This window comes from Barbatula barbatula (assembly GCF_947034865.1).
Source record: "Barbatula barbatula genome assembly, chromosome: 2".
Taxonomy (NCBI): domain Eukaryota; kingdom Metazoa; phylum Chordata; class Actinopteri; order Cypriniformes; family Nemacheilidae; genus Barbatula; species Barbatula barbatula.
The window spans coordinates 1868411-2156768 of NC_136767.1; the positions used below are offsets into that span (position 1 = coordinate 1868411).

Genomic DNA, 288358 nt, shown 5'->3' on the forward strand with positions numbered 1-288358 from the left:
ACACCCAGTGTTCGTACAGGTTACGGAAAGTTTTATTCGAACATGAAAAATCGTAACAACTTTTCTTAGTCCCTTATTGGAAGGATACGATACTATTTTGCAAGTACTCAAGATTAACATGATACGCAGAAACTGGTTATGGCCGCTTTAAGGTCTTTGCACATACAGACCAGAATTTTGGCTCTCGTTTATATGGTGTCTCTGAATTGTCAAAACACCTCTCTAAATGCTTGTTACGGATGCGAAAAACAGAAAATCAAATCCTATCCGAATTTATTTTTATGCCGGATGAAAATATTGGAGGCAGTCTGTAAATGTGATTGTCACTTCGAGCGTGTCATGGACAGAACCCAAGCACAGGCAGACGCGAGATAGAAAACAAAACTTTATTTAAACAAAAGACCCACGATGGGGAAAACATGAACAAAAACCAAGACACAAATGAAAACAAACTTCCCACAAGGGGGACAAAACAAACGAAGTCCACGAACAGGAACAAGATAATCCACAAACAGGAATAATCCAACAAGGTGAGGTTACAACGGGGATGATAATGACAATGAACCAACCAGAGACAGAGGGAAACTGGGACTATAAAGGGAAACACTGACGAGGACTGAATACACAGGGAGAGTGGCGGCAGGTGACATGAATGAAACACTAAAGGAAAGCTAACAGGAGGATTGCACGAGGCAGGTGTGGGGAATGAAACACTAAGTGAAAGATGGACCAGGGCCGGTGACAAGACTAATACTAATGAGCCGCTAACAGGAAAACAAGTGGGCGGGGCTAAAGGACTCGACACCGGAGAGAGAGCATGGCGTGACAAACCAAAACAATGCTCTTTCTCCACACAAAACACATGGGACTGACATGATCCTGCCACAAGACTGGAAAACCAAGAGAGGCAGGATCATGACAGAGCGGTCGTATTTACTTTTTAACGTGCAGAAATTTCAAACGCAAATTGTGCAATGGCTTTTACCTGTAAATTGACAGAATGTCGTTGCATTAACAGCACATTTGTGTATTTCGAATGACTTTACCAGTAATTTACCAGCATTGCTGTATGGCTATTGGCAAGAAACTGTATGGTTGGGATTAGTTTAGGATATTTAAGTCTTTTTAAAAGAACCTACTTTAGGTTTATAAAGAAGAGCCTACTTTATAAAACATTACTGGTGTGCATCTCAAGACAAAACAAAAGTACTAAAATATTTTAAGATATGTCTGTGTGAGTTGTTTTTATATCAAGACACCCTAACATTTGAGTTAGTCTGGGACTAGTCTTAAACCCTGTCTTGGAAACCGCCCCTATGAGTATGGGTGTATGAGTGGGTTTTCCTTGATATTTAATATCATATATTGCTCAGAACCTGCAGAATGTAGTGACCTAGTGCAATTCCGTGCTGTGAAATTCTTCATGTCACTTTTATTTGATGAACGTTGGTCAATGAGGATTAAGGAAGAATTAGACATTCATACACATGACTTACACATTACACCATCATGTTTAGGGCAGAGACCTCACATCTCTGCACTAAACATTATGGTGGGCACACTTCTCACCATATGCCTGATAGGCCAGAACGCAAATGCTATTTTTAATATACTTCTTTTTTTTCTCTAATAATTTCGGTGTAAAATTACATTAATTATCGCAGTGATTTTTACAATGGCATACCCTTCCAAATAATAAACATCCTTCTGTGTTTCCCATCAATACTCACAAACAGGTAACTGACACATTGACATAAAGTAATTTTTAGAGCTGGAATACTTGGAAACACATGTATAGTATATAGGCCTAATGCGATGTAAGTAGCTTTGGATAAAAGCGTCTGCCAAATGCATAAATGTAATGGAAATGGAAATGTGTATCCATGTTATAGCCTCCAAACGCTTAATGCAAATGTCATAAATATTGGGATGTTCTGTATCCGTTGTTTAAAATATGTAACGTTAACTTTATGTCCCTAATTATACTCCTTGAAAGACTGACTGGCATATTTCACACTTTAGTTCCCTGCAGTACAGTAACACTAAGACGAATTCCAGATTTTAGAGTATGTTTCGCATGTTTGTTTATTCTTTATGCTGGTAAGTGTTGAGGACTCACACTCACTTTCACTCACCACATAGTGCCGAAAGGCATGGGTTTCTTTGAATATAACGTTAGCGATTTGGCAAGTCGAAATACTCACAAAGACCATTTTCAAAAAGCCGCTTGTCAGTTCAGACTGAAGTGCGAGTGTTTAGGTCATGACGAAAGTTGAATGTCATGCTCTCGGCCCATGAACATGGAAAGAAAGTTTAGTCGCACACGGAAAGCTTCAGCGGGTCAATTTCGGTCGATTCAATGAAAACATACAACGCCCTCCAAGTTTCCATAAAAACGGTGCATAGTGCATGTGTGGCAGGCATTAGACATATACGTCGTATTTAGCTCTGTGACCTGCTGCTGCGTTATAAATGTCAACAACGCCGCCATCTTGCGGAGGTCAAGACCGTCCTGAAACTCACTGCGTGCATACACTTTTTTATCAGTATCTTTTAATCCTGATAGTTAGACTTGGCTAACGATTAAGGGTCATAAGGAATCGCGTTTATTTTGCTTTTTTGCTTAAGATTGCGCAGATGTTCTTAATGTAATATTGAACTAATATACATAAATCGCGATATGGTGGCGCCGTTGGCATACAATTCAATGGCCAAATGCAGCATGGCATTCTAGTGAAACAGTTGTTTGGCTTGATATTGATGAACTACTATTTGATTTAACACTAGCATTATGATGATGTAGGCCTTTACATTTGACCCGTAAGAAAGATGACGTTGTTTGTGTGTTTTTAATCTTTAAAAAAACTCACATAGAGTATTCCAACTTCTTCAGTTAGGGAACAACTTCACTGGAAAATAACTGTACGTTACCTAACACATTAGCTCCATTGACAAACCTGTAAATGTGAAACTTGATGCACATTTGAATATGTTCACCATTTAAAGGGCTTTTTTATTTTTGGCTAAAGGAAAGTAATGTAAGGTTTTTTTATCAAATGGTTTTATAGTTCAACCTGTGCTGTAAATGAGGGTTTTCCTCCAGAAAGAAATGAATACATTCAAGTAAAAAGTTTAAAACATATGATGGCATCTATTAGTGCAATGCGAAATTTAGGTTTACTGAATTCTGTGTCTTGATAACAGTTTTGTAGTTTGTGTATAGTAGTTTATAGTAAGCTACATAGTTTTACAGTTTGTGACTATAATCTACAGTAATAATCTAATAGTAAAAGACTTGGGCTGCCGCTTTGAGAAGGATCTAAGGTTAGGCTTTTATAAACATGCAGTACCCTGTACAGCTGCATTCAATAAGAATGCTCATGAGTATTTACATTTTCCACTTATGTAAACAGGAAATTTGAAATCTTTGTCTGCTTCAGAGTAATGATGTTTTCTGTTCCTGGTGGTTCTTCACTGGGCTAGAACTACAAAGGATTGCATAACTGTACCAATTGTGCCTAATTAAGCTCTTTCAAAATAAAGATTTAATAACACTTCACATAAAAGTGTTAGACGTCAATAAAATGCATCTTCCCTCCCCTGCAGTTTCACTGTTTGATCCTGACTAATAGATGCTGGACGTTTTGATGAATCAGAAAGGCCTATGAAGGAGCTGCATGTGAGAAAGACATTTCGGATTTAAAACACATTTAAAACAATATACAGTATGTGCGACATTTGGTATATATTCAATAATATAACATACATTTGTCAGTTCATACACTATTTTTAATATGTAATTGAAATAGATTTGTTAATGCTCATTATGTTGCAAAATTAAAATTAAAATGCATTCCCCGAATTGATTATTTGTTTAAGATAGTCATGCAAAACTGTAGCAAATGATCATTTACATATTGAACATGTGGGATTGCATTGTAACTTTACACACTGCATTGCCATTTTGCTTATTGCATCTCAATTTGAAAATTGCAACCAATATGCTTTCACTGTAAAGTATTTGCATAGATCCTTCTTGAGAAGGTGAACATTTGGGCCAAAGTCAAAAATGAAGATTCGTGTAAGGTCAATTTCTTTTAAATATCTTTCGTCTTGAATGGAAAAGAGATTACAGATAGAAGCTAACTGTTATTTCTGTCTGTTCTTAGCTGCAGTTTCAGTCTAAAACATTGATTTAAATACATCTTAGTTGCTCATTCCATTAGCTGGAAAATACGAAATGTATATTCTTATAAATGTATCTGGTTACACTTACACGTATGTTTGGCTGTTTATCATTCTTCTGATTGTTGGAAATCTACTCCTGATCTTCCCACCAGCCAAATCATAAACGTATAAACAAATGCTCATATGATCTGATTTAAAATTGCATTGATCCTTTTATAAATCAAAAGTCATTACAATGGCCGAGAAGCATATTCTCAGTTGGTTTTCTGACATCCTTAAACTTTTTTGTTTAGATATAAGTGTATACCTAAAGACTCAAATTTCAAGAAAGCTCATTGTTTTGGCTCATTATCGCTACCGTTGACTCCAGGAAACTTTGAATGAGAGATTTAACAGCGATTGCGCATGGGTTGGATTTCATAAGTGATCTTTCTTTCTCTGTTACACTCAATATCAGAACATTGTTCTGCCACACAAATATTTTCCAGTAAATTGAGCTGTCTGGGGAATCTCTGCCAGGAATTTCAATCGCAGATTATTTGACTTATTATTGTTTGAAAGAAATACGCAGCATCTATCAAAAATCAGACATTTTAGAAATTAGGCAGCTGGAACCCGTGGCAGCCAGGATCACCATGCCGATAAATCTCACATTTTTCCATTTATCTTCAACCGAGTCCACTTTAAACCCTGAATGATAGGAGTGCCTGGCAATGGTAACCTGTCTGGTACTTCCAGAGAAATGATTTACACAATCCAATGATATGTTGATCGATTAAATACATCCACTTGTTTGTACTGTGATCTGTATTTTTTGAAACTTCGCAAGTAGTTGCACTTGCCTCAGTGCAGTCACGCTGTTTATTATTTTGGAGTGTTTCATGTTGTTTTCGAGTAATTTTGTCTTGTTTGCATATCAGTTAGGGCTTGGCAGTGACCTGCCTCAAACAACAAGTGTCTTGTTTATATTCGGCCGCAGTAAACCACAAACCATTAAGATTTGAACAAAACTCCTTTACTTGTTCAGTGGCCGATAGAGAGCGAGAATGCTAAAAAAGGCCATTTGCTGTGCTTGATACAGTCCCACGAGGCCTTTTATTCATTTATTTAATGCAGGTCATGATTTTCCACTTTTATTTTTTTAGACAGCTGTTCATTGACAAATGGGGTGGATCAACTTTTCATGTTCTTAAACATCACTGCCATGCGGAGCAATGTGACACAAAAACACCTAAACAATAGCTTGTTTCTGCCCAGCACTTCTCACTTTTTTACTTTTACACCATGCAAAGATCAATTGAATCGAACCCATGACCTTTGAATAGCTAATGCGATGCTGTTTCAATCCAATGAGCTGCAGAAACAGCTTCACCTATTTCCTTTTCGTATAGTTTATATTTTCAAAATTGCATATTCAAATTTTTATTTTTCCATCCGACTTCGTTTCTTATCTTGAATCTAGCCTTAATCCTGCCATGTTGGCTGTGGATGCGTCTCCTGGCACGAAGGTTGAAAAGCCTTTCAAATGGTCTTTTGTTTAAAGCGGATTAATTTTTTTATAGGATCAGGCTGTTGAATCCAGGAATGTCTCAGAAGTCAGGATCTTCTTTCAGTTTTTGAAAATAAAAACTTTATATCAATACTTCTTGGCACAGAAGCGAGATTAATGTAACATTTTTGACATTTTAATTGAATTGTTTATAATATAATGGTACATTAATGTTGTTTCATATATGATGAGGTACCTACTGTATTGTTCAGAAGTTGCTCTTTCATGTCTCAGGAGTTGTGGATTCCTCAGTTTTGTTTCATTAAAGCATCAACTTACAGTAGTCTCAGCTGCTTAGGAAATAAAATATGCAAACATGATTAAGTTCATAGATGAAATGGTCTGGATTTGGATAAATAAAGAGAAAAGAAGAAATCAGATGCAAAAGCCACCTCCGTCAAAAATGAGATTATGATGTTGCTCTCCACACATGGTATACGTTGCTCAAATAAATGCTTGGTTTAACCAAAAATTCTCTGGATTGAGAAGGTTTTGCATCTGAACTCTTCAAATGTTTGATTTCATGTTTGATATATTAATGCAACATTGCTCAAGCAGGAGTGTGGTAGTGCTCTTATATCAGCTGATATAACATAATATGGGTTTGGAACATCATTAAGATAGCAGTTTTCATTTTTGGGTGAACAGTGAATGTCTGGAGGGACTTTTCAAAAGATTTGGTTTAGACAATGTTGCTACAGACTGACAGGCAGAAACCGAGCAATGTTTTGAAAGCATCATATGAGCCAAAGTTTTGAAACCTTCAATCTACCAATACTCTAGACAGAGTATGGCTAAATGGCTAATAATACATCTTAAAGGTGCTGTTTGTAATATTTAGGAGTATCTGCTGACAGAAATGCAATATCATGTACACAAGTATGTCTTCAGAGGTGTATAAAGACCTTATGAAGCATTATGTTTTTATTACTTTAGAATGAGCTATTTCTATCTAAATACACAGCTCTACACAGTGTGTTTCTTGAATACTCTATCTCCTTCATGAAAGAAGCGAATACGTGACAAGATCTTAGTCCTGTGAGAGCTGCCATAGTTCTTTGGAAAGGGAGGTGTTTAGCGAGCCGTCGGTTGCAATTCGCAACCTCAGCGATAGATGCTGCTAAAATCTCCACATTGCTCCTTTAATGCAAGCTATAAAAATTTACTGTGGCACAGACTAAGGGGCTGTGTCCAGTGTCACCAAGGCGTTTCTGCCGGTATACGGCATGTTTTTTCAATTGTTTTCAACGTTGTTTCTTCAACGGAAACGGCACGTTTAAATGAAAAAAAAAAGGCCAGAAGTTGGCGTTCTTTTCCGCCGGCTCAGTGCTTCCTCTCAGCGTTTAATTTTTTACGCACAGCATATCATAGTAACCAACGTGCGTCGTCTTAAACAGTTCAAGCACTCACTATCGCCATTTCAATGTAAAAACGCCTCGGTAGGTCTAGGGCCTTAAATTGTAAATACCATGAAAATTGTATAAATGGAATGTAATTTGCTTTTGTCTATTATTCTGTGAGAGAAAAATGTAGTTCATCAGTGATTAGAGCTTATTTTTCTCTCAACTCTTGACGTGATTTGAAGCTTATCACAGAAAGATAACCTTCCAAACAAAACACAAAGGGCACACTGGCGTTTCTTCCTGGCTACAACCTACAGCAGAAATTAGTTTTGCGAAAAGCTTTGATCAAGGTATTTTTCCAAATGTCCTCCACTGTTGGAACAATGCCATGCCAGTGTAATGGGAATGTCTGGACCTGATTTATTTGTCAATGAATCAAGGCATTGTATTCAGGAAAATGGCGGTGTTAAAGCTAGGGTAGGCAGTTTTGTAGAGGCTGGCATCACCGAGCTAACTTTGAAAGCATAAATGGGGAATAGATCACACGCTCTCTTCCAAGCAATCTCCAAAACCATGCCTCTCATTCGCCTATGAGACAAGCACATGAACAAATGCAGCATTATGGATTTGACATTTTTAGTAAAAACTTAAAATATAAATTGTCAGATAATGTATTTATTGGCCAGGGCTCTTTCATGGTTTTCTGGTCTAGTGGCAGAATCATGACAGACCTACGTGTTTTATGTGGAGAGAAACATATTATTGTCAGTCAGGACATAATATGCGTTCTCTCCAGTCTCCTCATTTGGCCCCGCCCCTCTCGTTTCTAGTATAGCTTTCCTCCTGTGTCTCATTACCCACACCTGCCCATCGTTATCTCCTTTGTAGTCTCTCTATTTAATGCCCTGGCCCTGGCCCTGGCCCTGGCCCTGGCCCTGGCCCTGGCCCTGGCCCTGGCCCTGGCCCTGGCCCTGGCCCTGGCCCTGGCCCTGGCCCTGGCCCTGGCCCTGGCCCTGGCCCTGGCCCTGGCCCTGGCCCTGGCCCTGGCCAAGTTCCTTATCCGTTATCCCTAGTTGTCTTGTCAGAAGTATTTGTTTTCTGCTTTGGTATTTAGTTTTGGTTAGTGGTTTTCCCCCCATTGTGGGTGTTTGTTTTGTATTCGTTTTATCATTAAAATCTATTTGTTAACCCCTTAATCCCCGCTGCCTTGCACTTGGGTTCTTCCACCACCGTTCCACCGTTCACGACAGGAATACCCAGGCGTCGCTCATTTTCAGACTGAAGATGACGGGGGGATGAAGACCTGGAGCAGTAAGTTAAGGTAAAAAGGAGAAATTTTCGTTATCGTTCTGAAGGTCAGTGTCAGCGATGCCGGCGGCAACTGGCAGCCAGTGAAGTGAAATCGGGAGGGGTTTTACATGGGTTTGCCCAAATTTGCACAACTCAACATTCCGTTGCACTTGGAAATGCATCAAAATACAGAAGTAAAAACGATTGCAACTTCCGATTCACAGGGACTTTAAGAGACATCTCATGGGTATTTAAACCAACAAAATTGATTGACATCTGACCTATCAGAATGATGAAAAGGTTGACATTTGCCCACATAACATTACAATAATAGTAAACATATACAACTTGTTTTGTGTATTGTTGCACCTTATTAAAGTTTTATAAGGGTGCGAGAAGTTTTGCAAACGCACAGGTTGATGGACAAATCATTGCTATTGGGATGTGAAGAGATTTACTAGCAACATATTAATGAAAAACATTTCCCACTCGGCTCCTTTATTTGCTGGGTTATGCTGTGAGGATTTGCTTTTATGATCTTTTTTGTTCTGCTCGGATGGCAAAAGTAGGTTTAAACTGTACATGGACACATCAAACAAAAATTTTATTTCCTTACAAATACTCAAACGTCAGAAGCATTTTCTTTTTACATTAGTTGTTTCAGTTTGTGCTTATGATATACATGCATAAAGTGATGTTATAATGTACTGTATGAATACAAAAACTGGGATGAGGAATTGAATTTGTTTGTGGCTGATTTTAATTCGCAGAACAGAACAGATATAACATCTTATAGTCCAATACAATAATCTGAATTAATGTTTGAGTTCTTATTGAGATCTTATCGACTTTTATATTGACTGATAATATTGACTTTTGATTGCAGACTTGACAAATCAGAGCTTAGTTTGTAAGTTGTTGAGATCTCTTCTAAAACTCCCATGGAGTGAGATTTCTGGGTCTTTTTCTCGGGAGAAATATCTGAGACACAGGAGACTAAAGCATTTCCATTTTCTTTCCATTTGTTTCGTTTTCTCATTGAAAGGTGTTTTTCTTATCATAAAGACAACCGCTGAATAAAAATGAATGTGTCCAGGTAAAGCCCGTCAAACACATCACAAATCATTAATGGTGTCTTAGAATCTCAAACTTCCCTGAACGAAAATGAACATCTCACCTTCCAGCAGATACACAGGCAATTCACAGACTTCAAAGACCTGAGTGGGAGAATCTGTTGGCTTGTGCTTTAAAGAACCGTTCAAGAGCCCAAGCAAGTATTTCTCTGATGTTTTGCCTCCACTGTTATGCTGAACTCCTAAGTAGATGAATCACTAAAATAAGCCATTCATTTGCAAATATTGGAAACCACACACATAAGGGCCACAGCGGTTTTCTCCTTCTGTTTTGAAGAAGCCGAGTTTAAACAGGAGCTGACCTACTGGATTCAACCGCCGCCTGTATCTTGCTCATTAGTGCTGTAGTGACGTAGTTCCCTTCCATGCGGAGGTCTTCGAGAGGACACTTACCCCTAAAGCTCAAAGCCTCAAGAAGACAATTTGCTCCAACGTCACCAAATCCATTATTGTCCAAGTCCACCATCCTCAGGGACACGTTTAATCGCAGCGACTCTGCAAAGAGCTTGACACCATGGTCTCCGAGGTTACATTCGTCTAAAATGATGTGCGTGAGTTCGGCGTTCACTTTCAGGCCTTCAAACAAGACCATCCAGGCCTTAGCATCTGTGCATGATGTTTGCGCCAGGCCCAGATATCGAAGCCTGGAATGATGCCTCATGAACGTAGCCAGCACCCTCAGGCCATCACTTCCGATACCGTTTCCCCCCAAGTCTAACTCTTTGATCGCCACGACAACTGCAGAGAAGCCGAGCCGCTCAGAGTTTCCGTGCAACGCTGCCGTTGTGTCTTGAAGTTCAGCCAGTCCACGGAGCAGGTTCTGCACTCCAAGATCACCAAGCTGGTTTCCAAATAATCTAAAGATAAATTGAGCATCATCATTCAGAATGATTTATGACAGCCTTCAAGAGTTTGAGACATCGGTCTGATCCCATTCGTGAAACTTACAGTAGTTCTTTGATCTGGGGTTTGGCCTGCAGGAGGTCCAGTAAAACACACACTCCTGGGGGTCCGATGTGGTTCAGGTTTAAGTTAATGACCGTGACCTCGGAGGGACTTATCTTGAGTGTTGCTGCTAAACTCTCGAGCAGCTCATCGGTCAAACCGGTGTTCCTCAGGATCAACTGCTCCACCTCGTCTGAATCGTTCAGCACCTCGGCCATAGCATCCAACTGAAGAGAGCATTTTTTTCTGATCGTAAAGATATACTACATACTACTTTCATTTCATAAGCACTGTGTAATATTTCAGCATTTCATATATACACTACTGAACAGATATGTATAGTCCTCGAAAGAGTTTAATTTGCAGACACAAAAATATAATTGTGCCAACATATTATTTCTTTGAATTAAAAAACATTTTTGAAAAAGTTGAAAAGATACGAACTCAGAATAGATGGGACCTTATTAAAAAATGTATAAGCATCTCAGGGCGAGACCTCAAGCTATTTTTTTGCCATTTATTCACTCTCACGTTGGTAAAAACCCGTACGTGACTCTTCAGTGGAACATAAAAGAAGATATTTTAAGAAATGTCTCTGTGGTTTTGTATTCATTACAAGGGAGGCCAATGTTTTTTGGTTGCCAAATGTCTTCTTTTGACTCATCCAGAAAAAAGAAAGTCAAACAGGTTTGAAATGACGTAAGGATGAGTAAATGTATTTTTGGGTGAACTATCCCTTTAAGAAAATGCCAAGAGTACATTTTTACAAATTCTGTATGCCGAAGATGATGAAATAGAGCTTTTATTATTTCCATGTGTTGATTCATAGTTTTGATGAGTTTTGTATTATTCTTAAATATGAAACATTATAAATAGAAAATAAATGCACTCTTTCAAAAATAAAGGTGGCATTTTTGGGTCCTCAAATAACCTTTACGTTAAAGGGTCTTCAAACGACAATGTTTTTACCTTTTCATAGTCTAAATTGCCATACGAAGAAAGCTTAAAGGTAACGGTTATTAATAAAACCATACAGCTAAATGGTTCTTTCATGGCATAATTTAAAACCTTTATTTTTTTAATTTTAAGAAACACTGAACCTTTGGTTGTGCATTGCCATATTGCTTGGTAATATATCAAAATAATAAATATAGGCTATTACGTTCCTTGCGGTTTGTACTAAACACGTTAAAATTAATTTACACTATGTATTTCTACACCATCACTGATTCATGAAAAATTGGAATATACACTTTGTAATATAACCTTTAAGTAAATTGACTGACTGTGGGGTAAAGTACAGTATGTCTTATGGAAAGGCTATAGGACACTCTTTAACCATGGGAATGTTTTTAATAGTGAAAGCAGCCGGATTGATTTAGTGTGACCATTTTCTCTCTTAGTATGAAATTGTGAACTTCCTTTCCTAAACGGTGCCGGACAGAAGCGGAACCCAGTATAAGAAGGCTTCTGATATATTACAACCAAATGTGGTTACCTGTCGCATCTGAAATATCCATTCAATTATTTGCTCTTTCAACTGTATTTTTTACGATTAAGCTCACCTGTTTCTGTAAATCAATTGTGTCATCGTGTGTGCCTTTATAAAGAAAAACATTTTATAAGCACAATGAATGTACTGTAAATCAATGTCATAGGAAAGGGATATTTTGGTAGTTCCAACCTTTCTTGTTATTCGTTTGAGGTTTTCCTGTATCTGGATGGTTGTCCCCGCTGTCACTTTCTTCGCTCAATTCCACCTCTGATGCCGAGCCGATGGCTGAAGGTCCTGATGTCAGCTGACCTTTGATTCTGTTCCTCTCAATCTCTAGGACGTAACACATCTTTTTAACTTTTTGTCTTAACATCCTATAAAATATGTAACCTCGACAACACAAATTGAGATTTACAAAATGTCCCGTATGTTTTCCCGCAGCAATGTCTATTAAAAAACCTTACGGAAAACTGGCTTCTGTATATCTTGGCCGAAACTACTTTTTGTCATAAACTTTATAGTAAAATGATGGACTTCATCTAAATCAGGCTAAAAGACCCAGGGGAAGCCCTTTTTTTGTGAGCCATGAGCCATAGTTCTTCACTCACTGTTTGCTTTGAACCACCTCTGTTGGTCTAGGCCTGATTCCAGACCAGTGCTCAACTCAACACATTCCTCATAGAAGTCCCTCAGTCTTCCCCGGCTACTGCTTTTTCCATTGGATGTCCGAGGATCTGTCTGTTTCTCCCCATTGTGCTTATTCAGATTTCTTTCTCCCTGCAATGAATCTTGAGAAATACAAGTGCCATCTAAAGTATGAAACAACATACAACCTGTTGATTTACGACCAGTATCAAGCTCGCTAAACCAAGATCTGCACTCACCTGGCACATTTTCGGATACTAAATGATCTTTGTTTGCTGACGTTTGCGGTTGTTTTTTGGTGATGCTGAAAGCAGGTTCCGCTTCAGGTTTATTTGCATCTTTATGCGGTTGAGAACCTTCCTCCAAACACTTGCCGTCTGCTTGCTGTCTGCGCTGTGCTTTGCGCCGTTTGTGTCGACGTCTGTCCATCACACTACCATTTAGGTCTTCACTGTCCGTGGACATAACATCTCCTTCTTTAGAAATCCTCCTTGTTTTCTGCACCGATCTTTCCATTCCCAGAGGCATAAACAAAGGGGAGGAGCAGGACTCCTCACCTGTACAGAATACATGATCATTGTGAGAGAAAAATGTGAATTCAGGAGAGAATCTGCTCTGTCTAGTTTTCGTGGATCATTGCTTTTTAATGAATTTGCAATAGATTTAACAGCAACCTTTATTAGAATCGATGGCCCGCTGAAAGATTGCAGATGGACTATTGATCGCTGGAAAGCCAATACCATGCCGTGAGTTCACACATCTGTTAAAGGAGAAAATACACTTTTATATACAGTATAGTGTTGGCAAACATTTCTGCTTTAAAGGTCCAGTGTGTAATATTTTGGAGGATTTATTGACAAATATGCAATATAATATACAGTACATAATCATGTCTTCAGATGAGTTTGAAGACCTAATTAAGCGTTATGTTTTTATTACCCAAGACTGAGACATTTCTATCTACAAACCATGGGTCCCCTTACATGGAATTCACCATGTTTTTTCTACAGAAGCCCTAAACGGAGAAACTGCTCTACAGAGAGCGTTTCATACGTCGTTTCCTTCGGCAAAGAAATGTGACGACATCTTAGTCCTCTCTCGGCCTCCGTAGTGCTTCGAATGGTAGGAGTGGAGTGAGCCGTTGGATGCAATTTGCAACCTCACCGCTAGACAAATCGCACAATGGTCCTTTAAATCTTATTTTGTTGTTGTATGCTGTGGTATTTTACTTGTGGCAGGGCTTTCCTCCGTTCAGCCGGGTCAGTCTGAAGCAGCTCCTGCGGCCCTGCTGGAAGCCTGGGGCATATCGGTACTCGCAGCACGAACTGATCCTGGCTGCCATCATCCCATTCACGAAGATAGAAGCGCTGAAGGGGAAACCCAGATGTCTCTGAGATATGAAGTGAAACTGCTCTGTCGGGCAGAATGAGGATACTGGGTATAAATACAAATAAAATAGGTTTGAAGTACTGTACGATATACAATGCTTGACACTGTGCACACAAAAAATGGATCAAAAATGATGTCAGCAAATACATGATGAACATATCAACATTCTTCCAAACAAATTGCACTTTTAAAACTGTGTAGGTGTAGTTTGGTAGTTTACTTTTTATTCTTCCTAATACTTTTCATATAATGCAAAGACATTCATACACTTAAGTATTGCTACTGGGGTACCTAATGCATATAAGGCAAAACGAGCATCTCATTGAAAACGGCCATTTACAGTATATGACAGATTTAAATGAACATTTATAATCTAAAATAAATTATTTTGAATACTGAATTGACACTACAAAAACCTAAATATTGATTTCAATCTTTGCCCTGTCAATATTGCAGTCAATATTAGAGAAATGTCAAAGTTATATTTTCACATGATATAGAATGATTTTATGAATTTCTGCTGATTTTTGCTTTGTCACATTTAATAGAAATGGGGCCTTTCAACATATGGACTATGGGGACTTGAAGTCAAAAAGGTTGACATCCACTGGTTACCATAAGTAGAGATTCAACCGTAATGTGTAAATCTTAGATGTCAAAGTGCATATAATGTTTAACATGAAGTTGATACGATCTCCACTTTATTGCTGTCTTAAACAATGTTTAAAGTGTAGGAAGAGGATCCGGAGCTGTACCTCCGGGTCGGACAAATCCTTTAAACACACAGATGTTTTCTCCTCCACAGATCTGCTGAAGGACTTTCATCTCATCTGGAGCGCTTCCAGGAAGGCTCTGTCCCAGGTACGTCATCGTCACGGTAACATTCGACTTCTTGGACTCCTTTTGTGCTTTCAGGTAACTCTGGAAGCCACAATTTATTGTCTTAACATGCAAGAAACATTTTTTTCTCCGTTATGAGAACAGACAGAGAAACTGTCTCCTGTCCAAACGTACGCCGTAACTCATCACTGGTTCTTGCACAAAGCCCCCGTGACGCTCTAATCTCTCGACAGATTGGAACAGCTCACCTGCTTGCTGAAGTCAGGAGCTCTTTGCGAGTTGATGGAAGAGGTGGAGCCGCGCCGTCTGCCCGTGGACAGATAAGGACATGAGTGACTCAGTTTGGCTCGGGCCGCCTGCAGGTTGGACATCTTTCCGGTGATAGCAGGAAGGTAAATATCACTCAACCCCTTTGTGATCACTGACTGCTTAGGCTTTGACGGCTTGCACGGATTAAAGGAAAGAATTTCAGTTAGAGGACCATGGGAGAAACAGCCAATATTTGTTTGGTTTAAATCACCTATTGGTTGTTTGGATCTGTTTCTTTACCTTGTAGATTTCAACAGCATTGTTTCCAGTCATATGAATGAGATTTCCTTTATGTGTTATTAAACTGTCCAGAGAATGATGGTATGTGGGCGTTAATGCTCTATAACCTCGATGTCCTCCAGTTTGCTAATAAATATAGAAAGATTGAGTTTTACCTAAATCAAAACATTGTTTGTATTTATGACAAATTATCAGATTCACTTTTTCATATAAAGATTGCACAAATGCAAGGTTTCAAACAATGTATATTTTGTATTGTTTATACAAAGATATAATGTATTGTATAGATATTCTTACGTTTTTAAAAATGTATTCAGTAGCAAAAGTGTGACTTACTCTTACTTTAACATCCCGGCTTTCATCTGCAAATCCTTTAATGATAACGTCTTGAAGGACACTCTGACTGTGTCTGCGGATGCGTTTCATGGTCTCTTTCTGGTACGACTCCATCGTTGCTCCTCCTCTCTTAAATGGATCCCTATATCACCTTAATTAATCCATTTTCAATTGATCATTCTGTTCGTCCACAATCTGCAACGAGTCACTGTTGCAGTGCAACAATACTCAAGAGTCTGAAGTCGAGACATGTGGTGCTCAGAGCGTAAGACAGGAATACAGTCAAGGTGCAGTGAGGTGCTTAAATAATGCAAGAGCATCTATAATACACCGGCGCAAGCCATACATGTGTTTAAAAGATATAACAGTCATCGTCCAGGAAGAATGTTCAAGCTTTACTGTAGCACGGTGCTTGCAACACCACGGTCCCGAGATTTGAATCCCACTGATAAAAGTTTGCCAAGTGCCTACAGGTGAATTTGTAATGACGTGTCGGTTCATTCGCACCCAATACGAATGTTTTCCCCAGTTGTCAATTCCTTAAATCCAATGTTACTCGTAGAACAAAACACAAGCTAAGACTTCACCTGGCTTTGCATTAATATTATAATTACAGTAAGTCAGTTTTACTTACCTGACAATTTCTTATTTCTCATTGTTCTCTGTCGTCAAGGAGACATCTGATACTCGGGTGGATTGAAGCCCAGCCCTAACACTCTACACTACAGTCTCATGCATTTTTAATGGCCGCGACCTGTCGGCTTTGACTGTAAGGGCCACGTAAAGGACAGAGAAATAAGCATGCGCTGTCTCGTCTTTTTCCATCTTGAAAGATTTCCAAAAATGTGACATATGCTTTTCGAGCCATAATCTCAGAGTAAATAAGTCACTTGTTGACATGCTGTAATGTCTAATGTGAATACAGTACCATAACTCACATTATTTACACTTACATTTACATTTATGCATTTGGCAGAGGCTTTTATCAAAATGTGCCTTGCATTGCATTATCCTATACATTTACATAATACGATATTTCATCAAAATTTTGATCAAGAAAAACAGGTGCTTGTCCGTAGCTATGATAACATCCCACAAGGTACGCTCATCGCACCGGTTCAGAATAAAGCAGGTTTATGGTCTGGTCTTTTCATGCTCTTCAGCGTTTGCCTTTACAATCGCCTTCTTTCACGGCAATGCTTCGGTTAAATGCGGTTACTGTACGTTCACCCCAGGCCCTCTTATGCACTCCGTGCTTGCAGTAAATGGATCGAATGGATATGCTCCATTACCTTAGGAAAGCCTTTGGATCGGCCAGCTGCTGACTGCTTGCTTCGCTCATTATGTCCATAAACAAGGCCAAGGTTTTTTATTGTGTTTGGCAGAGGGCTGTTTGCTTCCTGCCAGTCCCACTAAAACAGCTTGTCAATCACTGAAGGAGCTGGACCGGCCTTACCATGAACGGTTCGGTGTACTGGTTTGACATTTGCTTTGTTGAATTTACCTGGATGTTTCTATAGAGAATGACAAAACAATCTCATATCAACTGATAACTATTTTACGAGATGGCTAAAATACATTTTAGTACGATTTGCTTTCGTGCAAGTGATGGATAGGGGTTGGGGTTATGAGAGGAGCTTCAGGCCTGTTTCCTGAAAAAGCATGCGCTTTTGTTCTATTTACATAGACATAAAATAGTTAGGAATTCATGAGATCAGGATGGAATAACTTGTCAAACATCTTTTATGAAACATAAACAAAAATAAACATATGGGAATTCACTGGAAAATATAATACACAGTACACAAAACATAAATAATACATTTCCATTTATTGGAAGCAATTCTGTGTATTATTTAACATATATTAAACAATTTAATACATTGATAGTTAATATACAGGTATATCAAAAATCTTGTTCAACACAGAGAAACATAAACTGTATTTGGCAGAATGCTTGTAACCAAACAGTTCTCGACTACCATAGTTGAAACAATTGCCTCATAAACCCAATAAAATATTCTACAGCTTGACACAAGCAGAACGACGAATGGCCTTCAGAAAAATATCACTAATACAAATTTTTTATTTGGTTATTTGTCATTTATAATAATACTTTGCTTCATTTAGTATCATTTGGGTTAAATCACGGCAATAACAAATGTAACCACTAGAGTCTGCTAGAGACTCGACTTCTTTTGCTCAAATGGTCCGCTTCTGGCACATTCTGGCATCCAATTCTCATTTCCGTCCAGTAAATTAAATGAGACCCTTTTAATAGAGACATCTCTTTTACAGGCGACCTAACAACCTAGTTTACTTTTCAACAACAGCTGAAGCCCTTGGCATTATAGCCGTGCAAAGAAGCCCTTTCAAGCGAATGTTTTGATGCGAGTAGTGCATGTCTTTATGTGAATCAGCAGTCTTCATCTGACGGAGGACCTGGCATCTCATGTCCCATGCTGTCTCTAACACATGGCACTTACTGTAGCTTTCTCACTTACTGTACACGCAGAGAACTGATGTAATGAGTTATCAACATGTACCATAACTGACGGTCATATTTGTTTTATATTGCACCGTTGAAACAAGTGTTTGTAGCTGATGAAGCTGTTAGTTGAATGTCATTGACATTGACATGGAAAAGCCTCTCGAGACTCTCCCTTCATTCTCGTCTATGCAGTGGAACAGTCGCTGTTACTGGAGCTCCAAGATCCAGTTTCCTTGCCATCAGATGTCAAGATTTGAATGTAACACTCATCTTATTGTTTCATTTTTCAGCACAATGAGGTGCTGGAATCGTCGCCTGTAGCAAGATATGTACGTAATGTTATTATGTATCTTATCATTTTGATCCTATCACACAGAAATTAGCGGTTAACTTCATTAGTTTGGAACATTGGACCGCAGGTTCACATTTTGTTAATATTAAAGAGAAAAAAGTGTGAGATATGCGGGGATGGAGTTTTGCAATAGCTAAATAGTGTTAAAAATGAAATCTTTGAGCCTTTTGTATTTTCATCCCCTACCCCAAAAAAACGACTTTCCTTAAAGATATTTTACGTTTTTTATTATTTGAATTGTCCTCACAATTTGTATAAGAATGTCACTTTTGCAATGTTTGAGAAAGCTCATCTTAATTCTGAAATCATAATATTTTAGGACAAGTATGATTTTTGTATTTATATATTTTTGTCCTTGCTTAAAGATTCAAAATAGGTTACCGATAATGGAACTGCAGAGAAATCAATTTACCTTCATTTAAATTAAAACATGTATATTATATTAAGTATATTATTTATTAAGGAATCATGGGTTATCTGTTCATTTCAAGAAGACGATTAAAATTAAAATGAAATCTTCAGAAAGTGAATTTAACCACAATACTATTAATAGCAGTCTAAACAATCGGATATTGGTATCGGTGGAGAAATTAAGTATCCGTGCATCTCTATTTTTCTTTACATTTAAAGAAAGATCAGTGTTTACCGTACTAGCTGATGACGTCACTCTAATGTCATTATTTTGCTGTCTTTCTGCAGCTGAACACGTCTCAGCGAGCTGGAGTGGAAATTCACAGACGTGGTTTACTCCATGACCGATGTTTCACCCACATGACTGTGGACCAAAATGGACTTTATGATGCGAGGGGTCCTGTTTCTCTGGAATAACATTGACATTTGTCCCCCGGGAGAGTAGGAGGTTTCATCTGGTGAACGTCTTGTTCCATAATTTCAAATATAGATGGTGTCCATTGCATGTACTAACTTAATAAAAAAGATTCCCTGTAGAAATTTTATAAAAAGCATATAGGCTTTAAAAAGGCTACAAACACTCCCAGTCTTTCGCTGGTCAATAGAAAGCCCTGCCCCCCCGAAACCGCCATCGGTTGTGCCAATGATTGTATGTCTGGCTGGCTGATCAATATACCTAGTTTATATTTATAATAGAATTAAAGTAATAATAGATAGTAGTAAACAAGCCGTAATTCTAGAAAATAGTTTAAAATGTCCAAAATACACTTTTATCACATGTATTGTATATCTAGCTGTTTGAAAGTCAAAAGAACATAATCCATTACAAAAACCTTTATTATGTATGTACGTGTTTAGCAGATTGATATCGCTGTTGCTATTTATGCACAAAGCCCTGCTATCCCTTCTGTCTCTGTGGCTTTATTCTTGGTCTCGCCAATGGCCTTTTGATTATACTAATAAATTCAAGCATGTAACAACTCTCACCGGTTTGACAGATTGACTGTGAAAATAGCCGCCTGCTGACATTTCCATCCTCAGGTTGCTCGTAAGAGGCAGCTGAAGATGAACGCCTATTTGACTTGATGGTTGCGTGAATCACTCTGTTATGATTATGACTCATTCAATCTATCACATCTATCTCACAGAGTGGCCTCCGCTTCTTCATACGGTCACTGGCTGCTTTCAATAATTCTACTACTCGCCTCTTTCACTTAAAATCTTAATGTTTTGCTTAAGCTCTCGAAGATGTACATGATTCCCTGTTTGTGCTGACAGGACTCCATTCACCTTATGTGTCTAATGATCGAGTTCATCCACTTGCAGCAAAACGTGAATTATCTCCACGAGACGTCCTAAAATGACAGTGGATAGATTTAAGGATCTGTGTCAGCTGCACCTCAGGGGGTAGAAATCATAAGCAGGGTCTTTTGGCACATGCTTGTGTTATCATCCTTCTGAGCGGTGGGAGGCGGAGCCAACTGTTGAGCTCTTTGGCATGGCCTGCAGTTCTTTGGTATTTCAGACGCCCCGTGCGTCTCAGTATGTGTGATGAATGTGCTGCAAGGATGAAATGATGCATGGTGGCTGGAAGCATCTCTCATAGAAATGCAGCGTTTTGGAATATGCTGTAAGATGATCGTTCGCAAAACAGAAGCTGTTCTGTAGGTTCGAAGAAATATACGGTATGATGTACAAAGGGAGAATTTTATGAAGAGTGTCCCAGTGTATGTGACCTTTTGTGCTATGTACTATTGTAATACACAATAAAGGGTTCACAATACAATTTTATCACAATATTTTGAAAAGCAAATGAAAATGGAAATATAAATATATAAATGAATAAAAATGAATAAAAAATGAATAAAATATATATAAAATAACCACAAGATTTATTTTCAAAACATGTAAAACTATTTTCAAGAATATTTTTTGTAGCTCATAAGCTTCATAGAATTGGCAACATACAAGGTTCAATTAACATCTTATGTAAATTATACAAAAATAATAAATGAATGAATTAGAAATTAAAACGGAAAATAAAAACTTGAAAGGTTTTAAGATAGTTAGACCTTGAAAGCTCAACCAAAATAGACATCATAAATAAAGCATTTCCTCTATGATACAAACCAAACTTTTTGTATTCTTTTTTATTACACACAGTATTGTTGAACCATCATAAAATGAATACATTTCAAGAAAAATAATGAGTTACAGGAAAATTTGAACCCATCGTTGGGTCACAGTTGTGTTACATTAACCTAGAACATGGTTATATTTGATCCAACAATGGGTTAAAACAGATTGAAAGATGCATTTTTACCCAAAGCTGGGTTGAAACAACCCAACATTTCTTTACAGGGTATCTACATGCAATGAAGGTCGACACATTTCCTTTAAAACAAACACAATGCTCTACAGAAAAGGGCTTCCATGGTAATAAAACATGACTAAGACTAAACAAAACCCTAAAAAAAGTCAATTATATTCACTGTCCTAATAATATTCTGGGTATAGCACATTCTATTCTTTACGGCTGTTATGTTCTAATACCCACCCAACACATAATCGCTTCAAGCATTGCTCTTGAATAGCAGAATAAAGAATTGCAGGTCAATTACCTCTATATTGCAATACAAGTACAAACCTCTTGCCCGTGGTCGTATTTTAGAAAAGAGGCATTGCATGATTTTTGTTGGTAAACACAATTTATGAGTCAGTATTAAGTATAAAGCTACTTTAGCCCAATAGGGATTTACCCAGTTTATAGGCAGTCATATGCCCAAAAGCCCACCTGCCAGCTGAAGCACATGAGACAGTGTTAATGAGCGTCTATCAATTCAGGACAGAAATATCTGAACCGAAGGCACACGTGAGACATATTATGCAATATTCACAACTCTTTAGATACTCTAGATGAATTAAATCCTGAAATGTTAAGTGTCTCATCTGGAACCTATGAGATTTCTCTTTCCTCTTGGCTGTTAGCAACCAAACGCATTTTAGGACACGTTGAATAATTTATTGCTGTCCAGTGTGTTGTGCTACTGACAGTCAGGTTATGCAACGAAGCCCATGAAATCTCAATATACACGCCGTGATGTTCTAAATCCCAGTAGTAAAACAGGAAAGGCTTAAATGGTCTATTTCTATGTCCCATCAGAGTACATACCGTATCTCTCATCTGGTTTACGGTTGTTTTTCTCAATATAGTTTACTCTTTCTTTTGCATCTGAACAGCAGTAACACTTGTAGGTCTTATCAATACACTTTTCATTTTTAGCTTATGCTCCTCTGACAGGCTCATATTAAAGACATTTTCTCAAAGCATTCAATGCTGTCAGAACTGAAAGTGACGAATCAGCACATGGCCCACGGCAAAACACACCAATGTCAGCACCATGTAGTCATGTATCACGAAGAGATCATAAACCAGAAACATTTGGGAATGACATGATCTATTGTTGTTAGTTTTAGAGAGAAAACGTCCGGTGTATTAGCATACTGTATATATTAGAAAACAACATAAAAAAAGAAACAGCCGTAAAATGTGTCATGCAGTTGACCAGAAACATTATGCAAGGAGATGAATGGATGTGGTTTCGATTTCTAATTTCTATTTCTATTTAATGGTAAAATTGAGCTATTCAATTCATATTTATTTACATATTAAGATGTATATTCTACCACATTGTACAGATAAGTTATGGTTATTTTAAAATCTTTTTTACATTTTGGTCATAATATTGTAACACTTTAGTAGTAAAGTATAGTATATTGTTCCACCTGTAAACTTAAAGGAACAGTTCTCATATGAACACGGAGAAAGAATAAATGTAACCAAACAGTTCTTGGCCACCATAGGGGGAAAGAATTGACTTATAAATGTCTTTGATCTGTAACACAAAGGAAAGCAAACAGCAAACAGGGGCACTTTCGACAACCGGCATTGTCATTTTTCCCACTATGGTACTCAAAGGTGGCCAAAGACTGTTTGGTTACAAGCATTTTTCCAAAATATCTTTATATATAATATTACAGTTGGAACACCTCGAAATGACAGAAATTTTATTTTGGGGTGAACTGTCCCTTTAAGTGTTATTTTTAGGTTATTTTTCTTCTTTTAATCTCCTTTCATGCGTTTGGGAATCAAAACAATAGGAAGATGTTTATGATATGGTTTTGCAGGTGATGAAAATGCATTCCTAAGCTGCTCTCATCATATTCTGTTAAAGCAAAGTGAAAACACACTCAAAACTACGCAAATGCTTGTTTTCCATACAAAGAGGCTTAAACGTGCAAATCATGTTTTTAGAAAAGCAACCCCCATGTTCCCTGTTGTCTCTGGATTGCTCCATAGAAACTATCAGATGACTTGAGTTTTTACGATTCGCTCACAAGATGTGCATCTCTAGTATTTCTTCAGCTGACCCAAAGGCCAAAACACCATCCGTGGGGCCATGCAAAGGACAGACACCTCATAACCAGAACTACATATATACACTACCTCTCCAAGACACTGACTGCAGATACAGAACCAGAGATCTCCATCAGATATACTGTAGAGCAAAGCAGAAGATATGAAAAAGGGTAAGTTCATGATGCTTATGTTTCTTTTAAAGCAATATTATTACGATTCTGTTGAATCAAGTAAGTTTATTTTAAGTTGCATGATGGCTGTAATTATGGGTTGTTTTCTATCCTCAGGGCAGCGATGGGAGAGGCGGTTACCGATCTCATGCACGTAAAGAAAAGGTCGGATCAGAAAAGCCCACAGACGCCAGTTCATCGCCCACACATCACCTGCAGCCACTTCACTAAGTCCTCTTCTGAAAAGCAACTCATGGATGCAATGTTTATTGGTTAGTTTTCTTAAGTTTTTACGCAAATGTTTTATATCTCTGTATCAGGTGCAATAAGAAAGACTTGAAAATGTAAATCTCTGTTATGCATCTACAAACTGCAGAAATCCTGCCAAATTTTGCATTAGCGGTCTTTAGGTATGCATTGTTTGTGTTCTGAATATTTTTGTGAGTGTATTAGAAATTTCATTTCTGCAATCAATCACAATAGATGTCAAAGATGTTGTCGGTCACGACATAATGTGCTTTCTCCCCGGTCTTGTCTATGATTTGCATTTGTGAGCTAGCCATGGTTCAATAGGACATTCTCATGTGCAAAAGGTCATTCTCTAAAAAAGAGAACGATATGGGAACATTGTAGTGTTTTCACTACTTTTGGACGCAGATCATATTTACAGAGATCTTGGACTTCATGGGCTTCCCCACGTGCACTCTTCCATGACTCAAACCACAAATCAAATGCACACATTATAACCGATGCCTAATCGTATTTCGAAAAAAAAAACATTTTTGTAATTCTATTAAGGAAGTTGTTTTATTATTGTTTTGCTAGTATCTTTTCATAAAGTCAATGTTCCATTATAGGCGTGATGGCATTTAATTGATAAAAATCGAGATGTGATTAAATGCAGCTGTGATGGAGTGCAGTACTGTCTTCTCTCTTTTCTGGTTTACAGTTGGTGGCTGGACCCAAACAGCTCCATCATGTGCCGTCGAGCGCTTTTCTTCTTTCTATAATGAATGGAGAGCGATGGCCCCAATGCAGAAGCGCCGTGGAGATGTAGCTGTCTGCTCATTGGGTGGAATGATCTTCACCGTGGGCGGACGCGATGATGTTACCTGTGTGAGAAGTGTGGAAAAGTAGGAAACCTGCTTGACATACAGTAGTGTATCTGTACACAATGTGCTCCGCTATTAAGCTGCATTCTGTTTAAACAGAAATTTCATCAACACAATCGGTTAATGATACATTACCCTATATGCTGTATTGTTTTAACCCATTGTTGGGTCAGAAATGATTTATCCCAGGGGCTGGGTTTGTCCGTTTTCGACCCATCACACTAAGACATGCACGCAAACAGCTTGTGTTTTTTCCGTTGTTCATTGGGTTTGATGAGGGAGTGATCAGATTATCAGATAACCACATCCTGCACTGTTCTCCTGCGGTATAAGATGTTTTTTTAGAACATACTGTATAGAAAATTGTTGAAAATATATTTTAACTAACATTTATGCATTTGGCAGACGCAACTTGCATTGCATTGTACTATACATACATTTTTGACTAAGGGCAATCCTCTGGGAGCAAACCCTTGGCATTGTTATCCACACAGGAAAGCTTGTCTGCCCATAGCGCTTTATACAAAACTGATGTAACAAGAAATAAAAATAGCTGGCCCTTCAACAGGTATGACCCGAACACAAATGTGTGGCGCAGTGATGTGGCGTCTCTCAGCAGCCCCCGCAGTAGTGTGTGTGTCATGGAGATGGATGGCTTCATGTATGCCCTCGGGGGCTTCGACGGAACGACCTGCACCAACATCATGGAGAGGTACAGAGTTATTATAGTTTTGATTTTTGTTTTATTTCATTTTATTATTATTTTTTGTTTTTTTTAGAAGGTTTAGCAATTTTGGTATACGCTTTTGTCATTTTATAATTTATTTGGTTATTTTGGTATTTTGTATCATCCAGGTATGACCCTGCCATGGACATCTGGACAAAGATGAGCCCGATGCACCAGCAGCGTTCTGGAGCGGCCGCCGCTGTGCTGGACGGGTATTTATATGTGCTGGGAGGCACTGATGGAGACGTGCCATTGACTTCAGGTCGGTGAAAGATGATGTGTAGGATCTGTTTTATACTGTACCTTGCGGATTGCATACATTCCAATGTTAGGCTGCTAAAAGAAATGTTGAGCATTTCGTATAGCCCACAAAATTGAAATATCACATAAGGAAATGGGATCAGGAAATAGGGGCTCAAACCAGACGCGAACTCCCATGTCAGAGCAACCTCTATGCCACAGTTGGGTATTTTCTCCAGTGATGCCATACAAAAGCTATTGGTCTCTAAAGACAAAATATATTAAGCAATGGTTTTATTTTGATTTAATGTGATGAAAACATTGTAATGTACAGTACTGAACAACTGACTCGAGTTCTTCGGTTTGTTTAGTTTTCGTGACTTCCCTGATAAAGGCTAACACACACACCCACACAATTGCACAAAAACTTAGACATGAACGCTGACCGTGGCTATAAAAAGATTTTCTGAGAACAGGAATACAAATATGAGTGCTATACTCGAACATATTAATGCCCATTTTGGTCTGTGAGAAGTAAGGGTCAAGAGAGCTCTCACAACCTCTCACAATGGTATATTTAATTATTACTTAAGGACACGTATACTGTGTGTACAGTATGTACTGTATACATAAAGGCCAGACTGGTACAAAACATATATAAAGATTTATTCAAAATATAATCTATATATTAAATTATGTATTTATATACATACAACTATACATTTATTTGATTTTGTAATTTACTCATTATTTAAAAAAATTTGTTGATACGTTTTGATAAGTTTTATTTCGCATGCAATGCCAAGTTGAGATGTTTTTGTAAAATGCCATTTGCAAATTCCAAGTTTATGCAAATTCATGCAAATGTCAGTAAAACTTGAGAAAATATTAAATAATCCCTGAAAAAGTACTTTCCAGAGTTATCGTGCATAACAGGCCTTTCCGTATTTTTTGCACTAGTTGAGCGCTTTAACCCTCTGGAAGGGACGTGGCATCCGTGCGTACCCATGCGCACGGCCAGAGAGCAGCCGGGTTGCGTTGTATACCTAGGACGGATCTACGTGTCGGGCGGCAGAGATGAATTACTTCTGGAGCTCTGCACCGCAGAGAAGTTTGATCCTGACACCCTCAGATGGACGCCAGTCAAACGCATGACACACAAACGCTATCAAGTGAGAGAACCTATTAACGTCTGTTGATGTTTTTGATGTCAGAACCAAACACTGTCAGCAAAATCTGATGCTGAAACAGCAGTTTGTTGACACTGAAGTCTACTATAATTTTGCCTTCTGGCTAACCGGGCAAATGTTGTTTTCATCTTTCATGACCAAAGGTCTCACTGGCAGTATTTGGGGGCATTCTGCTGGCAGTAGGGGGCTCAGACGGCACGTCAACTCTTAGAACAATCGAAGCTTACAGCCCAGATACAAATACCTGGAGGTGGGTATTTTTCAATTTCCAACTTTTCAATCATTTATTGAGCCTGCTATTCAGAAATTTAATAAATAATCCATTCATGTTTTCTTTTAAAGACACTTTGGGTGTGTGAAGATCCAGCATACAGGAGGTGGGGTTGTCATGTTGAAAACACAGAATAAGGATTTGCTCTAAATAACTACTTTATTTAATTTGGTTTGCTGTCTAGATAAATGTTACATTTAGAAGTTGTTATCGGTGATGGCAGTAAGTTGTGTTAGGTTATAAAGTTTTATGATGAGCTGTGATTGGTGCATCCTTGGGGAAAGAAAGTCTTGTTTACAAACATAAAGACTTAAATGCAGAATGGATACAGATTCCAAGCGACTTGTAATGGACTCTTGCTAATGGATAGTCCCGCTGGGGCATTTGTGAGTGCAGAAAGATGCGCTGTTTAAAAACATTGTAGTGAAAGGAGTTTATAATGCCTCTCCAGTCAATGTGATCCCAACTTAAATACAGAGTGCATTCATATACATTTAACATAAAATCATTAGTTTTGCCATTTGTTAGATTTAAACAGTTTGAACATTTTTACAAATGTTTATTGCTGTTAACGTCAGTCCCATATTTATATACTTGTAAAAAAGTGAAAGACTCGACAAGACATTATTCACATTAGAATTTATATAATGGTTAAAGCAGATAGGAGTATTTTCTTCATCCAAATGTGACGTGAAGAAACGTTTAGTCGCCAAGAAGTTAGAAATGTCAGGTTGAGGTTGTGATTATTTATGATTTCCTATTAATTGTAAGATTGTTTGCCAAGAAATGTATATGTCAACATCATGCGAAGACAAGAAAATAAATTCAACTTTCTACTTAAAGAGAACAAATGTGTATTTCCATTCAAAAAAATCTTTGGTGTATTGATTACCTGTCTACACTCTTAAAAAAGGTTTAACATGCACAGAATCTTTCTGCTGCAAAAAAGGTTTATAGAGGACAAATATCTTACAGACTATACAAGGTTATGAAAGAAATGCTTATTTTAAGTACATTCAACTGCAAGGTTCTTTGGTTTGTCTAAGGCATCACTACAGAGAACATTTCGTACAGAAGCACCTTTATTTTTAAACATAGTGGGTCCTAGAATGGAAAGAACACATTATTGTGGGTTAACGATTGTGTATAATTTTGTGTATATTCTATTTAATTCACATATGTCTGAAATTAAATATGGCACATGTAAAACTATGACCTAAGGAAGAGATTATTGACTGTAAGGAAGCACACAGCATGAATTATGTGAATTTAATATTTGATGGTGCAAGGCAAAACTCATTAGGATAACAGGCGCATAGTAAAATGGTCGGTTTGTGCTGCTCCAGGAGATGGCGATGTAAGCTTTGGAAGACATGTCGGCTGTTAGAATGGCTTGGTGGCTTTACCTTCCAGATGCAGAGGTGACAGCGTCAAAAATACAATTCAAATACAGCTGCGTCTCTCCATCTCACCCGGTGCGTAATAGTTGTCGTTTTCTCTGCGCGCGCCGCGGTCTGTGTCACGGTCACGGTTCAGTGGATCCTGAGATTCGGAACTTCTAGATGGTAAACGTACAACGAGGACATTGTATGATTGTGTTTAGTCATCATCTCATGGATGCAAAGTTAATTTACGAGCGACAAAACGGGGATGTGTTGGCCATCACACTCTGTGGGTTTCTCTGAAAGGTGGGTTTAGTCAGGGTCGATATCCGCCCCTTTATCGCAAGTGTCCATGGAGCAGGGAGCCATCGGGAGGACATTTCCATCGGAAGTCCTGCACGGACACTTCACGAAGGCTTTGGGTTAAAGATGCGCTGCGCTAACCTCGCAAGCAACACCGTTATTTACAATGATGGGACCGCGCACCCGATCTCCGGCAGGTAATGTCACGAGTCACTGGGTTTTAGGGAAATGCATTTGTACTTTTTATTGCTTCGCGAAGATTACTTTGGGTTTGGGCACAAAACCACTAAACCCTGGATTTAATTAGAACTCTTGAATTATTCTTTTAAAGACATTCATTTGCTTTTTATTGCATCTTTCCTTAATAACATTCATCAAATGCGCAAAGTGCTGTAACACAACATCTTGACAGGAAAATTCACCAGTATGCAAATAATAGAAACAACCACACTGGACAAAGTGATGACGTGCAGTTGTTACAATTTCTTTTTGATCTGACCCTTGAAGCTCGATTTATTGTTACATTAGGATAAATTAACAGACAGTACAATAGATGTTGCTATAAGCATAATGTATTTCAAGCATTAGTTTTACAGTCTTCAGATTCACGTTAAAATGTGATTTCTTCTGTGTTATATAATAGAAATGTTTAACCTTCATAACACATTGTTAAAGTGTAATGGCTGTAGAAGGCTTATTTTAGTCTGTAAAATTTGTGAACTGTACTTTGTTACCCCTTGGCCACTGAAATCACCCTACACCCACTCGTCTCCGATTTGCACACTAATGCAGTCCCTCATTACCGTCATTACACACTCATGGACCTCATAGAGGACAAACAGAAGCAATACAGAGGGAGAATATATCAAGATTATAATTACCTATAAGCCTGATGACTGTTATAGATGTTACAATTTTACAGCTAGTTTCAGCTTGGAAAGTATTGAATGAGTTACAAATAATTGATGTGGTTCTTATGAATGTCTAAACCTGCATGGAATAATTGCTTAGATTATATTGTTCTGTATGTATGTGACTTCACACTATTTAGGCTCACAGTTTCTCCTCATTTCTCCCCAAATTGTCAGAGCCAAGCATGACGCCATCTCGACGCTCATCCACTGCCGCTGACAGGTAAATCAATTAAAACTTCCACTCTTGAGGACTACATTTGGAAAAGAGAGCAAGCATACATTGTTAATTCATTTGCTCTGCAAATAAGAGGCTTGTTTTGGTTGAGTACAATTGTGCAGTCTGGAAATTGAATTATGGTAATGACGGTGTTAAATTACTGACAGTCATTAGACAAAATTAATGGCCGGATATGATGATTATTGGCTTCTTTCTGGCATTTCTAAATTCGTTTTTTAAGCATTAAAATGGAGGTAATCTTTAATGACACCAGTTCCAGGCAGGCTCATGTGGAACGCGTGTATGTATGCAGAGGAAAAACACTTTCAGGTTTATTAAATAGGCCTATTATGGCTAACTTGTAAATTATTTAAAAAAAGTTACTTAAACTCGTAAAATCAGAGAATATGATGAAAAAGCTTTCAAGGTTTCATCCAGGCCCGGTCATCAGTTCTCCTTGTAAAGCCTGTAAACACGACCTTGTAATTACACCAGACATGTAAATGATATTCTGCTCCGCACGCCTACAAGTCCATAGCTGTAGTCCGAACATTGTTAATGAATTATGCATTGGGTTTTTAGTACATAATGCATTATATGGGATTGTAGTCACTTCAAGGTGTAGGGTGAATTGCCCTTAAGTGGGACACTTTTTTCCATTAATTTCAATGACAATAAGTGTCCCACTTTTGCCTAAATCACCCTACCTCTGTTTCTTCAGGTTGCCTACAGAGACGGTTCAGAGGAATAACAGCAGTAATACCGGCGTTATTCTGGACATTTCCACGCTGAAAATGGCCGACGTGGACTCCGAGGTTCCTCCTCTACCCCCACGATACCGCTTTAGAGATCTGCTGCTCGGCGATCAGTCGTTTCAGAATGATGACAGGTAACGTCATGCCCAAGCAACTGCGTTATGCAAACTTATAACGCACTCATATAACGTGTGCTCACAGAAAAGCGCTGCTCACGGGGTGTTTAATCTTATTTGTTTTTTAATCTAGAGCTAAAAGATGTACTGCTGGCACTTGCTGTGAAAAGTAAAATCCTGGGGCTACGTTTACCTCATTTGACCCAAATTACTTTCCCGGTTGTAATGTGGTTAGTTTGATTTAATACAAGTGAATTAAATTACAAATTTAATAATGAGTGAATTAGGTCAATGGAGATGAGGCACATTTAGGTGACCCAATGAAATCACTTTACCCAAGAAAGTGTACACTTTAGACAGCGGTGCTGCTGAGTGTCACAGCTGTGCTAAACTTACATCATCATAATCAGGAGTGCGATATTGCTTTCATAAAAAGTTCAGATTATACAGTTATGTAAACAACTAAAAAGTTGTAGCAACTCGCAGTTTAGATAAAGCTTGTGTATTTTTTCTTATTTAAAAAGCATTGCAAAGACTTTAACAGTTAACCCAAGTTCGAAATTCTCTCAATTTATTCTTCCATAAGTAAGTAAAATTAAAAACCACAAACGTATCGTTTCACTTCAGAAGACATTTATTAATTGTGGATTACTTGTATTATCGATGCATGTGCTTTTTGGATTTTCGCAATGTTGAATATAAGATGATGATATTTAAAGAAAGGAAGTCATATGTTGTAGATCTGGGATGGCATGAGTTTGATGATGATGAGAGAATTTCTATAGAATTTAAGATAAAGTTTCTTTAAGGCATGCCCAAATTATACCATTTTCTTACGTTCGTTGTATATAGACATTTATTGCACAACATATACAGTGCAGAAACAAATAAGAGACCATTCCACACTTTCATTCAATCAGCATTTCTAGATGCAGAGTGGTCATTCAAAGTCATCCAACAGCCACGTGAAAGACTGACAGCGAGACAAGACAATTGATAACTGTTAAAAATACAGATAGTCAGATAAAGAACTGTTTAATTACTTTTTCTAATAACATATATTATTAATACAAATATGATTTATTTGAGAGAAATATTGTTAGTTGTTCACAGAATGAAAAGATGACCCTTTTACCTGTCCTAAACACATACCTATAAATAGTCAATTAAAAAAACCTGAAAATAATTTAGAAATGGTCTCTTGATTTTTTTCTGTGGCTGTATTCTATCTTTTGTGAATATGTACGTGTGTATCGTGATCGTGTGAGAATGCCATAAGGTCTGTGTGTTGGGTTGATGGGGAGCTGTCCTTCACTGTGGCGCTGAAGTCGGAGGCTGAAAAGCATTTAAATGTTTCTTCTGGCTTTTGCTCAATGACTCAGTCCTTTGTGATGGATTCAAGGCTGTGCCATACAGTCAAGACTGCCTGGGTATTAGGAGGCCATGTAACTTATGTAAATAGCTGTGGGCTGTTGTCTCAGCTCGTGTACGCAGAAAAAGGTGGTATTCGAGTGAACTTAAAAGGTTTGTTTGGCGGATTTTATGCATTCCAAAACTTTGGCTTTGAGTGGGATTTCAATGGTTTCCTTAAAGACTTCAGAAATGTATTATGGTTGCATTGTGTGCGTCTAATAGACATGACTGCTCTCAGTCTTTAGGGCTTGTCTCTGTGTATTCCTTGTGGTCACAGTATCGGTTGTCCCTCTGGTAAGTACTCTATCATCCAGCTGCAGTTATGAAGCCACAACTCATTGATCTGTTTAAATTTACATTTATGCATTTGACTTACATTGCATTATACTATACATTTGTTTATAAGTAGCTGTAATCCCCTCGTATCGAACCCACAACCTTGCATCGCTAGCGCCATGCTCTAACCACTGAGCTACAGGAAAGCTGCCTCTGTTTTCATAGTGCTCCCTATCGCTTCTGTTGCATAACTTAGTTAGTTGAAGCAGGTAGTCACGACATCCTTATAGGAACAATTAGCTAGGTTTAATTGTCTAACTGCAGAAATTGCATTCTTGTTTGATATGTCCAGTAAGACTGAATGTGATGTATTGTGGAGATTGCAAGTCGTCCTCGTGACTCACTGCTAACCTGAATTATTTATTTTCAGTTCAGGCCAGGCTAGTTTAATGAGGACACTACGTTATTTATACTCGATAAATCATAACTAGAGCTCTTTTTTTAATTAAAGCACTGAAAGTTGTTCTGCTGGTGTGCACTGGGAAAGTGGGGTAACCTGTGTCTCCTTTTATTTAAGTTGTCCTCTAGGCAAAGAGAAATGAGACTCCTAGTTGTTTTGCAGGTTGTCTCCAATCATTTCAAATGAAAAGAAAGTATATAAACTTTCCTGTAGCTCCGTGGTTAGAGCATGGCACTAGCAATGCCAAGGTCGTGGGTTCGATCCTAGGGGATTGCACATCCTTAGGAACTAATGTATAGTATAATGCAATGTAAGTGGCTTTGGATAAAAGCGTCTGCCGAATGCGTTAAATGTAAACTTCTATACATTCTTATGCATATTACACATATTTCTATAAACAATAACATAACATTTCTTAACAGAGTGCCGCAGGGATGACGTAATGTTGTACGTATGTTTGTGCCACACGAAAATTGTTCCCTCGAGCTTTAGCGACGGCATAGTCGACAGACAAATTTCCGGTCGTATAACCATCGAGTTGTTTTGGCTTAACGAAGTGCTCAGCAATTTAAAGATTATATATTACTTTCTTATTTTTTAAACCCATATTTCCCGGCCAAAAATCCTCCTTTTCCCATACAGTGTTATACGACTGGAAATTACTCTGCCGACTCTGGCTTTTCAAAAGCTCACAGACGCCGTCTCGGATCACTCCGTAAATTAATTCCCATCCACATCTTTCAGATTTGTGTCGCTCTTGCATCACGATGTATATGCGTTATGATGTTTAATGTCCCCGACAATTAATGTAGTCAACTTCAGGAACTTGTTAGCAATCAAGCTTTAAACAAATCACGAACGGATGTCGTAGAACAAAACGTGAAAATATTTAGAGGTTGTGTTCACCACAGACATTTAATCAAAATCCCATTAAAAAACCCATTGACTTTGGGCCGATGGAACCAGAAGTGCTAAAATGCTAACTCGCTTCTGTGTTTTGCATACGAAATACGTGGCCACCCCTGCGGTATTCTATAATATTTAATAAGGTAGCATTTATAAAACTTTATTTAGTAACTTATTGCTAATCCCAATACAATTTTAAAATGTTTTGTAAACATAAGATCACATCTTTTTGCTCAGTTTGCTAGATTTAGGTGGGCAACCAATAGGTACATATTAACACAAACCATTACTCTGTCGCTGTTTTTTTCCCTTTGCTACCATTTCGTCTGTGTATTCCTAGTTTTTGGGAGGATATATTGGGTACTCTGTGCTTCACGGCGCACAGGCTGTCAGTGTAACAGCACGGTTTGGTACCGATCGCAGTTGATTGTTAGAGATTACAGGGTGTGTGTGTTCGAGTCAGAGGCTAATGCTTTCGTGTGGGGGCGAAGATGGGAATCTCCACACGCCACTGTCATTTCAATTATGATTTTTGTGTGTGTGTGTGAGAGTATGCCTGTGTTCCATGTTTGCGTGTACGTGTGCCCTTGTGATTATCTCTAAGGTCTCTCGGTCTGAATCGCTTCAGCGTTCTGTGTTATCTCTGTTTATGAGTGTATATGTCCCTATCTGTATGGGAGTTGGAGGGAACATGGGACATGTTCTCATGCCAAAATGACTATAGGGGAGCAGATGTTTTTATGAGCTTCCCAGGCATTGCTAGATGACAATTCTCCAGATGGTAAATAATAGTGTAGTTCAACACCAGCAAAATGTACTGAACCAGTATAGAACAACAGTCTGGGTATGAACATTTTATTTCATACTGTAAAAGAAATAGTTCCCCCTGAAATGAAAAGTCTGTTAGCATCGGCTCACCCTCATAATGTTTTGCAAATCATAACTTAGTTTCTTTTTCAGAGCGGACAAAGATACTATATATGCTGACGAATTGACTTGTCATTTTTAGTAAATGGGGATCAAGGATATGACTTATGAACTGTGTTTCATGTCTTCTAAAGTAGCTTTGTGTGAAGAACAGGACTGTATACTGTAGTTAGTCTTTTTTTTCACAGCAACCACAGATATGTTGTCGAGGTAATTTGTCAATTCTAACAAAGGAAACTATTTGACGTGTCATTTTTAATGCAGTTTTAATTGATCATTTGCTTCTAAAAAAAAGAAGCTGCAGGGCACTAATGAAGCAAAAAGACCACCCACAAATAACAACCGAAAAAACAACAACAACCGCGTAAAATAAAGCCAGCAGACAGTAAAACAGAAAGACTATTAAAGTAACTATAAAAGCAATATACATTAAAGCAACAACCAGCCGTTTTGGTGAATGGTTACCCCATGTGGTTGATAAGCGCGATTTTCACATGACGTCACGCATCTTCCGTTCTGCCGCTAAGCATTGTATCGTTACTTCTGCTAGTGCCTTCATTATGGAGTCCCTTGCACAGCTGCCACAAATACGGCTAGATGACAAGTCGCTTACAACAATATGAAAAGCTAGATAAGGATATAAATTCTTCGATGAAGGTCTACTTATGAAGGAAAGTGTTTTATTTTTGCGTTAGCGAAGGTGCTAGGATAAGTACTTGAATACGTGTTCTGTCAGTCAATAACGTTACGAAATATTAACATGGCTGATACTAAACACTATAATAATCTTACCGATGTCTTGAGCACTTGTATTCAGTCGGTGTTGTTCAATTTTAGTGCGAGGGCAAAACAGAACTTGTGACACTGCTTTGCGAAAAGGCGAAAGTTGAAAGAGTCATTGTGAAAAAGGCCTATTATATAATACGTGTTTCGTATTAGAAACGCGTATTAGATAAATACGTGTTTCTAAAAACAAACAATCTCAAAAGTACAGGAGTGTAAGAAAATTTACACAAAACACTTACAAATCCAGTTGCAGGACCGCTAGGTCTCCATCAGTTCTGCAACCCGTTGCATCTTTCATCTCGCGCCACCATGTGTAAGTCTGTCCGATATTGATTCGTGATCGGGCTAGTGTCCGATCAGTCTCGCTCTTTGTTTTCTTATCATTGATTATTCTTTAGGCTCTGCCATGGTGATGATTTGGAGACTTGCGTTGAACTAGATGGTCTCGTCTTATTGTTAGATTTGGCTAACTTCACCCAGGCTATGGATTAATAGCCGTGAAGCAGGTGATGGGCGGGGCTTGTGAACCTACCCGCGTACCAAAGTTACAAGTGTGATTTCAGCCGATAGAGGCCTGCTTAGGTAGGAGAATTCGTCCATTTTAGAGTTGTCCCATCACTAAAATAATTTTAGAGATATTATTTTAAGGTCGAACAATGACTCGTTGTTGCTTTAAGTCATGCCACAAATCATTCTGGGAATTTACAAAACTATAATAAATCCGAAATATTGTCAGAATCAGAAACAGCTTTATTGCCAAGTGTGCTAGGACACACAAGACATTTGTCTTAGTGACAGAAGCTTCCAGAGCACATACAGGTTAAACAAAAAGCACAATATTACAAAACGGATATGTTTGCAAGTGTTTGTCCTGATCATATTTACATCTATGTATTTGACAGACTTTTCTGTCTGAAGTAACTTTCAAGGTACATTTAATGTAGTATGTGTGATCTGGTTGTGTAATGCTCAATCAGAATATCAATCAGGCGGTATAAATGAGTTGTATAACACTGGTATTTGATAAATCATATGTAGCGTCTGGAGGTGTTCTAATAATCTCGGCCTTACTGCGTCAATGTGGAGGCGTTTTTCAAGTGTGCTAATATGCAACGCTAGTGATTGAAAGGTAAGGGAGCTTTCCGGGCAGCTCTTCAGTGGTTCCTCCTGTGATGGAGTCTAGACTAAAGGCCAAAGTGGCCTCTGTATCACAGCGAGTGGGAGTGATGTATTTATCAAAAGAATATCCATCGCTCGCACTACAGCCGCTAGCTGCAGCAAACTGTGTTCAGTGACGTTTCTCACAACCTGTTTTATATTCAGTTTTGCTTTGTGTGTCCAGAATGGGGACATTGAGGTAGAGTACGCTGCTTGGCTGCATTGTTTAAAGATTTTCCAACTTTTTGAGATCTATGAGTCATTTCCTACATTAACATGTTGTTTTTAGAATTTTACTGTGAAATAAGTGCAGGCTGAGGTTTAAATTCACATTAATGTGTATTGTGAGATATAAGTCTTTTTATCAGAAACCACAAAAGTCAAAGATTTAAACAATAGCAGTATTTACGGTTGGCTGAATGAAACTGTTCTGAGAAAATTCTCCGCCAGTCCATGCAGCCTTGCATGAACAGAGCAGGAGTGCGGAAATTATAACATCCCCCACCTGGGGAACCAGAACAGTTATTTAAGCTTAATTATTTTAATAACAGAGCTATACATGCTTTAGACGATAAAGATTCGCAAATTTAATATTCTAAAATTATATGACTAAGAAGAGAATTCATACCTGTCAGAAGGGAAGATACATAGAAATGAACACAGGATCAATTAAAGGTACCTAGTGATGCAGTCGGATGAAGAGGAGTTGGGGAAGGGGGTGGGTTTTGAGTGTGGCACGGCTGAACAGCTGTAGTGGAGCTGTAAGAAGGCAACTTAAATAGGTCTAGTATGTAAATTGTATTACTATTGGTTGAAGAGATCAGCTGAGCAAGCTTTACTAATGTGGTCTGCTAGAACAGACGCTATACGCTTGATATTTTTTGTTTATTGTCACAGCTTTTAGGTTTAGAGTTGTCTTTGTTTAGCTTGAAAGGATAGTTCACCGAAAATGAAACTGGTCTCATCGTTTACTCACCCTCATTTCATTCCAGACCTGTATGACTTTCTTTCTTTTGCAGAACACCAAAGAAGATATTTTGAAGAACCTTGTTAGCTTAACAACATCGGCCCACATTGGAACAAAACCGCAGAGACAATTCTCAAAATAACTTATTTTTCATATATTTGATATGTTTTGAATGACATGGGTGAATACATGATGCAGGAATTTTCATATTTTTGGGGGGGTCAACTGTCTCGTAATAATTAATAATATGGTTGTGCATTTCCTGTGGCTCAGTGGTCAGGGCATGGGGCTATAAACGCCAATGTCATGGGTTCGTTCCCAGGGATTGCACATTATCAAACACAATGTGTATTAGCATGCGATGTTAGTCGTGTAAATGTTAATGTAATTTCGCAGTTTATTATTGTCATTTATCGCACAGATATGGAAAAAGAGTTTCACCACTAGAAGCAACGGTAAATGCATCGTTTCAAATAGGTTTTTTAAATGATCCATTCCGCCATGCAGAGAAGCTCTTACCTAAATGAAAAGATTTTGGCAGGACTGCAATTGCAGCTCCAACTTGCCAAATAAATGAGTTGATATTGTTAAAGCCTTGGCGGTTAATGCACACCGTTATGTACAGTCAGCATTTCGATATCACAAAATAAACCCAAAGTTAATTAAGTTTTCTGACCGGATGTCTACTTGCCTCATGAATACGTAATTAGGCAGAATATATTTTATATAGATTTTAAAAAATTGTTCACCCAAAAATTTCTTTTTTATCATATTTGCATCCCCCGTGTCATTTAAAACCTGTACTACTTTCTTTCTTCTGCAGAACACAAAAGAAGATATTTTGAAGAAAGTTTGAGACCAAACGACATTGTATGGACACAAAACCACCGAGACATTTCTCAAAATATTTTCTTTCGTGTTTCACAGAAGAAAGAGAAACATACAGATTTGAAATGACACGACGGTGAAAAAATCATGACAGAATTTTCCTTTTTGGGGGAGCAATTGTTATTACACTGATTTATCAGACTGCTGTATGGAACGATCGACCAATCGGAATTGAGTATTCCAGCGAGCTTCGTAATAAGCTTCTTTAATGAACGTAGAGAGAGAGAACATTTGTTTATGTGTGTGTCACAGTGCTCGGCTGGCGTGAAGAGAGACGTCTTAGAGGTTAGCCTGAAGAGTCAGTGCCGGAGACATGCTGTTTAGCGGAGGTGGACATTCGAGTCTCTCATTAGAGCTCCAGCAATTTTCCCCAAGACCATCAAATAAGAGCTTCATTTAATCGTATATTACACTGCCATCTCTTCACACACAGCGATGTGCCTCGCTGTTACTGATCTTCATGACAAAATCACGAATATCTGCTCTCTGTGAATGATTTTTAAGTAGGTTCATAAGATAACATTTCAGAATATCCTTCCAATGTGTCATTTTTTGGGAGGATTTATTGACAGAAATGCAATGCGATATACACAACTATGTTTTCAGATGTATACAAATATGTTTTCATTACCTTAGCTATTTCTATCTACATAGACAAAGAGTTCTACCACCTACTGTAGATGGTTCACATGGACACGCATGCGTCCATGAGATCTCTATAGCGTCCCATTGGCATTTACTGTAATGTAAAACTGTAATTTATGCACATTATGCCGGGAGGGATCTGAAGGTGTATGTCCACGAGTCACATGGCATTAGGTTGATCAGGTAAAAAACGTCTCTGGACCCGAGCGTCCATAAAGCAAAGATGGAGGAAGTGTTATTCTAGGGCTGTATGCGCCAACCGAAACACTGTCATTGAGATGAATAAGGATGCTAATGGATAGCTGACTCCAGGTAGAAGAAAAGAGAAATCATATTTTTTATTACCTTATTATGTTTTATTACCCCCACAGTGTTAACACACTTCCATTAAATCTTTTGCACAAACGATTTAGACTGTTGTCACTAACTTCATCTTTAACATAACACTGATGTTTTTAAACATGGAGACATATTTAATATTGGGTAATATTGCGGAATTGAGATAGGAGACCATGAATAAACAATGTGTTGGTCACTAAGTGTGTGTTGTGGCCATGACAACCTGACCCTGTGTCCAGTTATCTCAGTTTAAACAGTGCACCTGCCTTGCTTGCTATTTTTGAGATGCGACAATGCTAATGTATGTGTTGGCTCGTCTTTCGTGGTCGTGTCGTTTGCTTTATTTTTTCTTCAAGTGACAACAGTGCAATATCAGGTCTCCGATTAATTATTCAATCCTCCTTATGAATAATGAGAGCTTGTGAAGGGATTAGCCAAGAAATGCCGTGGGTATTTTTGGAATATTGTGATGATTGCATAGCACCGCTCTGCACTAAATAACAAGATGTAATTTCATTCCCGTTTAATATTCACTTTAAACTCAGTTTGTGTCTTAATTTAATACAACATTTTTAATACAAAAAACTTCTTTCTTTCTTTCTCTCTCTGAAAAAAGTATTTAATAAAACACAACAATCCCAGATTTTTTTAAGATGTCTTCCGAATAAAATACAAAAAAACTTGAAATACATATTTTTGTTCATAAATAGATGCTTATTGAGTTATGTTAAATTAGTATTATAAATATGTATAAAAAATACAGATTTGGAATAACTTTTTGCTGTTAATGTTTTACCTTTTAATTTAAAAAATATTTTAAAAAAATCATGCAAATATAATCAGTTATCTCCCAACTATTTCATATCTGATTTTTCAGAACATCATTTATTAAGGCATTTTTCTTTTGTAACAGATCCGTCCACAGAATCAGCTCAATTGCCTTGTGAAACATGCATGAAATCTTAATTTCATCCATCTTCCTCTTATTTAAATGTCTTGCGTCATTTGTTTTCCAGTTTTCTATCTTTCTTGCTTTAATGAAAAGCAACAATGCATAGCTTGTGTGGCATGCAGAGCAATATTCTGAATCATCTGTTACATTCTCCCTCCAGACCTCCTGACAGTTCGTTATCTTATACACCATCAAGACTCTGTGCTGTTCGCCTATGATGTTGTGAAAATGTTTTTGCCATATCAGAGCAAGCTGTAGAACAGCGTGAGGAGCTGTTGTTTTTGCTGGCTGGAGCTCTCATTTGACTGAACCCTGTGTGGCTGTAACACTGATTCAGCTGCTCTGCTGTGGGAATCTGGAGCTCTCAGTCCTGTTGTAATGTGTACAGACAGAATATCATCCTCACGCTCGAGACTTCCATCTGCTGTTCTGGATGAGAAAGTGAGAAAGTGAATAGCGCTGTGTTTTGTCAGATGCCTGACTGAACGTGGCTTCAGAGATTTTACATTCGTGGTACATTTGTTTGCTCATACGGATCATTTGTGATTTTCCACATATTTTTATTATAAATATAGTAAATAATTAAGTAAGTAAGCCAATGTATTCTTCAAAACAACCCTATTTATCCAAGTTCTGCTTGGTAAAAGTACATTTAAAAAAATGCTTCAAGTACATATTTCCACTTCTGATATATAAATAATTTTATGAATACTTATAAATATGTTTTAAAAAATATGAATCAGAATATAATTTTAGCTGTGAACATTTTAACTTTGATCCGAAGGGTAGAAAGGGTTATATAAACTCTTTGTTCGCTTTATGTTACAGCAGTAAAAATCTCACATATTTGACGTTTTATTTCAAAAGCTTACTTAATCTTTATGTTCAATCCAATTGGCTTTATAAATAACATATTTTAATGAAATTAGTTTCATTTCAACTTAAAACTATTTTAAGCCAGTTCATATAATGCAAGTTTAAGTGACTTGTAAAACCAATTTGTACTTAAAAAATCAAATCAAGTTTTGAAGTTGACTTTATACAATGTCTGTAAGAGTTGTTCGATTTTTGTTATTGTTATTAAAGTTTAATAACATTTTGGCTTCTTTTTTTATGTTTGAAGTCATGTTCGTGTCATTTTATTTTAATTTGGTTATGTGCATTTCTTATTTCTTATTCTTTTTTACTGTTACATCAGTTTAATTGATTTGATTTCAGTTTATACATGTTTTATGCATCTCCTCTGCTGGCCACAGGGTGTCACTGTGATGTTTCACTGGTGGAATCTCCTTTCTGCATAATCTAATGTTACATAACAGCCATCACAGACTATAAAACAGAGGTGTGCTAGGCAGGGGTCTGCTCTCCACATCTGTGAACATTTATGCCTGCTTTCACAGACGAGGCTTAAGACTATACCCTCAGACTAAAATGTACATTTGTGAAAGTCTTAACTGAAAATAAATTGCCCATCTTAAAACATTGTTTAAAACATAACTTTATTAAAAGCGACTTAAATATCCTAATTTAATTAAAGCATAGTCCTGGCTCAAGCTAAGCTTTGTCTGTTAAACCGGGCCTTAAAGACTTTGCTCACATGTACTGTATGTTTCTGGTTCACATGTTTCCTGACCATTTACACACTGGAGGTGTGGGGCATTTGAATAGCCTTCTAGCAAACAATCGACCATTCCTGGATGAGTGACATAACGATTCTCATAAGTACATCCCACAATATACTTTAATGCAAATCAAGTAAGTGAAAAATCAATAGTATTAAAAGGATAATGTCCTTATTTCCCTCTCTATCTGACATGACTCGGTTTAAATGTGCGGTCTGTAATATCTGCTACAGCATTGCTTGAAACTGCCAAACAATATTGTGTTTATTACCATGAGAGTAAAATGAAGGGTAAATGTGTTCTTTTACTTTTCTGCACTGGTCAAAGATTGGCAAAAAGAGGACTGCTGTTACTTTTTTGTAGAAAAAGAAGTTATGATTGTCACCTCATGCTTATTATACATTATGCAATACTTGTATCTATAATGTGACAAAAATGTCTCTTTAACGTGAACCAGAAACCCATATGCAGATAACGGTGGTGTGTTTATTGAAATTCATACCGCCATTTCCTACACCTTTCATCTATCCATTTGTCTTTTAAACAGGCTGTTTTATTTAATAGCATTAAACGCGCGCGTAAGATCTTTTGGTTTTGATGTGTTAATGCGCTTCGTGCGCGCAGGATCACGTCTTGCGCAGTTGAGACTGCTGGAGAATCGCATTGAGACTCAACGCGCCTCGGTCTGCCAGTCGTGAGTCTCGCCACCTGCAACTGCGCTTATTCGCGTCGTGCCACCGGCGAGAACCAAGGTCCAGCAGCAGGTGCACTACGCGGACGCGACGCGCGGCCAAAAAGTGAATCATGCGCTCGCGTTGACAGCGCTTGTCCATTTGCTGTCAGTAACTTGTAACCCCGTGGAGAATGGCCGGTGCCAAAAGAACAGAGTCGCCGTCCGAAATCGACCCTGACGTGAAGACCGAAGCGAGGAAATCCTTCGAGCACATATGGCTTAATACGGCGGTGCCGGATCGGACGATGGGCTCGTTTGAGAGCGATGCTGGCCAAAGGTACCGCAGTCTCTTTTCAAGCGGCATGTGTGACACTGTTTGATAACAAAACTGCAGCATCCTCCGGCAAGCGCCTCACGAGAACGTGCCGACTATCGATTTACTATTGACGAAAGCGATATATTGTAGTGTTTGGAGCATGGAAAAGGTGAGAGGGATTTTAAGCATCCGTAAGGGAGAGATTTTGGAGCGTTGGATGCGAAAAGTGGGAGCAGATTTTGGAGCATGCATGTGTGAGGTGAGAGATTTAGCTGAAGGCGGGTTTTCCCTCTTATGGTTTGATAGTTTAGATCATACAAATAAAATCGAATACGGCATGTGAATTTAGTCGGATACATAGTAGTACAGCTTGTGGTTGCTGTATGTGTCTGCCACAAAGGTTAGCCTACATAAAGGCACGTGAAGCGTTTATAATTGAATAGGGCTGACTGGAGGATGCTGCTGCTCGCTTTAGTCTTTTACCTCCGTTTATCCCATCATCTAAAAAGCTCTTAATCAGATTAATGCATGAAACGTAGGTTTACTTGTAGATCATTGATTTTACACTACATCCTGATGCAAACCCCAGGTGTTCATATTTTGCACAATTCAGACCGGTAGTAACCTCTGCTGATTTATTGTATTTGACAGTCAAATGCAGTGCATTGTGCAAATCACTTTGTGCTTTTATAAACAAATGATTTGCCTTTTGTTATTTGAGAACGAGTAAACAAGTAAAGAAATGTGTTTTCATTGTGCCATTGCTCTGTGTCGCCCTTCATATAATCATCCATATCATTGGTACCTCACATCTCATTTTCATGTTTTGCATATAGGTCTCACCAGCAGTGAACTTTCTTTGAAACGATGACATTATCATCAGTTCAATACATTTGGCCTTATGATCTTAAAATGTTAATATATAGAATAATAAAGGAAAGTTTGAGCACACTTTTGGAGGATGTAAAACTCTCAGGACTGTTCTTTGGACCGAATCAATTATTACATCAGTGTATGTTCAAAGCGCTATCAGTCACATTTAATATGTATGTACGCATATTTACAGAATTATGGTTCTACAATGATAAACTTTATTCTCAGTCCACCCAGCTCTAGTCTCCCTCGAGAGATTTGAACGGAGACTCCACGGGTCTAATGCAGCATTCTGCAGAGTCGCTCTGATATCTGTGTACTCACTGATGTCCTCTAATGCAATCCACTCAAACTGCTCATTCAACCTATTGTGATTGTGATAATGGTGCACAAAGACATTTGTGTTCACAGCTGAACTGAGCATACAGTAAGAGTGCAGGGAGAGCTGTGCAGAGTTTCAAGAGTGTACGAATAATCCAAGCATCTGTAAAACAAAAAGTCTTCGGAACGATACACGAAATGAATTTGATATGGAAATGAGAAGCAGATTCGAGCACTAGTTTAAAATATGGCGATTTATTGATAAATAGTTGTGTCACAATATACCAGTTTAATCATGATGTTAAAAGCCATGATTGTCGATACCGTAGCAAATAAATATATGGTAATATTGTAAATAATTCAAATAACTCTTATGCATTAAGAGTCAAAAGGGTTACAGATTCTCTCTCTAATTCTACTCAAACAATTAAAGATACTTGACTGAGTAATTAGTTTGTATGATCAATATCGTGAAAATATAGCTTCTGGGAATTTTGGCCATGATAACTGTCAATCTGATATCGTGACAGCCCTGCTACATATCTCATTGGTTCTTGCATATCCTGTGATGAAAGATGCATATGACAACTGTACACATAATTTTACAGACCTTCTCTGTTATTTTTTATAGTTTTTCCACGTATATATTTTTGAAATACAGTTTTCAAGGCTTAAAGTGACAGAAAAGACCACAAATTTACAAGAGAAACGGGAAAACATGTAATTTAAGTGTTATTTTGCAGTTTCTTTCTTGCTCCCCAGAAAATGTATGTTTTATTTACAGTATTTTCTTTATACATTTAAAAGACTGACGATTATACCGGTATTGAGGGACAGGCACTACGATGGTTCAGATCTTACTTATCAGACAGACATCAATTTGTCCATCAAAACTAACAGAAGTCAATTATGGAATACCTCAGGGATCGGTTCTTGGACCCTTGCTATACTCCATTTACATGCTGACCATTGGAAACATTATTAAAAAACAAGAAATGAGTTTCCATTGCTATGCAGATGATACTCAGCTATATATCTCATCAAGACCAGATGATTCCTCACAGCTATCCAAATTGGCAGAGTGCATCGAAGATGTAAAACATTGGATGACTTGTAATTTCCTTCTTTTAAATACTAATAAAACTGGAAAATTACTTATCGGACCAAAGACACGTAAACCGAATAATTCGGATTATAACCTGCAAGTTGAAGGATGTACTGTTACTCCAACAAATACAGTAAAAGATCTAGGCGTTATATTAGACAGCAACCTGTCATTCTATGTGTTGCTGACGCAGAGATGCTTATTCATGCATTTGTCACTTATAAAGCCTTAAAGGGTTTAGCCCCTACCTACATAACAGAGCTTCTATCACACCACAAGCCATCCCGCTCTCTAAGATCTCAAAACTCAGGACTTTTGATAACACCTAGAATAACTAAATCCACCAAAGGGGGTCGAGCTTTCTCATACGTAGCACCTAAACTCTGGAAAAGCCTTCCTGATATTATTCCAGGATCAGACACACTCGCCCAATTTAAATCTAGATTAAAGACACATCTTTTCAGCCAAGCATTCACTTAATGCAAAATATGCTAAATAAACCACCAGGAGATGCTGACATTAGATATTATTTACTAGAATAATGTAACTTGTTATATAAACACCATGTAACGTGTTTTACCTTTTCTGTGTTTTTCGTTTTTTCTTAAAGGTGCTTTGGAACAATGTGCTGCGAAGAGACGCATGAGGAACTGATGAAATACGGTTAACAGTTAACTCGAGATAAAATCTGCGTCTAGCACGTAAAATTTCTTTGAAAATACTGAGATTATCTTTGCATGTCTGTTTCCATTTAGGCTTTCTCATGCGCATTTTCAAAACATACAAATAGTTTGATAAACCCCTCTCAGATTTCACATTTCGTTATTTCCATTACCCCACTAACTTACCGGATCTGCCACCTCGGAATATACAAATTAAGCACTGCCTATCTGTCTCTCCTTATGAGATGATTTAGGAGCGTTGAGTCGTGTTTCCTCCAGTCATGTAAGAAAGTTTCATAATTGTAATGTGTTTCATAAACCCCTGCCAAGCTGTCAAATGACAAGCCAAAACTGGCAGAAAATGTCCAAAAAAATCCAGCATTTGTTCTTCATTTTGCTGGCCGACATTGATACATCAATTATAAATGATCTCTCTTTGACTAACAGATGATTGATGAACTGAGTAAACTGCGTCTTGCAAATGAATCATCCATGAGCTCTTAACAAGCAATATTGAAGCCCTGTGAAGCAAAATATGAGTCGATTGACTCAATTTGAATGCATACAGATCGTGTAGAGATCATGACAGATTGGCGTGTGGCACCTTCTCTCAGAGTTTGAGCTCCTCACGGTTAGATGCGTGGTTGTGAAAGCGCTGTGAGATGCAGCAAAGTGTGTACAGTATGTACAGTAGGTGTAGCATTTGACTAAAGAAATCATGCAGCCCGTCTCAACAGCCCGAGTGAAATCAGGACGCAGCAAAACACCAGATTTCTTTGTTGCACACTGTGTTTATTTGAGCACACTTACAGCAAGACTTACAATGTTCTCATTTTTGGGATTTTATAAATATAACAATTATAAAACAAAGCAATCATACTCACAGTCATACTTGTAATGTGGTAAATTGTATGTTTTGGGGAGTTTTCAGGGGCTTGAAACAGCAGAATTAACTTTTTTTGCGTTAAATGTGTTTTATAAATCAACAAATGTATTATTTATGGACGAAGTAAATAAATTGTTATTTTGGGTTACCAGTAAAAGATCTGGTACTTGACTGACATTAAATACGACAAAGTCACATGACCCATTCAACAAATTGTTTATTTAGTGAAATGAAAATACAACAAATTGTTTATTTAATAAAATTATTGTACAATACAATATTACTATAAAGTAATATTAATATAAATAAAATATAAATAGTTATATTGTTAGCCGGATTTTGAAATGTTATTATTTTGTTTACTTCAATAGAATTTGTGCGAAGACATCATCAGATATCTTATTTAACATGTGTTAAACCAAAAATACATTTACGACATTTCAGGACAAAGTGCCAGACTTGTTTTCATCTTGAGCTGTTGGCAAAGCTTTATAAACACACTCCAAATGTTTGTTTGATTTTGAGTTATGAACCCTTAAAGTGTTTTGCTAACAAATATTGTCCGGACTCAGTACATGTGTGTTAGGATGGGGATTGAGATGGTCCTTTCACTTCATAGGATAAAGTATAACAATGACACATTTCTCCACGTTGTGCTGTGTATATGATTCCTACACCTTTATATAATCACAAATATTTTAATAGCTTTCTGTGTCATTTACGTTGATGGATAGTTTAGGGATAGTATCTTCTATTTCTATAGCGTTCTTTTCTTTTGAGTACGTCCAAACTAAAGCTTAACTTCCACCTTCGGTTACTGTTCTCTAGCTTGTGTTATGTGTAATGAATAATGTATAGTCCCAAATTAAATAGAGTTCAGTTAAATGGAGTTTAGTTATTGAGTGAAAATCTAATGTGAGAGACAGTTGTGCTATATAACCTTCATAGTTAAGTATATGTAAAACTCCTGCCTTGGACTATCTTGGAGACGTTTTCGTCCATTTAAATTGATCTGATACAGTGTATTGTTTGTGCTGAGTCAGTGTTCACTCCTCACAATCCTAAAGGTGAAATATTACGCCTCTTCACACACAGAGAGAATATATCATGTAATCCATTCAATATTGAGCCCGTAAATTCTGAGACAATATGCAGTTCACACACCGCAGTGACGTGTCACCCAGTCCGATCGCTCCTCATAGAGCCGATTCAAGTCCAGGTCCGTGGTTTCATGCGCACGATGTTTGGAAGACAGGATGTTCTGCAAAACGTTGAGAACAGTACAGAACAGAAAGATAGATAGATATAGATTCCATATTCTAGGTAAAACTCGAAATTGAACAAAGCGACTTTAACTTCATGAGAGTAAACATGCGCATTGAAAGGTCAAACGGTGCATGTTGTTAAAATATCGTACATTGCAAAACATTCTTTTACATCAATCATCATCATCACCTTTTATGTAGGTTGTTCGTGAAAATGCCGTCACCCCGCAACAGTCATATGGTTGACATGATAATTCACCTTCATTCATTGTTATGTCAACGTTGGCCACACAGAGCAAACCTGCGATTTCTGTGGTTTGCCTCTATGCAGTGTATTCGGGTCTTTTGCTCTGCCAAGTGTACTAAAGTGTACACTTGAAAGTGTCAAGCAATAGCCATTGTGACTGAAATGTACCGTGCTTTGCGGTGACCGACATTTGAAGAAGCTTGCACATCTACTGTGCAGCTTGTCAAAAAAGGTCAATCTTTTCCTGTGTTTTGTACATGAGTGTTATTTGCATGATGTGACCTTTATTGAAGATTGTCTCTCTCCCCTGTCATGTCACCCGTGTCCTGTTCCGTCCAGGTACACGGAGGAGTACAGTATGGATTCCACCTATACGCAGTAAGTGTGTGACATCTATCCAGCCTTCCCTGACCTGTGATGTCTTTAATCCACAGTGAATTGTTTATGACTCGTAGCTTCACACGTTTGAGAGATGGCAGTTATGTAAAATTTTTACATAGAAATGGGTTGTTTTGGTAGTCTCCTGAGCTTGATTCAAGCAGACATAACGTTCGTACAATATACAGTGTGTTCTATCGGAAGGAGAGGTGTGAGTTCTTGTGAAGGTATGATGTAAGCCGGGCTACTGTGTTCTGGTTTTGATTAATACATTGGGGATCTGACCAGGAGTAAGCCGTAGACGTCTTAGATCAAATTAGACCCTGTACCAGGATCTTAATAGCTTCCCTTGTGAGAGCCAACATATTGTTCTGCAGGAGAAATGTGCAGGTCAACGCTCATCTTTCTGTCTCTTTTCTGAATCGTATCGAACTGTTATCATGTAGATATGTGTTATTTTTTCGATGGCGTTTGAAATTACAATGGGAATTATCACGTGTTGAAGGTGTAGTGTGAGTGTACCAAAGTTCTTTAAAGCTCATTTTGCTCTGTAACAAATCTCCAGCCTCTAAATGTCACTCTTGAAGCAGTGATTCACTTGCCAGTGTCAAGTTTGAGAATGGGGACGGCAATGGATGTGACGGCACAGCTCTTCGGAGATTCTTATGGATAATTTCAGATGCATTGCGTGAGAAACGCCAGCGTTTAGAACGAGAGAATGAAAACATTATTTCAAATCTTCATGGTTTTCTTTCTTACTTTCTCATACGTTGTTTGGATTTCTGCAAATTAAAAGTGTAACAGAAATTGATATCAAACCTAATAACTTTACTGAGAGGGAAAAAAGCTAATATATGTATTGTAGAGTTGAAGTATGGCAATTTTCCCTAAAGGTATGCATTGACATCACTTTCCCAGGTGAACACGCCCCCTTGAGTGCCAGGACACGTTCCCTTGAGTGGTAAAACACGCTTTGAAAAGGAGAAACAGAGAAACCGTGACTCAAACATGCAATTATTTGTGGATATCAAGAGCAGTTGGACTCGATGGGGATCCTTAGGACTTACAAAAGAACCAAGTGTCCTTGGACACTGAAGCGCGGAAGTGCGTTTCCTGATATTGTAAGCAGCTATTTTGCCACTCAATGATAGCTTGTTTTGCCGTGTTCACGTGGGAAAGTAATGTTACGTGCAGAGGTCGCATTAACCGAAAATTCTCCGTCATTGACAGATTTATTATACCAGTGACGGAAAAATCTGAAGGCTGTCTGTCATTTTGACAGACTTTTACGAGCCTGTCCTACAAAATGACAGACAAAGAAAGAGTCTCTGGTCAGGTGCATACCCTCTTTTTTTGAGGTGCCAACATGTGACCTGCATCAACATATACAGCCGCAAATTAAATCAATAAGAATCCATTTTAGATGTATTCAGTTTTATTTATATAGCACTTTTCACAATGTGCATTGTTTCAAAGCAGCTTTAAAGGAGAAAATAGAAAACACAGAAAAGGTCAAACACAGTAAACTGCACAGTACATAAATTACATTTATGCATCTGCCGACTTACATTGCATTGTACTATACAATTTCTTTTTTTTATTACTATACAGTGCATGGTGTTTTTGAAACAAGCATTTTAATAAAGCAAGAATTAATTGAAACTTTAAGCTAATCTAATGTCAGCAGTTTCCCGGTGAGCAACCCAACACATCCCTGTGGCGAGTAACCCAAACTCCTATGATAGATAAACGGTGAAAGTCCGGGAGAAACTCAGTCGGGAGGGCCGGGTCTCCTCTGACATGTCACAGCTGCACTCTGACTTTGATGAAATATTACTGAGTAAATGTTTATGAATAACTAGAGCGCTTTAGTTGTGATTAAGGAAATTATTATACTTTATATACTTTAAACTGCTATCATGTGATATCATGTCAGTTTAGCATTAAATACTAAGTATTGTAAATACTTTGTTGTATTAATGCGACAACAAGTCTTTGCTCTTGGTCGGTGATGTATTGCGTCCAGTCCAGTGTCTGTTGAATTTATACAAAAATGAAACCTTCATCCAACAACAATGTGAAAGATTGACAGCATGACAAGACACATGAAATAAAGGTTATCACATACAGTAGGCTGCATAACAATTGTGGAACCTTGTCTAAATACTTATATTACTGTTATATTGTTTAAAAGTGAAAATAAATGTCATGATCCTGCCTCTCCTTGTCTTGGTTTTCGAGTCTTGTGGCAGGATCATGTCAGTCCCATGTGTTTTGTGTGGAGAAAGAGCATTGTTTTGGTTTGAGAAGCTATGCTCTCTCTCCGGTGTCACGTCCTTTAGCCCCGCCCCTTTGTTTCCCTGTTAGGAGTTCATTAGTGTTAGTCTTGTCTCCAGCCCTGTTCCATCTTTCCCTTAGTGTTTCAGTCCACTCACCTGCCTCGTGCAATCCTCCTGTTAGCTTTCCCTTAGTGTTTCATCCATGTCACCTGCCGCCACTCTCCCTGTGTCATCAGTCCTTGTTAGTGTTTCCCCTTATCAAGCCCCAGTTTCCTTCTGTCTCTTGTTGGTTCATTTTGCATTTTGCACACTTTGCACATTTACCCTTCGTCTGTCTGGATTACCTGTGTTCCTGTTCCCTGGACTCAAGTTTGTGGACTTAGTTTGTTATTCTTAAGACCTTGTTTGTTTTGTCCCCCTTGTGGGAAGTTTTAGTTTTCAGTCTTTTTTGTGTTCATGTTTTCCCCATCGAGGGTCTTTGTTTTGAAATAAAGTCTTGTTGTTCGACACATGTCTGCCTGCGCTTGGGTTCTGTCCACAACCATAACAATAAACTTGTTTTCAATGCAATCGTGCAATTGTTCTCTTAGGCTACTATAGTTCTTTGTGACATTATCTTTGCAGTCGGGTGTTATTAGTAAGGCTTACATTTAAACTGTTTTGTTTAGGGTCCATAAATAAACTGCTGTTGTATTTACTTTTCGTTTTAACGTATATCAAGTCTGCATTCTGTGTTAATACATTACTGCACTCACAGAAGAGCAAAACTTGTTTTTGAAGACACTCAAAAAACATCTTGAATTAAATCGCACAATTATCTGCCTCAAGGGAGGTTGATCATCATACTGTAATCCTGCCGTTGCAAAAATGAATACACGAGAGCAAAATCTCCTTCCCCCCACGCCAATCTGAATATTGCCCTTCCAACTTTTTCTGTTTTCCCATCAGAATGCTCTATGAAGTGGCCTGACACGAGCACACAGGCAGTAGTGCCTTCAATATTTATGCTGCATGCACTATAAATAGAGCTCACACAGTATCCGTCTGTTGGAGCGCTAGCGTACGGGGGTGGGATTGAGGTATGTGCGAGGCTGTTCCAATCAAAGGACAAGGATTTTTACAGAGACTTAGAACTGTCAGCTCGGCTTTTATTGACCCACCCTATTGTTAAATGTTGGCAGGAAGTCTGGGTGTAATGGATTTCCCTGCAATTATCATTTCAACCATTTCCAATGTGAGAAACGGTTTGACAGTCAGGCAGAGCAATTATATCTGACACAGAGGAGGCTCGCGGACGCAAAGTTTTGGAGAGCGCGCATGTGCGCGTTTATTTCCATATAGGTGTGTACGTAGGCGTGAATCTGCCGGGCGCAAATCCAAACATCAGAATATGAAAATAAATTCAGTCTAGTATTATGTACAAAATTGGACTGAATACTTTTTTCCTTTGGCAAAACTGTACTCGTCCCTATACAATTATTATACATTTGTCATCATGCCGTTTTAAAGGCATCACCATGGAGACAGGGCAAGGAAACAATAGCGGTTCTCTAGTATACTCTCTCTCTCTCTCGGTTGGATACAGGGGGTTTTAATTGCTGGCTGGGATGCACATTAAGTCTTGCACTTAATGTAAAGGGCTTTGGGAAGCTCTCATCTGCTGTTAGTACGATGCTTGTAACACAAAGAGCAATGAAACTCTAGATAATGACTGGACCCCAATGAGTTCAAAGTATGTGTTATTGTCAAAGGCATGCATTATATACAATCTAATATTTTTTATTACTGTGAAATGGGCATTACTGGAATAATTTGAAGCAAGGCCTGAATAGCAAACTTGAATCTCTGGGTTATATATTATAAAACATTTTGGATCAAAGAAAGTGAAGTCTCTTAAGAGTTCATCACTATTTACTCATCCTCATGTTACTCCAAACCTGTATGACACAAAAGAAGATATTTTGAAGAAGATATGTTGGTAGCCAGACATCAATGGTCCCCATTGACTTCGATTGTATGGACACAGAATCACTGTGCGGATGTGAGTGTAGATTTTGTGTTTGGACTGAATTCAAATGTGCTTCTCATTTTAGCGTGTTCATATCATGCAGAAATTTAAATGTGGCAGCAGAAATGGCTCTAACATCGTGTCTACGCTGGACGCGACGCGACAAAAGACATTAGAAACGCATTCCGATGAGTTTGTAATTCCCATTATAATAAAAAATGTGTCCACACTGGATGCGTCGCGTCTGATGCAGACACGAAGAAACAGAGGTCTATCGAGAGTTCATCCAAGGCGTCACCGTCGCTAATGTCCCCTGTCAGATGTCCTGATAGATTTGATACGCTCTCTCGCATTTTAAGATCGATCTAGGAGTTGAGGAACATTTTGGCACTAAGCTCAGATCATCAAGTTTGACATGCTTCGGATGAAAGTATAACGCCAGAGATATGAGGTGTTGAGATGTATTAGTTAGTTAAGCTGAGTTCACAGACGTTATAAGCACTGATGGAGACACTTGTAAGATAAAAATCTGACTCAAGTGGCAGGATGCTGTTATTATTAAAAGCACTTTGGGATTGATTTGTGTGTATCTGCATTCTGTGATATCTGACATGTCAAAATTGCCATTTTATAACAGGGCACGTTTAAGATTCATCGTCCGACGACGCAACGTACATTACTCATTTGTAATTGTACACAAGCTGATCTTTCGCACACTTCCATTAAACCTATAAAATATAGAATAATATGTACAAAGTCTGCAGAACATATACAGTATGTGCAATATACCGTATATATAAGATGATACAATAGAAAAAAGTCAATCAAGTCATTGGACGGAGAAAACATGATCTCAAATTCATGTTTTTTTAAGTGTAAATAAACTCTCCAAATATCTTCTGGGACATTAACAACACTGTACAGAACTTTATACATTTTACTGAGCATTGCTTAAATCTCTGTCCGCAGGGTGCATGTGGAATTTTACGTCAACGAAAACAAATTCAAGGAGAGATTGAAGCTTTTCTTCATCAAGAACCAAAGGTCAAGTAAGTAAAACAATTTCACCTTCTGTTAAACTAACAACCTCAATGGAACCAATGAAGAAAAAATCCATTATTGGTACATAAACTCAAGATTTGTATGGCTCATGTGCACATGGAAAAGATCACATATTAAATCATTCCAACAGCTCACTTTTCGTTAACTGCTTGTTTGTATTCACAGTATAATAAGAGGTTGGCAGGTTTTTCCTGACCACTGAATTTTGTCCAGTGCATTTCTCTATTGAAACTCTATTTATAATTGAATGTATTGCAGGTCTCCGAATCCGCCTCTTCAACCTTTCGCTGAAGCTGTTAACATGCCTCCTCTATATCATTAGAGTCTCGCTGGATGACCCAACTACACTCACATGTGCACGGTGAGAAAAAGCCATTTCGATCATATGCTTTTCTTAAACCGCTGTAACCACAATGTTCACCATGGTTTTGCTAACCGAATATGTTAATACAACTGGCAATCAATATGCCGTTCTTACTGCACTTTTACTATAGTAAAACCATGGCGAATTGTCAGTACTGTAGTCACTTTAGTTTTTGAAAATCAGGGCACGGATGAAACGCATTGCCTGTAAAAAATAAGATGTCATTATATTTTGACAAGGAATCAGTTCTTGTGCGGTTGCTTATAAACTGCGGGGTGTAAGGCATCTATTATCAATGCTTGAATCAAACTCGCTGAGAGCCGATTCTGACACACATCATTGTGTATTATAGCGCTGTATGTGGGCCGAGACAAATCATTTAGAACGCTAAAAATCGCTCACAGTAACACTCGACCACAATATCTCAGGAGATGAATCAGGCGGCGATGACAGCATCACTTCCATTTGTCCCTACGTTACTTTGCTGCTCAAGTGCATAAAGTTGAACTTGGCTCTTGTAAACTAAATGTTTCACTTCCGGCCCAATGACTTGTTAAAGACAGAATAGTACGAATGTGAGATCGGACAACAACAGCAGCCGCAGCTCACCAAAGCAAAGCCCATTACCGTATATTGTGAGCATACCTCAGATTGCTCAAGAGCATCTCTCGGGACCCAGACACTCGAAGAAGATTCGATCTGAAGTGTCCATTAGAGTCGCTCTCAATACCAGCCACGAAAAGCATTCAGGGACAACAAAACAGTGTGTGTGTGATGTGCGCTGGTGCGGAAGCTTAAAGCGAGAGAGACACGACTAACAACAATCTAACTATAAAAGTCATCTCATGCTGACATTCGCGCCAGAGCCACGAGCGCCGCTGTCCTTTACTTTTGAATATTCTGTTCTAACCGTCTCTGTTATCATGACTGTAGGAAACACTGCACAAACATCACAGACCCCCTGTGCAGCAAATCCTGTGCCAACTACACATCAAACCTGAGCGCAGACCCCACGCAAATCAACTGGTATCTTTGATATTCTGATTCATCACTAAATCCGACTTAAAGTATATATTGAATGTGGTTTTATGATGCTCATTTTCCGATCCACATGCTTTTCTATATATTGATTGTTGTTTCATATAGGGAGTTAATATTCTGGGTGAACAGAAGAGTTCCTGTATGGGCGATACAGGTAGATTTCTTGATGAATTAATAGTCTAATAGTCTGCTGTCCTAAGAGACGGGGATGTAGGTTTTATTCCCTACTCTATAAAAAGTAGGGATGTGAAAAAGTGACTTACCTATTGTAGTCAGGTTGATTTGGTCAAAATGACTTTAATAAAACCAGTTTATAACATAAAGCACATTTTTAGATCATTTAATGAATCATTTTTACAGTGTTGCTCTTAAAGGGATAGTTCACCCCCACTCTTGTCATTTTAAACCTGTATGACTTTCTTTCTTCTGCAAAACACAAAAACGATATAATCGTATAAACCATTGGTCACCTTTGACTTCTATTGTCAAGACAGGTCAGCTTTATTTTTATAGCGCTTTTTACAAATTTCATTGTTTCAAAGTAGCTGTACAAGAAAACATTTACTATAAGCAAAAAAATATATGGTTATGCAAGTCAAAACACAGGTCAAATATCAGACAGACTATAAATTCCTATATGCAGTGTTAATTTATCATTCTATGGTCTATAATTGTACGGACACAAAACCAATGCAAGTCAATGGGGACCGACTGTTTTCTTTTACCGACGTTTTTCAAAATGATTTCTTCTGTGCTCTGCAGGTTTGAAATGACAATGATTTAAACAGCTTTTTAATATCCAAAAACAATACAATAGGCAATAACCCTACACAGTAAAAAGAAAACTGGTGAAAAGTTTATTCTTGGTTAACTTGCTGCAAAACAAAAAGCTCAGACATCCCTTTAAAAAGTGGTTACATTCATCCCTGAAGGTTTACTACTTGATATTGGTCTTGAAAGTTAAGAAGAGGGGAGTAAAGTTGAGACGTGGCACAAAACTTAAGTTGTACATTCATTTCTTTACAATTGAAGGATCTGTATTGAGAATCTGATTTAAACTGATACACTCTGCCATTGATCTAACAGGTTTTGATTTGTGTCTTATTCTCTGCGCAGGTGACAGTGGCCTTAATCAGCTTTTTGCAAGCGATGCTCCTGGTGTATCTCAGTTACAAGGTAATATCAACATCATTTTTATTGAAATGAAATCTGATTTTTATTAAAGACTGAATTCCAATATGCATACTTATATGCACCGTGCCTTTACTTGCACGCCAAATGTACTATTGTACTACATGTACTGTATACTAAACAGTACACACTATATCCACTCTAGCCATTATAGCTTTATAATATTTAGCTTCCTCTCGCATGCTTGTAGAAATCTTAAAGGGGTAGTTCACCCAAAAATCAATTCTTTCATCTTTTATTCACCTCATCTTGTTCAGAAGCTGTACACCACTTTATCTTCCGTGGAACGAGATGTTTTGAGAAACGTCTTCGTGCCCATAAAATGGAAGTCAGTGGGGCAAATGTCGACGTTCTTGAATTGTCCCGCAGAATAAAGAAAGCAATGACACGAGGGTGAATAAATCACGAGAGAAGTTTCGTTATTGTGGGTGAACTGTCCCTTTAAGTGCATTACAAGTCCAATGTTTTACACTTTTTATATTGCATTTCTACAAAATGGCAGTCAATCTTCAAACTAATATCACGGGACGAAACAGATGACTGTGCTTATTTCTCATTCCTAGGGAAACATTTGGGAGCAGATTTTCCAAATCTCCTTCATCATCGAGATGATCAATACAGTGCCATTTATAATCACAGTAAGTGTTGCACAAAAATATTCTCTGGACACAGAAGCACATTGGCGGTTTCTGTCATCCATTATTGATGGTAGTCTTCGAGTACATTGGAGAGTGATCGTAATTATATGAGTAGCCATTGACATCTGAAAGGCATTTCTGAGAGCCGAGGATATTAGTCAATTGATGCCAGCAATCGGTCTAAGTGGGAAGTGGGTGTTTAATTACTTCTGTGCCCATTAAATTTCAAACCCTATGAAGGTGGTCCACAACACTTGACAAATGGGCATTTCTGTTAGAAAGTTCTCTGGTATGTTCTAGTCAGTCATTCTTGCAAAACTGCGATGTGGATCCCTCGCGGATGGAGAAAATATGTTTTCCTAGGATATTTTTTTCCACAGAACAGATGGAGAACGGAGACATAATGATACTTTTCTCTGAACGTCTTGTTTCTTTGCAGATATTTTGGCCTCCACTGAGGAACATATTTGTTCCTGTGTTTCTTAACTGTTGGCTTGCCAAATCAGCCCTTGAAAACATGATTGTAAGTGTTTTTATTTTATGAACTCATAATGCCGGATATCTAGGACGATAAACATTATACGCTATAGAATCTAAGTGTATATTTTTATGCGTAAATGCTTGAAATAAGAGTGTCAGGGATGTGTTTAATCCACACAGAACAGTAGCAGGACCCCTGTCGATAAATGACGGTGAAAGACACCTTTAACATTTATTCTCAAACTCTCTCCCATCATGCAACACGGTTGAATGAAATGAATAGAGGGGAGGTGGCAGGAAATTGTCTGTTAAAACACTAGCAATATAACTAAATCTAATTTTAATATAAGACAGCAACTAACTATTGTATAAAAGCAACATTTTTTATGCCTTTACTCTAACTTTTCTTTATTTTTATCTTTCTATATTATCTTCTGTAAAAAGAAACTATGTACACATTTTTCAAATGACATAATTGTTATACTGTATAAAGAAGTCATCAAAATAAGAATAATACATTTTATAAAGCAGCCAAATTAATGTCTAGTTATCATGTATCATTGTCATGTAAACAAGCTCTTAATACTGTATTATTTTATATTATAATATTTATATTATAGCATAAGAAAGATTGATCATCATTGTTTTTTTTTCTAAATCTTTGGCATACTGCAATGTTCTTGTACTCGCCACGTTCTCAGCGAAAGAAATGTGTCGTCTCTGTTCCCCTCTAGAATGATCTCCACCGTGCCATTCAGCGCACACATTCAGCTATGTTTAACCAGGTCCTGGTTCTGATTTGTACGCTGCTGTGTCTGGTCTTCACCGGGTAAAGCTCTTTTATCTCTTGTACCTCTGACTTGTACAGGATTTCATAAGACAGATCTAAAGCTGTTCGAATCTGCTGAATGAACTCATCCTGGCGATAGGGCATGTTCATTTAAGTGAGTCCAAAACAGGCCTGATACTAGGCTGGATGGACTGGGGCGCAATTGATATTTTGGATGGGACATTTTTTTCTAGTAATGTAATCATAGCTCAGTGCATCATTTAGCATCGTTCTGTGATGAAATTGACATCACTTTAGTTAATAGACAATACAAGCATTATTTGTGCAAAGGAAAGTCTGAGGGGAAGTCTAAAGTAACCTGATTTTGCCTTACGGCAGGATTATTGTTACCAAAATGCATTTTTAGTACATTAGGACAAAATGTAATAAGTATTACTTCAAGTACAATGAATAAATAGAATGACCATGTATGGACATGTATAGACTTTAGAAACCGACATTTGTGTGATAATTATTTATATAAGGGAGCAATTAAAAAAATATATTAACATATTAATGTAATCCTCAATATAAAGTTTGTGTGAAATTGCGTAACTGTTGCCTAAGTAAAGCTGTTACTCCCTATAGTAGATGTCTATTTTGGGACCACAAGAACATTTATTTCCCAAATAATTGTGTTTCTCACAATGGCTTTGGAATGCAATAAGCACAAAAAAAATGGTGTGGGAATGAAATTAGGGTAGAACGAGCTTTGAAATGTTTTTTTTCTTATGGAAATATCACAATGTTTTCTAAAGTTGTTTCCTAACGCTCTGCAGGGCTTGTGGGATTCAGCACCTGGAGCGAGCGGGGAAGAATCTCTCGCTGTTTGACGCTTTATATTTCTGCATCGTCACTTTCTCCACTGTTGGTTATGGGGATGTTACGCCCAAAATCTGGCCGTCTCAGTTACTGGTGGTCATCATGATCTGCGTGGCGCTGGTGGTGCTGCCACTGCAGGTGTCTATTAAAAAACCATTACTATAGCTGAAATATCATTTACACAATCGCTTATCTCATTTGTATGAACAATACACTAGCAGTCAAACATTTTTTTATCCACATTTTAGAATGCTGTAATAGTAAACTCCTCAAAACTATGAAATACCTCAAATATAACTATATATGGGAATTGTGTTACTAAAAAGACACGTAAAATAAATCAAAACTTATCATTTTATAAATTGCTTTGCCTAGAAATAGCAGTTTCTTGAGGTCTCAGCCTTCAATGCTTTTTAACAGTATTGAAGGACCTTCCATCATTTCTGGCCCTTTATTGGATAGTTGTTTTATTATTCCGTCATCCAAACCTTTTTTAAATATTTAAAGATTATATTAAAATATTACCATTTCAGATTTGTAATAAATGTTATGTTTGCTCAATTATGATTTTGTCTACAAAACTAGTTTTAAACATTTGGGCATACTTCATTCATACTTCATTTAGGCATAATTCATTACATTTCCATTCAAGTTACCTAAACTTGTGATCTGTAGTACAGTCGGTGTCATCCCAGGAAAGTCAACTTCCGGTCTAAATATTTGATATGTAATTTATATTCATATTTGATTGTATTTTAATTGTATTAAATTAAAACTGCTCCACAGTTATTGATTCATTGCAGAGGTCATTGTTTGGGCCACATTTGTTTATGTTGCTTTTGTATGTTTAAACCGCTATTATTAAGGACTTTTATTTTGCATGTCATATTTTCAGATGGTTGTATGAAACGTTATGTTAATAACTGTACTGTATTGTACATCAGTTTGAGGAGCTGGCGTATCTATGGATGGAGAGACAGAAGTCAGGTGGGAACTACAGCAGACATCGAGCTCAGACAGAGAAACACGTGGTTCTCTGCGTCACTTCTCTTAAAATAGACCTGCTCATGGATTTCCTCAATGAGTTCTATGCGCACCCGAGACTGCAGGTACACGGCATGCCATTATCAATACCTATAAAGTCCTTTAGTATGTGAAGTATGGAAGTATCACAATCAATTCTCAAATGTCTTGCAGGATTATTATGTGGTTATACTCTGTCCCACTGAGATTGACATTCAGGTACGGAGGATCCTGCAGATCCCGTTGTGGTCCCAGAGAGTAATCTACCTCCAGGGCTCTGCGCTGAAGGACCAGGACCTGATGAGAGCCAAGTATGTGTTTTATAATGCTGTCTTATGAAGCGAAACAAAACATTTGAGAGTAAAAACGCATAAAACACGGATGGACACACAAAGTCGTACAAAACATGCAATACGAATCTCAGCTTCGAATCTCATTGGTGGTCACGTGACAGCCAATTCTGCAATTTCCTTTCATTGGTGCAGGGACTTTTTTCGTTTAGTTTGTTAACAAGAGGACGCATATGTAAATATGAGGGTGACATTAACTCTTAAAGGTCATTTGGTATAATGCGATGCCAGCAATGCCAAAGTCATAGGTTTGATTACCAGGAGGCATAAAGACAGAAGATGTATACATTGAATGCCCCGTGAGTCACATAAGACTTGCTGTGTGGTTTAGCATATCTTTTCAAGCATTTTTTTATTATTTAAGAGTGAAGGAGCAACTGCTCTTAGCATGACTTTGAAGCACGATTTCATTTTATCATTGAATATTAACAGCGCGGCACTTTGATGGTTTAAATATAACCGGTGGCATTGTTAGCGATTGTAATGCAAAATCTGGACTCGCTCCCGAAACACTAAAGTCGTCTGTGTGAAAATTTGGAGAGACAACCAACCAGCAAGTTCCACCACCAGAGCCAAACCTCATGCTTACTCAAAGCCCCATCTGTCACTTATTAAAATAGCCATTAAGGGTAAGATATGTCTTTCCTCTTGCAATGTAACTTTATTTAGTCATGGTCATGAATCTAGCAAATCTTATTATACCCACGCACATTCGCAGTTTCTCCAAAAATATAGAATTTGTATCACGAAGACTTGACTTTAAATGAATTCATAGGTGAATTGCACTTTCTGTAAAAAGTCATTTTTTAACATATAAAAGCTTGGTGCATAGTGCTGGAAGAATTCAGTTTTTCACCCACATTTGCTGGTCACGGCCGTAAAGGAAAACATTATGAATAGGGCAAGGCATTCTAGAGGGCTAAAACCAGAAATGTGATGCTTATATTTTTGAAAGCCTCTATTAAAAAGACAGACAGACAGACAGACGGATAGATAGATAAACGGACACACGGGTAGTATTTCTTCTTTTCTTCTTCTGTGTTTGGTTTGTGTTTATGAAAGCACGGCTCCTAATCCATCATCCTATTTATTTAAAGGCCACTTTTCTATTAGCATTTCAATTATATACTTGTTTTATTCAACCGTTTTTTAGAAAGTTTTGTAGTTTCGTGTCTGTGTTATTGCTGCACTGTTAATATTATGGAGGCCATGTGATTTATCACCTGTATATTTGATCATTTCTATATCACCTTGAAAGGCTTCTGCTGAATAAAAAAAATATTTGGAATATTATACAGTATATCTTTTATAAGTCCCACATATAGCAGAGCTACAAAGAAAGTGTCTCTGAAGTAAAGCGCACATATTTAACAGCACAGGATGTACAATATACATTTTAATAAGTTTTTTTAAAACAGTGTAAGTGTATTTATTTAATCATTTATGCCGGAGACATATTTTGTTTCCGTTTTCTTCTTCAGTATGTGCATTTACAGAAATTGACTTATAGATACAAACCCATAGACGTGACAACTAGCCCTGGACTCATTCTGTATATTACCACTGTTAAATGTAACTTCTAAGAACTTTCTTCACATTTTACCTTGCCCTTAATTTACATTTACAGACCATTTTAATATTTCTGAATTTATTATTGTCTCTTAGTTTTTTCTGCGGCTGTATAAAAGTAGTAGTTCGTCTTCAAAATGAAAATTCCGTCATCATTTACTCACCCTCTTGTCATTTCAAACATCAAAAAAGGATGTTTTGAAGAATGTAGTGAACAGTCATTGGTTACAATAGAAGTGAATGGGAGGCTGGGCTGTTCCGCTACCAACATTTTTCAAAATATCTTCTTTTGTGTTCTGCAGAAGAAAGGAAATCATACAGGTTTGAAATGACAATAGGGTGAATAAATGATGACAGAATTGTCATTTTGAAGGTGACTTGTATAGACACCAACAAGGCTCAACATTTATTTAAAAAATCTGTATTTTCTGTCAAAGATGCTGTGTGCTTAACTTGCACTGAACATTCCTTGAACAGAAAACAGAAAAGCAACAGAATGTTTATAGTAGCTGTCAGTGTTTTATTTATAACGCTATATAATGTTGTGGACGGGCAATAGCTCTAATGAACATTGGTATTTTGTTTCCTCTATACTGGTTGGCCTCGTCTTCTGGACCTGGGGTCGGAACACCGTGAAATTGACTGTGTCCATCTTAAAAACACAGCAGCAATGACCTGCCACCACAGGCACATACAGTACACACAGAAAACGCACGCATGACAGTTTCAAGCCTCAGGGCATCGCAGCAACACAGTGAGGTTTGCTGTTTGAGTGACACAGGTGTGTAATGATGTTGTGTGTCTTGCAGAATGGACGATGCAGAGGCGTGCTTCATACTCAGCAGCAGAAACGAAGTGGACCGCACGGCAGCTGTAAATACAAACACTATGCATTTAAACTGATCAAATATAAGGTCGGCCTTGAACGCACTGTAATTTGCTTTGAATTACTGTTTTTATGCCAGATCGCATCAATTTGAATGCACTTATTCAAGCGGCAACATCTGCTTCATGAATAAAAAAATATGCGAACCTAATATGCATTAGTAGTACAGGCGAGATAAATGTTGAAGGTTATCATCATCACATGAGAGAATGTTGCGTGTTCTTCTGAAAGGACCATCAGACCATTCTGAGAGCGTGGGCTGTGAAGGACTTCGCGCCGAACTGTCCTCTGTACGTTCAGATTCTCAAACCCGAGAACAAATTCCACGTCAAATTTGCCGGTGAGTTTTTTTGGAGACATTTCTCAAAATATCTTCTTTGGTGTTGCACATGTAATACAAAGTCATGCAGGTATCGTCCAACATGATGGTGAATAAATGATGTCAGAATTTCTATTTTTGGGTGAACTAAGCTACTGTGAAAACCATTTTAAGCTCGATTCTCATGATAGGTGTTATCATCGACAGATCATTTGTGTGTTTTGTTTGTTAGATCATGTTGTGTGTGAAGAGGAGTTCAAGTATGCCATGCTGGCCCTGAACTGCGTGTGTCCGGCCACCTCTACACTGGTGACACTTCTGGTTCACACGTCTCGTGGACAGTGAGTACTTACAAACGTCTCTTGGGCTTTTGAGACGTCCCGAAATCAATTTATACATTTAAGTCATGTCGTGCGGGATACATTGGTGGCGTATTGTGCATTAGCGTGTTTCCTGCATTGTGACTCATCTGCTTTATAGCCAAATCAATCAGTGTCTCTTTTTAATGCAGATTATGTGTTTCCCCTGTTGTCTGTCTGCATTGTTGTGGAAAGGCAATTTGCTCAAAGGTTATTTGCTTTCTGTTTTGATAAAGATTAATGGCTCTCCCATTTATTTATATGGTCCGTATGTCACTGACAAATAAATACAATCGAATGAAATCACTTTTATTGTCACATCACCAACAACCACAATGCACAGAGATCTAATGGTTAGTAACTAGATGTCGACAGTGTATTATAGTGTTAACAACTTTGGAATGACTCCAAATAATTGTCTTCTTTAGCGAAAGAAAACAATTCATATTTTACACATAATGTAAATATGACGACATGTCGATAACTTTGAATATCATTGATTCTTGCGAGACTGGTAATGAAACACGCATATGAAAATTACATTAATGCACTGCTTTTTAACACACAACATATTGACTGCTAAATAAGATCACAGTATTAATCTTTTTCTCTCACAGCGTATCGTAGATGAACTGGAATTACTTTACACCTTATTCAAATTAAGTTATCAAATTAAATTATTTACACCTATTTTGTGCATTCTAGTGAACAGTAAAGGACTGGCTGTGTGTTGTTAGGACTGTATAGTGTATATTATGTCAGCGTGTAAAAACGTATTGAGGTCAGACAATAGCAAATCTTGCTTCTGTAGTCTTCTACGTGTTCACGTATTAATTTTTTTGTTTTTTAAATCCCTAAAACTCTTTTTACTCTTGTTTTGGCGCAATGTATACCACCCCCTGTGTTTTGAGTGGTCCGCTCAGAATTTCAAAGACATCGGACCCTGTGTCCTGTATTCATCACTACCAACTTTAGATCACCTGAGACAGTTGTTATGTTATACTCGGTGTAATTGAGGCCTAACAAAGACAGAGAAAGGTATTTGATCTTCCCCCAAATTAATCCCACAATTTCTGTGATGTTGCAGAGAAGGGCAGACGTCTCCAGAACAGTGGCAGAGAACTTACGGCCGTTGCTCGGGCAATGAAGTTTATCACATCCGCCTAATGGACAGCAAGTTCTTCGGCGAATACGATGGGAAGAGCTTCACTTATGCCTCCTTCCATGCACATAAAAAGTGAGGATTTGGAATACGTTGGCTCTCATCTTTATGACTCACTTATAGAAAGAATGTGGCGTTTAAGTCATTCATTTAATCTCATCCTGAATATATTGCATACTTGTTGAACCAAGGGAGTTTAAAATAGTGAAGTGCTGCCTCTCTCAAATAATGAGAGGATTTTATTGATAGGGAATATTGACATATAAATTATAACCATATAAAAATGCAAATTTAATTTTGAAATCGCATACATGGCACAATGTACTGAATTAAATGAAGTATGTACACTCCAAATGAAGGTGCTTCAAAGGTTCTCTGATGCCATAGAAGAACCTTTTTTGTCTCAATTGTTCCATAAAGAACATTTAACATCCGAAGAACCTTTCTGCTTCTTCAGATTATGAAAAGGTAAAAAAGAGATGGTTCCCTTTCTGTCGGTGTCTGGACGTTGTGTCGAGACTGACAGAATGGGGTTTGATTTGAGAACCTATCATCTCCGATTGTACTTTCGAAAGGCCAATGAACTTGGCGAACGGGACGGCCACGCTTTGAAGTGGATGCGGGAAACACGACCCATCATCATGCATGAACCGCGCACCACCACGGAGAAGTGACATGCGATGTCTACTCTGGTGGTCTGAGAGAGACACCTACGGCTTAACCTTCTGCAGATGAGAGACGCTGAGGAGGTACGCTTTCAAAATGCGGCTATCGCGCAAGTTAGTCTGTTTGGGACACCGTCAAGGATTTTCTCGGCTGTAAAGAGGCAGACGGGGTCACCGAGTCCGGCCCGCGACTGGTTCCCGGAAGCCCGCCCATCAGCCGCTCCCCCCACACGTGATGTGGAGTGTTGCAGAGGAGAGCATCGATTCTTCTATGGCATCACTGTAAAGAACCTATTAAGCACTTTTATATTTAAGAGAGTACTTGTTGACCATTACAGTATGTTTGGGTTCATTCTCTGACTTACTTTACGCACAATTAATACATTTCTTGCTAATTCTTAAGTAGATTTTCCTTTCGTGTCGTCCTTGACAACATGGTTCGGTCATGTATTTCATACTTTTTTACTTGTCTTCAGATACGGTGTCTGCTTAATCGGTACAAAGCGAGAAGACAACAAGAGCATCCTTCTGAACCCCGGTCCACGTCACATCATGTCTGCCACAGACACCTGTTACTACATCAACATCACTAAAGAAGAGAACTCGGCGTTTATCTTCAAGCAGGAGGAAAAACACAGCAAAGGGATGTCGACCGCCGGCGTGTACGACGCGCCCTCACGTCTCCCGGTGCAAAGCATAATCGCAAGCATGGGTGAGGAGACAAGCAGCATCTATAAGAAGTGTACTTGATAATGTATACTTAAGGATAGATAAGAAAGACTAGATGCTGATGTCTTTACGAGGCGTAGCTGTGACCTTAAAGGGATACTTCACCCAAAATTTTTATTCTGTCATCCTTTACTCACCTATGAGTTGAGCGAACTATGGCAGTCAATGAGGTCAAAAGCTGTCTGGTTAGAAGCATTCTTCTGAATATCTTTCTATGTGTCCATCAGAACAAAGACATTTATTCAGATTTGGAACAAGTGATGACAGAATTTTAATTTTTGGGTAAAGTATTCCCTTAAAACACAAAATAATCTTGTAAACTCCACCCACCTTCTGTGGTTTGGACAGATAGGCCTGCCCCTGCGTTAGTTGAGCCTGAAGTTGCTGTTCAGTGTTGCCGTACGAGTTTACTAACTTATTTATAATTCTATAGAAAAAAATGTAACTAAAAGAAACTACACATGTCAGCTTTCAAGTGTCGTTGGTTTTAAAACAGCGCTGCCGTGTGGAGCATGTCTGCTTTTATCAAACTGTTACCTCACGCAAAAGTCATGCTCATGATATGCTTTATCTTTTATTGTTTCTCCTTTGTTGAAGTTGATCAGTCTACTTCATATGGTAAGTTTGAGCATGTGGTTTCCTTAGCGACAGAGCCACGGTTAACCATTCGATGTATGCATTAAATGTATACATAAAAGTTAACATTTACAGAAATCTACCTTTGTCGCATTCATTCCTGTTATTTTAAAGACCTCGCGTGTCTCGTCTCGTCTCCGGAGAGGGAGGATTTCTTTACCAGTTTTGCTTGGAAACTGCCCTTGCATGTATGAAAAGACCCCCTGACACCTTTTTCACATAAGGACCTGTTATTCCATCGTTTATTTTTCACAATTTCCCTCAACATTTGACAGAGGAACCAGATATTTTGGTATTGAAACCATGCAGTGCTTTTAGATTTTAGTTGGGAAGCACTGCTTTGTAATGTATGCACATCAGTGTTTATTCATTATTAGCAGAAAATCAGGGTTGAGGTCAACTTCAGTCTTCAGTGATTAAACATTTATTTATACTGTATGTCTGAGTCCCTTTTCATTGGTGGAAATCGACTGGATTTTGACCTTAATTTTGAATAAAAAAACGGTTTTCACTATTTCTTTGGCCATTTCCATTGCAACCAAATAAATAACAGAAATAATAGCAGTCAAACCTGGCAACGGTTCAGATTTGACCTTTGTTCTTCTGCTGGCAGACCTAAACTAGAACCAAACCTAAAATATTGTTCACTCGTCCTGCATTACAGGAACTGTGGCCATTGACCTGCAGAATCCAGACCCACCCGTCGACAGCAGTAAACTGGCGTTGCCCACAGAAAACGGAGCCGGGAGTCGCAGACCCAGCATCGCCCCTGTGCTGGAGATCGCTGACTCCTCTGCCATCCTACCATGTGACCTCCTCAGTGACCCCTCTGAAGATGAGACCAACCAATCGGATGAGGAGGGAGCCCCGGCGTTAGAGTACAGTTTTATTTGACAATTCAATATGGAACCATTAAGAAAAATCGTGTCTAAATGTGGTTTTAATTCTATTTTTAGTTGAAAGGTCCAATTGCAGGATTCTGCTAGATTATGTCTTTTCACATCAACTGTACCTGCATGTTTATGACCTGGACTGAAAATAGCTGTGTGGTGGAATGGTTTGCCCCTGGGGGGGCTTTTACTTTATTAATCGATCAGTGATTTTCACAGAACCACACAGAAACTGCATAGCAACACACTAAAATCCCATTTTGAACATCTTAGCAACACCATGGCAACCGGCCACACCACCATAGCTAAAGCTATTTCTATTTCGTGCCTCTCTCTCTCTCTCTCTCGACTCTCTCACACACACAATCGCCAATCGGCTAAACATTTTTAATACTGCCAATGATCAGTTTGATCTACACATTATATACCTCACGGGACCTACAAATGTCCCAACAAGGTCAAAAAGGATTGGTAGTGCTATCTTCATTTGGTCCCCACACTGGGAGGTTTAACTCTCTTTTTAAAGACTTTCCAGAGCCAAAGCTCTGACAGAACAACATTTATATTCTCTCACCCCAGGCGTCTGTTCTGTTCTTGCGTCTGCTTGTTCTTGCTGAGGCTTTGAATCTTTTTTCTGGTGCACAGAATGAATCGCAGTGCTCATAGCGCCCTCTACTGATGTGTGCCATATTACATTCTCATTGAACAAGATGTTGTCAGTTATTATTTAGCTATTTGACATTGTGTTTATGCTTTTGTTTATAAGGTGTGTTAAAGGTTACCCACCCAACTCACCATACATCGGAAGCTCCCCGACACTTTGCCACCTTCTGCAACAAAAGGCACCGTTCTGTTGCCTGCGACTTGACAAGGTCAGTGATGTTATGTTTATTTTTTCACCGTGAAATCTACAAATGGATTTAAATCATATTTTATGCAAAGAAATTGTCCAGGAAAGCATCTCACTTTTGCCTCTCTATCGCCATCTCTGTTTGAAACGTGCACGGTATTTTTTCAGATGAGATCAAACTATTTTTATGTTGCAAAATTCAACATGACAGCTTCATTTATAAATCATTACACGCTTTGTTGTACCTTCGTGTATCAGAAAAGATTACAGATTTCTGTGTAACATATCCCCGTGAAGTCAGCGTGTTTCAAATATATCTAAAGGCGATATCCTATTACTTTAATTTGTTTAAATCAATCAAGAGTTTTATTTCCATTTTCATTCAGGGTTGTCGGCACAACAGTTTTGAGGACGCCAAGGCGTATGGCTTCAAGAACAAGTTGATCATCGTTTCTGCTGAAACAGCTGGAAACGGCCTGTACAACTTCATAGTGCCGCTGCGAGCCTATTACAGACCGAGGAAGGAGCTGAACCCCATCGTGCTGCTGTTGGATAATCCGTGAGCGAGCAGCCGCATTGCTTTTTTCACAGCATGTTACTCTTTAAACCGATGGGTTTGCACACTCAGCTGTCAGGGTGATGATTTCCTATTTTTAAAGTAACAGTTCACCCCAAAATCTCTCATCATTGGTTCACCCTCATTCAGATGTAGATGAGAAGTAACGAATGTTAAGCTTTTTCTTAATTGATTAAAATTGGGTTAAAAATGACAATCATTTATTGATTCATTGTTATGATGGCATAATGTTTTTTTGGGCATGTGAACATTTTAAGTCATGCTCAGCTTGCGTTACGTACAGCAATGGGATTTTTTTATTCTTCATTTTAATTTGGCATGAGGGTGAGTGAACAATGACAGCATTTTTATTTTCAGCTGATCGTTCTTTAACTTTACGACTTAACAAAATATGTTTTGTCTACTGTGTTGTAAGATGGACGTAAACATTCACTGTTACATCTTGCTCTCCAATTCTAAATGCTTTCAGAATAGTTTTGTTCATTGCGCAGAATTGCTTAAGCAATTGTACTCGCGCTGCTCATTCGTCTCTCAGCGTTTCCATGGCAACTCTGAGATGTGTCAAAAGCCATTTTACAATTACCTGCATATGCGCAAGCTTCTATATCAGGAATGAATGTTTGTGAGGTGGCTCTGCCAATGCCAAACCTTTAAAAATAACGTGTGGATTTCTGCTCAAACGTCTCTTTCCAGGCCTGATAATCATTTTCTGGAGGCCATCTGCTGTTTCCCGATGGTGTACTACATGGCCGGTACCATTGACAAGTAATTATACACGTCCAAATGTCTTGGTTTTTCAAACAAACATTTTAAATACCACCAGAATTTTCACTTGTGGTGTGTAGCTCAGCAAATACGGTCATACATGTGTGTTGAGTTTGAGACGAATCTGAGCCGTCTGTCTGTATTGTCAGTTTGGACAACCTGCTGCAGTGTGGCATCATCTACGCCGATAATCTGGTGGTGGTGGATAAAGAGAGCACAATGAGCGCAGAAGAAGACTACATGGCAGATGCTAAGACCATCGTGAACGTTCAGACCATGTTCAGGTACATCTCGAGAGATCTATATTCCAGCATTAACCGATGTCAAAGCAATTCTTGACTTTTCTGTCGTCTGATAGGTTGTTTCCAAGTCTCAGCATCATCACAGAGCTCACTCATCCTTCTAACATGAGATTCATGCAGTTCCGTGCCAAAGATTGCTACTCCCTGGCTCTCTCCAAACTCGAAAAGGTCTCCCATCTTCACCTTTCTTTAATTTTAGAAGCAACCACACTAACCTGTGGCATTAACACCGTTTAAAACGTTTCAATTTGATAAAAAAACGTTATGACACAAGATTATTTTGTTTGGGTTGGAAGGCTGAAAATATCCAGATGGTTCTGTTTCAATTAACCAGCCGTGGAAGGAGGCGTTCATCTACGCTTGGTATGTGTTCCCTTTTTTCCAGATAGAGAGAGATAAGGGCTCTAATCTGGCCTTCATGTTCCGCCTCCCGTTTGCTGCCGGCAGAGTGTTTAGTATCAGTATGCTGGATACTCTCCTCTACCAAGTGAGTTTGTACATCTCATCCCATTTCTGCACATTCTGTACTGAGAACTGAAGAGAAGTCACGTGCCTCCTGGTGGCACTGTGATGTACATGCACACACATAATGATAGAAACATATTCAGAAACACAACATTTGAAATGTTTTAACACCAAATAGATTATGTAGCTTTTGATCTATAATTACCATGGATACTTTTAAATGCATATAGCAAAGTCAAACTCCATGTATATATTGTAAATCAATAATGATCATTTAAAAAATGATGTAATATTTAAGATGTTTTTATCACTATGTGTAAATAAATATATAAATGTTTATTATTATTATCATAAAAGAAGTATTTTATTTGCATGAATACAAATGCTTCAGTTTTGCAATTTAATACAATTGTTTCATTATAAATTACAACTGTTCAGTATTACAATCAAAGCAAAAATCCCCCACCTAAATGTTTTCGACATATATAAATCGCAATATGAATTAATATACATTTATTTTAAGATATAATATAAACAAATACATGTAAATGAAATAGATTTATTTTATATTATTATTAAGGTTCAAGTTCAAATGTATTGCTATATATTTTAATGTTATTAAAATAAAATAACTGTTTATTTCTTTTTAAATACTATGTGACTTAATATTCTCAGTAATAGATTTAAGTTATTGCTTATAATTATACATAGAAACAGACACTCTCACGCGTAACATTTACAGTATGTACTGTATGTATTGCACTGGGACGGTTTACAGCAGAGTGTGAAGCGGCTGGAATGAAAATCAGTACCTCCAAATCCGAGGCCATGGTCCTCAGTCGGAAAAGGGTGGCTTGCCCACTTCAGGTTGGTGGAGAGTTCCTTCCTCAAGTGGAGGAGTTTAAGTATCTCGGGGTCTTGTTCACGAGTGAGGGGAGGAGGGAACGGGAGATTGACAGACGGATCGGTGCAGCTTCTGCAGTAATGCGGTCGATGTACCGGTCCGTCGTGGTGAAGAAAGAGCTGAGCCGCAAGGCGAAGCTCTCAATTTACCGGTCAATCTACGTTCCTACTCTCACCTATGGTCATGAGCTTTGGGTCATGACCGAAAGGACAAGATCCCGGATACAGGCGGCTGAAATGAGCTTCCTCCGCAGGGTGGCTGGGCGATCCCTTAGAGATAGGGTGAGAAGCTCGGTCACCCGTGAGGAGCTCGGAGTAGAGCCGCTGCTCCTCCACATCGAGAGGGGTCAGCTGAGGTGGCTTGGGCATCTGTTACGGATGCCTACTGGACGCCTTCCTCGGAAGGTGTTCCGGGCCCGTCCGACCGGGAGGAGACCCCGGGGAAGACCTAGGACACGCTGGTGGGACTATGTCTCCCGGCTGGCCTGGGAACGCCTCGGTGTCCCCCCGGAAGAGCTGGAGGAAGTGTCTAGGGTGAGGGATGTCTGGGCATCTCTGCTTAGACTGCTGCCCCCGCGACCCGGTCCCGGATAAGCGGAAGAAAATGGATGGATGGATGGACTGTATGTATTCTGTCTCTGTTTCATTGATTCTGGATGAAACAGTCTGGAGATCATACTTGTGTCTTTATCTCTTCTATTTCTCCTCTAGTCTTTTGTGAAGGACTATATGATTCTCATCACAAGGCTCTTGTTGGGTCTAGACACCACGCCGGGTTCTGGCTACCTCTGTGCTGTAAGTGTGACCATAAACATACACACCCACACACACTCAACAGCCAGTTTGCGTAGCATCTTTTCACATACGCAGTCATTGTTCCAGACCGGGCGCATAAATCTGATTCTTTGAACTGCTCTACCCACTTACATTATCTGTGCTGACAGTAGTGTTAGAATGAAGCAGATGGTGTAAAATGATGATTACATGTTTAAAAAGCACAGTAATATGTGATCATATGTGTTTATTATGTCATATTTTCCCAAACCATAAAATAATATTTGAAAAAATAAATCATATGTAATACAAATAGAATTATTATAAGACTCATATATAGTTTAGAGAATGAATGGATGATGCATTTACCATATTTACTTTTCTTATACATCCCCCCCAAATGTACATTTTGGCCTAAAACAAGACACTTTCTTCTATATATTCACAAAAGAGTCTGTATATAAATGAAACTCTTTTGAATCAGATGAAAGTAACAGAAGAAGACTTATGGATCCGGACGTACGGGAGACTGTTTCAGAAGCTGTGCTCATCCAGCGCAGAAATTCCCATCGGGATATACCGCACTGAATCTCACATGTTCTCCACCTCAGAGGTAAGATGAGGTTAGACAGAAGATCTGAAAGTTCAAACATCGCTCATTTTATACGGCCCATCTGACTTCAGACGCTTGCACAGCAGATAGGATCTGTCACTTTGTCTTTCTCTGCTCCTGTGCCGTGTCGAAGGCTATATCGTGGCTTTGCTGGCTGTCATATTAGATGTTTTGCGATTTTGCTCGTGCAGTTCTTGTGCTAATCATTTCTCATTCTGATCATTCACATTAATGGCTTTGTCCAGTTTAAGGAGGTTTGCAGACAGGTAAGAAAGTTGACTTTGCCCCATTTCTATGCCACTTTTGCGGCATTTTTTGAAAACTTGGTTTTGACTGCATTATGTATTTGTTTATGTTTTATGGAATATCCTTCCACTTTTCATTTTTTCTTTCACCATGTGTCAAGCTGGTCATTTTTAAAAAGCTTGTTTTATAACTTTTTAGATTTTAGAATCTTTTTATTTATGATCTTTTATAGATTTATTTTGTAAAGGTGCACAACCGGCTTTGCTCACACTGCATTCAGCCATTTTGCTAGTGACATTAACCTTCGTGCAAATAGATCAATATTTGATATATTGCCATTTGAAAAATTGAGAGACCATTTTTTGTTTATCAGAATTTCTAGGTATGTGTTTTAGTAAAATGATCGTTTTTGTTTTACTGTGTGAACTACTAAGAACATTTCTCCCAGATTTCATCATTTCATATTGTTTTAAATGAAAACTGGAGAAACGGGGCAAAATGGCAGAAGAGATGCTCTGTTTATTTTTCAGACCTCAAATACTTCAAAGAAAAAAGTTCATATTCACTTTTTAGCGATACAACAGTACAGTTAGAAAAAGAAGTAAAACAATTATATGGAAACCTGTATTTTAATTACAGTTTTCATGTGTCTTGTCATGCTGTCAGTCTTTCACATTGCTGTTGAATGACTTTATGTCACTCTTTGATTTTGTTGAAATTCAACAGACACTCGACAGGATTGCTCACAATATGGAAGGGTCTCTGAATTTCTCTGTGGCTGTATCTACATTGATTGTTTGTGTCCTTGTGAAAAAATGTTTTCAAAAGTCTGAACAAAGCGTCATTTTCCTATTTCAAAGCATTTTAAACCTAAAGAAATGAAACCTTGACTACAGTCTTGATCAGTGGCCTTGAAAAAGCTTTTTATCCTCCATATGAATCGTATCTTGCAATTTAAGAAACACAAACAAACCTTCAAAGCTGCTCTTAGTAATAGTTTTCCTCAATAAAAAAGTTTCATCCTTAATATATTTGTTAAAGCCTTGAACCTTTTCGACGCTCATAATCGATTGACAACCTGTTGGCATGTCGACAGTCTCAGGTGTCCGTGGAGGATTGCGAGGACACGCGTGACCGAGGGGAATCCTGGAAGGAGAAAACCGCCCACAGAAACTCCACGGGGAGCGACCAATCCGAGCACCCACTCCTACGCAAGAAGAGCATGCAGTGGGCGAGACGGCTGAGCAGGAAAAACGCCAAACCGGCCACTCGAGCCGAACGCATCAATCAACAGCGGCTTAATATGTACCGCCGATCTGAGAGACAAGAGCTGTCAGAGCTGGTGAAGAACCGCATGAAGCATCTGGGGCTGCCCACTGTGGGATACGGTAAGCGCTGCACAGAAGGAAAGTCGATATTCACGTTGGTGTAAATCCTTCAGGTTCCATCATTTGTGACCATCAACCCCGTATATTGATGTGTTTTGTGAATGTACAATAATATTTCCTCATAGTCTTTATAATTTCCTTTTGTCCCCTTTTTCCAAGAAATATTCTGCAGAAACATCAGGGATTAATAGGAAATACATGACAGATCGCAAAAACAAAAAAATACCCTACTGTATGTTTTCATGTTTATCTGTCCCTTCGGAAACCTCCCATGTCCAAATTCACAGTTTTTCAGAAAATGGAAAAAAAACTTGTTTTATTATTATATACTAAATACGTTTTAACTGTTCGATTTTTGCAAAACCCAGTGACGCACATAAAGGTTGAATAATATTCATGATATATGACAAAAATGAAGTAGGGTATGGAGACATTTTTCAACACTGCTTATTCGTGCAATATTTATTTAAAGATATTTATTAAAATGTTATATTTTTAACTTAAAAAGTCTTGGATTGCGTTTTTTGGATGGCAGCATGCACTGTTTACAAAGTTTGTGCAAAGCCTTTAAATACACAATTTCTCAGTCATGTTTTTATTTTATTGTTTATATGTAGTCACACTGCTACTGTATGAAAAATTCGTTTTACGTTTCCACCAATCTGATCTCACGTGGTGTCAATATATAAATTCAATGTATGAATTTAGTAATCGTACGTGTTTGTACGATTCACAACACACGATTACTAAAACCCACCCCTTAACGTGACTGCCGTGAAACCAAATCGTACTAAAATGCACGAATGAGATTGTGTGAATTCATACGAATCAGCCAAAATTAGCCCCATACGGTTTTGCCGTGCGATTGTGTTGGTTTCCATAGGTGGGGTGGTGCGTATATGGTCATGATGAGTATTGTTGAAAAATATGTGGAGGCGGAGCTGCTGTTACTTTGCTCGTGCAATAGTCAGTCCTCATCATTATACATGTTGATTTTCACGTTTTGCCTCCCATGTGTTGTCTCTCATTCCATACTAACCTTTCCATACTGACTTTACTCTCTACTATCCTCTTTGTTGCAAAAATCATTCTCTAATATCACAATATCACTACAGTCATCATCACTAGAATAACTGTATATCTATTGAATCTTTTGACAAAGCACAGTTCTCTGTTTCTAACTCTCTCTTCATGTAGCCATAATCTTTATGAATGATTCATTGTTAATAACATGTTGAGAATGTGTTTTTTGCATGCTGACCGTTCTCTTTATAAAAGTTCTGCTTTCTCTGCCACTCGCTTGACCTTGCTTGATGTTTTTTTTCTTGTCTCTTTCTACTTCGGTCTTTCCCCCGCTCGCTATAGAGGACGTAGCTAATTTAACCGCGAGCGATGTGATGAACCGTGTAAATCTAGGATATTTGCAAGGTAAATCCACCCAACAACACTGTTCTTGTGGTCCTGAAGGCATTCCATGTCCAGAGAATATTGAGATGAATTCAATCATTATCATGATGTTCTCAAGAGTGAAACAGATTCTTCAGTTCGTCCAGTGGCATTGAAACAGCATCAGCAGTTTGTAGTTAATAGGACACGCTGGATGATATTTGATGACTTAAAAAAAATTTAACGATATTTAATTTTCTTTTCATTTAGGAGGATATTTGCCGTCCAGCAATTTCTTGAAAATGTCTGAGGTCTGCTTTTTCTACTTCTTTCAGAACACATAATCTGTTTAAGCTTTTTTAAATCCAATGGGTCTCATTGTCCCACAACTTTTTATTTGATTAAAAACAGACCTCAGGAAACTGCTGGCTTTTTGCATTATAATGACGCTGGACAAAATGAATAAGTGTCTTGTTTTCTCACCCCACTCGATGTTATCACTCATACAGATTGTCATTTGTTATTTTGTCCTGTTTTTGCAAAAACATTGTTAAAGCGTTAGTTCACTCAAAAATATAAATTTGCTGTTAATTTACGAACTCTCAGGCCATCCGAAATCAGCGGTAGTTCTTTTCTGTAGCACAACAGAAAGAAGAAGATTTTTGGATGAAACCTTGGTGCTCGGAGATTCATAATATGCAGGGTCCAGTTGCAAGAAACCCCTGTTAAGAAAACCCTTAACATTATTACTGGTAGTCTGCCACGACAGACCTATTTCCACAAGTTATCTTTTTGTTTATTGCCATTGAATCTCACAGCTTACATTATTGATTCTGTCTGTAATTGCAGCATTGTAACATCGATATGGCAGAGGAGAACTGGCCCTCCCGTTTGAGTCTGGGTTAGGTTAGAATAAGCTGCAGACTGAAACATCCAAATGCATCTGAATCTTTTGACATCAACTGAATCCATGTGCCCTACTTAGAGGAAGGGAGATGGACAGTTGTATCTCGTAATATAGCCGTTTTGCGCATGAAGTAATACAAAACAAGTCTTTTCTCTTTATTTGAGACGATTCTTTGTGTTCTGCAAACTGTCTTTCAAAAGTGCAAAAAATGTCTGAAACTCACCCTTCAGATGCTTTTTTATGTTGTTAATAACAGATTCCTGCACACAGCGATCAGTTCACGATCGATTCGCTTTGCGAGTCATCAATATATCATCTTGCTTTTTTGTTGCCTGTATCTCCTTTTTGAACATTTTATGAACCACCAAGAACTACAGGTTCAGCTACAAATCTTCTTTATGCTTTTATTGATGAACCAATGTCATCTGCGCCATGGATGGCCTGAAGAGAATTATCAGCAAACTTTCATCTTCAGGTGAACGAACCCTGTAAAGTTTGACAATCTGTTTATGCAATCATGAAATGTGATGTAGTTATATTAGTGATGTAGTTGTCTTTTTCTCCTCTGATACGAACTGAAGAGGGTTCTTGCATAACAAAGGGTACTGCAGGTACTCGCTGGCATCTGAGCATTGATATAAGACATGATGAGTGAGGGATTTTGAGTCCAGGATGTTTGGTCAGAGTGGAGTAGAAAGCATTCAGTATTTGTTGGAAGGGTCCGAGGTCTTTGCGTATAGTATATCTGGGGGTGATCGTGGGACACTTTTTACGTCCCGCCGGTATAAACGATTCATTCGAGCATCGAGTTCTCCCAATTCCACACTACCAATGATTTTTGCTTCACTCTGATTGGTCGAGCCTTGGTTTGTCGGGCCTGTCGGAAACTCTAAGCATGCTTCTATCTGTGTCTGTTGGTTGTACTGTTTGCTGACTTGGGGCTGTGTGTTGGCATGGCAACCTAGCAACGTTCATGGGATAAAGTGTGATTATTATGCAACGGACGGTTGGATGGATGGATTGAGAGACAGAATGCGAGGGTGGATGCGGACCTTGTCTGCATGCGTCCGCGCATGGGGAGTGCTTGCGGTTGCATGGGCGTTCCGTCAATGCAGCCATGCCCTGTCAGTAACGGTTAGCACTTCTCTCTTTTTTACCTGGCCCGCTGGCACTTTAAGTGGCTCAAACAGGTGGGTTTGGAGAACCACAGGCACTTTGTCCCAGTCTTGAACTGCCAAAGGTTCACTCTTCTCAGTCATTTACAAGCAGGTAACAAAGAAACCCAGAAACCCAGCCAACAAAATCCATAACACTGGGGACACACCACCACTTTGAAAGTGTTAATATATTTTGCCATTGCTTCATCTGCTCTGGATAGTCAACAGTACGAAGTAGTTTTCATTATGTGTAGTAGGTACAGAGAGATTTTTTTAATGTTTTGCTACGTGTGTTATAGATGAAGTGTGACAGTGACATTTTGTTTTGTTTGTTTCACAGATGAAATGAATGACAATCAGAACACGTTGTCATATGTGCTGATAAACCCGCCTCCGGACACTGTTCTAGAGCTCAATGATGTTGTGTAAGTGTCAGAGATAACATTTCTGCTGTTCATTTGCAACCGATGGGTTGAGTTTGGGGCAGAACAGTTTGTTTCATCCAAACGATAGAAGACCGGGCCACATTACAGCAGTTTGCTAAAACCATTTTGAACAAAACATGCAGTGCCAGGAAGACAGGAAAACAAGACAAAAATGCTTATAAATTGGGTTTTCAGACCTCGAATCATGCAAAGAAAGGTTCATTCATTTTAAACTCCAAAATAAGGTTTGTTTTAATTTGATGGATGCGTATTGGCATGCTTTTTTAAAGCCCCCTTTTTAAAACCTGCCACTCCTTGCACTAAAATGTAAAAGTTTTGTTTGATGAATTGCTAAATAAAAGGCTATTATGGGTCTTTTAAAGTGATAGTTCACCCAAAAGTGAAAATTTCTGTCTTCATTTACCCATGATGTCATTTCAAACCTGCCTGACTTACTTTCTTCCGCTGAACACAGTAGAATATATTTTTAATAATGTCGCTAACCGAATTCGTGTTGTATGGACACAAAAACGGGTACCACCATTGTTTGCTTACCAACACTTTTCAGAAATGTCATGATCTGAAAAATAAACAGAAATCTGGTTTTGTATGAATTAAATTTGTGACTCGGACAGTGGCCAGAGATTCACTGTTTCCAGTAATGCTCTTCCTAAAATGAGATGTTTGTTCATGACTAAAGGGTGAGTAAATGATGACAGAATTGTCATTTTTGGGTCCCTTTAATTTTTTCCAGAGCTACAAGTGTTATCTATGTCGAGCCGCAATGATTTGTAACCGCACAGCATTCATTTATTGTACCTTACTGTAGCTACATCATTCGCTCTGATCCGCTGGCACATGTTCCTGAGAATCTTCCGGGAGCACCGGGTGGAGGGAAACTACGGCAAGATTACGGATCAGAGACACGGGATGAGACTCATCTGTAAGGGCCGGAAGTCCTGTCGTGCACACCCCCTCCTCTGAGTCCCCAACGCCCCCCCCCCACGCCCTGAGCTGCTACAGGACAGTCTGCATGAACGATGCCTGGAGACGCAGCCGAACCAACCAACCCCACTGACAGACAGCACTCGTGTGCCAACACAAGCTGCCCTTCCAAGCTGTAACTCTTTACAGATTCCTCTTTTTTTTACAAAGACACAATCTAATATTTCATACGTTTCTGAGCGTGGCTGGTTATTGCGTTTTTTTGTATTTAAGACTTGGCTGACGGTGTAAGATTGGGTTGTTCTGAGTCACTCTGGACCAAACACAATGTCCAAGCACTTTGGAGACTGTATAGGGCAGTGTATGCATCACAGAGCATTACGTAACGCAGTGTTCATGTACACATCTAAGGACAGAAGAAAACAAACAACAGTCACGTCAGTCAGTTCGTCTGATTCGGACCAGAACACTGGTGATGTCAAGGCCCTGTAACACACGGAACTAGTTTACATCAGTGCTATATTTTGTACATAGCAAATATATATATTTGTTCATATATACACAAGTTAACCACGTATTATTTTTCATGCTCATGCAGTGGCCATCAAGTATTCACAGTATTTTGTTGTGATTTTGTCCTTGAAGCACAAAGGATATTGTTTATTTATTGCTATTCCCAAAACGCTACTATTTAAACAATGTTGATCCGTCGCATGATCTCAGCTGTGATCATGTCCATTGCCATAACATTTAACATGCTTTTTATTGCATAAAAGTAAGGAATATTCTAATGCAAACACATCATCCTTTTTGAAAGATTCAGTTGATCTCTGAGGGTAACGCACAAGCATCAGAAGTATTGAATGAACGTTGTTTAGATGTTTGCAGAAGAGCTGTCAAATGCTATTGTACAGTATTTTAGATCATTGGAGAAGTATTGATCTGAAACTAATGATTGTGACGAGTGTGTGAGTTATATCATAGGAAATATTAGGAAATGTAATGTAGATTTATTTATTTGAATCGTCTACCAAGAGTTTTTAATTTGTTTGTTTATTGCTGTATCAACAGTATTGTTAATCATATTCAATTGTCTTTTATTTTGTTTAGTATCTGTTAACATTTTGTTCATTTTGTCAATTTTGACATTCTGCTACCGGTCATTTATGAAATATTTTCTACAGTATAAATGAATTTGCCACTTTTGCACTAAGCTCTTTAGATAGAGCAGTACACCGTAACCCTTTAACCTACACACACAAAGCATTCACAGTTTTACATACGGTATTGTATAAAAAACACACCTTTAGTTAGAATTAGAGGTGATGTGAAAACAGTTTTGTGACTTCAGGGGACTTTCCTGGTATCGGACACGGAGATCGCAAATCTGTTTTTGCTACTTTTATTTTGTATGCCTTCTGTACTGAGATGTGCTCCATTGTCTATGTCATTTTGAATGTGAGTTTGTGTTTAAGGAGTTGATGTTTATTATGTAGAGCTGACGTTACATTTTTAGTCAGAAAACATGGATTTCCACTCACAGAATCGACTGTAATGTTGCATATATACTGTAAAAGGGAAAGTTATTGATGGTGATGATGTGCCATAATAGGACATCTTTGTAGTTATTGCGTTTATATCATTATTGTGTTTTCTGCCTTGTTTTGGCATATCTGTTTATTTATTTTACAGCAATATTATGAGTTCGCCTGTCTGTCAGTAAATAGAATATGTTGAGCTACATTTTCTATCACCATTTCTCATGCAAACTGCCTTGGGAATGTTTTTGGTTTAAAGACGTTGAATCATTTTCCATGCATTTTGAAAAAGATTTGCATGTTAAAATGACAGCCTGCAGATACCTTCTATTTTTACTGGTTCCCTAGTATTTAATACAGTTATATTTATCAGCTGATCACAGCTGTCGTACTTTACACGGACCATGCATGTCCCAATCTCGCCAAATGTGTCAGAGATTCATGTTTACATTTGCTGGCTCCTGTTTTTTGGATTGTGCTGAATAATACACAGACTTCTAAATTTTGTACAATTTCTGTACGAACATGTTAGAATGAATAAATGCTGCATGCAGCCAGGAACGATGTGGCTGTATTATTGTTTACAAATGGATTTTTATCATTGAATATGTTCGTGCTTGCCGCTGCCCCCGGTGGCCGTAAGCGGTATTGCAGGGAGGCTGTGGCTCAGACTGATCCAAATTGTGAATGATTCGAATAAAAGCTTAGTTATTTACTGCAGAAAGATGTAATGTGTAAATAATGTGCAGTATTGATAAACTATATTATCTTTATAATAGGATTAGCAATTTTTGTAGTGGCCCCAAAGAAAAACTTTATAAAGACCACTAAGAGCACCGGTACAGATATTTGTTTAACATTCCTAGTTTGGGAAACTCTGGACGGTATTATTTTTTATGTTTTATTTTAAATCCCAGTTTATAAGTTAAAAGCTTTATTTTGTAATTACAGGATCAGCAGGTTTCCCCATTACAGTAAATGATGAATTAGAATAATTGCTTGTTATTACAGTAGCCATAGATCATCATACCATATGTTACATTATTTCATTTTTTAATGTCTTGCACACAGATATATCGACGAATATGAAATACACAGACACCATCTATCGACTCTCAACAACCGTCGACTGTCGTTGCTGTTTGAGTTTATGTTTGTTTATTTGTGTTTGTCTCCACCTCTCCCGGGTCCAACGCCCGTGATTTTTTACCACCTCGTATAACAGGCCTTTGGAATGGAGCTCCAGACCGGCGTCATTAGGAGAATGTCCAACACGAGGTCTGGAGTTATCATCCTTCTGAACCTTCTGATCGTTCTTCTGAGCTCTCGCTGCGTTCTCATCTCGCCCGGACTGCTTTCTCAATTCTGACCTTTTCAGGTCATGCCGACTCTTTTTCTTAGTTTTCTTCGTGTCATCTGCATTGTTTATCTTCTCTCCTGAACCGCTGCCACCAGATGATGGATGAAGGATGGTGAACATTTGAGAGTGGGCACCACTCTCGTCAACAGGTGAGTTTTGGGAAAATAAGACTGACCTCCAAGTTTCCCCTGTTGATATGTTTCTGACATCCATCCCCGGTGATGTATTACCAGACAAGGACTCTTGGGCATCGAAATCCAGGATTCTCCGAGTGCATGACTCGACGTTTCCCCAGCGAGTGTCTCCATCAATAACAACTCTGACATCTTCTCGTGGGAGTGTGTTTTCTGGTAAAAACTCCAGAGCGTTGAACTGTGGGGCAACTGGGAGGGTTGTGGGATAAACGCTTTGCCGAAACGGCATGTAACCGGTTACAAATATAAGTTTGGGAAAGACATTGAGCACGTGCTCGTTTTGTATCCACTGCTTCTTCCATTGGACCGCAGTCGGGGGCCAAGTCAGAACACGTCGAAGGGATCGAGAAGGTCCAGATCTGTTCCCGTCTGGAGCGGTGTTTTGTTCAACCACAGAGGTCTGGTTTTCTGGATCTGCACCAATGGTGAGGTAAGGTAAGTTCTCCTCGTTCTCCAAAACCTGGTCAGTGCTACGTTCTCCATGTGGAATAGCTTGGTTTGCATCTGCATCTTCTATTAAGTCATGATCAAGTCGTTCCTCGTAGGTTTTCACCTCACAGCCCATACTTGTTCCAGCTGTAGTCTCATAAGTTTCTTTATCTAGTCCATCATCAAGTGACCCCACCGTCTCGGTGGTATTACAGACCTCATCCTTCAAGCTTGTATTTTGCTCATCCAACTTTTTTCTCATTTGTCCATCATTCGTATGCTCCGCCCCCTCACACACGCCTACAGCATTCACGCTCAAGTTTTCCTCCTGATGTTCTGATCTCACGTGTCCGTCGTAATACTCATCTTGCTTCGTTGTGCTGACTTTTACAATGTCCGCTTCCTTCTCCATCTTTTTAGAAAACGTCGAACAGAGAATTGGACCGGCGGAGCTGACGCGCTTAATGGGCTCTCTGCTTTGATAGATCCCTGAAGAATAAATGTGATAAACCTGTGACGTCATCTCATCTGCAGCTCTCGTCTGGTGTGACCTCAGTAACATCCGTGTTGTGGCGTTTTCTGTCGGTTCAAGAATTCTAGATTGAACTCCTCTTCTGTTGTCCTTTGTTGTTTCTCTCTCTGTGGTCGCTGGAGAAGGTTTAACGGTTTGTCGATGTTTCCTCTCTCGTTTCCGATGATACAACACTGAAAGGACACAGATGACAAGTACCAGGGCACAAAGTACCACTGGTTGACAAAAGTAGCTGTTATCAACATTATTGAATGCAGGTAAGAAGTAAAAAGAAGCATTAAATCATTAGCACCTACCAATTAAACTGATTAAAGTGGAAGGTTTCATTGAAAGGGGTTTGGTTGTACTGGTAGGACCTCCAGTGGCGGGACGGCCGGTGATGGGGCTCGTGGTGGTGGGATGTTCAGTTGTTTGGCTCACTGGTGTTAGGATATTACACTCTGGCACCTGCCAAACAGGTTTACCTTTCAACTCCGGAGGGCTTCTGCAGGACACCATCATCTCATTCTCCAACAGAGAGGCATTCTGCAGACCTGGATGTATTTATAAACTTGCTATTTAAAGGTTTTTAGACATTTAAAAGGGTTTGTGTGAAGTTACAGGGATGGTCCACCCAAAATAAAAATGCTTTCGTCATCTTGACTTGGATATAAAGAGTTTTGGCAGAATGTCCATTGTGGACATGTTTAGAAATAACATTATGCAAGAAACAGACATTTTATTCAGTTTATCCAACTTGTCTTCGGTTTTATGAATTCTCACAAAGCGAGAATGGTATATTAAAAGCTACTTTATAGGATAAATTGTACCAAGTATAGAAAGCTTTAGTATAGACTAAAGCACACATTTTAAGCTGATATTGAGGGAAATTTTAACTATTTTACACAACACCGTGTAAATTGTACAAACACAGATGATTATTTATAAAAGCAGGAGTGAAGGTAGATCAAACTAAATGTTTGAATGAGATTTTAAGAAGTCGTAAAATAGCTACAACAAATTGCCCTGCTTGCATTGCAAAATGCATATGAACTAGTCAATGTTTTCTCCTAAATCAAGTATTTTTATTTTATACTGTAGAGAACCTTTGAATGAGGTTTAGAGTCTTTGTTTTGGGCAAACCGTCGCTTAAATATCATCAAAATTTGTAATAATACAATGTAAATAAAACCTATTTTAAAAAGTGAGATGGAAATGGTCATATACCTCTAAGGAAGTTTGCAAAATCCTGTACAGAGCACGAACAGTCCCAGCGGTTTCCATCCAGACGGATCTTGGTGCCGTTGAGGGGACGCAACACATCAACACTCAGATTGGTCAGGTTATTGTTGGACAGATCCAGTTGCCTTAGTTTACTCATACCCATAAAGCTGTTCAGAGCAACATCGTAAATATAATTCCGAGACAAGTTTAAAGCGAGCAGATTTGTCATCCCAGAAAGAGAATTATGATCCAATGTAGTTATTTTATTATTTGACAGTCGGAGGGTTTCAAGTGCCTCAGGATGACTGAACCATTGAGAAGAGACATGAGAAAGACGATTACTGTCCAAAATGAGAGTTTTGAGGTTGTGGAACTTATTGAAGGTTTGTGGTGCCACTGCGCTGACCCCGGCTTGGGTCATGGTTAAACTGGTCACAGAGGTCAGGTTTGTACTGTTAAACATAGACGAGTTGATTTCTCCCAAATCACTCACAAAGAGAATCATAGATGTCAGGCCAGCAGGATAATCTAGAAAGACAAAAAAAATGTTATATAAGTGTAAGTAAAATTAGGGTAGAAGCGTTCTATCGTGGCTTGATATATCACAATAAAAAGTTACAATATGTATTGAAGGGCAAAACAGGTATGCTTGAACTCTCAACATGTGACCTGTGCCGACACAATATACAGCCGCGGAAAAAACTTAAGAGACTATTCAACAATTTCTAGGTGTATTGTGATCATTCCAGTCCAGTGTCTGTTGAATTTCAACAAAATCAAACCTCAGGGGTGACAAAGTCTTCCAACAGCAATGTGAAAGCACGACAAGACACATAAAAACTGGGAGAAAATGAACTTTGGAACTTTTCATAAACACATGTACAAATATTACTGTTGTATTGCTTAGTAGTAAATATGAAGTTGTTTTCTTTGCAGTATTTGAGGTCTGAAAAAAATCCTGAGAATCCTTTCTGTTATGTCAACCTGTTTCTTAAGTTTTCATTTTCTGCAAATAAATGCAAAAAGAAACAATATTTGTATTGACTCTTGAAACAGATATTCTGTTCACAGAATGAAACAAAAATGATAATTTTACCAAAACACACCTGATTTTGAAATATTTTTTTCTGCAGCTGTATATTTGTTTTTATAATGTTAGGGTTTAGCTTTATTAATTCCTTTCATAATTTTGAAAAATGAAATTTACTTCTCGGTTACAAACTTATTCAGTTTCTATAAATGTACATACGGAATGTTCAAATATAGACATCGAATGTTGGCAATTCATTATGCAACATAATACAAATCCCATTTTATTTTCAAAGTCGATAGTCTAAATTTTTCTTGTTCCTCTTACCTCTTGGAATCTCCTTGCAAACATAGTCCGTTTCTGTATATATACAGGATTGAAGCCATGCTACATTTATGCACTGGAAAACTATTAAAACAAGAAGAGCTAGGCAAAGAAATGAATAAATGAAGCCATTTAAACATCAGGATTTAATAAATTGTAAAGTCAAGGCCAAATGAAACGGCATTAAAACTCACCGTGCATCTTGAAAATCATAGAAAATGCCTTCAGTCTTCTGTGTATTGACCATTCATCCACTGAATACCTGACCCACAAAACCACCCGCTGTGCTTTAACTGCCAGTTGCCAGGATACAAATATAACCACAGTAGTTTGCCAAGGATACAGGTGAGCGTGAAGTGTTCCAGCTGGGTGATGCTGGGACATCCGTCACGAGACCCCCAGTAAGAAACCCACCAACAATCACCCAACACCGCTAAAGCTATCATTATATCATCACACTAATATTTGAGGCAAAGCTCACTAATGTGTGCAAAGCATAACATACTAAAACTCAAAGTGGGTGAGAGATGAAAAATGTCAACAATGAAAGCAAACAAAACAAATAAGAATGAATTTATTGACTTGAAATATTTATTATTCTCAGAGTCTCATTTAAAATAAATAATGGTATGATAAAGGAAGCAGAATGACCAAGTATGGAAAGTAGTTAAAAAAGTGACCGACATCATTACATTCTTTTAGTTAATATAAAAGCACCCATAATATACAAAACTGCAATTAAAAGTGAACAAAATGTTGTAGACGAGTCTAACATCTAGAATTTGGAAACAGTAGTATGTCAGTTTACTCTATTCTGCATTAATAGTGTTTACAAGGCGAGTACCTTCGACTAACCTTCAACAAAATCCAAAGCCAAACGGTTTTAGTAAAGCCCTTTAAAATTCTACCCCATCTACACACGAGCCAAACAGTTAAAGTGCATGTGCAACACTCGATTGGATCTCCACACCGAATGAGGCTTGCGTGAGTGTTCTCGACAGCGTTGACACTTGGTTCTCCGAGGAATGTTTTCAACCCTTGGTAAATAACTACACAGCGACAGCACAGGAAGCAACCGATTATGAATATATTAAATACTGTCATTCGAAACGTTTACAGCGTTTACTCTTCATAACAGAGCATGCTGCTCATCTGCATGAAAGCTCCAGTGCCGACATCAACATGGTTACATTGCATGAAAATAAAGCACTAAAACACTATAAGTGCACCATAGTACAGACTCGTCCAGCAGAGAGGTCACTACCGTTCCAGGAGAACAGAAGAACATCGATTCAGGTCTGTTAGTGTTTACAAAAACTGGGCTACAGCTCATTTGCTCTTTTAAAAGCACTGAATAAATAGACATGAAGGCCAACAGTTTGTGTCCTCGGGATTGTCCCGTTGACAACAGAAGAGGAGCAGCACGTTGGAGACAAAAAGGGTGATTGAAAGGCAATTTTTTTACATTGTTTCGAGTCCCTCAAAAGGCAGCAAAGTTGTTTTTTTCAAGAGAGTAGAAGAAAGATAACAGGACCCTCGCGAAAAAGAGAGAAAACGCATAACAAACAATCTTGGGGAAGTTCTTTGTCTTTATGAGCGAATCAGTGCTAAACCAATAAATACTTCAAGTAACGAAAAAAAACGAATCGTGTAAAAATGCCACGGATTGTGGATAAAGTACTTCAACCCAAAACACATTCAAATGAAGTGCACGTCGACTGCTCCCCTGTCCAGACGGTCTCCTCAATGCAAACTCGTGTGCGATCACCCTGTCGCTTTCACTTGACGCTCTTTTTTGGCACCGCTGGTCTTTTGGCCTGCCACAGGTGGTTAAGAATGGTCAGCGCGTCCACGCTGACAGACACAGTCTTTGCAGGGATTACGTTGAACTGCTTGCGGTCCGAGCTGTACTTGTAGAGTTTGTCTATCATCTTTTTAGTGATGCTCTTGGGCCCTGTACCGGTGAGCTTGTGAATCTCCTCCGTGTCCGGGAAATAAGAATAAAGGGCTCGAAACTGGCAGCCGCTGTCGCGGAACAGAATCATCAGGTGGTTGGATTCGCACTTCTCCAATATCTAAAGGATAAATGAGGCAGATTCTTTAGTTCAGGACCCTTTTTAACACATTTCAATATACGGACATTTTTATTTCGTTCTGTGAACTACTAACAATATTTCTCCTAAACTTCAAGTTCAAAAATCTTTCACATCGCTGTTGGATGTCTTCACGTCACTCACACACACTTCCACGACTGGAATGACCACAATACATCTAGAAATCCTGATTAAATGATTTACATTTTTCCCGCAATTGTAGATATAAAATGTAATGTGGGCCGCTGGATCAGTGCTGAGATCCATAAAGCAGAAGAAAATCTGTTCACCCACCTCAAGAATGGAATTCTTATGCGGCTCGTTCACTTTTCCTGCTAAACAGCAATGAGCGATTGCGTTGTGGATTATCGGCTTGTTGGATTTTGCACTCGGCTCCTTGAAAAGCTTCGGTCCTACAGTGATCAAAATAAATTCAAAATAATCTATATCAGAACTAGAGAAGAAATAAAGGCAGCCACATAATCAATGACTCGGGAAATATACTTTGATGGGCTGTTTTTAACTCTGAGGCAAACATAGAGCTCACATGAGTACTGGAATTCCTCAGACTCCAGGTTTAAAATCTCCAGTAAACCTCATCCATCTCTACAGTACAACATCTAAAGTTAACCTTCATGGTCTCCTTCCGAATCGTCTTACCTTACATGGTTAAGAGTTCATGCTGTGACATCATATTTCATGTCAGTGATGAATGATTTGCATTTATTTTATTCACCGCTTATACCAAAGTGAATTACAAATGAGAGAGCATTTAATATTTTATTCTAAAGTCAAATGTGTCTGTGATTAGAATAAAGCAACCATAGTATATTGTAATAAATTAAATTAATAATTATTAAATTTCTGTTCTAACCAAGATCAATAACATAAACAGAAGTACTTGTACACTCACCGCATAATGCCTAATAAACAAAATTGACTTTGTTTCATACATTACAGATTTTGAATAACACTGCCCTTATGCTTATATCTGAATAAAAACTAATAAATAAAAACACGATGCATTTGCAGTTAGTGGTCAATAAGCAAGCAAACATAAAAACTGCCCTTTAAGCTAGAACTCCCTGAACCGCCACTGCTGTCTTCTGGGATATAAACTGACGCGCGCCTTAATATACCAGTGCACACGGTTGAGAAAACCCAGCCTGCTACTGCTGATGTAAACACAGAATGTTGCCCTGGTGCTGAGGAATATCCAGTAGTAAAAATAATTCACTAATGCTTACCATCACGCCGTCACTGCTAAGCAGTAGTCCATCCACGGAAAAATCTCCGTTTATTTCCTCCCTCCAGATTGGAAAGTGAAAGAACTCACCTGTATATTCCGCCATGGATGTGGATGTAATGGAAGACGCAGTGGAACCGTTGTCCCAATCCCTCTCCGTAGTGCGACTTGAGTTGCGACTGAGGCCTGGAAATGACTCCACTGATTCGCCTCTGATAACAAGCAGTCACATTAAAGCGCATTGACACAGTTGGAGGTCAGTCGAGTGGAACAGAAACTAATCAAAGCGATGCATAAATCAGGACACACCCTATTGGACAGTGGGAGGGACTTACCGTTGAGATCCCGCCCCTCCTGAGTTGACGCTGTCTGGTTCAGTGGTGGCCACAGAGGCCAGAGACAGATTAGAACCAGACTGGGCATTGAGGAGATTTTCATCTGGTGAAGAACACAGCTTCACAGCTACAAAGACACAATGCTGTTAACCGTTTGAAAGAACTGCCAGGAAAAAACATGAAATCGGTTTTATGGTTGAACACTTACTCGCAGCAGGGCTTCTGGGAAGCGTGACGACATCCTTCAGCACAGACTTCGGCCTTTGCTTTTTAGGTTTAGCCTTGGGTTTGGGCTGTTCTTGCTCCTCGAATATCTCTTGCTGTTTCCGTCTCAGATAGTCCTGTTTGATCAACTCTCTCCTGGCTTTCTCCTCCTCTTTTCTCATTCTGTCCTCTTCAGCTTTCCGTCTGGAATTTAGGAAACAAAACAGATGATGTAGAGAGAAACTTTGTGTTTAGTCTAACAACAGCGCTGATGGAGAACACGTCAGTTGCAGTTCATACCTGGCTTCATCTCTTTTAAGTTCGCTTTCAGCCTCGAGCTGTTGTTTGCGGAGACGAGCTTCTTCTGCTTTCCTCTGTTGTTTTAGCAGAAATGCTGCTCGCTTTTTGGCCAGTTCATCCTCTGCCTTCTGCTCGTCCTGCAGACATATCAGGACAAATGTAAGAGTACGATTCAATATTTACATTAATGCATTTGGCAATTTTTTACACGACTCCATAAGAGCTCTTTCCACATTTTTAAATATATAGTGAAGTCCAAAGGGACTATAAGGGACAACTGAAACATTTATTTGTGAATAGTTTTATTTCAAAGAATAGTAATTACTATTAATATACAAACAAACAAACATTAATGGTCTGTTAATATTTAAAATATTAACTATTTACATAAGTATAAAATACTATAACGATACAAATGAAATAATATTCATTAAACTGTTATGTATAAAAATATAAACAAATAATTATTATTATTATACAAACAAGCATCAATTATCTGTTAATATTTTAAATATGAATGTACAAAATTATCAAATAATAGAAACATGTTATTACCAATGAAATAATATTGGTTTTGTATTAATCATTAATGTAAAATTGTTACAAACAAGCATGAATTATCTGGTAATATTTAAAATATTAATTAATTGCAAAATGATTTATAAAAAAACATTTTAATGCAAATAAAATGATATTCAATATTTATTATTCGTGTATAATTAAATATTATACAAGTAAAAACAAAAATACTTTGACTTGATTTCATAATTTAGTATTGACAAATATTTTGGTGAACTAGACTAGGTTAAGGTTGTTTAAATCTCCAACACCAGGTGGAAGCTACAGTCATAGTACTAATAAAATGTAGGTCTAAAGTGAAATGTAATTTTTTTGGCATAACAACACTACAATCCATGTTCCTTTAAAGATAAATGCTTAATAGCACCTACCTTGAAAAAGAAGCCCATGCCAGGTTTCTTGTCCCCGTCAGCTTCATCACCAGTGACATCCAATACAGTGGCACTTTCATCTTCAGAATTGGCAGCCAAGTCAGACAAGTCAACTTCAATAAGATTGGCCTTCCCCCTAGACACATCCTCTGAGACATCCTCCGCTGGCCCATGATCAAACGTAGCCTCGGGGTCTCTTGAGGACATTGATTCGTCGTAAGTGATCCCAAGTGCTACAGAACTCGGTTCTCTAGATACCGTTCTCAAGTTAGCTTCATCGTTAAGGTGGAATGTAGTGTTTTTCTGATTCTCTTTCTCTTTTTTTAAAGAGCTTTGTCTCCAATCCTCAGGTTCTGCTATGGGGATCCTGCCCTCTGGAATGGACCTGGGACTGTCTGTAGGTGTGGGAGTGGAGCTGTTCTGCCCTTTACCATGATCTTTAACCAGCAACAGGTCAGAAGGTTTGGAACGGGATCGTGCCGAACTAAGTTTGGGCGGTTTTCGTACCACTGGGCTGCCACTCGGCTCTACGAAATGTACAGGAGCTCTGACCCTCTGTTCACTACTTTGGTCACCGTTTGGTGCCGAAGCAGCCCCCGTTGGAGACTGCAGGTTCTGGTTCATGATCAATTCCTGCTGGAGCGAAAGCTGCATCATCTGCTGCTGAATGTTACCTATAGCCTCGTTCAGCAGCTCAATAGATCGGTTGCACTCGTTCATATCGATTTCCTCATCCGTATCTAAGGCACTAGGGGAAACCGTCCCGCCACCCGCCCATTCAAGAGAAGCCTTCTCTGACTCTTCAGCCTCTTTGCAACCATCTCTCACAGCATCAACACAGGAGTCGTCTTTTGATGACTTCTCCTTCTCTTCATACCTTTTCTCACCTTCTCTCACATAGTACTCGGACTTCGGAGGCTGAGGGAGAGTGTCGCTCTTCCCTTTTTTCACTATGTGCAGGAACGCCGCCTTCCCAAGCTTAAGCCGTTTTCTTGCCGTAAAGATCTCCATCTTTTTCTTCTGGGATTCAATTGCACGTCGCTTTTCTTCCAGTTGCATGTGAAGCTGAACGAGTTCGGAGGCCAGCATGTTAGTGCCGTCCTTGCTCTGTGATGTAGGGCTCTGGTCCCTCTTCATCCTCCAGAAGGTCGGAGGAAGGGGGCAACTCTCGGAGCCGTCTGGTGTTGTCCGCTGTGAACTGCTGGCGCTGGAGCGGATGTCTTGGTTGCTACCAAATCTCAGCATTTTGCGTTCGGCAAAACTGGTCATGCGGATGCTGCCGCTGGCCACACTACTGACTTGCGATTGCTGACCTGGGCTAGAACACCTGCTGCCACCGTCCTTGTCCTCGTGTTCTTTCACACTCATGTCTTCACGCAGTTTGGCTGACTCTTCGTCCTCCTCGCGTAACCGTTTCTTGTCTGGATGAAGCTCTTCGGTGAGTTCCGCATCCTGCTCTTCGATTGTCTCCACGGTTTCTAAATCAGATCCTGGGTGTACTTCCCATGCTTGGACATGCCTCTTGTCCTCAGGAACAGATTGGTGAAGGTAAAACCCGGGTAAGCGCTCAGCAGACGGCTCAACGCTGCTAGTCACCAGTGGTCTGAAAGCTTGCGAGGCTGGAGGCACCAATTCCCTGGATTTGGGTTCAATAGTCGTGTCAAACTCAAAGCTGGTGTTGGGGGTAAAGGTTCGGTTAAGGGTATTTGAAGGTCTTCGCCTGGAAGATGAATTGAGGCCATCTCCTCCAGCAGCTCTCCGAGCAGACCCTCGCTGCCGCACTTCTCCCGACTCTTCCTCTTTATTTAGGCAAATGGACTTCTCTTTCGCTTGTCTGAGAACTGCAGGCATCAGAGGTTCCAGGAAAAAACTGGCAGTTTGGGAATCAGAGGATGCCTCTTCCGGTCTTCCCCAAATGCCTGATTTAGCACCAGGGGTGGCACTCTGGCGCTCTGGGTCCTCAGAGTTTGTCAGGGTGATGTCATTCTTAGATGACTCTGCCCTGGCAATAGCTACCAGCTCATCCTCTTCATCCATGTTTACATTACCCAATAGACTATGACCATTGACCCGTCTAACATTGGCCTGACTCGAATGGATCTGGTGTTTGGGTGTGACAGTGGAGGCCAGACTGTCCTCACTGATGGAGCAAGTCAGGCTGACGCTTTCGCCCGAGGCCAAGTCAGCATCACTGTCCGTAGCAGAGTGGAGAACATACCGGTTTAGCTGTGACAGTGGCCTGATCACAAAGTAAAGGGAAGCATTATCAGACCAAATATAAACTACTTTCTTGAACAAAGTGTTTTGATATTTATTAGCAGTTTTGTACCTCTGCCTTTTTTCTGACCAAGCCATGGATCCTCTGGCGTGGCCTTCTAGAGTAAAAGAGTTGGAGCGATTTCTACAAGCTTTTAAAAAATCCACAAGACAGAGAATTTTATATCCTGGTTTCTATGGTAGTTACACTATAAATGACAGAAAAGTGCTGCGTTGACATCTCTTATATAAATACATTTCACCCAAACAAAAATCTGAGGAAAAAATTAAGAACATTCTCATTAGCTTAATGATTACGTTTGTTATATTTATACATTTTTGTTGTTCTTAATCATGATTCTGATAGGAAACTCATTACTGTGATAGTAATTTCTCATACTTAATACTGTAATGCAATGTTTTTATTATTTAAATAAGCACCCTGCTGAAAACAAATCTAATTTTTTTGCATTAAGGTAGTGAACATTTCTATAAAACATGTCCATGATAGAAAAACTGTCTTTTCTGTGAGCAAAATTGTTTTCTTCAAGGTTCGGTAAAAGCAGGGCTCGACATTAACGCTTGTCTGCTTGTCAGGGACAAATGTTTTGTTTGGGAAGTGAGAGAGAATTTTACTTGCCCGACCGGACAAGTAACTAGAATTGTTTTTGACAGTACTAAGAAAAAGATCGGTCTGTGCTAAGAATAATAAGAATAGGTGCATGGAAAGAGCTGCGTGTTTGTGTGATCTGCGTTTGTTGTGGTCGTGCTTGTATTGTGTGTGACATTAATCAATGGCGCAGCGCATTGAGTCCATATAACTAGATGTGGACGCAGAATTATTTAAATATGTCATGTGGCTGTTCTGCGTATCTGAGTGAATTACATACTTGTGAGGATTTGTGTGCACTGTATAAAGATATAAACACATGAACTTCATCTCCAAGGTTTATATTACTAGAATTTAACTGTTTGAGTACAGCTTTCGTCAAGCTCACTAAAACTCAACTTCTAGTGATGACCCCGTCAAAATAAAGGTCCCGTTAACTAAACTCAGACGAAAAAATACTGTAGTATTTGCGAAAGGAAATTGTAGTACCCTTGTAGTAAATTTATAAACTGTAGTAAACACTGTAGTGTACTATAGTAAGATTTATACAAATACAATTTTACCGTGGTTTACTATAGTAAATAATACTATAACACAATAATTTATGTGGACACATATACCTCTATTGTATAGTTAAAAAAATACGATGCACAGAACTTGGAAAAAATAAAACAAATTTAGGTAAACTAAAAATGATATGGCCCTAATTTATGTATAGCTCTGAAAAAGTGTCTGTGCAAACTACCCAATCGAAAATAAAATTATGAATTTTCTTCAACGTAAACAGCCACATTAAAACTCAAATTATATCTAGTAAATTGGTATGTTCTCATTTTAATGGCAAAGGAAGTTTTACCCGAGTTCTCATCCCCCGACTGATTCTTCTTCTGTCTTTGTCTCAATGGCAAAAGTGGATGAGAGGGGCTAAAGCTGGAACTCCCCTTATTACTGAAACAACAAGCAGAACACAGAGTTGGCAAACCACCAGCACACATTAGGGGCAATGATCCATCAAACCAAAATCTAATCGTAACTGACACCATGCATTTTCCATGTGGCTGGACAAATATGGACAAACAGCCTGGCTTTGCACAATAAAGGATGTCCATGTCATGCTGCAGCTATAAAGCAGATACAAAGAAATGCGTTTGATATCAGAGTAACTTGTGTACGTTTCAGCCTGTGGGGAATAGAAAAAGAGCAAGGCAGTGCCGTCCCTTCGGAGTATGTGGAAAAACACACAACATGAACAGGCAAAAAAAAAATGATTCAAATGTGAATCACAGACATGCCAGAGCCTATTAGAAAACAAAAGTCCAAATATGGACGAGCATGTTCATTCTTTTCATTGCTTGTGTGCCAAATTACTGTGCAATGAAAAGTGTAAACGTCCAATGTAACATATGTCGATTTCATGAGACATAGGACACAGTACAACAAAGCGTACATTTTAAGCAAGCTTTTGTTTTTAATGTATACAGCGTACAAATCTGATAAAAGATGTTAGACGGTTTCAAACAAAAAAAAAGAGACAAACCATGAAGCACTTACAGAGGCTCAGATTCTTCAGGATGCAGGAAGTACCTGTTACAAACTTCCGGGCTGTTCTGGACAGGAAGAGTGGGATCAGCTGCGCCAGGAGACACCAGAAAGCTACGTTTGGTGGCGTTGGAGATGGGCACAGAAGGCCTGGCGCTCTTGGGCTGTGTCATTGCTCTTTCTGAAATAAGAATGTTAAAACGTAACTCACATTAATAATACGAAAGCCTATAAATGAAGGAAAATTATCATGGCTTGTTGCTAAATCTTAAGACAAATATAACCAGAACATATCCAACAAATGTTTACATCAAAATCAGACACTTTGTCAATGCCACAGCCAAAACATTCCTCACCATCTTTAAATTCTTGAACGTCACGTGGTTGGACAAACTCAGGTTTGACTATTTCAAACCACCAGAAGAGCTCCGCAATAAACACCATGACATTGTGCTGCAGGACGAATTCAAAGACGTGAGAATCCCAAAAAGAACCATATGAAAATCAAGAATCTTATGAGATGCATAATGAATACCACACCTTGAGCACAGGAGGTGCGTACAACATGTCCTCCAAAGTCAAATAGAAGCATTTGTTGAGGTATTCAATGGCAAACTCCTTCAGCAACTGGATATTATAAAGGCTGTCTGCTATTGAGGTCACCTCTTTCAAGCAGATATCTGCAGATCACATAAAAGAGAAGGTTGGCAAACACGCTTTCCTCAGGCATTCAAGTTTTTGGCATTCATGAGCGCTTAACAAAGGGCTGAATCCAAATGTGGTCAATATTTGCCTGAGAGTTGAAGTATCACGAAAATAAACAAAGCCATTGTGAGCTCAGGTGGCAATGCAGAAGAATAAAACAACAACAGGCGAGAACAAAAATGATCAGATATAAATGTGTTGTTGATGTCCCAACAGGTACACAGAATGTGCAAACTTTTTTAACTTTGAAAGTTAAAGTTGACAAAGTTATAAAGTGTTTCAGCCCAAGATTGTTGTACCATCAAGCTTCATCAGGTATGGGCAGTAGTAATGGACTATGGTCAGTAGGGCAGCACCATCACACACGTCCCGGATCAGATCCTCCAGCACGGGGAAGTATGGCAGCTGTCTACCTGAGGTGTGATCCCGCCGATAGCGTACCTGAAAGTGACAAACCAAAGAACCCAAACTGTCAGTCACCTACTTGCTGTAATTCAGAAAGTTACTTTTGGTATGTGGAATTGTTATCCTCTATGCCAAAGTGAATGGGGTCCAAAACTGATTTATCTAAATTTACTCACACACTATAATACAATACAAGTTATAATACAACTATACACTGTAATACAAGTCAACAGGAAAGAGAAAATAATTCAAATGTGTGCAGTTAAATGTTAAAACTTGTGTCAGTCCCCATTCACTTTTGTTTTATGGAAGCAGCTCAAAAACTAGCCAAACTTCTTTAGTGCTCTACAGAAAAAAATGATACAAGTTTGATGAGAGTGAGTCAATGACTGAAGTTTGATGAACTTTTCCTTAAAGAGACAACACAGCACAGTGAACGGCCACAACATGTTTAACACAACAAACGAGAACTAGGGACACACGTCTAAGGATCAGAGCGTCTATGCAACTTGGTTGCATAATTTAAAAGCAAACCCGGAAAGACACACAATATACAAAAACCCTCTACACAGCTGGGATTTATGGTTGTGTCAGTGTTTATCAAAATCTTGGCCATCAACAGTTCAGCAGAAAAGTACAAAAGGGGCCTGATGTATAAACATTGCAATTTTCCATGCACAAAAAATCTTCCAAAAAATGAAATCCATTTAAAGTTATATATATATGAGGCCCCAAGAACGGTCATCCATTTCCTACACATAGACGTAATAAAAGCTAGACATGTAAGGATAAAAGAAAAGAGTAGAATGGACATTGAGGATGTTTGTGCTACTCATGAGTGTTTTAGTTTTAGTATCAACCTGGCACACAAGTACCAGATCCTTTGACATCCCTTCTCTGAAGCAACCAGCATGCAATTGGCCGGTGCGAAAATTAAGTTGAGGTACAGACTAAACAAGAACCAGACAAATGGAAATGACTGCCATAGCACAGAAATGAGGTAAGCTGAGGGAAAGATGTGCTCGCACAAAGGCGCTCAGCATCATGTATTCGAAGATATTTTGGTGCTTATATAAGGTAGCGCGAGCCACCGGTACGGAAGTGCGTACCGGTGTGCTCTGATCAGTTAAAAGCGTGACCCGAGCGATGATGGTGTGCGTTCAGAACGACACATACTACGCGTGCAGTGGAGATGAACTCACTCACAGCCAACTTACAGGTACTAGTTTCCAATACCATTTTGAGGGAGACTATCCGAGTAGCGAGGGAGGAGGTTAGAGGGAGAGAGACGGGGAGAGGAGCAGAGAGGATGTAAAGTCAGGGAGGAAAAGAGTAGACAGATGTGACCCTGCTATGAGGTTAGAGGAGAAAGAGGGTGATGCCACTGAAGATATTACATCATTGCCATAAGGAGTGTTAACGTTGACCTTAAGGGGTCAATTTGGGGACAAATGACTAAGGCAACAAGCCCTTACTGACTACTCTAAAGATCCAAGAGCAATAATGTCACGGTAAAACATTTCTTACACAATATAATATGTAAATTGTCATGTAAATATAATATACAAGATAGATGCTGCCTTTAATGATGTAGTTACAGTATCCACCACCAGGGGCTGACTGCTAGACTCTTTTATCCAGGACACATCTGACGTAATGCAATTTGTCCGCTTGTAATGGGATTCCCTGAGGCAAATGTTAACACTAAGTGTAGAATTAAAGAGTTTTACAATGCTTGCGGAAAACACATTGTAGAGTATGTGGTACCTTCTGTTGACTGGGGGATTCCAGCAGATGTTGCTTTGATTTGTGCTCCTTCTCTGTGATCTCTCTCATTTTCAGGTTCACCTGTAATACATATAAAGATATAAACTGATTCAAAACAGACAACCCGGTGTATGAAATTTAGCAGCATCTAACGGTGAGGTTGTGTGTTGCAAACAACAGCTCACTTCACCGCTCACTCCTCCATTTCGAGGCACTACGGTGGCTGATACAAGACTAAGGTGTTGTGGCATTTTCGCTTCTTTACAGAAGGAGATAACGTTTTTACCAAAGCTCTGTAGAGCAGTTTGTCCGTTTAGGGCTACCGTAGAAACAACAGGACGAATGCCATGTATGTGGACCCGCAGTGTATGTAGATAGAAATAGCTCATTCTAATGTCATTAAAACAAATCACTTCATTATGTAAGGTCTTTAAACTCCTCTGAACACAGTTATTACATTGCATTTCTGTCAATTGATCTTCCAAAAATGACACACTGGTCCTTTAAAGTACTGGCAGAAGTCTCAATGCTAGCATAAAAATATGAATGGACGGAACATGAATAGCAAAACTTGATGTTTATTACATACTAACCTGCTAGGCTGTGTGTTCCATATCACTGTGCATTTAAGTTCAAAGGCAGGTCATCATGATTCGTATTGATACACCATGAACTGTTCAAAACTAAACACCAGGGCCCGTATTAATGAAAAATCTTAGAGTTGCTCCTAATGACAAAACTCTAAGAAAATTATTAGAAATGTGGGCGTATCCCTTAAAATGAAAAGATCCTGGTAAAGATAAGACTAACTATTTGTATTGTTTTTGTTTTGTGTGTTTCTCTTGGTTTTCTTATATAGCTGCTTCGATGCAATGCAAATTGTAAAAGTGCTATACAATAAAATGACATTGAATTGAATGACAGTCAGTTAGAGAGTTAATAAGACACAACACATTAGATCGTGCAGGGTTCATGTTTGCGATCTATCCTATTAGAGACACACTAACATCTCCAGAAACAGAAGAAACCACAACATTAACATATAAAGCAACTGAAGAAATGCAGCTGCAGCAGAGATTTGCTTCTGTCACAACCTTCTATAGTGATCATACAAACAATTACAGCACTTACAGAAACTTATTGTGTCACTGTTCCTCTTCTATCAAATAAGTTGATATTAACAGCATGGTAAATAAAGTGTGTGTGTGCGTGAGTGAGTACGGTAAAACAGGAAAAATACAAACAATGACTCCTTCCTTCTTGGCCAACATATCAGTCTTTGAAAGACTCTGTCATACATAGCAACCGGGTCAACCCCGCCTCCTCACAAAGATAAAAGTGTTTGTCTTTTCCTTGCTCAGAGTTGCTCTCAGATTGGTCCTGAATTGAATTTAAGCTAAGACTCCTACGTAGAATTAAGAGCTCTCTTAGAGGATTTAGAAATATGGGCCCAGAACATTATATTGACTTGACTGAAGTCCACACACCTTGTTGATCCAGAAGACCATAGCATCCTCGAGGTCAAATGGAAGCTCCTTAGAGGCACTAAACGTGGAGAACCGCTTCACGCAGGTCACAACCTTCTCAATGCTGATCATCTCCACGGTGTAAGCCATCATCAAAGCATCGATCATGGGAATATGAGAACTCTGTAGTGCACAACAGAGGAAAGAACAATATCACTCACAGAGTGTAATAATTCACAGTGAGCAAGATATCCGAGAATTGTTTTACCCTCCCAAAATACGGATTGCAGAGTTAACTTTATATGTAACAGTGTATTTAAAAGGGTTGCAGGTTTTTTTACTTTAGTTGTGTATAATGCATCTGTTTGAGTATAAAAAACATCTACAAAGTTCCAGCGAACATAGTTCACAGTAAAGGGAGATTTTCTCTTTAACAGAAATCACTTTTTAAAGGCGGGTGAAATGCTATTCTGACTTCTTTACACTGTAAAACGTGCTGGCTTCTCATGTTTGACATGATCAACTTGTCAAAATTCGAGTGTGAAGTATGAAGTATTTCTGTGCTTAATACACTCCCAGAAGGTTCGTATAGGTTTGGGAATGTCTTTTCTTAGTCCCTTATTAGACAACTCCAGGAAAAGCACGGCCACACATCCACCAGCGAGAGAAAGAGCACACACATCTATGTGTTTTGTTCAGGTTGCAGAAGTGTGGTTTTTGTTGTCATGCAAATGATGGATATATAACGCTGGATTTGCCAATCACAACAGACCAATCAGAGCATTTCGGAAAGAGCGACAGCCTGTTTGCTGAGAACCAAGATGAAATATGTGAAATGTAAAACATTTATTTGATACCATACAGGAGATCTGAGAAGACAGCTAACAAAATATTCTGGTCTTTCTCATGAAATGAAAAAAACGTAACATTCCACTTTGAGGAAAATGCTGGTCACAGCCCTGAGAACGACCTCATCACTTACAGATTTCATCCAGGAATAAACCATTACAAAATACACCAAGCGCGTCGCGCCCTCGGTTCCCTTATTCAGTCTTTTTGTGAGACTTAATCGGTTACCATAGCAACCGCCACACCAGTAAACCTTGCTTGTTCATACGAGTTGATGGTACACATCAGCAAAATCTCAGCCGATGAGTCTCTTTTTACAGACAAGTAAATGCCTGCAGATTGTACTGTGATGGATCAGAAAGAGAGGAAGTGTGCTCCCTGGGAAACATATCAAACAACACCGGGCTCCGGATTCTGTGGAAAAAACACTTGGCTATAAATAAACACAGAAACACATTTAGATTTACAGGCACTTGAACAGAAGTCAAAACTGTGCGGTTTCATAATGGCTTTCAGGGCTTAAATATGACTGATTACCGGCTATACAAACTGCATACTATGTGTACTACTTCTGCAATATATGTATACAGTGTGCACAAAAGTTAGTGATCTAGCAGGAAGACATTAAACCTTCACGCCACAAGAGATTGAAGAGGCTGCCCAGAGGCCACTATGCAAATGTGTCACATTAGATGAAGCCATATGACTGTACATATAGCTAGCATGTGTGTCAAAACAAAGTTGAAAAGAAAACACATAAACAAAAAAAAGCTGCACCTACATACCACAAAACCACTCGTTCCATCTAACAGGTTTGTGTGGATCAAAGCACACTGAGCTCTGTACAGGGTGTGACTGGACTGCACTATACGGATTTGCATGCGAAGTGATAAAAGCACGAGTGGGTGGACAATGCTGATTCACAGACATTCACTTCTTCAAACAATCTCACTGTGAATCAATGAAATCCACTCGGCTCCGGGCTACTGATTTACTTCTTCAACTCGATGTTTGGACAGGTTAATGCGGCGGCTGGGCATGAAGGGAAAGAGAAAAATAAAGAGCTGCATATGCCTGCCCATGGCCGACAGGACAAAGGCAACAATACCAGATTTCTCCTGATGGGAATTCAGAGATCTACAACAGCAAGGACAAAAGATAAACCACAGCTTGCATGTCTCGCTGTATCTCAATGTACACTGTTATTGGAGAAGGCAGAAATACGTATAAAATGGTAAAGACATGATGAACGCAGCTCACCATTTTAATTGGCTGGCAGGTCAGATCAGAGTCTGTGACAGGCGTGTCGTCTCCTTCCATGACATAGATGCCTTTGCGAGACAGAGCCTGGATGACCGATAGGTGGGACTGCAGGGAGGCCGCTTGGTCTCCTTTAAGAATGAGGGCGCACACGCGACAATACAGCTCACAGGACAACAGCAAGTGGATCACGGGAGGCTTGATGTGCTCCTGCTCGTACTGGTCCGTGTAGAAAGGGTCTCGCAGGTCCTCTGGGATGTGATCTGTCAGGAACGAAAACAAAATAGAGATTAATAGTATATGGTGGCTTATTCCAAAGAACCATTAATAACATTGCTTAAAAGAGCTCAAAACTGCACCTAAACGTTTTTAAAAAATTATCAAATGAACATAAGTGGATGCATTAGGTACAACTATCTGATGTGATAGCAGAATAAAAGATAAAACTATTTTATGTAAAACTTGAAATTGCAATTATTGCATACGATTTGTCTGAATGGACATCTGGGGAAAACCACCAGCGCAACATCCAATCCGTTCGTGAGCTGTTCCTTTGTTGCCAAAAGTACCTCTAGAGTCTAGACAATAGAGAGATGGTGTGAAAAGCCCTGCAGATTTCCTGCGCAGACAAACATGAGCACTGGCAGATGAGGTTTGGCTGCAACCATACGGCTCAAACACAGACGTGCCGCAGTCCGGACAGCCATTGCTCCATTCACACGTGCCGCAAATACACACATACATTTACACCGCCTGTACCGGTGTCTCCCAGGAGTATCCTATCATTAAATGTAATGACACGGGGTCCAATCATCCATCACGCATACACACCTGCCCACTGTGGTATCCACGTGGAGCCGTCTGCTTTGTTACAAACCTCTCTGCCACATGCACGGGTTGCTTAAAGCATTCTTTTTAACATCTAAAGCACAACGCAAGCTAAACAGATCCTCAAAAGCGGGCCATTCCTGAGAACAAATAGGCACATGGCCTGCATCATTCAGGCCAATTACCAGACCAAACAACCTCAAGACTAAAGCAATATTCTTGGGATAATAGGGGCTATGGAGGAAAAAGAGGACAAAGCACTTCATGCCAACAGTGGGACGGCAAAACCTCACATCAACCTCAAATAACAGAAAGTGACAAATCTGACACCTAAAGATGATGATATAATAAACCAAAATAAAGCCCATATTTACATGATATGTCATTACCAGGCCTTGTTGTTGTAGGCTGACACCCTGCAATGACAGAGGGACTGAAAATAAAACATTCAACAGCAGCGAGACAGTTTCCGTGTTTCAGGATGATGGCAGACAGGGGTAACATGTTGTGAATGAATCCTCCAATAGAAATTCTTTCCTCAAGATTGATATTCTTATAAGATTTTTTGATCGGGGAACCGAGCAATAGCGCTGTCTCTGGGTCTAAAAAGTGACACCCACATAAAGTCTGATCCCATATTGCTGTGCTCATATGTAATAGTCATTAGTGACTGGTATGAGGTCAGAGGCTAAATATACACCAAGAGCAAACATGAGCATTAGTTTTCCATATTCAGGTATTCAGAAGTGGTTGAGCCACATGGGTGACCGATACTTATATCTAGAGGTCAAGATGGCCAATATAATGCTAATAGTTTTAATGTTATTTATCGACGGCAAACGAAACCAAAACACTCAAATTAAATTAACATCCATTTGACACTCTGTGTACTCAGTTTACTAATAATACAAAACAGGCAGTATTCATAAAGAAAGTTTGAATAGGATAACAGGGAAGATGGGATCCATAATAATCCATATTATTATGAGTCTTGTCCCATTGAAAATGGGTCCAAATGTGTGTAATTCTGTGTAAATGTGTATTGTTGTTCCTTATGCACATTATAAACAGACAAACAAATGCTTGCCTTTAGAATTAAGATAAAGCACAGTGCAAGGTATAGCATAACTTTTGAACACTGAAATGAGAAACAAATGTTTGTGGAGGTGGGGCACACAGAAAGTACACCAAATCTGCTGACAGGGAATTAGGAAAACCCTGTTTCCTGTTCATCCACAACACTTCAGTTGTGCAAGCTCTGCAGATGAAACAAATGCTTTTGATCCTGTCCGTCAAATAGCACATCAGTGTATTCATTCAGACACACTCCCAACCAAAACAACCACACCGAAAAAAATCTACACGTGAACGCTTACGTCATTAATACAGACAGTGTCAACGAATAACCGCAATCGCATCCAGAATAAAAGTTTGTGTTTACCAAATATATGCCTGTGTACTGTGCATATCAATTTTGTATTTATAAAACATGCACATACATGTATATATGTTCCAGATAAACACAAGCCATGTTTCCATTAGCATTCAAAATGCACAATTTGAAATAGCATTGAAAATACGTAACATTTCTCGAAAACTCCCATGTGTCGCAGGTGTTTTTCATGCAATACGATATTTCGCAAAACTGCAATGGAAACACTTTTTTGTGATATTTACAAGTCACATGACCATTCGCGGTATGTTTTGGCAGAACATTTGGGAACGTTAGGAATTCACGTGAAGTAATATCTTATATGATGGCCCAAATGCATGAAAACGAGTGACGGCAGTATGGAGCTTTATTAGGAACAGCAAGGTAACATGAAAATATTAAAGGAAATAAAGACATGTTGACTCTTTCATCACATTAAGTGGCACTATACACTAAAGTTTGTTTGCAACCTGCCATAAAACGTACAAATAAGTACGACCAGAATGACTTATCGCGAGAAGAATGAAAATACACTTTAATCGCATCGCATCTGTAATAGAAACCTGGCTAATGACGCTCAAAACTGCACCTTCGCACAGCTAATATTACAACAACAACATATCTTGGTTCTAACAAACAGAAAACCGATGTTATGCACATACCGATCCAAATCAAAGCGACTTCCTCGGGGGTCATTTTTCGACGATCTTTCTCTCCAACATCTCTCTGTTGTAAAGTATCTCCATGAGTTTCTCCGCTAAAACCCTTAGTACCGCAGTTCCTAACTGGAAAGTCTTTATAACATGAATTCAGGTCCGGACTTTTATCCTTATTACTTAAAATCCACAGGCCCTTTATTTCATGTAATAAATAAGACATCACTCTTTCTAATGCCCGCACGATCTCTTCCCTGCGTCAACATGAGAAGACGTGCCGTCGCAGCCGACGACATCTTTTTGTACTGTGGTGGCCACCGTCATGTGTGGACTGAGAGATTCGTTGCTCTAATACAACGCTAGTGGCCGCTGTAAATCACAAACTGCACCTTTAAGTTGAATAAACTTTGTTTGTAAACCAAAAAACTATGTGGAAATTGCACGGCGCCACAAAAAACCCTGTTCTATAAGAGTTCTTAAAGCAGTCACAGCCATTGTACCTTGCATCATTGTTTTGGTTAGGTAATACGATTTTTGTTGCATTTATTGATTTGTGTATAAAGGAAATATCATGTTTTCTTTGCAAATTCAACCTGCTTTTTTGACCCTATACATACAAAACCAACGTACCTGAACACGGTTTCTCCAAATACCATAGTGATGCCACACAAGCACCCGTTGTAACACACTGTCTTGTTTTAAGTGTGTTTGTAGATAAAGTGGTTAACACATCTGTAAGGCATCGTCCACAAAGAATATAACTCACCGATACCGAAGGCTTTGGCGAACAGCCATCGCAGATTTGCCGCTATTTTCGCCCGGGCTGAATCGTACATCTCCAGCGGCAGGATCTCGAGCACTTCGCCCGCCGCCTCCATCTTTCTGCGGGCGCTGTCAGCGCCCAACTCCGCTTCCATCGTACCACCACCACCGTCTGCAAACACACAAACAAACAAACACACAAAATCACCATTTAGCGGCTCTTTAGCGGGATTTTAACGTTCAATGAGATATAAGCAGCCGTCTAAAAATCCTGACTAAACAAGATAAGCTAATGTATTTCCATACAGACTGACTAGCTTAACATCACCTGAGCTGCTAATAAAAAGCAATTCACGTGCAAACACTCACGCAGGGACGGTTTTAACCATCTGTGGACGATACTGTGCTAACCACAAACTGTTTTGCATGTTTTGACTGACACAGTTACCTGCTGCTAACTGCTAATGCTGCTTTAATGAGACCAGGGCTAGCAAACCGCAGCTAAACAACAGAGCCTTTGTCACCAATTCATTCAAATAGCAACATGTACCGCCACGTACCGTCCGGATAGTCTATCAGTAATCCACCCCGGTAAATCTGAAGGAGGGAAATGAAAGAGGAAGGTAAAGGACTCCGGTGGAAATCATGAGGCCACGTTTAGTCCGAGCAGACAGACAGGAGTGTGGATCAGTGTGTGTGTGTGAGTGTGTGTGAGTCCCAGCCGTCACTACTGCAACTGCACACACGAGCATCACCAACAAGTTACATTCACCTCAAAATATCATCATTTATCTGTCACGAGTTAAATAATTCTCTAAAAACATGTTTATATTTTTTCTTAATTGCGAAATATGTTATTTATGCATTATGATGTAGCCTATAGTCTACAACCTATCATCAGCCAATAAATGTTCTTTTTTAATTTGATGTATTACAACATCAGGCCGGTGTATTGAAGGGATGGTTTACCACATGATAATATTGCAGCATTTACTCATCATTATATATAATTGTAAACCTCTATTACTTTCTACTTTAGAAAACAAAGGAAGATTGTTTAAATACATAAGAAAGTTATGAGTATTTATTTATCCTTATTTTGTTCGATTTTTGATTTATTTGACATTTCAGCGTCATTATTAATTACACCAAGGACTACTACTGCATTATGTAGTTTACGAATCTTTATTTGTTGTTATCTTTAAGATGTGAGAGCAAGTAAATGATTTATTTGCAGATACCAGAATATAGAATATTACAAAGCGAGTTACAACATACAGTATATGGGAGTATGTATGCGAGAAAGTTGGAAACATCTTGGATTTCTTATTTTTCCAGAATGGTTTTGTATGCAAATTGTATAATATCAAAGGTGCACGTTTCTAGTAATTGTGCAGTTCATTTTCATATTGTCATTTCAGAAAGTTTTAGAATGTTCTTCCTCTCCCCAAATGTTTTCACCGCTGAAACACAACAAAATATAATTTAACAATGATTGTATTGACCTATTAAGATTTTGTTTAAATCAACACAAAAAAAGAGTCACAAGTAAATATAACAGTATTTAAAAATGAGTTTTTTATTTTTATTGACCCAAACACTAACAGTTGATCATTTAAATACTTAATTTTTGACAAAACTTCCCATGTTGGTAATGTTTTAGAAATGGCCACAATATTGAATGTGCACAGCTGAATCAGACCAACTTTTCATGTTAATACAAACATCTAACTATGTTGCACATACGCAGCCAGCACATGTAGAATACAATAGAAAACCTAAAGCTCACACACTACTAAAACATACTTAAATACTAATGATTTGCATAACAGAACTGAATTTATTTCCCCAAATAAAGGATTAATTGTCTCTTTTTCTCACTACCGAATTCTTCTTCAGTTATGGCAACATTTTGCAGAATTCATTAAAAAATAATGACGAAATTGTGCTTTGGCTTCACATAGTTCATATAGCCAATTGACAAAGAAAATGACAGGTTTTTCTTATTCAGCTTATTCAAATTAATTTAGGAAAGTGCCAGTAAAGCTGCATACATTTAAGCCTTCTGTGTTTAGTTCATACAGATGTTGGTAATGGTTGACAATTACAGTCAATTTAGTTCTTCAAGCAATCCTTCCTCAATTTATTTGTTTCTGGACCATTCATTGAATTTCTCTTTTAATCCTTGGGATAAAACAAAAGCCTCTGAGCAACTTTAGAAAGCGTGAAAATATGCCAGTTATTTCACATTTTTAGATTTTTGCCCAAATTGCCCATTCGGCCATGCCGATGATTCGTGCATTTCTTCTTTCAGCAGCAGATGGCGCTGTTGATGCAGTCAAAGATGGCATGTACCCACCAACAGATGGCGATGCACGACATTCTATTAAAACCACTGAAAACCAAACATGACTTTTTCTTTGGGGTGCAAATCTAGCTTATATAAATAACCTAGCCAGAATGATTTTGAAAGAACCAAATATGAAGGGGAAAATTTTTATCATGCTCGATATCATTTTCTGTACATATAAACAGTGACACTAATAGCATGTCTACTGCCACCTTTAAGATCTTCAGACCTGTATGTTATTCTGGTCAAGTGTGTGAAATCGTATGAAAGCTAGAGTGAAAGCTAGATAACTATAATATAACACACCGGAAACTGAAATCTCAATACACGTTGGTATCTTTTATTATCCAAAGAAACATTTACAGACCGCAGAACCGACAGGAAAATCTCTGGGTGTTAACTACACATTTACAGATATTGTATAATCAGTGCTGTTATCGATACTTAGAGAGGATCATATATGACACCACCATGTCCCTTTATATTGTGACAAACTATTGGACAATAAATAGTGAGTCATAAATCATCTAACAGTGTACGTTTATATGGCGTATCCTCTAACCATTCGGTGTATACGTCTCTTATATGTGTCTCTAGCCCAGTGACACTGAGAAAAATATATACGTTCTGCGTATGATAGAAACTGTAACTACATAACATTAAAATATGTAAAATATCCATGGCACACGTAAGATTTCTGAAACAAAATCAAGTTAACATGACAAACGCATACAGTGTATCTATTTACAGTAGCCATAGGCTCAAACAAAGTTACTAAACTGGAAGTACAGTATAAAGAGAAGTTCAATTTGAAACACCTCCATAAAACCCCAGACGCTTTTGGCCACGTGACCAATTCCACCAAACTGGAGGAAAAATACAGAGCACTTGACGCTGCACCTGTTTCACACAAGTCGACATCAAGTATTTCCTCAGATCCTCACTTGCTTCCACGCTCACAGGGAACATTTCGAAATCTGCTTTTGCAGGTATTTAATATGCGGTAAAGAAAGAACAAATCATTCTATACAAATGTTCAACGGTAACAACACCACTACTTCATTTGTAGTATAGACTCTGTAACAAAAAGGAATGAGAACATAACCAGAACAAAAACAACAAGAACTTTTCATCAGTCATTCGTCTTCTAATAACGTCAAAGCAGCTTGTTTCAGACAACACAAATCTAGTTAACGCTGAAGTTTGTTGTAAAAAAACCACCTGCTTTCTAAAATGCCCATACAAGAACTGTTGTTACAAAATTAGGTATAACAAATCAAATAAATGATGGCCAATCCTTAACTGAAATAAAAGAGGCAAATTTTTAGACCAATAAATACCCAGTGTGTACATGTGAGCAATATACATTACATATGTTGCATGACATTTTCAACTTCATTATTATTATCAAGATATTTTTTTGCCCCCAAAAAACAGGTGAAAACATAAATAAGAAAACGTCAATAAATAAAAAAAACATGGTTAGTAATTATGGTTTGAAAGAGTGCACGGTTTTATTTGAACTGCTCTGGTATGTGTCCCATTTGCGACTGCATGCTGGTGGGAGGGCTGGAAATGCCTTCGGACCAGTCCGACATATTGGAGTGGGGCGAGGAGCTGGACCACTGGTCGGGTGAACCCGGCGAGGGCGTGAGGAAAGGGTGCTCAGGCACTTGGAGTTGGTGGTTGGGTGTGTTGCCATCCATAGTGGCCGAGTAACTGTGCTGGGAGGGCGGTGTTAGGAACTGCGTGCCGGCCATGCTGGGACCCAGAGAGGACGGGTTTAACAGTTGGGTCTCCTGGGGGATTATCGTGTGGATGGGCATGCTGTTCCCGGTGCCCTGCTGGAGCTCCGGTCCACCCAGATCACCGCTGATGAAGTTTTGGCTCACGCCGCTGGGGTTGGAGCTCTGGAGCTGGATGCCCTGCTGCTGTCTCTGTTGCATGTTCTGCTGCATCTGCTGTATTATATGCGGCTGCGCGGTCAGGTGCGTGTTCTGCATGCCTTGGTAGTGCATCATCTGAGATAGGGTGGCAGCGGGGTGGCCGTTGTGGAGAGACGTCATGAGACCGTGTTGGTTGGATCGGTGACCTGAGGTGTTCCTCATGGCTCCGAATTGACTCGGCTGACCCATGCCGCTGTGTATCCGACCGAGCCACTCGCACTGGCCATTCATTCCGGACGATCCAGTAGAGCCCGCCACCGGCAGATGGGTGAGGCGAGGGAGTATCGGGTCAAACTGCATGTGCGTCAGGTCTTGCTTGTTGGTCATACCCAGGTGATTGATGCCCATGTGGGCGTCTGAGATTCCCTGCAGTTGATTAAGTGTCATAGAGGGTGATTGTTGGAATGGTGATGTCATCAAGGGCGGCGAGGCGACGTCTGAAATGTACCCGTGGGGCGACTCCAGGGAGTCCACAGGCGAGAGCACAGCCGAGCTGTCTAACAAATTTCCCTTTCCATCTTGCGGATTCTTCTTCTTCTTGACTTTCATATCCTTGCCGTCCTTGCATCCGATTCCTTTCGCACTGGGCTTTCTGGGTTTTTTGCTTTGGGCGGAGGGTTTCATGCCTCCCATGAAGGCGTTGGGAGAGCAGAGCGGTGGAGAAAGGGTGGTGCAGATGGAAGCGCTGTGCATGGGAGGGCTGCGGACCAGGTTGTACTCGTCGATGAGCCGCACAATGTCGTTGTGCATTCGTTCTTGAGCGATGTCTCGTGGGAGACGGTCCATGTGGTCGGTGATCTCTCGATTGGCAAAATGTTCGAGGAGAACTTTGGCGGTCTCGTAGCTTCCCTCCCTCGCTGCCAAAAACAGAGGAGTCTCCTCCTGAACATGGGAAACAAATATTAGTAAGCCAAAAGCATTTTGTTGTTTGGTTTGTCTTACCCCGATTCACAATGGTAAGCTTACATTAATCATTTAAGCTGTTGGATACATTTAGTGTGAAGAAATGTCAGTTTGACATTATTTGACCCATGTAAAGATAAGTATGTGAAGTCGCCTGTATTTATATGTTTCAAACCGAGATGGCGATATAGAGGCAAACATTGTAGATTGCAGCTTTAACTCTTCTCTTAATGCCCAATCTCTTAATGTAAATAATTTTTAGATACCATACTATCAAGTGCTCTTACCTTATTGTTCTGCATGTCTTTATTTGCACCGTTCTTTAGCAACACGACAGCAGCATCCACATTATTTACAGCAGCTGCCCAGTGAAGAGCAGACTTACCTACATACAAAAAACACAATTGTTATAAATGTGACATTCAAACAAAACCTCACTTTAGTACACACGGAGTCAACTGTGAGTCAAAGCAAGGGTATTATATTTACTTAAACTAAAACATTTAAACAAAATTGAAATATAACATCAGGCAAAATATTCTTTGAAAACTTTGAAATGTTGCTTCAGCAATTAACTGAAATAAGTTTAAAGGGATAGTTCCCCTTCAAAATGGAAACTTTACATGCCCTCTTGACATTTTAAACCTGTATGACTTTCTTTCTTCTGCACATTTAGACAAAAATATTTTGCAAAATCAGAAAACCGTTGGTTTGGTTTTTGGTTACCAAAATCCTTCAAAATATCTTCTTATGTGTTTTGCAGAAGAAAGAAAATGACACAGGTTTAATATGATAACTGGGTGAGAAAAAAATGACAGGATTTTTAATCTTGAAGGTAAACTATTCCTTTAAAGGAATTGTTCACTTTTACATACATTTTCATGACAATTTACTCACCCCTGTTGTCATCCAAGATGTTTATGTATTTTTTTCTTTAGTCGAAAAGAAATTAAGGTTTTTGATGAAAACATTCCAGGATTATTCTCCATATAGTGGACTTCAATGGACTCCAAATGGTCGAAGGTCAAAATTACAGTTTCAGTGCAGCTTCAAAGGGCTTTAAACGATACCAGACGATGAATAAGGGTCTTATCTAGCAAAACGTTCGGTCATTTTCTAAAAAAAATAAAAATGTGTATGCTTTGTGAACACAAATGCTAGCCTTGTTCTGTTCTGCAAAGCGTGTTCACTACTTCACAAAAAAGATATTACATTGAAAAGGTCACGCTTGACGTTGGTAGGGCAAGGCGAAAAAATACATCTCATCCCAAGTTCAAAATCAAAATTTACCTTTTAACTCACTTTTTATGTAAACAGCGTTTGACTAAGTATTTGCACATTCAACTTGTAAATACTGACTCTGTACTTCTGCCTAGGCAAGAATGACCTATTCAACGTAATTAGGCTACTTATTACGTGAAGTAATGAACGCGCTTTGCAGAACAGAGCTTATAACGCATATACATTTAAGAATTTTAGCTAGATAAGACCTTTATTCATTGTCTGGTATGCTTTAAAACTCTTTGAAACTGCACCGAAACTGTGATTTTGACCTTCAACTGTTTGGAGTCCATTGAAGTCCATTATATGGAGAATAATCCTGGAATGTTTTCATCAAAAACCTTAATTTCTTTTTAACTAAATAAAACAATACATAAACATCTTGGATGACAATGGGGTGAGTAAATTATCATGAAGATGAATGTTGAAAGTGAACAATTCCTTTTAGGCACAAAAAATATTTGTATACATTACATAGTAACATAAAAGACAAACAAAAGATGTTATAAAGTGACCAAGGCACGTAACCTAATTTAAGAATATGAACTCAAAATATTAATAAAAACAACAAAACTCTTAACAAAACTATAATAAGTATCTAAACTTTCTTATATATTTGTTTCTTTCAAATGTTTACCTATACTGCTTCGCACCTTTCAAAACCAACTCCATGAGGTGCATTCTGGGATGTTTTTTGAAATTTGTACAGTATGTATATATTCTAGGTGTTTGTGTGACTAGGAAAAGATCATGGTTAGATCGTGTCAATACAGTTATTCATGTCAGTTCATTTCGCATTACCTCATGTTAACAGTGACAACATTTGATATTAATAATGTATTAGTAAATGCTTAACAGTAAATTAACATGAATTATTATTAATAAACGCTGAAGAAGTATTGTTCATTGTTACTTCATGTGAGCTAATGCATTAACTTATTGTTCAAAAACAGCACATTACTGTAAAGTGTTACCAAATAATCGTTTAATGTTTTAGTTCTGTCAAAAAATTCATGTTGTGAGCAAATATGACCCTTGTGTTTAAATGACATTTTTAATATCAATATATAAATTCAGTCGTACCGAAATCATCGACAGCGTTGACATCAGCGTGGCAGTTAATGAGTTCCTCCACCATGCCCTCGACCGCCAGTCTCGCTGCCAGTATCAGAGGAGTGGTGCCATCTTGCATGCGGGCGTCTAGGTCTGTGGCACGGTTCCGAATCAAAATCTGCAGCATGACAAATAATAGAGCAATGTATGAATGTATGTGATAAAAATCTTACATTTGAGCACGTATTCATCAGTGTGAATATGCAACATCACACTGCATTCCCTCATGCAACCCCAACTCGCACACCTGGAAAACTCCCTGCGCATCTGCAGCCACTGCAGCGTGTAGAGGAGTTCTTCCCATGTTGTCTTGGATGTTGGCGTCTGCGCTGGCCTCCAGAAGTCTTTTGGCAGCATCAGAGCGGGCGTAGCGGGCAGCCAGGTGCAGGGCGGTCTCACCCGTACGGTCTGTCTGGTTGTGAAGGTTGGCGCCTTGGTAAATGAAGTCATTGATGACGTTGGTGGTGTCTTCTTCTTCCTCACTGTTTCCTGTTTCAAGTCCTCCCCCGCTGCAGGACGCGATCATGAGAGGGGTAAAGCCGTCTAAAGAGGACAAAAGATTTATCATTTGTGTTGATAAGTATATTCAGATTTGACAATACATTCAATGAATTATATTGACTATCTAGATTAATTTTTTTAAGTATTAATATAAATTTTCATTTGTTTTCGAAATTTCTCCTAAAGAGCTCTAAAATCCAACCTCCGAGCTTTACATTTTCCTCTGACTGAGGCTTTTCTGATGGTAAACTTACACATTTCTTTTCTTAAAGTGAAGTAACAGACGCCAAGGAAACAAACAAATCAAAGTTGGATTGGACGCGTTGCCTTTCTGAATCACCCTAGATCACTTCGATAAGGGATTTTAATGAAGCGTGGTGCTTTGGTAAGGCCGGGCTTTGAAATCTCAATCGCTGCTAAAACTGAGTATCATCATCTCTGAGGAGCTGTTTTCTGCCCTGACTTCGACAGGGCCTTCTCAACTTCAAACGAACCGCTATTCCCAGATCCGACCTGATTTGGTCGATTTAAAAACATCAATCCCCCAATAAAGAAAATATCTTGTGAAAGAATGTTGTCTTTGACCATCTGACAGTGTTGTCGGGGTATATCAGTGCTTATATAAAGACCGTCTCATACTGTGTTTCAATTAACAAAACACGTGTAAGCTGAATATTGTGAAACAAACCCAAAAAATCTTTAAAACTGCAAAAAAAAATCACACCCCAGGATTTCTAGCTCTCAGTCAGAGCCTTTGAAGTGCATTTCTGTTCCCTCAGGGCCCTGAGCACTAACTCCTACTTAAAGCTCCATTCAGTTTCTCAACCCAGCGCTCGACGCACATACACATTGCGCAAACCAGAGAACAGGTGTAGTCTTTGAACAAAGACACCTACTGCACTGGCCCTCAAAAAGAAATCAAAAGGAACACGACCTCCTCATCTTTATAAGCTAGACAAGTACAATTATTTTCACTGCATTAAAAATCTGCAATATTCTAATAAATAAATACATATTACAATTTCTTAGTCAAACATCTCATTTAAAGTACGAGGCATATTCTTAGCTTTTGATTAATATGGCTATAGTTAAATACATAGTTATATAATGCATATATTATTACATTAAATATACTTAATAATTTATTATATTGATGATAATAATAATATGAAATAATAAAAAAATATGTTATATACAACAACTACAATAAAATAGTACAGGATATCATTTAATATATGTATATAAAATATAACAACTACTGTAAAAATAAATGTAATAATAATGAATGAAAGCATTATATAAGTAAATATGTATAGCATTATAAATACAAGAAATAAAATATATATATACATATATCCCTTGAATTTATAATTCAAAAATATATATACATATAAACGTCATATATAATGATGTATATTTAATAAATAACTATTGTAAATGTATATTAAAATTCATTTAAAATAATATCACGCTAAATATATTCAAAACAATATGTGCATAAATAATATTGTAATAATATAACAATGGCCAACCTGGTCCCCGGACATTGACGTCCATGCAGTCGTTCTCAATCTCGCCCTGAGGGGGTGTTGGGGCAATAGAGGGAATGCGCAGGTCAGCTGCGTCCAGATGCTGCTGGGTCCATTGCCGGTGGTCCGTCTGATCGTCTAAATCCAGCATCGCCTGCACCTCAGACTGAAAGAGAGAAAGAACACATTCAAAGACCTGCTTCTCCACTGAGCATTACTTTCAAATATGATTTATCAAGAACTTTATTGTAAATAAATGTGGTTTGCTTGATTTGTCTCATCATAGAAAAATATGAGGGGTTGCTTTGCTCACCTTGAAGTGTTTGGTGTCCAGCGTTTCCTCCTCGCCCCATTCATTCAGGTTGTCATCCATTAAAGAAATGTCGGAGTTCTTCAGTGGCCTATTCACACAAAAATTTGCTGTTATACATATTTCTTTAAGTACTTCTTGAGAAACATCAATCAAACCCTACCAATTCCATCATAGAGCAAATCTTAGTTAAACTTCCAAAATATTACATGCCACCAGATCTCCAAAGATGCCACTGCGTACTGACCTCAGACCGACAGAGTCCTCGCCGACCGGTTCTCTCCTCTTCTTTTTGCTCGGCTCGCTGGTCTTGAAACCCTCTGGAAACCAAAGTTGGCCGTGTTCACGGCGACGTTTTCGAGAGGCGACCATTCCCACTGCGACAAAGGCCAACAGCGCCAGTCCCGCCAGAACCACATACACAGGGTACAGCTCTATGGGCTGCTCCTCGATCCTGCCTGAAACAAGAAGGGTCGACATGTCAGACCCACAAAAGTGCCGGACGGGTCCGGTTCCTCGCGCGAAGGTGAGGAGTAAATTGCCTCGTGCCGACCCGGAGATGGGCGGACGGTAGATAGGCGTTTGAGGTAATCAGAATTGCTAACCGCTCCTCATCAAAAAGAATGAGCTGGCAAATAAGAAACGAAGGAGGAAAGAAAAGAGGGAACTGAACACCTCCTCTCCCCTTTCTCAGCCCTGGAGACAACTTTACCACTTCTTCTTTAAGGGGAAAAAAAGAGAGGGATTAATGAACTTCAAATTACTGCGCACACTTTAAGCTGTAAAGACGAAGGATTTATAAGGATTTTCGAGATAACAAAGACTCCCAACTTCTAGCACACTCCCGATCAATTTTTTCTCCTCCCGCGTTTTTTTCCGGGCTCTCTCCGCTAACGATTTTGAAATGATAAACTCTGCTCACTTAAACCCTTGGAGATACATTAAGTCCGGCTACGTTCAACAAGGTTAAGGTTGCGCCAGCCCCCACCATTTCAGATGTACGTTGTGCGGACGTACGTAAGAGTATCTCGTCGGGACAAATGAGTTTGTATCAATTAGCTATTTGCCCGAAGCCGGTGGATTTGGTACCAGACTGCGGCATTGATTGTTTAGTCCGTCTGATGCGCATTCGCTTCATTGTTATATGGAAGAAACACACAAACTTCAAAGCGATCCCTGTAATCCGCTGTAGGAGGCGGCTCGCGGTGCAAGGTTAAAGGTTGGCGGCGGTGAATGCGGTTGGAATACAACTGAATAAGATGGGAGGCCGCTCTTGTTTGAGAGAATTATGGGGATGCGTTAGGCACGCGACGACACCCGTGCCTACCTGTGTGGTGCACGTGTGTTTAACACTCACTTGTGACCGCCTCGATGTAGTAAGGCACATTCAGATTGCCGCTGGAAGCCAAAGCTCCGAGGAAGGCCGCCACGTCGTTGGTGTTCTGGAAGCACTCGGAGGTCTGCTGGTAGCATTGACGGTTGTCTATTTCCAGGTACACCACAGAGCTGATGGAAAACAAGGATAAAATGAAGCAGTGTTGCTAAATAAGTCAAATGTTACCTGAAGCCTGGATTCTAGCACCCGTAACAGACAGGACTCGTTACAAATAACATTCATTCTCGTAGACACATGCTCATATTTTCACATTCTTACCCTTTAATCTGCATGCTGTCCAGCTCTCTGCGTTTTCTTCCTCCTTCCACCACTATATTGTAGATGCCGTTCTTCACAGAGTTCAGGACGTTACCGGAAGCGTCGGCCCAGCTGTCCAGAGAGCGTTTGATGTTGTGCTTCTTCAGCTCCTGCTCATTACCGTAATACGGGTAGATCATGAGCTCTCCCTTGCCATCACTCCGGAAAACCACGTTGGTGTGGAGAACCCGACTGAGCTCCCGCAGAAACCCGAATGAGTTGTTCCGGAGCTGGTCGGGCATAATGTGGACGACGAGAACTAGGACTCCGACGGCTAACTTTTCGGGGACGTTCCCGTCGCAGTCCAGCCCGTCCCATTCGCACTCGGCATTGTTGCAGCCTTGGTCGCAGTGGCCGTCTGCGTAGTGATCTTTGCAGTATTGGTCGTACAGTGGACTTTAAGAGAAGCAAAAATTATTAGAAATGGACACACTTAACCTGAAGTATTGCTAAAGCAAAAAGCACCACTCACTTGCACTGGCCTTCCAGTGTCTGGCAGTCAAACCCGTCATACAAACATCCAGCGTTGTGACACTGTTCATCACACTTCCCGTTGTTGAAATAAAGCCAGCACTGCAGCGCGGCCGAGCAGTTCTGCCACGGGTCGACGAAGTTCAGCGAGCAGTCCCCTCCGTCCCAATCGCAGGCGTAGTTATTACAGGTGCTGTCGCAAATCTTATTGGCCTTCTTCTTAAAGCACTCTGGTACCTCGCAGCTGACCGTCACCTCAGGAGCGGGCGTGATGTCTCGCCCTGTGCCACCTGGGAAGCTGTAGTCCAGGATGTGGCAGAACAGGCCATTGAAGCCGGTGGGGCAGATGCAGTGGTAGTACGGAGCTTCTGAGATGTACTCGCAGGTGCCTCCGTTGTAGCAGGGGTTGTTCGTACAGTGTCCCTCTGCGGGATCCTGGCACTCGGGACCATTAAAGGCGGGGGCACACAAGCATTTAGGGCTTTTTTGACCGGAGACACAGGTACCGCCATTTTTGCAGTGGAGGCTGCCACAGGCGTGGGCGTCGTACTCACAGGTTGAGCCGGTAAAACCCTATATGAGACACACATATATGAGTTGAAAAATGTTATATTGCACATTTTAATCCAATAAAGATAAGGAAGTGTAAAGCAGTTGGCAAAGTGTGATGTGCAACTTTAGAAAATTGAATCTATATATATTATTAATTATCAACTGTATCAAAAACTGTATGCATGTTGTGTAGCAGGAGAATGATTCAACAAAATATTTATACCATTTAAGTCAATGTAATAATATTTTTTGTTAATATTATAAATGTGTAGTCTGTGTACACTTCGTTTCCAGGCAGCAAGTTTTTTTTCACATATTTTCTGCTATTACATAAAATAATAGCAACTATTAGACAAACAAAAAAAGAAGAGAAAAATGCAGTAGATATTTCTAGTGAGCTTTTTTGATTTGCTGTATTTTTATATGTATTCATGTATATTTTCTTTAATAAAGTATCTCATTTGCATCTGTTTTTCTAAAAAAAACACTTCAGAAAAAACATTTGGAGACATATTTTAAAACTAACATAGTTGATCCAAAATTATGTTTTTGTTATCATACAGGTTGGAAACGCAAGGCGGTAATAAAAATAGTTTTTAGGTGAAATGAAAAAGATCTTATGTACAGGTAAAAGCATAAATGATGACAGATGATGTAAACCCGCGTATGATCCTCACCGGTGGACATTTACAGATGAACCCATGAGGAGTGTTACTGGCCACAGCACATGTACCTCCGTTCCTACAAGGCTTTCCCTTACACCCATCAAATACTTTCTCACAGCGCTGACCTGCGGTGAAACACAAACATGCTCATGTTAGCTTGTGTTACAGAGAGGTGAGACACAGAGAGATGGTCCCCAGTTGCTTGCCATACCTGTGTAGCCAGTGCGACACTCGCAGCGGTAGTTATTCGTGAGCTGTGTACAGCTATGTGTGCCCCGGGGGTCACAAGGGTTGGACAAACACTCGTTGACGTCGCCCTCGCAACGTTCTCCGACGTATCCTGGCAAGCAGATGCAGTGGTATCCGCCCACCCGGTCAACGCAGCGGCCCTGGTTAAAACACTTGGGCTCTAGGGTGATGGGGTCGGTGAAGGGCGTGCAGTCGTCAATGTTGATCTCACAGTGAACACCTGAGAGAGGGAGAGAGAAGTGTGTTTTTACAAACTCATTTTACCCTGTTTAAAAAAGTTTAAACCAGCCTTGTTTGAGTTGCTTAGTTAGACACAGGAAAATCTCAAATAAGCATTAAAATGGTTCAAATAAGACAAAACACGCATAAAAAAAACTACATTGTAAAATTATATTGTAGTATTTGGTTATTTATATAAACTTAAAAGCAAAGTTCTAGAATATTTTATTGGGTAAAAAGTGAGTGGGGGCCTTGAAATATTGTTGTGGACAAAGGGGGCCTTGAAATAAAAATCTGCTGATCTAATAAAAATACAAATGAACGACAAATATTGCCGGTAAACAAATATTGTGTCAAATAAAAACATTTATAACAATGATTTAGATTTCGCTATTTATTTGTATAATTAATATCCAACAATGATTTTGAATTGGATATAAGGTTAAAAAAGGTTTAAGTTATATGTGAGCCTTTATTTTGATAGGGATGTAAATGGCAGACTGGAATGTGTTGGGCAGAGTGACCGCCAAAGGACCATTGAGACGGGAATCAAACTCGGGTCACTGTGAGGTCACCGGGGCTTTATGTTAGTGTGCTTCCCACAGGGCTATTGGGAATGAAATTAGGTTTAATTTTAATTACAATAATGTCGTATTTTCATTCCTTTTGAGCATTTTACACATAATTTTAATCAATATTCCTCAATGACAATGAAACTGAAACCTTTGGAGCATCACAACGACAATGTCCGGCTAGTCAAACTGATATAATGCAATATGCTAAATCTGTTTCATTTTATGAAATAAACATCCGCCCATAAGATAAGAAATATCAATTTACGTGCATGACTAGGCCTGCTGATTCCTCATAAAGAACGACCGAGATCAGCACAGAAAGCAAATGAGAGAAGGAAGTGATGGCTGACCTTGTGTTCCCCGCGGACAGGAGCATTTGTAGGTATTGATCAGGTCGATGCATGTGCCTCCGTTCTGGCAGGGCTGAGAGAGGCATTCATTGATCTCCATGGAACAGTTCACTCCATGATAACCTGGCACGCACTTCAAGAGACGAGAGCGAACGAATGACAAACATGAAACAAGGCCCTTTCTGTTTACTTAGCGGTTTCTTTCCTCTTTGCAAAACAAGCAATTCTTTTACAAAGAAGAGAGATTTACATGTTAAGGCTTTAATGATTATGACACCTTTGAGAATGGAGTCTGCCGAGCATGTTTTGTTGCTCTGGTCAAGTTAAGGCCGTTCTCCTTAACCAACAAATATTCACTTACTTCGCAGGAATAGTCGCCAAGGTAATCCGTGCAGGTGGCTCCGTTCTGGCATGGATTGGGAATGCATTCGTTCACCTGTTCCTCGCAATAGCTGCCTGTGTATCCAGCCTGACAGTGACAATAGTGTGTGTTTCCGGCATCCAAACACTGGCCGGAGTTACGGCACAGTCCAGCCACATCCATGCCTGGAAAGAATTGTTAAAATATAAATAACTTCATACAAAAGTTTATGTAAAACGCACATTGGTTAAGTAATGGGAGAGGCACAAGAACAAATAATAAATGTACCTTGCTGTTTGGCAGCCACTTCACAAGAGACGCTTGGGACATCGCAGTAGAGGCCGGTCCAGCCCGTCTGACACCGGCAGCTGTATTTGGTACCACTTTGTCGACAGATGCCTCCATTCTTACAGGGAGATGGTTTACACCAGTTCACCAGCTCCTGCATTTAAGTTAATATATCACTGCAGTCACTTTAAAAGTATATCCCAATTTAATTTATAATATATATATATATATATATATATCATAAATACTATTTTAATTCATTTATTGCTTTATTTTTTTAACTAGTTTTAATATCTATAATTATTGATAAATTAGCTATGGATTGATTCATCGGTTAATTATCAGATTTATTTTTATCCATTTTGCAATCAAAGTAATACAAATACAAATATAGGGTGAAACATTTTTAATGTTGAATATCTGTTTTACCTGGCAGTTGTGCCCGTGGTATCCCTGAGGGCAGGTGCACTTGTACGTGCCGTAGCTGTCCTGACAGGTGCCTCCGTTCATACAGGGTCTGGAGTCACACTCGTTGATGTCATGCTGGCAGTAGTTGCCAGTGAAGCCCGTCGGGCACAGACAGGTGAAGCTGTTAATGCCATCCACGCAGCTGCCTCCGTTGAAACAAGAGCTGGGTTCGAAAAAGAAAAATTGATAAAAAATCTGTTCAAATTGTCAAATCTGGTGAATGAATTAACAGCAACAAAAGAGTTCTTTAAATAATTCATTATTATAACTGTCATTTGTTCACCATAGGGGGCGCTAGTGGACAATTGAAGAAAAATACTTTTTTGGTGAGATGATACTTTATCATAGCAAGGCAAGACATGACCTGACCTAAGATCAGTAGTCGTTTCATTTTAGACAATTTTACAATTATTTTTTAATTTACATATAAAAATAAAATAAACTGTATACACAAACATTACTATTAAAGTCCCAATGAAATCATTATTAACATTAAAAGTTTTACATTTTAGTGTGAATATGTTGGATATCCATCAACCATTAAGAACCAAAACACTGACAAAATTAGCATTTAGAAGATTGAAGCTTTTAAAATGGACTCTATAACTTGAACTGACGCAAACTAAAAAATTTTTGGACACCATTTTGCAATTCAACTTCGTACATGGTTGTTTAATTTTGTCTACTTGTTCCTCGGTGTGTTTCAGTTACTGTTTGTTTCCCTCGTCTTGGTTGTAACAATTGCTTGTTGTATCCAAAACATTAACAAAACAGTAACTGTTGTTAGAAAAGGTCAATATTTACCCTCAAATTTACATCTTTACATTTGGCGGAAGCTGTTTTGCAAATAGTGGATTCAAGATATACATTGTGCAACCCCTGCCAATCTAACCTATGACCTTGGCCTTGTGAATTACCCAGATCTTACCTCTCCGTACAGTCTGGCGTGTTATTCTCACAGTGTATCCCACTAAATCCAGGTGGACAGGTACATGTGTAACTGTTCACACAATCCGTGCAATTTGCACCATTTTTACACGGGTTGCTCTCACATTCGTTGATGTCTTCCTCGCATCTGTTGCCCCGGAAACCGGGGAGGCAGGTGCAAGTGAACGCGTCCACCCTGTCTTTGCAAAATCCTCCATTACTGCAGGGATCTGGATGAAAAAATAGGAAGATTTAGAAAATAAAATCCCCGTAAAACTGATGACTATATAAAACCGGAGGGAAAACTCACTAGGTTTGCAGTCATCGATATCCGTCTCGCAGTTGCGGCCGGTGAAGCCAGACTTACAGCTGCATTTGTAGCTGCCTATTGAGTTTTGACAGGCGGCGTCGTTACGACAAGGGTTTTTGACGCATTCGTTGATGTCGACCTCACATGTCTGGCCTACAGTGCACAGAATAGGTTTTCAACACGTGTACAAACATATACTGTATTTGGTCAATGCATGAGGTTTTCAAATGACAACCTTGCCATCCTTCAGGACAAATGCAGGAGAAGCTCTCATAGTCCTCGGATTCTTTGCATACGCCACCGTTTTTACATGGTTTGGGGCTGCACGGAGCCAACAGGGTCTCACAGTTCTCACCTAGGGGTTAAAATGTCAAACCAAAAAGTTAATTTTCAGAAACTGTCTATAAAAAACCTATATTTAAAACCTCTAAGCAAAAAGGTTTTCTAATGGATTTCATTCAAGATTTTTTTTGGCCTTTTTGTGGGAGGTTTTTGCTATCTCAACGGCAGTAAATATAGAAGAGCATCATTTTCTCTGCTGTAGATTAGCCTGTCAGTCTTAGCAAGCAAAGCACATTTGGTCTATCTGTTTCCACGACGGCCGGCCCCTGCAGGAAGCCAGCAGGTTTTCCTGCCATTGTCTGCCCATTTGTGTTTCTGTGAGAGAGGAAGTCGAGCAAACAGGAAATATGAGAGGCTGCTGTTCCCACCCTGCTGACATCAGATTTGTGTTGTTCTTGATATAACGCTGTGGATTTTTCCAAGAAAGTCACTGGGAAAAATATGATTTCAGCTCCAGAGGCAGAACATCATTATCTGTTTTGTCAAATAACACAGTGAGAGGAAAGAATGTGTTGTACACTGAATACAAGTTTTCCCGTATGGCCACCATAGATGCTTGAAGGACTCACTGAAGACCTACAGGAGCTTGAATGAGGAAGACGTGATAACACTTAAATGCTCTGCAAGATAATTTAGGATAAAAACCTTTAATGTACTTCTCAGCAAATACTTAAATTACTTGGCCTTGTGTGTATATGTACAGTATAAAACAACATACTAGAAGTTTACTGAGAGTATACTTCAAAGTGAACGTTCATAAACTAAAAACGCGCTACAAGTACTGACCTAGCAAGGTAAAAGAATAACTATAAGATCACCTGCAGTTCACATGAAAAACGCATTTGTAAAATAGTCCAGTACTCAATGTTAACTACTGTGACAGTTCATTTTTATGAACTAAATAGATATACTAGCGTCAAAACGTATACATGAATTTGAACCTAAATTCAAATGTTATACTTAAAGCTTAGTTTAAAAAAGTGTTTCTGTAGCTCAATTGGCAGAGAATCGCACAAAGGTTGTGGATTCGATTCCAATGAAATACACTATATCTCATTTACTTAGATAAATACTTAGAAACAAATGTATAGTATAATGGAATGTAAGTCGATTAGGATAAAAGCGTCTGTCAAATGCGTAAATGTTTAGTAATGATGAAATAGTACACTTACAAGTATACTACAAATACACAGATGAATCACTAAGTATGCTTGATAAAATTTGACGTTATTGTTATTAAGGAACCCTTTGACTGCGGCAGCTAAATACTAAATACATACAAAAATGACATGAATAAAGCGGAAGTCATACCAGTGTAAGGTAGCAAACAGTTGCATTTGTATCCGGCTATGTCATCGATGCAGGTTCCCTGGTTCAGGCAGGGGTTGGAGGCACATTCGTTGATGTTAGTTTGACAATTCGGACCTAAAATCAAACATCGCTGTTAGTTTGGACCGATGGGTCGTAGAAAACACCCACAGCACGTAAGAAAGAAAGGATACTGACCGCTGAAGCCAGCGCGGCACGTGCAGACGTAACCGCTGGTCATATCCTTACAGGTGCCTCCGTTCATACAGGGGTTCGATTCACATTCATTATTGTTGATGTCGCAGTTAATGCCGCTCCAGCCCGAGTCGCAAATACAGTTGTATCTGTAAGAATCAAGATCAAAGTTTTAAAAAATAGATCACACGTCTAGATGGATCTTGGAATTGAAATCGTGCGGGACGTCCTGTACTAAAATATGTGTTGAAATAAAATCCATACCCATTGACTTTATCCTCACAGTGTCCGTGGATACAAGGGTTGCTGATGCATTCGTTGAGCTGTGATTGACAGGTGGTGTCGTGATAGCCCTCGCGGCACAGGCACGTATACCCGTTGACTCCATCCACGCATGTTCCGCCATTGTGACAGGGATTGATGGCACAATCATCAATGTTGATATTACACATTTTCCCTGCAAAAAAATGACACATCACATTTGTCACCAAACCCCGAGCTATTTTTGTCATATCTGAGATAACATCAGGTTTCAAGCCCTAATTCCTAACCAGACACCATTCATTGGGCCATTTCTTGTTTTCCCTGAAACCCTAGGCTTACGGCCCAGCTTATAGCCTCGACTTGAGGCAGCTCCTCTGTTCACCCAACACGATGCCTAGCATAAAGGAAGGGGTTTCGTTTGTCACTTGACTTTAAAGCGCCGGCCAACTTCCCGCTTTTAAAAGATCGACTTTCACAAATCTTTTGCAAATCTTTTCTCCTTTCAAGCTCCCAGATGTCCTGGAGATCTTTTTCGGGCTGAATGGAGGAGCGGGGCGGCCTGCGTGTCTGCTCGGCAGGCGGGGGATTGAGTGGGACTGTAAGCCAATACCACCGCCCGGGCAGTGTGTGTGCTCGCTGGCCAGCTGTCTCTCCCCGCCCTGCTTTGTTGCCCTTCTCACCTGTTGAACTCTTTGTTGACTTCTCTATGGTCTATACTGATAAAGACCTGGACTAAGTGTACCGCCTACAACTCAAAACTACTTCATTTGTATCGTACATGTGTATAAATTAAAAAGACACTTGTGAGACATTGTAAGAAAAGGATAGCGTGGTATTGTTTCAGACAACTTGTATTACATCTTTAACTTTTTATGTGACTTGAGAAATTGAAAAAATCTCGAGGGCATATTTAGGATTACAAAAACTAGAAAATGGTATTTTGTTCTCCATTCCGAAAGCCCGAAAGCAAAACATTTCTTTGATTTTCATCTTTGTCATAAAAAAAGCCAATGTGATGTCACGATCTGTGCTGATTGGTTGACAATACCCACCTGTGTATCCAGGTTCACAAGCGCACTCGTAACCATTTATCTTGTCAATGCACCGTCCATAATCACAGGGATTGCTTTTGCAGTCGTCTATATTAACCTGACAGTTAACACCTGCAACACATAACACAGACAATATAAACATCTTCCACTCCAAAAATGTAGTCATTTGTTAACTGAGCGTGTTATAAATCTCGTGGCACCTGCAGTTCCTTTGGGGCAGACACAGAGGTAAGCGTTCTCCCGGTCCTGGCACGTGCCTCCGTTCTGGCATGGCTGACTGAGACATTCATTTATGTTGGTCTCACACAGGCGACCCGTGTAACCCGCGTTGCAGGAACAGGTGAAGGACGCCAGGCCGTCTTTACAGGTGCCATAATGACACGGGTTGGAGAGACACTCGTCTACGTCAGTTTCACAGTGCTGTCCTGTGTAACCTAACAATGACAGATTTGTTTATTGTATTTCATAAGACACTGACCAATTCCTTTTCATGACTGTCAATTGTTTTTGACTACAACTGAATTTGCTCATTTTTAGTTTTTGTATGCTGAGCGTTCAACAGAATCGTTCATCATTCATCAGAAGTGATATAAAACATAATTTTCTAAATAGCTCACATTCAATAATTTTTTTTTCGCATAACTGAAGCATATGTCTTTGTGTAAAAGCATCAAAACAAGCAGACAGCATCACCGTACCTTCTGTGCACTGGCAGGTGTACATGTTGGGCCCATCAATACATTTGGCGCCATTTTTACAGGGGGTGCTTGCACACTCGTCGATGTCAAACTGGCACTGGCTACCAGAGAATCCTGAGGGCAGAAGAGGAGGGAGGTAAGGGGCGGGGTCATCGGAATGACCAGCTTCATTCCTTCACACTCATCTACACTCCCCGGTCAGCATTCAATACTCTCTCTCTCTCTCTCTCTCAGGTTTTCAATCAGCCATAGTAAAAGGGGGCTAAATGGGGGGGTTCACAACCAAGGGTATCAGACAAAGAGGAACTGTCTGTTCAATGGAATGCCAAGCCATGCCGGTTGCCTCCTTTGTCTCGTAGAGGTTTTCCATCACAATGTGAATTCTCCAAACCAGCCTCTGACCCCCCCCCACTTTGAGTCTGCCTCACCAAAAAAGCCCCTCGTAACCCCTGACCTCTTGCTATTCAAATGCCCCGTAGCCCCCAACGTTCATGTCCTCTACTTCAGTTATTTTAATCTCTCGCTAAACACGTCCGCTGTTCAAATATACAGTCTGAACACACTATGGGTTACAAATCCATCAGTGCAAAGACTTATGGGACATATTTAAGGCTTGGGGGCTATACAAGTTTCTCAACACAATGAATCAGATTACAATGAAATTGCCAGGGCATTCCTGGGTGGTTTTTATGACGTCCAGGGCGGTTGCTAGGATGTTGCTTGATGGTTGCCATGGTGTTTACTTGATGTAGGTGAAAAGAAAAGATTTCTTCCTTCTTTCTGTTTAAGTCTATGCTAAGTCTGCACAGATGGCATGGCGTGGGACTTTCAAAAGGTTAATAGACAAGGTTAGGCATTTTGGTTAAATGTGTTATACTGATAATCCTGAGAAATATTTCCCGCTCACGTCATTCCCTGAAACCCCCTGGTCTCTGAAATCAAGCTCTGTCCTATGCATCTTTTAAAAAAAACAGGATTTTTTGAGGACTCTTTGAAATGGCACATATAAAAAAGCGGCCATTGTGGTTGTCATGGATTCGGTGTGTACACTGGTGAATGGGAGTCCTTGCACGGCATGCTGAAGAGGTGCTCTGATTTCCATCTGAAACGATGAAGGGGACGGGCCTCCAGTTCATCAGCGTATCACCTCCCAAACTCCTGCACCACTCCTGGAGCTGGAGTTCCAGAAGGCCCCTCCCCTTACACAACACGCCTCATATGGCACAACAGCTATGACCCCTCCCCATTTATGCATGAATTCCTCTGTATCCTAAATGTGCTTTTTTCCTCAAGGGCCTTTTGCAAAACTTGTCTTTGATCCCGTTATGAGATGTACGCTACACTTTCACCAATATTACTTTCATCTCACTGGAACTGAGAAAAAAACTGTGCAATGAATTCTGGCTGCAACAGTAAAAACAAAACCAATCATGAAACATTGTGCATGCATATTATCCATGTGCATTATATTATCCATGTGCATTATACTTTTAAAACATAACTTTGGTACAAACCAAAGGATATTATATTATGCTAATAGAGAAATGTTACATTGCAATGCACTGAAATGAGTTAAAGTTCACCACTAAACTAAACTAAAACGGAAATTCCAAATAGATTAAGCCTATATAGCAATATGCTAAATAAATGCTATGTGACAAAGCGTATCAAAACAAAACAAAAATATACTGTGTATAAAAAACTATTTCAAAATGTAAACTAAACGATAATAAGTTTGGCACAAACCTGCTTTGCCATAATGAACTGAATAAAACTGAATTGAATTGAATTTTGCTATCCATAAATGAAATACACCTCGCAACTTATTCAAGCACAAACTGCCTAGGATTCAAACTTTTCTGGAAGCTTCTCTATGGGTTATTCTGGGCGTTTAGCCGGGGCTGACTAAGCCAGCCTCGGGGCAGGGATTACTGTTCTCCTCTCTGTTCTGTCCTGGGAGGTGATTGACCCCTGCCGGCTCACCTGTGGGGCACTCGCATTGGTAGTTGTTGATCTTATCGATGCACTTCCCATTGTTGAGACAGGGCATGCTGGCGCACTCATCGGTATTGATCTGGCAGAAGAATCCCGTGTACCCTGCCAATTAATAAAGAAGAAAAAGCTTCGGTTTTAGTAAGAGAATTCAGAACAGCTTAGAGGTGATGTCAGTGATTCTTTGGGTGTATGATAAACAGAATATACACTGAATGGTGTTACAATTCTAAGAAGCAGTTTTTTGGATTTTAATGTTATTCGTAGGTAATGACATCACCTTTATGTGGGCATATATAGTATAAAGAGCGTAGAGTGCTGATGATGTATTTTGCCAGACCAACCCAGAAGTTCACATTGGTTCCCTCGACAAAAAGCTAAAAGGATTTTAACATGAGCTTTTGGATAATTGCAAAAGCTCTGTGATCAACAAAAGTGTATGATACTGAGACAATTCATTCTCACAAATGACTTTGAAATGAAAATGAATTTGTCAAGATGTAAAAAGTGAGGTATTACTCGTGTGTTTTACGTTTATTATCATTTATAATATAATTATAACGTAATATTTCAATAATATTTAGAATGATAATTTAACGAAAATTACAAGAAAAACGCAAAATGCGAAAACTCGCTTCTGGGTTTTGGCTTCAAAACTTCACCATGACAGAAGCTCTCGTCTGAGAATAGGGCCTGGTGAAGTTTGGTTACCTGACATGCAGATGCACTTAAAGCCTCCGATTTGATCCAAACACGTAGCATCGTTCTGGCAGGGGTTTGACAAGCATTCGTTTACGTCGAGTTCACATCGACCTCCCACAAATCCCTGCTGACATTTACACTGGAAGGAACCTTTTGTGTTGATACACTTTCCGGCATGCTCACAAGGGTTTGCACCTAAAAAAAGTTGACATAAATCAATTATAGACACATATATACTTATGATAATAAAACAGTACTATTTTGTCTGTGTCTGAAAAAACAAGGTCCTTTCTGTAAATAAATATGTATGAACTACATGTATAAGTACAGAGGCAGTTCGATAAACACATTTTATATGTGTGTTTAAAATATTAGTAGGTCCTCACCTAGAGAGCATTCATCAACGTCTTGGTCACAGGCTGGGCCGACATAACCCAGAGGACAGGTACAGATGGCTTTGCCATTGACTGGATTGGTATCGCAGTTGGAGCCTTTCTGACAGGGATTACTAATACAAGCATCATTCAAGTGACACAGGAGACCTACGACAAAAAACTGATATCAAGATCTACTTGAGAAACATAAAGTCGAAAGTTCTAAATGAAGTTTGAGCTCTTTATAATTTTGCATTCCTCATTGGCACATTTATTATATTATTTTGATCGATTTTTAGCTATTTGTACTGGAAAACAAGATAAAAATACAAAGCAAGACATTTTATTTTTGCAGTGACTGAAACAAGTGCCTCAAACCGCTACTCGCAGGTGCGAGAAAAGCATTGCGCACCTGTGCGTCCGGGAGGGCATTCACAGAGGAAAGAAGCCACCCGATCGTGACAGGTTGCTCCTGCGTGGCAGGCTGCGTCTGCGCAGTCATCTATGTTCTCGCTGCAGTCGTCTCCGGTCCAGCCGTTCACGCACACGCAGTTGTATCCACCGTGCGTGTTCAAGCACGTCCCACCGTTCTGACAGGAATTGGGCATCAAATCGCACTCGTTGACGTCTTCGGTACAGAACTGACCTGGAATTAGCATACCCTTTCATTTTATATTCCAAACACAGATCATTTGGCAATTAAAAGGGTTTTTATGTATGGAGGCACAGATATTAAATAAATCTTGTTGCACCTGTCCACTCCGGCTTGCACTGGCAGTTGTACGTGTTCACTCCATCCACACAAGTTCCTCCGTTTAGACACCGATGGTCCGGGCAGTCGTCTATATTCTCCTCACAGTTCTGACCGCTAAAGCCTGGAGAGAGAGAGGCGAGGTGAAAAAATGATCTATAAAAGTTTTTCGCAGTTTGAACAACAAGCCAAATGTGCCCAGATTCACTTTACTGCTCAAATCTGCTCCCATGGAACTGGTTCCGATCTGAATTTGCACTCACCCAAAAAAAGCCATTTTAACATAAACAAAACACGTAAATAAAAACTACATAAGGCAACCCATCATCTCAAACATACCGGCCACCGATAGCAAATATTTGCTGAAGAATTTGCTGATATAACTCATGCTGTGTCATGAAAACAATATATTTATATCAGATTGCATAACGCAAATCCTTTGTAATAGCAAATTCAATTGTTTTCCAGTGTGAAAGAAGGAATACAGTGTTTCTGAAACTCGCTATTACATATGAAAGCAGTCGTTACTGTTGTTGCGGTCAACGGTCTTTGGTTTCTAAGAAGACTGGCAGTACCAGATCTCAGGTAGAGGCACCTACAAACCGACTCTAACCACAGTTTCCTACGATTTAACTCCAAAACGTTCAGTTAGGAGATGTCTCATAAAATGTAATATTCTCAAGTATTTTTCCTTTTTAGCACCTAAATGTAGGTTCAGGTTAGTTTCTGTCTGACATAATATGAGCTCCACCCTGCTAAAAAACCACACATCAATTCTAATGGATTTAATATACGTTCTAATGGTTTCCATTAGAATCCCATTATGAACCATAAGCTGTTTACTATTTAACCCAGTACGAAATTCGCGCATTAGTTTTGTGCCTGTTAAATCCTATTGGAATGATGCCCAAAACACACAACAAAAAGGATGGTTTTGTTTTTCCTTTGGCATTTTTCCAATAGGATTTAACATCCCACCAAAAGAATCCATCACATACCAGTAGAACCATTACAGTTTCCATTTAAACCAATAAAAATCCCCTTAAAACCATTATTAAAAAAACGTCTTTAATGGTTTCTATAGTTTTTTCAGCAGGGCAGTTGAGACTGTTGCAGTTTCTATAAAAACCAACACAATTCCCATTAAAACCATTATAATTTCTGTAGTGGTTTCTGTTGTCTTTTTAGCAGATGTGGTGACGCGAGTCAAATAAATGTGTGTGTTTCAGTGTGTTACTGCACACATCCACACGTTCTTGTTCTGCCAACACTAACTGAAACCCAGGGACACTAGTAGAAGGATGTTGTCGTTCAGACATTTCCTCTCGATAAGTGCAAATATTTTCCTGCTGGCCTGTTCACACACGCACACATCCAGGCAGAGCTACTGCAGCTAGGTTTCTTTAGGTGTAGAGAAGAGCATGCTACGAGAGGCGGCGTATCCAGTGTGCCAAAGTAGTGGAAAACACTGATAGCACATTGTTATTGAAAAGCCACTGAGCTCATCTAAACCTCTACGTGCAGTGCTGACCCAGATAGGAGGCTGGTCTCATTTGTCTTGCTTCTGGAACATGTGTCGTCAACAGGACACTTGTGAGTCAAAATAAGCCCGGCCAGTTTCCTCCGGGTGATTAGAGTTAAGGGCGGCCATTGATCTGTCATCAAATGACCACATCTTTAAAGGATGTAAGTCCTCATAATATTAATTCATTTTTAAATAAAAAATAACACATCGATCGTTGTTTAATTAATATATCGCTGCGGTCTTTCTGAAACATTATATCTCCATATTTCGGTTTTGGACATTTTAGGTTTCAGAAGAACAGTCTCGATATATACAGTATTATATCAAGATATATCTTAATTTTCTTTATTACAGAATAAATATAAAAACATAAATATATGATTTATTAAAAGTTAAATATAAAATATCTAGGCCAAAATCTGGACAAACTTTATCGATAAAAAATAAAAAATAAACTCAGCTGTTAAGCAAGTACATAAAACATCAGTGTTAAAAACGGTATACCTACCTTACGTTGATTCACAAATGTAAACATTTTGATATCATGTAATTATGTAAAGTTTTGTTTCAAACTGAGATAAAAGTTAAAAGTTACAAAGTATATATATAAAATATAAATCTTACAATGTGTGCTAATGAAAGCTAACGCTAATGAAACCAACAAGGAAGCTTTTAAGTACCTGGCAAACAGGAGCACTCATAGCTGGTCTCCCCCCTCTGTACGCAGGTTCCTCCGTGAAGGCACGGTGAGGGGTTGCAGGGCTGATAGAGGGTCTCGCATTGTTTCCCTGCGTACTCCGCCGGGCAGCTGCAGCGATACGTGCCCACCTCGTTCTCACAAGCGCCGCCATTCTTGCAGGGCGATGGAATCTGGGCGCACTCATTGACGTCTTGCCTGCAGGTTTGGCCTGAGAAGAAGGGCGTGCAGTGGCAGATGTAGTCGGAATCGAAGGGACTGCACTGACCGCCGTTGGCACACGGATTTGAGGCACATGGATTGGCTTGCTGGCAGTTCTTACCTATGGGCCAAAACATAAGGACAAAATATGTAATCGTTTGCGGTTTTAATGCAAACGATCCCATAACAAACATAAGACATGATGGATACGTTCTTACCTGACCAGCCCGGTGGGCATTTACATTTGTAATTGTGGATGCTGGTGAGTTCGCAGGTGCCCCCGTTTCGACACGGGGAGTTAAAACACACGTTATCGGTGGGGGTGAGGCACAATCTGTCCGAGTAGCCCAAGTGACAATTGCAGACAAAGTCTACCTTGTTGACCTGAGTAATGACAAGGCACGTGGCGCCGTTTCTGCATGGCGAGTGCAAGCAAGGGTTGCGGAATTGGCATGCTGGCCCGGCAAACTGCTCCAGACACCTGCAAAGTTTAAACACCCATGTGGATTAGCAAATATAGCAAATATTTGGGATACTTAGAGTTTATAGTTATATATTTTTCAGTAGCATTTACCCAAAATGACTATAGCATTGCCTGAGTTTTGAACCAATGACCCTTTCATCATTGAAGGTGCAATGTGTTAATATGTTATCCCCTTCGGCAAAGAAGTGAAAACGTGACGACATCTTAGTTCTGTGTCAGCCACCGTAGTGCTTTGAAAGGGTGAGCCGTGGGTTGCAATTCGTAACGTCTTCATTTTATTAACTGGATCTTTAATGCAATGCTGTACCAACTGAGCAACAAAAACACATGTCATTTTCTATGGCTTAGCTTTATGATGGTCTAAATCATTTTAGACTAAGCTTTATTTGTTTCTTTATATGGGGAGGTTAAAGACTATAGATCTTACCATTTGTACAATAAGTAAAAACTTGACACTGAACATTCTTCACTAGGTCTCTTGAGTCACAAATACACTTCAGATTTACAAAAATTTGTAATGGCATGACACCAAAAAATTGGTTTTAACAGTACACAGAACAGACAGAAATATTTATTCAGTCCAGGACCGCCCTAAGTGACTTCAACATTACAAACCAGCAAAATAAGAGATATTGCTCATTATTGCGAAAGCAAGTTAAAAATGACCCTGCCACAATGCTTTTAAATGGCTGTCTATAAGAAAAATATTGAATAAATGCAACATTGAATATTCTTAGATTATTTATTATTTACAAGATTATTGTAAAGTGATACTTCACCCAAAATACATTATTTATCCTTTGAGGTTTGTCTCTACACAGTTCAAGAAAATGAGGGCTTATGTTTTTGGGGTTTTGGGGTGAACTATCTTTTTAAAGCTGCAATGAAAAAAACAGTCCATTACAATGTATAAGACAACTGGCCAACAAGATGACCACTACACTGAAAAGGGTTCCTAACAAAATGTAAGTATCACTAGTTACAATAAAAGTATAAAGTAAAAAATGTACTAAAAATGTTTGGGGTCCCCCAAAGATCTAGCAAAAACTGGCTTACAGGTTTAATGGTGTTTCCGAGCCATGAAAAGGCAGCCATCCTTCAGCACTTCTCAGGATCAAATTTGAGCACCTCGGCCTTTCTGAATGAATCTGAATTCATTCACTCAAAAGACAAGGCAGCGTCTGTACACGGGTCTTTGAACCCAGAGCTAACATTATCAGAACTTCAAAGCCTTCGTCCCCCGACTGAATGCTTGCTATTCTTCTACAGTACAGACTTTCTGCGGCATCAATCAGGACCTTGGGAATACAGAAGCAACTTTCTAAAGGAGGCATACACAGACTTCATAACAGGTTCTTCCTGGGTTGGCTTGAAAGTAATCTTTCGCCGATTTTACTTGGCGACACGAAAGAGGCCCTCCGCAACAGGACTATGCTAAAATAACCTTTTGCAAAAAAAGCTAAAGTTGTCCTGAGCCTCTGGAATACCTAAGCCATGTTTGTGGCACCGTGTGGGGGGGGGACTGAGCCTCAGTATCTCAAAACATTCCCCACGCACTGTTCTCTGATCCGAACAGGGCCCCCCTCTGTGGGGTGGATGTTTTTACTGTGTCTCTCCCAGGATTAGGACGGCCGAAAACTTCAACTGAGAAAAGAAAACACGGGGGACTGAGAACCAGGCATGACAAAACCATTAAGTGCCTTGTGGGAACTCTACTGCGACCCACAATACTACCTTTCCTCTCATTGTCCCGTGGTCGGCGTGACACATTTCTGAAGGCTAGTTTTGTGATACTGCACAAACAATGCTAACCCACAAGAACAACAACAAAAGAAGTAGCTGTGAAGGTTAGTCAAAAAACATGGCCACAAATAAAATCCAGGGTCTATTCAGATTTATCGTACATAATCTATCAAATTAAATCTTTTTTTTGCTTTATGACATGCCATCTTCACATATGGAATGAGACACTGGCTGAAGATGTTTAAATTTCATTTTTTAATAACAGAATCTTTGCCAAGTAAAACTGTGGCCAATTTTTAAAGCGAATCTTACTGAAGGACTGGGGACGATGCAGAATCTAGAATCGATTCTGAATCACAAAGGCTTCGATTCTGTGTTTTATACAGAGCTCTTCCGGCTCTTCGATCAGAAGGAGGTACTGCTCAATCTAAAATCACTACGAGATTGAGACGCTGAAACTCTGTGAATGTAAAGCGTGATTCTTTCACCAAAACAGTTAAGCGCAAACCCCTACCATGAGTTAACCCTACTCCCCTACAACGCTCTGCTTCGATTTCATTGGTCAGCTACATTGCAGCGTTGATTGTACACTTGTGCGTATAATACCTGGTAGATAACCAGTTCGGTAAAAGTACAAATATGTCAAATTTGTCCATGGTTTGTCCCTAGTTTGAACTGAGATGGTCCAACATTTAAACACACATTTTTTAGGACTATATGCTACTACACTAAGTGAAAGTCAGCAAAAGCAAAGTTTTTATAATAATTATAAACCTTTACCTACCCCTAACCTTACACTTTATTATTAAACACTTATTTTAAAATATTTGTATTATTTTAAGAATACATTAACAAATGCCTTTATGATCTAATATGTGATGGGAAAGGTATTTGGCCCACGGCAGTTTCAAACTGGGTGGGCAACGTTTCTGAAAGACGTGTCATCGATGATCACTTATTCATCTGTCTGATGTCCGGAAGTTTTGAAACTTCAGAAGGATTTTAGTTTTTCTTTTTTAACTCGGATAGGAAGTTCCAAATGTTCGTAATACATCCAGCACTCTCATTTTGATACCTCATGACCAGATCTCTTTAAGACTTTTTCACCCATATCATTACAAGCCTGTATGACTTACTTTCTTCTACAGAACACAAATGAAAGCAATCAAAGACACAGGCCCCCATTGACTTCCATTGTATAAACACAAATCTACACAAGAAAAACATCATGAGGGTAAATAAATGATGACCAAATAAAAGAAATCATGTTCTACCCCTTTAAAAGTGATTTGAGTTCTGCTACAGTCCGGTTTGAACTCGGTTATGATCAGCAGTACTGAGTCGGAATAATGCAATGAGCGTTTCGCTGTGTCGGCCTTCAGAAAAGACCTCGGGGAGCAGGTGCGAATGATAATGAGGGACCGGCAGCTGCTGGTAACAGCGCGCCCAACTCCCTGCTCATAAACTCCCCCCAACACTTTTCCAAAGAGAATCCAAAGAGGGTCGAGGCAGCAGGCAGTGAATGGCCTACCCACCACAGAGCGGAGCAGACAGGCTCCATGAGAAGACCCATTGTTCCTGCAGTCATTCAGAGCGTAGCTGAGCGCGGTCCGGGTCCCTCCAACCCTTCTGAGTGCTCATTCAGCTGTTAAACCTCATCTTCTCTCCCTCCCCACCATCTCTCTTGGTCACCTCTCTAGCTCTACTGGTCTCCTCGTGGTCTTCTCTTTTTTCTTCTACCTCAACGTCACTTCCTTCCTTCTTGGCTAGTGAGAGGTTTTATTGCTGAAGGTTGGGATGCTTTATGGTTGATCGTTTAAATGAATGAGAAGTGTTTGACAAATTTCACCTCTGTGGTCCACAGCCAATAAAATACCAATATTTAGAATTAGTATTTTTGCAACAGATGTCACTTAAAAGTTTGATTTGTTCTCAAACCATTTACAGAAACACTATATAAATGATCACAGCACGTGGACATCATGTCAACGCATGTTACGCATGATTCACTTGAAATTTGTATAAGATTGACAGGAAAATGTTCCAAAGCCACTTGTGACTACATGTGTTCATCTACCAGTGAAATTCATGTAAGAGAATTCACAATAAATAAGTGAAAACACAAAGATGCTGTGGGTTGTTGCTAAGGTAAAAGTATGTTCTGCCGTTGCTAGGGTGATCTGTGTGGTGACACATGGTTATTTTATTCTATTTTCTTATTTATATTCAACTTCTATTTCCACAAATCCATTCCGATCCATATATCCAATCCATAACCTAGTTTGTAAGATATGAAGAACACCCTTCATTATTGTTATAATATCACACATCAGTCTGAAATGCAAAAACACAAATGTGCTAGCACGCTGAATGCCCAAACTTTTCTCGGTTTCATTTCCAAAAACAGGTCTAGTAAGTATTTCTGACTCAAGGTGTCTGAAAAACCTCTGTGGCCCTGATGGAATGTAACTGTTTGCGCCGTTATATTAAAAAATCCCCACTGTTCTGTGTCCCGAACCCTGACAGCACTCCTCAACGGAAACTCCTGGCAGCCGCACTTAACGGCATTCGGTAAAAAATCACACCAGTTCTAAAGGTCTACTAGACTTGTCCATTCTGGCAAAAAAAGCTTCAGTTCTGGTGGGGGTAAATACATAGGGCACTTACGCAGGCCTGGCTCCTGTTAGTAAAGCACACATTGGGGAATTGGGGTAAGTACACTGAAGACTTCAGAAGGAAACCCTGCCAGTTTGCTCTTTAACTTGGCAAGTGCTTGTCACATTAGCTATCTCAAGCTACTTTAAATGGCTTAATGTTTTTTTAAAGCCACAAAAGAGAACTAAGATGAAATACACTAGAGAACAAAAACACACAGAGCTGGTTTATTTAAATCCTTGTAAATCAAAACAGCAACACGATGGAATCGAATAAAGAGGAGATCATTTAAAGAGGAATTACCCTTTAAAAAGAAATAGGCTACATGTTTACCATGTCTACAGTAACGTAGAGACATCATGTACAACTGTTTACAAATACTGAAAGTGCTTCTTCAACATAAAAGTGTTTTAAAAAATAGGGCTGTTAAACGATTTATTGACCAAAAATACAATATTTTGTTTACAAAATATATCTGTACTGTGTACCATGTACATATATCCTAAATATGTATACTTGTTTATAAACACACACATTTTATGTACATATTACATTAATAAAAAAGTTTATTCTGGACGAGATTAATGGCGATTCATCGTTTGACGGTCCTTAAAAAAAAAAAAAAAAAGATTTTCCCTTCACAGCAAATACAGCTTTTTGTCTCATGTCCTATAAGGCACAACAATATAAAACGTTTTTCTCTCCAGCCTCTCTAAACAAAGGTCTGAAAACGTCATCCAACTCTAATTCACACGAGAAGAGTCCATAGAAATAAATAAACTGGTCAGTAAACAAGTAGTTCATTTTTGATTCCTGACCAGAGAATGACCCTGTTGTCAAGTCAATACTGATATTCTACCTCCACTATCTTCTCAGAAATACCTTTGTTCTCTGGACAGTGATGGAATTCATTCTGCGGCCACCAGTAGCCCATGACAACAGGGTTTAAGCAGCGCTGCGATGCCTGTCCAGCCCAGAGCAGATGTTTTGTTGACACATAACCCTCAGCCAGATGAAGCACAGGGGGTTTCCACCCACTGCGCTCCAATCTGCCATCTGCCTTTAAAGGGTCATGAAGTTAAGGGGTTCGTGTCTCACAACTAAAATGAAGTTAAAAGCTAACTTGGATGCTCTTTCATGCATGAAATGTATGTTAAACACTATAGAAGTGAACCATAAAGAAAATGAGTTGAAACACTAAATAAAACAATGCATAAAGTTAGTAAGCTAATTTTCGCTGATAATGATATTGATATAAATGATATTTTAGCATCATTTTAAAATGAGGCTGAAAGTTAAATAGCAGATACATTTTCAAAGCATTGACAAATGTACATACATTTTTTGTTATTGAACTGACAACATTCAGGGTTTAATTGAAACTAAATGTAAAAATTAGAATTGATCTGAAAAATTAAACTGAATTTTAACATAAAAGAAAAATAAGCTCTAAGAGACAACTTCTTAAAGATCGGGTAACACACGCAGCCAATCTCATATTAATCTTGAGTACCTATACAGTAATAATGCATACATCGAATCTTCGAAGAGTGTTAAGTTTAATCAAATTCATAAAAGAGAGATACAGCTGTACGATTATTTCGGGAAAAAGACGAGCTACCCCTTCACAAGCTCTCGATTCGATTCACGCCTCAAATCAATGATTATAGATTTCATACAAATCCTACAGCTATTTCTAAAAAAGATTACTAAATCACATATTCAAACGGTGAATTTAAAAATGAGACGAAGAGCCACAAACCTGTATATTAAACTTTAAACACACTTGGGTATATTGGAACAGAACAGGTTCTTTTAAATTTAAGATACAGTATAACAAACAAAATAAGCGATAAAGAGGGGCTGCAATCGAATGATCCGTTGCTTTATTTATGTTAAATTCAACGACACACCCGCGCATCCACCATGTTAATGAAGCAATGAATGAATTGTATGCTCCCTGTTCCACCCGTTGTAAAAAGAAAAGTGACATCTAGCGGACAGTAGCAATAACATTCACGTTAATGAATGTTCAGTGCTTGCGGAAATAGCAATTTTTGTGCCCAGCCCTACTCCAAATCCAGCATTAAGTCAACCATTTATATAAAACTGAAATGCCGTGAACAAACAAAAACACCTCAACTTCTCTCGATATCGTAAGAGTAACAAGCTGGAGCCTCAGGCCCATGGTGCAGCCAATTTTAATAAGCGGGTCTTCCTATCACTCGTCGGTTGGCGCGTGGGCAGGCTCTTCCTTTCGCCTTGCCGTGGGCGTGCTTTTCTGGGAGAATTGCCCATGTAGGCATATAAATATTATTTATTACGTTATTTTAACAAGTTGACCATGTTAAGCACGAGGAGCCAACACCCTGTTCAAAACTGTAAATAAGTCAGAATGCATGAAACAGCATGTTACTCTTCTTTAAAGCAAAAAAATAATTGTAAATGTTGAGATGTTGCAAGCTCAACCAATAGGATTAAACAGATATCATATACTTTTTTTGCATCGCAATCATCACAACCTCTAATCTCATGTTAACGTGTTTTGTGTTAAAGGGCCCACTTTCAAAACATTTTGCGTTGTAACATTTGTTGCTTGTTTACTTCTATTGTAAACGCATTCTTGTAATTGAAATTTTAGTTTTCAGGGACAACCCGAAATTCTTTCTGCTACTTCAAAATGAATGTTCTTTTAAAGGGTATTAGCCAGCATTAGCCATTTTGTGTGATGAGGCTACCTGTCTGAGTCTTCTTAAGGAGGCGGCTGAACCGCTGACCTGACAATAATGCAAAATCTACTCCCTTTTAAGACCTAATTTCCTGTAGTCGGGACTTTAACTCCGAGTCGTGTCGGTTAATATGCGACCGCGGCCCCCGGGGCCCTTCGCACTCCCTGCAGGAGACCTGAACCTGAGGGCCCACATCTGTTCATTACAACTGTGTTTTAAGCGACCCTATGGGAACCAAATTCCCTCTGAGGGACAGACATTAAAGCACCCAATACTCGAGTGCTGTGGCTGCTGGTTGTTTTATGGGACCTGAGGAGAGCAAATGCTCTGTGATAGCAGGAAATCATACTGGATGTTTAAGGAACTGATTTATTTATTCATACGCGTGTCAATATGACAATGCGCGAAACCTCAAAACATCTGCCGTCGCCGCAGGTGAATGGAAAATCGCTGGCATTAGAGAGTATTAAGCTGTAAGTAGCGGGCATTGTTCGATGTGAATTATTTACCTTGATAGCGATCACTCGTAATGCGGTGTTCCACAAGCAGATGGCTTAGGTCAAAAGCATCAAACAAAAACAACATGCGCCTGGTGTGTTTTCTTCTCTTTATGTGCTCGGCCAGCTGAACACACAATCCAGCACACATTGCAATAACAGAATGTACAATCAAAGTTTGCCAAATTCCTGACAGGACTATACGGCACATAACAGCAGAGTCCGATTTCAAGCCGAGGACGAGCCAACGCAAGTCAATCGAGACATTATGCTCTGCCATATAACGTTTGAGAGACCTGACATGTCTACGGAGACATTAGACCTCTGTTTCGATATGATAAGAGACTGGAACTTGTCTTCTTTGGCACTGGGTGTCTGTTTCCTGTATCTAAATGCAGCGAGGAACTCGAAGGAACTCATCTCTTGGAGGCAAACAAAGCTTGCATTGAAAGTGACTCGCACAGACAAGTGGCCGTTCTGGTTAAATTACTCTGCTTGGTTTACCGCACGTAGTCAGTGGTGTCATTTACAACTGTTTTGGTTTTAACGCACAAACATGCAAACTAATGACGATACCCGGACGACATCTAATGCAAATGAAAATCTGCATATTTGACTGAATCAGTATCATGAAATTCACTATCAATAAAAATAATCAAATTACTTTATACAAAGTTTATTTCCATTTTATATGAGATTTAACAAATGTCTTAAATTATATTTAATCTCAGATGTGTCTTTCTTTGCAACACCCAAGTAACTAAGGCAGAAAGGCTATATTGAAATGATTCACATATCACATATGTTGCAATGTTTTGCCATAACCGACTGATTATAATACTTTATAAATTAATCAATATTATTAAGTATATACGTTTTGGGTATGGCATGTACGTTGGAGATCACAAATTCATCAATTGTACCAAGGCTTTCCTTCTCCTTTTAAACGTGGGTTCAATATATTTCAATATACATTTCAAACTTAAAACACTATTGCATATCATATCATTAATATTTCCTGCATATTTTTCTTCAAAATCATGAAGCCCTGATAGGTACCACCCAGAGGACCCTAGCAATGTCTTGGCAACCATTCAAAACACCTCAGCCACCATCTAGGAAGTACCTAGTAACCACTCAGAACGCCTTAGCAACAATCTAGAAAGTACCTAGTAACTAATCAAAACACCAGAGCAACCATCTAGGAACTAGTCAGTACTCAAAGCATCTTTGGCAACCATGAAGGAAGTACCCTAGCAACCGCTCTAAAAACACTGGTTAAGCTGGAAAAGCAAAAATCACATTTTAATAGAAAAGTTACAAATCAAGACAATCTCAGAAATGTCTCATAACCACAAACACTACAACAAAACGGTAATATGCACCAGATCTCCATGGGGTCAAGTGTGAGATGGACACTCAATAGTGATGAGTTACAACGTGTTTCCACACCAAACATTTAAGCACTTTATACAAAGTTTTATGACCCTATAGGGAGCCAATAGGAAGACAGCGAGGTCATTCTGAACACAACTTCAACAGACTCAGTCGGAAGGTCTGAGGTTTGCATGTGAACCTTTCTAGGTTCTCCATGCATCCACTGCTGCATCTCTCATCTTCTTGTCGAACTTTAATCCTTTTTATTCTAATCTGTCATCCCTCATACGTATGAGGAATTCAGATGTGGAAGCTGCTTAGCATTACTGTCAGTTGGACTTCGGGCCTTGCCAAAGCGTCATAGATAACAGCTCACTCCTTTAGATGCCTGTCAAAAGGTCCAGATATGAGTGTTTCATATTCCTGGCTTGGAATGTGAAGTAGAAGCAACACATCTTTGAGTACCTGAAAGAAATGACTAAACTATGAGACCTGGAGCTCAAACACCGGCTTAACTTTGATTTAAAAAGTGGTGGGGACAAAAACAATGAATACTTTAATCAATTGTTTCTGTAATAACTCATATAGGCTATAGTGGGCGCCACTGGGCACTCCTTCCATTGTCTACTCCGCTTTTTTACTCCAGCTCTAACAGTATGTGGTTCCCAACCTGTCATTTGGGGAAGGTCACCTGTTGCGGTGCATTACACTTAGAAAACTGTTTATTCCTATGGCTTAAAATGTCACTTGTTTGTTGGCTTACGCGTTTTTGTGCTTGGACACTGGATGCGCAAGCAAGCGCGCAAATGCGGATGATGCACACATTTCATTCTGGTTTCCGCAAAAATGAGTTGAGCGTGGGCAAAATTGGATTTTTTAATCCAACCAAATACTTTTTTTTAAAGTCGATGAGCAAATGATACGACACGCATTTTATTTAATATTAAAGTAGCTTGTTTTGATGGCCTGAATTCTATGAAGTGGTTCATTCCTAGAATGTGAATCGCACAATGATGTTTGATTATTAGAAAATAGCAATTATGAAGCCCCACCCCTAAACGCAACTATTTTTGCCACGAAAGTTGACACTTAAACACAAAAAAGATCATACAAATTAGCCACCTCCTAAAACGTAATAATTTGCCAGGACTTTTTTTATTAAATCAATCTAAGGTTACCCAAAAAGATAGAACATCCCTAAAAACAAATACATACTTTCACTTTTCATACTTTCAACGTAGCAGAGCAAGACGAACAAAATATGTCATCGAGCATTTCAGGGCAAAGACAATGGATTCAATTGATTAGTGCATGAATGCGGCGAGAACTGATCTATGAACTCACTTTTTGCCAGAGTTGGTCAAACACATTTCTGAAATGAGTGGCCTGTCCACCAGTTGCATTTGAACAGTAGATAAAAGGTACCAGACATACTAATGTGCCATCCTGAGCGAGAGAGCAGCTCTCGTTGTATTTCTATGTTTAATTAGAGGAGTCTGGGTATGACAGGACACAATGGTTACTTTGTGGCCCGACTGAGGCAGGGAGGCTGCCAGACAGAATTAAGATGTGACCCATCGCCAGTGCGGCTCCGTGTGTGCGTGGTCCTAAAAAAAGAGCCACCGCCCACCCGTTTCAAATGAGCCCGTCTAGTGTGCTCCTCCGCAGCCATCCTGATAAACTTAGTGATAACCAGAGAAAAACATGTCTAGCCCAGCCAAACGCTTGCAATCTAATCCTGCTAAATGCAAGTAGGAAAGGACAGGGGGTCGAGGAGAGTTAACCCTATTAGCAAATCACACCAACACAATCTGGGCAAATGCATCAGTGTGTGCGCGAGCATCTGTGTGCTGGCATTAGAGAATGTGAAGCTATGCATGCCGAGGCAACCTGTTTGCTCTTCATTTTTTCACTGGTGCATTGCTACCAATTATGAAAACATCCAGTCAAATTACACTCTATTGCCATCTGTCCTTCTAATGTAAATCACAGCAAGTGAATGGGCATTCAAAATGGGACAAAACACCCGAGCAGGGGCAGGGCGCACGGGGGGGGGCCTCTGGCATTCTGGGAAGCCTCAAACAGATTAGTCACACAGAATTAATCTAGACTGGAGAACAATGGCCACCGAACTTCTGGCAAACCCCAGCTGTCGTTCCATAAAAGAAAACCAAAATAAGATTTAGGGCTCCGAGTGTCTCTGAGACTCGGGCTGGAGAAGTGGGCCCGTACAAACGATCAGACGAAGGGTTGGGGGGGGACTTCACCCTAGACTCTCTTCATCAGTGCTTGGGCATGTCATTCATTAGCTTCAAGGAGAGAAGCACACTTTTCTGTTTGTGGCAAGGATGGAATTTAGATTGAACGCAAATATTCTGGAAATCCAAAGTCTGAAAACTAAACTTTTGAAAGGGGGTCCGGGGATAAAATCTCATAGCATTGCACTGCAAAATTCAAAGCACCGACTTACAACGTCTCCGGGGTTTCGTCACGGTTCAAACCAAGCAATTGTGTGTAATTGAGTTCTGTTTACTCACTTGCATTCTCCTCTCCCGTCTGGAGTCGGTTCACACGTACCACTATTTAGACATTTTTCTGAACAATCGAGGCCTGGAAAACAGAGTCATGGGTTTCAGTGTTGCATCTGATATACAAAATGACTATCAAAGTAAAATATAAATGAGGAAATATTAGGGAATTTGTTGAGTCCTGAGTCGGTGAGACACAGGACAAAATCCAGTAAGAAAGTGTGACTCCTAACACCCTGAAGTGATGTTTGTGGACAGAGGGAACTGACAGGGCGCATTCTTCACCCGGCAGCTGTTCGGGGGAATGCACTATATTTGTTTGGTAGCATCGGGCTGCAAAGGTGTTTCGTGTGAAACTCAAACTCGAGCTGTCTGTGGTCACTGAACGCAACAGCATGAGATTTATAGCAGAAGAAACGAGATTATGACGCATTAAAGCTCCGTTCACTTGTCTGTCCGATCCGGCGAGATGCGCTCAGATGAAACGAGCGTCGCCAATTGCGAACACGTGCGTAAAATACATTTTCAGTCAAATAAACATAAGGTACAGGAAACAGGAAAACTATAACCCAAATTCTTTTGAGTAAAAGTTATCATTTTGGCGGACGGATCATCATTTGCATTACACTAATATTACTGTAACGGTTAAAAGATCTGCCGTGTGGAGAGAATCGTATATTTTGTGGTTTTACAAATACAAAAAGTCAAAACTAGCCTACTATAGCCTATTGACTGTAGTAAAACCACCATTCTTTTCGTAAGGGGTCACAAAGTTGTCCAACTTCAAATTGGCCACTGGATACAGTCTGCTGACATCAGTGCGCAACAAGTGATGTCCATAAGCCACGCGTGGCAAAAACACGCTCAATCTTAACTTCATCTCGAAACATACCTTGCGTCAAAGTAACGAGTGATATCAGAAGAATTTCTTTCACAAGGAATAGATGCATTCCTTCTTGCGGATGGTTGTGGGAACCCACGCACGCTTAACATATATCCAACATCGGGTCCCTTCAGGAAAAGGAAATAATCACGCAGGTATAAAGAATATATCCCAAAACGGCACTCGTGCGTTGCTGCTCTTGCGGTGTGAGCCGTGTGAATGAGATCGTGTATTCAAGTCTTCATTCTCCGGCTCTCATCCAGAGGCGCGCTCCTTCCGCCACTGCTTTACGAGCGATTCATTTACATCACAAACTTTCTGAGGGGCCAGTGGGAAAAACACGCCCTCCCTTTAAACTGGCCCGAGGGTTTCAGTTCAGAACAAACAAGCGGGAAAATCACATTTGAATCAATTTTTGACATCGGCATCTTTGATAGCCTAACTCATAAATCCGTATAGAATTTATTTATAAATACGTGTTTTGGCTATTTTAAATAACGTGTTATTAACAACATGCTTCGCGTTTTATTGACACACATAAAAGCTATTTCATCATTTATTCACTCTTGCAATAATGAAGTCTCAATGACTTAAACTGTATGAAAACAACACATATCTATGTTTGCTCCACAGACGTCAAACGATGACAGATTTCTGAATTATTCCTTTGATGTTAAAGGTATATAATATTGTTATTTTCATTTGTTGCCTTTGCACCCAACAAAACTCATATCCAGTTTTGAAGATGCAATTCAAGGCCACAGATATTTCTCTCTTTGATTTGCATGATCGATGCTGGTTAAGGATAAAGTGTTGCATAGTCACAACCGGTTCAGTGGATGAGATCAAAGGTCACGATCGGCCAATATTGTGATTAAAGTATGAAAATAAAACGAAGGACGGAAAGGGTCTTCATTTAATTAAGAGGTGAGAAGTCTAGTGAGCTCCCACTTGCTTCTCCAAAGACTTGTGACAGCAGGCTTCTGTTATCTATTTTTACAGAATGGTGCAATATAAAAGCAGCACATGTAATGAATCACTACACACAGAGGTTATTAACTTTCTCCAAGCAAAACTGGAAAGTCCCAGAGCTTCGTAGCTGTGAACCACAGGCACAAATATTGCAGATTTCTGGAGACACAGGAAGAGAAAAATAGGGGCATCTGCTTTGCATGCCTCGAATGGACAAACCATATTCAGATTGATTTTGATCTAAGATCATAGACTTTAGATCCAAATATTTGAACTGACCACTTGTCTTACTACTTATGACTTCTATTGATATTTATTCATTTGATCTCGACCGATGAGAACAACGACTTTAAAAAAGATGGAGATATCAATTATGATTGGAAAATGCATTTATAAAGTATTTGAATACGTTTCTGGTTTCACAATAGTTTGTGCACTTACAGTACAGTTTTTATTTTGGTTAAGGGGGTTTTGACTTCCAGAGATGAAATGAACTGTGTAAGTGAAACATTGTAAAAAATCTGATCAAAATAAGCGGCCTCGTGGTGCAAGATTTTTTTAACAACATAGATTGATCACGATCAACTAAATAAACGATAACAGATACAAGTTTTGTGTACCTGTGCAACAGTCCCATCCTGGGACGCGTACACAAGATGGTTGTGACGTCACGCAGGTGCTGGAGTAAACACCTCTGTGGAAATTCAATAAATGACAGATTATTGCAAAACATTTAAACACAAAAGCCGGATAACAAGAATAGTTTGCTTTTTACATGTCTTTTGTATAAGCGGTTACGTCAATAAGCAGCTTTGTGCATAGCTTTTCTCCTCTACTTGTTTTTGCGATTTTGCTGTAAATCATGAGATCTGAGAATCTCTTAGTTATTGTTGGTTTTCGCTGTTTTGCTTTATTTTCATGTGTTTGTTTCCATTGCACGCTTTACTCTCGGCACGGAGACATGCACAGTGCGCACTCTTCAGACGACGAACGTAAGGAAAATAAGATAGGCCTACTATTGTTTACCTAACGCTAGTTAAAGTATTTTGGGCTTTTGAGAAGACCTGTCTCTAAAAATGTACTATGGTTTTATTACTTTAAAGGGGTATTAAACCATGTGTTTTGTGGTGGCTTATAGCTGTAACGTTACCTTTAAAAAGAGAAGAACTGGTGCTGAGCTTCAAAGATTATACATTTGTTAGTGCCAAAACTGAACCTTCTATAATTAAGCTAGATTTATGTTTATCTCAAAAGAATGGCGATGCAACATGAGGTGACATGTTGCATTGACTTTTATTTTGTTTGATCAACAAAAAAACTATATTCATCTGGGTGTAATCTCTGGCATGACAAGCTATAAACTGTTATAACCTTTATTGAGACATTCGAAAGAAAGTGGAAGAATGTTGGTCTCTCCAACAAACAAGACTGGCATATTTGTGTAGTTAGAAAGCAAAGGGTGTGACCTGCATATTTTAACACCTACAGGCAGAGAGTTTTGTTTTTCAAATCCTTTTGGTATTCTGTAAACCTTTGTACGTATGTGTGTGTATTTGAGTCTGTTTGTCAAAAGGTTGCAGGTGAGATGAGGATGAAATGTCTGGAGGTGCAGCGTGACCTGAGGGCCGGCCAGGAAAAACTAGAGCCTGTGGAGGTGGTGCTCATGATAAGGAGATAATTGGAGTTGTGTGTGGACATGCAAAAACACTTCCCACACTTAAAACTGGCATTAGGAGTGTGAGAACTGACATCCAATCTGGCACCTGCATGTACTCGTAATGTTTGACTTTGGATTGCCTTTCAGTACGGCCATTTCCCTTCGTCAGGTTAGCTACTTGTCTTTTTTCCATGTAGTATGTCCTTGGTTAGGACCAACCGACTAGTTAAGGCATGAATTGTAAAATGTAAAAAATATATTATAGACTGCTTTGCAAGATGTTGGACACTGGTCCAGATTAGAAGCACTTCGGAAGAAATGAATTATGGGGGATTTTTCCTTGGAATTGTTAAAACAACCATAATGTTTATTTATCAGTAAATGTATTACTGAAAGTCATCAGTTAAACATAAATGATGGTAATATCTAAAAATGTTTTGGGTTTTTTGCTGAGAAAATGTATGAGATTTTTAAGATTTATTCAAACCCAGCTGTTGTTTTGTCAACTATTATTTGTTTAGAATACACAGAAAAGCCCCACGACATATTAAATATGATAAAGAGAAAAGTTTAATTCTTCCCAATCTTTTTCAGAAATGACCTGGATGTATCAGAAACTCAATGTTCCTAAATCAAATGTGTTTACTGGGTGATGTTTCTACATGTCGACCACAGCAGATATGTCACTCTTAAAGAACATAGGGTTCTCTCTTTTAAGTACACTGGAGAAAGTGCTTTGTCAGATAACCATTTATTTAAATCGGTTTCATATTATTTGTTATGATCTAACCAATCTGACTCACGTGCAAGTCATTCTTGAGGATTAAAGCCAGTAAAAGTTTGTTCTAATGGTGACAAGTGCACATTTGTACACAGTTGAGTCCGTTGTTATGGACCGTCGCACATCTGTGGGGGATTGAATGAAACCAACAAATTGAATGAAACCAACAAACCACAGCATTACAGTTGGATCTGTGTGCAACCATATTTTTCTCTAACTGGGTATTAATGGAGGTTTTATTTGTCACAACAGCCCAGCAAGGCTTTTCGAATGCCTGTCAAAAGGGTTTCCATTGGAAACAATTGAAAAAACAAGCCATATGCCGGCAGAAACGTCTCGGTGGACACAGCTCGACTCAGACGAGAGTATCAGTCCAGTCGAATAGTTCACTTCCACCAGTGTCTGTTTTTCAAAAATGACGCTCACCAGATGTCAGGAAGTCACTCTTTGTCTTCAGTTTAATATTGGTAAACATACATGCATCATCAGTTTAACTCGAGTGTTAATGCTTTGTACACAAGATACAACTAAATTGCAGAGCTACTTGCGAGATGTACTGTTGAAATATTTATACTAAGACAATGTAATAGAGAAAATGAATAAGATGAAAATTGCTTGTATAAGTTAATCGTAAAGGAAGCTGTTAAAATGATTTTTGCACTGGTATGAGATCAACTTCGGAGCATTACAAGCATAACAGAGGGAGCATCTGGTCAGTTTTGAGGGTCTCTCTTGCTCTGTTCTCACTTTGGCAAAGTGCCACTTAATAATCACCTCACACTTCGTAGACTTTTAGGGTCTGAGGTGTTAATAGCTTTAGGATATGCAAAAGGTTTAACTATGTGTAGAACTAACATTCATACAGCGTTTACTTAACCTTAATGCATTCAAAAGGAATGTAACGAAATATCACAGAAATAATGTTTCACGTTATGGGCATGCCATCATATTTGAACTGATCTGTAATAACTACACTGTCAAAAAATCCTTCAAGTACTGGCAGAAAACTACCAGTACATTTTCCTTTATTTTACGAACACTTCTGTTAATGCTAAAATGCTATTTAATGCAGTGCAAACTGTAAAATAAAGGTAAAATAACTGTAAATAAAAAGCATATTGTGCGGGTTTTGATGGTTGCACTTTATTTTACAGTATGTGTACCTATTGTGTACTTACCTAAGAAAGTACTGGTTAGTATAAGGTAACTAACTGTATGGTATAAGTTTAAGTTTGGGTATGTCTATGTCCTAAAATTTGACTTATTTAACTTGACTCCAAAAACTATTTTTGGATGAATTTTGTGTCTGGCTCCAATGTGTACATGATGGTTCATTTCTCAGACTGAGTTTTGGTAACACAATTGGATTTGCAGTATTCTCCATATAATTGCATTTTGTCTAATGCATCCTGCATGCAAACTCCTACAAATCCTTTAAAGGCTGTCCATGGTGTTGGCCGAGGACAGGCCACTAAAAATTGCTACAATGTCCTATTGTGGTTCTATTGTAGTCTAATAGTTTCCTTAGTGAATCAGCGATTGATTTATGCATCCTGCCCCCATGGATTCTTCCTACAATGGTTTGTTGTTTAGCTCCTTAGTCTTTGAGGACATCTGAAGGTATGAAGGAGCTTCAGGTAGATGTCGAATTTAACACAAGCGCTTGTGTCACAGAGATGCAAGGGAATGAAATGGCAAATTGTATAATTCAAAAGCCAATGATCTAAATCACTGAAGCATGATTGCACATAAGACGAACTGTTTGTCTGTTATAGTGCAGGAGCAGCTGCTTCCCAGCATTGTACAGAGATACAGCGTGTGGACAGACACCCGTCACGCATGTACCTCACCACAGAGCTGTAACTGCAGGACAGTTCCTTGCGGCCTTTGTTTTTGGTCACATTATCACAAACAGGAAGTTGCTCGGGCCAGTCACACAGAGGTACTTCCCCCCTTTGTTTATCGGAGGTTGTGTGAAAATTTGTGGTACAGACCCCGTGTCGCCCCATTTCTCTTCATTCACACCAAACTCTTGCACATCCATTTTCAGATCCGTATGTATGTGATAAGCATCTTTTTGGACAGATTTCCACCTGTGAGTCTGGTAGTGACTGTGACCAAGTTGAATGTGTCGGATTTAAAAGCTTTTTCCTTTTCACGTGTTGCACCTGCAGCTCAACAATTCTGAGGAATTTGGAGAGCTTTATAAAAATATATGCACACGAGTCGACACAAAGACACTACTTTGTCCGTTTTATCAAATTTTTGCCAATCGCGAGTTCATTTTATATTGCTTATGTCATGCACCAATTACCCCCCATATAATTTCTCTCCCCTGTTTTTAATATGACAGATGAATATAAACACGACAAAAAACATCACATGTAATGAAGGAAATACACTCTTAAAAACGAAGGTGCTGAAAGGGTTCTTCAGAGATATTCTATGGAGGAACCATTTTTGGTTCCACAAAGAATCATTCAGTCAAATTTTAATCTGAAGAACCCTTTTTCCCACAAAAAAAAGCTTTTGTGATACAGAAACGTTCTTCAAATGTTAAATGTTCTATACGGAACCATTTAGACCTAAAAAGGTTCTTCTATTTTATCGCGAAGCACCTTTATTGAAAAGAGTGTCAAAAACATGAAAATAAAAATCCCGTCGAAAATTCATATAAACTAAACAAATATTTGATCTATTCAGGTCCGGTACAAGGCTGGCTTGACTTAGGGCGCAATTATATATTCTGGTTGTGCAGAAATATCATCATAGTACGTTGCATGCATCATTTTGACATTTTTCTGTGATTAAATTGACAGATCATTATTCATTAGATCATATAAATAAGTATTTCTTTTTTATTATTTTAATTGTCAGCTGGATGTTTTCCGAGGAGTCCAAGCAGAGCCGATGCTTCCTATATGCAGACTACGCAGGGGGTAGTACCAAATGAAAAACGCTTTAGTAAACAAGCCACGGTTTTAATAACTTGCGGATTCAACTTTAGAGGAATCATTTGGAAATTTCCTTTTTAATAATTTATTTTTATTTTATTACTATAACATACTAGGATATCATGCAGTGAGGGGCAGGAAATCCCCTTAGACCTGGCCCTGAACCAAACGGTGATGGCTGTTAAAGGAGCAATGTGTAGAGAACTAAATGCCTTATTTACAATTGAATGAAGTGTTAGTTTGATGTTTTAATGTTGGGGAAGATTAAAACATCATTGATCAGAGTGAAGAGATTGGCTCTGTGCTGTTTGGAACGTGGGAATGAACCCTATGTGATGTTTCACCATTGGGACTGTTGGTCCCTTAATAGAGATGACATTAAAATAGACCCATATTTAGCTTCTTTTCCCTACCGAGTTCTATTTATTCAGTACGGCTTACTGCTGTCTTTTTGTATAAATAAAAAACATTCGTCTAAACTTTGTTACCCCCTGGGTGTTCTTAGGTGAGATCATTACCATTCACATCATGTTCTTGTTGTATCTGTTAAAATCCAAGGTCACAGCACCTCTGCGAGAGGAGAGAATGAGGTGTTATCTTATAGACCTTGCCGGTTATCTAGCTAAAATGTTTCAATAATACCTGTGTTCTTAACACGCCATTGGTCCACGGGAAATCAACGTTTTCCTTTCCATTACTAAACTTTCCCTTCTGTCCGACTTCAGAGACTGTTATCCCCCTAACAGAACAGATCAAAGGTGCCCATGTCCCACATGATAAGATTGGTGTAATGTTTAAAGATGATGATTTTCTTTGAACTATCATCTGTTGGCCTAATGTGTCTCTTTATCTAATGTAGAAGCACTTTACACAGATGTTCTTACGCAGCTGAGCCGAACACTTTTTCACAGGCCCCTTGAATGTCCACGAAGATGAACAGCGAACAACAAATTGAGTTTTTAACACCATTCAGGCCTGTTCATGTTTAGATGGGAGGAGTGTGAAGTGTTGTTGAGGAAATTTCGTTCAGATGGGAAACCACAAAGGAAAATCCTAAATAAAGGATTGTGGGAGGAAGTGGATTGTGAGAAAGGTGGACGGAGACAAAAGCCTAATATATATTCACTAATCCTGCGTAATGATTCTGTTAAACAACATCTTCTGTTCATTGTCCGTCTAAAGAATCTCTCACCCAAAATACACAGTATGCCACTGAAGAAAATTACAGTTCTTTTTATTAGTAAGAAGAACCCTGTTATGGCAAAACGTTTTATACAAAAATAAATCCCTGTACAAAATTCTTCTTTAGGTCAAAAAAATGTAATAAAGAAATGGGGCCTTTTTAAAAAAGCTTTAATGTTTTAGGCTTCAGATCCAAAAAAAGAAAAACGCCAGGCATGGCTGAAAATCCAGTTGCGGGTGCTTTTTCCAACGGAGGCGCGTTGGTTACTATGATATGCTGAGCCTGCAGATAAGAACACCAGCTGCTGGCGCTTTCAAAAAGGAGATGTTGGAAACAATAAAAAAACACGCCGTACGCTGGCAGAAACGATTCATTCACATTTAAGTAAGATTAATTAATTTCTTCAATACACGTGGTGTCTGAAATCTTGAGACCCCATTGATACTTTAGAATTCTGTGGTTTTTATTATTAAACTACGGAAAAAATTCATTTGAAACAGTACTGGGGCACCTCAGTAAATTTTACAGTTTCTTATTGTATTTTGCAGAAAAAGGACTGCAAATTTACAAGAAAAACATGTCAATTTCCTGGAAAAAGTACTTTTATTGTATTTTTCCGGCTCCCCAGCTGCCAGAAAATATGCATTGTTTACAGGATTTTTGTAAAATACAGTAAAATAATGTAAAATTTCTGAAAAAGATCGCAAATTTACAACAACTTGTAATTTTATGTTGGAAAATCTTATTTTACAGTATTTATCTGTCACCCCTGCTTCCAGATAATTCCAGTTTTTTTACACTTTAATAGTGTCCCACAACTATTACAGCCAAAGATCTTACAAAGACGTTTTGAAACCAAAATGTTTCAGATGATATTTCCTTTTACTTCCTTTAAAAAGTTTGAATGAATAAAGGCAAATATACTGTAGAAGCACTGGAACTCCACTGTATGATCCCCAACCTAATCTCAAGGGAAAACGTGGCGACTCAGAATGAATTTGTCTGATGGGAATAAGAAAAAAACATGATTATTTTAAACAAATCAAGAATTTATCCACGTTGCCATGAGTTTATTTGGTGATTACAAAATGATTTATTAAGAGACTTCGTAGGGGATGCGCTCTGTCACATTTCAGCCATTTTAAGAAGCAGTAACATGATCTCAGTGATGTGTATCAGAGAGAAAGAGAACAACATCTGCATCTGATCTCAGCAGGCTCCACAAGCTCACTCTTACAAATCAAACAAACAAACAGAACAATTCTTTTAGAGCTGTTTCTCCATCTGCTGAATCCGCTCTGTGTGTGTGTTAACACGTCTGTCCCTGCGAACTGTGCTCATATCTGTTTTACCTGTCACCTGCGCTCATGCCCCATCACAGTAAACGGCTCTTCTGCCAAACAAAGGCAGCAGCAAACACCGTTTATTATCCAACCTGATATCTCTATTCCCAGCTTAGTTGAACTGGTTCTGCAGCTGAGCCAAATTCCTTCAGAGCCTGGGAACCAAGAGGCATGAGTGGAAAATGATAACTAGCCAACCTGTCTATTTACAGTAAACACCAGAAGCCCGGAGATGTCTTTAGTTTGAATGCGTGTTGTGGTTTCAGAACTCAACAGATACTGTCCAACAATATGTAAAACTCTGTTTGTGTTGCTTTAAAAAACGGTCATATGCCCTTATATTCAAGTATGCGGGGCAAGGAATTCCCACAGATAATTTACAAAGCAAAGTGTTTTTTTTATGACCAATCCATAATTTAAAGGAGCAATGTGGAGATTTTTTGCTTTGCAACAAATTGCAGCCAACGGCTCACTCCACCCCTCACTTACAAAACATTACAGCAAATGACACAGAAGAAACACGTTGTCACATTGTTGCTTCTTTGCCGAATGAGACAACATATTTTTTGGGATGTAAGAATATTATTATCGTGTTATCAAAATGGTCTCAATATTATCGTGGTCACATGACTGTATGAAACGATAGGTCTTCCGGGTCTAACAGAGATTGTGTCATGATTCTGCTGCATCATGTCATGTTTCTCTTGGTATAGTGGCAGAGCCTCATGTTTAATGTGGAGAGAGGCAATTATTGTTCTTATGGCCTTCCATACTCTCTCTCCGGTCTCGTCTTTGTTCCCATCCTCTCGTTACCCTCGTTATTGATGAATGCCCTTCACCTGTTTCCCTCTTGATTTGCTCCCTTATTTAATGGCCTTGTGTCTTCTGTCTTCTGTCGGTTCATTGTGGTTTGTGTGGTGAGTGCGTGTGTCTTGTACTCTAGTTTAGTTATTTGTAGTTCATGTCGAAACTTAATTTAAGTGTAGTTAGTTTTAGGCCTGTCCAGTCATGTTATTGTATCCCTGTTTTGTTCTGTTACAGGTGGGTCTATGTTTTATTATTAAAATATATATTAACTTACCCGCTGTCTGCACCTGGGTCCTCTCTCCGTGTCTCACCACTCGAGAACCATGACAGAATGTTAATAGATGTTACCTTTGGCAAGGTCCATCTGGTGCAATTATTTTCGTTTTATAAAAGGGACCCATCTTATACAATAACGCATAACTCATTATGATTGAGGATAAAGAAAAGAGGTCATTTCCAAGTCAGCATTTGTCATTTTAAATATCGTAATAAATATTGTACCGTGGACTTACACGGAGGTATTATCGCAGAGTGAGATTTTGATATTGTTACATCCCTAGTTCATTTACATTTATTCATTTGGCAGATGCTTTTATCCAAAGCGACATACAATAGGAGAGCATATAGCATTTTGTCAACACACTAAACAGTACCGTTAGTGTACAAGGCCATGCTACTATAGGAGGATCAAAGCTGGAGTAAGCATAGCAGAGAATGAACAACAATATTTAAAAAAAATTAGACTTTAGAAAATTATTGGTTAGTCACATAAATGCGAAACGTATGTTTTGAGTTGTTTTTTGAATGTTGTGAAAGATGCTGCAAATTGGGTGGAGGCTGGGATGTCATTCCACCACAGGGGGACCGAATGAGTAAAGGTTTTTGCCAGCGATTTGGTGCCTCGTTGTCATGGAACACCCAGGCGTCGCTCATTTTAATACTGAAGAGGGGATGTAGACCTGGAGCAGTGAGTAAAGGTGAAGAGGTGAAATTGCCTGTTCAGAAGGTCAGTGTCAGCGATTTAAACTCAATGCGGGCGGCAACTGGCAGCCAGTGAAGTGAAATCAGGAGGGGTTTTACATGGGTTCTTTTAGGCTGATTGAAATCTGCAGCTGCATTCACGATCATTTGCAAGGGCTTGACTGCATTGGTTGGAAGGCCAGCCAGTAGAGATTTGCAGTAGTCCAGTCCAGTAGTTGATATGACCAAAGCTTGGACTAGCAGCTGAGAGGCTTTCTCCGACAGGAACCGCCAACTGATATTTACGAAACATGTTCTGTTGACCACTTTGTCCATTTAGGGCTACTGTAGAAGCAATATGGCCGATTCCATGTGAGGGAACCCATGGTGTATGTTGATAGAAATAGCTCATTCTAGGGTAACAAGAATATAATGTAAGGTCTTTATACACCTCTGAAGACATAGTAATGTACTTTATATTATATTGCATTTCTGTCAATTGATCCTCTAAAAAATAATACGCAGCACCTTTAATACTTGATATTTTTTGGAACAATGTGATATCACCTTGTTTATAAGTTTACATTTATTTTCTGTTAGCACGTCACTGATGCTGTCAATAGGGCTTAACTTGTGTTTCATCTTAAGCATTCCTTTGATAAAGTTAAGCAATAGTGATAAGTTACTAATCAAGCTCGTAGCAAGCGTAGTAGTTTAACAGATGAAAGCATCCGCAGAAGCCTTGGATAAAACCACAGGCTAAACCACAAGCGTGTTTGGTGACAGATAAGGATGGCTGTACGTGGTGGGCCATGTGTTCAGCCTCATTTGAAAGCCCTTGAGAAAAACCTCTGACAGGCTGAGAGATGTGCAGCCCTAGATGGACATCCAGGTATTGTCCTTCAGCTATGAGAAACAGGAGAGGTTTTACTATCATAGAAAAACTTTTCAAACACAAAAAATGAACTCAACGGCATTAAACGGATACTTCAGCCAAGAAACAACATTTCCCCATCTTTTACTCCCCCTCAAGGCATCTTAACTGAATATGACTTTCTTCTTGAAGAATAATGCAGTCGGAGTTATAAAACCACGTATCATTTTTCTTCCAAGTGGTAGAATGGGAGTGAATGGGGGATAATTATTTGAAGCTCCAAAAAGGGCCTCCATCCATCAAAGAACACGAAAACATCATAGGGAAACCTACGGACAGTAACGCAATTGTAATGGAGGAAACAGAAATCGTTAGATTACTCATTACTAAATAAACTAACGGCGTTAGTAACGCTTCAACATCTATTTATCAACTGTTATTCTTCGGCTGCGAGTGAACCAGAAGCTTGTTTTACAATCAATTGATGCAGTTCCGGTGAAAAACGCTGTGCATCTCTGTGCGGGAGCTTTTGTCAACGTCATTTGCCAGAAAAACAGCGGGATAACGGAAGCTAGACATTATCATTAATAGCACTGGATATGGATATTTATCTGAAACAAACGCATCGATTTGCTTCAGAAGACCCTTGTTAAGACCACAGAGCCCCGTCGAGCCGTTCTTTGATCGATGGATGCACTTGGAGCTTCAAAAATGATCCCCCGTTCACTCCCATTCTATCGAATTCACTTCCATTCTTCTTGTTTGTACAAGGCTGGTTTCCTGTTTCTTGTTGTTGCACCGGATGAGTTGAATAAGCATATTGTTCTCTTCAATGATAAGCTGGAAGTGGTCTGCCTGAAGTCCATTGCCATTTAATATGTAAAAGTAAGACTGATCGGCTGAGTTTATCTTTCCAAAGGGATGTTGAATATGATGTCTGGGAAATCCGTGTGGTAGTAGAATTGCTTCATGTTAACCGAAATAAACACACATCAATGCTTGTAATTATTAGTCACTGTATCAGTGAAATCTAAAATAAGGACAGAAGCTAAATAGTCACAAAGAGACTTAAACAAACGTTTTCATTTGCTCTTCATTTAATCTCATTGACGTCTAGAGGTGAAAAAATATGAAATTACTGATGATATTTATTATATACAAAAAGAATTGTGGATTTCAATGAAAATGAAAGTTTTTATGAACAGATTTATGTTGATGAAGAATAAAGGACCGGAAGGTTTGCAGCTGTGTTTGTGTAAGTCTATCTTATCTGAGGGTGATTGTGGGTCTGGCTCAGGCGAAGACGGCACAACAGTGAACATTGTTCATATGTCTCATCCAGAAGGCAAAGATACTTTATAGTCTTCATTACCAATTCTTATACACAGGCCATTTTATTAACATGGTCATGTTTTTATAAAACATGGAAATTCAAGAGATATTTGGAAAGCAAATACATACTCAAGGGATTCATGTTTATGAGTTTAAAAACAATTTAAACAAACAAATTCCGTTTTTCAGATAACCTCCGTCATGTCAATCATTTTTAACATCGTTGCTCAATTTAATACATTTATTTAAAACTTTTGATGCGACTTCTTTCACGGTAGCACAGAACACAAAAACAGGTTGTAAAAAAACAAGTTTGACAACTTTTTTTCAGAAAAAACTTGAATGTTTCAATATTAAGTCTATAAATACATGTAAAAACAAACTGTAACAAAACTGTAAAATGAAATAATAATGAATTGTATGATTATTAACTAATATTTCAAGGGCTGCCATGGTTTGTTCCATGTTCAGATGTATAATATTTGTCATTCTTATGTAATGTCTGTATACTCAAAGGAAAAATAATTTTCATTAATTCCCACACACAGTGCTGCAAACTAGAACCAACTGATGATGTGCATTCTTGAAATGTAATTTAGATAAAAAGGTCCCACGTGATATCACAATATTTTGTATAGTTGAACACTGACACATGTCCAGTGAAGGCAAGGGGTGTTGAGAAAGAGAGCGAATCATGTTGAATTAGAGAAAATGGGAGGGACAGAGCAGGGTCCCGGACCACAGGGAGGACGAAAATTCCCATGCCCTCTCGGCCTCTGGAGAGTAGTTATGGCAGATGTGACGTTTGGACCCTCATTCTAGAGAGACCACTATATAAAACGCAGAGGTCCAGAGAATCAAGAGTAACATACAGTAACATATTTGTAACAGCTATCTTGTTATCATCTTTCAAAGTAAACACAGCATCAAATTCTGGGAATTCTTAAAATATACAGTCGGTCAGGTCGAGAGGATCAAGTCAGGAGTTCGGAGCCAAATCTGTTTTGATGCACTTTCGGATTCAAACCCCGGACGTTTTTGTGTCAAATTTACGATAAACTAACATGAATATCCACAGAGTGAGTTCATGAAAACAAACACTGTTTCTGCTCAACTTAATGCTTCATAAACCCCGCCACGGTTATCTAGAATAGACATGATATAAATGGACTTGTTTAGACAGGTGTATCTGACAACCACACACTGTTCTGAGAAACGATAAGATGCGGAAAAGAAAATAAAAGTGACAGAGCGAGATGAGTGAGACATGGAAGGAGAGGGAAAAGATGTCAGCATAAAGCAGCTGTGTGGAAAAGGACTTTATCTCCTAATGCACTCTATTACAGATTTCTTGGAAAACGCCTCGTTCCTGCAAGGGAGGATGAAAAAGATCCAGATTGGCTCCTTCTTAAAATAGATTACGGTGAGAGCGGCCGCACGTCCGCGATGGCCACGTTTTCTTTGAAGCCTGAGAGAAGCTGTCGGCAGTCATCAAGCTCCGTCGGACTGAGATGCCAGGGCAACCTGAGGACCGAAGGTCTCCATCCATGACGATTGAGAAATAAACCTCTCAACCCAATACAGTATGAGGCCATGAGGAGATCAGAAGGCACGTTTCAGTGTTTTTGTAAGAAACAGGGCCTGGAGTTTAGAGATTGGAGAGTGCGGAAAATATGGACTGGGGATTGGGCAGGAACAGGAACAACTATACTATACTAAACTCCAAAAAATAAAAGTAAGACTTCTCACTCACAACTACACATTGATTCAGCACATTTCGTGTATACACTGGAGTTCTTGTTGTAACCTTGTGTGAATAATTGGAGAAAAGCCTAAGCTTCAATTACAGTATCAACTTTCAGTCTCTTCTTTTGTCTTTTTACGTGAATGTGTTTCTTCTTTTGACGTGCTAGTCATCAGACCTTTTACAAAAGAGATTTACAATGTACCATCACACAAAAAGATGCTTAGAATGAATAAGGCCGTTTTTCACAAGATTCCTGTGAAATAAATATGGTTTTAGCGAGTGTTTAGCAAAAGAGAACTGAGGCCTACAGTCCTCTGGGAGGAAATTCGCTTTCTTTCTCTGTAAATCCCGCTGGGAATAACAGTGACACTTCCGCCACAAGATGAAGGCACTCCAGGTTTCGTTTTTACATAGAAAAGCCATCAGCTCCTTTAGAAAGAAAACTCGGGGCATATACATTTGGTAGATGGTTTATCAATGCACGGTAAAGCGTGCAATCTGATGCTATTGTTCTTCAGCACCTAAGAGACTTGCTTCGGACCTCCATCCTTTAGTTCACACGTGAGATTGAGTTCCATGACTTTCGACAGACCTGATTCAGAACAGAATTTTAGCTTCAACTGACTCTGATTCCAGGTATAATGTTTATGAATCAGAATGAATGTGCTTTGGATGTTTGGTTAAAGGTTAAATATTACAGCGGTTTCTGAAGGCCTATCAGTAGCTATGTTTCCATCCACCTACTTCTATGCGCATTTTGGATAAAAACGCCAAGATGCGCATTAATTTTAAAAAATGTGCATAAAAAAACGTATGCTCGCAAAAGTAAAGAAAACATGTGGACCTGGCAGCAGACCGACAGTTAAAGGGGAGGAGTTAACGGATGATCCACCCAAGCTGTCTAACATGCGCATTTAAGATGGATAGTCATTACAGGAAGGTGCATTTTCAGATTTTAACTGAAGATTATGACGGCTCACACATTTTTGAAAGAGAATGACCCACATTGATAAACTATTAACAATAAACGCTGCAATATTTCATGAAAAAAATTAGCATTGTTTTTACTTTCATTGGGACTTTAACCCAATAAATCTCTAAGTGCGCATCAAAAAAGTCACGTGACCTTGAACGTTGGACGGCATTACAGAGTTTTTACAGTGGCTCCACCTGATTTTATTATTTACATTTAGACGATTTTGTTCTCTTTAACTCTTTAACTGATGGAAACACTGCTTTATTCGCAAATGATTAATACGACATTCTAACTTTAATACTCAACTTTAGATGGAAACATAGCTAGTGATAGAATGACCACAGCAATGCACTCCACGTGGTGTTCATATTCTCTACAGCTTCACTGGAGGAAGATGACGCAGTTGTAATAATATCAACACATTCAAATCAACCCATCAGACATTATTTAAACACACAGCAATATATTTTTACATCCTGCTTTTCTCAGATGGTTCAGATGTCAGATTAGGAATCCCCGCCACGCATCATTACAGGAGCGGAGGGATCAGAGCCCGGGGCCGTAACGTGCGCCTTGCGTCTGCTGCCCGCGCTATCATCATGCCATTAGACTTCAGAGAGTTCCCTGTCACCGCAGTTGAATCTGCACAGTTACACACACAAATAGCCTGAAGAGGTCTGATCTGCACCTGCCCGTCTCTTTACCCAAAGCAAACAAGAACAGAAGGCTGAGGAGTTCAGGAGAGACGCATGAATAGGAGGAGAATCAAGGAGGGTAGTGATCTCGCTTCTTTCAATACACCTGGTTAAACATACAATGCGATGTTACGACCATTTTTTCATCATTTACTCATCCCCAAACCCGTATGACTTTCTTTCTTCTGCAGAACACGAAAGAAGATATTTTAAAGAATGTTGGTAACCAAACCGCATTGGACCTCATTGACTTCCATTGCGTGGACACAAAACCACTGAGACATTTCTCGAAATATCTTCTTTTGTGTTTTACAGAGTAAAAGACTAGTATAAATAAAGAAGGGTGAATATGATTTTTTTACGAATATGAACATTTACAAGGCATTGTGAGTACTTTCACAGACATTATGATATTTTTGACTCGTTCTTAAGAGCTTAACAAATGCCATCCTGAAACCAAACCCAACACTTATACAATCTGAGCCCAAGCGTTCTCCGCCCACCAATCCCTATTGGTTAGGAGTCATTAAACATATGTCTTAGGTTCCGTTTTAATCGTCTCATCCCCTGAACTGCACAAAAGGACCAACTTTCCCTCTAAAACATAACTCGACTTAAAAGCCACGAGCAGATGAAATATAACTGACACTGAGGATAGACAAAGAGCTTTGCGCCCGTGGAGAAATGTGCTTAAGAGTCAGAACAATAGCCGAAGGAGGAAAGATGCTGAGGCTGTGATGGAGGCGACGCTTGTGGAAGGAGCTCCTGCTGTAATGAGGGATTGGATTCGGCATTAGATTCTTTATTAAGATATTTCTTATCCTTGTTAGACAGACTTTAATGCCAGCGGATCGATTCCCCCTCGTGCCCAAAGACAGAGAGAGAAACGGAGAGGACATTATGGGGACTGAGAAGTTTTCAAAACTCAATTCCGCTCCGTTTTAGAAATGGCAAAAAACATACAGAAGTTCTTAATGAATTGCATTAAGTTCTTAAATTAAATTTTGAATACAGTACATGAATGAAACAAGACACAATGCACACATTGTTCAATTAAATTAGTATAAATATTCTATAGGCTACAGTATAAATATTGTACAGTATGTAAATATATACGCTAGGCCTATTTATATAAATACATATTTTGTAAGAATAACTATTTTTAAGCTTCGTTGTCTCATCCACACAATGATAACATTATATGAACAACAAATATGAATGAGATTTAAAAAGTCATGGGAATCTTTTATGTTGCCCTTCTGAAGATTTCAAAAAGCCTAGTGTATGTGATGTACGGGTCACTGTAACTGTACGCAGGTACCTGCTTTTCTGTATTAAACGGATTAGTTTCAACATGAATTAAAACACGTCATTTAGAAAGTCACACAGGTTTGGAACGGCGTTCCATTTATTTGTCCTTCAAGAATGTCTAAATGTCTTACTATTAAAAGCCAAATTCACTGTAAATCTTCAAATATATATTTTTTCGCGTTGTCATCAAATTGATATCAGTTTACATTGTTTGCCAGTATACTGATCTTTTCAGTGTTATTTCAGAAGCACACAAAGATTTGTCATGTGTCTAGAACTGCAGCAACCCATTCAGTCCTAAATGTCAATATTTACCAATACAAGCAAATCTTAGAGCTAATCTACACCGCCATCAGAATCACAATACTATTTGTGTTTATTATTGGAGACTAAAACTCTTCAGCTCGGATTGACAGCAGATGGAGCCTGATGGGAGTTTGCATGTGTTTGCATAAGAGAGATACTGAGTCTGATCAACTGTTGAGATAGTATGAGCTGTCAGCCAGATCTCAAGAAGTGTGTATGGTAAGAGACGAGGGAGGAGTCTCGGGCTAGCCCTCTTTTTCTCACCTCTGGCAGGCCTTGAGACCTGTTCTTACATGCTGACTGTGTTGAGGCTGATGGGGGCTCAGGGCATGCTGGAACAGGTCCTCACGAGCGCTCTGTATGGGATTAAATGGAAATGCAAATCTTTCGAGCAGAGGTTGCGTTGTTTTATTTGAGGCATGGAGTAAAGAGGAGTGTTTGATACTTTTCTTTCAACGTCGCAGTAACAAATTGGGCTCTTAAAGGAGATATTTTTAAAATTGGGATTGAAGGAAATGTATATATAAATATATATATATATGAATGTGAATGAATTCAACCAAACAATAACTTAAAAGTGTTAAGAGAGTTCACCCAAAAATGACCAATTATTTGATCATTCCAAACCTGTATGACTGATAAAAGATATTACAAAGATCATTACTAAGTTACCAAAGAGCACTGGTCCCCATTGAACTCCATTGTTGGACACTAAGGATGAACTGGATGAACTGTTAATTTAAGATGCTGCAATGGATTTATGGAGAACAGCGCCCTCATCTGGTTATAATGCTTGGGATCATCATTGATGGTCTATGATTTACTAATAATGCATTTTTGATAGAAAACAAACTTTAAAAGTGAGAAAACAAATCCCATGTCTATTATTGTTCATGTCAAACGTTGTATTCACTTTTTTATATTTATTTAGTCAGATGACAAATTAAGCAGAAGTCAATATAGAGAGATAAAGGAAATAATACATTAATTCAGCCAATTATTTGTAAATAAAATAGCATTGTAGAATTAAGTGCGGTGACATTATTAAATAATAATTTGAGAAAAATTTTAATTTTAAGGATATTTCCTTGTGTACTTTTATGCAATAAACAACTTTGGTTTGTGTTATTTCACATCCAGTCTAGGTCATGTAAAATAAAGACAAAAGTAAAGCAAAAGTAGTTTAGAATAACTAGAGGAACATAAATTGACGTGCAGCACATGTGAAAGGTCATAACCTGAGATTTTAAAGTTTTGACTGCTTTGGTTTACATACTGTAGATCATTTATAATCAGTTTGTCATACAGCTTTCTTTTTCATCCCTCCCTTAAAGGCAAAAAGCCATAGTAAATGTGATAGTCCTGGGTCATAAAGTGGAACACGCCAATACATTCACAATAAGATCAAACATTAACAAAGACTTAACAAAGCGAGGGCATTCATAACCATGGTGAGACTAGTGTGCTTTTAACTCAACCAATGTTTGTGGGTCTTGTGGACCGACAGCATTATATCATTTTAAAATCAATACAGCAATAACAAATTGTAAAAATACTTTACAGATCCCAAATTCGGAGCAGACACATCATATATGGGTAATATTTGTCATTTACCTCTGAAAGAAAATGCATATTCCAAAAATATTTCAGTGATTAACATTAATGTGAATTCATTTTATAAACATCAACGTTTGAGGTTAAAAATATTACAATTACATTTTGTTTTTCAAAATGAATAGTAATATATGTGTATGTGTTATAAACAGGTCCAGTCCCGCAGAGCAAACACAACAAACGGATTCAATGTTTGTAATTCAAAAAAAGTAGTGGTACACACAAGTGAACTGGACTGTTGAGAACATCCTTACAATTATGTGCATATACTTTGTTGCTTACACGATGCTCTTCTTATAGAGCTTCACTAACGCTAGAACACTAACAACAATATAATACAAATACACTGCTAAATTCATTTTAATGAAAGATACAAAAGACAAGCTTCTGATTCTCCTTACACCAGTATTCACAGAAACTCTCCATGACCTGCTGAGCGCTAACAGATCTCTGAAGTACACGACATGCGTGATGGAGGATCTGCTCTCCTCTGAGATGGAGTGCTTTCGCACCAAGTGATTCCATACCTGCCGCATTTCCTACACCATAAATAAAATATACCTCTTACTCTCCTTACAGATCTGAAATGTCTCAGTAAATTGTCCCTCGTGGATTAATGGTAAAGGTGTGCTCACTATCACTCTCTTTCCTCTCTTCTCCTTAGCGAACAACTGCTATAGAGGCGAATGTACTTGAAATTGAAAGCTAAAGGTTTCTTTGTTTCTTTGTTTCTTAATTCATTCAAATAAATAAACTTCATAAAGTACTCTTATTAACCGACTTGTATTACAAGCGTGAGAAACATACATTAATCCATGCATTTTAAAGATAGATTCCACTATTGTATATATTAGACAGTATTTAGAAAAAAATACTTATTTTTATTTACTTACAGTAAATACTTTAAATGGCTTGGGTCTCTTCATTGCAAGTCTATGAATGTGAAATGAAGTGTTGTTTTAATGTTGTCAAAAGGTTCATGAGTGTCCCATCACTAGTAACGGCAGATGGATACTTCAGTACAAACAGGCTTTTATACCAGTGTACTTCATTGAGTCTGCAAATGGAACTGCATTTCCTACCATTTTATGGTTTAATATTGAGCCATTTGAACAAAATGTAGTTTTGTTAAACTGAAAAATATATTATAAGCATAAAACCATATTACTCTACATTTAAAGGAACAATTCACCTTCAAAATGAAAATTCTCTCAATATTTACTATCCTTTTAAGCCTTGTGCAAAACACAAAAGAAGATATTTTGAAAAAGGTTGCTAACCACAAATAGTTGGTCCCCATTGACTTGTATCGTATAGACACAAAGCTAATGCAGGTCAATGGGGTCCAACGGCTTTCTGTTTCCAACATTCTTCAAGATATCTTCTATTGTGTTGTACCGAAGGAAGTAATACAGATTTGAAATAACAAGATGGGTTTTCATTTTAAAGGTGAACTATTCCTTTGATGGATCTTAATTTTGATCATTTTGGAAATAAAGACAAGTTCAATCTCAGTCGCAAACTCTTAAGGCAATGTGTCTGCAGTCACGCCGTATTACTTTCAGCATTCGGCCTGAGGACGGTTCTTCTTTTTCACTTCACTTTGGGAAAGTGTGACAGGACGGGCTTGTTCCTCATCAAATATACATGCACTTTGTCTTCTAACACATTTGCATAGTGAAGTCGCAAGAATACTTTCCTATCCATTTGTGCTCCATTTGAGCAGACGGCACAATCCGAGAGATGCGCGATCTTAGAGCAAATGACATCACTCGCATTTTGACAAGAAAGCACATCATGTTTCAAAATCTTCTCACTGGCTTTTTCCATGAAGGGTGACCTTCCCTCTGGAATAAGGTCAGTAAGCAAGCAACACAAATTGAATGAAATGCTTCAATCTTCAGAATCCATGTGTTTTGTTGTCCAATGAATATAACATTCACAACGATGCCAGCATTGCATTAGGACAAACTGTATATTATAACAACATATACACATATTCTTTCATCTCTGATCTGTTCCATATAACTGTCTACCCTTCATTCAAATAGATTGTGAACAAACCCCTCTGAATACATTAAGACTCCCAACACAGTCACAATATAAAGCCTTTTAGATCAAATTGGCATAACCCATTATTTTGGCCCATTCGATATTAAAACTAATGCCGGGTTGAGCAGAAGTTCTTTATACCTTTTGTTATGTGTTTGTAAATCTGTATAATTAATAAAGTTATTCATAATTAAAAATGTAAAACATTGTTGCAAAGGTTTAGTCAACGCTATTTCACATTTACACAATTTGATTGTTTTTCAAAGGATCACAGTTTCAGAAACATCAATCTAAAACAAAACAAAAGCATTTTTCTCGTCTTTGGACATGTTTGTTCAAACTGCCTTAATGCCTCAATCGGTTTTGTTCAATGTTTCACCCCAAATATTCCGGTGAATGTGAAGGCACGGATGATCCGATGGGAGTTCTGAGACAGGAAAAGAGAAAAATAACCTTCCCTTACACCGCATCTTTACCTATGAATTTATCATGACCATGTCCGTACAATACACTGGAATCTCAGCCTCCTTTCATATTCGAAAGTTGAATAATTTATAGAATAAAATGTAGTTTTCACCAACTATCTCCTCTTAGTAGCACTCAAAGGGGTACAACAGCAGGTTGGATGGTGAAGAGCTCGAAATGGGACTAAAAGTTAGAGTGGAAATTGTGTGTGTGCGTGTTTGCGTGTGTGTCATGTAATAAACTGCTTTGAGGTCACCTGCAACTTTAATAAAACTGAAAATAAATCTGTAATCTTGTCAGTAAACGCTTTTTTATCTGCATATCATGTGCACTTGTAAAGGTAGCTTTGTGAACGTTCCTTCATCATTTGTAAGTCTGCTAAATGAATAAATGTGTGTAGAATGCAGATCATAGTTTTGGGCTGGTTACCTTTTAATAATATGTTTGAAAAAAATCGATTCAGTTTATCAAATGGTCTGACATGAAACAGCAGAAGTGAATGATAACTGAACAAAGCAACTTTATTTGTACTGTGAATGGCACTGTGCATCACTCCTTGGTTGTTTGTAAATGCAATTTAATAAACCTGCAGCAGATACAGATTCATCCTCATCTCCAACAGACTTGTCAGTAAAATGTATTTGTAAAATATACATAAAAATCACTTCAAGTGGACTGACCGAATAAATGAACGTCACCTCATGGGAGTGCGTGGGGCGCGCACGTGTGGCGCGGACGCGCATCTCAGGTCTCCAGTGATGTAAAGATACGGCTATCTGAGAAAACTTCAGCTCTTTAATCGACTCATTTTTACCGCATTAAATTGGCTTTTTATTTCGTCTGAAGATGTTTGCCATAAAAGCGTTTTGAAGTTGGATAAGTTCTGTATAATGTAAGTATTAACGTCTTCCGAATGACTGAAATTAGCATTTTTATTGGTTCGGTGCCAATAAGTTCGTTCAACACGTGATAGAACATGAATAGATTTATCAGTTACGTGTTGACACTTTTTTGACTGTATTTGTTTGCATTTGTATGATGAATTTGTTGCTGAAATGTTTTGCTTATATGGCTGTTTGTTAAGAAGTCTAGCCTATATAGATCAATAATCCTCCAGAATAAAGTTCAAAATAAACTGGTATATTTTATATTTTAAGAAGATGTATGTAAATCAAATATAGAATACCTGATTGATTCGGATGCAGATTTGGGGTGTTTTGTCACTTTTGCAATGAATTTAATGTAACAGCACTTTTTCATGTGTTGCTTTTTATATGTTCGCATCCTCATCATTTAGGAAATAAAAAATGGTATCTTGTGGAGGATGACGATATTTCGTTGAGTCAATGCATGCTCAATGAAGGGTTCTTTCAGGGCAGTGAATAATGGTTATAATTGTAATTGTGTAAAATTGTTTATTTTATTCAAATTGATTGAAATAGGTGAAATAATTGTACTTTTTTACAAGATGCATGTAATATAGCCATACGCCAGTTTGTAAATATATCATGTCTATTGCATTATTCAGAAGTTGTCAAAGCACCTCAGACATTGTGTGTTTCTCACTGTTGACCTTTATATTTGGTTATATAAGTTATTTGTGCATATGGGTGACTAGTTTTTGTGGGCTGAATGACTCTGTGGCCTGAGGACGGTCCAAATACTGTCATCACAAATTACGAAATTCATATTAAGCTTTCTGGTTCACTCGTGGTGAGTTGCACACAATCGCTTTTGTATTTCATTAACACTTCATATGACAGACGCAGTTATTAACCAGACCGGTTTATTGTTAATTTGTCTAATTGTGATTTGAATAACTTATAAACCTATTTAATCGCTTCATTGGGTCTGTTACCTACTGTAGACACCTTAGTGAACATTTAGGGCGAAATATAGGCAAGAGTACATGATATCATTTATTCACCTTCATGTCATTTAAAATCTATATGACTTTGAGAAATGTTTCATGGTTTTGTGTCCACAATGGAAGTCAATGGTGGTCAGTGTTGTTTGGTTACCAACATTCTTCAAAATGTCTTCTTTTGTGTTCTGCAGAAGGAAGAAAGATAAACAAGTTTGAAATGACATAAGGGTGAGTAAATGGTGCAAGTTCTATGTCTAATGCAATTGAGACATCTTACACGTCTTGCTACAGAAACATATCCAGCCTTCAGTTCATTCAGGTTAATTGTGCATGTCATTGTTTGCAATATCGGTTGGCTTCATTTGATGGCCTTTTGCAATTGTACAGACGTTTCTGTTATTATTTACAGATTTGCATTTAAATTGTCAACAAAACGTTATTTTACTTTTTTTTGAAAGATTTTTTTCATGCATTTTTGGAATACAGTCAAAAAGTGTAAAATTACAGACTTTTACAAGAAAACCAGGAAAATTATGTAATTTTACCGGTAATAAACTGTTCTTTTACAGTTTCATTATGTCGCCCCAGCTGCCAGAAATACCATCAAATACTGTAAAATTACAGAAAATGTACAAGAGAAACACGGAAAGAAATATATTATATTTCAATATATTGTAATTTTACAGTAAAAATATAATTTTACGCTATATTTCTGTCAACCCAGCTTTTTCCAGTGCACAGTTTGTTGATGGAGAGGATTTCGAATGACAGCTGGAACAGTGGTCATCACAGGTGGAATCTTAGCTGCCGTCATCTTGCTGACTATTGTTACGTTCCTGTGTTACTGTAGGCTGCAGGTAATTCTGCTTTGACATATCTGTTCTACTGACAGTTTTGATAAATGAGATCAAATTTTGGATCACCGGCATGCTGGTGTGTCTGTCCTCGCCGTGCTTCTTAAGTCATTCCAAACCTGTAGGACTTTCCATCTTCTGTGGAACACAAAAGAAGATATTTTGAGAAATGTATGTGTAGTTTTGTGTCCACACAGGGAAAATCAATACAGTGCCAATGATGTTTGATTCCCAACGTCTTCTGTTCGTTTTAGTTTTGGCTTTTTGCCCATGTACAGCAGGACTAATGTGATAAAAAATGTAAAAGCAGGCTGTTTTTTCCTTCGTCTTTACATTGTCACTTTCCCCATTAGTATTACTGCTGTAGACGGGAAGAGTCGGAGGGGGAGGAGGAGGAGGCCGACATCACTAAGGCATCTACGAGTCCACCGCGACAACCGAGCCCATCCGAGAGTCCGCTGAGCCTTCATCCCTTCCCCGAATACGCCTCCTCCAATCAGCTTCTAATGACCGCCGAGCCTTTCGAATCCAATGGACCGCTCAACTATCCTCACTACACCCCGCGGATGCCCTGTAGGCCCAGCCGCTCTTGCACTTTCTGCCCCTCTTGCACTGGATATCTGCCGCTGTACGTGAGCCCTCAGGAGGGCCTGCGTAATGGAGGCGGCAGGATCTCCTACAGGACTCAGGAGGAATTGGACCTGCCCATGGACACGGCCAGCTTAACCAAACTCAACCTCTTCCGCTCGGTTACCATGCAGGACATTCTGACCCATCACATCAGCACTGACGTGTAGCACCTCTTATTCACCTGAAGTATCGCGCAAGTCACACTGATTTTATTTGTTTAATTCATGTAAGGTGTGGGATGCTTTTAGTTAAGTGAAACCTCAGTTGGTGGCAAAGGCATCTGCTTTTATATAAATGTTTGCACTTCTTGTGTGTAACTTATAGGGCTGTAAATGGCATGAGATCTGGAGAATCCATTTTTTATATTATTCCTCACATTTTTTTCTGGATCACTGGATATTTACTGCTGTAGTAAACTACTGATTAAAGCGTAGAGAAAAAATAAAGACGTGCGGAAGACGGTCAGTGTTTTACGTTTAGGATTGTGAATTTGTGTGTTTCTTAAATCTGTTGATTGACATGTTTTATACAGCAATTCTCTCCATTTAAATGTGTTTGTGTTTAGTGCCACTTTGATTTCCATTGTTTTGTTGGGAAAAAATATTATTTATAAAAATAAAAAAATGGGCTTCGCCATGACTCGCTATCTTTAGTGTATTATGAAGTGTTTCATTTATTAACTCTTAATTTATTATTTTATGAAGAGCTGGATTAAGTCCAGGGTGAAATTAAAACAATTCAACAAGAGACGGTGTGTGTGTTATTGTAGTTTTTTAGCTTTATTGTAGTTTTTATTATGAATATATAATTGTATATTTTCAAATGTAGTTTTAAACAATTTTGTCATGCGCTTTTGTAATGTATTTTGTAATGATGTTTAATATGGCTACAGTATACAGGTTTGATTTCATTTAGTTTCACTTAAAATATTAATTGACTTAACTTATTTCAATCTATGACTAAGGTGACATTTATAATCTTCATTTAGCAGCACACAAAGAATGCTTTGTGAATTTGTTTCTGAAACTTTCAGCTCAAATATTTAAAGAATTGACTCATAAATCTAACATTAATTCCCCCTAAAAATACAAACCAGTATTAGTCATCATTTTAGAGGCACACGTTTTTAAAGGACAAAAACAACATTTTTGTGTTTGAGTTAATACAATATATTAGGTTTATTGAGTCTCAGTCAAGCAATATATGAATTGGATACACTTTTATTTTGTTCAAGTATGGAATGACTCAGGTATGTCAGGTTCTTATAAACACACTGTCCTTCAAAATCTGATTAAACAAACATGAATGAATACAGAATGGGAGAATAAAGAGCAGAACATCTGCTTAACCAATAAATAAACATAAGCCTAGCTTTGGTGATCTACTTAAACAGGCTAAAAGTAAACAGTATAGAGTAACAGGATCTGCAACGGGTCGAGGCACAGAAACTCATTCTGTGTTTGGATCTACAGTACTTAAATCAGCCATCTTTTGTTAGAGGTCACATTCGGTATTGACCTCTACACCACTGCCAGAAAATAAATCTGTTCGATAATAAATACTTTATCACATGCAATATAATCCTCTGAGCAATAACCAAATAACTTAATATTTCCTTAATGTATCCCGCAAAAACAGGATATAGTCATAAAATATGTAACATAATACTGCCATCAATGCATTCAAATACTCTTTGGCATTGAAGTGCCGCGGGTGGCACCCATCTGATGTCTTGGTCGGGCCCTAAGAAGCACGGAGATTGTGGCAGGAATGGCAACAGGCTTTGCTGTAATACCAGTGACTGCACAGATTGACCTTCAAAGCCAGCGAGCAGTTCGTGGAGGGCCGATCCTGACAGTTTTCATCTGGAGGAGCAACGTGTCAGTTACATTTCATCTTATAGAACATATTTATAGTGACACATTGCTTACTGTAATGCTTCAAGGTTTAGTATAAGTCACACCTGGAGGTTCGGTGGGGCAAGGCTGGAGTGCGCACGTCTGCTTGTTAACCGGTTTGGTCAGAGGGTCGCACCCGCGAACGATCTCTCTTCCCTCGTAGCATTTCACGTCTCTCATTCTCACGCCGACGCCGCAGGTCTTGGTGCACTTTTTGAAAAAGAATCAAGGTAAACCTTGCGTATTGAATTGATGATTCTTACTCCGAAATCTAATAGAATGTCATTTGTTTACCTCGGACCAGGGTGTCGTGTACCACCTGAAGCAAGGTCTTTCAAAGCAAGTGTCCTCATCCGCCGGTTTCCTGCTGACGTCACATTCTTCATCCCCGTGAATCTGGACCTTCCCGCCTGTAATGCCCATGCACGACACGGGCCTTCTCTTCACCCCTCGCCCGCATGTTGTGTTACACTAACACAGAAGAGAATGTTTACCGTGTAAAGCAATACTAGTCAAACACTTTTCACACCAACTCTCAAAATCCTCACCCTCTCCCAGTCTTGGGCCAGCCAGTGAGGAGGACATTCATTGTCTCCGCAGGGGTGAGTAGCCAGAGGTTTGGTCTCGTGTGAGCACTGCGATTCGGGTACCACCCGGCCCTCTGGTGTCTTGCAGTATACGTGCCGCACTGTTTTCCCATGCCCACAAATGCCCGAGCACTGAGTGGAAATGTCAACATTAAACCTTTTGTTTTAGATCTTTTTATCACACTGTCACTTTATAAAATGTACATTCTTAATGACTTACATCTACAAAATATTATATTTTATCAGGTTGGATCAAAAATGCTATATATGTGCTGAATTGTCCTTTCTCACCGGTCCCCACTCCGACATCGTCCACTGGCGTTCACACGGAGGTCCAGTGCAGTTTTTAGAGGATAGCGGGCGTGTTGCCTCATCACATGCGTGGTTCTCATCTGAGCACCGGACCTCACGGGTAGCCACACCTCGGTGGCCACATTTAGCTGGACACTGCACAACAAACAAGATGATACTTACGTTAGCATTTCACGTCAAATAAATAATGTCACAAGCATTGGTTTTGTATCTCACCTCTGACCACTCGGCCACCTCCCACTGAGGGCCACAGGTGGGGCTCTTACAGGCCCGGCTCTCTAGGGGGCGCTCTAACTGCGCCTCTTTGCACAGGTCACTGTACACGGAGCTGTCCAATCCAGGAGCCAACATCTTCCAGCAGCGCACGAGGCGGAACTGAAAACCTTCTCCACAGGTGCGCGAGCACTCGCTCCAGCTACTGGCCTCCCATCTGTGCAGAAACCAATAAGAGTTTCTCTTTTGCGCTTTTGAGAAGTCACACGTACAGTAAAAATTCCTACACCAATTGTGTTATTCAGATGTTTTGTTCCTTGGGATGCCAAGGTTTAATTGTACAGTATATTTAATAAGCATATAGGCAAGCAAGTGTCAGGACTCGGGTCTGATCTGCACTGGTGTCGTTTGTTTTGTTTTTGTCAATCGCATGGGAACCATGTGGTTGGAGTCCGTGTCTGCCCCGCCCCAGTGTTCCTCTGTCTCCCTACACACCTGGTACTCTTTTCCACTCATCTCGCACACCTGCTTCCACTCTACGTATTAATTCACCTGCTATTTAGTCCCCGCCAACAGTCACAGTCACTGTCAGATCGTTCGTTTATCCAGCGTATTGACCCGTGGCTTTTAGTCGCTACTCTTTCTTGAATAAATTACCCTTGTCTAGGAAACCTCGTCCTTGCCTAAGATTTCGGTCGTGTCTAGTTTTGTTAATCAGTCTTGTTTTGAGGATCATTCTCGTCTGGAAGTTTGTTAACTATTTTTCAGGACTCGTCTTTCTGTTAGATCACCATCCGGTATTTGGAATTTCTCCCGGTGTATGAGTTGCCCCGACACGTCTTCGCTACGTATTTAATCGTTGCCTTGGACTCTGCCTTTTCAGACTTCTAGCCCATTAACCAGACCCCAGCGCCACCATTATCTACACGGTGTCACCACATCTCCCACGACCATCGCTATACCTACCGCACCTTGCCCAGTTCGCTGACTGCCTCGGTCGGATCTCAGCTGCTGGTCGCTGCCACACCACTCGGACGGGAGTCATCGATCATCGCCTCCCGATCTACGGAGGAGACGGCTTCTCGTTTCATCTGCGCAGGTCTTGCGTTACTGACGGCTGAGGAGACCCGAGTCTTCCTCGGATTTTTGCGTTCTTTGGATTATCCCTCTCAGGCACATTCGAGAGGTTGTGCTGGCACTCTACTCCAGGAATTACGGTACTCTGACTCATTGCGAGAACTCTTACCCGTGTGCTTGCACGGTGGATTATTAACGAGTCCGGAGCGGCTTACATTGTGGACTGAGCGCTCGGTCCTTGTGATTATTGCTGTGGGGATCCCCTTTTGGAATGTTATTTCATTGACTGCCTGCATTGTCTGAATTCTGTCTGTGATTGCACCAGATAATTTTTGGAATAAAAGAAACCCTTGACTCCTGCATCTGACTCCCGTCCTTGTCGTAACAGGACGATCTGACCAACAACATGGAGTCAGCAGGACCCGATCCCCTACGCTCGGCCATAACACAGCAGGGTGTGATGTTAGGACAGCAGGCACAGCAGGTGCATGCCACAGCTAGGGAGGTGACCTCTCTTTCCAATCAGATGGCGGAGTTTTCCAACCGTCTAGATCACCTCCAAGCCGGACGATTAGCTGATCGCCAGGAAGCGGAACCTCACGCTAACAAGCCGCCGGTCTATGACGGAGACCCCAAGTCCTGCCAAGCTTTCCTGTCCCAGTGTGCGCTGGTCTTTGCCCTCCAGCCTCGCCGCTACGCCACGGAGGAGACGAAGGTCGCTTTTGTCCTCACCCTGCTCTCTGGAAGGGCTAGAGAATGGGGAGTGGCGGTCTGGAATGCGAAGGCTCCCTTTTGCGCCACCTTTGAAGGGTTTCGCAAGGAGATGGAAAAACTCTTTGACCGTTCGGTGCGTGGTGACGAGGCGGCGGCCTTACTCTCTCGACTAACCCAGAGGGAGGGGTCGGTAACAGATTATGCCATCCGTCTGAGAACCTTGGCGGCGGCCTGCGATTGGAATGACAGCGCTCTGCGAGCTCGTTTCTTAGAAGGCCTGAGACCCGCAATAGCCGACGAGCTGGCAGCCCTAGATCTCCCAGTGGACCTGGAATCTGTCATCAATCTCACGCTTCGGGTGGAGAGCCGTCTCAGACGTCGGCAGCAGCGCCGACAGCCCTTTCCAGTCTGGCAGCCTCAACCATCTGCCGCGTCGGGCAACGAAACCACCGTGTTTCCCACTCCTGAACCCATGCAGCTAGGCCGTTTACGACTAACCCCCCAACAGAAGCAACTTCGTCTTAGCCAAGGTCTATGCCTGTATTGCGGGAAGCCGGGCCACTTTGCCCTCCAGTGTCCGGCAAAAGCCACCGCCCACCGGTAGATCGGAGAGTTCTGGTGGGCGCTACTCTCCATGCAAGCTCTCCTTCTAAACGCACCCAGCTACCTATTAAGTTGGTCTTTCAAGGGGTCTCTCACTCCGGCTATGCCCTGGTTGATTCAGGAGCTGAGGGCAATTTTCTGGACTCAGCCACAGCTCAGGAATGGGGGATTCCGACCATACCCCTTGACAATAGGATTGAGGTACAGTCGTTCACGGGCAGTCCCCTCACAACTATCACCCACATCACTCCATCTGTTAGTCTTTTCTCTTCCGGGAACCACTGTGAGAGGATTGTGCTGTACATCATGGATTCACCTCTGAATCAAGTTATACTGGGTCATCCGTGGCTTGTACAGCACAATCCCCACATGGATTGGGGGCGTAATGCGGTGTTAGCCTGGAGTCAGTATTGTCACGTGTCTTGTTTGGGCCCCGCCTTGTCTCCTGTCTCTCTGTCTTGTGTTCCGCAGGTTCAGCCCTCTGACTTATCCGGCGTTCCGGTGGAGTATCATGACCTGGGGACCGTGTTCTGCAAGTCCAGGGCCACTTCTCTTCCTCCGCATCGCCCTTACGATTGCGCCATAGATCTCCTCCCGGGCACTTCTCCGCCTAAGGGTCGCCTTTATTCCCTGTCTGAACCTGAGCGAGAGGCTATGGACAAGTATATTCAAGAAGCTCTCCTTGCTGGGCTCATCCGTCCCTCCTCTTCCCCTGCCGGTGCAGGTTTCTTCTTCGTACAGAAGAAGGATGGCTCCCTGCGCCCATGTATTGACTATCGAGGTTTGAACGACATTACGGTTAAGAATAAGTACCCCTTACCCCTTATGTCGTCCGCCTTTGAACTCTTGCAGGGAGCCCAGGTCTTCTCTAAATTAGACCTCCGCAATGCTTATCATCTTGTCCGCATTCGGGAGGGGGACGAGTGGAAGACCGCCTTTAATACACCCACGGGACATTTTGAGTATCGGGTCCTCCCCTTTGGTCTGACCAATGCCCCGGCGGTCTTCCAGAACCTGATTAATAGCGTTCTGGGTGACATGATCAATAGATTTGTCTTTGTGTATCTGGATGACATTCTTATTTTTTCCCCCTCTCTCCAGGTACACACCCAGCACGTCAGGCAGGTTCTCCAGCGTCTTCTAGAGAACCAACTTTTTGTCAAGGCGGAGAAGTGCGAATTCCATGCTGATTCAGTCACGTTCCTTGGCCACATTATCTCCGCTAAGGGGATCAAGGCAGACCCCGCTAAGATCAAGGCTGTCGCCGAATGGACCGTCCCCGACACTCGTAAAGCTCTTCAACGTTTTTTGGGTTTCGCTAACTTCTACCGACGATTCATCAGAAATTTTGGCCAGGTGGCCAGACCACTCACTGCGTTGACCTCCACCAAGGTACCGTTCAGGTGGAATCAGGACGCTCAGGTAGCCTTTGACTCACTCAAGTCCCGTTTTGTCTCTGCACCTGTCCTGTCTATTCCAGATCCTGCACTCCAGTTCATTGTTGAGGTCGACGCGTCTGATGTCGGGGTAGGCGCGGTCTTGTCCCAGCGGTCGCCCAGTGATGGGAAGGTGCATCCGTGTGCCTTTTTCTCTCATCGCCTTAGCCCTGCTGAACGTAACTACGACATCGGCAACCGAGAGCTGTTAGCGGTAAGACTGGCCCTGGGTGAGTGGCGCCACTGGCTGGAGGGAGCCGTGCAGCCTTTCTTGGTCTGGACGGATCATAAGAACCTTGAATATATCCGTTCAGCCAAGAGGTTGAATTCACGGCAGGCTCGCTGGGCACTTTTCTTTGGCCGTTTTAACTTCACCCTCTCGTACCGGCCGGGGTCCAAGAACGTCAAGCCTGATGCCCTGTCTCGCCTGTTTGAGCCTGCGGAAAGAGACTCCACCTATGACGCTGTCCTCCCTGAGGGACTTGTGGTGGGAGCTCTTTCTTGGGGCATAGAACAGCGAGTAATCTCGGCCGGCCGAGGGGTGCAAGTGCCAGCAAGGTGTCCAGTGGGTCAACTGTTTGTACCAGTCCCATTGCGACCGGAGGTCCTCCAGTGGGGTCATTCATCCAGACTGGTTTGCCATCCAGGAATCCGGGGAACGCTGGCTGCTGTTCGCCAACGTTTCTGGTGGCCCTCCCTGGCCAAGGATGTCGAACAGTTTGTGTTGGCCTGCTCCACATGCGCCCAATGCAAGACGCGCAATTGCCCGCCCGCTGGTCTGCTTCGTCCCTTGCCCATTCCCGCCCGCCCTTGGTCCCATGTGGCTCTTGATTTTGTCACAGGCCTTCCCTGTTCTGATGGCAATACCGTGGTGCTCACGGTGGTGGATCGGTTCTCCAGAATGGTCCACTTTGTCCCCCTTCCCAAGCTCCCGTCCGCCAAGGAGACTGCTCAACTGATGGTGGATCACGTCTTCCGTCTCCACGGGTTGCCGGTTGACGTTGTGTCCGATAGGGGTCCTCAGTTCTCCTCTAGGTTTTGGAAAGAATTCTGCAGACAGATCGGGGCCTCAGCGAGTCTGTCCTCAGGCTTCCACCCTCAGACCAACGGGCAGTGCGAGCGGGTCAACCAGGATCTTGGTAGAATGCTCCGCTGTTTGACATCCAGTAATCCCAGTTCCTGGTGCTCTCAGCTCTCGTGGGTGGAATATGCTCACAACTCTCGTCCCTCAGCGGCGTCAGGTATGTCACCATTCGAATGTTCCTTGGGTTATAAACCTCCCTTGTTTCCCTCACAGGAGCCCGATGCTGCGGTTCCGTCTGCTTTGGCCTTTGTCCAACGGTGCCGACGCACCTGGAGAAGGGTCAGAGAGGTCTTGGCCCGGACAGAGAGACGGACCAAGGCAGCGGCTGACCGCCACCGATCTGCTCCCCCTGCCTATGTGTGTGGTCAACGAGTATGGCTCTCCACCAAGGACCTGCCTCTCCGGGTGCCTTCTCGCAAGCTGGCACTCAGGTTCATCGGACCATACCGTATCACGAAGGTGGTTAATCCGGTGGCCGTCAAGCTCAAGCTTCCTCATCACCTTGGTCGGGTGCATCCTGTTTTTCATGTATCCAGGGTCAAGCCTGTGAGTAGTTCCCCTCTTCACCCTCCTAGCAAACGGCCGGCCCCTCCTCCCCCTACCTTGGTGGACGGTACTCCGGCTTACAAGGTTAGGAGATTGCTAGACGTTCGACGACGCGGTAGAGGGTTCCAGTATTTAGTGGACTGGGAAGGCTATGGGGCAGAGGAGAGGAGTTGGGTACCGTCTAGGGACATCTTGGATCGGTCCCTGGTTGAGGATCTCTTCCGGCGTCGAGGTGAGTCCCCTCCTAGGACGCCTGGGGGCGTTGCTGGGGGGGGGGGTACTGTCAGGACTCGGGTCTGATCTGCACTGGTGTCGTTTGTTTTGTTTTTGTCAATCGCATGGGAACCATGTGGTTGGAGTCCGTGTCTGCCCCGCCCCAGTGTTCCTCTGTCTCCCTACACACCTGGTACTCTTTTCCACTCATCTCGCACACCTGCTTCCACTCTACGTATTAATTCACCTGCTATTTAGTCCCCGCCAACAGTCACAGTCACTGTCAGATCGTTCGTTTATCCAGCGTATTGACCCGTGGCTTTTTAGTCGCTACTCTTTCTTGAATAAATTACCCTTGTCTAGGAAACCTCGTCCTTGCCTAAGATTTCGGTCGTGTCTAGTTTTGTTAATCAGTCTTGTTTTGAGGATCATTCTCGTCTGGAAGTTTGTTAACTATTTTTCAGGACTCGTCTTTCTGTTAGATCACCATCCGGTATTTGGAATTTCTCCCGGTGTATGAGTTGCCCCGACACGTCTTCGCTACGTATTTAATCGTTGCCTTGGACTCTGCCTTTTCAGACTTCTAGCCCATTAACCAGACCCCAGCGCCACCATTATCTACACGGTGTCACCACATCTCCCACGACCATCGCTATACCTACCGCACCTTGCCCAGTTCGCTGACTGCCTCGGTCGGATCTCAGCTGCTGGTCGCTGCCACACCACTCGGACGGGAGTCATCGATCATCGCCTCCCGATCTACGGAGGAGACGGCTTCTCGTTTCATCTGCGCAGGTCTTGCGTTACTGACGGCTGAGGAGACCCGAGTCTTCCTCGGATTTTTGCGTTCTTTGGATTATCCCTCTCAGGCACATTCGAGAGGTTGTGCTGGCACTCTACTCCAGGAATTACGGTACTCTGACTCATTGCGAGAACTCTTACCCGTGTGCTTGCACGGTGGATTATTAACGAGTCCGGAGCGGCTTACATTGTGGACTGAGCGCTCGGTCCTTGTGATTATTGCTGTGGGGATCCCCTTTTGGAATGTTATTTCATTGACTGCCTGCATTGTCTGAATTCTGTCTGTGATTGCACCAGATAATTTTTGGAATAAAAGAAACCCTTGACTCCTGCATCTGACTCCCGTCCTTGTCGTAACAAGCAAGTTTGTGATCGAAGAAAGGCCTTTTATTCATTTTTGGTAAAGTGATTGAATGTAAGGTGTTTTAATGTACATTCAGACAACAGACATTCACACGTCATCGCTTTCAAAACGTCTCTGCTGTCCTTCGAGATTTATATCGATTCATGTCGCCCTTTATCACTGGGTTTTGCAAATATCTAACCAATAAAAATATTAAAAAGTGCTTGTCAACTTTAACAACACTGTATTTAATCGTTTAAAACGTACAATGTTTTTCTCCATTTCCTATAGACATGTGAGTTTTTTGAGAGACAGCGATGATATGCTATACTGCTATAAACCACTTTGCATCTTTGCATCACACCGCAGAGGTGTGTTCAGATAAGGTCAGTTGTATTGTTTTCGGAGTAGCCCATACATGTTTGCACTTTTCTTCATGTTTTATCTTAAAGAAGCGAAAGCATGAACTTTTCTTAAAGCTATAAAGCGCCTTTTAAAATTTCTTTCACAGTTCACCTGGGCTGGCATTCCCGCCCGATGCAGAAATCATGAACGGGCTCTGGACGGGTCAAAGCGTCACAGTAAACGTCATCCACCTCAATGCCGTCGTACCGCACGCACATGGCCAGTGATTTCGACACACCTATTCAGAAAAGAGCAATGCTTGAAACAGAAATGTGCATACGTGAAGCTCTAAAGTTTGGTTTCGTACCTATTGAGCATGTCATACTGCAGGGCTCTTGTGAGGACAACTTCCACCGATACATGTCAGCGGCACTCGGTCTGTTCTTCTGAAGAAGCCTTTGGTTATTCCTGAAAGAAGTAACACAAAAACCAGTCAGACTAGGCCGTGGTTCGGCCACCTGCGCTGTATATTAAGCAGAACGTTCACGTTTGTTGATGCCGAGACGTCTTTAAGTCATAAAACCGTTAACATTTTCACCATTCCTGGTTATACTTATTACCACAGAGCTGTCAAAGATTGGAAAACAGCGCATTCTGTCAACTCGACAGAAGAGAATAAAACTTGTTCATCGTGATAAATTCCTAACGCGACGAGCCCGAGTGATCTATGGAACATTTCCCCCAAAAAACAAAACAACTTGAATTATGTTTCTCCGAAATTCGGTCTTCCTAACGTTGGGTCTTTCTCTTTCCCCACCTGGAACCTTTCAGAAGCGAGGAAGGGCGTTTCATGAGAGGTTCTTTATGATCTCTGGCAGCGGGGTTTGGACACAGCTGAGGGAGCCCAGCATGAATTATAAATATGAAGGAATGCAATCCCGCCAGCTTTCGCTTGGCCGTCTCTGCGCTCTTTGAATGTCTCGTGGAACGCTGAGGAAAATGCAGAGCCAGAGGAGAGTCTTAAGCACATTCCGTTTTCCCACGAGCAGGCCTGTCGTACCCAAACCCAGCTCACCCTGGGTTCAGCGATATGGCTCATACCTCATATGAACTGGTGAGGATATCTACTAGTCCAGAAAAATGGTTGGACTTGAAAGAATTCGATGAGAAATGTTTGACTTTGATATCTTCGAATAGATTCAAATGGCTTTCGGTAAACAGGGTCTTTACCTGGTACGATTTCCACGCCCGTTGTTCCGTAAACTGGTAGCAATGGTTCTGTTCGGGAGCAGGACATCCCCCGTGTCATTTCGCTGATGGGTCAGGGTGAACTCAAGCAGCGAGCCGTTAAGAAAGCCTGTTTGCTCAAAACTGCTGTAGTCTTGTTCCAGCGGCCCTGCTTCAGTGGATGAGCCGTCTTTAAGAGTATGAAGCTGATTGGTGGAGATGTTAGCGAGAACACCGTCAGAGCCAGATCGCTCTCCCAGCAGCACCCTCCAGATGAGGTTTTTAGAGTCTTCGGCCGGTCCGTGGACAACATCAGCAGCCGCCTCTCCATTGCGCCAGCTGCAGTTGCCCTCTATACAAACAAAACATAAAGGTAAAATCAGCTTATTGCTTTTTTAATCATACATATATATGTCCATTTGACATTTTGATTCAGTTATACATTTTTCTGTTGGTCTGTTGACTTTTAATTGGTGTGCCCATGCGATAGAAGACAAAGAACGGTGTTCTGTTACAAACATTATTCAAAATATATTTTTCTATGTTCTGCTAAAGAAAGTAAGTCATACAGGTTTGAACTATCCCTTTAAAAAACTGAAACAGGAAGTTCTTCCGGATCAGCATTGTTTACGTTTTCTGAAGTGGTCTATAGAAACACATGCAAACATGTTTGAAATGACTAATTTTGCTAGTGAAAAAGTGAGAATCAGTTCTCATTTGGTTATTCTTTAGGTATATTTAAAATTTAAGCATGAAATTAAAGGTTATTTATACCTAAAATCTATCTTATCTAACTATTCAGCACATGGTAATCACTGATAATTATTATTACAGTAAACAATGGTAAATACATGAAGCTTTGTTATTTTTTAAAACAATGACGGTTTATGTCTCATTTTATTAATGCCGAATCACAGGCTTATGGCAATGAAATTGTATAAATATATCCTCCATCGCATCATAACAACATCTCCTTATTATCAGATTTCAAGCAAGTTTTTACAGCAGGATTTTACAGCAAATGACCGTAATCCAGAGTTCAGCGGAGGAAAAAGCCAGACCTCTCTGAATTTTTCATCCGCTGTGGCTAATCTTTGTGTTTTATGCATCATAAAGGATTTCAAAGGCCCGGCGGAAAGAGGCTTTTGACGATTGTCCTGTGAACCATGTACTTTAAAGCATCTCTCCTGTGCATGAACATGGTGATTTCAGAACTGACTCTGACGGGGGATTTTAAAGATATTTCATTTTGAAAGATATAAGGTGTTAGGCGAGCTATAGGAGGTCTGAATGTTATCAGGTCCGCTGTAATCACATTAAGCGTTCTCTTGTCAACAGTTTCTCCAAAAACAGAGCATATAAAGGTGTTTACCTGTGTACTGGACTGGTGTTTTGTCCATCTGCTCACAGTCAATGACAGCTGTCTCGTACACTTCATTGGTCTCCTGGCCAGGCTTCTGTCCCTCCACAGCTCTTGGCCCAGCGTTCTGCGTCTGTACCTGGTTGCCCTCCATTTCAGGCAGTGCTTTATCGTGCACGCTTTCATTGTGCTGTAAAACACACCCAACCTCCACAGAGAGCAAACTGGATCCATCGCGAGGGCACGTGTAAACGGGGGGCTGGGGGGCCGAAGTGATAGAGTCACGCATCACTGTGTACTCGTAGGTGATGTAGGGATTTTGCCCATTTTGGTTCCAGACCTTAGAGCACACAAAAACATTTGAACTTTAATTAACAGAAAACAACACGTAAACATTTCCCAGCATCTCTGTTTACATTCGTTCATGACGCTCTGGAAATAATGGTGCACTATTGCTGAAATATCCAAAACATTTCCTTTTTTCCTGAAGGAATCTGTTGTCCCACGGTCATCCGTACCAGATTTAAAGGAAAGTCATTCCCCATGGGGCGATGCATCACAATATTACCATTTGGGCTGCACTAAGTCAAAGCCATGGTTAGCCAGCCAGTGAGATTACCCATGAGCCCTTGGCGGCGAAGGGAGGACCACATCTACAGTACCAGAACATTGATGGGCTGATCGATGGGCCCTTTCGTCACGATGTACTCGATCCCCGTCTCGTACACGTCTGTGGGCCGTCGGTATTTGAAAACGGTCCCTGCTACGTGGAAGTTCTGAGGGGTGTCCACTTTATAGGCACCGTTGAAGAAAAAGTTCCCCGCTTGGTCAGTCACAGCTGGAAGGCGGTATGGGAAGATGTGAAAGACTTGTATTTTGAAATGTACCCTATTATGTTAGTCAATGATGGATAGTAGTTTTGTCATTTTTTGTGTACAAATTTATAAAAATTCTGTTCATATATAATATGAAAGTAGCATATTTAGGCGAGTTTATGCATATTAAATTTAAAAAATATGTGCGATAGGGTAAGAAAATTTACCTTTCATTTGCACAAATGCGGTTAGAAAGAGAAAACTTGAAATCAATGGCAGATATTATTTCTTGTTTTACGCATAAACTTTATTTTATTTTAGAAGAAAATCGTTATATGCCACAGGTAAATATATCTTTATTTAAGAATTCTTAGATATTTGTGCAAAAATGTAAAATTTATTGAAATCAAATCAAATATTGACCTAAAAATGATTGAAAAACTTAGACTAAATGAAAAATTGAAATGCTGCCTCAAAAAGAAACTGAAATAAATTTAAAGCATTAAAATAATAATAATAATAAAAGTAAATAATAATTAATCTTACATAATCAATAAATAAACAAAAATAATATAAAATGATAAATGTAACAAAATAGCTGAAACTTTAAAATTAAAATTAAAAACGAAAGCTAATTTCAAATGTTAATAACACTAATAATAACTCTGTTTCTGTGACTTACCCAGTATATCTGCAGACTTCTTCCTTTCAATGATCTGGATATCCCATGATCCTTCTGGGATTTGAGCTACGAAAGAATATCCTTCAAAAAAAGAGGTCATTTAATTTGGATTTTTAATCTTCATAATATATTCTGTATCTTTCCATAATAATGCCACTTTCTATGAAATACCTAGATGACATTACCCAGAGTAGCCGCTCGACGGAAGTTTCCGGTAACACGACGGCAGCTGCTGCCGTCCCCCTGACATACACCACACTTATCCAGAGTGTTGGGTGAAAAGAGAACGCCGTCACATCCGATGGGCTGACAAAGAACACATACGCATACGATGTTAGATAATTTTATAAAGCTGATGAAGCTTAATATTTTTCATACTGAACTAGCTTGACAAGCTCAGACATGGTGTTCACGCTCCAAAACTTCAACTTTGAACCTAGTACACTCACCTCACACCTCCCATCCACACAAACTCCCCTGTAGTTGCTATACTTGCAGGACGTCCCGTCACGTGCAGGCACCATCAACTGTCTCTGGCCATCGGAGGTGGTGCAGTGCAGGTCACACGGATTACTGGAGATGTGAACATAGTCATCTACAGGAACATGAACAGAGAGCATTGGTTTTGTATTCATAAATGTAAAATTCCCTGCACAGCTCAAGTGTTGACGCAGAACGTTCGCCAACGTCCTGTTAGATATTTCTAAAATCATGACGTACAAGCTTGTGTTATTTAGCTTTTTTAAGCAAAGCATTTTGTTTAAGGATGTATAGATAACTTACAGATAACCTAAGCTAAGAATATGATGATTCTGCAGTGTAGGTAATACCCAGCTAACATGAGACGTTCCCTAAAAGTTCCCAAAACAGTAACATTAAAAAGGCATTTTTAGCAATGCTATACATTCTAATACATTGTTTGCATTGTTAGTGGAATGGTTCAAACATTCAGAATTAGTGCCTTCATAACATAATGGGAATGTAAAGAAAACGTTCTTGAAACATAATTTCTTTAGCTGGTTTAATACCGGGATATAGTGGTTTCCAGTGGTAGTTCCTTCCGTTGTACACCTGAGAGTTGAACGACCAGCATTGCTCTTCTCTGAAGCTTCTTCCTGAAGCAGGACATTCCTGTAATTTATTGACAACAATCTGTTGAGTCTCTTTGGTTTCCATTGTCTATTGTAAAACAGAGCTTAACCGCTTTGCGTTTTGGCTTAAATGAGTAAAATGAGCGGTAATTATGCATTTACAGTAAGACCCAAGTGGGAGTGGAACTTGAAGCTTGCTGTCGAGTCTGGCATCTGGGATGGATTTCTGTTGGGCTCTGTATTGTGTATTGTGCGTTTGAGCGTGAGATACTGTGAGCTGACCTTCGTATTGCAGAGATGATACTTTTTTGCGCTACCCGTGCACGTCATGTTGTCCTTAGCGGTCGCTGTTTTCTTTCTTGGGAAGAAATAGATGCATTGTTTTAGTTTAGCAACAGCTTAACGTAATGCTATCTGTTTCGATCTGAAAAGTTGTCTCTTTTTCTAGTTCCCAATCGTGTTTGAAGACGTTACAACAAGACGTTATTTTGTCTGGCTTGCTTTGGAGGAGCGAAGAAAAACCATTGACCTTTGCTTAAGACAGTGTCTCTCTTGAGACATGACTCCTCCTCCGCAGGTACGCGTGCATGCCGTCCATTTCGTCCATTCTCCCCACCAGTACGTGATCACCTCCTGCCTTTCCTCCAGACTGTTGGATGCTACGCCATCCTCCTATGTAGGGATGTCAATTTTCAAGAATATTATTTATCGAGTATCAATAAAATGATAAACACGCATATGGAGAGCTCAACGGTGCCAAGTCTGCATAAAAGAAACGTCTAATATTGTCAATGATATAAATGACCTCAGTTTGACTTTTGAAAATATCTTTTGATCTGAAGGCATATGTCTGATCATAGAACGTTTGATTAATCGATCATCTGTTAACTGTTAGCATGTGTTCACTTAGATCTAAACAGAGTAGACAAAATATATTTTTTTCATGTTTAATGTTATGATGATGATATATTGATACAACGCAGTGCTCTGATTCCAGCATTTAATCATCATTTTGGCAAAATAACGATGGTCGAGTCGTCTCCGTAGATTGTCTTACGTACTTATCTTTACGTGGATAGAAGTCAAATGACGTCAAACTAACATTTCCCCCGAAATCGTAGCCGACAGCTTATTAAACATTATTATAAGCTTACAGTTGCAAAATGGCTTAAGGTGAGGAAACACCCTTGAACACTGACCTTTGCACAATAACTGATCTTTTTTGATTTTCAGGTTACGGGTTGCAAGTTTAAGAAATGTTTGAAGATGCCAGAACATTACAAACCTGTCCTTTGCTCGAGAGATTGCCCAGAGACAGAGCCAGCGTGACCAGACCAAGCAGCACCAGACATCTCTCCCCGTACTGGGCCCAGAACCAGATCCTCATCCTGAAAGGAATTAAATATGTAGAGAAAAGAAACGTTTCTCAACACAGAATTTAATTAGTTTCCCTAAAACGTACAGGCGTCGCTCCAGGCATTTAATAAACATTTCAAGTACACGTTTGGACGAATAATACTAATGGCCTTGTTAACACAGGGACCACTTTCATTCGGGATATAATGTAATCCCTGGGTTAATGCTTAAATTTGCATATTCTAAAAACTCAATAATATCTCGAGTATTATAGCATTTTGTCTATTTATAAGATCTTAATGAAACATATACAGACACGGTCTTGACACTCTAAAATGTTCCATGACAAATCGTCTTTGCACATCTCTGCATTCGGGCATGTGTAAGGGAGACAGTAGTAGCATAAAACCGAGCAGGAACGACATTAATCACATTCAGGCACTTTTCAAGGCCTCGCGTCTCCTCATCAGACCTGCACGTCCAATTAGGTAGACTCCTTAAAGTAAGCAAACAGATCGTCTCATTCTGTTTGCAGTCTGGCTTTTTCTGGCACTAAATATTGGTGACAGGTGTCTTAAACTACCCGCAGGAACACCTGGAGTTCATTATCCTCCCCAGACACATCTGGAGCGCAGCCAGCAAGCCAAACACCCGTCTCCCACAAACCATGCGGCCAGGCCGAGACAGACCTTCCTCTCCTGAGCTTCCCGGGCCACGAGAGAGAGTAAACACAGGCTAACCCCCAGCTCCCCCCTTCCCCTGGGGCCTCCGCTCAAGGGAAAAGCTGCTGCCAGGGAAAGGAGGTGTTTTTCTTTCCCTGGCCGGAGTCAGACAGCAGTTCCAAGCTCTGTCTGAGCTGGAAGCTCATTCATCGTTGTCCAAAAGGGACTCTGGGTCGGGTTGTACCAACCATTCTTACGGTTTGTATAATACATTTAGTTTATCCCTGTTACGAGCAACATAGACCGTGACGTTAATATTTGTTATTCACGATCACATTTATGAAGAATGTGCTATTTGTTTTGTTTTAAAAAATAGAAATCTATTATATGGATAAAAACGTTATCAGGCCTGAACACCACAAAAGGTTGAGTCACGCATACATAAAAATCACTCATTCAAATCTTGATTTAACTTAAAATACGTCATTCTTAAGTATTGAGGCGCTTTATCAAATCTTTCCATTAAATAGTCATTTTATATATTTATTTCAATTCTTAAAATTGTATGTTTAGCTTGCACAAAGTTATATGTGATGGATAGGACTGCTCTAATTTCGCTGTGCTTTGTAGAGCGACAATAAAGAATCTTACATTTTAAATATTTTGTTTATAATGCGTTTAATGTTATGATGTTTAATTGAGCAATACTCGAATTTGTACTAGTCTCTACTTGTCTGTACTATTTAGCGAAATGGAAAATGTTGCCTATTTTGTATGAATTCATACAATCTTAGATATACAATTCGTACAATTTTTCTTTCACAACAGTGACGTTAGGGTGGAGCTTGCTTTTTTCTAGTAATCGTGCATTTTTGTACTATTCACAACGTTTGAATTCACACGAATGAACCCCCTCGTAAAATAGCTAGGATGTCTTGTGAGATCAGGGCGATGTGCTCAGGTGTGTCTCCAACATAATGTCATCGTAACTATTTTACGAGGGGGCAAATTTCATTCATATTTGTACGTTTTTATCTAATTTGCTTTCACGCCATTGACGTTAGGTTTAGGGGCCGGGCTTCAGTATAGTTTTTTCTAGTAACCATACGTTTTTGCACGATTCACAATGTACGAATTCATAGTTTGAGATTGTGTCGGTGTGTCTCCAACACAATGTCACGATAATTCAGAAGTATTTTACAAGGTGATTAATTTGTATGATAATATTTTAACGTTGTTGCACGATTCGCTGTCGAGCCATTGACTTTAGGTTAAAGGGTAGGGTTTGGGGAGGGGGTTCCATATTGCTTTTTTCTAATAATCATACTTTTTTGTACTATTCACATTATAGGAATTCATACGAAGAACTCGCTTTAAAAAAATCCTGTCAGATCAGATCGGTATAAGGGTCTTGCATGACATAAATGTACGCAGTCTTCAATAAGCTGAAACTTAAATGTATGCATTCGTTAGACAATTTTCCAGTTCATGGGTTCTATATGAAGCTTTACTAGCCTAGCCTTATCTAGAAATGTTGAACTTCTGAATATAGTTTAGTTAGCCATTTCAGTTTTAGTAAATAGTTAAGGCTGAAATCTAAACTTTAGCCTCGCTGTCACCATCTCTGTTTGAAACGTTCAACTGTAGGTTACTTCACGTACTTTCTTTGCGTGGGATGATTTGCTACGAAATAAAGCTCAAAATATAAATCATGATTTACCGTTGTGAACCTGTGTAAGGAATGGAGATACTGATTTTTGCTTGTTTTTATGGATTGCAGCTTTAAGTAGGAAAACTTGTGAATTGTTTTCAAGCTTTATAGCTGTATATCATAAACATGTTTCTCTTTTGATTGCTCTGGACGTTGTCCGCATGAGCTGCTTTCTGACTTAATGTGGTTTCTCTCCTCCATTCATCGTCCAGCGGGATTCATTTCAGTAGCTGTTTTTGAGCCTAATAGCAAATCCATTTTCCTCTTGACTTATATATATATATTCTTCTTTCAAATGGAGCCTTTAAATCTTGAAGATGGATTTATGAGAACTACTTATGCGTTATTTCGATTGGTTCAGTACTGAACAATATGTCATTGCACGATGCAATTTCTTTTTCAAATATACATGACAGCAACAAATAGTAATTCCTTACACAAATGTAAACTTCAACTTGACCACAGTTCAACAGAATCTTTAAGGCATTTGAGTTTCAAGCAGCTCTTGACATCAGCGGTCAGCTCTGTTTATTTGGGTTTGCTTTACTGTGGAACAAGTGTCTAGTCTGCTTGGCTTGTCCGGTCTCTTACAAAACATTCTGCACTGTTAACAGCTGGTCACACACACACACAGAGAGAGAGAGAGAGAGAGAGAGAGAGAAAATGTTTGTTCTCTTACCTGCAGTCCAGGCGCAGTGTTGAGTGCCGGTTAGACAGTGTGGGTGGTGATGGTGGTTTGTAACGGTGAGCTCTGAGGATGTGCTTGTAAAGAGGGTAAGGTGTGCTCCTGCATCCCTCCTCTCCTCCTCCTCCCTCCTTGCTTCAGGAAGAGAGTGGCAGCGCTCGGGAACGCCCACGTGAGAAACGTTTTGCTGGCTGGTGCCAAGCTCACAGGCTTCTGCGTGGAATCGAGCCACAGTGGCACAAACTCAGCCAAGGTGCTGTCTGCTGGTCTCGGCTCAGAGACAGACAGGGAGGAAGTTACTGTTTCCCACAGAGCAGCACATCCCCCCCCCTCATCATATCCCTCCTCATCACAACAACCCGTTCGCTCTGAAACCCCCTCTCCAAAAGAAACACACGCACACACGCAGTCTGTCTGTCCCAGATCATCATCTTTTACGCTTCTCGCTGTACAGTAAGACTGTCATACATTGCACACTTTTCCATTTCAGTTACTGCCCGAGAACACGGCAGGCCAGAAAATAAGATGTAATTCAAAGACAGAGATTAGAAAACTGGTGACATTGGACTAAACTGGGCAAGAATGGAAAAAAGTAGCACATCAACAAAACTAGCTTTCTTAAAGGGACAGTTCACCCAAAATCTTAATTCTATCACCGTTCTCTCGACCTCATGTCATTGCAAACCTCTATGACTCCCTTTGTTCTTTGGAACAATATTTTGAAGAACATCTGTAACCAAACAGCACTGGACCGTTGTATGGACTTCCATTGTATGGACACAGAACCACAGAGACATTTCTCAAAGCATCTCCTTTTTCGTTCAGGTTGACATGAGGGTGAATCAATGCTGATAGAATATTTCTTTTTGGGTGAACTATGCCTTTATAGATAAACATATACAGTAAACCTATTGAACACCGGATTTATTTACTGTGAGATGCGAAGTGGTATAACCAATAGACAAACATGAAGTTACTTTAGAGACCTATTCTCACAATCAACAAGTTGCTTATTAGCATGCCTATTATTAGCATATCGGCTGTCTATTAGTTCTTATAAAGCACATATTCTACATCCCTTATCTGACCCAATACCTAGTCCTAGTCCTAGTCGTAGTTAATAGTTTACTAAAACCAAGAACTGGACCTTAAAGAAAAGCATGACCAAACTTTTAATTAAAATATAGTTTTCACTTATAGATATATTTAGATTAGAAAAGATTTATTCGAATGCTCACGGGGGAGAGAGGAACTGAAAGATGGACGGAGAGAAATGTTTTGGGTCGAGACCACCATGCCTGCGTGTGACGTGCGCGTTTATGGACCACATGTGCTCCGTGCTGCCCGTCTGTCTGCTCTGTACATTAGAGACGCTTCGCTACACTTAAAGCTCAATCAGACACTCCTCTCACCACAGATCTGTACGCCGATAGACGCATACTTCAGGAGATTTGTCTGGAAGTCTGGAGGAACGTTGAAAGCATAAAAGACTGTTTGTGTGTGTGAGACGCTGAGCCTTTAGTACATCCAAGGTGAAGTGCTGTGTTGGAAAAACGCTTTGATGCGTATTGGTTGTGATAAATTCAGAAAAGAGGAAACTGTTTTTTCCTTTCAGTCTAAACTGCTGAAACACTCTTTGTGTGCCGTGAAGTCCCATTAAAGTGTGTATTGTGGGAAAGAACTGGTGGATGGACAAAAATGATTCATTGGCACTGACTGTCTAATAAAGCACACATTTCACTATATTCACAATCAAAACAACTGTTGTTCTCACACGAGACGCATGTCTCGATGAATAAACTCTGAAATACTGACTGATCTAGATGCCATCTAAAACATGTTGTTACTGGCACAGCGACTGCTACCAAAACCTTGTATTTTAATCACATACGTCACTCTGTCTGTGACATGTAGGCTAAAGTCGCATAAGAGCATCAAAGAAGTCATAAAAATTGAAAAGCCTTTATAATATCATGCATACTGAAATGAATGATTTTTTTTACAAAAAAAGATGACATCCTAAACATTCAATCATTGACATGGCCTTACTCGGGCAGCACTGAAGAAACCAAGGTTATAGGTGCACACAATGTCCTTTACATATACATTTATTTAGAAAACAATACCTGGCTTGCCATAAAAAGCTCGGTTTCTTAGGCAGTAAATTTCATACATTTAACAAAATGGTCAACAACAGCTGGTTTTAAATACGATTTTTTTATAGTTATATTTATTACCCTGGATGACAAAACCAGTCTTTAGTAGCACAGGAAACAATTTTGTAATAGGCAAAAATACATGGTATGGGTCAAAATGATCGATTTTTATTTTATGCCAAAAATCATAAGGATGCTAAGTAATGATCATGTTCCGTGAAGATATTTTGTAGATTTCAAATTGATATCAAATATATATAAAAACAGTATTTTTGTGAGTGGTTGGCCTCTTATTAAACGCTCCAAAGGAAATGTTCTCAATATTTAAATTTTTTGCACCCTCAGATTCCAGAGTTTCAACGGTTGTGTCTCCGACAGAAATGGTCAAATATCATATACCCGTACATCAATCAGGTTCTTTAAAGGTTCGTTGAGGTGAACGTATGAAGAAGCTGTTAAGTCCCTGTTTGATTCTTCAGCGGGTCTATATAGCACATCAGTCATCCCAAAGAACCGCAGAAGAAACACTGAAGCACCAAAAGATGATTCTATATAGCACTAAAAGTGGTTCACCAACGATTACAAGCCAAGAACCAAGTGGATGTGTACGTATATGTGTTTATAAATACAAAACTAATGTGCATATATTATGTAAAAACTGTTAGGGCTTTTCAACTGTTAGTTTTACTATATATTTTATTTATATTGATAAACTGTTGTTCTATAAACCTCACAAAACTTTGTCGTTAAAACAACACAATCTTTTTCATTTCTTATGTCATCTCTTTGTCTAGGACAACACAACATAAAACACATGCTTAGTTTAACTTATTTTGACAGAACCCTATGTGATGACAAGTAATGTGACCACAGCAAAACATCCAGGTGAAGGTAATCATCTTTTACTTTCAGAATCTGGATCTCAAAGGCATTTCAATCCTCACTGACTGCTCAAGACAGTTCGCTCATCTCCGAAACGCTGAGGATGGTCACGTTACAGTCACTCAGAGAATGTGTGGCATGAGGAACCCTCTCTCTCTCTCTCTCTCTCTCTCTCGCTCAGCACACTGTACCCTTTGTGCTCCCTGCGCAGGTGCAACAGCTGAGTGCAGCTGCGAGCCGACAGCCACAAAGTCCATCGCAAGACTCTCCCTCTCGCTCAAAATAACAAAACAAGCGCTTTCCTAACTGTTGTGGACTGTGTGAAGTGTTATTTAGGGAGTTGTTGAAGCCACATCAAATAAGCCACAGAATACAAAAATGAGACGGATGTGTCGCTGTGTTGTGTAGGTTGAAATCGTCATTTGATTTACAGAGAAACCGTCCATCTTGCAGTCATTTACTGAGCTAAGTTTCAATAAGAGTTGTGTCAAGTAGAGCAAAGTGAGTCACATGTGTTTCATCGTTGCTGAATTTCTGCTGACATCTGGTTTTATATTTAAGAATAAACTCAGAATTAAATGTAGTTCGCTTGCTGTTTCAGAGAAGCTTTTGCAGATAAATAAAAATGAATACATATTCATTTAGAATTTTTCTATTTGGATTGTATATAATGTAAAACTTTACATACTGTTTAACTTTAATAGAATCTTAGTGACTGCTTTGTCTGGACAAGATTTGTTTGCTATTTTTTGATATTCAACGCATTTTAACTTTTTGAAGTCACATTGAAAAGATCATCAAATGTAACTTTGGAATAGTACATTTGAAATAAAATGTTATAATTTACTGGCCATCACCCCATCACATGACTTCCTTTCTCAAACTGCATTTAAAAAAAATATATATATTTATAAATATATATAAATATCTCTTACGTTACTTTATCAAAATAATGTGATGTCGTTGATTTATCTTATTTTCAATGCGATCACCAGCCAATTCTAAAGTGTGCACTTTATCATTTTAGTTCTGATTAAATACCATATGTAATTCATTCAAAATAAATAAATATATAATTGTAACAATATTATTTTATTTATATTATATTATAACATTAATTCTCTTATATATGAATTATTTTATTTAATAGTATTTGAAATAAAAATTCAAAGCAAACATGTCAAATATCCACACGTGTGGCACGTGTTAATTGACAACACAGTTAACACAGACAGGATACAGTTAATATTTCAGCTGCATAAATCACACAAAAAACAGAATAAACTATTTCAACCACACAAAATATGAGCAGTACAAATGTATTCTTGGCTTACACATTTATTAGACTCCTAGTACATCAGTACATCCGGACTACTCGAGCGTCGCGGGTCTAACACAACATCTCAACCCTGCACCTTACTGCAACCATTCATAGCTTTTCTACCCTCAGAACCACATTCACGTCAAACGCAGATTCCCAGTGACGCATTCAGATGCTTTCACCAGGCCAATGTCAATATCCCCAAAAGAGCCACTTTTACGGTTCGATTCCCTGTCATCCAGACTGACCACTATATAAAAACTACATTCAAAGAATTCTCTGTTACACTAAAATGTGGGGTAGAGGAATATACAGTATTCAGTGTATGTACAGAATTCATTGTGGCCAAGTATTGTCCAGAGACCACACATTTTCAAACACCCTAACCATTTGACATACTGTCACATTTATGCATACTTGAATATCAGAGAAAGCATATTCAGATGTGTGATCCTGCTGCCTTGAACATGACACCAGAACGTAAAGTTCACCATAAATGGCTTCACTCCTTGTCTAACTGTTGTTGTTTTAGAATGGCAAAAATGTGTGACAGTACCATGTGAGGGCAGGACCTCTCCCCAAGCTCCACGCAGACAGCTGCCCCCGGATGACCGTGCACAAACGGACCCCTACAAGCCCTTTAAACTTTAAAGGTCCATCAGAGAACCAGCTGTGTGCGAGTGTTAAAGAGACCGAGAGTTTGTGAGAGTCACAGTTCATTTTTATTTTCAACAATTTGGCTGAACGAAACACGCCGGTCATTAACAAAGTGCAATTTCCAACAATCCAGAGGTCTATTATTCGTGTCAGGATGGGAGCGTTTATCGCCAAGATGTTGTTGCCCACCATCAGCAGTCTGGTGTTCTTGCCCGCAGCCAGCGTGGCCGCCAAGAGAGGCTTTCACATGGAGGCCATGGTCTATTTCTTCACCATGTTCTTCACAGCGGTAAGAGAAATTTTGTTAATCCAACGAAAATATGATCTATTGCATGAGCATGATGCGAAATGATTATGTTAACTACTATTTTTAAGTTCAATGAACTAAAAGCGGGGTAACTCATTGTTTAAGTTAAAACAATAAATCAAAGTGTATCTAGTGTATCTTTTTTTGGTTTATAATACAAATCATGTGAAATCTTGTAAATGTCTTTTTTCAAGTCCAAATGTTCTCTCCACATATGTTCAGATTTATCACGCATGTGATGGACCGGGGCTGTCTATACTCTGTTTCATGAAGTATGAGATTCTGGAGTACTTCACCGTGTATGGAACAGCCATCTCCATGTGGGTCACATTGCTAGGTGAGAAAATCTTTAATGTTTTTTTATTCTTAAATGAATAGTTCAGCCAAAAGTAAGAAGTCTGACATCTTTCAAACATTCATGTGGAACACAAAAGAAGATATTTTGAGAAATGTGTCTGTAGTTTTGTGTCCATACAATGGAGTGATGTTTGGTTACCAATGTTCTTCAACTATCATCTTTTGTGTTCTGCAGAAGAATGAAACTCACTCTGTTCCTTTCAGTTCATCACGTTTTCAATGGTAATGGCAATAATAATTCAATACTCCCTGCTGTACTCCCACATGGGTCAGACGGTCAGCAAAGCGATTAAAATCATCATTTTTCGGGAGTGGTGTTAACTGTACGATAGGTGTTTATATCTTACGTTCTACCGTGTCAAGAATGTGTACTCATGTTCTCTAACACTCATCCAGCGCTTGGAGATTTCGATGAACCCAAACGCTCATCACTCACTATGTTTGGAGTGCTGACTTCGGCTGTGAGGATCTACCAGGACCGATGGGGCTACGGTATCTACTCGGGCCCCATCGGAACAGCTGTCTTCATGATAACAGTCAAGTGGGTGAGTCGGAGAAAAACAGCAGCTGATTGACATGTGTTCGATGATGTAGAAAGACAAACCCAGCAAACAAAAAAATGTCCATAGAAAGTTTGGTATACAATAAGTTTGTTTTTGAGTTATGTTATGTTTTAAGCGTTCCGCTAATGTAAGAATAAAACATTTCTAAAGCGTTTTCACAATGTTTAGAAATGACAATGCTGCTCTGGTGCAGGAACATGTTTTGATAACTTTGAGAGAACTTTCAGAGAACGTCACCCAACGTTCTGATAACATTCCCTGTAAGTTAGTAAACAAGCTTAATGTGGGGTTGTAATTTAGCTTATTTGCACTGGCAAACCATAAACCCAAGATTTTATTACCGTAGGTGACGCAAATGCAACCACGACGCCTCACCAAATTGTTGTTTTTCTTTCATCCAAGTTACAAAAAATGAAGGAAAAGAAGGGACTTTATCCAGACAAAAGCGTTTACACTCAACAAGTGGGACCGGGATGCTGTTTCGGCGCTCTTGCTTTAATGCTTCGCTTCTATTTTGAGGTATTTTGTGTGCGGCTCCAACAGTTACTGCAACTGGAAGAATGCATGACATAATAGTTACACAAGCGTGTTTGCGTAAAGCTGTGGTAATGACTCCTTCATTTGCTCCTGCAGGAGTGGGAATACGCTTACGTCCACAGTTTCTATCACGTGTCGCTGGCCGTGTCTTTTATCCTGCTACTGCCCAAGAAGAACCGTTACGCTGGGACGGGACGCAACGCGGCCAAACTCAACTGTTACACCCTCTGCTGCTGTGTATGATGCATCTTTTTATCTGAGCCGAGCTGTAGAGGTGATCTTTAACTTGACAAACTGTGAACTTTTAAAGTGACAGTCCACCACAAAAATGAAAAGCTGTCGTTATTTACTCCATTGCGACATTTCGAACCTGTATCGTTTTCTTTCTTCGGTGGAACAGCGATGATACAAAGAATGTACTGGTTGTAAAAGAGTGGTGCACAAACATTGTACCACGTAAAACTGCAATCTGTAACTTTTTGGGGGTTAATAATATACAAAGAAACTGTGCTAAAAATTGTTTCCTTACAACGAAGCACAACTTTTATGGACCCCACTTGCATTGTTTTTAACATACTTTTGTGTCCGTCTAGAAGCTTTAAATGCTTCCCATTTCATTCGTATTTCTTTCGAGCATAAAAAAGTGACCAGAACATTCTTCACCATTTTCCACAGAAGAAAGTCATGGGTTTGGAACGGCATGAAGGCGTGTTAATTATTTTAGTTTTTTCACTGAAGCGTTCTTTTAATTTGCCAAACATTGTCCGCCATATTAATTACACCCTTATTTGTTTAATGGCAGAAATCACAACCGCCAATAAAGGAGAAAGCACGGACCATATGGACAACTCCCCAAAAACCCTGGATGCGGATCGGTGGTCCTGGCTTGCCATTTCACAAATCCCAGCCACGCACCATGTAACGCAAGAACAGCATCTGCTAACGGCACCCTGAGAGAGAGGACAGATATAAGACCTCCCAGCAGGCCAAGTATGCTTTGGACAACTTATTCGTAGGGATAGAATGATGCCCCGCTTGTCAAAAAATGACAGAGAAGGTGTCGGTACTGAAAATCAGTCGAGAGGGTTGTGAAGATGGTCATCGGGACCAGAGAAGAAAGGACTGCCGGGAAGCTCCAAACATACCGTAACGCTCCAGCTGGAAAGTTTATGAGCCAGAAAAAAACAGCAGACGTATTATCTGTCCAAAATGAATAAACTGTCTTTCACAGGTTCCTCAGATGGGACCACTTGTCTATGAACGTTAAACTGATTGTAAAACAGGCCATTAAATTCTTATATTCGAGTGCTTGTGCCAGACAGGTCAGACATCATCTGGGTACAACATCGTGTGGTACATTGAGAGGCGTAAAAATGATTCATTTTTGACATTTTGATTCTTTCTTGTTAATATATCTATTTATTACAGAGCACATGATTTAGGTCTTTTGTTTCTGTTTGTGTTTGTGTTTTTTATTTAATGACATTAAAACCTGAAATGTATTTGTTTCTTTGTTTAATTTCTGTAAGCTCGAGTTACTACATTGGTCCAAAAATTTTAATTCTGTCATCATAAATAACTTGCGTTTGACAAAGCTCATGCAGGTTAACATATTTTAACAAATATATTCCGCACATTTTGATATTTTGGCAAATTGTTCTGCAATATTGTAATTTTAGGCTACCAGTCGGGATAACAATATGTAAAATAATAATATATCTGGATGAAATATACTTCGATTGAATAAGAAGTGTACATTGCATAGAGAAATAATTGCAATAATACCATGTATCTTAATAACGTATATTCTCTTAAATCGTTCCACTAATATTATTTTTATTTCATATAATGTTTGTAAGGCTGTTTTGCAACAATGAAAATTGTGACAAAATTGAAACACTGAATTTAATTTACTCATCCATATGTCTTTCCAAACCTGTATGACTTTCTTTTTTCTGCAGAACACAAAAGAAGATTTTTTTGAAGAAAGTTGGTAACCAAACAAAATTGGACTCCATTGACTTTCATTGTATGAACACAAAACCACATTTTATTTCTCTTGTGTTTCACAGAAAAAACAACATGAGGGTAAATAAATGACAGATTTTTGTCTTCTTTTGAGTGAACTATTCCTTTAAGGATGATTAAGTGGTATACAAAAAGTTAAAGGAACATATATCATGGCTTTCTCAAATTTTCATTCTTACATTTCACTTGGTCCATCAGCCACGCAAATGGTCCAAAAACGACAAACGCACATGGCATGTTTAAGACAAAACAGTCTCCCACCAAACGTGAATGAAATGTTGGCTCGTCGAGACTGCTTTGACACTAGGCCAGGCCACCAGCTCCTGTGCCCAGAGAAAGGTGTTTTTGTCTGGGTGGGAAGTTGGCAACTTTCGCCTCTTGGCTGTCTGTTCTAATCTGCCAAAAAAAGAAACCTTACACTTTTATTACACCGGCGCGAAGCACTTTGGGCTTCTTCATGACCACTGTCTGTTTAAAACCACTTTGTTTGTGGTCTCGGCCCCCACACACACCATCTGAGGAAACTCCACCAAACCACTGCAATGGTGATAAAAAAGCAAACATATCTGCACGGCTGCTTTGCACCATGACTGAATTCTGCACCGCAGTCTCCTCACCTCTCTTCTACCTCTCAGTCTCTATTGTTTGGATTTAAACTAAGATGGACAGTTGATTCTGGTGCATCCCCATAACAGAAAAATGACCGCTGGGATATCTATAATATCTCTTTATCCTCGACATCAACAAGATTAAATGGAGGGAAAACAGACTTCAGTCTTCCCCCCCATTGACTCTCATAGTGATGATAGACAATGACAGTCAAAAGTGCCCCAGAACTGTTCGCTGTCCTACATTCTTCAAAATGTCTTATTTTGTGTTCAACAGAGCAATATTTCCAACTATGGGAGTCAATGGGGGGCAAGATCTGTTTGCCTATAAGCACTCTTCCAAATATCTTTCTCTGTGATCATCAGAACAAAAACATTTATACAGATTTGGAAAAACTCAAAGGTGTGTAAATGATGATAAATGATGATTTATTTTGGTTGAACACAGAATGCTGGTAACCAAACAGTTTTCTTTTTCTTTCAGTAAAATCTCCTGGATGGTAATTTACAAATGAAAGTATTTAGTTTTGGACAGGAACATATTGAGTCAAATGACGTCTGATTGTTTGCCTCCGCTGGGGTAGAAACATATGTTTCACTATTAGCAAGGGAGTGTAAAGGTCTGGTTAAAGTCTGGCATCAGCTGCCAGTGCTGTTGTTCTCACTCTTTCTCACTTTCTTCTCGCTCTCAGCTGTTTCCTCAGCTGCCGGGGACCTCTGAGCGCCGACAGCTGCTGTGAGAAAAACAACAAGGAATTGACCCAATCAACTGTTAATCCCAAAATAATCTCCCTAACCATAAAATTAATGTCCTGCATAACTTCATACAAACTTCATACATGTTATTGTTTTGCTTAAAGGTCCAGTGTGTGGTTTCTTTGGAAGGATCAATGGATAAAATGCGATATAATAAACAGTACATACTGCAACTGTGTCTTCAGAGGTGTTTGGAGACCTAACATAATGAAGCGTTATGTTTTTATTACCTTAGAATGCGCTTTTTCTATCTACACACACATGGGCGGGTCCCCTTACGTGAAATTGGCCATGTTGTTTCTACAGTAGCCCTAACTGACAAACTGCTCTATAGAGTGTGTTTCGTAAATACGTTATCTCCTTCGGCAAAGAAGCGAAAACGTGACGCCATCTTAGTTCTGTGTCAGCCACCGTAGTGCTTCAAAACGGAGGGGAGGACTGAGCCATTAGTTGCAATTCGCTACCTCACCCCTAGATGCCGCAAAATTTCATACACTGGATCTTAAAAGGAATAGTTCCCTCCACAAAAACTGTCACTTATTAATCCCCAAGTCGTTCAAAACATACATATAGGACTCTTTCTTTTGTTAACACAAAAGACGATATTTTGATAAATGTTAAGGTGGTTTTGTGTCTATACAATGGAAGTCAATGGGATTCCATGTTCCATCAGACCTTCAACGGTTGAGCCCAAGACTCCTAAATTTCCTCCACACGTACGGACGTTCCTGAGTGTCAGGCTCTTCGCGTTCACGGGGCACAGAGGTCAGACGTGGCCGTTCACAGCGCAGGGGACGCCTCTGGTGTAACGCTTTCTTCACCGCTTGATTCAACTGACAGCATAAACAGAAGAGATTCAAGTCAGATTTAAGCTCACTAGGAATGTACACACATTAACCTGTAATATCGTAAGACACTAGAAAGATCTATGACTGGAGCAGCTACACTAATCTGTTATTTATTGCAGCTTTCACAATCGTATTTTGTAAAATTGGTCTCAAATACTAAATTAGCTTCGAAATGTTTTCCAAACTACCATTCCAAAATGTGGACTTTTTAATAGTTGTTAAAGAAAAGTGATTGGTAACTGCAGTTCGCTTCAGCCACAGATGGAATAGTGGGTATCATGTCTTCACAAGGAGAACAACAGACTTGTGGGTTTTGTGGAGAAATGTGTCTTTTAAAACCAAAGTTAGACTGTCGGGTAACATGATTCATTGCTAACTTCACACTTCATGACACACAACTGTTGTCAGCTATAATAAAAAAAGAAAAGTTTTTGCTTTGTAAACTTTAACACTTCATACAAATAATGTGCAGCATTGTCCATGTTTCGACTACGCTTATAATCACTTTATGCCACTTGGTATTTCTTTAAAGGGACAGTTCACCCAAAAATGAAAATTCGGTCATCATTTACTCACCCTCGAGTTGTTCCAAATCTGTATGAAAGTCTTTGTTCTGATGAAAACAGGGAAGATATTTGGAAGAAGGTTTCTAACCAAAAAGTTCTCGGCCACTATTGACTACCATGGTAGGAGAAATGACAATGGCAGTCAAAAATGCCCCAAAACTGTTTGCTTTCCTACCTTCTTCAAAATATCTTATAAGTAATTTTTCCTACTATGATAGTCAATGGTGGCCCAGAACTGTTTGGTTACAAGCATCGTTCTTCCAAATGTCTTTCTTTGTGCTCAACAGAACAAAGTAAATGAAACAGATTTGGAAGTCGGAGGCGAGTAATGATGCCCGAATTTTTTATTTGGGTGAACATAAAATTGTCATTGGTTCCAACCATCAATCAAATGTATAAGCGGCCATACCTGTTGTTTGCTCTGGACTAGTTTTCTGTCCTGTCCTGTCTGCATCTTCTGCTTTGGACCATCATCGGCCAGTGAAGCGTGCGGTGCAGTTTGGCTGTCATCTTCAACAAGGGCCATCTTACCAATTCTAAATGTAAAAAATGGTTGACCATGATTTTCATTTCTTAGAATATTTTACACTCACATTAAAAATACATATATGCACATTTTGGAGAATATGAGAAGAAATGACGCTAATGACATTGATGCTATTGCTTCAAACTGATAACCACATGAGTTTTATATTTTATATACAATTAATACATTCAAGTTATTGTTATGTTTTTACAAACCTTGACACTTTGGAGGCAGTCTGATTAAATGCTTTAATCTTGGACTTAAGCTGTCTTTTCACGGACTGCACAGTGACCTGGGACATGACGTCAGACAGAGAGCATCCTGGGAGCAGACGCGACAGCAAAGCCACCATCTAACCCAATATACGAACATCAGGTCAATCTGAAGACCAAAGACTTTTCATACATTCCGTTATAAGTAAAGTGATTCTATCATTGCCATTCATATTTTTTATATAATCATAAAAATAACACAATGGTTTTTCCTTCTTTATGTGATGTGAGATTCTTGCCTGCTCATTGGTGGGATCTAAGATAAGAACTCTGATGGCATCCTGCTTTGCTTCTTCCGATTTGCCTGTTTTGCTATAAGCTTTTGCTCGATTTTCATAGTACTGAACTACGGCAGGGTTGTACTTTATAGCCACTGAAAACGTGTCTGCTGCCTCTTGGTACTTCCTATAATAGACACATGACAATTATAAAAATGAATAAAAAGTAGTTGCAGAAATTAGTTTTCAGATGTATAAAGTTAATTTACTTGTTGTCGAATCTGTGCAGGCCCAGCGTGTCGTGAATGACAGCGAGTCGTAGCCGGATAGCCGTGTTGTCAGGATCCATCTCCTCTGCAAGCTGATAATCCGCCAATGCAAACATCCACTCGCACTGCTTATAAAAACAATCTGAGGGAAAAAGAGACCCGGGGACACACAGACAGAGATTTTCTCTGGATGATACACATTCTGGCCCATTCGTTTAAGCGATGCTCAAAAGAACCAAACTAGACATTTCATGAATTCTTGTTTTAATTCAGTCTCGATGCCATTCAAATGCCTCAACCGTACGCACCTCCTCTGTTGATGAACAGCGCACTCTGGTCTCTCTGCGTCTCTATGGCCTTGTTTAGCAGCACGACAGCTTCCCGATACAAACCCTTGGAGAAGCACTGAACTGCAAAATCATTGTACGTGAGCACCAGTTGGGTTTGAGCATCCTCTTCTAAAGCCCCTGAGATCTCCTGCTCCTCACCCTCAGGTGGTTCTTCTCCAACCCCGCACAAGTCAACTGCAAGAACAATGTCATTGATGGCAGCAGTGAAGTCTTTAAGGCGACGATACAGAATCCCCCTGGAAGAATGCAGATATGCGCACTTTATTGCTGTTTGCATTGCAAGGGAGACTGGGGCTAGTTGTCACACATGTACTCCAGTTGCCTAAATATTTCAATTAATTTTTTTAAATTAAACATAGTTCAATAAATGTATATTAATCTGTTATGACAATATGGCTTAAACGTTGTTACACTGTATGGTGTACATGTTTACTCAAAGTAAACTTCAAAGTGTGCTTTCATGTGCTAAAAAATTTGAGTTTTAATCTTATTCACTATCATTACGTCTATAAATTCACTTGTACTATAGTTTCAGTACAAACGTAAAACATAGATTCATACACAGAGTTTACTACAGTTTTTAAAAAATACTTTGCACTAAATTGCACTTTTTGTGGTAGAATTGAAACAGTGCACTAAAGCATACTACTAGCACATTGAATTAAGTATACTTACTGCTTCATACTAACTTACTACTTACAACATAAAGTATACTTACAAAATATATTTAACCTTAATTTAAGTTTGCTTAATCAAATGAACCTTATTTTTAAGATAACTTATAACAGTTGATGAATTTATGGCTACATGCCATAATATTATTTGTATTCAACCCAGAAAAACAGATCTCAACAGATCATTTGAGGGTGCTATAAATCCCCAGCTCACCCAGCCTTACCTAAAGAGATAGTAGTGTGCTTTACTGGGGTTATACTCCAGAGCTGTGTTTATTTTCCCCAGTGCATCTGAAAGCTCTCCCGTCAGCACTTTATCAACGGCTGCGTGATGAGAACGTTCCGCCGTCTCCTGCAGCCTCTTCAACAGAGCACTTGCCTCCTGACAACCCGGCTTCAGTCTGAGCGCTGATCTCACATCATGATAGCACAAAGTCATCTGGGGACACATATTGACCTCATACCTACGTATATATGTGATAGACTCTTAAATGGAAATCTCAAGGCTGAGAATAAGGAACTGACCTGATTCAGCTGCTGGTGTAGGCGGGCTCTTAAAGTAAAGAGGTCAGCTGAAGGGTCACATGTCTCCAGCCAGTTACTGACCAGACGAAGACAGTCCGAGTATCGGCCCAGAGCGGTCAGACAGGCCAAGCTACGAATTTTTATATAAAAAAAGGTTCTGATATTTGGTATTTGTGCGTTTGAACTGGCATTGCATTAGTTAACAAACCATCGAACTAATAAACTCACCTGTTAAACTATCATCTGCAAAAAAAGGACAGCTTTGTCCTTTTTTTGTAACTAATTTTATTAACTGCTCTAAGCCGGCCTACGATGACTTGTAAATCATATGTCAAGGTGATTTGTGGTCAATGATCACACAGGTTGAATGAAGTGAGGATGGAGCGCCACCTGTTGGCAATTTTAATGGCCGAAAATTCAGCTCAGCCATGATATTCTTAAAATATGATGTATATAATATTTCACACTTTAAAAAAAGAAAACAATTATTTTGTATTAAACAAATGCAGCCTTAGTGAGCATTGCATCTATTGTGTTGTGGTAGCTATTATTTAATAAATTGATAACACTAAGGTACCCTTTATGAAGCATTTATAAACGTATTCATTAATGAATAATAAGTCACTTACAAATGCATTATAAAGCAGTTATAAAGCAGTAACAAAATACCGGCCAAATAGTGAGCAGGTATAAGAAAAACAACATAACACCCTACAGTGTCCAATCTGATAGCCTATATTGCAAACCACATCAATATAATAATGACTCCGCTGTCGAGTCAAATAAATGATGAATAAATACATTTAAAGTGATGAAAAAACACATTGAGTTAAACATGGCTCACTATTTGGCAGGTATTTCGCTAGAATCCCTCTTTTTAATCATGCAGTTATAACTGCTTCATATTGCATTTGTAAATGACTTATTTATCATTAATGAACACATTTATAAATGCTTTATAAAGGATACCTTAATGTGTTACCAATAAATATTATGCACTGGTCATATAAATGTTAATAAAAGTTAGTTATTTTTGAGTTAGGTAGAAAACAAATACCCCTGTAGCCCCCAAAACGCTTGACCACAACGTTTCCCTTAAAAGGTTTTGTTGACAATTCGACCACTGATGAGAGTCATCTAAACCTAAAGTGTCATGTCTGCCACGTAAAGGGAGGGACAGTTCACCCAAAAATTTAAATTCATCATTCTTGAGTTGTACCAAATCTGTATAAATGTATTTGTTCTGATGAACACAGAGAAAGATATTTGGAAGAATGCTTGTAACCAAACAGATCTTGGCCACCATTGACATACCATAAAAGAAAAATGACAGTGGTAGTCAAAAGATCTGTTTGCCTTCAAATTTTTCCAACTATGGTAGTCAATGGTGGCCACGAAAGACATTCTTTCCGAATATCTTTCTCCGTGTTTATCAGACCAAATAAATAGAATGAAACTTAGAAGACGGACTTTTCCTTTTTGGGTGATCTGTTTCTTTAAGAGCTCTTAAATATCTGCTAAAACTTGCACTGACCTTCTCATGTGATAAGGCCGGAAAGCGGGTCTCATTTCCGCCGCTTTTGTGAAAGACTCCAAAGCCTCCCCAGACATCCCCAGATCATAGAGACACTGACCCTGCAGGAACATTAAACACACACACGACGCATAACCTTCCCTACATGATGTGTAAACTACATTGCTGTTATACCCCCCAACAGCTGTAGATGAAGGTCTGTACCTGCAGGTGGTAAATGAAGGCCAGTCTCTGAGAATAGACGTCATTTTGAGGTTCCAGCGTGCAGGTGTGTTTGTAATCCAGTGCTGAAGACTGAAAATCGCACAGCTGAAGATAAGCTTCTGCTCGCTCTACATAGATCTGTGTCTGCAGATGGGTTCAACACCAAAAACATTTACAGTTAAATAAGCGACTTACATTGCATTATACATAGGTATGTGCGTCATTAACGCAATATGCTCTTACCACACAGGAAAATGAAAAACATACATTTATATTTAGAAAAGAAGTGGAATAAATATTCATATATTCCTGCCTGTTGAGGCTGGAGCACTATGGCCTTTGAGAAGAAGGACACGGCCTTCTCGAACCGAAGCTGTGACATGGCATTGACACCTGCCTGGAAACTGTAAATACAAACACATTTGGCAGTAAGACTTCACTATAGAGCAGATGTAAGACTTGAATTACTCTTTGCTTACTGATCATCTGCTTTCTTTTTGATCAGGAGTTCCCCACTCATGTCTCGTCTCACCGAAAGGTCCTTCAGACATGAACTGAACGCATGAGAATGATTTCTTGCAAACCTCAGATTTACTCAAACTGTAAATATTTAAGACTTTTTTTGGCAAACCAAACACGCGTCGACAAAATCAACGCGCGCAATAGCGCCACGACCTTTGACAACATTTAGTTACTATGGGAACGCTTGAGTCACTCCCTCTAATCTTTGTTATCAAATGATTACTATTTTTAAAAATGCGATTTATTAAAGGAAATCTGTGATAGGTGTTTATAAGCATAGCTAAATCCGATTTATGTTGCATTATGGAACTTATGTTGCGCTCGTTGGCGAAACATCTCTGCTCTTATTTTGAAATCCACAGCAAAATAAAAGCTCTGTGCACTTCGAGGAAGTGTGTTTATTATTGGCAGCGTGCTCGTCAGCTGATCGCAATGAAAGTATTTCGCCGCATTCAGCAAGTTTAACAAGTGTGTCTTCAACGTATTGTTACGTATTTTTAACGAACCTTATGTTTCTGCCAATTATAATGAGAAATGGCGTGACATTTTAGTTATTACCGGCATTTTGCAAGTGAAGACAGGATGGATAATGATGGGGAGACCAGACCACTTTTGGTCAACGACGAAGAAAGATCAGAAGACAGATCAGAGCAGGACTCGTATCTTAAGTGAGTGTCTTCACTTTTGGGGTGTATTTCTACACCAAAATACTCAATTGAACGAACTGAACTTGTTTCTAATGTATTTCTCACTAATTTGACCTCCCCATAATGTTTTTTTCCATTTCAATCCCATATTGTTTAATATCGAATTGTTAAAGCTGTATAAAATAAAAAAAATGAAGAGTTATCATGTACGTTAGGTTCATTTTGTCCAAAGGAAAATTAATTTGATTACGGTAATTATTTAAATAAAGTTATTTGTTGTGATGTGAATGTATGACTATTCTTCATGTTTTCTTCACCAGTAAAGTTAAAAATGGAAAGTTATACATGGCCGCGTCGGCTGCAGTTCTGGGACCCCTGAGTTTTGGGTTCGTGCTGGGCTACAGTTCTCCTGCCATCCCAGAACTCACCAGAATCCAGGACCCCAAACTACAGCTCAGCACAGAGGAGGCGTCATGGTTCGGGGTGTGTGACCACTGGCTCCTGTTTTCTGTTTAGAGTTAATACTTACAAAATGTATTTTGGTTGCTGTGTACGTGTTTAAAAAACTAAACTCAAGCGCTTGAAATCAAGGGTTGAACCAGAGTCAACTCCGTTGGCGCAACTCTCTCTCTCTCAATGGCACCGGCTTGAACTTAATCCTGTATTTTTATGTCTTGCAGTCGGTGGTGACGATTGGTGCTGCACTCGGGGGTCTGCTGGGAGGATGGGTTGTGGAAAAGATCGGACGTAAGCTGAGCCTCATGTTCTGTGCAATACCCTTTATCTTTGGTTTTACTATCATCGTCGCTGCTCAGAATCACTGGATGTTATACGTGGGCAGAGTTCTCACTGGTCTGGCCAGTGGAGTCACTTCTCTTGTGGTACCTGTAAGTATTAACAGTTAACGTTCATGTGAGGCTTTTGGTGATGGTTTATTTGTTATCATTTTTGTTATTAGAAGTAATTGGCACTGTAAATTTATTGCAAACCCAGTTTAGCTGATAATCTGTCAGTTTAAAGTGTAGCCATTCTAAAAAAGAGTCTCAAGATCTGCGCTCAAAATCCCTTTTTGATTTTAGAGCCACAATCAATAATTTGACTAGTTTTCTTTAATACCTCACCAGCTTTACATCTCTGAAATGGCCCATGAGCGTGTTCGGGGCACTATCGGGTCCTGTGTACAGCTGATGGTTGTAACGGGCATTATGGGAGCCTATATCACAGGTGGAGTATAACTCTTTACACTTGTATTTGAAAACACTGGTCATGGCATACAATGTGCCTTTAAAAATTCATTCTCTAACATGAACTATATGTTCCAAGTAAGGGATTATGTAAATCCGGACAATAAACCCTGACCGAGTGATCAGAACCCCATTGGGAAGAAGGATGGGTCTTGAATCACCCTGACAGGGTTTATTTTGGCACAACAACAGACTGGATGTATTATCCCACTTATTACACGGCTAACTGTCACATGAGCAACTAATGGGTAAATTGATGAATGACGTGGATGAATAGCGATTTGAAGTATTTATTGGCAAGCCTTTCTTTTCAGGTTTGTTCCTGGACTGGCGGTGGTTAGCAGTCGCTTCATCCATCCCTCCCACCCTGATGCTGGTGTTCATGTGCTTTATGCCTGAGACCCCACGGTTCCTGCTGTCCCAGGGGAAGAGGAGGGAGGCAGAGGAGGCCCTGCGCTTCCTCAGGGGTCCCGATGCCCCAACACAATGGGAGTTTGCCAGAATAGAAGAAGCATATCAAAATGAGGTTGGTGTCACAAATGTAGCATTTCGGATATTGAAGATTGTTGATATATATTAATGAACTAATGTTTTCATATTAATAACTGTATTTATTTAAATTATTTATGATTTAATTGTTTTAAATTTAACAATATATGCATAAAACTGCTGTAGTTGCAAAGTCATGTGTGTTTGCTTACAGGAGCAAAGCTTCAGTCTGTCTGATCTGAAGGACCCCGGTGTTTATAAGCCGTTAGGGGTGGGCATAATGATGATGGTCTTCCAGCAGTTAACCGGCATCAACGCCATCATGTTTTATGCCGAGACCATCTTTGAGCAAGCTCATTTCAAAGTATGTCTGTTTGAATTCCTCATATCTTTATTGTATTATCGATGCTAAATGCCTGTGATAATGTTCTTTCCTAAGAGCAGCGATGTTGCCACGGTGATTGTAGCCGCCACTCAGGTGGTCTTCACAGCGGTCGCTGCTTTCGTCATGGACAGGGCTGGACGGAAAGTTCTCCTAATCTTGTCTGGTGAGCTTTATTGGTTTAGGAATAATATATTTACGCCACCATTTTTTTAATCAGAAAAACGATTCATCTCTATTTGTATGTGTCCCGCAAGGTGTCACGATGTGCGTCAGTGAGGTGGTGTTTGGTGTGTACTTCAAGTTGACTGTGATGAAGCACGATAACTCCACACTACTGAGTGCACTAACAGACGCCCCACAAGCGCCTCAAACAGATCTGGCCTGGCTTGCCGTGGGAAGCATGGGCCTCTTTATAACAGGTTAAAGAATTTATTTTTACAAAGATGATTCATAATCTTGAGGATCTGAATAAACTGATATCTGTATTTTAAAAACAATTGTCAAATGTAGAACGTTGAAAAAGTTTTTGGACTGTTAGTATAAGGTCTGGTCCACTTTTGGCATCTTCAGGATGTCATTGGAGTTTTTGTTTGCATATACAGTATGAATAGAAAAATGTATGTGCGTTTGAACTGTAAGCCGTCTGTGGTTGTTCTGTTTAGTGTTTGTTTAGAGACTGACGTTCATTAGTTTTGTTGACCAGGATTCGCTCTCGGTTGGGGTCCTACTCCATGGCTCATAATGTCCGAGATCTTCCCTACACGAGCAAGGGGATTGGGCAGCGCTTTATGCGTGCTTACCAACTGGACATGTGCTTTCATCGTCACCAAGACCTTCCAGAACCTCATGGTGAGCAGGATTATTATAGCTAGGGCTGTTGAACTATTATTTGCGATTAATCGCATCCAGACTAAACGTTTGTGTTTACATAATATATGTCTGTGAACTGTGTAAATTAATATTGGTTGCTTTTATAAAAACGTAGACATTCATGTACAGTATATATAAAAATTTAAAATTATTATATAAATGTATACATGCAAATATGTCCTAAATATATACATTTATGTGTACATGTATGTGTTTATAAATACAAACAGAAATATCCACAGTGCACAGACTAATATAGTGTAAACGCAAACTCTTATTCTGCATGCGCTTAATCGCAAATAATGGTTTTACAGTCCTAATTATAGTTAACCAAAACTAAGATATAAAACCATTTCTATTATTTTAAGTAAAATAAAATATATGCCTAAATGTAATTTCAAAACCTTATGGCTATATGAACCGTTGCATTGGCAATAGTCAAATAAAAGCACTAAAATTATTTATTGAAAATAAATGAAATCTAAACTAAATCTGAGTATAAACAAATATATAACGGCGATATGAAATATATATAACACATAATATATATGAACATACAAATAAATGCCATTCCATAAAAAGCCTCTGATGGTTAGTTGATGGTTTTATTTTTCCCCCGGGTAATATCAATATCGTGGTTTTAATTCTCTGATAAATAATTTCTCTTTCAGGATCTGATATCCAGTGCAGGAACCTTCTGGATGTTCTCGGCACTGTGTGCGCTCAATGTCATCTTCACTGCTATGTTCGTCCCTGAAACCAAAGGCAAAACTTTAGAAGAGATTCAAGCCCATTTCAAGGGAACTTACGTACGATGAACACACATTATTTTTTGTCGGTGCCAACACTAAACACGTTTAGCAAGTGAAGCGAATCCATTCAATCCTGTTGAAGTTACTGATCAAAAGTGTCCGTTTGATTAAATGCTCTTGTGGTGTAAAGCTGTTCATTTGACATAAATAGTGCATGATCTGGACTTATTAACAAATGACTGTCACTTTCTGTTGATGCATGATTTTTGGTTTAATTTAGCCTGTGTTTTATATTCAAGTATGTTTTTTTGAATTGATCTGAATTCTAGATCCACAGAAAACCCAATCTTTTATCAACATTAAGCTAACTGGTTTTTATTTTTGTAATAAATTCATGGAATGGTGCATAACTTCAGAAGTGAGAAGTTTGAAGAAATGTAATAATTGTTTTATATAAAATGTTATAAACGTAACTATAAGCTGTTTTATGTGTGCAACATCCATGATGCAAAGTGTACTGGGAATACAATAAAAAGGTGTTGAATTCTTGAAAGGTTTAGGGTTTAACTAATGGTCACTGAACTATTTTGGGAGTGAACTACATTAAAACTGAACTGTAAAAAGTAAAGGCACACACTGTTTATTTTTTTTTCAGCGTTTTGTGTATTGTTTTCTATTAGATCTGACCTCCATGTGTTATCTTTTTTTTATTAATTACATTCATTAATTCTCATTATCACTATGGATTAATATAATTCGTATTGCATTGTTCCTAAGGTTATAATACTACTAAGCTTATTTTCAGAACAAATGTTTCTAACAGTATTTTATCAAATGTATTGGGATATTTGACCGCTCTGTGCTTGTGTGGTCTCATTAGAAGCATATGTGCGACTTGTGTAAATAAAGCCGGCTTGTCCTGTCTTAAAAGCAGACCTCCTGTATTCAATCATTATATGTCTGTGTTTAATCTAAGGCTTTAGGCGATGTATGTGGTCTGTAAATCCTCTGTTTGTGTTATAACCTTTGTGTTTGTAATGGAGTGGGCCGGTGTAGGTCAAAGTCCGGGGCCGTCTGACACCCACAGTCTGTCCCTCTACAGGAACGTTTGAAAGCATAGTCGCTCATAGACCTTTTTATGCGATATAAATGTAAAGTGCATGCTGTTGTCAGATTCTGTCATAACCTTTAAACCTCCAGAAACAGTGATATTGATCTCCATTGCTGCATTGACATAACCCTTCCTATTAAGCGCTATAGGACGGTTGGAGCGCCGTGATGTGTGTTGGGGGCTGGCTTCTACCGCTTCACAAACATTCTCTTCTGTTGGCAGATATAAAGTCCTGGAGCTTCCCCAAAGCTTCACTGATATGACTTCAGTGTTGCATTAAGCATTTAATCATTTCTAAGGACCGTGTGATCTTTCAGCATGATTTTGGCATTAGCACTTTTTCTTTGTGTGCTGTTGGGGACACACGGTTTCAACACACAACATCCTATTGAACCGCAGGCAGACTTTGATCTGGAGAAAGTGAGTAAATGTTGTTGTTTTGCAGAGAGAGATGTCCTGTTCCGTACGGTAAAATAGTTCATAAAAAATTTGGGAATTCTGTCATCATTTACTCACCCGCATGACATTTAAAACCTGTATGACTTTGGTAACCAAACAACACCGGAACCCATTGACTTCCGTTGTGTGGACATCAAACCACTGGGACATTTCTCCAAATATCTTCTCTTTTTCATGCGTGTTTTTCATGACACGAGGGGAAATAACCAATGACTTTTTGTAACCTTTAACTGTTTATTCTCAGTTCACAGGTGAATGGTACCGACTTGGAGTTGCAGATGAGTCAAACACATTCGCCAAGTTAAAACACCATTTGAAGGTTTCTAAAGGTTTTTTGGTACAAGATGCCAATGGAAATGTGAATCTGACCATGTGGACCATGAGGTAGACATCTTTGCTCAAACGATAAGTGTAAAACGTGATATCTGTCTGAACCTCAAGCTATTTCTGTGTGTGTTTTTTAACTACCAGACCATATGGATGTTCGATCAGTGTTTATTCGTATGAAAAGACAGACGTTCCGGGAGCTTTTACATATTTCAGCAAAAGTAAGCTCTATTTATTCTCTCAATCTCTTCATTTTGCATCTTAGCTCATATATACTCGGATATGTGACATTTATTCATCTGTAAATCATTTGTATGTTCTGTACACATTCCTTCGCTCTACCAAAGAAACTACTAGAACTAGTACCAGACAGATTATACTATACGCTGTAAGAACAGACATTTTCCCTGTAAAATTACACTTTCCCCCCTGTTTTTTTGTGAATTCGTGGTCTTTTCTGTAATTTTACGGTTTCTGACCGTATTTCAAAAAATATTTTTAAATCTGTAAAAAAAACTGTAAAAGTTTACATTTTACATGGAAATTCTGTAAAGAAATAACAGAAAACAGCGCATGTAAAAGTCAATTGATTTTACTTGGTTTCACATTTATAGTACAGAGAAATTTTAATGTAGTCATTTTTACAATAAGTGTAGATATAAAATAATGAACAAAATTCAATACTTTATTAAAGTAATAATATAAATCCTATACAATAAATAAGCTATATTATTTATTCTATTCTGTATTATGTTATTGTTTTTATTTGTATTAATATTATTTGTGTTCGTATTATTATGCATTTCACTTTTTTTGTCATGTGAAGGACAAACAATAATAAAAGACATCACCATGGTGGAGACCAATTACACCGATTACAGTTTGGTCCTTAAATACAAAAGCATGGACAAGGAGTACACTCAGTTAGCTCTGTACGGTAAGTCAGCAATGCTTTATATCACCAGCGCTGTCTTTGACTCATTCATGAAAAACACTCTTCTACTTTTAGCACGATCAGCCACACCAGCACCAGAAGTGATTCAGAAATTCAGATCCTTTGCATTGACACTGGGATTTTCCGAAGAGTCAATTATGGTTCCAGCGGACATTGGTGGGTTTTCATAATATATATCACCAACACGAACCGTAGATCTAAAATAAGATCAAAGAAATGGTTCTCCTCTGTGTAACGTGGTGACCTTAAACAGGGCCTCCAAAGTTTGCTGAATTAACAAAACAACATGCACACGCACACAGAGAGAGAGAGAGAGAACACTTCTATGTCACTTAATCTTATGGTTTTGGCATCTTAATATAATAAAAAACAAATGTATTTGTGTTTTTCAGATCCCTGTCCCAATCTTGAATCAAGGTAAGGATTTAGACTTCACGATATGCAGTGCAAGGGAGACGAGAGCTGGTTGTCTGTACCTTGTCTTGGTTACAAAAACAAGCAAAAAACTGTTTAATATATTTCCACTGCCATTGCCCACATAAAAAGAGAAATTCATTTGACACTTGGACTTTTGTGACAACTTACCCCCAACAGCAGGGCAACATAAGGTCAAATGTCACAACATTAAAGACTAAAGTCTCTTTTTTGGCTCATTTTGAAAGCAGAGCTAGATTCCTAGATGTGAACGTTCTGTGTGACAACAAGCCCTGGTCTCCCCTACAGCTGAAATATGAGGGTCTGCATAAGAACACATAGTAAATCGTGTTTTATGTCATCTAAAATCTACACCACTGTTCACTCACCTGCAGGAATACAGCAGAATTCAGAGAGGAGAAATCTGCACAAACAACTAATCAATCAATCTTTGGCACTGTTTCCAATGTGTGATCTGTCTAATGTTCTTTAATAGGTAACTTTATAACTAACTCTATACTTTCGCCATCTTTCAGCCAGCTGTGGACCTTTGGTTACATATACTCGGTTTTGTTACACATTTGGTCAACAGTGTTTGTTTTAACGAAAACAGTCGTTGAAGAAATGCAACTATATAACATCAGCAAAGCATTCGTTAACCACTAGGTGGCACTGTTGTTACGGAACACCATCAACCAGAAGACACTTTTTGACAGACACTTGTTTACAAAAGACAATGTTGCTAATAATGGAGATATGACACTGTTTAATCTTCATCAGATCATTTATGTCAAGTGATTATTGTTCATTTACACAGTATTTTCATATGTTCAATAAGCTGTAATGTTTTTTACCATCATAACATCAGTTGCCTTCGAAGGGTCGCCACGTCTTAAAATACACACATTTTACACAGATTATTATTTGTGTAACACTTGCGAGTTGTATGCGTAAAGTTATAAATTCAATGGAACTGTGCACATTTCTCAGTTTATTAGGTTCATTTATATGATGATATTCCTATATATAAAATGCAATAACATGGTTTTATGCACATGCTTTGTTTAGACAGAAATAAAGATGTAATGATGAATCCACGTGAAACTCGTAGTTTTTAAGATCTGTTTATATATCTATGTTTATATACAAAATGTCCCTTTAAAAAGATATGGTGCTGAATGGAGAAAACACTGGCCGGCATTATTTGGTAAACTTCGGGGAATATAGGTTTTATATGAATATACAAAAAAACAGGAAAAAAGTTAACATTAAATAATGGAAGTAAATGTTGAAAACAGTTATTAATACTTTTTATCCTTTTTTAAATAAAGCAGTCATTTCAGGCATTTGACTTTGCTTTGTGCATTTCTTTTTAGAGATTATGCCCGTACAGTGAATAAATACTGTATTTTTACCGTGCATTTATTCATGTAAATAAAATGTGAATGTTGGTCAGCTGTGGTCCTATTTTTGTGACATCATCAGTCAATCAATTAGTCAGTCAATCAATCAATTAACCAAAGCCTGAAAAGCATTCCTACACTATCATTACTTGTCATCAACAACTGATGGGTCGCTTATTTTAGGCCTTTGGTCTGTCACCATATAAAGCCTCTTTGGGGTCTTCCATCCTTTTCTTCTTTTCCTCCCTTTTACATGCCCCTCCCCCATTCTCCACTTTCACCCAATTACCCCCCCCCCAGACTGCTCCCCCACCCCATCCCTTCTACAGAGTCGGAGTGCCATTATGCTGCGGTGGGTGAAGGGAAGGAGGGGATAACAATGAAGATAATGAAAGCATGCGGTTAGAAGCTTGTGAATGGCCCCATTCAGCAGAGCCAGCCAAACAGAAAAGCAGCTCGGCTCTCCCAAACCCAGAAGTTTCACTTAGTACAACTGGCTCTTTATCCCCCGTAATTACGCGCCGGTGTATACATACATGCATACGGCACACTTACCACTGCACAACACAAATGCACGTATCCACAACCTATCGGTAAATGTGTGATGGACGTTCATTTATTGTAATATCTGTTTTTCCACTTTTACTTTGAAGTTTTATGTGAGCAAAATCAAATGCACAATGCAGTAAAACCGGTTAAATGATCCACAACAATGAACTTTTGGGGCTATACCAGTCACCTGAAAGAAATCGTTATAAAATAAGTTTAAGGTATCATTTGTATTATTATTATTTATTTTCCCTGCTTTTAGGACTGTGCAAGTTCCCCAAAAATTTAACGATTATTATCATTCTTCTTCTTCGAATTATTATTACTATTATTATATCACGTTCTTTTTTCTTGCACAGTCTACAGAGAGTTCACTACTTGCTCTATGTTCCTCTGTGTTTGTGATTTTGTGTGTTTTTCCACTTTTCAAGTTACTAAAAGTGTGCAATATCAAATGCACATGCAATAAAACTGATCCATAATTATTATTATTATTATTAATGATATTATTGCTATCAAGTTTTTTCTTGCACAGTCTACTTGCTCTATATTCCTCTCACTTCTGTATATGTGATAAATAAAAATCTTATATCTTGCATACTTGCTTTGGTTTTCTTTGTTGACACTCCTGTTGTGCACCCCGTGTGTTTTACACTGAAACTCGGATGAAGCATTTCTGCCCACGCCGTCCTTCACGAAATACGGCTTGGCTCGTGGCCTCGCAGCCTGTTATCTCACAGATGTGTAACCCCGTCCAAAAGCGTCTGCACGTATTAATCAAAAGGAAACCCTCAGACACACACACATATACACGGGCCGAGCTGTGTGTCAGTATTTGGAGAAAGGAGGCTCCATATGGGCACTCCTGCATCTCTTTTCTGTGCTGGCAGCCAGGCAGATGTCACATGGTCTAACAGGTCACCATGCACAGACATAAGACGAATAGCTGTGCTGTACAGACCCCATGGGGCCCGTCAGCCGTCTGCCAGCAGAGTCCCCCACTTCACCCCATTTTCTCCACCACACGTACACTCACACACACACACTACGTGTTAGTTTTGCATGTTTAACCCCCTTATGTTTACTACATTTATCTTTATTAACACAATCTTGCAATGTTATTTAAATATTTGTTTCTTAGGTATCGTGCTTTTTGATGTTGTCTCGTTCTAGTTTTATTTTGAATTGCATGTGCATCCGTGCATTTTTCAACTACAGATGGTTTCAGCGGCAACAACATCTACTTCCAGTTTTAATTTAGTTTAAAAGTCCAACGTGTGTGGACAGAAATGCAATATAATATAAATAATCATGTCTTCAGAGCTGTATAAAGACCTTACATAATGAAGCGTTATGTTTTTATTACCGTAGAATGAGCTATTTCTATCTCCATACACAGCGGGTCCCCTTACATGAAATTGGCCTTGTTGTTTCTACAGTAGCCCTAAACGGACAAACTGCTCTACAGCGTGTTTCATAAATACGTTATCTCCTTTGGCAAAGAAGAGAAAACGTGACGACATCTTTGTCTTGTGTCAGCCGCCGTAGTGCTTCGAAAGGGAGGGGTGGATTGAGCCGTTGGTTGCAATTCGCAACTTGACCCCTAGATGCTGCTAAATTTTATACACTGGACCTTTAATACAAGTAATATACAATTCAATATTAATATAAATTAATATTCATCTTAAACGAAATATTATCATACTATACACTCGCCAATCTGAACACAGACGGGAAGTCAACCAGGCACGGACATCCGATTGAATCGTCTATAGAAGGCAAACACGATATTGGCGCCATACAGTTGCAAAGAGTTAAAACCCTCAATAAGAAAGATAACACGATAATGTGTCTCATAGATATTACGTTTGATAGGTTTGGATATATAAAACAACAGAAAGGAGGTTCCAGTTTTTAGATATTTTTTTAAGTTATTGCCGATGCCCAAGAATTCTTGGTTGTGTTTCAGTTTAGTATCAATTTAAGTCTAAAATACTATATTTTCAGTCCGGACTTGTTGCAGAAAGTCTGTGTCAGTCTGCAGATTTGATCAGTAGCGTATTCCAGCCATTAGTCTCAGACATTTCTCTTTAAATTGTTTAGGAGAAAAAAAAGTTACAAATGAGACAATTGTTAAAACACGTGAAGAATATAGAGGTGTGTAATGAATGTATATTTTATGGAGGTAAAATCATCTGGATTCGGGCAATTCTGATAAGAAATGTTCATATTGAGATATTCAATAATGCTGACAAATCTGAGCTCAGTGTTGAGATCTCGTCTGCAACTCTAATGGAGAGTTCACAATCCATTAAGCACACACCTGGTAACCTTTTTTGTTCCTTGAGGGGAAACTTCATGACACTACAGCTGGTCAATAGACAGTTACAAGCCAAGTTTAGCATCATACGTTTGCAAATGATCTGAAATATGTTTGCGGCCTCCATAGATCTCCCGATCCTTCCTCAATCTAGTGCCAAAACATCCAGCATGAAAAACATTTCCGCGTGCGGTCGAAATAACACAACACGCACGTTACCGCACATAAGCACCAGCTTTCTCAGGCCTGAAGGGTTGGATCGGGGTGACTTTACACACCTTTGAACACCCCTTTTCGGGGCATGGTGTGAAATGGATTTAAATGAGAAAGCGGAGGTCATGAGAGGAGGTGCGGAGGCGAAGGGAGGGAAAGGAACGAAGGGAACAGGGTGGAATAAGCCGACAGGAGGGTAGAAGAAAAGGAGGTGTGTGGATTTTCCATTTGTAAAAAAATAACCATGGCCACTGGTTATTGAGTTGCATGAGAAGGATCTCCCTTTCTCTCTCGCCTGCGCCCTCTCTCATTACCATAGCAGCTGCAAAGCTGTGTGCGTGAGCGTGCGAAGGGAGGGGGTCCGGGTCGGGCAGCGTGACTTAGGCAGGGGCACCCATCAATGGTAGGCCGTCTGGAGAATGAATAGAGGCGCACAGAGTTGAGCTGGACGAACAAAAGGGAAGAGGGGAGAAGAATGGGCGAGTGAATGGGGCGGCTTGTCACTGCGAGCCGCGGCGCACAAAATGGAGTGAAATAGTGAAAGAAAGTTAAAAGGAGCAGAGGGCACGCAAGGATTGGCCTGGCCACCTGTCTCTCTCGCTGGCTGTCTTTTGGCCCTTCTGTCAATGGTGGGACTAAAAGTTGGACGTGTGAGAACGCCGTCGGGAAATGCAGCGCAAGCGGCGTGCGTGCTTTGAGGAGAAAGCTTTTGATTGTTTTGTAAACAGCTGATGGGACGCCACGTCAAAATTTGATTCCGTGATGCAATTTTGATGTCCATCGTAATGCTGATGGGGTGCAATTCAAACAATCGCAAACGCACATTCTCGTATTCTGTTATAGCTCATTTTTGGGTTATGGTCAAACCCAAATTGATCCTAAGTGACTTTCAGTGCGTGGAGGTTTTACATTTTATTGGCGTGTGCATTCCCTAGGTATCCAAGTCATGACCTTGGTGTCATCATCATACTTTTCATATGTAATCTGCAATAAGCTAAAATAGACTATAATATTTTTTTACATTCTTATTTGGCACACGGATGTCGAATACAGTGCATCCTTTAAGGCTGACTCTTCAATCTTTTGCAAGTTGGTGCAAGGTTCCTCAAAGTAAACCTTGGGGCAAGAGCAAGCCAGAGATCGGTATGTCATACCAGAAGTAAACATCAGCTATTACTCAATGCAGTTCAGGTAAATGCCTGCCTGAAGTGTCACTTCCAGCAACTAGCGTTTATGTTACATTGACACAGCCAAGAATTCATTCCTGTATTTCAATAAATTGAACATTACACTTTAAGCTCTAAGCTGTGGGTTTGAATCTCACGTTTGCTGATTAAAACTAATCAAAAATATCCATTATTACTTGTTTACTTGTCAATATGTAACGTATAAATGCAAGTAGCATTCCGGTTTTTTTTCTATAGCATGTTTTCACTTGGCACTTTAGGCCCCTATTGCATAAAATGACCACTGTCGTCATGACAACAGTTCATTTCGTTAAAATTTCCTGACTTCAATTTTGTATGCATAATCAATCCGCCTTCACAAGTTATGTCAACTGAGTATTGAAGTTGCTGTAATTTAAATAAATAATAAGTTGGATTTGCAGATCGGAAAAAGTCAAATGTAAAAATCTTTAGAAATGTCTTCCCATGTAGCGCAGATAATTGATTTAATGTTGAATCAATGTTAAATTCTCAACCTGGAGATCTGGAAAAACACCAATTTGATTTTCAATGTAACTGTCACTCATTTATACGAGTTCAAGATAATGTTAATAAAAGTAACTTTTTCGTCCTGCGCTTAACCTCAACATATTTGTTATTTTGATGATGGATATTTGTTATTTACTGTAATGGATGTAATGGCTTTAACTTTACGACAGGTGTGACAGAATTGTGTGTGTAAAGGTGAACAGCTTTTCCTAACAGCAGATCGTGTTTTATCTAATTTCTTTGCGTCCAAACTATTGTTCAGCAGAAGGTAACAGCGGGTACATGTTACAACATCTGCTTTAGGCATGAGAGGAATTTCTTTTAAATTATAAAAACATATTTTCGAGATTTTCCCGATTAATTTATCACAATCACTTGTCTTTCTTGGAACGAATGAGGCGCTCAGTTGCTCCTGAGGCATATTAGGAGTCAGTCTGACTCCGGGAACAAAAACAATCCATAAGAATCTTCATTCCATGACAGAGCCGTGTGCAAGTCTCTGCATCACACCAGCATATTTCCAACCACAGAATTTAATATCTAAAATGCCTTTGTACAAAATACAGCAAGCAATATCTTTGCATGTGACCACTTACATCCTTTCAAACATAAACAGCTAAACAAATATAAAAACATGACAAAATGACAATTCACGGAAAGCATTATGAGAGGCCTCACATCCAAACACAATATTCCAAAAATAACATTTTAAAAGTTGGTCCAAAACAAAATACATCACAGTCATTTGACTTTTATCTCGATCAAAGAAGTAACTTTTACTTTCATGTCATAAATGTTATGGCATTATCAAGTAAAGACTTGTGCATTGTGCAACGTCTGGTTACACTGGTTTTTACCATGTAGCACCCCCCTTAAAAAGAGGAGGATGGGACTTCAGATAAGAAGTGCTCCAAGATTTCTGTCTGGACACTTTACTTGGATGTTCTCCCATCATCGTGTCAACAGGACACGCATAACAGTGCCTTTAAAACAGTTGTTATGCATGTGTTTGAGAGACATTCAAGCAGAGTGTTTTACAAAATTATACATACAGTAATTCAATTCGCAGGCATATAAATGCCTTTATAAAGAATGAGTGAACACCACCCTGGAGCTTTCATACATTAAGAATCGTTTTTCCATTTAGAAAAATAGTATCTTTAAAAGTTGGCACGACACCAACAAGTTATAAAACAGCCATCAGTGCAATATTTAAAACATTCTCAAGTATAAGTGATGCATATTTCCACACTGGCTTTGAAGCGTTCCCAAAGTCGCGACGTTTGGACACCTTACCACGTCATGCCTGAGTTGGCGCTGGTTCTGAGACGAAAGGGCCTGTATGGGACAGCTCACCCACAAATGAAAACTTCTATGCCCCTCGATGTCATTCCATACCCTTATGACTTATTTTTATTGATATACGTTGGAAACCAAACAACATTGGACCCCATTGACTAGCCAACGTATGGACACAAAAGCACATTTCTCAAAATATCTGCTTTTGTGTTCAACAGAACATAGAGTCATATACAGGTCTGGAGAGGCATGTGGGTCAATAAATGACATCGCTGTCCCTTTAAACCACTGTTCTGTGCACTCAACATCTGGATGACAAAACAGTGAGATTGCCCTTGAAATGTGAGGAGTTTGACATTTACCATGGGAGCTTCTCTAAAATGAAGCTGTGTTACAAATGTGAGAAGTTCAATTCGAATGGGAGCTCAGACCAGCAACGATACTGATGCCAAAATCCAGGCCTGCGTGGTAGTGTCTGGGCCAGATAGTGTATAGTCTTGAAGATTATAATTTAGGAGATAAGAAATTGAACATCCTGAATTGTCCAAGGTATACTAACCTGCGATGTCATCATATTAAATGCGTTACAGTTGAGGTATCTGACATCAGTCCCTGTTTAGAGAACACGCAGAGAGATTGATTGTATAATGTCATATCTTGTCAGTTCTCTGACTCAGATCCGAGCGTTTAACCTGTCATGTGTGAATATTTTCATCATGCATTAAAAGTGGACAAACCGCATTCATGACATTGTACCAACCCTCAAATTCCCTGCTAAACAAAACCATCACGGAAATTTTAATGGATTTAAATGGGATCTGGTAACGGTTCTATATTGGTGGGGTGTTTCAGGGAAGTCCAACTGAATAAGGACTTAAGGACACTACATTAAGGAAATTTGCAATGGTTTCTATTATCTTTGTAAAGTCATTCGAACTCCATTAGAATTTCTATTGTTTTTTTCAGCAGGGTTGCCTTTTGTTTCAATCCTGTGCCCACAAATTTCCCAAACGCGTTACGTCGCACAGCTGCTGTCTTTTACTTTGGCACAAAGGGGTCAAATGTGATAGGTACAGTGTCATATTCTCTTTGATTGTTCATATTGCGCTCGAGGAGTATTTCGCCCGGGTCACGAGGTAAAGGACGATGTCCTGGTGTCCACCAAACGCCGCTATGTGCAGCGCGCTCCATCCGTCTCTGTTGGCCAGACGGATGTCCGCGCCGAACTTCACGAGCAGCTTCACTAACTCCAAGTTGCCGTCGATCACGGACTGATGGAGCGCCGTCTGTCCCTCGGGGCCGAACGAGTTCACGTTAAATTCGCAGTTTGTCATGTTTTGCAAGAGGGAATGAAGCTCCTTGGTGTTGCCCTTCCTAAGCGCTTCCTGAAACACTCGCTGACGCGCGGAGCAAGTCATGTCCTGACTCATGATCTCAACAGGTAGAGATCTGCTTCAGTTCTGCTTCTGAAACAACCAAACCGGCCAGAACTCCCCCCGTTGTTAAAAACCGAAGACCAGCTTCCAAGGTGTTCACAAACCCCCCGTTATACGTTCCGACATACGGTGAATTAAAGATTCGCGTCCTGGCAACTTCAGTGGTCCATACTACGTATGGTGGTCCAATGCTCTGTTCCAAAGAGAAAATATGCGTTAACATTCGCCTGATCTTTGCGTACATGCAAACGTTACAATGCACATCCCGTGGTTTATTGTGTGTTTTGGGCTTTACCTCTATGGTTCCCACGAACGGGTGTTGAATGGCCTCTGCGCGCTCTGCGTTCTGACTGCGCGCTCCGGTGTGGCTGATAGACTCGATTCCGCCTATTGAGACTCTTCTGAATAACAATAGCCCGTCAAAAAGTTGGTCTGGAATGGGTGGAGACTGCGTGCATTTCATAGGCTGCTTTATGGGACAGCGCAGAAAAGTGAGTGTTGATGCGCAATGCATAAAGAAATATTTCGCAGTGAAACTTCTATCTAATAGGAAAATAACAGTTTTTTCCGGGATTTGATTTTGTATACAGCCTTAAAATACAATATAATGGACATAGTGTAGTATTTTTATCCCTACTTAGTGAAATGTATGAGTGTTATACTTTGGAAAAAGTACTTAACTAACGCATTTATCTTACATTTCATAAATACCGTTTTTTGCGTTTTTTAATATACTTTCATTTAAAGTCTATTTTATTCTTACAAATATTTCATCAACTTCAATGTCTTTATGGGGGGAAACGTAGTGGAGTTAAATATATTAAGCACGATACCATAGTAAAGGAACCTTTTTTCGTTTAGTTCTCTCTTAGTTTTAGCTTTATTTTTGTCTAAAGACTTCCACTACAAAAAGCCTATCGTGCAAAAGAGAAGTTGACAAAAAACCTTTATGAACGTTTATGTTTAAGAGTTTAGCAACTGGCAATTTAAAATGAGTAGTATGCATGCTGAAAATCCATTAGTGTTCATGAACTGTGTCCATGAAATAAGAAATGTTACATTATTATAAAGTGGGGGTAGTGTGCTTGATCTTAACTTGTAAACATTTGTTTAACAACAATCCATTTGGTAAAGATTTATAAACAAATTGAGAACAACTTGCCGGGTATGTCGTCTGACAGCAGGGTTCTCATGAAGTGAAACAGTGTCCTTAAGTACCATGGGAACTAGGCTACCACATGCTGTTGTTCTATCACCCAGTAGCCGTACTTTGGCACAGAGACTGAAGCCCTAACTAAGCTATTTTATAAGTTTTGGTGTTATGACACGCAGTTGCTTAATATACTTTTGGCAAGTCATCAGTTGATATGACGTGTGGGTCTTATTTCACAAAGAATGGTTTTATCTGGGAAAAAGAACAACAATAGTGAAGGTAAATGCAAAGATATTTTCTGCTCCGGTTCAGTTGGTCAAACTTTGCATGCTCTGAAATAAAAAACAAGAGTGGAACCTCGTGTCCATATATTCAGCGGTCAGACCCCTGCCGAAAACATGATTCTCGCAGCTCTCAACCCTGACTTAACGTGTCTGTAGGTACTGTGGTTTTGTTGAATGCGTCTTGAACTGTTCTTTGCCAGTTCAATAGACTCTCATTCAAATGCCTTAAAAAATCTTTTGGCAGCGTAACAGGATCTCAATGGCTGAGCTGGGGTGACGTTTCAATAGGGAGGGTGGGTCATTCAGGATCCAATTTTAAACCACGTGCTCTAGGACCGTGGGAAAGAGACGAGCTTTTCTTCCCAGCATAGGCGTATGCACAGATAGAACGAGCGAGAAAAAAGAGAGAGAGAGGAAAGGTAGATATTTCAAAACAGTCCCCTGTGGAAAATGGGCATGTTGTGAAGTGATAAAATCAGTTTATTTGTATCTCTTTCCTAACAGAGCTGCACGTTTGTCAACTCGTTGTTCTCGCACATCATTTTGAAAGTTCTCTCTTTCCCAAAAGAAACATGTTTGACATTCTTTCATGCAAATTACGAGTGCTTGTTAAAAAACGAGGTCTTGTTATGCAAGGTCATTTGTAAAGAGCTGAAGTAAGGCACTTAAGCACAGGTTGCCCTGGGGCATTGCCCTCACAATTAGTGAGCTGTAGGATGAAAAGCACATGCTAGATAGCAAAAATAATAATTAAGTGCTGCGGCTCATTTCAACAAGCATCACTGACTAAAATTATGGCTTTTTGTGCCTTTTGGAAAAAAAACATTATGCAATAGCAAAGGAATTAGTTGTTCTATGCAAAAACTTCTTCAATTCCCGATATATAGAGCCACTTGCACGACATGTTTAATGTGAATACACCTGTTTTAAACTCTCACACAACTTTATTTATTTGCCTTAAATTTTAAGTTAAACCAAATCACCTTTACAAGACACTTGAGTTATTTAACGGACCTAAAGGGATAGTTCGCCCAAAGGCTGTTCAAAACAACAAAAGAAGATACTTTGAAATGTCTCATTATTATTAATATCATTTAAGTTCAATTTAATGTTTGAAATAAAGTTTTAAGTAGACGTTTTTATTATGTCATTTGTGTATATATAAACCCGCAATGATCCAGATTGACATGGGTGAGCTCACCCATTAGTTCATGGAAACAGAGCCTGTAAATCAGTTGTTTTTTAGCGTCAGACAGTAGGAATGTCCTGTTTGTCTTGGTGTGTATTTGTACTGTACTTTGTGTTTGCGTGGCTGGCATTTGTGCGCTTGTGTGTAACTCGGTGAGTCTGTACTGATCTGGATGTTTGACGTATACCTTTGTGTGGGAACCAAGCTGTTTCCTGACCTTGAACCGCAACAGGTGTAGGGCAGGAGCCACACTCGCTCACGATCATGAGTTCAGACATGAGCCATGCTGAGAACAGAGACAGCTAAATACATAGTCTAGAGAAAGACCAGATATAAAAAAACAATATGCTTATTGTCTCTGCATACACATATTTGCCGTTTTCAATGCATTATCCCGAACACTGTTTATATATAACTAAGAATGTCTGAAGGCAAACTCTAATGTCACCTCTCCAGCGCAGCCCACCCTCCTCCGAGTGAACGCTTTCCTGTTCCCGTCCAGCTCTCAGGCTCTGTGTTTGTGACGGATATCCCCAGGAAAAGGCAGCACTGGTCTTGATGTCAGAAGCTGCACTGTAGTAACCCTCAATACGACCATATAGTAGCTACACATGGCACTTTCTGAAGGTTCAGTAACGATTCTTGTAAATCTGCACCTCCCTGTTGTCTTAAGTCCACCAGATTCCCGTAAAAACAGCTGACGCTATAGATCGTGGTTCCAGTTGTTATTCTATAGTGGTAGAAAATATGGGAATGTTCTCTTTTCCCAAGGATTGTGGAAGATATCTGAATATTAAAAGGAAACTGGCTCCCTCTAGTGACTAAAGAAAGATATCCCGTATAAAAAAAGATGGACAACCCTTTTTGCCCACTACTGGTATTTGAATGTCCTTTTTAGTGGGTGAGATTTATTCGCTTTGTTAAAAAAATATTTAAAAAACTATTGTGACATGTCCTTGCTTAAAACCGTATGATATTTTGTAACCCAATGTAATGTCATTCCTATGTAAATGAGATGTCCAGACCACTCTGTAAAAAAATAAACAATCAATAATAATGCGTCTGTTTCTATACAGTTATATACACTGACGTGGCTGATGTTACTGCTTAGATCACCTAAATAATCATTTCACATCGATACGTTTTCTAAAAGCTAAATCTTTAAAACGTTGTTTCTTTTTTATTTCAGTAAGTGCAAAGTCTTTCTTCCTTATGATTTCAGAGTAGAAATCTGCAATAGATGTATTCATCAGTTATCTGATATTTGGTTGAGGGGATTATTTCGTTGACCCAGAAAGTATTTTCATTATGGTTTAGAGACGCATTGGACCATGTGTATACCAAACATTCTTTGCTTTTAGCTAAACCAAACTGAGAGGTCAAACATCAACCAGGCAAGTTCACCGTCCTTATTTCACTTCCTTGAAATTATCTAACAAAGTCACAGCCAAAAACATGCAATTCTAAAGATAGTCAACACAAATAATCTGAATGGCCGGCGCTGTAAGCATGTAGAGTTAATAATTGATTGTAATCCGATGGAGGTGATACAGCTAAGGGTCAGTCAGTGTTCAGTCTACTATTACACACCGGCTGTGTTCAAAACCGAGAGAGCTGTCAGATTATTTAGAAATTTTGGGCACCAGATGCATTTCGAGGAATCAGCTCAGCCTTTATGCCCATAAATAGCCACTAACAAGTCCTGCCCTATACAGGAATCTGAGGCTAGTTGTCATCTTTTCAGAAGATTATTTACGTACATGCATAGGAAATAAAATAGAAAAAGCGAGATTTATTATACATGCTGACCTATTGTCTAAAACTGGCAATTAAACAACCATAATATAGGTTTTTCATAAATAGGCAAAGTATTCAAAATGTATTGAAAAATTAAAAACGGTAATGCAGATGTTCCTTGTCAGTTGAACACTTTGAGCCAATAAAAAATATATAATTAACATTTAAAACACTTGCACCAGACTAAGAGATATATTGGAAGTGTTTGGAGGTTTCAATATTAATTTTCTAATTATAATTTTTCTAAGGATTGAATTTTGTGTATTTTGATACGAACCCATATTGACTGCTGGAGCAGGGCATGTCAGCCGCTTTGAAGGCTCGGTTTTATAATAAATATAATATTCCAAATCTAGACATTAGAAAATTGTATATTCATTAACCAAAAATAACCACATGAGACACAAGAAATGTCTTATTTTTGATTTTACCTTTTTTTAAGTCCTTTTGAGACCCCTTTGGAAGTTCGTTAAAGGGATAGTTAACTCAAAAATAAAATCATCATTTACTCACCCTGAGATTGTTCCAAACCTGTTTACATTTCCTTGTTCTGATAAACACAAAGGAAGAAATTTGGAAGAATGTCAGTAACCGAACATATCTATTCCCCCCATTGACTCCCATAGTATTTATTTTCCCTACCAATGGGGTCTGATCGGTTTCTGACATTCTTCCAAATATCTTCCTTTGTGTTTGTCAGCTCAAATACATTTATACAGATTTTGAAGAACTTGAAGGTAGGTAAACGATGACAGAAGTTTCATTTTGGGGTGAACTGTCCCTTTAACGCCCCCTAGTGAGCCCTGGCGTGCTGGTTGAGAAATACCGTGTAACTTGACTTTTGACTCTTTAAGTTTAGCCACCGAGACAACCAATCGCCATTTCCTCTATATTCATATTAACATGAATCTATATTCGTCATAAAGCATAACATTTGCTATACAGAGACTAATTTCAGCATCATTCCTGGCCATCATAAGTGCGTGTCACACATTCTCATGTCATCCAATAAAGCTGTCTATGTAGGCAGTTCGTTAAGTTTTGAGACACGCCCCAACGAGACCCGGTGGCGTGTCTGCAGTAACTACAGGGCGCCATCTGTCTGTGTAGACAACAGGAAGATAAAGATTGCGTGGTGAAAATACTAACTCCAAATTTACGTCTTTCTGGACGTTTAACAACAAACGCAAATGGTATTTGATGACACGCGAATGCTGCGCTGACGGTTGGGTGAGTTAGCATGCCCGCTAGCTGTCACTTCACTCGACTGGTGAACTCGAGATATGTCTCTTCCGTAACGCATCGAGTGGCTTTATTTCAGAATACATCATCGCATCGATGTGGACATGTATGCGAGGCTCCGGCGGTCGTGTTTGGTAAATAAAAGCGGCAGCGGCTGCACATGCTAGCGCGCAGCTAGTCTAAACTTGACCCTATAACGTCTTAGCGAGCCGTACTACGAGTCAAAGGTTACGACCACCAACGACATGGACGAACGACCGACCCTCGAGTAAAGCACACACGTCGAGTGTGTACAGCAGCATGGGTTAAGCGAATATTTGACTGGGATATTTCAAGTTTTGACTACATTCTCGTGGCGCGAGTTGGCTAGCAGTGCACGCTAGCGCGGCAACATCAAACAAGCAAGTGAGTATTTCTTTCCACGCGATGTGCTCACAAACACAAATGTAAGTCTGTCGCTATGCTATGATCTATAATGTTGTTTTTCCAGTGTGTTTTGTACCGTCTTGTTCGCTACATTGTCGATATATATTGAACGTTGATCCATTAATCGAGTACAAACGCAAAACGTCAAATTCGAGTCACGTTTCGTCAAAAATTTGCATAGTTATCTTAAGGATTTCTCTGAGAGACTTTTGACAGTTTGTGCTTTCCACCATGTAGTGTAATTAATATTCTAATCATCTGTATTAGCACCAAAGTAACGTTTCGTGTTGTGGTTAGATCGAGATTGCAGACCGAGTCCACATCCGCACTTAAAAAATGATGTTTAAGTGTAAAAACATGTCCTCAGGAAGTCAGTTTCTACAGCTTGTCTGCTGTCTTGTGTATCATTTCAAGCACGTTTAACTCTTAGTGTTAAGAAGCCTCTCGGGTTTGTGAACATTGAATAATGTGCTTTATTTTCCAGCTCACATGTGGTTTGTTATCAGGCAAACTTGTTTTTGTGGAGATGCTGAAGTTGTTGACCTGTGCACTTTTTTTTTGGTGTCATATCTGCTATCAATATATTTTGTAGGTTCTTTCACTTTAAAGGGGTCAAACTTTGTTTAAAAAAAAAGAATGGTTCTTTTGTCAGTCTGTATTGGATTGTAAAGAGCCTTTAATGTCCACTATCTGTTGCCCCAAAGGCCATTCTTGTAAAAATAGTCTATTAAAAGTTTTGGGAAACGGCATCGCTGTAAAGAACCCTTGAGCATGTTTTCTACAACATTATATTTGTGCTTTCGGACCTCGACGTTTTCTTAAAGCGTGCTTATTATACTTCTGGGCTGGGTTTCCTGAAACCTTCGTACGTCGTTCTTATAATATATCGCTACCACTGTTAAGGTATAACTTAAAAATGACGTAGCGCTAAGGTTTCGAGAAACCCAGCCCTGAACTGTTGCAACTTTCTCTTATTGAAATCAATATGAATACATGACCTTCAATCAATGGTAAGTCAGTGAGTGGGATAGATGCTGTGATTTCAACACAAAAACTAAAGACGGTAGTACAATAGCACCCAGCAGAAATAATGACTAGTTTAACTGTCGGCGAAAATTGTGTAACGTTTTTGAAAAGCGGATGACTAATAAAATGGTTTAAAACCGCAAGAAGAGAATTATTAAAGTTGGTCTACTTATTCGTACAGTTTCCTGGTTTCATTGGCGCATGCTATTCCAGAGAAAAACATTTAGTGTCTGCAGTCGTAATGCAGTAACTCGCTCCTCTTGTGAAACAACAGCAGGTTGACATTTCTAAACCCTTTTTATTATATTCAACCTCTAACCGTGTGTCATACAGAGGCCACTTTTCAAGCTGCGGGCATTTCATGACAGATCAAATCCCTACATTTTCTTTGTACGGCCTTTTTTAGTAGAAATATATGGTAGACCGTGGTACAGTTGGCTGCAATGTGAAGTATGCCAAAGAGACTCCTACACACATTATCTGAAGAGAATCCAGCAGTGCAAACAATTATTAAAAACAAACGCCATCAAGGTTTATCATCTGTTATGCAATATTCACATGGAGTCAATGAAACATTTGTCGGTCAATAACACAACATCGAAAATCGTTCGAAAGGCTCATGTAAACTGGAAAGGGATCAACCGTGGGCTCTAACTGTAAAAGCAGAAGCAATCTGTTTAGCTAAAGTCAAGGCGTCTATTTCGTGGAGTACATTTCATAATTCTCTAAATGGCCTTTGTGTTGTGTTTTTTTGTTCAATTTGATGTTGCCACAGCAAACAATGATGACACACTCAGCATTATTATTAAAGCAGTTCCCCAATAGTCATTTCCAGCTTTGCACATCTTGACGTCCTACTTAGACTTTAGTGTTAATGGTGTTCAAATAAAGCTCCCAAATCAACCAGCTTTTAATAGTTTGCAGCATTGACTGTAAATTGATAATCCGGTCAGGAGACTGTCAGGGGTGAGCACACCAGGTTATACCTGTTAGACAATCTAATAAAATAGCAGCAACCAATTGAAACATATTTTAGGAATAACACACATGCAGTGGTTGGTAACTTTAGGGTGTCTAGATTGATTGTAATTCATCTGAAATAGTTGCACAATAAAAGACCAGTCCAGAAAACAAACTACTGAAACATGATGGCTTTACAGATTTCAATTATAAAGCATATAGTCCGGTCACACAAAAAATACACGATAGTGTTCTCTACCTTGCACAAAGAAAGATATTTTGAAAAATGGTGCTAACAAAACAACACGGAACTCCATTGACGTCCATTGTTATGATCACAAATTCAAACATTTCTCAAGATATCTGCTTTTGGGTTCCACAGAAGCAAGTCACATGTTTCGAATGACATGAGGGTAAATAAAATGACAATTTATTGAATCATCCCTTGATTATCTCACGTAATGTTTTGCAAGTGTGATTCTCCCGGTGGAGAAAAGCATCTAAAATGAGCCATACACGTCATGAAAGTGCTCAACTAGCATTTTCTGTGAACGTTTATTCGAATGTGGTGACCATTCTGACTGTCAGGGCACAAAGTGAGTCAGTATGAAACTTGTACTTGTAATTGTGAGCTTTGCGAATGTGTGTACAGTTTACAGTTATCCATAATAAAATATCACAGCGTATCCACTGGTAAGCAAACTTAGATTTCTGGTGTTTTCTCCTCCAGGTGAATGTTACTCCATCGTGTCTTGTCGCTTGTGTCTCTGTGATGGACGTGGAGACAGCAGCCTGTGAACCGCTTCACCAAAACGGCGACCTCCACCATGAGGACCTCAGCGTGAAGCAATCCACAGTTCTTAAAATCCATTTCTACCACAGCAGTCAGAGTGACGCCCCCTGCGGCCCCCTCTGTTACCCACAAGGACAGTACATCACTGAACAGCTCATCATCGAAGCCGCCAAAGAGTGCGGTAAGTCATTTTCATTAGCGCTGCTTGATTGTTACAATTGTTTTGTTTCTAGAAACTTACCGATTAATTGCAGAGCCCTAATTTTCATCGAACGGTAACGGATGGAAGGGAAACTAAAAAAAACCACTGACACGTTACAACAAGTGCTAACCAGGTGTGACATTACGTGAATAGCAAGAAATCCAGACCCGTCTGTTTGTAACGACCAGCCATGGTATTTTTCAGTTTCGCACCGTGTTGCAATATTATTTGGTTTTGAAACAAAATATTTCCAAATTTTTGGAAAGAGAGAAGCTTTATCCGACCCGCTCTCTCTACATCCTGCTTAGTGCACTTTATAGTTTCTCATACATTTAGTGGTAGTGTCTGAAACATAAGGGAAATTTAATTCCCTACATTCGATTACTCTGTTTTTGCCCACAATGCACTCTGATTTCAATGTTTATCCCACGTACACTTGCTGGCTCACTATTTTTATGATACACTGTGAGACGGCCATCTGATTAGAGTCAGCTCACTAATAAACACAACAAATATATTGATTTTTTACAAAGACAGATTTAGGTTGAATCTTAATTCTTTCATTAAATATAATAAATAAAGACAATACATAAAGTAAACATAACAATCAGTGTTTTTGTTTTCTTTATTATCAGTTATTACAAAAACTTAACAAACAGTGTGGGAATAAACTATTTTTGGATTAAATTTATAAAGCCGAATTAATTAAGAATTAATATTTGGTTAAACGTGTTCGTGAATCGTTTACACCTTTTGATTAATTTCTTTCAAATAAAGTGAAATCAAATGTCATTTCTATAGGCCATAGGGAAAAATGAATGGTTTTCGACTACGGTTGCAACTAACGATTATTCTGATAATCGATTTGTTTGACTTTTTTTTGCGATAAATTGTATAAAGGTTTAATTCGATATTTTGCTTATAATAACTAAATCAGAGAGGGGGAAAGTATACACAACCGAACTTCTTCCACCTAATTCAGGTGTGTCAAATTAGAAGCCGCCGACAATAGTTTCTCCCAAATGTGGGAGGGAGGGAGGGAGCGGCTGGCCTAGGAAATCTGAAATGTCAATATAATGTCAAATGCAGTAAAAAGTATTCAGAAATGAATAGGCAAGTATAGTACAGATATGACTCAGTTTCACTTACTGCATGCAGTTTATGTCCAGCATCTTTCAGCGCTGTGACCGGACCATCTATCAGTTTCAAACGATCTCCAAATCCAATGTCCGTTTATATAACATCCGTCACTGAAACAAACACACACCTCTCACTTTCTGCAGCTGCAGGCCCACAGCGCAGCAAATCTTGATGCTAAGCAGGTCTTGCTCGGTTGATGCTTGGGCTGGCTATTTCTTTTGCCTTGCCGTGGGCGGCTTTTCCGGGAGAATTGCCCAATAAGGGACTAAGAAAACTTGTTACGAAATGGACAAGTTGACCATGTCAAGCATGCGAAGATTGTAAATAAGTCAGACTGCATGAAACGCCATTGCATGCCCCCTTCAATTTTACATACAGATGGATAAATTAGGGCCATATAATTTTCAGTTTACCTAAATTAGATTACATTTTTCTAAGGTTCTGTACTGTACAAAAGTAATACATTTGTCCATGCCGTAGTATACAATATAGTATTTATTATAGTAAACTGCAGGAAAAGTCCTAGATACTATAGTATTTTTTGATCTTACTTTAGTATACTACCGTTTTACAACAGTTTATCAGTTTACGGCAAGGTAACTACAATTATCTATAGCAAATTCTGTAGTATACTACAGAATATTTTTCATCTGAGTGTTTAGCTTTAATTGACTTATTTTTTTTAGACGGGGCATCGCAAAAGCTTTAAAGTTTCAGTGTGGTTGACTGTAGCTTTTCTCACACTCTGAAATGTTTGCGAAATAAACTCTCAGATATGATGTAAACACAAACATTTATTCTAGATGCGATTAATCGCAAAAACAATATTTCCTTCATGTCCACAATGGATTCTCATTGCTACACTCTCAAGCACAATGAAAATGAAACCCAACAGTACTAGATTATTGTGTAAACACATTGGATAAAATGAAGTGGATTCATGTGCCGTTTTGGCAGATCCTGCCAGTCCACCTGTATTTACTGTTTAACAGAGATAAACATGACAGGAGCCACCGCTAGCATTGTGAATAGCCATAGCGATGGTGACAGACTGGTCAGCTTCCTTACAGCCATTAATAAAGTCACAGGTAACAGACTGACTTGCAAAGACTTTATTTCGACATTGAATAGAAACAAGAACAATAGCGAGAGAGGTGTGAACATCTTGAAGCCACAAACAAGATGCTTGTACCCAAATGCAGGTACATTTTCTTCCCAAGTATTGACATCAATGTTTCCTCATCTGTAAGTCGCTTTGGATAAAAGCGTCTGCTAAATATCTAAATGTCTTATGGCCATTTGAGGTCAGGTTTATGGGTGAATAGTATAGTACACCACTTTTTTTGTTCGCACTACACCGCTGGTGGTGACGTAATGCTACGGACAAAATGGTTTCTCAAAGGTTTTGCGTTTTTAAATCTGCTTACTGGAAATGTTTTTGACGCAATTGCTAATACTGTGTGCTAATAAAATACCTTTTTTTGGTTTTTAAAACTAAGTGTGCCGGTTTTACAGAGGAAAATTTACAATGCAATAAATACTATTTAAGCTTTTGGGCTTATGTTCATGAATTGACTCTATGGATTCTTTGTATCAGACTGTCTTTTCTCACCTGTACCTGTTTTATCTTCATGTGTTCCCTACCAGGAGTCTCACCAGTCTATTGTAGCCTGTTTGGGTTTTACAAGGAAGAAGAAGGCATCTGGTTATCGCCCAATCACATTCTGCATTTAGATGAAGCATCCAATGAGAATTTGTTGTTTAGAATTAGGTAATATATCAGGCTCATTTTATTTAAGCAAATGAAGCTGAAAAGGTTATGTATTTTAATTCAGTTTTGTCGATATCCATCTGGACAGATACTATTTTCCTGGCTGGTACAGTTGTGGCGCGTCTCGGGCGTACCGCTATGGAGTTACTAAGGGATCGGAAAGTCCTGTACTGGATGACTATGTCATGGCTTATCTCTTTGCTCAGGTAGGTCTTCCTCACATTTAAACATGTAGTTCACCCACAAATGAGCATTCTCAGTAGGGAAAATAATCAAATTGCTATCATTTGAATCAGTATTGCGATTGCGATTTAATATGCGATCATTTTTTAACCACCTTATTCTGTATTATTAATAAAGAAAATCAATAAACCATGGTAACCAACACAATATTAGACAGATTGACCATAAACGTTATTAGTTGTTCTTCAGCTGGATGAATCGCAATGGCAACATCTGTTTCATGTGGCCTGAAGTCTTACTTAATTGATCCCACTTACTTAATTGACTTAATTGATCCCACTCTTTGCGCTGAATTGCCTTCTATGGGATATTCTTAAAGAAGAGACATTCTTGTCTTTGGGTTTTACAGTGTGTGAAAGTGAATCATGGCTCCAGGGCCGGGCCAAGCCTTTAGGGGGCCTTAAACAGAGGCAAATTTTGAGCACGGACCACACAAAGCTTGTGGAATTTATGCATTTAATTATTTGCAAAGATTTTATTTTAAGAACCATTTTTATCTAAAATTTTTACCACAACCTGTAAAACATCCTTTTAAAGTCACACAGCCCTTGATGATGATTTAATCCCTTTTAATTAATTTTTATCCTGTATTTACTTGATAACCGTTAAAGTAATTTACAATATTCACAGTTATTCTTAACCTTATCCCAAATAAAACACTGAATTAACAGATCATTATAAATAACAGAATCACGTAAATTACATATTTTTCATCTAAATCAGCATTTTGTTGTTTGCATCAAGATGTTCAACATTTCTATCTTTTAACACTAAACCGCTCTGAACTACAGCTATAGACGTTATTTGATTGGTCACTGCTCGGTTTTGTAATCAGTAACTCCCGCCTCCTTTCATTCTGATTGGCCAACTCACTTATTTTGATATTGCAATGTTGCGTGTAGTCAGTAATTTCACATATTTTGACACACACCACAGAAGAAATAGTGTGCACAGCCCTACATGAGAAAACTAATGCTTGTTATGAATATATCACAAAAAAGCTGTAATGCATGTGATGGTGTGGGCCCCTAGTGGCGGCGAGGGCCTAAGCAGCCGCTTAGTTCCCTTATGGGGAAGGCCGGCTCTGCATAGCTCTGTATATCTTTGTGAATCTTTTTCGATGCTCACATGCAAAGTCCGCTGGTGAAATTGCAGAATCAGAAGGACCACCGCGCTGGACCTTGGAGACGAGAGGCTTTTGCAGTTTAAAATAAGGCTGTGGTGTGTTTTGAGGTGAACTTGTGTAGGCTTGGCAGTATGCATGTATGCTGTAGTTGCCTTCGTTATGCCGGTATTACAGGAATTTGATAATTGACAGTGACTGCGTCATTCTTAAGGTAACAGGTTTGTTAATATTCAGTACACTGCACTATTATTGGCACCTGTTTCTCCTTTTGATCTTTTATTTAAAAAGTCTACAATATTCCAACATTTTTTTAAAGCAAAACAATTTGAAGTGGTGGGGAATATCAAATTATGTGAAATGTGTTAATGCACGATAAAATAATTAAATAACGATTAGCTATCAATATTTCAGACAGAATTCATATTTATGAATATAAATGCTGGTTACCGAAACCCTCCAAGTTGGTTATATTACTGAAATACTAGGGGTGTGATGAGATCTCGTGGCACGTCTCGAGAGAACATTGAAATTGCGAGCATTTTAATCGCATATGATCCCTAAATGAAACCTGCGTGACCTCAAGCATTTGTGTGAATGCGCATTTTGTTGTGGTGTGACCTGTTACCATTAATGTACAGAACACGCAAATTACTTAACAATGTATGTGCGTACTGTGATATAATTATGTTCCTCTTTTTAACAAAAGTATTAAGTTAAAGTATCGTAAAAGTCTTCAAATTATGGTTGTACAGATTTTAATTAATAATTTGTTCAATTAAAATAAAAAAGTAAATCAAACTCAATTTTATCATGTTAAAACCATTTAAATTGGTCAAATTAAGTTTACTTATTTATTTAGTTTTGTGACTACATAAATAATATTTGTAGATATAACTCCCTTGGCAGTTGATCTGTAGTTCCCAGGATGCTTTGTATCTGACTGCATTTGGACATTCATTTTTAAGATTTACTGTCTTTAAGTGTTTTTCAGTAAAAAGAAAGACGTGTTTGTTGATAGACTAGATGTGTCTATGGCGGACCCCCACATTCAATACTTTCAATGTAAAAATGTTTTAAATAATTGTATAAGTCTTGTAAAATAATTGTTTATTTGACACTATAATTATATAAAGACTAATCTTATATCAGGGTATCATTGGCCATTAAAAAAACACCATTATTTAAAACGAAATTTAAATAATACTTGAGGACATAATGTTCTATGTAAATCATTGTGATAGATAGGTTTAGTGTCTGACAGCCTTGGTCATCGTTATTATTTTTTCTTAGTTGTGTCTTTACAACTAGACTTAAAGGGACAGTTCACCCAAACATCCTGTTGAACCCAAAAGAAAATATATTGAAGAATTTAGGGAAACAAACTGTTCTAAAGGACCTTTTTACAACCATTTTAATGGTAGTCAATGGTGCCCAGAAATCTCAGTTGCTAACATTCTTCCAAATATCTTTCTCTGTGTTCAACAGAACAAATAAATATATACAGGTTTGGAACAACTTGAGGTAAATATTTGGGTTTCTGGCAATAAGCCATGGTTACGAACCATACTTAAAGAGATAGTTGACCCCAAAATTACAATTCTGTCATCATTTACTCACCCTTATGTGATTTCATATCTGTATAAATGACTTTGTTTCCGATGAACAATGTTAGGAATTTTCAGTTCCCGGGACATCATTGACTACCATAGTAGGAAGAATTCAATTGTAGTCAAAGGAGCTCCAGAACTCCTTGTTTCCTAAATTCTTCAAAATATCTCATTATGTGTTCAACCAAACAAGAAAAACACAAATATTTTCCTACTATGGTAGTGGATGATGTCCCAGAACTGAAAATTGCTAACATTCTTCCAAATATCTTTCACTGGTTTCATTGGAACAAAGACATTTATACAGGTTTAAAACAACCTGAGGGTGAGTAAATGATGAAAGATTCAAAACTTTTGGATGAACTGTCCCTTTAACCCCCTGTCCGAGTTTGAAACATTGCTTAACCCAGGACCAGGGACTTTTGACTGTGGGCGCAAAGCCTGATCCACGTTGCAGTTTGTTCTGGCCGAGAATTGTCCGTTCAGACCCTCAAAGAAAGATTTTTGCCATACACATGTATGTAAACTGCATTTTTATTGAAAAGAATCTGTGTGATCTTTTACTCCCCCACATGACGTTCAATGTGTTTTAAGGAACACAAAAACAGATATTTTAAGTGACATCCGAAAGATTCAGGCCTCCTCATAGACATCATGATTATAGTTGTTGTCAAGGTCCAGAAAAATACTTTAGACATCGTTAATTGGTCCATCCGGTCAAAGTGACTCAATTGAATTTGTCGAACGTCATGTGGGAGAGTAAAAAACAACAGAATTTAGATTTTAAGGTGAACCTTTCCTTTAACACTGAGACAACCCAGGGGATAATATGATGCCAAAATCAAAAAAGGTTCGGCCATAGTTGGAACAGCTAAAAGTGATCTCTTTCTCCTGACTTTGTCGTAATGATGGGATTTTCCCCTCTGTGTTTTATGTTTGTAGTGGAGGAGCGACTTTGTAAACGGCTGGGTGAAGTTATCCAGTGACCACGAGATTCAGGAGGAGTGCCTCGGCATGGCAGTGCTGGATATGATGAGGACGGGCAAAGAGAAGCAGTGCTCTCCGCTGGACATCTACAATGAAATTAGGTACCAAACTCAGTCGGCCTTACACGAGTACTGATAGCATGTCTGAGGTTTAGCTCTTGAGGAGTCTCCATTCTGGGGCCTTTTCATATTTATGCACTTGTTAATACGTCACTTCTTATCTGTTTTATTCAGTTACAAGTCCTTCCTTCCTAAAGATATGAGGGAACGTATCCAGGACTACCACTTCATCACCAGGAAGCGCATACGGCACCGTTTCCGCAGGGTGGTCCAGCAACTCAGCCAGTGCCGAGCGTCGGCGCGCGACCTGAAGCTCAAGTACCTGATCAGCCTAGAGTCTCTGGACTCCGGCTTCTACACTGAACGCTTCCAGGTCAAAAAGCCCTCGGCCGAGCAGGTCACCATAGTCGTCTCTGCAGACCACGGCATTCAGTTGTGCCGTGAACAACATAAAGACGCACAGTCGGAGGTAAACGGCACTTGTTTGGTTTTGTTTAAGCTGTTTATCAAATCTATCAAGATTTATATTTAGCTGATAACCAGTTTTTTTTAAGTGAAGTATGTAAATGTTTAAACAAATTAGAATTTATTATGAGAGATTGTTTGTTTTTTGGCCGAGCGCTCACTTTAGATGAAACGCATGAAATGCCTAATTAAATATTTGGGGAGATTCTGAGAACTGTGTACAGATATTTTATTACGGTGCCTGCGGTGTAACGCTGTTAAAATTGTATTGATAGACCTCAAATAGTTCTCTGTGTGATTCATCCTGGCTTCATTCATAATTTAAGTCTTCCAGACATAGTTCTCCCAGAACCGAGCATCATTTCATCATTTACTCAAGGTCACGTGGCTTCAATCATGTTCCAATTTATTTTCAAACACAAAAGGACGCAAAATTCTTGCACAGATTGTTCACATTATTGTTTCATTTCAAAGCTATTTTAGTTTCGTCCCTTCCGGTGTTTTAATAACACGACTGTATTTTCTAAGCAGGACCTGCAGACGTATTGTGATTTTGCAGAAGTTGTCGATATCAGTATCAAAGAGGGGACCAGCACGAACCGAATCGTCTCCATCAACAGACAAGACGGCAAAACTCTAGTAAGTCTGTGATATAAGAAAGATGTTCATCTATGCAGCCAAATACATTGAGCCAGAAATACATCTGTTAGAATTTCTCCAAAATGAAGTTTCGTAAGTCTGAGTTTTAAAGTTACCATCTGTAATGCCTTCCAAATGCTGGTTTTGGAATAGAGAGGATTATTTTATGATTGTTAATTTTATTTGTATCAGGAGCTGGAGTTCTCCTCCTCAATGGAGGCTTTGTCATTTGTGTCACTGATCGACTGTTACTACAGACTGACCACAGACGCCCATCACTACCTCTGCAAGGACGTGGCGCCACCCCATCTGTTGGAGGCGATGGAGAGCTACTGCCACGGGCCAATATCGTAAGATTGACATGTGCTTCATTGTTAGCGTGAGAAGCGCCTTATTTTTGTAGACTTGAATGAAATGAATCAGGGTTGACCCTGAATAGGCGAAGATTCGATGCTTCGATATGAGGAGCCTGATTCGACTACCAATCTCGCAGTCGAATCTTCGTGTTATGCAATTGGGATCATCCCATTTCGGTTATATGGGCAGTGGCGTAGCAGATGGGCACGCATTGTGCGGCCAAAGATTTTTTTTATGATGTAAAGCAGCACGCTTTATTGCATTTCTCCTTTATTGGTAGTTCATTGGTATTCCCTTTTGTAAAAAAATAATCATTATTATCTTGTAGTTTTAAAAATAGTTTTCAGGCCAGGTGTGGTCTAGTAAGTGGCACAGCATTCTTATGTGATGTTTAAGGAAAATTTCCATAAATTTTACTATTTGTGGCTTGTGTTTTAAATATATTCCCCTTCATTTCATACATTTTGCCTAAACGCATGTAATTTGCTCATTGTGACTTGAATCTGGCTATAGGTATATTCTGCTTTAAACAAATTCTGTAAATTAATGTTTGATGGTTTTTTTGGTGCATCAATGGTGAGCTGCACTTTGCGCTGTTCCCTTGTTAACCACCTGGTGTCGTCCCATACGCATAGATTATAATTTAGGGCTGTGCGATATTGACGGGAAATGCAATAGCATGCTAATTTAAATACTCAATGCTCAATTTAAATTGTATTAAATATATTAAAGAAATTATATAAACAACATGCATTTCACATTATTTAGGAAAAAGAAAGCATCACTACAACTTCTGAAAGTGAATAGCCATGTTTTACTGTTCCATTAAACAAATCGGACATTTTGTAAACAAACAAAAATAAATAAAACAAATTTCACGCCGCGGATTTGCCGATTAACTTGCGTCAGATCAAGCGCACCCTTTCATGCGCACGCACGCATATCCCAACTAAGATCCGTTTGCCAGATGGATACTATACTGTCCGCATCGACCTAAAACTTTGACCATACGTTACTTTTCGGAGAATTAATTAGCTCTTTTATCAAAACCATCACGATATGCATATGTGCGATTATTCGATAATTTCAATATATCGCACAGCCGAATTAGAATTTTAAAGTTTACTCAATTAATATTGCATATAGGAATTGATAGTCTGTTTAATATTTGACCTGTGTTTGTCTCACCTTTATCTTAAATGTGTGCTTCTCAGTGATAACCACTGTACGTGCGTGTCTGCGTGTGCATTTGTGTGTGTGTCTTTGTGTGTTCGAACGTGTGCACGTGGAGTGTTTTGTATTTGGGTGTGTTTGAATCTGTGTGTGTCTGTGTTCTGTGTTTTGACCTTTTTTTGTATTTACTTTTATAAACTTTATATGTTTAACTTAAAGTCAGTGTTTCACGTACACCTGCTTTGTAACAATGAAAATTTTGAAAGCTCTATATAAATAAAGTTGACTTGACATACACACATGTGGGCGACGCGAGACGAGAATCGGACGAGATTCTGATTCGACTATGTAAATCCTTAGTCAAGGACACTTCTTAAATGAATATTTATGAGTGCATGCGAGGGATGTGAAAGGCAGTGATGTTGTGGTCTTTGTTTCCATTGTCTGTTCACACAGAATGGACTTTGCAATCAGCAAATTGCGCAAGTCAGGAAACCAGAGAGGTCTGTATGTGCTACGGTGCAGCCCCAAAGACTTCAACAAATACTTCCTGACTCTTGCAGTTGGGGTATGTGAATGTTTAATTTAAATTAATTATAGCATGTCGATGGCAGTTGAATGCAATTATATAAGACACATTCAAGCCTATAGAGCTATATCTGTGACCTTCAAAATCCCATGATCACATCATCTTGACATGTTCTTTATTTACCGTCAGGCGTATGAGGATGTAGAGTACAAGCACTGCCTGATCACCAGGTCTGTGACAGGCGACTACAATCTCAGTGGAACCAAAAGGAGTTTTAGAAGCTTGAAGGAACTGCTCAAGTGTTACCAGAAGGAAACTGTGAAATCAGATGACATTGTCTTTCAGTTCAGCAGGTGCTGTTCGCCAAGGGCCAAAGGTCAGTACAGCACCTAAACTTCTGCCCTGTGTTACATAAATCTAAAAATGAGCACGAATCGTATTTAAATATCACATGAAATCTATCCCTACTCTCTGAGAGCTGTCTGAACATGTTGTGGGGGGTGGGGTTTGTTTTATGCACTTTGTATGGAGTCACGAAATTATTTTAACATATGATGACATAACGGGTTATGCTTTGTGCTTTGTTGTCAACATAAACAGAAAAGTCTAACCTTTTGGTGTGTCGAAGCAATAGGGGTTTAGAGGTCCCCCTCTCTTCCTCCATGCAGAGAAGTAACATCAGTCAAATGGTGTTTCACAAAATCAAAAAGGAAGATCTTGAGCTTGTAAGTAATTTTATCTTTTTATGGATCGTTTCACAGTTCAAATTCAGCTGTTACGTGTGAACAATGGTGAATATTTTGCATTGTTCTTTCCAGGGTGAGAGTCAAGGTCAAGGAACGTTCACCAAGATCTTCAGAGGGATTCGGAAAGAGCAGGGAGACTATGGGGAAACCCATAAGACTGAAGTCATTGTCAAAGTCTTGGACAAAGCACACAGAAATTACTCCGAGGTGAGACAGAGGTTCAATTGCCAGCCAATCGGAATCTGTGAAACATGAAAGGGCTCGCATCTTCATAACATTCATCAATGTTATCATCCATTTGTGTGGAGGCTAATGTAGTCAGAGTGATCCTCATATTATTGCCGTGAATGGGCCTTTAAGTCATTTAGCATTAAACCATCAGCAGATGTCACTTATTCTCCTCTTTTTCTTGAAGTCTTTCTTCGAGGCAGCCAGCATCATGAGCCAGCTCACCCACAAGCATCTGGTGTTGACCTACGGCGTGTGTGTGTGCGGCGATGAGAGTAAGTGTTCACAACACTGATGCAAAATCCCACATCTCCGAATGCCACCAAATCGTTTAACTCGTGGGTTTTTTTTGTCTTAGACATCATGGTCCAAGAATATGTGAAGTTTGGATCTTTGGATACTTACCTAAAGAAGAACAAGAACTCTATATCAGTCAACATCTCGTGGAAGCTGGAAGTGGCCAAGCAGCTCGCCTGGGCCATGCTTTTTTTGGTAAGTCGCTAAAAACCGGAATAAGTTTATTTTTAAGAAGGAGATAGATTTTATGTTTTCAATCTTTCGCACGCAGGAGGAGAAGAATCTGGCTCATGGGAATGTTTGTGCGAAGAACATTTTGTTGATCAGAGAAGAGGACAGGGCACAGGGAAACCCACCGTTCATCAAACTGAGCGACCCGGGGATCAGTGTCACAGTACTGCCCAGAGAGAGTGAGTGATGCTACCTTTTATCTCCATTCAGATGCAAACTTTTGCATTTAGCAGATGTACAAGGTGGTGATTCAAAGTTTAAACGTAGATTTTGAAAAATGAAAATCTCAATGTCAAAATTTTGAAATTTTAATTGTTTTCATGACCAGCAGAGGGCAGATTTTCCTTAATGCCAGACTTGTGTTAGCAGTTTAGTATTTGTTCTTGCTCATATTGCCCATGTGCAGCCTGTTCTGTTCATTTTGTATCTCTTTAAACGGCACTGAAGATGTGATTGTTCTTCTAGTTCTTGTGGAACGAATTCCCTGGGTGCCCCCCGAATGCATCGTGGACCCTAAAAACCTGAGTCCTGCCACAGACAAGTGGAGCTTTGGCACAACTGTATGGGAGATATGCAGCGGAGGAGAAAAGCCACTCGCCAATATGGACAATTCCAAGGCAGGCCAATATAGATGTCCTCAAAATGTAAATAAATTTAATTATTGTTTAACTTATTACACATGTTTGATGTGTTTGTCATTACAGAAACATTTGTTCTATGAAAATCATCACCAACTTCCAGCTCCAAAGTGGACGGAGCTTGCCAACCTGATTAACAGTTGCATGGATTACGAGCCAACGGTCCGACCTTCATTCAGAGCCATCATACGGGACCTCAACAGTCTCTTCTGCCCAGGTAAGTAAAGACTTATTTGAAGAATCATTTGATAGTATTTACTTGTTCCAGCACCTGCTGTGTAACGTTCACTGAACGAATGTGTTTTTTTAGATTACGAGATAGTGAAGGAAACCGACATATTACCGAGCAGAACCGGGGCGTCTGGATTCAGTTCCGGAGTGTTTGAGAATGAGGAGCCGGTTCAGTTTGAGGAGAGACATCTGATTTTCCTGCAGCAGCTGGGCAAGGTCACTAAGACATGTACAGTATTGTTTACTCTGATCATAAACCTGTAGCTTGTGATAACCACATACCTTACGAATGTTTACTAATATATGATGACTATGTAATTATGTACACATTTGTAATTAATTGTAATATAAAATTTTGTAAAAACACTGTATAAATGTTATCATAAGCTTTATGAATGCCAGCATTATTTTTGTTATTGCTGAGGGGTTAAAGTCCTCTTGTGGTTGATCATTGACCATTAAAATTACATATTTTAATTTTTTTAACTTAAAATAGCTTGAATGTAATGCCGTATTTCTATCGAAATGAACTGGAACAATTTGTCCCAGGAACATTTATTTCCCCAGACCTGTTGCTGTCTCGTCTCCATAGCGGTCTAAAGTACCATTAAGATTAGGCAAATCAGTCCAATGACGTAGAACTGCATGTGACTGCTCCTCCCAGTCCTGGAGGGGGCGGTAATGTCAATCAACGATGACGTCACATAAAGCGGTGGACACTTGTCATTTTTTTGTGCGACAATGCCCAGCTTGAATAAAAGACTCGATATTTTTCTTAGTATACCATTTCATTGCGGGTCATCGTTTCCAATTCCTGTTGGATGTCGTCCTCAGCAAAATCACCTAATGAAGCCTGGACCTCATCATCGGTCCATCTGTCTTATTTTGTTGCAATGAACTTAAAATAAACACGACGCCTATGTAAGTCAACTAATGAAAATGCATCGTGAACTCAACCAATCAGCATATTCAACGACCAAGGCCTTTCCCGAACTCGGATATGTCCTACCTCACGAACAGGGACTATTTGGGACGATTTTTACCCGGAACTTAGTTTGATCCTGGGTTCCTGTGGTGGAAACACACAGAGTACTGTCCCGAGGTCCGGGGAAAGTTCCCGGGGTGGAACACCCCATAACTCACACCCCAGCTTCATTAAGAATATGAAAATACATGATTATGCAATTAATCCCACCTGACATGAATGAAACTGACAGCTGATCGTTTCAGAGTCTAATGGATGCGCGATCCTTACATGTGTATTGAACTGCTGAACCACAGGGTCAAATGAGTTGATGTGATTGGTTTATGACATCACAAACCCGGGCATTTCCAAACGGCATTTTGGGGAAACTTCAGAAAGCTTTTATACCTTAGCACATAGTCTGTCTTAAAGCATCTTAAAAACCCGAAGACTTTATAAACTAGATTTTCACCACAGGAGGTCTTTAAAACTTGAAAATAACAAATCAGGAATTGAACGGTACTTTCTATTTCTAGGGAAACTTTGGCAGTGTGGAAATGTGCAGGTACGACCCCCTGCAGGACAACACTGGCGAGGTGGTGGCTGTGAAGAAACTGCAACACAGCACCACTGAACACATCCGAGACTTTGAGCGAGAGATCGAGATCCTGAAATCCCTCCAGCACGAGAACATTGTGAAATACAAAGGCGTGTGCTACGGTGCAGGTAAGAGGGACGCCGAGCTATACATCCTTCAGCTGCCACACGTGTGTGTTCAAATCTGTCATTACTTACTCAACCACTTGTCATATTAAACCTGTATGAGTTTCTTTCTCCCGCAGAACACAAAAGAAGATATTTTAAAGAATGTGGGCAACCAAACGGTGCATTCACCCATCCACTTCTATAGTATGGACACAAAACCAATGCATGTGAATGAGTGCCACTTAACAGCGTTCTTCAAAATATCTTCTTTTGTGTTCTGCGGAAGTAGGAAAGTCTAACAGGTTTGGAATGACATGAGGGTGAGTAAACATTTATTTTTTGAGTTGCAACTAGTATTGTAACTGTTATGGCTGGGTTTCTATTCTGGTGTTCAGATTCGATTCCAATTCACAAGCTCGTGATTCGAGTCCATGATTCTAGATTTACTACAAATCTTACAGATATTTTTTTAAAAGGTCAGTAAACGGCAGATTACAATGGTGAATTAAAAAATGAAACGAAGAGACGAAACTGTATATTAAACGTTATTTTAGGGTACACTTGCGTATTTTGAAACAGAACGGTCGCATATCTTGATCAAACAGGATCAGGTTATTTTTTACATTTTTAGATGCAGTATAATAAAAATCACAAATTTGCTGTAAAGAGAGGATGCAACCTTATGAACTGCTGCCTTTTATGTGAAGGTGATGTTAAATTCGACGACACACACCCGTCACCATGATAATTAAGCAATGAATAAAAGATATGCAAAGAATGAATATTCAAATGCTTTGTTTTTACAGGACGGAGAAATCTTCGGCTGGTTATGGAGTATCTACCGTACGGCAGTCTGCGCGAATACCTCAACAAGAACAAAGAAAGGATTGACCACAACAAGCTTGTTTATTATTCTTCTCAAATATGCAAAGTAACCAGGAGCATTTCTTTCTATAATTCATTGAACTCCTCTTTCAAGTGTCGCGTATCTGAAAATTTCACACGTAATGTTTTTACAGGGAATGGAATACCTTGCAACGAAGCGGTACATTCACAGAGACCTGGCCACGCGAAACATTTTAGTTGAGAGCGAGTTTCGGGTGAAGATCGGCGATTTTGGCTTGACCAAGGTTTTGCCTCAGGACAAAGAATACTACAAGGTTAAAGAACCTGGGGAGAGCCCGATTTTCTGGTGAGCTTCATCTATAAACCTCACCCATGTTTTGAAAATCTGATTGGTTATACCACTAGATGAATTAAGTAAAGCGTGTTGTGACAGGTATGCACCAGAGTCTCTAACTGAAAGCAAGTTCTCTGTGGCATCTGATGTCTGGAGTTTTGGAGTGGTTCTGTATGAACTGTTCACGTACAGCAACAAGCTCTGTAGTCCACCCACAGTAAGTATGTCTGTGAAATTCGAAATCGTCCTAATAGACTAGTTGCCTGCTAAGTGTGTTACAATATGCTTTCTTTTGTTCTTCTCAGGTGTTCATGAGTATGATGGGAGGAGACAAGCAGGGACAGACGATCGTCTATCATCTCATTGAGCTCTTGAAACGAGGGAACTGTTTACCGCAACCCGTGGGGTGTCCATCTGAGGTACCGCATGTCATCCAGCACTAGTACAATAAGGCTAAAGCTAACCTTAACGTTTAGTCATGTGTCCGATGCTTCTCATCATGCATCAGATGTTATGGATAACATTTTTTTTTTTAATCTTTCTCCTTTAGATATTCGAGATCATGCAGGAGTGCTGGGACAACGATCCTTGTCTTCGGCCAACTTTTAAGCAGCTGGCTCTCCGAGTGGACTTGATTCGGGACGGCAGCGATTCAGACAGATATACCCAAGTGGCTGCATTTTAAACCAGAAGTTTCTTTCTGGTCTCGCAGCGGACAGACCTTCGGTGTGCCATTCTGGCAGAACAATTTATGGCCATTTATATCAAGAATGTTTTCTTGTTCGTTTTTCGCTTTGCTAGCAGTGCTGGCTACACCTCTCTACCTACAATGGTTTCGAATGATTGAATCGTTATTTTAAGAAATGCAAGAATGCATGGATGCGTTTTTACATCCACGTGTTTGTATGTACATAAAAAAGATGATTTTATAATTTTATAAAAATGCGATATAAGCGCACTCGTTCTATATGCACTGTTAAAAGCTTTATGTAAATGAATTGAAAAGGTATATATATGTTTATAGGTTGTTTGTCAGTGCAGGTGGTGTCTGATTGAGACGTATGAAAGAATTGAAAGATATTTCTATAATACGAAGATATTATAGTTATAGTTGCTTTGAATAAAAAAGCCTGATAAAATGTTTGAACGTCATTAAATGTCAGGCTTTTCTCACAGGTATAGTTTACCAGTATTTCCTGGTAACATGCTGCCAATAATTTTCATGCATATTAAGATATTTTCAGAATGTTTTGTTTCATGTTGTTGTCTTATTTGAAACAAAAAGTGTTAATTGTATGGAAAACATTGCAATGTAGTTTTGATTCAAAGGGAATTATTGCAAATGCTAGGTTGCTATGAAGAGGCATGCGTTTTAAAATGTCAACCCCTCTGAGCTGTGGAATGGCAACAGTGCAGTATGTCAAAGATAGACATGGCATTATCCTCTTACTGCTGGCTGATACCAGTTTGCACCCCACTGACTGTCCCACTAAACTGGCAGCAAGTTGTTGCATCACTTTCTAATCACATCTGTTATTTTAACTTTAGCTATTGTGATCAAATATTAGAACAAATTTTGAGTTTGATCGAGGTGCCAGTTATGTTCAGGGTCATGAGCACCTTTCTGCATTTTATGATTGTAGCCCCGATACAGAGGGTTGTCAAAATCTACACATTAACATTCAGGGTTGTTGTTCTTCATAGTTTTGAGAATACTTTGACACATGTGTTCTCGTGCATTTTAGAGTTTAGAAGAGTGCTGATATGTATTCTACTCTTGCAAAACTAAATTTTTGCCTTTACTTCTATTTTATATCAGGTGGCTGTGAGCCAACAAGAAAATGAGGAAATGCAGAACTCGAGCCATATTACAGAATCTTTATGTAACCTTAAATTCTGAACTCACCGGCCCCGAGTTATAATCTATCACGTTTAATGTCATAGCTTTAATGCAATATCCGTAGTTTAACTGCTGTAAATATATTTTCCATATTAACGCAAAATTTACTATTTCCAAGTAACCGTATTTTAACAATGGTGTATTGATACAACTCACACAAAGGATTACTACACTTTTTCTGCATTTAAAGCATTCACTTTCCTACAGATTAAAGTCGCCGTGCCTTTAAAGGGACAGTTCACCCAAAAACAAGAATTATGTCGTGATTAACAGTGAGTTTGGGAAAGATATTTGGAAGAATGTTTGTAACCAGGCAGATCTTGTCCACAATTGACTACCATAGAAGGAACAATACCTACTTTTGTGTTTAACAAAGTAAAGCATTTTACAAGCATTATTCGAGTGTTTATCAGAGCAAAGCAATGTTTACAGATTGTGAACAACCTCTGAGGGCTAGTAAATGATGATAGAATTTGGGTGAACTGTTTCTTTAAGTTTCTGAGCCATGGGTATGTTGGGTAGGACTTTTCAGCCCCAACACGGTGGTTTAAATGACCGAAAATGGGAAAACCTTACGTTCTGGCGATGAGTTAATGCAGAAGATATAACGTTACGAGCTTACACAACAATAATCAAACACATTATGCTATATTGTGTATATTAACGGACCGGCTCGAACCGTTCCAATATGGCGGAAGACCTACGTATAACGGCCCCATAGAAACAGACGCTAATGCGGCATCTAGTTATTTATATCTATGGTTTCTGCACTTACGTTTAGATTAATTCGTGACACGTTCTGGCAAGTAAGTAACGTTTAATTTAGCGCAGTATGTGCAGCGGATATCGTGTAAAACATTAGCGTCAATAAGCAAAAAGGCGGAAGCGCTCTTATTTTACGACCGTGAGCCGGCGGCTGTAAGGGGCGTGGTCATCATTATTGCGAGGTTATAAATAGAGCTCACCGCATTTAGTCAGCAGCGCTGCAGTTTGTGATGAACATGGGAGCATCCTGACCGCGAACAGCAGAGGAGAGGAGGCTGCTCGCGTAAGTGTTTACTTCAGACCGGATTACATTTTATATACATATTGTTAGTTATAGATATTGTTGTCCGACCAAACAAATGCAAAAGAGTTTACTATGCGCAGTAGACGCCGTGCAGTTTCAGACCCTATATGTACAACATGCACGTAGCATACAAGTTTAAATGCTAGTCTACATTTCTAAAGAACTAGTAATTCAACTCGATACGTTTAAATAAGCACACAACAATAATCGTTTAGTATATTTTCTGTTAAAAATATCTTGAAAATCGGGCTGTCGCGATATCGCGGTTACCCATTCAACCGGTGCGTTGTTATCGCGGTATTTGATGCAACCTTTCCGCAGAAGTAAATAATGCTGTCGGTCTTTCATTTTGTTCATTGACATTTTAACAAGTGAATAATGTAGCATTTAATTTATTTTATAATATCGTTTATTGTAACGAACAGCCCATTTTGCTGATGAAACCCCCCGAGCACCGGTCAACATGTTCTTTCTGTGAGCAACACCTCAGCTCGTCGAGTCCCATTGTGTTGATGAATTGACAATCTGTGAGGCATCAGGGGTTTGTAAGGTGAGCAGTGAGGATTGAGCATGTGTCAGCAGGGAGGCGAGAAAGGTGAAAGGTGAAAGGTGAGAATGGCATCGTTCCCACTTCATTGGAGAGGTCGGTAATGGCTTCTCTGTTGCAGCTTGGGAGAGACAATGATGTCATGATCTATGTCTTGCTGTAACATGTCTGGAGGCTCATAGACGTTGTCATATGCAAATTAACATTATTGGTGTTTGAGGGGTTGCCTTTTGCTATTGTAGCTTTGAATAAGTGTTTATCGGTTAGCACTGAGACGCGTGGAAGCGCAGAAAATATGAGACTCGTCAATATATTAAATCGTTTAATATACACCCACAGAAAACAAAGAGAGCGAGACTTGAGTTTGCCTTGAATCAGCATTTCTGCGTGTATTGCAACCATTCCAGTGTGTCTGGATTCCAACAAAAACAAACCGTAGGAATGAAAGAGTCATGCAACAGCAACATGAAAAACTGAGAGAATGCCAAGACGCACGGAATCATCTGTGTTATCATCGAAAATTCATCTTTGAACTGATCCTAAAATACATGTAAAACATTCGTTTTCTTCGCAGTATTCAAGATCTACACGCATTGCATCTTTTTAGTTACTTAAAAGCAATATTTTCATTTGGGAAAGATGTTGTCACGGGTTTACCACCGGAAATAGTGTATAGTGTAAACCTAATACACCATGTGTATTTTTACATTTTTAGAATAATACCTTATAATGTTACAATAGTACAACGTACATAACAATTGGCCACTTTTAAAAATATAAGGAAATGTATTTTATATATATATATATATATTCCCATATACTGTAAATACAGTATATATTTGTTTTGCAAAATTCTGAAGAAAGTGTCATTATATTGTACAAAGGCGAATAAAGCATTGTAAAGATGAAACTGGCTGCACAGCTGGAGTTTTCACACGCCATGAATGCCCTTTAACTTGGCACAAACCAACACCGACTTCAGCTTCCAAAGTGAAATACAAGATACAGCTTTCATTTTGAAACCAAAGGGACATGAAGTTGTTTAGAGAGTTCTCGGCTGTTAAGTTGAAGTATTAGCTTCTTAAATTAAAATTAAGTTTTAACGCTTCACAAAACTCGTACAGAGACCCAAATGCTTTACAGTGCTGTGCTTTATGACTTTGCTGAGGGCGAGAAGAGGCCTTCAGATCCAGGATGGAGAAGCGCCCAATCGAGCCACCAGATGGCGGCTACGGATGGGTCATCGTCACCTCTGCCTTCTTCATCATGGGTCTCACCGCTGCTGTTCTAAAAAACTTTGGATTGTTCTTCCTCGACATCCAAAGACACTACAGTGTTTACACCAGCACTACCTCATGGGTGACCTCGACCACCATTGCTGTTTTTCATTTAGGAGGTGAGAAAAGCCTATTTAAAGGCAGAATGTGTAAGATTTCTGCATTTAAATAGCCAAAACCCATGTTGTTCATGGGTGTATAATTGCATTATCCAAAATGTTTCCAACATGTTTGAATCCTGAGAAATTCATAGTGGAAATTGACTTTCTGATGATGTCATCACAGTTAAGATGCTACAGCGTAAACATCGGCTTTGTTCTTCATCAGCTCCTCTCGCTAGCACTCTCAGTATGCATTTGTCACAACGGAGCGTCATCGTGATCGGAGGGCTCTTGTCTGCCTCAGGGATGATTATTGCCTCGTTGGGCCTCAGTCTGCCGTGGCTGTATGTGTCTATGGGTGTCCTCCAAGGTAATTTCAATATCTCGTCATTCCAAACCACACAAAGAAGTTATTTTGAAGAATGTCATAACCAAAGAAGCATCGGATCCATGGACTTCTGTTGTATGGATGCAAAACCACACAGACATTTCTCAAAATATCTTCCTAAGTGTTTCATGAAATACATGATTTGAACAACATGATGGTAAATAAATGATGATTATTTATGGGCGAACCGTGCATTGGTGTGTTCTAGGTCTTGGAATGTCATTGGCTTGGATACCATCAAACAGCATGGTCAGCCATTATTTCAAACGCTGGCGTCCGATCGCCTATGCAGTCGCGAGCTCCGGAGAGTGCGTGTTTGCCATGATCTTCAGCCCGTTTTTTCAGTGGCTCATCGAGAGCTACACGTGGCAGGGAGCTGTACTCATTATCGGAGGTCTTCAGCTGAATCTGTGTGTGTGTGGTGCTCTTATGCGGCCCCTGCAAGCAGATCCAGTCACACAAAACTGTTGTCAAGACTCAAAAGATCAGAACGGGACAACAAAAAAAGTTACTTTTAAATGGTCTCTGATACAGAGACCCGAGCTGCTGCTATATATCGTGTTTGCCATCCTAGCCGCGGCAGGTTTCTTTATCCCACCATTGTTTCTGGTGCCCTATACCAACAGCCTGGGCATGGAGCAGTACTGGGCCGCCTCTGTCCTGTCAGTGCTGGCGCTGGCAGACCTGCTGGGCAGACTCGCGTGCGGGTGGCTGGCAAACCTGCGCCTCGTGAGGAACCTGCAGTTGTTGACCATGGTTGTCACGGCTGGAGGGGTGGTGCTACTTCTGCTTCCTGTTGCACAGGACTACTGGGCCATCCTGGTGTTCTCATCGATGTACGGCTTCTTGTTTGGATGCGTGGTGGCCATCCATGTGACCAGTATTGTGGATGTGGTTGGACTAGAGGGGTTTGACAGTGCTCTTGGGCTCTTCATGCTGTTACGGAGCTCTGGGGGATTTGTGGGACCACCCGCTGCAGGTGAGTGTTTTATTTGAGGCGATAAATTCATATATTTCATTATGCAAGGTTAGTGTGAAAATTATTTTAATTTTTTTAAATAATTAAGCATTTAATTGTAATTTAATAAATTAATTGTAGTTTGATTAATATTATTATATTAATATCTTTCATGTTTATTTTGTTTAAATATAAAAATTTGATATATGCTTTTGTCATTTTCTTTATTTTTTTAATATTTAATACAGGTAACATTTACAGTTATTAATGCATTATTGACAATGTCTTGTTTTGACAGCTCAGTTTCATTAAATGGGGAAGGATAACACATGAACAGTAGGTTGTGTCACCGTCTCATGTTTCTTCTCTCTGTCTGTGTCACAGGTTGGCTGGTGGACTGGACCGATGACTTCAGTGCTGGTTTCTACTTGTCTGGCTTCTGTCTCGTCCTCTCTGGATTTTTCGTGGTGTTTGTTGACCGACTGTTGGAGAAGAAAAAACTCTCTGTGAAGCAAACAGATTCATGTTCAGACACCACAGGTTATCAGATCATCAAAGTCGACCGTACAGATGATTGAACGTACATTTTTATATTGTCAATTTAGTTTTAAATGTTTTTTTTCAGAGAGATGTCGTATTCATGTTTTTATTAAATGCATCAGGTACTTTATTAACCTCATTGACCTTCCTGTGAAGTTGTACTGACCGCCCAACTTCTAAATCATTACTATAAGCTTACAGTTGTGAATCAGGAGGATGTAATAAAGAGATTGTTTTTAACACTGGTACTTTATGTACTTGCTCAATAACAATTTAATATGTTTGTGTTTAGTGTCACCTCTGTATACATGAGATGGTCAATAATTCACAAACTTACTTGCGTAGTTTGACGCAAGTTTACTTGCGTGATATTTTGAACCATATTGCCATTCTGAGACCCTTTTTTCTGCTATAAAGGCTACCTCGAAGTGCATGGAGTGCAACGCCAACTGAACCTCAGCAACAAGCATAATCATGCATTGGTAAAACATTCGGGAATGTGCAGTGTCTGAAAGCAACATGTGTTAACTAGTTTGTCTGTGCAAACTTGATTTTTTTTTATATTTATGCTTGGAATAATACCGGTTAATTTTTTGTTTCCCTATGAAGCACATTAATATATGACATGATATACAGAAGGTTGGCAAAAATCAACTAATGAGTTGAATGCCATACACTAAAACGAACACAATTGCATTTTGAGGTAATGTTTATATAATTAGAAACCGTTTATAGAACCTTATTTTACAAGCATATAGCTAACTCCTTATAAGTTATCTGTGCTCACATATTAGAAATGCTAAAATCCTTTCTAACCTACACAAAGTGTCAACTGTAGCATAAATATAATTACGTTTTTACCAAAGGCGTTTACTCCACTAACAGCACAGATATCAACATTTGGTGGATCAAAAACTCATGTGAGGTCACTCCAGATATTTATTGAATTTGTTGTATTTTAAGTGCATGATCTTAAATAGTCAGGTAAGTGCCATTATTTCCCTTTTTCTTTTATTCCAATAAATCTCATACGTAGACTCAAGCTGATGTTTAGACTCTTATCAACAAGGGTTTAGTATAATATATAAACACAGTTCAGTATATTGGTGACAAACGCATTCTCTATGTCACGTCCATAACCAGTGCTCGAATTGGGAGGTCCCAACATAAGACTTTTTTTGGTGAGGGTTAGTCTTGCAATTTATACAATTTACACAATATATTTGATCATAATACGCATATTATACACTGTTTATTAAACAACAGGCTTACGTAAAAGAACAGGCTTGTTTTACTGTACTCAAATCAATGCAGGCTTGGTGAACGGAAATGACTTTTGAACAGTAGTGTATAATTCTAGCATTATTTACCACCCTAAATGCAAATGGATGATGGACACTAATGTTTGTTCCAAAAGACTTGTTTAAATGCAAGACACTAGTTTATTAAATATTAAAAATACAAATGATGCTGTCAGACTGTGTTAGTGATTCACGGTGCAATGCACCGATACGTCCAATAGGTGGCGGCAAAGGACCGTTCTGAGTGAGTCCGTCGACCATTCAAACATTTCAGTCCAGTGTATATTCTTTATTCAACTAACTGTGTCAATCATATCATATGATTATATGCCGATGTTATTCCCGTGTTCATGTGCGTTAGTCTTAGCAGCATGAAAAACAAGCTTTATCTCATTCTGAATAGATTTTATAGCACAGAAACCGCACAACGAACACTCCCTTTATAATTACTGAAAAGCTGAGACTCATCTTCGTCGAGATCTCTAGCACCAAAGAACCAGACCTAATAATAATTTACGCACAAAAAGCTTTTGTAATTTAATACAAAAGCCTTGTTGTCCATTTTTTAGAGGAAGTTAGCTTCACCTGAGCGATGTCCTGCGCTTAGCGGTCTTTAGCCGTGGGGCGGGGCGTTTACAATTTAAAGAGACATGACAACTAGCCCATAAACAAACTGAATATCAAATATTGTAAGCAATGAATTCACGAAATGTATCACATGTTATCAATTTAATCACATTTGTCACTTTCATTTTTAAAAATAAAATAAAAGTCCCCATTCAATCCGAGCACCGTCCATAACTCTGGAATTAACCTTATGACCTTGTGGTTTTCATTGACATCATGTTGCACTCACCTGGCCACCGGGGAGCAGTATGACACTCGTTTAAAGCCCTTTGAAGCTGCACTGAAACTGTCATTTTGACCTTCAACCGTTTGGAGTCCATTGACGTCCACTATATGGAAAATAATCCTGGAGTTTTCATTATAAACCTTAATTTATTTTCAACTAAAGAAAAAAATACATAAACATTTTGGATGACAACAGGGGTGAGAAAACTATCATGAAAATGTATGTTGAAAGTGAACAATTCCTTACATTTTTTTATGTTTTAGCAATATTAACCCAAAAAATCTTTCAGCATGTTCAAAATATTTTATTGGTAGCGTATGTGTTTCATTCAACATATTTTGCAAGAAAACGTGTCCGACTAAAATGGAACAATAAATCTATAGTTTGCTTTGTTAGTGTTAATTTGTCTGTCATTGGAAATCATTGGTGTCATTTTTAAACATCAGAAATGGAAACAATACTTGAGAACTGAGAAATTCTAGATTAATTTAGACATTAGTCAATAAAATCTAAAAAATCTTCACTATATGAATATTGTTGGGTTTAAAAAAAACTGCATGTACTCACAGTCTTTTTTGATGTAGTTCTCAGAATTAGCCCTAAAAGTAATGGCCTACTTTTATAAACTAAAAAGTTTAGTTCCAAGTATTGTTGAAATTTTCCTCTTAAAGTATAGGCTACTAGTACTAGTTCTTCTCAGGTTTATTTTCTTTCAAAAGGATATAAACGTTGTGATTTATTAATCACAGACACAGAGGCCATCCTACGATACATCAAAATTGACGTTGGATTTGTTTGTTTGTCAGTTTTTCGTTCCAAGTACATTCTCACAGGATTATAATGAATAGAACGCTCAGGAGTGGAAAGACAGCGAAATATGAAGAAGAAAGCAATCTGACAGACGCTAAAGTCTGTAGCTCAACACAAACAACAACACATGTAGTGGTCAGCTGAGTAAAAGTCCAGCTTACACACACATACAGCCTTTCCCTCCACGGGGACGTAAGCTTTGGTTTTAGGAAGCGATGTAACTTGAAGTCTCCTTGCACAGTGACGGCCCACATGAGAAAACCCAGAATCTGTCCTGGATGAAGGCCATGCCACCAAGCTGAGAACCCGAAGGTCATGAACAACGGAGATCTGTCGAATCTTTGAAAGATCATCCTCCGAAGCCACTCCGATGTTGTTCTGTTCCACTCCCGAGCAAACACAGAAGGACGGCTTGACATTTCCGTCACCCATGGGTTGCCATCAGACAACCCGTTCCATGATGCTTTTCCAGTCTGATTGTTTCCACAGAGACCAAAGCCGGCAGCATTGTTAACACACTCGCTTACCTTCCAGTGTGCATAATAGTTCATTTTTAGTAGCAGGGCTAAGATCCAAATCCCTAGTATGTCTTGAAAAGCACAGCTGTTTCCTTTCAGAGTATAAGGAGACTTCAGGAGCAAATTTAGAAAATATTTCATCAAAACCAAAAGTAAAACTTGCAATGTTTTTGAAGCAAGATTACCCACACAGGTGGCCAACGGTGGAGTCTGGCTCATTTGTCTAACAGACTCCGCAAAAGTGTCGAAACTGCAAAGTGGTCCTCCAAGGAGAGACGGGAAACAGAACAAGTAACTCAGAAATGAAATGGTGTTTTTCTGAAATCCTTTAAAGACTGTTCGTTCCTGAAGATCCAAAGACAGGGAAGAAACACGTTGGGTCATCAACATCAGAGCTGACGTGGCCAACAAAAGCCTGCGGGATGAGTTACATTACGCATAAGAACATTAGGCTGTGATATTTTTAAAGAGTTTTTAAAATCTTTTTTATAAAATACCTCGAGTCTGGTGTCTCCTGAAGCCAGTATAGCTGGAACTGGATGTAGCAATGCCAGAACGTTTGCCAGCACATCTGTAGTCCGAAAGTCCACCGATGGATGTGCACAGGCTCCAGAAAGTGGGTGAGAAAAAGAGAAAGACAAACACCGAAGAACAGAAGAGCGCTGTATGGACCCATCGTTGCGATAGCCAGGACGAAGCCTCCCAGCGTCAAATAGACGTGCCTTTTCGAAAAAGATGAATGTTATACAATTTTATTTCACAAAGGAAAATGACATTTTTGGTATACTGTACCTGCTGATTATTGAGAGATGTCCCTGTCTAGCTAGATAATACAACAGCAGAGCAAAAGGTATGTTCAGGAACTGGTAAAACAGTTGTGGGTTTCCATTCAAAAGTATCCAGAAGAGATCCATCACCACACCGATGGTCATTTGTCAGAGATTGTGGTGCGTGAGTGATTCAGAGGTATGTGTGAATGTAAATCTATTTTTTATCAGCTGATGTTGTGACTGATTTGGGTCTCATTTGTTTGATCTTTGCAGAAAATGTCCCTTCAGATTCCAGTCATGCATGGAGATACAGACACTTGGTAAGTCAAACTTGTGGACTTCATTCCTAAATGGAAGCTGAAAGCGGCAACCGAATCATGGGTAAACACGACTATCTTCTCGGTGGAGAAAGGATAAAAAACACATTTAAACCCTATTCACTGGTGTGGTTTATGATTTCATTGTAAAATGGTTTGAAATGATCATAGAAATATTGGTCATGTTACGTGCTTTATATTTTCATGCACTTTAAAAAATATTTCTCAATGCTACATACGGGGTTCTCAAATGTCATGTTCTCAAGGACCCCAAATATGATTCATCTTTGCGTAATGGATGTGACAAAAAAATGATGCGGTTTTTTAGAGACGACAAACGTTCTAGGATTTCTGTGAAATAAAATGCACAATCCGGAAGCAATAATACCCAGTGAATTGAGAAGTGATGCCTCTTTATAGAACATAATATAGACACTTTATTTTCATTTTCATGTGTCTGTTTATGATGAATACCTTATGACTCTTACCTGACTATGAAAAATAATGCACTAAAAATAAATCAACTGCTTTACAAATTTGAAGAGAGATGGGTATTTTAACCACCAAATGTTTATATCTGTGCTGTTACCATAGTAAAACCCGTTGGTGAAAACTTTATTTCTTCATGGTAATGTTGAGATTTTAACGGAATTGCCCAGAGTCAACTCACTTAAAAGATGCAAAACAAATATATATTCAGCAAAATATGCATGTAGCATGAAATAAGATAATGTAAAATAAACATGAAAGCTAGAATATGTCATGTTTTGTAGACTCCTGAAATCTTTGCCTGGGGACCCCTTAAAACCTTAATTTAAGACTTAGTGACTTCGTTTTGAAAAACACATTTTGCAAAGAGAACACAACTGAGACATTCATGGTCTTTTAAGCAATAGCGTATAAATGGTTAAATAAATAAAATAAAGGCCTACTTTAAAAATAAATAAGACATTATTTCTTTAAAATGTTCATTTTAATTTAAACAAATTAAACGTTTTACGCATGAATAATTAGCTAATGAGACTAAAATCGCTCCATATTGCGTCGCCAGGAGAGTCTCAAAAAACACACACACACGTCCAAGGTGATTCACACGTGTGTGACGATTTGCACATTCGTAAAACAAGACAAACGCGTACATTTTAACTTTTCGAAAGTTATGTGCGCAGTTGTATGTTTGCGAAACGTAATTTGTGAGAAAATAGTTTTGCTTTACGCGCGTGAATTGCTTTTCGTAAATGTAAATATATACTATGTGCACGTAAATTAGGTTTTATGCATGCGAAACTGTTTACGCATGTGTGTCTCTTGTTTTACGCATGAATAATTAATGAGACTAAAATCGCTCCATACATTTGGGATTGAACTCTCGATGTTCCCAATGCTCTCCCGATCGAGCTACAGCGACCATGTGCACCGCTGCTCGATGTCATGTTGTTTGTTGAGGACCAGAGAAGCCAAGATCAAGTTCACACATTCGAACTTCAATAAACACGCAAACGCGCGCTCACTTATATTCCACGGTCACCGCGCGCTTGCTCAACGTTTGCCTCTCCATTGCCAAGAGCGCGTTCCACTATAAACGCGCAAAGGCAAATGCGCGTGTGTTATAACGATCAGACGGCGAGCGAATGAGCAATGAAGAGAAAGAAAGTGACAGGGGTGCGAGAGTGGGGTTTGTCCCTGCGTCAGAGAGATTTCCCTTATCGATTGGCTGTTCCTTGTGCAACGAGGAGGCGTATAAAATAGTCACTTTTAAGGAATTTCACAGACGTTTAGTGGCGTGCACGCTGGCTCGAGCGATTCTTCGGTCCAAATCTGTGCAAATCTAAAGTGAAGAACATGCAGAGCTGCGCAAAATCCTGGGGCGTTATCATCATCGGCAGCAGGTCGATGTACGCCCGCGTGCCTTATAGGAATCTCTGCAAAGGTGAACGCTTTGGGAAACTTCAGGCTTTAAATCCGGGCGTTCGCACCCTGAGCACATCGCACGTTTGGTCGTCTAGGAAAATCGAGAGGATACTGCCGAGACACGATGATTTCTCCGAGAGGCACATTGGACCGGGTGACAAGGAGAAACGGGAGATGCTCAACACTCTCGGACTCGAGGTAACAATTTGCCACTCGTGTCCAACATCTCTGTTTTGACCTATTTGACTCGTACAGCACTTTTCCCGTTAGAAATCTCGCTTGACTTTCATTTTTTCACTCGCAAATATATGTTTGACGTTGTTCCCTTCATTGCAGTCAATCTCTCATCTCATTGAAAACACAGTTCCCGCATTCATCCGACTGGGAAGAAGTTTGAAAATGGACGATCCCGTGTGTAAGTTTTGCCTCTCGCTCTCTTCGGCGGCAGAGAGGAAACACGTGTCGTTTGTTGATGTGATTTCGTCGTGTATTTGCACACCGTCTGCGAAGCAAATCGGCAACAGTGTCGTTTGCTTGCAACAATGTATTCGGCTGCGCATCCGTTTGGAGCGCCGTTATGCACCACGACAAACATTCCCATCAAACTTCATTAAAATACGAAATCGGAATTTTCGAACGAACCAGACTCGACAAAGGAGCTGAATGAGGAGCATCGGAGGGCTGAATGTAGGTTACACGCTCTTTGTGTGCCAATGGAGCGTCTTGTGGCGTTAAGTCTTCCTTTGAACATATTAGGAGTTGTTTTTGCGGATCTCCTGACGCCCACAGGCGATGACAATCAGGGTGTAAAGTTCAGCGTCACACGGCCAGTTTGATCTGGTTAGCGGTAGGAGCTATTCACGTACGGCTTTGCGTAATATCTAACGCGTCGTCGGGTTAACGTTGAACGGAACTTCTTGCTTTTATAACTGTTTGGTGCGCATGTGCTCAAATGTATCACGGTCCGTTACTTACAACACGAACATAACATGGTTATCTTTGGTAATGAAATGGGTGATTATTTGGTGCTTTATGTTTTAATACGCTTATGCAGATTTGCAAGCAGGATCAAATTGGGTCTTTCTGGGAGCGCTTTTTTCCAATTTGAACCATTTTCGCGAGCGAAGAAAACGGGTGTATAAGGATGTAGGGTCGTGTTGAAATGCACACAGCATCAGGTCTGATTTATGACTCGGGTGTGTAGAATAAAGCTCGTGCTGAAGCAGACTGGACTGGATTCTGCTGGTTCAGCTTTGGTCTGCAAATCCTCTGAGAAAATCACACCCACACAAAACCCTGTGAAAACTTCTTTTATCTAATGTCAGAAATAAAATGTCAAACTTTACGGTCAAATAATTGTTCAGCCATATTTGTTACGTTATTGATAGATCTTGACCTATGTCAAACTTGATGTTATTAATATGGCTGAACAATGAATTGACCATTTATCGATAGATCTTGAAATGATGTGTCAAACTTGATGGTCAAATAATTATTCAGCCATATTTACTACATCAAGTTTGACATTTCATTTCTATATCTATCAATAATGGTCAAATAATTATTTATTTTTTATTACATTATTGATAGATCTTGACATAATATGTCAAACTTGATGTTATAAATATGGCTGAATAATTATTTGACTGCATGTTTTTGATCAAAAATGCATAAATTAAGACTTATCAGTCTGAGGTGGTCCGATGTTATGCACCCCTCCACCCCGTAACTGTTACAGGATTATCTCTGCCCTGTTCTCTTGCCGTGTTGCTAGGCTGCAGGACAATGCCTGGGGAATGTGTGTGTGTGTGTCTGTGTGCGCTCTCAAGACTTAAACTCATCACCTAGTCATCAGTAAACGTCTTGTATTTACTGCGTTTCTTTATTACAATTTAACTTACAAACACGCTCTCCGAACGCATCTCTAAATTTGGAAACCAGTGCACGGTTTAATAATTTAGCGTTGTTTTGTAGGTCACGTCAGTATGAACATGTGAATGGTGTGTTAGCCTTTTGATGTTTCAATTAGGTAGTTGTCGGAATGCATTATTTCAGTAAGAGTAACCGGTGAATGCTTGTATTGTCATCGCATATCTCTGCGTACCGCAAAATTAGGAGCGCGGTGCCTGTACGTGTAAAAAGCAAACGTATAATAATAGAAAAATAAATGCAAGTGCTGTTTGTCCGGAGTCTGGTGAGAAGCCGTCCTAACAAATCGAAGTCACAGGGGCAGTGAAAGGAACGCTGCATTCAGCTTGTCTCTGCACAACAAAAATAGGTCAGACCTGAATGATCCGTTTTACTCTCTAATCAGTTTTTCTAACTGTATTCAGAACTCATCACGTGAGGTTTTTCGTCATGTGTAAGCACGGTTTCGTTCATCTCAGATAAGAGAGGTTTTAACATACTGAGAGGTTATAATCTGTAACCTCAGAGATGCAAATGTAATGTTATCTGTGTGTTTAATCGCTGCAGGTGAGAATGAGATTCTTGAGACCCTGCAGAAGATTGCCTCCAGGAATAAGATTTGGAGATCTTATATCGGAATGGGCTATTATAACTGCTCCGTTCCACCGGTCATACAGAGAAACCTACTGGAGAATTCTGGATGGTATGTGTTCCCAGGATCAAACAATTATTTGTGCATGGACCGTGTTTGGACAATCAATACGCTCATAGAAGTTAGATGTTTTTCGTTAAAGGGACTAGCACGTGCCCGGCATTAGATATGCTTGTACTGTAACCGAATAGTTCTCCCGCACCAAATGTGTTCACCCTCATGCCATCTCTATTTATATACTGTACGTACTGTATCTATAGGTACCAACACGTTGAAGCTCCAAAAAATCCATCAAAAGCAAGTCTGGGAAGCCTTCAATATTTAGAGATGATTTAGCAATAGTGAAGCCTAAGCGCTTACTTTTTTGCTTTGGATAAAATAGTCCGCTATATACCTAAACGTAAATATAAAAGCCTAACAACCTTTAAATGAAAATATGGCAATGTCGATCACTTTAACTATGTGGCATATGAAATTGTCACGAGAGCCAATTTTAAAAGATTTGAGGTTACCCGTGTTCAACCATAAGTTAACTTAGCACTTTAATGGATTCGTTTTGATGTAATTTAGCTAAATGTGATCAAAATATGAATCATTTTCTCACACACACCTATCGGTTTTACTCTACTGGAGTTAAATGGATTACTTTTTTGAAGCTTGAACATTTCCCACATGAGGACATCACATGAAAACATTTCCAAAGCATATTTTTTGTATTATTTATAGGGTGACGCAGTACACTCCATACCAGCCCGAGGTGTCTCAAGGACGTCTCGAGAGTTTGCTTAATTATCAAACTATGGTCTGTGACATCACCGGAATGGGGGTGGCTAATGCATCATTGCTGGATGAAGGAACTGCAGCTGCAGAGGCCATGCAACTCTGCAACAGGTTAGCTGACCAAAAACAGAAGCAGTTGTGTTCCTGCCCTAATCCAAGTTAGACCAGCTCATCCGGGGCTGGGAGCGAACACTTCGCACTTAACGTGACATTTAACACTCATGTGTTTCTTTTCAAAGGCAAAACAAAAGAAGAACGTTCTACATTGACCCGCGCTGTCATCCACAGACTATTGCAGTTGTGCAAACCAGAGCCAAGTACGGACATTAGGATTTTATTTCCCAGTTCATCAACGACATGCAAAACATATTTTCCATATATCGAAGTATGAATATTTGTGTTGTTTAGTTACATCGGTGTGAAGACGGTTCTCAAGCTTCCTCATGAGATGGACTTTAGTGGAAGTGATGTTAGCGGTGTGCTTTTCCAGTATCCCGATACCGAGGGCCGGGTGGAAGATTTCACCGCACTGGTTGATCGGGCTCACAAGGGCGGCGTATGTACCTCCCAGCTATCTTTCTTACTCTTAAATGGAGTTTAACATATTAAGATTCACCCTCATGTTTTGTGGAACACAAAAGGAGATATTTGAGAGGGTTCTCATAATGCAGTATCAATAATTGTGTTTTTAAATAACGCTGTCATTGTCGATACCGATGTATTGTATCCCCTCTATCCATACATATTTTGTATTTCATTGACGAAAAAAGTCAATGTAAAAGATGACACTATTGTTGGGTGTGAAACTCTCTTTTTTCTGAAATGCACCAAAAGTCATTATAACATTGAACGAAAACAATCACAACTAAACCGGGACTCCTTGTTTGTTTTTAAGGCCCTGGCCTGCTGTGCCACAGACCTGCTGGCGCTCTGTGTGCTTCGTCCTCCGAGTGAGTTTGGAGTAGACATCGTCCTGGGCAGCTCTCAGCGTTTCGGCGTTCCTCTCTGCTATGGCGGACCTCATGCTGCCTTCTTCGGCGTCAAAGAAAATCTCATCCGGATGATGCCAGGAAGGATGGTTGGAGTGACCAGGTGGGCTTTATTTTGTATAATACACTGAAGTCTAAAGAGCAACTCGCTCTTTTTGTCAACGGTGTGACGTGGCCTCTGATCCTTCTTGCGTCTTTTATAGAGATGCTGCTGGAAAAGAGGTTTATCGCCTGGCTCTCCAGACCAGAGAGCAGCACATCCGTAGAGACAAAGCCACCAGCAACATCTGCACAGCTCAGGTAGAGCTTAACAATCAAACTATTCAGTTTTGACACGTGTCTGTTTGATGTGCTCAGTTTCAATGTTTTTTCAACTTAAGGCCCTTCTTGCGAACATGGCAGCCATGTATGCATTGTATCACGGCCCTCAAGGCTTAAAGCACATCGCAGAGAGGACCCACAATGCAACCTTGATTCTAGCCGAAGGCAAGTACTTCACTTGAGTCTTCATATTTCATATTTGCGTGGCTGTTCAAGGGTTTTAAATGTGTTGTTTGGTTAAAAATAGGTCTGAAAAGAGCCGGACACAAACTCCAGCACGAGAACTACTTTGACACGCTTAAGATCAACTGTGGCGTGGCCGGTAAGGACATTTTAGAAAAAGCCACGCAGAGGGAGGTCAACCTGCGCATCTATGGTGATGGAGTGGTGAGTACTGACCCTCATGTGGTTCAAAGCCTGTATATGACGCTTTCTTCTGCGGAACACAAAACAATTTAATGGGAAACAAGGTTTTGTAATGATGCTAACGGTTTGTGTTGGTCGTGTGATTTTTAGCTCGGAGTGTCTCTGGATGAAACGGTCACAGAGAGAGACTTGGACGATCTGCTGTGGATCTTTGGATGTGAATCTTCAGCTGTGAGTTCTGTGCACCGATTCAGACGAATGTTTTAGATGATTAAAATCCTTCTTATGATTCAACTTTGTTATTTTTCAGGAGCTTATCGCTGAGAAAATGAGTGAGAGAAACAAAGGGTTGTTGGCAAGCCCTTTCAAGAGAACCAGCAAGTTTCTCACCCATCCAGTGTTTAACAGGTCGGTTTGGTCAGTTCTAGAAACAGATGTGTTTCAAGACTTCGTTCATCCAAAAATGAAGATTTTCCCATCGCACTCCTGAGCCATGACGGCTTGTTGTTGTTTGGGTTATTTGTTTTTAATGGGAGTGGATTGTGCTGTCTTTTTTTAAATTGATAGAAATGAAAATTCTGTCATCATTTACTCCCCTTGTCATTTCATACCTTTGAGTTTCTTTTGTCTGCAGAACACAAAAAAAATATATTTTGAAGTAACCGAACCGCACTGGACCCCTTTCACTTCGAGTGTATGGACAAAAAAAAACAATGCAAGTGTATGGGTGCCGGTTAACAACGTTCTTCAAAATATCTTATTTTGTGTTCTGCGGAAGAAAGTCATACAGGTGTAAAATGACAAGAGTGATTAAATGATGACAGAATCTTTATTGTAGGTCTTCAAAGACACAAGTCACATGGAGTTGTTTACGGATGCTTTGGAAGATTAAGAAGAGGCCGTCACAATCCACTCCCATTATAAACAAAAGGCAAAACAACCCTTTTTTAAAATAGCATTTTGATTTAAACAAACAAAATGTATGAGGGGTTTAAATGAAACGTGGATGAGGAAATATTGACACTGGCTGAACTTCCTGTGATCAGAAAGCAATGATGGATTTGTCACATATTGAATCTGAACTATTTGAATCCACTTCAGTTATCACTCGGAGACTAATATTGTGCGCTACATGAAGCGCCTGGAGAACAAGGATATTTCCCTCGTCCACAGTATGATTCCATTGGTGAGTAATGTTTGCGTTTCATCAGTATTTTGTAAGTATTGATAAACGTTGGTGTAAATATTTGCTGTTGAATTTAGGGCTCCTGCACGATGAAGCTGAACAGCTCATCCGAGCTCATGGTGAGTCTTCAGATTGACTTAAGTCATCATATCAACTCTGCCATAAACCGGTCTGATCGTCTGGCTTTTTCTTGACCTCTTCAACAGCCAATAACCTGGAGAGAGTTTGCTAACCTCCACCCGTTCGTACCGCTGGAGCAGGCTGAAGGTTATCAGCAGCTCTTCCGACAGCTTGAGAAAGACCTTTGTGAGATCACAGGATATGATAATATCTCATTTCAACCAAATAGGCAAGTTCTACTGAAATACCATATCCCGAAGTTATAGTTAGGTGATAATATATATACTACCGGTCAAAAGTTGCGGTCACTTATTGTTTGCTTTTTCCACATTTTGGAATAAAGGGAAACTCCTCAAAACCATGGAATAACACGTGTAGCCATATCAATTCTGATTGAAATAATAATAAATGTTTGTGTGTATCAAAGGTCTTCCCAACTATTCTGGCCCCGTATTGGCTTAATGTTATTGGAACGTCTAGCAATAACATAAAATGTTGATAAATGCTCTGTTCACAATGGTCCAACAAACTTTTGTTGTTGGTGTCGGGGTTTGATGGCGTTTGAAAACACTCCTTAAACATTCAAAACCTCTTTGTTTTCAATGTAACAAAAACGTTTTTGGAACGTAGAGAATGTTTTCAACATTTCGTCATCGCTAAACGTTCTAAAAACGTTTTTCTTACATTTTTACAACATTCAAAACGCCGATAAACCTCAATCACAACAAACGTTGTTGGATCAGCTTGAATTGGCATTTAAATTGAGCGATGACGTAATGTTGAAAAAATGCTCCGTTAGGGCAAATTCAAGCTGATCCAACAAACGTTTGTTGTGGTTGAGGTTTATTGGCGTTTGATAACAAAAAGGTTTTGAATGTTGTAAGAAAAACGTTTGCTGAAAAACGTTTGTTTCATGCTGAAACAATGCTTTATGGCAAATTCACGCTGATCCAACAAACGTTTGTTGTTAAATGTTACTGCAAGTATATTTATTATCAGCATTAGCTCTGAGAACATCCCTGTTGTCATGTGACACACAACATTTGACCGGTGGTGTATTGTTTGATTATAGCCGTGAAGGTTTAACTTAGTTTCTCTGTCTTAATTGCAAACTTGTTTTAAATGCCAGTTGTTTAAAAATGGTAGAGGCAAAAATTTAACGTGACCACAAAGCAACCTGGCCATCTATTTTCATTCAGGTTGTGATAAGTCTGGGGGTGTGTTCACATCAGTGCATTCTGCTTGGTCGACACTTTAACAGGACTATTCGCATACTGTACTCAAAGCTTATCTTTGACCTCTGGTTTACCGAGGCTGAACTGTAACATGTACATGACGATATTGATTTCTTCGTCTCGCAGTGGCGCGCAGGGAGAATATGCCGGCCTGGCTGCTATCAAAGCCTATCTGAATTCCAAAGGAGAATCGCACCGAACGGTGAGTATAAAGCGAAACGATCTGTTCGCAAAGTCTTAGCCTAGATATTGAATTCAATTTGAGAAAAGAGTCCGAAGCATCTAATCTATGAACAGATCTAAAGTGTCACCCATCCGAGGATTAAATAAAAAATATCCTGAAATGGTCTTCGTTCGGGTTCATTCACATTTTGTGACCTACACATGGCTGCTAGTTCAATATATGTCAATGGAAAATGGTCAAAGTGAGTCGATACTTGATATTCAGATGGACCGAGAGATAGAAAGCCATAAAACGAAGATTGCTTAGTCAAGTCATGACAGCGTTTTGTAATCTGGCCTTTGTTTTTATCAACTCTCTTATAAGCAGATTTCAGATAGCCAAGGTTCAAACTGCCACGGTTGAGTAAATAAGATCCTGTGGAAGACACCATATTTGGGATTTTTGAGATCCTGAAAAACACTGCGTCCTTGATCACTGAAAATTACACAATTATAAGCATGTAGGCCACTGTGTTCCATGTCAGAATGTTCCGCATCCATTCGACCTGTTTCATTTGACCAAGATGATAAAAAGTCAAACGTTTAGGAGTATTTAGGAGATGTTTACCTATCGAATGTGTATGAATCTGTCCAGGTGTGTCTGATTCCCAAGTCAGCTCATGGGACAAACCCGGCCAGCGCTCAGATGGCTGGCATGAAGGTTCAGGTGGTGGAAGTGGATAAAGATGGCAGCATTGATGTGGCTCACCTGAAAGCCATGGTACGTACAGTTCTCCTACACGATGATGTAATGCGCAGGTTGACCTTTAGTCAATAGTTTAACTGAATATTTTGAGCTTGAACTGTCAACGGTTTTCTTCTTAATGGTTGCAATTAAAACTGTACTTTTGGAATGATCTGCATCACTAGTTTTCACCGGTCTGTCAATCACACAGCCCCGCCCCATTTTACAGTATTACCAAACCAATCTGTTTGTGGAAGTCTGCATATTAATGTGAAATGGCCTTTTAAAAACAGTTTGAAAGCCGTCTTAATTCTGGTGTCATGATTGTGACATAGGTGGACAAACATAAGGCAAATCTGGCTGCCATGATGATCACATATCCCTCCACAAATGGCGTGTTCGAGGAGAACGTCAGTGAAGTTTGTGAGCTCATCCATCAGAACGGGGGACAGGTGTACCTGGACGGTGCCAACATGAACGCACAGGTAAGATAAGTGTAGAGAGGATGGAATATAAACGGAATAAAAATGCCAAAGCAGATTCATTAATGGAGTACTTGAATGTTCATGTCACGTGTGTTTGTTTAAAACAGGTGGGCTTATGCCGACCGGGAGACTACGGCTCTGATGTTTCTCATTTGAATCTCCACAAAACCTTCTGTATTCCTCACGGTGGAGGTGGCCCTGGGATGGGACCGATAGGAGTGTAAGTATATTTAATTTGAGAAATTAAAGTGACACTGACATCCAATCATGGGGAATATTGGATTGGTGTTAACAAAGTGACTTGTTTTTCAACAGGAAACAGCATCTTGCTCCCTTCCTGCCCAGCCACCCAGTGGTGAACATACAGTCTAGTAATGCAATGAGCTCTCTGGGCACAATAAGCGCCGCTCCCTGGGGCTCCAGTGCCATACTGCCCATCTCATGGGCTTACATTAAGGTCAGCGCTTCTTTCATGTACATCGTTTTGTATATGTGAAGTCGTACAGTTTCTGGATTTATTGCAGGTTTTTTTGCATTTAACAGATGATGGGTTCAAAGGGTCTCGTGCATGCTACAGAGGTGGCCATCCTTAATGCCAACTACATGGCTAAAAGACTGGAAAACCACTACAAAATTCTTTTCAGGGGCACTAAAGGTTAGTTGGTCTTGAGCCTGCAAAAATTGTATGTCACTCATGTTGTTTAAAATCGAGTGTTGTTTATGACAATTGCTTCCGTGGAACAACTAAATGAACCATTTTGAGAAATGTCGCAGTGGTTTTGTGTCCATTCAATGGGGTTCTCCAAAATATCTTCTGTTTTCTGCAAAAGATACGGGTTTTGAATGACACAAGTGAATTATCCCTTTTAATAATGAATAGATTAATACACAATAATACTTCCGCCTCGGTTATGTAAGCCATTGATTTATTGATTCTTCTGCTTTGTATACACATCCTGAGCAGCCTGATATAGCAACGTTTGCTTAAGCAGTGCTGTTTTTATTTGACCAGTAGACTGAGGGAGTCTTTGGGGGAAACCCAGTCCTTTCTATATTTATTTCATTGTATATTTAAAGGCGTGAAGCGGAATCAGAAATGGATTAGATGTGGTTTCAAGGGGAGGGTTAATGTTTCGATTGAAGATTATGAAATGATATAAAAAATGACCAGATAAATGATTTGAATAATTGTGTTATTTAATGTAATTTGATTGTTAAAAAATATACTTCAAGATCTTTATTATTTAAATAAACACTGCAATATTCCGGAATTGTCGATTTTGTCTTAATGGTGAATTTGATGTATTGTATCATATTTGTAGGTTTTGTGGCTCATGAATTTATTTTGGACGTCCGGCCTTTTAAAAAGACTGCAAACATTGAGGCGGTCGATGTCGCAAAAAGGCTTCAAGATTACGGTAAGTGACGGACGGCTGTAAATGTAAATTTGTTTTTCATGAAACGTGTGCTGATTTTCCTGAATCTTTTCTATCAGGTTTTCACGCACCTACTATGTCATGGCCCGTGGCTGGAACGTTGATGATCGAGCCCACAGAGTCCGAGGACAAGGCCGAGCTGGACCGGTTCTGTGATTCGCTGCTGGCCATCCGACAGGAAATAGCAGACATTGAAGAGGGCAGAATGGACTCGAGGGTTAATCCTCTAAAGGTAAATGTTAGACGCGTGTTTAACATGATACAAATAGGCTTTTATTGGCAAGTCTACGAGGTGTACCAGAATGTTTGTTATCGGACATTTCACCCAAAAATAAATATTAAATGTATTCATTTCTTTAATAAATACTATACGTGTATGTGACTCATCTTTTGCTGTGGAACAAAAGAGGATATATTGATAAATATTTTGTTCATACAATGGAAGTCAATGGGGTCCAATGTTGTTTGATTACCAACATTCTTCAAAATATCTTCTTTTGTTCTACAGTAGAAAGTCATTAATTTCTTCGGATAAAACAGTTTGGCAAGTACATAAGTAAAAGGCAATAACACGCATTTATAAATGCATTTATAACGTGATCGGTCTTGGACAATGTTTTTGTATAGAATGAACACGATGCATAGCAAAAAGGGAAATTAAACTGATTCTTGCTTCTGTTTTCTTTCTCTCCATCATCCAAGATGGCTCCTCACTCGCTGGCGTGTATTACCTCCAACACATGGGACCGGCCCTACTCCAGAGAGTATGCTGCATTTCCCACGGTGTGTCCCTTTCTCCTAAATGGTTGTTTCTAAATCATTAAGCTCAAATCTATTCTCAAATATCAATCAAATAAATCTGCTTTTGTAGCCTTTCGTGAGACCCGAGACCAAGTTCTGGCCCACAATTTCACGGATCGACGACATATACGGAGACCAACATCTCGTCTGCACCTGCCCACCCATGGACGTCTATGAGTCTCCGTATGAAGAGAGGGCTTCCTCGTGACCTCATTACACACATTTTCAACATGACATCCAAATGAACCATTCCCGTCATGTATTATCATCTCGTTTTTCTTCTGGTAGCAGTTTGTTTCTTCCTGGTTCTGCGTATTTTCTAATGCAAACAATGCACATAGCTGGCCTCGACTCTCTCCGTCTCCCTCATTGTTACTCTACTAAAACAACCCAAATCTGACCTGTATGGGGTTCCTGTTGTTATTTTTATATTCTGTATGAAAATTGTACTGTATGTAGGCATAACTTACTGGCATTGTCATCAATGTTAACCTTAATTTTTATAGAAGTAACGTTTTCTAATTATTTAAGAAATTGTATTCAAGCCTGTTTGTAGCAGTTTATTAAATATTTTAAAAGGATCACTGCTTTACATGTGTTAGGTCTTGCTGTATCTCTCACACAGACGTTTTAATCTGAAGCAGAGTCGAGCTGCATTTCATATTGATCGTCGTTTCTTTTCTTCCATAAATTGCCGGTCACTATTCCCAAAAATAAAAGCAGTCCGAGGCTTCGGTTAGAGGCGAATTTTTTCCAGCAGTCCTCAGGTCTGTTGGTGTCCACCGTGTAGATCTGCGAAACGCAAGAAAAAATGACTTCTCACTCATCGCAGACTGCTTCTGATTTGAAGAAATTGCAGCTTCTCACCTGATGTGCAAGATGAACGGCCACTGCAGACATTGTACAATAATAGGGTAAAGTCTGCTCTGCGTTGATTCCTGCTAGAACGAGGCCGGACAACATTGCGGTGCTAAACCCCCCTAGCCACTGTTTAGTGTGCTCGCCGAACCTCAGCGCCGTAGACTTCACGCCCACTTTTAAATCATCTTCTTTGTCCTGCTCAAGAGGGGAAGACTTGGAAAAACTTGCACTAGACCCAGATGCGTGTGCGTAATGATGTAATATAAGATGATGTACCTGATGGGCATAGATGGTGTCATAAATCAACGTCCACATTACGCCAGAGAAATACAGAGGTAAACACACAGACCAGTCACATGATCCCATCACGGCAGACCAGCCCAGAAGAGCACCCCAGTTGAAAGTAAGACCTATGGGTATTAAAATCACACTTTTAAAAATAAAATGGCAAGACAAACTTTATAACACTGACTTGTTTTTTAATATAAAAATATAATCTAAACATATTAACTAAAGCTAAAAATATTTCACGTCAAGTGCCTTAACATTTAAAAAAAAACTAAATAAATAAACTGAAATGAGTTTGATAGAAATTAATAACTGGAGATAAAAGTGAAACTTAAATGACCGACGGCCGCAAAATTGTTTGTAAACTTGACATTTTTATTGTAGACACACCTATTTGTAAAAGTGTAAACAAGCAATGTAGATTTTGGAATTATACACTGCACCTTTAAAATCACAGTTCTACAGAATTAAAGCGACTAAAAATATGAACAACATACAAAAACTAAGCACATTTACAGAATTGCACCTAGAACGAGCTGTGGCCAGTATGTGATTCTCTTCATGAGCGGGTAGGTGACCACCAGTGACAAAGAAGCGGCGCCGAGAGCGATGCTGAACAGAGAAAACCACTGTTACTCAACACATCTGTAATAATAACTACTTTGCCCAATATGAATATTAAAAATACTAAAGACCTGTAGTAATTGAGACAGAGCAGAACCCCCAGAGCTAAACTCAGCTGACCTCCGAGGAAAACCAAAGCCTGAAACCGTGTGACCTCCCCTGACGCAATGGGTCGACTGGCTGTCCTCAATACCTACCAGAAATATAATACGAGCTATGCAGCCGTCAAGAACAAATCTAGATGATCAACTTTCTCTGTGGCAAGAGTTTGGTGACTTTACGATATCACGTAGCACATCCATCATGACCATAATGGTTTGAGGAATAAGGGAGTCTGTCCGTACCTTTTTATCAAAGTCTTTATCCCACATGTCATTGATGGTGCAACCGGCTCCTCTCATAAGCAAAGCTCCAACGCCGAACAACGCGAGCATGCGAAAGTCAGGGAGGCATCCGGGGTCTGCGGCCAACCCAATACTCCATGCACCAGGCAGATACAGCAACCACGTTCCTACAAAAAAGGACAATGTTAATATTTGATTGGGTTTGACCAAAGCATTTAATATCATCTCACCTATAGGTTTGTCGAGTCTCATTAATCGGAGGTAGGGCTGAATGGATGCCGGGGCTGCATTTACAATCCCAGCAGGTGTGAGGCTGAACAACCTGTGGCCAGCCGGTGACACCGACCATATTCCCTGTTTGCCATGAGTTCTTTTGTTTAAACAGGATCCAGACTGACAGACGTTCTCACGGTGTCTTGTGAGATTTGAGAAGTAAGCATTGCAGATGAGTGGTAGACTCCTCTTAACTGGATGTGGGCTAAGCAGTGTCAGTAGTCTCGTGGACGTCATTCCGTCAGTTGTGCTGTCATGACAAACTTTGTAAGAGATGTCAGGAGTGCAAAGGAGCCATTGTGCTCCTGCATTCATGTGCAAATGAGGGACCTCCTCAGGAACAATACGACCTGACAATAATAACAGGAGGAAAATACAATGCACGCTATTCAGTACACATTACTGCCGACTGGCTGAACATTTATTTTCCTTTTTAATAGTTTGACAACATTCTGTACCGACAAACAACCCGAATTCAACACACGACCTTTTATACCGAGCCTCTTGTAAGTCTGTGACGTTAGAAGCGCATGGTTTTGATTGGTTAACAGAGAGTGTCACAGCAGACCACAACGTCGATAAAATAAAGAATGACACGTCAATAATCTTTCAATTCAATCCTATCGAGGTCATTCATTAGACGGTTTTGAACTTACATCACTGCGTGACAGCTTTACTCATTCATGAAGTCCGCACGTTGTGTTCACCCATTAAGCGTCCCCTTGAAATCGTGACTTTGCTGTGTAGTTCCGCTCGTGGAAAAAAATTCAAATAAACTTTATTATGAATTTATTGTACCGTATTATTTGGTTTAACTTAAGCTTTCGTTCTCTAGTGTCCGTGATTTATTTTGTTTTATGATGTTGTCTTGGCTATAATAACTATAACAGAATTTCATTCTGAAGTGACTTTATTGTACGGTTTATTGTACCACTCTGACCGAATTTTGCTTTTAGCGGGCAAACATTGCAAATCACGATCTTGAGCTCCCTCTCGTGGTCTTAAAACAACGTTACAATCGTTTAAACGTTAATGAAAATATGAACGTGCAAATTTCAACTCGTAAACATTCGTTACAATATCATTACTTCGACTTTTTCCGTATCTCAGCTCGCAGCTGTGCACAGGTTGTGGGTTCGATGCCAGCTGATGAAGTGTATATGCACTATAAGTAGATTTGAACAAAAGCGTCTTCCAAATATAAACACATAACTGAGGTTGTTTGTCACATTTATGAATCACGTGTGTAAGAAATCCCGATCTTCCCTCTACGCGTCACATTCGTGTCGTGAAATCAGACACCCGCTTCCTGGTGTGCGTGTGTTTAAGAGTGCGTGCGTGCGTGCGTGGGACACAGCGCATCTTCATCTTCATCTTCAACATTTACGCTGTTTTTGAAGGTAAGATGTTTCCGCGTTTTTTAAAGGTAAGATGAAGCACATTTACGATAACTGGTTGAAATACTGGGTGGGCGGTGCTGCTTTCCTTAAGGCACTGTAGGCTCTGACGAAAGAATACTGTAGTAAGTTATATACTTTAACAAAGTGTGGTACACTTATACAAACGGTACGTGTTTGCTACACTTTTACTGTTTAAACGTCCTGAAAAATATATGCGTGGAAATGTTTCATTCATTAACTGTAAGTTGAAATGTGTGGAAACAGTAATAAAATACTTGTCAGATAAGATCCAGAGTTCAGCTTGTTTTTCTTCTGTGGTTCTTCAAAGAATCTCCAGTTCAGTTCAGCGAGCGCATGAGATGGTTTAAGGATCTGTTGCGATAACACAACCAGAGAGGAGACATGGCAAGCGACAAAACTTCATCATCCGAGGATGTCCGATCTTCAAGAGTCATCTGGGTGGTTTTCGTGGCTCTGCTGCTTGATCTTCTAGGCTTTACATTAATTCTTCCCCTTCTGCCTTCCATTCTGGACCACTTCAGTCAAACGGGGGTGAGGTGATTTCTGTAGGATTTGTTTGCTTTGAGCTTTTAAGTTCAACTATTCAACAGGTTTCATCTAAAGCGGTGGTCTCCGACGTGAGCGTAAAAATAAGGCATCACATGTTTGAAAGTATGTTATCATCAAGTAGCCCTCTAAAGGATTTTAGATATTTTGGTAGCCCTCGCCCTCGCTTAGAGACCCCTGATCTAAAGTGTTTAACTGTTCAATGAGGAACGGATGTGCACAAACTCTAGATTGTAAAGTATAAAGCTCACGTTGTTCTCCAGCCCTGTGTATTTGCTCACACGGTTATAACACAGACATCATACAAAATGAGTCTATGACGAATTATTGTATTTAGCTCTGTTCTGTAACCAGTGTTCTTTCTGCATGAATGAAACGATGACTTAATTTGTTCATCCATCATTTAACTTTTTACAATAATCCAAAGAACACTGCATTGGTGCAAAGATTGAGGGTTCAAGTCCCAGGTGAAAAAATGTATGGTTTGAATGCACTGAAAGTCGATTTGGATGTAAAGTTCAGAGAAACATGCGTATCTTGATCTCTTTTTGGTGTGTTTGACAGGACAGTGCTTATCAGTCACTACAGAGCGTAGTGGATTGGTTCAGGGGCGCTGTTGGAGTTCCAATGGAAACCAAATTCAACAGCGTTCTTTTCGGAGGTAACTTCATTATTTTGTTTTGTTTAAAGGCAGCACGTGGTCTTTTGTATTAGATCTTTGCATTGATCTTCGACTTCTCTAATGTCTTAGGTCTGATTGGCTCGCTTTACTCATTTCTTCAATTTCTGTCGTCGCCCGTTACTGGAGCTCTTTCAGATGATTATGGAAGAAAACCTCTGCTGCTTTTAACAACTGTGGGTAACACACGGCGTGAAATTAAAACGATAACATTGTGCCTTCAGTGTTTTATGATTATTATTTCCTTCTGTTTTTAGGTGGGACTCATTGCCTCTTACTTTTTATGGGCCTTATCTCGCAGTTTTAGTCTCTTCCTCTTATCTCGGGTAGTGGGGGGGATTTGTAAAGGTAATGTCAGTCTGTGCACGGCTGTGGTGGCTGACCTGCCCTGCCCTAAAGCAAGAAACAAGGGAATGGTGAGCTGTTGGCAATAATCTAGATGGTTTTCATTTATTTAAAGTGTTACTTCATGCAACGCCTTTATTTTGTTCAGTAATTTGTTGTTGTTGTTGTTGTTGTTGTTGTGATGGCAGGCAATGATTGGTGTTGCTTTCTCTTTGGGATTTACACTTGGGCCGTTGATGGGAGCATATTTTGCACTGAGGCGCAAAGACGATGAGATGTTTTATCAAGGACCCGCGATGCTGGCCGTCTTGTTTTCTGTAGCAGACCTGCTTTTTATTTTCTTAACATTGCCAGAGACTTTACATAAGGACAGTAAGGTAGTGATATGATGCAAAAGTCTTTTTTTTTTAAGGGTCAGTTCACTCAGAAATAAAACTTCCATCATCATGAGCACATAGAAAGATATTTGGAAGAATGCTTGTGTGAATGTAATTCAAAGTTCATATTTCCAGATCTGAATTGTGCGATTTTCCAATACAAATCCTTCTTAAATCAAAATACATTTACTTGAGAAACAAATGGCCTAAAATATTAAATTTCCCAAAAGTGTCAAAATAAAGTGAATGTCTACAACAAGAGCAAAACATCTAATGTAATTTAATTTTTTTATATTTTAGATATTTCTATGTACAAACAAAGGTTTAAATTTGTAGGTGTTTTGTCGGTGTAGGTTTTAAAAGGTTTAGATATGGAAATGATGAATGTTTTCTATTTTACAGGGATCTTCTAAAACTTCAGGCATTCAACAATCCGGGGATCTTCTTCACCCTGTAGCACTTTTCAATTTCACTGCTGTCACGAGAGCAGAGAATCCACCCGCTGAACAAAGTGAGCATTGCATGACCTGTAATAATACCATATCATATATTCAGTCATGCTCTGTAAACTGTCACAGTTTTTCTTTGTAAGTGTTTTTTTTCTTTACATCAGGAATGCAAAACCTTAAAGTGCTTGGCCTGGTGTATTTCACATATCTGTTTCTCTTCTCTGGGCTGGAATTTACGCTGAGTTTCTTAACACATCAGCGCTTCCAGTTTTCCAGGTACGTAACACAACTTTTTTTCATTGCAGTTCATTCTGACACCATTGAAACTTAAATGGAGTACTATTCATATTTTATCATATTAATATGTGTTAAAATATTATGTTTGAGTCAGAAAGACAGTTTAGCTGCAGAATATAACAGAAAAGCCAAATAGCTGTGTTTAGAAACATCATCAGATGTAGCAGAACTAAACAATATAGCATGAGCAACGTTAGAAAGCTTCTTATTGTCTTAAGGTCAGGGTCATGATGTATGACTGGTAAAACTGGAAAAAAACAGGTCCTGCGTTTGTTTCTCTGAGGATATCAGGAACAAGGAACTTTAAATGTTTGAAATTGCGTTTGACAAACAATAGCAGTCAATGGATTTGGAATAAAGGTTAAAGTGACACCAGCGTAGTACCTAATACTAACAAACCTCTTTTTCCCCTTTATATGAATTGAAACACGTTTTGCTTAATCAAAACCATGAGATATGAATATAAGTATGTAGAGAATATAAGCACCTGACTCATTGCGTGCGGTTTCACTGCTTGTGTTTCAGCATGCAGCAGGGAAAGATGTTCTTTTTTATTGGCATCACCATGGCTCTGATCCAGGGCGGCTATGCCCGCAGGGTCAAACCAGAAAATCAGATCCAGACTGTTCGCGTGGTAAACTCTCTCATGCATTACTAATGGACAAGTCTATTAAAATTTAGTTATTTTGTATGATTTTCGTGGAACTTTAAATCTGGCTTACTTAATTATTATCCGTTCAAAGACCTTTTTTTATGCATATTTCAGGCGATTGCATCACTCATACCGGCCTTTTTGCTTATCGGAATAGCATGGAATTTGACACTACTCTATTCTGGCTTATTTCTGTACTCATTTGGTAAACATAACATAACATAAACAAAGCAAATAAACTTGTTTTTGTTTACATATTTGTTTGCATTTCTAAATGTTTTGCTTTGCGTTTCGTAGCCGCTGCTATCGTTGTTCCTTGTCTTTCAGCACAAGTTTCTGGTCACGGTGAGTTTTTGACCTGTATGTTTATGTTGTGCTAATAATAGAATTTGTTTATGCCAAAACAGCATTAAATAATAAAGGGATTGTCACTGCTGTACATCTTACACATGGGGTTAGTGTTGTGAGTTTGTGTGCGTGGCCCCCATGTGTGAAAAATCGTATAAATTGTACAGAACAATATTTTTAAAAATGTAAAAATGCTTCAAGTTTTCTATTATCTTTAGGTTTAGGGGTTGGGTTATGGGATAAAATATATAGTTTGTACACTATAAACCTATGGTCTGTCTCCACGGAGATAATAAACCAGACGTGTGCGTGTGTGTTTAAGGCTCAGCCAGTCAAAAGGGAACAGTAATGGGAATCCTACGGAGTCTTGGAGCTTTGGCTCGTGCAATGGGTCCTGTTGTGGCTTCTTCAGGTAAACTAGAATCTCTTTTTTTCTTCTGTATGTTTTTACAGTTTTCTGTTATTTATTATTAAATTAACATTATTTTACATAAAAACTTAGTTCTTTTTCACTGGCATTTTTATACGGTTTGAGGCATGTGGGCTGACATTTATTTGTTCATTAGTTATTATTATTCTTTTTTTAGTATCGTATTATTTATCATTGACTTTTTTTTCTTCTTTTATTGATTTATCTTTCTTGGTCTGTTCGATTTTCCTCTGTGCATCACTTTGGTTGGCCTGCACGCTGTTTTTAAATGTGCTTAATAAATAAATTAAACTAAATTGTTTTACTTTTCAGTGTACTGGTTGGCTGGAGCAGAATGTTGTTTTATATTGAGTTCAGCCTTCCTTATAGTGCCTCTTACTTTACTGAGGAGATTGAAGAGACAGAAAGAGGAATAAAACATGGAGTTTTAGTGTTATAAGGGCAACAGAGACCTCGTCCCTTCCACTGTGCCTTACCATCACATGTTCACCATGTAAAAGTTCGTTCTGAATCGTTTGCAATATTTAAGAAAAACATTACAAGGTACTATAAGTAACGTCTAGAAAGATTATAAACAAGCACTGTGTTTACATTAAAAGTTTCCAAAGGCTGTGAGTATTAAAACAAATGTAATAGTATTTTTACAACATTATTACCATGGAGATGTACATGTTCATATAAACATACTACTGATATTATGATACAGCGATCAAATATTTTAAATCTTTTGACTTAATGTTACTTTTCAATCATATTTTTAAATAAATCTACTTTTCAATTATTTGATAGTTTTTGCATCTGTTATTGCAATGTTTGCAGTAATCTTATGTATCTTAATATCATGTATTTGATCATTACTTTTATAATTCTATTCTATAATTATAATTTTATAATTCTACTGTCTCGACTGTTATTTTCTGTAAAGCTGCTACAGAAATAAAACTGTAAATGTGTAAAATAAAAGCACTGTTGTCTTATTTTGAGGCCAACCCACAAGGCGCTGCGATGACACCAAAGTACCGCGAGAGCGCGTTAAAACCATTGCACTCTCGCGATACAATTATATCCGAGGCTCATCAATATGCGCATCACCGCATGAAGCCGAACTCACGTGTCGCCAAACAACCAGACCGTTTCAAAATAAAAGTTCCGCTTGCTTGTCAACTTTGTGATCGATCTCTGATTATTCGGCCCACCGGGTTTACTTCATAAGGAGTGCGTGTTTTTAAAATGGAGTCTGTCAAAGGCCGAAAGGTATGCATGTCTTTAATAGAATCCAGTCACGAAAGTCCTTCATCATCACGACTGTTTAGTTTACACGGGATCAGATGACCGTCTGAAGATCTAACTCGAAATCCCATATGGCTCTGCACAGAAAAGCAGCCGAGAATTAAACATGCGACACACCGACATTATAATGCTATTTATTTATTGACATGTCAGGTGAAAGCCGAAGCGTTTTGGTTCGATTACAGTTGGGAGTTTTTTAGCTGCTAGCGTTAACCGTTCCAGTGCAATGTTTATTGCGCCATCAGTCTTCTTATGAAACCTAATGCTCTTTTGCTTACAGCTTGTTTAAATGTTAAAATACGCACGTGTTCAAAAACCATCGAGGGGTTTCAAATTGTAATGCGTGTTTGTACGTTGTTTATGACATTAGTTTGTTTACTGGGCGGTAAACCGTCTATTATAGTCGACTGCGTCACGATTTCACGTTTTACACACGGTTTCTGCAACGTTCATTGATACACACTTAATAATAAACAACGAGGGTTACTTTTTGGGTTTTAATAGTTATACTTCTATATGTATTTCATATTTACTTCTGTTGAATGCTTTTTCTACCACATTGCCCTTTGACCCCGTGTCTGGTCTCATAGATTTTGAGGGTTGGAGTTTTGGATCAGTCGAAGGTGTTGGGTGCATAGCCATTTCTACAACAAGATGGAGATGGAGAACATAAAAAGGTAATCATCATGATTGTATATAATGCATCTAATGTAAAGCAAAGAGACTAAGCATGTAGCCACCTTTGTACTTGACGCTTTTTTTACAAACTCCATAAAGCTTGGACTTGACGTAACTTTGTATTTCAGAGCTCCACCAAAAGATCAGACATGTCAGTCTTCGGCTGAAGACTGGTTCAAGGGAAGGCAGAGATCAGTCGACCATCGTCGTGACTGGGCAGAGAGAAAACACGGCCACAGCGGCGTCTCTCAAGCCGCCACCAGGACTTCTGATATTAGAAGCAAGACTGGAAAGGTCTAGTAGGATCCGACAAGTTTGGTTATTCTGACAGCGTCGTGTCAAATAATTTGTGGGCGTATGTGTTGCGGTTCAAAAGAGTTTTTTTAATCTTGCAGTTATGGAAAGAGAACGTATCCGAGCCTTCATCTCAGGACAAAAGAATCAGTAGGAGGTCGTCGGACAGAAAAGGTACTCGACCACGATTAAATCATGTAGCCGCTCGAGCTTTGTTAGATTCTCAGGGAACATCGAAGTACAAAGAGAAAACTTCTGTATGCAGGTTACGGAGAGATCAAACCTTCCCCAGACCGAGCCAAATCCGCAATTTCATGTAGTAGCACTTTTGAAATGAAACTTGTGGATTTTCCTGAATTGGGTGACATCACACCCGGTGACCCTGCATTAACCTCCTGGCCCCTGGAGCTGTCAGCGTGTGTTTCAGTGATGCCAGAAGAGCGACAGAGTTTACCAGCAGCTACTTGTAAGGTAACTTTCAAGCATTGCTGGTATGATCCTAAGAACACAGAGTACTGTTCAGGCACAAACTGTTTACATCTAGCGTTTCTGGGTCACTTGCCAATTTTTTTCCTGAATGTCAGAATGTACCAAAGCGAAGAACAAAGCCGGCACGGCAAATCCCAGCGAACGGACAGAATGACGTTTCATTGGCTTACACAACAGGTAAAGATTCAGGCAAACTTCAGGATGAATACAACTCTGCAACCTTATTTTACATTCAAACGTAGCAGATTGTATATTAATGGAATCTAAATCTAGGGCTGAGCTGAATTGTAGCTTTATATGCCAGGTGGTTGGTCTTATTTTATGAAATAACGTTATTCAAAACTGTCCTTCTTTGGAACGACATGTTGATGAATTGTTTACATAAAGAAAATGTCATGAATGTGATGTAATGATAAATCGTGCAGAAACTGACACTGCTGTGCGTATCGAATCTTAAGTGTATTTGTAAGCAAAAAATACGAATCTATGTAAGGTAATATATTAATATATTCCAATCGGATTTAGATCCGGATAATGCCACATCCAATCCGGCTGGATCTCCATCCTGGGCAAATATTGCTTCTCAGCCTCCAAAAGTCATTGAGAAAAGCCCTAAACCCAACACATCATCTCAGGTACACGCTGTGTCTGTCAGTGGACACCATACAACATAAATACGTTTCGCTTAAAGAACAAACATTTCGTTCACCTTTTCAAGGAGGATTTATCTGCACAACCAGGAGAGCAGAAAACCGAGAAGAAGAAGAGAAAGAATAAGAGGAAGACTAAAACAGCCCCCGAGGACACGAAACGGCAGATACCAGAGGAACATCCGATGCAGCAGGAGCCTCCGAAGTTTGAGGTGAAAATCGGATTATTTGTGTCATAATGTTGTTTAAAAGGAGATCCGAGGTTGAACTTGAAAATAAATAGACATCACTAATGAAACCAGTCTTAAAGGGACAGTTCACCCAAAGATACAAATTCTGTCATAATTTACTCACCCTTGAGGTGTTCCAAATCTAAAAAATGTCTTTGTTCTGGTGAACACAGAGAAATGGAAGAATGCTTATAACCAAACAGTTTTTGGCCACCATTGAATACCACATTTGGAAAAACTTTGTTCTGTTGAACACCCAAGAAGATATTTTGAGGAATGTAGGACCGCATCAGCGTTCTTCATCCCTGTGTTTATCAGAACAAAGACATACCGATTCTGAACAATTCGTGGGTGACAGAGTTATTATTTTTGTCCCTTCAATATTCTCCGTTGCATAATGGTGAATAATGTAGTGTTGTGTTTGCAGGACGAGGAGGAGTTTCCAGACCTGTCGCTTGCGCTTGTAAGTTCATTGAAATGGTTGGCGCACACCAAGAGGCCAACAGTTCACATACACCTATTAAATAAAGAGTTACTGTATATTTATTTATGATAGTGTGCTATCTTTGATTTTATTGATTTAGGAAGTCAAAGGGCATTCTGGAGGACAGAAAGAAGGATTGCCTCTACACCCAGAGACAAAATACAAATCCACATCCACACCTGCCTCTAGTGATGCTAAGAGAACACAGGTTGGTGTTTCATTGATATTGACCATGCAATGCCAAATGGACCACTCCATTTCGCCATCCTGGCATCCCAAACGTCAATGAAATCTTTTTTTCTGTTGAACTAAAACAAATCATTTTATATTCAATACATTAGTTTGAAGCAAATTCAGCCATCAGTATTCCTTGAATTCTGAAATTGAAGTTGCTACATCAGTCACTTTTGATTCTCATTGGTTGTTATGTGTCTTGTGTTATGAGTCATCATTTGCGAGTTTTTATCACAAGACACATGTGAACCAATGATACAGATGAGTATTATACCAGTAGTAGTAAGAGCTGATTTTTTTTCCCCGCCTCGATTCCGCAGGTTAGTCAGAAGAAGTCGAAAGTCCCTGTGCAGCTCGACCTGGGAAACATGTTGGCCGTCCTGGAGCAGAAGCAACAGTGTCAGAAGTCCAAACAAGACCAGCGGCCGTTGACAATCTCCGGTATTTAGCTGAGAAAATCATTTATTTTTAAGTTTCTAGTCTTTTCTGTACTATGTGTTAGTCATCCCACATAAGACGATAATGGAGTCATATTTTCTGTTGTCTCAGTTGGTGGAGCTCTGCCTGTGGTCCATAAGGAGCCTTCAGTTCAGAAGAAGCCACGGCAACAGGAGATGATGCCTCATAACCCGCTGGACTCCACCTGTCCTTTGGTGAAGAAGGGAAAACAACGAGAAGTTCCTAAAGCGAAGAAACCAACGCCTCTCAAACGGGTGAGATTATCTCCACTTCGTGTTAACTTAAAGGGCCAGTGCGCAATTTCGATGTAGCGACGTTGGCTAAACCAATGGTGTGGTTAGGGCCGCCTGTTTGTTTTAAAACTAGAAAATGTTAGTTTTACTTGTAGAAATGACACGATTCTGTAATTGCCCTTGTAAAATTTGTTTTGCTTTTTCATAATTTAGGTGATTCTGAAGGAAAGAGAAGAGAGGAAACAGAACCGCCTGCTGGAGGAGAGAGACCCAGCCCAAGTGGTGACTGAGGCCGTAGAAATGGAAACCAGTGAGAACCCTTCAGATACAAGCCTGCCTGACCACGACCAACATCTCACAAGTATGAAAACACAGCATGCATTGTGTTGTTGACAGAAAGTTCATTCTGGACTGTTACTTGAGTTGATAAGAATGTCAGATTTTTCATTTAGCGGACGCTTTTATCCAAAGAGAGTTCACGGAGCAATAAAGAAATCAATGTGTTAGTGTTGCCTTGTTTCGTCACGTGTGTGAGAATGCTCGTATTCTTTGTCATTTGTCTTTGGATCTAGGTGACAACCCTGAACATTTTGGTAATGAAGAATCCGAGAGCGACCAGCCCGTTTCAGAGTCTAATGACACGCCGGAAAATGATGTGGCGGAAAATCCAACATTAAAATCCTGTAATCCCGAATCCAAACCTAATCTTCCCAAAATCCACAGCAGGAAATTCAGGGAGTAAGAAAATACAAGTTTATTTCTTTAATGTACGATTATTCCTTTAATAAGAATATACTGGCAACTAGATTGTATGGTCGGCTATTAACAAACCATTGACTACAACTTTTCCCCCAATTAACTCTTAATTTGTGGCTTATTAATAGTTTGTAAGGGAGTTGTTGGGTTTAGGTATTGGGTAGGATTAGGGTTGTAGAGTATGGAAATGCAGAATAAGTGCTAATAAAAAGCCAATATGCCAATAATATGCATGCTAATAACAACTAGTTAATAGTCAGAAATGCCCCCGATACTAAAGTGTAACCGATTGTATTTGTTAACAGTAGCTAACATCACCTAACAATGTAAACGATACAATACCAACAGTTTATTCATCTTTGTTACAGATTTACTGACTATTTTTTTAAACCAAAACTTGCAACTGTTAACATTAGTTATTGCATAATGAACTAATATTAACAACTGTATTGGTATTAAAATAGATTATTAAAGGGATAATTCACCCAAAAATATAAATTCTGTCACTATTTACTCATTCTTAGTTGTTCTAAAACCACTTTTATTTTTTGAAGAATATGGGAAACAAATATCATGTTAATTGTTAGTTCATATTAGCTAATGCATTTAATACTGTTAACAACGAAAACATTATTGTTAATTGTTACTGACATAACTATACAAAACGTATATTTATATTAAAACTTAATTTCTATGCATATTACATATATGTATAATGTTAATATATTGTCGTCTTGTTATGCAATAGCTTCTCGGATAATAAATGAATTATTATCAAAGATATTTAATATTCTTTTTCTACGACTGCAGCTACTGCAATCAGATGCTGAGGAAAGATGTGGATGAATGTGTGACCACTTTACTGAAGGAGCTGGTGAGGTTTCAGGATCGTCTTTATCAGAAAGATCCCATGAAGGCCAGGATGAAGCGTCGGCTGGTCATGGGACTGCGAGAGGTGCTGAAACATCTCAAACTCAGGAAGGTCAAGTGTGTTATCATCTCGCCCAACTGTGAACGTATTCAGTCCAAAGGTACATGTTGATTTACCAATTTACATTTAAGCTGCAATGGTACATTTTACAGGTGTATGATGCTAAACAACAATTATTAGCGTTTCATTTAATGAAAACGGCATTGGTTGCATGTTTCCGTTGTGTTTTTCGACCAATCCTGAGATCTGTTTGGTGGTCCTGTATTATGCAGGTGGTCT

General features: G+C 39.3%; 17 protein-coding genes across 55 annotated transcripts in view; 10 read left to right on the plus strand and 7 right to left on the minus strand.

Annotated features, from left to right (window-relative positions):
* Positions 1-30696: 30696 nt before the first annotated feature.
* Positions 30697-81944, plus strand: kcnt1b (potassium sodium-activated channel subfamily T member 1b; the record flags this gene model as incomplete). Its single annotated transcript, XM_079451339.1, has 28 exons — positions 30697-30791; positions 54095-54174; positions 54446-54548; positions 55698-55746; positions 56709-56768; positions 57347-57421; positions 57861-57944; positions 58636-58730; positions 59510-59690; positions 60497-60661; positions 60750-60886; positions 63304-63367; positions 63612-63720; positions 63932-64040; positions 65146-65295; positions 66362-66597; positions 67915-68128; positions 68907-69012; positions 69377-69549; positions 70261-70332; positions 70482-70616; positions 70691-70802; positions 71020-71121; positions 72714-72797; positions 73261-73389; positions 74732-75023; positions 78814-78898; positions 79728-81944. The coding sequence occupies 28 exons, from the start codon at positions 30697-30699 to the stop codon at positions 79843-79845; spliced, it is 3414 nt and encodes a 1137-aa protein (XP_079307465.1). The 3' UTR covers positions 79846-81944.
* A 5059-nt stretch (positions 81945-87003) lies between these two features.
* On the minus strand, positions 87004-106869 carry camsap1b (calmodulin regulated spectrin-associated protein 1b). Of its 4 annotated transcripts, none has more exons than XM_079483191.1 (18): positions 106677-106869; positions 106121-106288; positions 102439-102701; positions 100351-100512; positions 98864-98944; positions 96991-97132; positions 96527-96666; positions 96343-96439; positions 95999-96167; positions 95304-95395; positions 93911-93956; positions 91582-93820; positions 90632-90768; positions 90336-90535; positions 90128-90254; positions 89883-90004; positions 88841-88959; positions 87004-88528 (listed from the first exon to the last, which is right to left on the minus strand). In XM_079483191.1, the coding sequence occupies exons 2-18, from the start codon at positions 106269-106271 to the stop codon at positions 88232-88234; spliced, it is 4584 nt and encodes a 1527-aa protein (XP_079339317.1). In that variant the 5' UTR covers positions 106272-106288; positions 106677-106869; the 3' UTR covers positions 87004-88231. The 4 variants fall into 4 exon arrangements, with proteins under 4 accessions (XP_079339317.1, XP_079339319.1, XP_079339316.1 ...); XM_079483193.1 differs by having other exon boundaries at positions 96032-96167; positions 106677-106866; XM_079483190.1 differs by having other exon boundaries at positions 87010-88528; positions 93911-93989.
* A 1923-nt stretch (positions 106870-108792) lies between these two features.
* notch1b (notch receptor 1b) lies at positions 108793-146396 on the minus strand. Of its 2 annotated transcripts, XM_079486649.1 has the most exons (34): positions 146184-146396; positions 145301-145373; positions 133497-133759; positions 133061-133399; positions 130857-130979; positions 130517-130750; positions 130117-130272; positions 129740-129925; positions 129020-129133; positions 127037-127150; positions 126539-126772; positions 126339-126449; positions 125287-125479; positions 125026-125171; positions 124831-124944; positions 123413-123532; positions 123178-123330; positions 122869-123097; positions 121902-122103; positions 121473-121626; positions 121185-121369; positions 120824-120956; positions 119642-119899; positions 119443-119555; positions 118215-118786; positions 117704-118138; positions 117407-117555; positions 116297-116507; positions 116053-116140; positions 115743-115905; positions 113957-114252; positions 113680-113827; positions 111603-111700; positions 108793-111294 (listed from the first exon to the last, which is right to left on the minus strand). In XM_079486649.1, exons 1-34 carry the CDS (start codon positions 146239-146241, stop codon positions 109981-109983), a joined length of 7479 nt encoding a protein of 2492 aa, XP_079342775.1. In that variant the 5' UTR covers positions 146242-146396; the 3' UTR covers positions 108793-109980. The 2 variants fall into 2 exon arrangements, with proteins under 2 accessions (XP_079342775.1, XP_079342776.1); XM_079486650.1 differs by lacking the exons at positions 108793-111294; positions 111603-111700 and having other exon boundaries at positions 113776-113802; positions 113883-114252.
* Positions 146397-160285: 13889 nt separating this feature from the next.
* On the plus strand, positions 160286-172294 carry fam163b (family with sequence similarity 163 member B). Of its 4 annotated transcripts, XM_079450998.1 has the most exons (5): positions 160286-160650; positions 160731-160772; positions 170262-170298; positions 170795-170927; positions 171278-172199. In XM_079450998.1, exons 4-5 carry the CDS (start codon positions 170835-170837, stop codon positions 171719-171721), a joined length of 537 nt encoding a protein of 178 aa, XP_079307124.1. In that variant the 5' UTR covers positions 160286-160650; positions 160731-160772; positions 170262-170298; positions 170795-170834; the 3' UTR covers positions 171722-172199. The 4 variants fall into 4 exon arrangements, with proteins under 4 accessions (XP_079307124.1, XP_079307126.1, XP_079307123.1 ...); XM_079451000.1 differs by lacking the exon at positions 170262-170298 and having other exon boundaries at positions 171278-172165; XM_079450997.1 differs by lacking the exons at positions 160286-160650; positions 160731-160772 and adding an exon at positions 168900-169095 and having other exon boundaries at positions 171278-172294.
* A 1003-nt stretch (positions 172295-173297) lies between these two features.
* LOC306890381 (ADAMTS-like protein 2) lies at positions 173298-188288 on the minus strand (the record flags this gene model as incomplete). Its single annotated transcript, XM_079450065.1, has 18 exons — positions 173298-173419; positions 173518-173662; positions 173747-173923; positions 174001-174171; positions 174331-174486; positions 174568-174781; positions 181898-182024; positions 182094-182194; positions 182957-183305; positions 184326-184653; positions 184976-185151; positions 185811-185891; positions 185996-186116; positions 186260-186405; positions 186839-186941; positions 187184-187259; positions 187431-187573; positions 188187-188288. The coding sequence occupies 18 exons, from the start codon at positions 188286-188288 to the stop codon at positions 173298-173300; spliced, it is 2838 nt and encodes a 945-aa protein (XP_079306191.1).
* An 8197-nt stretch (positions 188289-196485) lies between these two features.
* Positions 196486-199017, plus strand: mymk (myomaker, myoblast fusion factor; the record flags this gene model as incomplete). Its single annotated transcript, XM_079488036.1, has 6 exons — positions 196486-196620; positions 196861-196975; positions 197392-197540; positions 197961-198077; positions 198192-198332; positions 198898-199017. The coding sequence occupies 6 exons, from the start codon at positions 196486-196488 to the stop codon at positions 199015-199017; spliced, it is 777 nt and encodes a 258-aa protein (XP_079344162.1).
* Positions 199018-202164: 3147 nt separating this feature from the next.
* Positions 202165-207993, minus strand: LOC306890418 (tetratricopeptide repeat protein 16-like; the record flags this gene model as incomplete). Its single annotated transcript, XM_079450128.1, has 12 exons — positions 202165-202320; positions 203311-203437; positions 203643-203779; positions 203939-204104; positions 204187-204328; positions 204495-204772; positions 205435-205649; positions 205736-205865; positions 207270-207370; positions 207474-207617; positions 207787-207877; positions 207953-207993. The coding sequence occupies 12 exons, from the start codon at positions 207991-207993 to the stop codon at positions 202165-202167; spliced, it is 1728 nt and encodes a 575-aa protein (XP_079306254.1).
* Positions 207994-208356: 363 nt separating this feature from the next.
* Positions 208357-213439, plus strand: slc2a8 (solute carrier family 2 member 8). 2 transcript variants are annotated; one of them, XM_079451050.1, is made up of 11 exons: positions 208357-208463; positions 208547-208663; positions 208963-209125; positions 209323-209529; positions 209767-209866; positions 210201-210412; positions 210590-210739; positions 210815-210923; positions 211015-211179; positions 211464-211609; positions 212302-213349. In XM_079451050.1, exons 2-11 carry the CDS (start codon positions 208578-208580, stop codon positions 212446-212448), a joined length of 1485 nt encoding a protein of 494 aa, XP_079307176.1. In that variant the 5' UTR covers positions 208357-208463; positions 208547-208577; the 3' UTR covers positions 212449-213349. The 2 variants fall into 2 exon arrangements, with proteins under 2 accessions (XP_079307176.1, XP_079307175.1); XM_079451049.1 differs by having other exon boundaries at positions 208372-208663; positions 212302-213439.
* Positions 213440-213465: 26 nt separating this feature from the next.
* lcn15 (lipocalin 15) lies at positions 213466-217102 on the plus strand. Of its 2 annotated transcripts, none has more exons than XM_079486152.1 (7): positions 213466-213913; positions 214197-214336; positions 214424-214500; positions 215106-215216; positions 215289-215390; positions 215627-215651; positions 216185-217102. In XM_079486152.1, the coding sequence occupies exons 1-7, from the start codon at positions 213812-213814 to the stop codon at positions 216312-216314; spliced, it is 687 nt and encodes a 228-aa protein (XP_079342278.1). In that variant the 5' UTR covers positions 213466-213811; the 3' UTR covers positions 216315-217102. The 2 variants fall into 2 exon arrangements, with proteins under 2 accessions (XP_079342278.1, XP_079342279.1); XM_079486153.1 differs by having other exon boundaries at positions 213502-213913; positions 216044-217102.
* Positions 217103-224145: 7043 nt separating this feature from the next.
* Positions 224146-224718, minus strand: nrarpb (NOTCH regulated ankyrin repeat protein b). Its single transcript, XM_079475532.1, has one exon. It carries the CDS (start codon positions 224575-224577, stop codon positions 224245-224247), a length of 333 nt encoding a protein of 110 aa, XP_079331658.1. The 5' UTR covers positions 224578-224718; the 3' UTR covers positions 224146-224244.
* A 5316-nt stretch (positions 224719-230034) lies between these two features.
* On the plus strand, positions 230035-250641 carry jak2b (Janus kinase 2b). 4 transcript variants are annotated; one of them, XM_079486697.1, is made up of 24 exons: positions 230035-230653; positions 233391-233634; positions 236443-236566; positions 236655-236772; positions 240485-240630; positions 240763-241057; positions 241585-241692; positions 241885-242042; positions 243679-243790; positions 243941-244127; positions 244352-244476; positions 244570-244704; positions 244913-245000; positions 245084-245217; positions 245294-245432; positions 245719-245870; positions 245958-246108; positions 246202-246338; positions 247623-247812; positions 248598-248722; positions 248811-248983; positions 249071-249188; positions 249277-249390; positions 249522-250641. In XM_079486697.1, the coding sequence occupies exons 2-24, from the start codon at positions 233433-233435 to the stop codon at positions 249654-249656; spliced, it is 3366 nt and encodes a 1121-aa protein (XP_079342823.1). In that variant the 5' UTR covers positions 230035-230653; positions 233391-233432; the 3' UTR covers positions 249657-250641. The 4 variants fall into 4 exon arrangements, with proteins under 4 accessions (XP_079342823.1, XP_079342822.1, XP_079342821.1 ...); XM_079486696.1 differs by having other exon boundaries at positions 230050-230694; XM_079486695.1 differs by having other exon boundaries at positions 230065-230694; positions 241582-241692.
* An 864-nt stretch (positions 250642-251505) lies between these two features.
* LOC306891070 (monocarboxylate transporter 13) lies at positions 251506-256613 on the plus strand. 19 transcript variants are annotated; one of them, XM_079451075.1, is made up of 6 exons: positions 251506-251919; positions 252366-252490; positions 253656-253883; positions 254092-254235; positions 254462-255232; positions 255596-256551. In XM_079451075.1, exons 3-6 carry the CDS (start codon positions 253682-253684, stop codon positions 255787-255789), a joined length of 1311 nt encoding a protein of 436 aa, XP_079307201.1. In that variant the 5' UTR covers positions 251506-251919; positions 252366-252490; positions 253656-253681; the 3' UTR covers positions 255790-256551. The 19 variants fall into 19 exon arrangements, with proteins under 19 accessions (XP_079307201.1, XP_079307186.1, XP_079307185.1 ...); XM_079451070.1 differs by having other exon boundaries at positions 251801-251919; positions 252366-252542; positions 254050-254235; positions 255596-256025; XM_079451061.1 differs by having other exon boundaries at positions 251848-251919; positions 253631-253883; positions 255596-256311.
* Positions 256614-258191: 1578 nt separating this feature from the next.
* mboat4 (membrane bound O-acyltransferase domain containing 4) lies at positions 258192-262426 on the minus strand. Its single transcript, XM_079481316.1, has 3 exons — positions 260026-262426; positions 259731-259955; positions 258192-259648 (listed from the first exon to the last, which is right to left on the minus strand). Exons 1-3 carry the CDS (start codon positions 260163-260165, stop codon positions 258733-258735), a joined length of 1281 nt encoding a protein of 426 aa, XP_079337442.1. The 5' UTR covers positions 260166-262426; the 3' UTR covers positions 258192-258732.
* gldc (glycine dehydrogenase (decarboxylating)) lies at positions 261701-273998 on the plus strand. The gene is made up of 25 exons (XM_079481264.1): positions 261701-262429; positions 262568-262646; positions 264707-264842; positions 265518-265682; positions 265811-265888; positions 265980-266127; positions 266467-266663; positions 266764-266860; positions 266941-267046; positions 267129-267268; positions 267398-267478; positions 267558-267655; positions 268349-268433; positions 268511-268552; positions 268640-268782; positions 269915-269990; positions 270606-270731; positions 271031-271180; positions 271288-271400; positions 271496-271637; positions 271724-271835; positions 272503-272598; positions 272676-272848; positions 273319-273399; positions 273488-273998. The coding sequence occupies exons 1-25, from the start codon at positions 262163-262165 to the stop codon at positions 273623-273625; spliced, it is 3069 nt and encodes a 1022-aa protein (XP_079337390.1). The 5' UTR covers positions 261701-262162; the 3' UTR covers positions 273626-273998.
* Positions 273699-276784, minus strand: coq2 (coenzyme Q2 4-hydroxybenzoate polyprenyltransferase). 4 transcript variants are annotated; one of them, XM_079481276.1, is made up of 8 exons: positions 276464-276784; positions 275765-276157; positions 275535-275701; positions 275262-275383; positions 275093-275178; positions 274555-274688; positions 274285-274473; positions 273699-274209 (listed from the first exon to the last, which is right to left on the minus strand). In XM_079481276.1, the coding sequence occupies exons 2-8, from the start codon at positions 276120-276122 to the stop codon at positions 274048-274050; spliced, it is 1218 nt and encodes a 405-aa protein (XP_079337402.1). In that variant the 5' UTR covers positions 276123-276157; positions 276464-276784; the 3' UTR covers positions 273699-274047. The 4 variants fall into 4 exon arrangements, with proteins under 4 accessions (XP_079337402.1, XP_079337404.1, XP_079337403.1 ...); XM_079481278.1 differs by having other exon boundaries at positions 273963-274209; positions 276266-276529; XM_079481277.1 differs by having other exon boundaries at positions 273963-274209; positions 276295-276486.
* Positions 276785-276838: 54 nt separating this feature from the next.
* On the plus strand, positions 276839-282345 carry LOC306908450 (major facilitator superfamily domain-containing protein 10-like). 4 transcript variants are annotated; one of them, XM_079481328.1, is made up of 13 exons: positions 276839-277207; positions 277536-277759; positions 278339-278435; positions 278526-278629; positions 278711-278869; positions 278987-279175; positions 279578-279686; positions 279789-279900; positions 280447-280555; positions 280688-280778; positions 280871-280918; positions 281244-281333; positions 281664-282345. In XM_079481328.1, exons 2-13 carry the CDS (start codon positions 277610-277612, stop codon positions 281765-281767), a joined length of 1362 nt encoding a protein of 453 aa, XP_079337454.1. In that variant the 5' UTR covers positions 276839-277207; positions 277536-277609; the 3' UTR covers positions 281768-282345. The 4 variants fall into 4 exon arrangements, with proteins under 4 accessions (XP_079337454.1, XP_079337455.1, XP_079337457.1 ...); XM_079481329.1 differs by having other exon boundaries at positions 277104-277233; positions 281664-282323; XM_079481331.1 differs by lacking the exon at positions 276839-277207 and adding an exon at positions 277217-277329 and having other exon boundaries at positions 281664-282323.
* Positions 282346-282434: 89 nt separating this feature from the next.
* The window catches only part of LOC306909364 (selenocysteine insertion sequence-binding protein 2-like), an 8539-nt gene continuing 2615 nt past the window's right edge, over positions 282435-288358 (plus strand). Inside the window, exons 1-16 of one of the 3 annotated variants that reach the window (XM_079482972.1) lie at positions 282435-282605; positions 283232-283318; positions 283448-283613; positions 283715-283787; positions 283879-284084; positions 284198-284279; positions 284628-284737; positions 284821-284964; positions 285410-285445; positions 285567-285674; positions 286021-286141; positions 286250-286413; positions 286606-286753; positions 286965-287130; positions 287959-288179; positions 288352-288358. The exon at positions 288352-288358 is cut by the window's right edge and continues 148 nt beyond it. In XM_079482972.1, the coding sequence (XP_079339098.1) occupies positions 283296-283318; positions 283448-283613; positions 283715-283787; positions 283879-284084; positions 284198-284279; positions 284628-284737; positions 284821-284964; positions 285410-285445; positions 285567-285674; positions 286021-286141; positions 286250-286413; positions 286606-286753; positions 286965-287130; positions 287959-288179; positions 288352-288358 (1775 nt within the window). In that variant the 5' untranslated portion in view covers positions 282435-282605; positions 283232-283295. The other 2 variants (XM_079482973.1, XM_079482974.1) reach the window with 2 other exon arrangements.

Bases quoted from the DNA above. Each gene is read 5' to 3' on its own strand.
- LOC306891070 (XM_079451070.1), top strand. From the start codon at position 253,682: ATGGAGAAGCGCCCAATCGAGCCACCAGATGGCGGCTACGGATGGGTC. The intron at 253,884-254,049 runs GTGAGAAAAGCC...ATGTCATCACAG, and splicing joins TGCTGTTTTTCATTTAGGAG to TTAAGATGCTACAGCGTAAA. The intron at 254,236-254,461 runs GTAATTTCAATA...GGTGTGTTCTAG, and splicing joins GTCTATGGGTGTCCTCCAAG to GTCTTGGAATGTCATTGGCT.
- LOC306908450 (XM_079481328.1), top strand. From the start codon at position 277,610: ATGGCAAGCGACAAAACTTCATCATCCGAGGATGTCCGATCTTCAAGA. The intron at 278,630-278,710 runs GTGGGTAACACA...TTCTGTTTTTAG, and splicing joins CTCTGCTGCTTTTAACAACT to GTGGGACTCATTGCCTCTTA. The intron at 279,176-279,577 runs GTAGTGATATGA...TCTATTTTACAG, and splicing joins CTTTACATAAGGACAGTAAG to GGATCTTCTAAAACTTCAGG.
- notch1b (XM_079486649.1), bottom strand. From the start codon at position 146,241: ATGCATCTATTCCTTGTGAAAGAAATTCTTCTGATATCACTCGTTACT. The intron at 125,172-125,286 runs GTATGGATTTTA...TGATTCTTACAG, and splicing joins TGTGAGGATAAAGTCAATGG to ATACAACTGTATTTGCGACT. The intron at 119,900-120,823 runs GTCAGCCATCAC...TCCCTCTCTCAG, and splicing joins CTGTCCGCGGGGAACACAAG to GTGTTCACTGTGAGATCAAC.
- fam163b (XM_079450998.1), top strand. From the start codon at position 170,835: ATGACAGCTGGAACAGTGGTCATCACAGGTGGAATCTTAGCTGCCGTC. The intron at 170,928-171,277 runs GTAATTCTGCTT...TTTCCCCATTAG, and splicing joins TGTGTTACTGTAGGCTGCAG to TATTACTGCTGTAGACGGGA.
- slc2a8 (XM_079451050.1), top strand. From the start codon at position 208,578: ATGGATAATGATGGGGAGACCAGACCACTTTTGGTCAACGACGAAGAA. The intron at 209,530-209,766 runs GTAAGTATTAAC...ATACCTCACCAG, and splicing joins TCACTTCTCTTGTGGTACCT to CTTTACATCTCTGAAATGGC. The intron at 210,413-210,589 runs GTTGGTGTCACA...GTTTGCTTACAG, and splicing joins AAGAAGCATATCAAAATGAG to GAGCAAAGCTTCAGTCTGTC.
- camsap1b (XM_079483190.1), bottom strand. From the start codon at position 106,271: ATGGAAGCGGAGTTGGGCGCTGACAGCGCCCGCAGAAAGATGGAGGCG. The intron at 98,945-100,350 runs GTGTGTGGACTT...TATGTATTACAG, and splicing joins TGGTCTTCTGGATCAACAAG to GTGAACCTGAAAATGAGAGA. The intron at 88,529-88,840 runs GTGGGTGAACAG...TTTATCCTTTAG, and splicing joins ATAAGAATTCCATTCTTGAG to ATATTGGAGAAGTGCGAATC.
- lcn15 (XM_079486152.1), top strand. From the start codon at position 213,812: ATGATTTTGGCATTAGCACTTTTTCTTTGTGTGCTGTTGGGGACACAC. The intron at 213,914-214,196 runs GTGAGTAAATGT...GTTTATTCTCAG, and splicing joins CAGACTTTGATCTGGAGAAA to TTCACAGGTGAATGGTACCG. The intron at 215,391-215,626 runs GTGGGTTTTCAT...TGTGTTTTTCAG, and splicing joins TATGGTTCCAGCGGACATTG to ATCCCTGTCCCAATCTTGAA.
- coq2 (XM_079481275.1), bottom strand. From the start codon at position 276,122: ATGAATGCAGGAGCACAATGGCTCCTTTGCACTCCTGACATCTCTTAC. The intron at 274,689-275,092 runs GTGCAATTCTGT...TAATACCCATAG, and splicing joins CTGGCCACAGCTCGTTCTAG to GTCTTACTTTCAACTGGGGT. The intron at 274,210-274,284 runs GTGAGAAGCTGC...TGCGTTTCGCAG, and splicing joins CCGTTCATCTTGCACATCAG to ATCTACACGGTGGACACCAA.
- gldc (XM_079481264.1), top strand. From the start codon at position 262,163: ATGCAGAGCTGCGCAAAATCCTGGGGCGTTATCATCATCGGCAGCAGG. The intron at 268,783-269,914 runs GCAAGTTCTACT...TTCGTCTCGCAG, and splicing joins ATCTCATTTCAACCAAATAG to TGGCGCGCAGGGAGAATATG. The intron at 272,849-273,318 runs GTAAATGTTAGA...CCATCATCCAAG, and splicing joins CGAGGGTTAATCCTCTAAAG to ATGGCTCCTCACTCGCTGGC.
- nrarpb (XM_079475532.1), bottom strand. From the start codon at position 224,577: ATGAGTCAGGACATGACTTGCTCCGCGCGTCAGCGAGTGTTTCAGGAA.
- jak2b (XM_079486695.1), top strand. From the start codon at position 233,433: ATGGACGTGGAGACAGCAGCCTGTGAACCGCTTCACCAAAACGGCGAC. The intron at 245,871-245,957 runs GCAGGCCAATAT...TTGTCATTACAG, and splicing joins CCAATATGGACAATTCCAAG to AAACATTTGTTCTATGAAAA. The intron at 247,813-248,597 runs GTAAGAGGGACG...TTGTTTTTACAG, and splicing joins AGGCGTGTGCTACGGTGCAG to GACGGAGAAATCTTCGGCTG.
- mboat4 (XM_079481316.1), bottom strand. From the start codon at position 260,165: ATGACCATCGGTGTGGTGATGGATCTCTTCTGGATACTTTTGAATGGA. The intron at 259,956-260,025 runs GTACAGTATACC...TTTTTCGAAAAG, and splicing joins CATCTCTCAATAATCAGCAG to GCACGTCTATTTGACGCTGG. The intron at 259,649-259,730 runs GTATTTTATAAA...CTCATCCCGCAG, and splicing joins CAGGAGACACCAGACTCGAG to GCTTTTGTTGGCCACGTCAG.